We start from the raw sequence: 288,358 nt of genomic DNA on the forward strand, positions 1-288,358 counted from the left end.
GACATTCAGAGCACAGGGCAGAAATCACATTGCGTTAGCACCGACCAGCGGCGCTCGCAATGCTTTGTTTTAATTAGACAGTCGGAATCCCCCGGTCTGTGCCAGTTCTGATTCGGCTCTTTTAAGCCAGCCGAAGCGAGAACCTCTAGGCGCGTAGCCCATGGAAACAAGCACGGCTGTGGCTTTCCACAGGAAGGTCCCGACGCTAGTCCGAGCTAGGACGCACCGCTTATAGAGTCATAGTTACTCTCGCCGTCTACCCAAGCTTTTTTATATTTCTTCACGTTGACATTTAGAGCACAGGGCAGAAATCACATTGCGTCAGCACCGACCAGCGGCCTTAGCAATGCTTTGTTTTAAGTAGACAGTCGGGTTCCAACGGTCTGTGCCAGTTCTGAGTCGGCTCTGTTCTGCCGGCTGAGGCAAGAACCTCCAGGCGGGAAGCCCATGGAAACAACAGCGGTGGCTTTCCACAGGAAGGTCCTGACTCGGTCCGGGTTCGGCCGCACCGCTTATAGAGCGATAGGTACTCCCACCGTTTACTCGCGCTTTTTTATATTTCTTCACGTTGGCATTTAGAGCACAGGGCAGAAATCACATTGCGTGAGCACCGACCAGCGCCGCTCGCAATGCTTTGTTTTAATTAAATAGCTTTCCCGGTCTGCGCCAGTTCTTAGTCAGCTCTTTTCTGCCGGCTGAAGCAAGAACCTCCTGGCGCGAAGCCCATGGAAAAAACAGCGGTGGCTTTCCACAGGAAGGTCCTGACTCGGTCCGGGTTCGGCCGCACCGCTTATAGAGCCATAGTTACTCCCACCGTTTACCCGCGCTTTTTTATATTTCTTCACGTTGACATTTAGAGCACAGGTCAGAAATCACATTGCGTAAGCACCGACCAGCGGCGCTCGCAATGCTTTCTTTTATTAGACAGTCAGATTCCCCGGTCTGTGCCAGTTCTGAGTCAGCTTTTTTCTGCCGGCTGAAGCAAGAACCTCCATGCACGAAGCCCATGGAAACAAGCACAGCTGTGGCTTTCCACAGGAAGATCCCGACGCTGGTCCGGGTTCAGCCGCACCTCTTATAGAGTCATAGTTACTCTCGCCGTCTACCCAAGCTTTTTTATATTTCTTCACGTTGACATTTAGAGCACAGGGCAGAAATCACATTGCATCAGCACCGACCAGCGGCCCTAGCAATGCTTTGTTTAAAGTAGACAGTCGGGTTCCAACGGTATGTGCCAGTTCTGAGTCGGCTCTGTTCTGCCGGCTGAGGGAAGAACCTCCATGTGCGAAGCCCATGGAAACAACAGCGGTGGCTTTCCACAGGAAGGTCCTGACTCGGTCCGGGTTCGGCCGCACCGCTTATAGAGCGATAGGTACTCCCACCGTTTACTCGCGCTTTTTTATATTTCTTCACGTTGGCATTTAGAGCACAGATCAGAAATCACATTGTTTCAGCACCGACCAGCGGCGCTAGCAATGCTTTGTTTTATTAGACAGTCAGATTCCCCGGTCTGTGCCAGTTCTGAGTCAGCTCTTTTCTGCCGGCTGAAGCAAGAACCTCCATGCGCGAAGCCCATGGAAACAACAACAGCTGTGGCTTTCCACAGGAAGGTCCCGACTCTGGTCTGAGTTCGGCCGCACCACTTATACAGCCATAGTTACTCCCGCCGTCTACCCGCGCTTTTTTATATTTCTTCACGTTGACATTCAGAACACTGGGCACGAATCACATTGCGTCAGCACCGACCAGCGGCCCTAGCAATGCTTTGTTGTAATTAAACAGTCGGATTCCCCCGGTCTGTGCCAGTTCTCAGTCGGCTCTGTTCTGCCGGCTGAGGCAAGAACCTCCAGGCGGGAAGCCCATGGAAACAACAACAGCGGTGGCTTTCCACAGGAAGGTCCCGACGCTGGTCCGGGCTAGGCCGAACCGCTTATAGTGCCATAGTTACTCCCACCGTTTACCCGCGCTTTTTTATATTTCTTCACGTTGACATGTAGAGCACAGGGCAGAAATCACATTGCGTGAGCACCGACCAGCGCCGCTCGCAATGCTTTGTTTTAATTAAATAGATTTCCCGGTCTGTGCCAGTTCTGAGTCAGCTCTTTTCTGCCGGCTGAAGCAAGAACCTCCTGGCTAGAAGCCCATGGAAACAAGCACATGCGTGGCTTTCCACAGGAATGTCCCGACGCTGGTCCGGACTCGGTCGCACCGCTTATAGAGTCATAGTTACTCCCGCCGTCTACCCGCGCTTTTTTATATTTCTTCACGTTGACATTCAGAGCACTGTGCACAAATCACATTGCGTCAGCACCGACCAGCGGCCCTAGCAATGCTTTGTTTTAATTAGACAGTCGGATTCCCCCGGTCTGTGCCAGTTCTGAGTCGGCTCCGTTCTGCCGGCTGAAGCAAGAACCTCCAGGCGCGAAGCCCATGGAAACTAGCACAGCTGTGACTTTCCACAGGAAGGTCCCGACGCTCGTCCCTGCTCGGCTGCTCCGCTTATAGAGTCTTAGTTACTCCTGCCGTCTACTCGCGCTTCTTTATATTTCTTCACGTTGACATTCAGAGCACTGGGCACGAATCACATTGCGTCAGCGCCAACCAGCGGCCCTAGCAATGCTTTGTTTTATTAGACAGTCGGATTCCCCCGGTCTGTGCCAGTTCTGAGTCGCCTCTGTTCTGCCGGCTGAAGCAAGAACCTCCATGTGCGAAGCCCATGGAAACAACAACAACGGTGGCTTTCCACAGGAAGGCCCCGACGCTAATCCGGGCTCGGTCGCTCCGCTTACAGAGTCATAGTTACTCCAGCCGTCTACCCGCGCTTTTTTATATTTCTTCACGTTGACATTCAGAGCACTGGTCACAAATCACATTGCGTCAGCACGAACCAGCGGCTGTAGCAATGATTTGTTTTAATTAGACAGTCGGATTCCACCGGTCTGTGCCACTTCTGAGTCGCTTCAGTTATGCTGGCTGAAGCAAGAACCTCCATGCGCGAAGCCCATGGAAACAACAACAGCGGTGGCTTTCCACAGGAAGGTCCCGACGCTGGTCCAGGCTCGGCCGCACCGCCTATAGTGCCATAGTTACTCCCACCGTTTACCCGCGCTTTCCTATATTTCTTCACGTTGACATTTAGAGCACAGGGCAGAAATCACATTGCGTCAGCACCGACGAGCGGCCCTAGCAATGCTTTGTTTTAATTAGACAGTCGGATTCCCCAGGTCAGTGCCAGTTCTGAGTCGGCTCCATTCTGCCGGCTGAAGCAAGAACCTCCATGTGCGAAGCCCATGGAAACAACAGTGGTGGCTTTCCACAGGAAGGTCCAGACGCTAGTCCCTGCTCGGCCGCTCTGCTTATAGAGTCTTAGTTACTCCTGCCGTCTACCCACGCTTCTTTATATTTCTTCACGTTGACATTCAGAGCACAGGGCAGAAATCACATTGCGTTAGCACCGACCAGCGGCGCTCGCAATGCTTTGTTTTAATTAGACAGTCGGAATCCCCCGGTCTGTGCCAGTTCTGATTCGGCTCTTTTAAGCCAGCCGAAGCGAGAACCTCTAGGCGCGTAGCCCATGGAAACAAGCACGGCTGTGGCTTTCCACAGGAAGGTCCCGACGCTAGTCCGAGCTAGGACGCACCGCTTATAGAGTCATAGTTACTCTCGCCGTCTACCCAAGCTTTTTTATATTTCTTCACGTTGACATTTAGAGCACAGGGCAGAAATCACATTGCGTCAGCACCGACCAGCGGCCTTAGCAATGCTTTGTTTTAAGTAGACAGTCGGGTTCCAACGGTCTGTGCCAGTTCTGAGTCGGCTCTGTTCTGCCGGCTGAGGCAAGAACCTCCAGGCGGGAAGCCCATGGAAACAACAGCGGTGGCTTTCCACAGGAAGGTCCTGACTCGGTCCGGGTTCGGCCGCACCGCTTATAGAGCGATAGGTACTCCCACCGTTTTCTCGCGCTTTTTTATATTTCTTCACGTTGGCATTTAGAGCACAGGGCAGAAATCACATTGCGTGAGCACCGACCAGCGCCGCTCGCAATGCTTTGTTTTAATTAAATAGCTTTCCCGGTCTGCGCCAGTTCTTAGTCAGCTCTTTTCTGCCGGCTGAAGCAAGAACCTCCTGGCGCGAAGCCCATGGAAAAAACAGCGGTGGCTTTCCACAGGAAGGTCCTGACTCGGTCCGGGTTCGGCCGCACCGCTTATAGAGCCATAGTTACTCCCACCGTTTACCCGCGCTTTTTTATATTTCTTCACGTTGACATTTAGAGCACAGGTCAGAAATCACATTGCGTAAGCACCGACCAGCGGCGCTCGCAATGCTTTCTTTTATTAGACAGTCAGATTCCCCGGTCTGTGCCAGTTCTGAGTCAGCTTTTTTCTGCCGGCTGAAGCAAGAACCTCCATGCACGAAGCCCATGGAAACAAGCACAGCTGTGGCTTTCCACAGGAAGATCCCGACGCTGGTCCGGGCTCAGCCGCACCTCTTATAGAGTCATAGTTACTCTCGCCGTCTACCCAAGCTTTTTTATATTTCTTCACGTTGACATTTAGAGCACAGGGCAGAAATCACATTGCATCAGCACCGACCAGCGGCCCTAGCAATGCTTTGTTTAAAGTAGACAGTCGGGTTCCAACGGTATGTGCCAGTTCTGAGTCGGCTCTGTTCTGCCGGCTGAGGGAAGAACCTCCATGTGCGAAGCCCATGGAAACAACAGCGGTGGCTTTCCACAGGAAGGTCCTGACTCGGTCCGGGTTCGGCCGCACCGCTTATAGAGCGATAGGTACTCCCACCGTTTACTCGCGCTTTTTTATATTTCTTCACGTTGGCATTTAGAGCACAGATCAGAAATCACATTGTTTCAGCACCGACCAGCGGCGCTAGCAATGCTTTGTTTTATTAGACAGTCAGATTCCCCGGTCTGTGCCAGTTCTGAGTCAGCTCTTTTCTGCCGGCTGAAGCAAGAACCTCCATGCGCGAAGCCCATGGAAACAACAACAGCTGTGGCTTTCCACAGGAAGGTCCCGACTCTGGTCTGAGTTCGGCCGCACCACTTATACAGCCATAGTTACTCCCGCCGTCTACCCGCGCTTTTTTATATTTCTTCACGTTGACATTCAGAACACTGGGCACGAATCACATTGCGTCAGCACCGACCAGCGGCCCTAGCAATGCTTTGTTGTAATTAAACAGTCGGATTCCCCCGGTCTGTGCCAGTTCTCAGTCGGCTCTGTTCTGCCGGCTGAGGCAAGAACCTCCAGGCGGGAAGCCCATGGAAACAACAACAGCGGTGGCTTTCCACAGGAAGGTCCCGACGCTGGTCCGGGCTAGGCCGAACCGCTTATAGTGCCATAGTTACTCCCACCGTTTACCCGCGCTTTTTTATATTTCTTCACGTTGACATGTAGAGCACAGGGCAGAAATCACATTGCGTGAGCACCGACCAGCGCCGCTCGCAATGCTTTGTTTTAATTAAATAGATTTCCCGGTCTGTGCCAGTTCTGAGTCAGCTCTTTTCTGCCGGCTGAAGCAAGAACCTCCTGGCTAGAAGCCCATGGAAACAAGCACATGCGTGGCTTTCCACAGGAATGTCCCGACGCTGGTCCGGACTCGGTCGCACCGCTTATAGAGTCATAGTTACTCCCGCCGTCTACCCGCGCTTTTTTATATTTCTTCACGTTGACATTCAGAGCACTGTGCACAAATCACATTGCGTCAGCACCGACCAGCGGCCCTAGCAATGCTTTGTTTTAATTAGACAGTCGGATTCCCCCGGTCTGTGCCAGTTCTGAGTCGGCTCCGTTCTGCCGGCTGAAGCAAGAACCTCCAGGCGCGAAGCCCATGGAAACTAGCACAGCTGTGACTTTCCACAGGAAGGTCCCGACGCTCGTCCCTGCTCGGCTGCTCCGCTTATAGAGTCTTAGTTACTCCTGCCGTCTACTCGCGCTTCTTTATATTTCTTCACGTTGACATTCAGAGCACAGGGCAGAAATCACATTGCGTTAGCACCTACCAGCGGCGCTCGCAATGCTTTGTTTTAATTAGACAGTCGGATACCCCCGGTCTGTGCCAGTTCTGCGTCGGCTCTGTTCTGCCGGCTGAAGCAAGAACCTCTTGGCGCGAAACCTATGGAAACAAGCACAGCTGTGGCTTTCCACAGGAAGGTGCTGACGCTGGTCCGGGCTCTGTCGCACCGCTTATAGAGCCATAGTAACTCCCGCCGTTTACCCGCGCTTTTTTATATTTCTTCACGTTGACATTCAGAGCACAGGGCAGAAATCACATTGCGTGAGCACCGACCAGCGCCGCTCGCAATGCCTTGTTTTAATTATATAGATTTCCCGGTCTGTGCCAGTTCTTAGTCAGCTCTTTTCTGCCGGCTGAAGCAAGAACCTCCTGGCGCGAAGCCCATGGAAACAAGCTCAGCTGTGGCTTTCCACAGGAACGTCCCGACGCTGGTCCGCACTCGGTCGCACCGCTTATAGAGTCATAGTTACTCGCGCTGATTACCAGCGCCATTTATATTTCTTCACGTTGACATTTAGAGCACAGGGCAGAAATCACATTGCGTCTGCACCAACCAGCAACCTAGCAATGCTTTGTTTTAATTAGAGAGTCGGGTTCCCCCCGGTCTGTGCCAGTTCTGCGTCGGCTCTGTTCTGCCAGCTGAGGCAAGAACCTCCAGGCTGGAAGCCCATGGAAACAACAGCGGTGGCTTTCCATAGGAAGGTCTGACGCGGTCCGGGTTCGGCCGCACCGCTTATAGAGCTATAGTTACTCCCACCGTTTACCCGCGCTTTTTTATATTTCTTCACCTTGACATTCAGAGCACTGGGCACAAACCACATTGCGTCAGCCGCGACCAGCGGCCCTAGCAATGCTTTGTTTTAATTAAACAGTCAGATTCTCCCGGTCTGTGGCAGTTCTGAGTCCGCTCTGTTCTGCCGGCTGTAGCAAGAACCTCCAGGCGCGAAGCCCATGGAAATAAGTACAGCTGTGCCTACAGGAAGGTTCCGACGCTGGTCCGGGCTCCGCTGCACTGCTTATAGAGCTATAGTTACTCCCGCCGTTTACCCGCGCTTTTCCGTATATTTCTTTACGTTGACATTTAGAGCACAGGGCAGAAATCACATTGCGTCAGCACTGACCAGCGGCCCTAGCAATGCTTTGTTTTAATTATACAGTCAGATTCCTCCGGTCTATGCCAGTTCTCGGTCCGCTCTGTTCCGCCGGCTGTAGCAAGAACCTCCATGCGCGAAGTCCATGGAAACAACAACAGCGGTGGCTTTCCACAGGAAGGTCCCGACGCGGGTCCGGGCTCAGTCGCACCGCTTATAGAGTCATAGTTACTCCCGCCATCTACCCGCGCTTTTTTATATTCCTTCACGTTGACATTCAGAGCACTGGGCACGAATCACATTGCGTCAGCACCAACCAGCGGCCCTAGCAATGCTTTGTTTTAATTAGACAGTCGGGTTCACACCGGTCCGTGCCAGTTCTGCGTCGGCTCTGTTCTGCCGGCTGAAGCAAGAACCTCTTGGTTGCGAAACCCATGGAAACAAGCACAGCTGTGGCTTTCCACAGGAAGGTCCTGACGCTGGTCCGGGCTCAGTCGCACCGCTTATAGAGTCATAGTTACTCCCGCCATCTACCCGCGCTTTTTTATATTCCTTCACGTTGACATTCAGAGCACTGGGCACAAATCACATTGCGTCAAAACCGACCAGCGGCCCTAGCAATGCTTTGTTTTAATTAGACAGTCAGATTCCCCCGGTCTGTGCCAGTTCTGGGTCCGCTCTGTTCCGCCGGCTGTAGCACGAACCTCCTGGCGCGAAGCCCATGGAAACAAGCACAGCTGTGGCTTTCCACAGGAAGGTCCTGACGCTGGTCCGAACTCAGTCGCACCGCTTAAAAATTAATAGTTACTTCCGCCATCTACCCGCGCTTTTTTATATTTCTTCACGTTGACATTCAGAGCACTGGGCACAAATCACATTGCGTCAAAACCGACCAGCGGCCCTAGCAATGATTTGTTTTAATTAGACAGTCGGATTCCCCCGTTCTGTGCCAGTTCTGAGTCCGCTCTGTTCTGCCGGCTGTAGCAAGAACCTCCAGGCGCGAAGCCCATGGAAATAAGTACAGCTGTGCCTACAGGAAGGTTCCGATGCTGGTCCGGGCTCCGCTGCACTGCTTATAGAGCTATAGTTACTCCCGCCGTTTACCCGCGCTTTTCCGTATATTTCTTTACGTTGACATTTAGAGCACAGGGCAGAAATCACATTGCGTCAGCACTGACCAGCGGCCCTAGCAATGCTTTGTTTTAATTAGACAGTCAGATTCCCCCGGTCTGTGCCAGTTCTGGGTCCGCTCTGTTCCGCCGGCTGTAGCAAGAACCTCCATGCGCGAAGCCCATGGAAACAACAACAGCGGTGGCTTTCCACAGGAAGGTCCCGACGCGGGTCCGGGCTAGGTCGTACCGCTTATAGGGTCATAGTTACTCCCACCGTCTACCCGCGCTTTTTTATATTTCTTTCCGTTGACATTCAGAGCACTGGGCACGAATCACATTGCGTCAGCACCAACCAGCGGCCCTAGCAATGCTTTGTTTTAATTAGACAGTCGGATTCCACCGGTCTGTGCCAGTTCTGTGTCGCTTCAGTTATGCTGGCTGAAGCAAGAACCTCCATGCGCGAAGCCCATGGAAACAACAACAGCGGTGGCTTTCCACAGGAAGGTCCCGACGCTGGTCCAGGCTCGGTCGCACCGCTTATAGAGTTATAGTTACTCCCGCCGTCTACCCGCGCTTTTTTATATTTCTTCACGTTGACATTCAGAGCACTGTGCACAAATCACATTGCGTCAGCACCGACCAGCGGCCCTAGCAATGCTTTGTTTTAATTAGACAGTCGGATTCCCCCGGTCTGTGCCAGTTCTGAGTCGGCTCCGTTCTGCCGGCTGAAGCAAGAACCTCCAGGCGCGAAGTCCATGGAAACTAGCACAGCTGTGGCTTTCCACAGGAAGGTCCCGACGCTGGTCCCTGCTCGGCTGCTCCGCTTATAGAGTCTTAGTTACTCCTGCCGTCTACTCGCGCTTCTTTATATTTCTTCACGTTGACATTCAGAGCACAGGGCATAATGACATTGCGTTAGCACCTACCAGCGGCGCTCGCAATGCTTTGTTTTAATTAGACAGCCAGATTCCCCGGTCTGTGCCAGTTCTGAGTCAGCTCTTTTCTGCCGGCTGAAGCAAGAACCTCCTGGCTAGAAGCCCATGGAAACAAGCACAGCTGTGGCTTTCCACAGGAATGTCCCGACGCTGGTCCAGACTCGGTAACACTGCTTATAGAGTCATAGTTACTCCCGCCGTCTACCCGCGCTATTTTATATTTCTTCACCTTGACATTCAGAGCACTGGGCACAAACCACTATGCGTCAGCCGCGACCAGCGGCCCTAGCAATGCTTTGTTTTAATTAAGCAGTCAGATTCTCCCGGTCTGTGGCAGTTCTGAGTCCGCTCTGTTCTGCCGGCTGTAGCAAGAACCTCCAGGCGCGAAGCCCATGGAAATAAGTACAGCTGTGCCTACAGGAAGGTTCCGACGCTGGTCCGGGCTCCGCTGCACTGCTTAGAGAGCTATAGTTACTCCCGCCGTTTACCCGCGCTTTTCCGTATATTTCTTTACGTTGACATTTAGAGCACAGGGCAGAAATCACATTGCGTCAGCACTGACCAGCGGCCCTAGCAATGCTTTGTTTTAATTATACAGTCAGATTCCTCCGGTCTATGCCAGTTCTCGGTCCGCTCTGTTCCGCCGGCTGTAGCAAGAACCTCCATGCGCGAAGTCCATGGAAACAACAACAGCGGTGGCTTTCCACAGGAAGGTCCCGACGCGGGTCCGGGCTAGGTCGTACCGCTTATTGAGTTATAGTTACTCCCGCCGTCTACCCGCGCTTTTTTATATTTCTTTGCGTTGACTATCAGAGCACTGGGCACGAATCACATTGCGTCAGCACCAACCAGCGGCCCTAGCAATGCTTTGTTTTAATTAGACAGTCGGGTTCACCCCGGTCTGTGCCAGTTCTGCGTCGGCTCTGTTCTGCCGGCTGAAGCAAGAACCTCTTGGCGCGAAACCCATGGAAACAAGCACAGCTGTGGCTTTCCACAGGAAGGTCCTGACGCTGGTCCGGGCTCAGTCGCACCGCTTATAGAGTCATAGTTACTCCCGCCATCTACCCGCGCTTTTTTATATTTCTTCACGTTGACATTCAGAGCACTGGGCACAAATCACATTGCGTCAAAACCGACCAGCGGCCCTAGCAATGCTTTGTTTTAATTAGACAGTCGGATTCCCCCGTTCTGTGCCAGTTCTGAGTCCGCTCTGTTCTGCCGGCTGTAGCAAGAACCTCCAGGCGCGAAGCCCATGGAAATATGTACAGCTGTGCCTACAGGAAGGTTCCGACGCTGGTCCGGGCTCCGCTGCACTGCTTATAGAGCTATAGTTACTCCCGCCGTTTACCCGCGCTTTTCCGTATATTTCTTTACGTTGACATTTAGAGCACAGGGCAGAAATCACATTGCGTCAGCACTGACCAGCGGCCCTAGCAATGCTTTGTTTTAATTAGACAGTCAGATTCCCCCGGTCTGTGCCAGTTCTGGGTCCGCTCTGTTCCGCCGGCTGTAGCAAGAACCTCCATGCGCGAAGCCCATGGAAACAACAACAACGGTGGCTTTCCACAGGAAGGTCCCGACGTGGGTCCGGGCTAGGTCGTACCGCTTATTGAGTTATAGTTACTCCCGCCGTCTACCCGCGCTTTTTTATATTTCTTTGCGTTGACTATCAGAGCACTGGGCACGAATCACATTGCGTCAGCACCAACCAGCGGCCCTAGCAATGCTTTGTTTTAATTAGAGAGTCGGATTCCACCGGTCTGTGCCAGTTCTGTGTCGCTTCAGTTATGCTGGCTGAAGCAAGAACCTCCATGCGCGAAGCCCATGGAAACAACAACAGCGGTGGCTTTCCACAGGAAGGTCTCGACGCTGGTCCAGGCTCGGTCGCACCGCTTATAGAGATATAGTTACTCCCACCGTTTACCCGCGCTTTTTTATATTTCTTCACGTTGACATTTAGAGCACAGGTCAGAAATCACATTGCGTCAGCAGCGACCAGCGGCGCTCGCAATGCTTTGTTTTATTAGACAGTCAGATTCCCCGGTCTGTGCCAGTTCTGAGTCTGCTCTTTTCTGCCGGCTGAAGCAAGAACCTCCTGGCTAGAAGCCCATGGAAACAAGCACAGCTGTGGCTTTCCACAGGAATGTCCTGACGCTGGTCCGGGCTCAGTCGCACCGCTTATAGAGTCATAGTTACTCCCGCCATCTACCCGCGCTTTTTTATATTTCTTCACGTTGACATTCAGAGCACTGGGCACAAATCACATTGCGTCAAAACCGACCAGCGGCCCTAGCAATGCTTTGTTTTAATTAGACAGTCGGATTCCCCCGTTCTGTGCCAGTTCTGAGTCCGCTCTGTTCTGCCGGCTGTAGCAAGAACCTCCAGGCGCGAAGCCCATGGAAATAAGTACAGCTGTGCCTACAGGAAGGTTCCGACGCTGGTCCGGGCTCCGCTGCACTGCTTATAGAGCTATAGTTACTCCCGCCGTTTACCCGCGCTTTTCCGTATATTTCTTCACGCTGACATTTAGAGCACAGGGCAGAAATCACATTGCGTCAGCACCGACCAGCGACCCTAGTAATGCTTTGTTTTAATTAGACAGTCGGGTTCACCCCGGTCCGTGCCAGTTCTGCGTCGGCTCTGTACTGCCGGCTGAAGCAAGAACCTCTTGGTTGCGAAACCCATGGAAACAAGCACAGCTGTGGCTTTCCACAGGAAGGTCCTGACGCTGGTCCGGGCTCAGTCGCACCGCTTATAGAGTCATAGTTACTCCCGCCATCTACCCGCGCTTTTTTATATTTCTTCACGTTGACATTCAGAGCACTGGGCACAAATCACATTGCGTCAAAACCGACCAGCGGCCCTAGCAATGCTTTGTTTTAATTAGACAGTCCGATTCCCCCGTTCTGTGCCAGTTCTGAGTCCGCTCTGTTCTGCCGGCTGTAGCAAGAACCTCCAGGCGCGAAGCCCATAGAAATAAGTACAGCTGTGCCTACAGGAAGGTTCAGACGCTGGTCCGGGCCCCGCTGCACTGCTTATAGAGCTATAGTTACTCCCGCCGTTTACCCGCGCTTTTCCGTATATTTCTTTACGTTGACATTTAGAGCACAGGGCAGAAATCACATTGCGTCAGCACTGACCAGCGGCCCTAGCAATGCTTTGTTTTAATTAGACAGTCAGATTCCCCCGGTCTGTGCCAGTTCTGGGTCCGCTCTGTTCCGCCGGCTGTAGCACGAACCTCCTGACGCGAAGCCCATGGAAACAAGCACAGCTGTGGCTTTCCACAGGAAGGTCCTGACGCTGGTCCGGGCTCAGTCGCACCGCTTATAGAGTCATAGTTACTCCCGCCATCTACCCGCGCTTTTTTATATTTCTTCACGTTGACATTCAGAGCACTGGGCACAAATCACATTGCGTCAAAACCGACCAGCGGCCCTAGCAATGATTTGTTTTAATTAGACAGTCGGATTCCCCCGTTCTGTGCCAGTTCTGAGTCCGCTCTGTTCTGCCGGCTGTAGCAAGAACCTCCAGGCGCGAAGCCCATGGAAATAAGTACAGCTGTGCCTACAGGAAGGTTCCGATGCTGGTCCGGGCTCCGCTGCACTGCTTATAGAGCTATAGTTACTCCCGCCGTTTACCCGCGCTTTTCTGTATATTTTTTTACGTTGACATTTAGAGCACAGGGCAGAAATCACATTGCGTCAGCACTGACCAGCGGCCCTAGCAATGCTTTGTTTTAATTAGACAGTCAGATTCCCCCGGTCTGTGCCAGTTCTGGGTCAGCTCTGTTCCGCCGGCTGTAGCAAGAACCTCCATGCGCGAAGCCCATGGAAACAACAACTGCGGTGGCTTTCCACAGGAAGGTCCCGACGCGGGTCCGGGCTAGGTCGTACCGCTTATAGAGTCATAGTTACTCCCGCCGTCTACCCGCGCTTTTTTATATTTCTTTGCGTTGACATTCAGAGCACTGGGCACGAATCACATTGCGTCAGCATCAACCAGCGGCCCTAGCAATGCTTTGTTTTGATTAGACAGTCGGATTCCACCGGTCTGTGCCAGTTCTGTGTCGCTTCAGTTATGCTGGCTGAAGCAAGAACCTCCATGCGCGAAGCCCATGGAAACAACAACAGCGGTGGCTTCCACAGGAAGGTCCCGACGCTGGTCCAGGCTCGGTCGCACCGCTTATAGAGTTATAGTTACTCCCGCCGTCTACCCGCGCTTTTTTATATTTCTTCACGTTGACATTCAGAGCACTGTGCACAAATCACATTGCGTCAGCACCGACCAGCGGCCCTAGCAATGCTTTGTTTTAATTAGACAGTCGGATTCCCCCGGTCTGTGCCAGTTCTGAGTCGCCTCCGTTCTGCCGGCTGAAGCAAGAACCTCCAGGCGCGAAGCCCATGGAAACTAGCACAGCTGTGGCTTTCCACAGGAAGGTCCCGACGCTGGTCCCTGCTCGGCTGCTCCGCTTATAGAGTCTTAGTTACTCCTGCCGTCTACTCGCGCTTCTTTATATTTCTTCACGTTGACATTCAGAGCACAGGGCATAATCACATTGTGTTAGCACCTACCAGCGGCGCTCGCAATGCTTTGTTTTAATTAGACAGTCGGATACCCCCGGTCTGTGCCAGTTCTGCGTCAGCTCTTTTCTGCCGGCTGAAGCAAGAACCTCCTGGCTAGAAGCCCATGGAAACAAGCACAGCTGTGGCTTTCCACAGGAAGGTCCTGACGCTGGTCCGGGCTCAGTCGCACCGCTTATATAGCCATAGTTACTCGCGCCGTCTACCCGCGCTATATTATATTTCTTCACCTTGACATTCAGAGCACTGGGCACAAACCACATTGCGTCAGCCGCGACCAGCGGCCCTAGCAATGCTTTGTTTTAATTAAACAGTCAGATTCTCCCGGTCTGTGGCAGTTCTGAGTCCGCTCTGTTCTGCCGGCTGTAGCAAGAACCTCCAGGCGCGAAGCCCATGGAAATAAGTACAGCTGTGCCTACAGGAAGGTTCCGACGCTGGTCCGGGCTCCGCTGCACTGCTTATAGAGCTATAGTTACTCCCGCCGTTTACCCGCGCTTTTCCGTATATTTCTTTACGTTGACATTTAGAGCACAGGGCAGAAATCACATTGCGTCAGCACTGACCAGCGGCCCTAGCAATGCTTTGTTTTAATTATACAATCAGATTCCTCCGGTCTATGCCAGTTCTCGGTCCGCTCTGTTCCGCCGGCTGTAGCAAGAACCTCCATGCGCGAAGCCCATGGAAACAACAACAGCGGTGGCTTTCCACAGGAAGGTCCCGACGCGGGTCCGGGCTAGGTCGTACCGCTTATAGAGTCATAGTTACTCCCGCCGTCTACCCGCGCTTTTAAGAGCGAATGCTCTTTATAAGCGACCCCAAACCATCCACCGCCGGCGTCGGCGGCGGCGTCCGCAGTGCTCTTTAAAGAAAAAACAGCATCCGGCGCCAGGTTTCGATCCGAGGACTTTGCGGGCCGCAGCGCGACGCGCTACCGACCAAGCCACAGACGCGACGGTGATATCAGTGTTAGACGCGCCTTATATCTTTAACGCATTCAAACTACGTCGTCAGCGGCGTGCGTTGGCGACTCAGCGGCGTTATAGCGGCTTGATAACTGCGTGGTGTACACGTGATACTACAAACCCGATGGAAGAGATGGAAGAGAAGGCGGCGAGGGGGTGGGCTGCGGGGGCCGAGCGCAAGCGCCGCAAGCGGGCCGACAACCGTGCATTCGCACTTTCACATTCTCCCCCTCGGGGAAATGCGGGGGAATTTTTTTATATTTCTTTGCGTTGACATTCAGAGCACTGGGCACGAATCACATTGCGTCAGCACCAACCAGCGGCCCTAGCAATGCTTTGTTTTAATTAGACAGTCGGATTCCACCGGTCTGTGCCAGTTCTGTGTCGCTTCAGTTATGCTGGCTGAAGCAAGAACCTCCATGTGCGAAGCCCATGGAAACAACAACAGCGGTGTCTTTCCACAGGAAGGTCCCGACGCTGGTCCAGGCTCGGTCGCACCGCTTATAGAGTTATAGTTACTCCCGCCGTCTACCCGCGCTTTTTTATATTTCTTCACGTTGACATTCAGAGCACTGTGCACAAATCACATTGCGTCAGCACCGACCAGCGGCCCTAGCAATGCTTTGTTTTAATTAGACAGTCGGATTCCCCCGGTCTGTGCCAGTTCTGAGTCGGCTCCGTTCTGCCGGCTGAAGCAAGAACCTCCAGGCGCGAAGCCCATGGAAACTAGCACAGCTGTGGCTTTCCACAGGAAGGTCCCGACGCTGGTCCCTGCTCGGCTGCTCCGCTTATAGAGTCTTAGTTACTCCTGCCGTCTACTCGCGCTTCTTTATATTTCTTCACGTTGACATTCAGAGCACAGGGCATAATCACATTGCGTTAGCACCTACCAGCGGCGCTCGCAATGCTTTGTTTTAATTAGACAGTCGGATACCCCCGGTCTGTGCCAGTTCTGCGTCGGCTCTGTTCTGCCGGCTGAAGCAAGAACCTCTTGGCGCGAAACCTATGGAAACAAGCACAGCTGTGGCTTTCCACAGGAAGGTCCTGACGCTGGTCCGGGCTCAGTCGCACCGCTTATAGAGCCATAGTAACTCCCGCCGTTTACCCGCGCTTTTTATATTTCTTCACGTTGACATTCAGAGCACAGGGCAGAAATCACATTGCGTGAGCACCGACCAGCACCGCTCGCAATGCTTTGTTTTATTTAAACAGTGAGATTCCCCGGTCAGTGACAGTTCTTAGTCAGCTCTTTTCTGCCGGCTGAAGCAAGAACCTCCTGGCGCGAAGCCCATGGAAACAAGCACAGCTGTGGCTTTCCACAGGAACGTCCCGACGCTGGTCCGCACTCGGTCGCACCGCTTATAGAGTCATAGTTACTCGCGCTGATTACCAGCGCCATTTATATTTCTTCACGTTGACATTTAGAGCACAGGGCAGAAATCACATTGCGTCAGCACCAACCAGCAACCTAGCAATGCTTTGTTTTAATTAGAGAGTCGGGTTCCCCCCGGTCTGTGCCAGTTCTGCGTCGGCTCTGTTCTGCCAGGCTGGAAGCCCATGGAAACAACAGCGGTGGCTTTCCATAGGAAGGTCTGACTCGGTCCGGGTTCGGCCGCACCGCTTATAGGGCTATAGTTACTCCCACCGTTTACCCGCGCTTTTTTATATTTCTTCACGTTGACATTTAGAGCACAGGTCAGAAATCACATTGCGTCAGCACCGACCAGCGGCGCTCGCAATGCTTTGTTTTATTAGACAGTCAGATTCCCCGGTCTGTGCCAGTTCTGAGTCAGCTCTTTTCTGCCGGATGAAGCAAGAACCTCCTGGCTAGAAGCCCATGGAAACAAGCACAGCTGTGGCTGTCCACAGGAATGTCCCGACGCTGGTCCAGACTCGGTCGCACTGCTTATAGAGTCATAGTTACTCCCGCCGTCTACCCACGCTATTTTATATTTCTTCACCTTGACATTCAGAGCACTGGGCACAAACCACATTGCGTCAGCCGCGACCAGCGGCCCTAGCAATGCTTTGTTTTAATTAAACAGTCAGATTCTCCCGGTCTGTGGCAGTTCTGAGTCCGCTCTTTTCTGCCGGCTGTAGCAAGAACCTCCAGGCGCGAAGCCCATGGAAATAAGTACAGCTGTGCCTACAGGAAGGTTCAGACGCTGGTCCGGGCTCCGCTGCACTGCTTATAGAGCTATAGTTACTCCCGCCGTTTACCCGCGCTTTTCCGTATATTTTTTTACGTTGACATTTAGAGCACAGGGCAGAAATCACATTGAATCAGCACTGACCAGCGGCCCTAGCAATGCTTTGTTTTAATTATACAATCAGATTCCTCCGGTCTATGCCAGTTCTCGGTCCGCTCTGTTCCGCCGGCTGTAGCAAGAACCTCCATGCGCGAAGCCCATGGAAACAACAACAGCGGTGGCTTTCCGCAGGAAGGTCCCGACGCGGGTCCGGGCTAGGTCGTACCGCTTATAGAGTCATAGTTACTCCCGCCGTCTACTCGCACTTTTTTATATTTCTTTGCGTTGACATTCAGAGCACTGGGCACGAATCACATTGCGTCAGCACCAACCAGCGGCCCTAGCAATGCTTTGTTTTAATTAGACAGTCGGGTTCACCCCGGTCTGTGCCAGTTCTGCGTCGGCTCTGTTCTGCCGGCTGAAGCAAGAACCTCTTGGCGCGAAACCCATGGAAACAAGCACAGCTGTGGCTTTCCGCAGGAAGGTCCCGACGCGGGTCCGGGCTAGGTCGTACCGCTTATAGAGTCATAGTTACTCCCGCCATCTACCCGCGCTTTTTTATATTTCTTCACGTTGACATTCAGAGCACTGGGCACAAATCACATTGCGTCAAAACCGACCAGCGGCCCTAGCAATGATTTGTTTTAATTAGACAGTCGGATTCCCCCGTTCTGTGCCAGTTCTGAGTCCGCTCTGTTCTGCCGGCTGTAGCAAGAACCTCCAGGCGCGAAGCCCATGGAAATAAGTACAGCTGTGCCTACAGGAAGGTTCCGATGCTGGTCCGGGCTCCGCTGCACTGCTTATGGAGCTATAGTTACTCCCGCCGTTTACCCGCGCTTTTCCGTATATTTCTTTACGTTGACATTTAGAGCACAGGGCAGAAATCACATTGCGTCAGCACTGACCAGCGGCCCTAGCAATACTTTGTTTTAATTAGACAGTCAGATTCCCCCGGTCTGTGCCAGTTCTGGGTCCGCTCTGTTCCGCCGGCTATAGCAAGAACCTCCATGCGCGAAGCCCATGGAAACAACAACAGCGGTGGCTTTCCACAGGAAGGTCCCGACGCGGGTCCGGGCTAGGTCGTACCGCTTATAGAGTCATAGTTACTCCCGCCGTCTACCCGCGCTTTTTTATATTTCTTTGCGTTGACATTCAGAGCACTGGGCACGAATCACATTGCGTCAGCACCAACCAGCGGCCCTAGCAATGCTTTGTTTTAATTAGACAGTCGGATTCCATCGGTCTGTGCCAGTTCTGTGTCGCTTCAGTTATGCTGGCTGAAGCAAGAACCTCCATGCGCGAAGCCCATGGAAACAACAACAGCGGTGGCTTTCCACAGGAAGGTCCCGACGCTGGTCCAGGCTCGGTCGCACCGCTTATAGAGTTATAGTTACTCCCGCCGTCTACCCGCGCTTTTTTATATTTCTTCACGTTGACATTCAGAGCACTGTGCACAAATCACATTGCGTCAGCACCGACCAGCGGCCCTAGCAATGCTTTGTTTTAATTAGACAGTCGGATTCCCCCGGTCTGTGCCAGTTCTGAGTCGGCTCCGTTCTACCGGCTGAAGCAAGAACCTCCAGGCGCGAAGCCCATGGAAACTAGCACAGCTGTGGCTTTCCACAGGAAGGTCCCGACGCTGGTCCCTGCTCGGTCGCACCGCTTATAGAGATATAGTTACTCCCACCGTTTACCCGCGCTTTTATATATTTCTTCACGTTGACATTTAGAGCACAGGTCAGAAATCACATTGCGTCAGCACCGACCAGCGGCGCTCGCAATGCTTTGCTTTATTAGACAGTCAGATTCCCCGGTCTGTGCCAGTTCTGAGTCAGCTCTTTTCTGCCGGCTGAAGCAAGAACCTCCTGGCTAGAAGCCCATGGAAACAAGCACAGCTGTGGCTTTCCACAGGAATGTCCCGACGCTGGTCCAGACTCGGTCGCACCGCTTATAGAGTCATAGTTACTCCCGCCGTCTACCCGCGCTATTTTATATTTCTTCACCTTGACATTCAGAGCACTGGGCACAAACCACATTGCGTCAGCCGCGACCAGCGGCCCTAGCAATGCTTTGTTTTAATTAGACAGTCAGATTCTCCCGGTCTGTGGCAGTTCTGAGTCCGCTCTGTTCTGCCGGCTGTAGCAAGAACCTCCAGGCGCGAAGCCCATGGAAATAAGTACAGCTGTGCCTACAGGAAGGTTCCGACGCTGGTCCGGGCTCCGCTGCACTGCTTATAGAGCTATAGTTACTCCCGCCGTTTACCCGCGCTTTTCCGTATATTTCTTTACGTTGACATTTAGAGCACAGGGCAGAAATCACATTGCGTCAGCACTGACCAGCGGCCCTAGCAATGCTTTGTTTTAATTAGACAGTCAGATTCCTCCGGTCTATGCCAGTTCTGGGTCCGCTCTCTTCCGCCGGCTGTAGCAAGAACCTCCATGCGCGAACCCCATGGAAACAACAACAGCAGTGGCTTTCCACAGGAAGGTCCCGACGCGGGTCCGGGCTAGGTCGTACCTCTTATAGAGTCATAGTTACTCCCGCCGTCTACCCGCGCTTTTTTATATTTCTTCGCGTTGACATTCAGAGCACTGGGCACGAATCACATTGCATCAGCACCGACCAGCGGTCCTAGCAATGCTTTGTTTTAATTAGACAGTCGGATTCTCCCGGGCTGTGCCAGTTCTGAGTCGGCTCCGTTCTGCCGGCTGAAGCAAGAACCTGCAGGCGCGAAGCCCATGTCAACTAGCACAGCTGTGGCTTTCCACAGGAAGGTCCCGACGCTGGTCCCTGCTCGGCCGCTCCGCTTATAGAGTCTTAGTTACTCCTGCCGTCTACTCACGCTTCTTTATATTTCTTCACGTTGACATTTAGAGCACAGGGCAGAAATCACATTGCGTCAGCACCGACCAGCGACCCTAGCAATGCTTTGTTTTAATTAGACAGTCGGGTTCACCCCAGTCTGTGCCAGTTCTGCGTCGGCTCTGTTCTGCCGGCTGAAGCAAGAACCTCTTGGCGCGAAACCCATGGAAACAAGCACAGCTGTGGCTTTCCACAGGAAGGTCCTGACGCTGGTCCGGGCTCAGTCGCACCGCTTATAGCGTCATAGTTACTCCCGCCATCTACCCGCGCTTTTTTATATTTCTTCACGTTGACATTCAGAGCACTGGGCACAAATCACATTGCGTCAAAACCGACCAGCGGCCCTAGCAATGCTTTGTTTTAATTAGACAGTCGGATTCCCCGGTTCTCTTCCAGTTCTGAGTCCGCTCTGTTCTGCCGGCTGTAGCAAGAACCTCCAGGCGCGAAGCCCATGGAAATAAGTACAGCTGTGCCTACAGGAAGGTTCCGATGCTGGTCCGGGCTCCGCTGCACTGCTTATAGAGCTATAGTTACTCCCGCCGTTTACCCGCGCTTTTCCGTATATTTCTTTACTTTGACATTTAAAGCACAGGGCAGAAATCACATTGCGCCAGCACGGACCAGCGGCCCTAGCAATGCTTTGTTTTAATTAGACAGTCAGATTCCCCCGGTCTGTGCCAGTTCTGGGTCCGCTCTGTTCCGCCGGCTGTAGCAAGAACCTCCATGCGCGAAGCCCATGGAAACAACAACAGCGGTGGCTTTCCACAGGAAGGTCCCGACGCGGGTCCGGGCTAGGTCGTACCGCTTAATGAGTTATAGTTACTCCCGCCGTCTACCCGCGCTTTTTTATATTTCTTTGCGTTGACATTCAGAGCACTGGGCACGAATCACGTTGCGTCAGCACCAACCAGCGGCCCTAGCAATGCTTTGTTTTAATTAGACAGTCGGGTTCACCCCGGTCTGTGCCAGTTCTGCGTCGGCTCTGTTCTGCCGGCTGAAGCAAGAACCTCTTGGCGCGAAACCCATGGAAACAAGCACAGCTGTGGCTTTCCACAGGAAGGTCCTGACGCTGATCCGGGCTCAGTCGCACCGCTTATAGAGTCATAGTTACTCCCGCCATCTACCCGCGCTTTTTTATATTTCTTCACGTTGACATTCAGAGCACTGGGCACAAATCACATTGCGTCAAAACCGACCAGCGGCCCTAGCAATGCTTTGTTTTAATTACAGTCGGATTCCCCCGTTCTGTGCCAGTTCTGAGTCCGCTCTGTTCTGCCGGCTGTAGCAAGAACCTCCAGGCGCGAAGCCCATGGAAATAAGTACAGCTGTGCCTACAGGAAGGTTCAGACGCTGGTCCGGGCTCCGCTGCACTGCTTATAGAGCTATAGTTACTCCCGCCGTTTACCCGCGCTTTTCCGTATATTTCTTTACGTTGACATTTAGAGCACAGGGCAGAAATCACATTGCGTCAGCACTGACCAGCGGCCCTAGCAATGCTTTGTTTTAATTAGACAGTCAGATTCCGCCGGTCTGTGCCAGTTCTGGGTCGCTCTGTTCCGCCGGCTGTAGCACGAACCTCCTGGCGCGAAGCCCATGGAAACAAGCACAGCTGTGGCTTTCCACAGGAAGGTCCTGACGCTGGTCCGGGCTCAGTCGCACCGCTTATAGAGTCATAGTTACTCCCGCCATCTACCCGCGCTTTTTTATATTTCTTTGCGTTGACATTCAGAGCACTGGGCACGAATCACATTGCGTCAGCACCAACCAGCGGCCCTAGCAATGCTTTGTTTTAATTAGACAGTCGGATTCCACCGGTCTGTGCCAGTTCTGTGTCCGCTCTGTTCTGCCGGCTGTAGCAAGAACCTCCAGGCGCGAAGCCCACGGAAATAAGTACAGCTGTGCCTACAGGAAGGTTCCGATGCTGGTCCGGGCTCCGCTGCACTGCTTATAGAGCTATAGTTACTCCCGCCGTTTACCCGCGCTTTTCCGTATATTTCTTTACGTTGACATTTAGAGCACAGGGCAGAAATCACATTGCGTCAGCACTGACCAGCGGCCCTAGCAATGCTTTGTTTTAATTAGACAGTCAGATTCCCCCGGTCTGTGCCAGTTCTGGGTCCGCTCTGTTCCGCCGGCTGTAGCAAGAACCTCCATGCGCGAAACCCATGGAAACAACAACAGCGGTGGCTTTCCACACGAAGGTCCCGACGCGGGTCCGGGCTAGGTCGTACCGCTTATAAAGTCATAGTTACTCCCGCCGTCTACCCGCGCTTTTTTATATTTCTTTGCGTTGACATTCAGAGCACTGGGCACGAATCACATTGCGTCAGCACCAACCAGCGGCCCTAGCAATGCTTTGTTTTAATTAGACAGTCGGATTCCACCGGTCTGTGCCAGTTCTGTGTCGCTTCAGTTATGCTGGCTGAAGCAAGAACCTCCATGCGCGAAGCCCATGGAAACAACAGCGGTGGCTTTCCACAGGAAGGTCCCGACGCTGGTCCAGGCTCGGTCGCACCGCTTATAGAGTTATAGTTACTCCCGCCGTCTACCCGCGCTTTTTTATATTTCTTCACGTTGACATTCAGAGCACTGTGCACAAATCACATTGCGTCAGCACCAACCAGCGGCCCTAGCAATGCTTTGTTTTAATTAGACAGTCGGATTCCACCGGTCTGTGCCAGTTCTGAGTCGCTTCAGTTATGCTGGCTGAAGCAAGAACCTCCATGCGCGAAGCCCATGGAAACAACAACAGCGGTGGCTTTCCACAGGAAGGTCCCGACGCTGGTCCAGGCTCGGTCGCACCGCTTATAGAGTTATAGTTACTCCCGCCGTCTACCCGCGCTTTTTTATATTTCTTCACGTTGACATTCAGAGCACTGTGCACAAATCACATTGCGTCAGCACCGACCAGCGGCCCTAGCAATGCTTTGTTGTAATTAAATAGATTTCCCGGTCTGTGCCAGTTCTTAGTCAGCTCTTTTCTGCCGGCTGAAGCAAGAACCTCTTGGCGCGAAGCCCATGGAAACAAGCACAGCTGTGGCTTTCCACAGGAAGGTCCCGACGCTAGTCCGGGCTACGCCGCACCACTTATAGAGCCATAGTTACTCCCGCCGTCTACCCGCGCTTTTTTATATTTCTTCACGTTGACATTCAGAGCACTGGGCACAAATCACGTTGCATCAGCACCGACCAGCGGCCCTAGCAATGCTTTGTTGTAATTAAATAGATTTCCCGGTCTGTGCCAGTTCTTTTCAGCTCTTTTCAGCCAGCCGAAGCGAGAACCTCCAGGCGCGAAGCCCATGGAAACAAGCACAGCTGTGGCTTTCCACAGGAAGGTCCCGACGCTAGTCCAGGCTACGCCGCACCACTTATAGAGCCATAGTTACTCCCGCCGTCTACCCGCGCTTTTTTATATTTCTTCACGTTGACATTCAGAGCACTGGGCACAAATCACATTGCATCAGCACCGACCAGCGGCCCTAGCAATGCTTTGTTGTAATTAAATAGATTTCCCGGTCTGTGCCAGTTCTTAGTCAGCTCTTTTCTGCCGGCTGAAGCAAGAACCTCCTGGCGCGAAGCCCATGGAAACAAGCACAGCTGTGCCTTTCCACAGGAAGGTCCCGACGCTGGTCCGCGCTCGGTCGCACCGCTTATAGAGTCATAGTTACTCGCGCTGTTTACCAGCCCTTTTTTATATTTCTTCACGTTGACATTCAGAGCACAGGGCAGAAATCACATTGCGTCAGCACCGACCAGCGGCCCTAGCAATGCTTTGATTTATTTACACTGTCGGATTCCGCCGGTCTGTGCCAGTTCTGAGTCGGCTCTTTTCTGCCGGCCGTAGCAAGAACCTCCACGCGCGAAGCCCATGGAAACATGCACAGCTGTGGCTTTCCACAGGAAGGCCCCGACGCTGGTCCGGGCTAGGCCGCACCTCTTATAGTGTTATAGTTACTCCCACCGTTTACCCGCGTTTTTTTATATTTCTTCACGTTGACATTTAGAGCACAGGTCAGAAATCACATTGCGTGAGCACCAACCAGTGCCGCTCGCAATGCTTCGTTTTAATTAAATAGATTTCCCGGTCTGTGCCAGTTCTTAGTCAGCTCTTTTCTGCCGGCTGAAGCAAGAACCTCCTGGCGCGAAGCCCATGGAAACAAGCACAGCTGTGGCTTTCCACAGGAAGGTCCCGACGCTGGTCCGCGCTCGGTCGTACCGCCTATAAAGTCATAGTTACTCGCGCTGTTTACCAGCTCTTTTTTATATTTTTTCACGTCGACATTTAGAGCACAGGGCAGAAATCACATTGCGTCAGCACCGACCAGCGACCCTAGCAATGCTTTGTTTTAATTAGAGAGTCGGGTTCCCCCCGGTCTGTGCCAGTTCTGCGTCGGCTCTGTTCTGCCGGCTGAAGCAAGAACCTCTTGGCGCGAAACCCATGGAAACAAGCACAGCTGTGGCTTTCCACAGGAAGGTCTTGACGCTGGTCCGGGCTCGGTCGCACCGCTTATAGAGTCATAGTTACTCCCGCCGTCTACCCGCGCTTTTTTATATTTCTTCACGTTGACATTTAGAGCACTGCACACAAATAACATTGCGTCAAAACCGACCAGCGGCCCTAGCAATGCTTTGTTTTAATTAGACAGTCGGATTCCCCCGGTCTGTGCCAGTTCTGAGTCGGGTATGTTCTGGCGGCTGAGGCAGGAACCTCCAGGCGCGAAGCCCATGGAAACTAGCACAGCTGTGGCTTTCCACAGGAAGGTCCCGACGCTGGTCCCTGCTCGGCTGCTCCGCTTATAGAGTCTTAGTTACTCCTGCCGTCTACTCGCGCTTCTTTATATTTCTTCACGTTGACATTCAGAGCACAGGGCAGAAATCACATTGCGTTAGCACCTACCAGCGGCGCTCGCAATGCTTTGTTTTAATTAGACAGTCGGATTCCCCCCGTCTGTGCCAGTTCTGAGTCGGCTCTTTTCTGCCAGCCGAAGCAAGAACCTCCAGGCGCGAAGCCCATGGAAACAAGCACAGCTGAGGCTTTCCACAGGAAGGTCCCGACGCTGGTCCGGACTAGGTTACACCGCTTGTAGTGCCATAGTTACTCCCGCCGTTTACCCGCGCTTTTTTATATTTCTTCACGTGGACGTTTAGAGCACAGGTCAGAAATCACATTGCGTCAGCATCGGCCAGCAGTGCTCGCAATGCTTTATTTTAATTAGACATCGGATTCCCCGGTCTGTGCCGGTTCTGAGTCAGCTCTCTTCTGCCGGCTGAAGCAAGAACCTCCATGCACGAAGCCCATGGAAACAACAACAGCGGTGGCTTTCCACAGGAAGGTCCCGACGCTGGTCCGGGCTCGGCCGCACCGCTTATAGAGCCATAGTTATTCCCACCGTTTACCCGCGCTTTTTTATATTTCTTCACGTTGACATTTAGAGCACAGGGCAGAAATCACATTGCGTCAGCACCGACCCGCGGCCCTAGCAATGCTTTGTTTTAATTAGACCGTCGGATTCCCCCGGTCAGTGCCAGTTCTGAGTCGGCTCTTTTCTGCCGGCTGAAGCAAGAACCTCCTGGCTAGAAGCCCATGGAAACAAGCACAGCTGTGGCTTTCCAAAGGAATGTCCCGACGCTGGTCCAGACACGGTCGCACCGCTTATAGAGTTATAGTTACTCCCGCCGTCTACCCGCGCTTTTTTATATTTCTTCACGTTGACATTTAGAGCACAGGTCAGAAATCACATTGCGTGAGCACCGACCAGCGCCGCTCGCAATGCTTTGGTTTAATTAATTTGATTTCCCGGTCTGTGCCAGTTCTTAGTCAGCTCTTTTCTGCCGGCTGAAGCAAGAACCTCCTGGCGCGAAGCCCATGGAAACAAGCACAGCTGTGGCTTTCCACAGGAAGGTCCCGACGCTAGTCCGGGCTAGGCCGCACCGCTTATAGAGTCATAGTTACTCTCGCCGTCTACCCGAGCTTTTTTATAATTCTTCACGTTGACATTTAGAGCACAGGGCAGAAATCACATTGCGTCAGCACCGACCAGCGGCAATAGCAATGCTTTGTTTTAAGTAGACAGTCGGGTTTCAACGGTCTGTGCCAGTTCTGAGTCGGCTCTGTTCGGCCGGCTAAGGCAAGAACCTCCAGGCGGGAAGCCCATGGAAAGAACAGCGGTGGCTTTCCACAGGGAGGTCCTGACTCGGTCCGTGTTCGGCCGCACCGCTTTTAGAGCCATAGTTACTCCCACCGTTTACCCGCGCTTTTTTATATTTCTTCACGTTGACATTTAGAGCACAGGTCAGAAATCACATTGCGTCAGCCCCGACCACCGGCGCTCGCAATGCTTTGTTTTATTAGACAGTCAGATTCCCCGGTCTGTGCCAGTTCTGTGTCAGCTCTTTTCTGCCGGCTGAAGCAAGAACCTCCTGGCGCGAAGCCCATGGAAACAAGCACAGCTGTGGCTTTCCACAGGAAGGTCCCGACGCTAGTCCGGGCTAGGCCGCACCGCTTATAGAGTCATAGTTACTCTCGCCGTCTACCCGAGCTTTTTTATAATTCTTCACGTTGACATTTAGAGCACAGGGCAGAAATCACATTGCGTCAGCACCGACCAGCGGCAATAGCAATGCTTTGTTTTAAGTAGACAGTCGGGTTTCAACGGTCTGTGCCAGTTCTGAGTCGGCTCTGTTCGGCCGGCTAAGGCAAGAACCTCCAGGCGGGAAGCCCATGGAAAGAACAGCGGTGGCTTTCCACAGGGAGGTCCTGACTCGGTCCGTGTTCGGCCGCACCGCTTTTAGAGCCATAGTTACTCCCACCGTTTACCCGCGCTTTTTTATATTTCTTCACGTTGACATTTAGAGCACAGGTCAGAAATCACATTGCGTCAGCCCCGACCACCGGCGCTCGCAATGCTTTGTTTTATTAGACAGTCAGATTCCCCGGTCTGTGCCAGTTCTGTGTCAGCTCTTTTCTGCCGGATGAAGCAAGAACCTCCTGGCTAGAAGCCCATGGAAACAAGCACAGCTGTGGCTTTCCACAGGAATGTCCCGACGCTGGTCCGGACTCGGTCGCACCGCTTATAGAGTCATAGTTACTCCCGCCGTCTACCCGCGCTTTTTATATTTCTGCAGCTTGACATTCAGAGCACTGGGCACAAATCACATTGCGTCAGCCGCGACCAGCGGCGCTCGCAATGCTTTGTTTTAATTAGACAGTCGGATTCCCCCGGTCTGTGCCAGTTGTGAGTCGGCTCTGTTCTGCCGGCTGAGGCAAGAACCTCCAGGCGGGAAGCCCATGGAAACAACAACAGCGGTGGCTTTCCACAGGAAGGTCCCGACTCTGGTCCGGGCTACGCCGCACCACTTATAGAGCCATAGTTACTCCCGCCGTCTACCCGCGCTTTTTATATTTCTGCACCTTGACATTCAGAGCACTGGGCACAAATCACATTGCGTCAGCCGCGACCAGCGGCGCTCGCAATGCTTTGTTTTAATTAGACAGTCGGATTCCCCCGGTCTGTGCCAGTTGTGAGTCGGCTCTTTTCAGCCAGCCGAAGCGAGAACCTCCAGGCGTGAAGCCCATGGAAACAAGCACAGCTGTGGCTTTCCACAGGAAGGTCCCGACGCTAGTCCGGGCTACGCCGCACCACTTATAGAGCCATAGTTACTCCCGCCGTCTACCCGCGCTTTTTTATATTTCTTCACGTTGACATTCAGAGCACTGGGCACAAATCACATTGCGTAAGCACGAACCAGCGGCCCTAGCAATGCTTTGTTTTAATTAGACAGTCGAATTCCACCGGTCTGTGCCAGTTCTGAGTCGCTTCAGTTATGCTGGCTGAAGCAAGAACCTCCATGCGCGAAGCCCATGGAAACAACAACAGTGGTGGCTTTCCACAGGAAGGTCCCGACGCTGGTCCAGGCTCGGCCGCACCGCCTATAGAGCCATAGTTACTCCCGCCGTTTACCCGCGCTTTTCCGTATATTTCTTTACGTTGACATTTAGAGCACGGGGCAGAAATCACATTGCGTCAGCACCGACCAGCGGCCCTAGCAATGCTTTGTTTTAATTAGACAGTCAGATTCTCCCGATCTGTGGCAGTTCTGAGTCCGCTCTGTTCTGCCGGCTGTAGCAAGAACCTCCAGGCGCGAAGCCCATGGAAATAAGTACTGCTGTGCCTACAGGAAGGTTCCGACGCTGGTCCGGGCTCCGCTTCACCGCTTATAGAGCTATAGTTACTCACGCGGTTTACCCACGCTTTTCCATATATTTCTTTACGTTGACATTTAGAGCACAGGGCAGAAATCCCATTGCGTCAGCACCGACCAGCGGCCCTAGGAATGCTTTGTTTTAATTAGACAGTCGGATTCCCCTGCTCTGTGCCAGTTCTGAGTCGGCTCTGTTCTGCCGGCTGAAGTAAGAACCTCCTGGCGTGAAGCCCATGGAAACTAGCACAGCTGTGGCTTTCCACAGGAAGGTCCCGACGCCTGTCCGGGCTAGGTCGCATCGCTTATAGAGTCATAGTTACTCCCGCCGTCTACCCGCTCTTTTTATTTTTCTTCTCGTTGACATTCAGAGCACGGGGCACAAATCACCTTGCGTCAGCACCGACCAGTGGCCCTAGCAATGCTTTGTTTTAATTAGACAGTCGGATTCCCCCGGTCTGTGCCAGTTCTGAGTCGCCTCTGTTCTGCCGGCTGAAGCAAGAACCTCGATGCCCGAAGCCCATGGAAACAACAACAGCGGTGGCTCTCCACAAGAAGGTCCCGAAGCTGGTCCAGGCTTGGTCGCACCGCTTATAGAGTCATAGTTACTCCCGCCGTCTACCCGCGCTTTTTTATATTTCTTCACCTTGACATTCAGAGCACAGGGCAGAAATCACATTGCGTCAGCACCGACCAGCGGCGCTCGCAATGCTTTGTTTTATTAGACAGTCAGATTCCCCGGTCTGTGCCAGTTCTGAGTCAGCTCTTTTCTGACAGCTGAAGCAAGAACCTCCTGGCTAGAAGCCCATGGAAACAAGCACAGCTGTGGCTTTCCACAGGAAGGTTCCGACGCTGGCCCGGGCTAGGTCGTATCGCTTAAAGAGTCATAGTTACTCCCGCCGTCTACCCGCGCTTTTTTATATTTCTTCACGTTGACATTCAGAGCACTGTGCACAAATCACATTGCATCAGCACCGACCAGCGGCCCTAGCAATGCTTTGTTTTAATTAGACAGTCGGATTCCCCCAGTCTGTGCCAGTTCTGAGTCGATATTTTATCCCGGCTGAAGCAAGAACCTCCAGGCGCGAAGCCCATGGAAATAAGTAGAGCTGTGGCTTTCCACAGGAAGGTTCCTACGCTGGCCCGGGCTCCGCTGCACAGCATAATGAGCTATAGTTACTCCCACCGTTTACCCGCGCTTTTCGAAATATTTTTTACGTTGACATTTAGAGCACAGGGCAGAAATCACATTGCGTAAGCACCGACCATTGGCCCTAGCAATGCTTTGTTTTAATTAGACAGTCGGATTCCCCCGGTCTGTGCCAGTTCTGAGTCGGCTCTGTTCTGCCGGCTGAAGTAAGAACCTCCTGGCGTGAAGCCCATGGAAACTAGCACATCTGTGGCTTTCCACAGGAAGGTCCCGACGCTGGTCCCTGCTCGGCCGCTCCGCTTATAGAGTCTTAGTTACTCCCGCCGTTTACCCACAATTTTTTATATTTCTTTACGTTGACATTCAGAGCACTGGGCACAAATCACATTGCGTCAGCACCGACCAGTGGCCCTAGCAATGCTTTGTTTTAATTAGACAGTCGGATTCCCCCGGTCTGTGCCAGTCCAGAGTCGCCTCTGTTCTGCCGGATGAAGAAAGAACCTCCATGCGCGAAGCCCATGGAAACAACAACAGCGGTGGCTTTCCACAGGAAGGTCCCGACGCTGGTCCGAGATCGGTCGCACCGCTTATAGAGTCATAGTTACTCCCGCCGTCTACCCGCTCCTTTTATATTTCTTCACGGTGACATTCAGAGCACTGTGCACAAATCACATTGCGTCAGCACCGACCAGCGGCCCTAGCAATGCTCTGTTTTAATTAGACAGTCGGATTCCCCCGGTCTGTGCCAGTTCTGAGTCGCTTCTTTTATGCCGGCTGAAGCAAGAACCTCCAAGCGCGAAGCCCATGAAAATAAGTAGAGCTGTGGCTTTCCACAGGAAGGTTCCGACGCTGGCCCAGGCTCCGCTGCACCGCTTATAGAGTTATAGTTGCTCCCGCCGTTTACCCGCGCTTCTCTAAATATTTCTTTACATTGACATTTAGAGCACAGGGCAGAAATCACATTGCGTCAGCCGCGACCAGCGGAAGGTCCCGACTCTGGTCCGGGTTCGGCCGCACCGCTTATAGAGCCATAGTTACTCCCTCCGTTTACCCGCGCTTCTTTATATTCCTTTACGTTGACATTGATGCAGCGATGGCGTAGAGATGCAGCGATGGCGTAGAGGTAGAACACCCGCCTCGCGTGCAGAAGGACCGTGGTTCGAATCCCGGTGCCGGACAATTCCCACCGGATTAAAAAAAAAAAAAAAAAAAAAAAAGAAAATCCGCGTATTGATGGAATTGCACAAAGGGGCTTGGGGTGCGGCCTGACCCCGGCGACCATTGCCGGTAATGCACTCCCTCACCAGAGCAGGATTGGCCACCCTGGTGTAGTACCGGCCACAACCTCCCATGAATACGCCAACAAACCCTCGGCCCTCAGTCCCCAGCGGCTGCGAAGCGACTGACCACGGCGGCGGTCAGACCTGTGACGCAGCAGAGGGTGCTAAGAATCACTGGATCCGGACAGGCCGCCAATGGAATCTGAACCTGGCAACGTTTAACGTGCGAACCTTATCTAGCGAAGCAAGTCTCGAGGTGTTGTTCGAGGAATTAGAGGGCATTAAATGGGATGTAATAGGGCTTAGCGAGGTTAGGAGGGCAGGCGAAGCCTTTACGGTGCTGAAAAATGGACACGTCTTATGTTACCGTGGTCTAGAGGACAGAAGAGAACTGGGAGTGGGATTTCTAGTCAATAAAAGCATAGCTGGCAACATAGACGAATACTACAGCATTAACGAAAGGGTAGCAGCTCTTGTAATTAGGCTCAATAAGAGGTACAAACTCAAGGTGGTGCAGGGCTACGCGCCCACATCCAGCCACGACGACCAAGTAGTATAACGCTTCTATGAAGATGTGGAATCGGCAATGGCTAAAGTAAAAACGCAGTATACTGTAGTTATGGGGGACTTCAATGCTAAAGTAGGCAAGAATCAGGCTGGAGACAAGGCAGTTGGGAACTATGGTCTGGGCTGTAGAAATAGCAGGGGGGACCTACTAGTTGAGTTTGCAGAACGGAATAACCTACGCATAATGAATACCTTCTTCTGTAAACGGGAGAGTCGGAAGTGGACCTGGAGGAGCCCGAATGGGGAGCACAAAAATGAAATAGACTTCATATTATGCGATAACCCTGGCGTCGTGCAGGATGTGGAAGTGCTCGGAAGGGTAAGGTGTAGTGACCACCGTATGGTAAGATCTCGAATTAGGCTAGAGTTGAGGAGGGACCGCAACAAGCTAGTACGAAAGAAGCCGATAAATGAGCAAACAGTAAGACGTAAAGTAGAAGAATTCAGGATCGCGCTGCAGAACCGATATTCCGCCCTTAACGAGGAAGCCGAGCTTACGACACAGGAAGCCAGCGACAACCTTACACGCATTCTCACGGAGTGTGCAGTAGAAGTCGGGGGCACTATGGCTAGACAGGATACTGGTAAACTTTCACAGGAGACGAAAGATCTAATCAGGAAACGGCAAACCATGAGAATCTCTACCGCAGCTGACAGAATAGAACTAGCAGAGCTCTCGAAGTTAATCAATAAGCGCAAGACAGCTGACATACGGAAGTATAATATGGAGAGGATCGAATACGCTGTAAAGAACGGAGGTAGCCTGAAAGCAGTAAAGAGACGTCTTGGCGTGGGGAAAAATCAGATGTATGCACTTAAGGATAAGCAAGGCAATGTCATCACAAATAGGGATAAAATAGTCACAGTAGCCGAGGAGTTCTGTACGGATCTGTACAGTAGCCGGGACATACAGGATAATGCCGAACGAGACAGTAGTTCAGAGGAGATAGACATCCCACCAGTAACGACCGAAGAAGTAAGGAAGGCTTTGAAAGAAATGAAAGGGGGCAAAGCACCTGGTGAGGATCAGATAACAGCAGACCTCTTGAAGGATGGCGGAGAAATTGTACTTAAAAAACTGGCAAACCTGTATACGCAATGCCTAATGACCGCAATGGTACCGGAATCTTGGAAGAACGCGAACATCATCCTAATCCATAAGAAAGGCGACATGAAGGACTTGAAAAACTACAGGCCGATCAGCTTACTGTCAGTCGTCTACAAGGTATTTACCAAGGTAATCGCTAACCGAATTTCTGCAGCCTTAGATTTCAGTCAACCTAAAGAACAAGCAGGGTTCCGTAAAGGTTATTCAACAATGGACCATATTCACACGATCAATCAGGTGATAGAGAAGTGCGCTGAGTATACTCAACCCCTATATATAGCCTTCATAGATTATGAGAAAGCATTTGACTCGGTCGAAACCCTAGCAGTCATTCAGGCATTACGGAACCAGGGGGTAGATGAGCATTATGTAAGAATACTAGAGGATATCTATAATGGGTCTACAGCTACCATCATCCTCCATAAGGAGAGCAGTAAAATACCTATAAGGAAGGGTGTCAGACAAGGAGACACAATCTCTCCAATGTTATTCACAGCATGCTTACAAGAAGTATTCAGAACGTTGGATTGGGAACAGGTGGGAGTAAGGGTTAATGGAGAATACCTCAGTAACCTCAGATTTGCTGATGACGTTGCCTTGCTAAGTAACTCGGGGGACGAATTGCAAAGCATGCTTTCCGCAGTGGGCGAACAGAGTAGAACCGTGGGCCTGAAAATTAATATGCAGAAAACTAAAGTAATGATCAATAACCTCGGGACAGCACAGCAGTTTGAGATAGATGGCGAGGCAGTGGAAGTGGTAAGCGAATATTTATACTTAGGCCAAGTTGTGACCCCAGATCCCAACCATGAGGCAGAGATAATTAGAAGGATCAGAATGGGGTGGGGTGCATATGGCAGACATTCTCAGATAATGAATAGCAGCCTACCATTGTCGTTGAAGAAGAAAGTGTATGACAGCTGCATCTTACCGGTACTCACCTACGGGGCAGAAACTTGGAGGCTCACTATGAGGGTTCAACTTAAATTGAGAACGACTCAGCGGGCAATGGAGCGGAAAATGATAGGTGTAACATTAAGGGACAAGAAGAGAGCGGAGTGGGTCAGGGAGCAAACTGGTGTTAAAGACATATTAGTAGAAATTAAGAAGAAGAAATGGACTTGGGCAGGGCATGTAATGCGAAGGCAAGATAACCGCTGGTCATTAAGGGTAACAGAGTGGATCCCTAGAGAAGGCAAGCGCTGCAGGGGGCGGCAGAAAGTTAGATGGGCAGATGAGATTAAGAAGTTTGCGGGGATAAATTGGTCACAGTTGCCACAGGACCGAGGTAATTGGAGAATAATGGGAGAGGCCTTTGCCCTGCAGTGGGCGTAGACAGGCTGGTGATGATGATGATGATGATGATGATGACGTTGACATTTAGAGCACAGGGCAGAAATCACATTGCGTCAGCCGCGACCAGCGGCCCTAGCAATGCTTTGTTTTAATTAGACAGTCAGATTCTCCCGGTCTGTGGCAGTTCTGAGTCCGCTCTGTTCTGCCGGCTGTAGCAAGAACCTCCAGGCGCGAAGCCCATGGAAATAAGTACTGCTGTGCCTACAGGAAGGTTCCGACGCTGGTCCGGGCTCCGCTTCACCGCTTATAGAGCTATAGTTACTCACGCGGTTTACCCACGCTTTTCCATATATTTCTTTACGTTGACATTTAGAGCACAGGGCAGAAATCCCATTGCGTCAGCACCGACCAGCGGCCCTAGGAATGCTTTGTTTTAATTAGACAGTCGGATTCCCCCGCTCTGTGCCAGTTCTGAGTCGGCTCTGTTCTGCCGGCTGAAGTAAGAACCTCCTGGCGTGAAGCCCATGGAAACTAGCACAGCTGTGGCTTTCCACAGGAAGGTCCCGACGCCTGTCCGGGCTAGGTCGCATCGCTTATAGAGTCATAGTTACTCCCGCCGTCTACCCGCGCTTTTTATTTTTCTTCTCGTTGACATTCAGAGCACGGGGCACAAATCACCTTGCGTCAGCACCGACCAGTGGCCCTAGCAATGCTTTGTTTTAATTAGACAGTCGGATTCCCCCGGTCTGTGCCAGTTCTGAGTCGCTTCTGTTATGCCGGCTGAAGCAAGAACCTCCATACACGAAGCCCATGGATACAACAACAGCAGTGGCTTTCCACAGGAAGGTCCCGACGCGCGTCCGGGCTAGGTCGTACCGCTTATAGAGTTATAGTTTCTCCCGCCTCTACCCGCGCTTTTTTATATTTCTTCGCGTTGACATTCAGAGCACTGGGCACGAATCACATTGCGTCAGCGCCAACCAGCGGCCCTAGCAATGCTTTGTTTTAAGTAGACAGTCGGGTTCCAACGGTCTGTGCCAGTTCTGAGTCGGCTCTGTTCTGCCGGCTGAGGCAAGAACCTCCAGGCGGGAAGCGCATTGAAACAACAGCGGTGGCTTTCCACAGGAAGGTCCTGACTCGGTCCGGGTTCGGCCGCACGCTTATAGAGTTATAGTTACTCCCGCCGTCTACCCGCTCTTTTTTATATTTCTTCACCTTGACATTCAGAGCACTGGGCACAAATCACATTGCGTCAGCCGCGACCAGCGGCCCTAGCAATGCTTTGTTTTAATTAGACAGTCAGATTCTCCCGGTCTGTGGCAGTTCTGAGTCCGCTCTGTTCTGCCGGCTGTAGCAAGAACCTCCAGGCGCGAAGCCCATGGAAATAAGTACAGCTGTGCCTACAGGAAGGTTCCGACGCTGGTCCGGGCTCCGCAGCACTACTTATAATGCTATAGTTACTCCCGCCGTTTACCCGCGCTTTTCCGTATATTTCTTTAAGTTGACATTTAGAGCACAGGGCAGAAATCACATTGCGTCAGCACCGACCAGCGGCCCTAGCAATGCTTTGTTTTAATTAAACAGTCAGATTCCCCCGGTCTGTGCCAGTTCTGGGTCCGCTCTGTTCTGCCGGCTGTAGCAAGAACCTCCATGCGCGAAGCCCATGGAAACAACAACAGCGGTGGCTTTCCACAGGAAGGTCCCGACGCGGGTCCGGGCTAGGTCGTACCGCTTATAGAGTCATAGTTACTCCAGCCGTCTACCCGCGCTTTTTTATATTTCTTCACGTTGACATTCAGAGCACTGGGCACAAATCACATTGCGTCAGCACCGGCCAGCGGCCCTAGCAATGCTTTGTTTTAATTAGACAGTCGGGTTCGCCTGGTCTGTGCCAGTTCTGAGTCGGCTCTGTTCTGCCGGCTGAGGCAAGAACCTCCAGGAGCGAAGCCCATGGAAATAAGCACAGCTGTGGATTTCCACAGGAAGGTTCCGACGCTGGTCCGGGCTCCGCTGCACCGCTTATAGAGCTATAGTTACTCACGCGGTTTACCCACGCTTTTCCATATATTTCTTTACGTTGACATTTAGAGCACAGGGCAGAAATCCCATTGCGTCAGCACCGACCAGCGGCCCTAGCAATGCTTTGTTTTAATTAGACAGTCAGATTCCCCCGGTCTGTGCCAGTTCTGGGTCCGCTCTGTTCTGCCGGCTGTAGCAAGAACCTCCATGCGCGAAGCCCATGGAAACAACAGCGGTGGCTTTCCACAGGAAGGTCCCGAATCTGGTCCGGGTTCGCCCGCACAGCTTATAGAGCCATAGTTACTCTCGCCGTCTACCTGAGCTTTTTTATATTTCTTCACGTTGACATTTAGAGCACAGGGCAGAAATCACATTGCGTCAGCACCGACCAGCGGCCCTAGCAATGCTTTGTTTTAAGTAGACAGTCGGGTTCCAACGGTCTGTGCCAGTTCTGAGTCGGCTCTGTTCTGCCGGCTGAGGCAAGAACCTCCAGATGGGAAGCCCATGGAAACAACAGCGGTGGCTTTCCACAGGAAGGTCCCGACGCTGCTCCCTGCTCGGCCGCTCCGCTTATAGTCTTAGTTACTCCTGCCGTCTACCCACGCTTCTTTATATTTCTTCACGTTGACATTCAGAGCACAGAGCAGAAATCACATTGCGTTAGCACCGACCAGCGGCGCTCGCAATGCTCTGTTTTAATTAGACAGTCGGACTCCCCCGGTCTGTGCCAGTTCTGAGTCGGCTCTTTTAAGCCAGCCGAAGCAAGAACCTCCAGGCGCGAAGCCCATGGAAACAAGCACAGCTGTGGCTATCCACAGGAAGGTCCCGACGCTAGTCCGGGCTAGGCCGCACCGCTTATAGAGTCATAGTTACTCTCGCCGTCTACCCGAGCTTTTTTATATTTCTTCACGTTGACATTTAGAGCACAGGGCAGAAATCACATTCCGTCAGCACCGACCAGCGGCCCTAGCAATGCTTTGTTTTAAGTAGACAGTCGGGTTCCAACGGTCTGTGCCAGTTCTGAGTGGGCTCGGTTCTGCCGGCTGAGGCAAGAACCTCCTGCCGGGAAGCCCATGGAAACAACAGCGGTGGCTTTCCACAGGAAGGTCCTGACTCGGTCCGGGTTCGGCCGCACCGCTTATAGAGCCATAGTTACTCCCGCCGTATACCCGCGCTTTTTTATATTTCTTCACGTTGACATTCAGAGCACTGGGCACGAATCACATTGCGTCAGCACCAACCAGCGGCCCTAGCAATGCTTTGTTTTAATTAGACAGTCAGATTCCCCCGGTCTGTGCCAGTTCTGGGTCCACTCTGTTCTGCCGGCTCTAGCAAGAACCTCCATGCGCGAAGCCCATGGAAACAACAACAGCAGTGGCTTTCCACAGGAAGGTCCCGACGCGGGTCCGAGCTAGGTCGTACCGCGTATAGAGTCATAGTTACTTCCGCCGTCTACCCGCGCTTTTTTATATTTCTACGCGTTGACATTCAGAGCACTGGGCACGAATCACATTGCGTCAGCACCAACCAGCGGCCCTAGCAATGCTTTGTTTTAATTAGACAGTCGGATTCCCCCAGTCTGTGCCAGTTCTGAGTCGGCTCTGTTCTTCCGGCTGAGGCAAGAACCTCCAGGCGGGAATCCAATGGAAACAACAGCGGTGGCTTTCCACAGGAAGGTCCCGAATCCGGTCCGGGTTCGCTTGCACAGCTTATAGAGCCATAGTTACTCTCGCCGTCTACCTGAGCTTTTTTATATTTCTTCACGTTGACATTTAGAGCACAGGGCAGAAATCACATTGCGTCAGCACCGACCAGCGGCCCTAGCAATGCTTTGTTTTAAGTAGACAGTCGGGTTCCAACGGTCTGTGCCAGTTCTGAGTCGGCTCTGTTCTGCCGGCTGAGGCAAGAACCTCCAGATGGGAAGCCCATGGAAACAACAGCGGTGGCTTTCCACAGGAAGGTCCCGACGCTGGTCCCTGCTCGGCCGCTCCGCTTATAGTCTTAGTTACTCCTGCCGTCTAGCCACGCTTCTTTATATTTCTTCACGTTGACATTCAGAGCACAGAGCAGAAATCACATTGCGTTAGCACCGACCAGCGGCGCTCGCAATGCTCTGTTTTAATTAGACAGTCGGACTCCCCCGGTCTGTGCCAGTTCTGAGTCGGCTCTTTTAAGCCAGCCGAAGCAAGAACCTCCAGGCGCGAAGCCCATGGAAACAAGCACAGCTGTGGCTATCCACAGGAAGGTCCCGACGCTAGTCCGGGCTAGGCCGCACCGCTTATAGAGTCATAGTTACTCTCGCCGTCTACCCGAGCTTTTTTATATTTCTTCACGTTGACATTTAGAGCACAGGGCAGAAATCACATTCCGTCAGCACCGACCAGCGGCCCTAGCAATGCTTTGTTTTAAGTAGACAGTCGGGTTCCAACGGTCTGTGCCAGTTCTGAGTGGGCTCGGTTCTGCCGGCTGAGGCAAGAACCTCCTGCCGGGAAGCCCATGGAAACAACAGCGGTGGCTTTCCACAGGAAGGTCCTGACTCGGTCCGGGTTCGGCCGCACCGCTTATAGAGCCATTGTTACTCCCGCCGTATACCCGCGCTTTTTTATATTTCTTCACGTTGACATTCAGAGCACTGGGCACGAATCACATTGCGTCAGCACCAACCAGCGGCCCTAGCAATGCTTTGTTTTAATTAGACAGTCAGATTCCCCCGGTCTGTGCCAGTTCTGGGTCCGCTCTGTTCTGCCGGCTCTAGCAAGAACCTCCATGCGCGAAGCCCATGGAAACAACAACAGCAGTGGCTTTCCACAGGAAGGTCCCGACGCGGGTCCGAGCTAGGTCGTACCGCGTATAGAGTCATAGTTACTTCCGCCGTCTACCCGCGCTTTTTTATATTTCTACGCGTTGACATTCAGAGCACTGGGCACGAATCACATTGCGTCAGCACCAACCAGCGGCCCTAGCAATGCTTTGTTTTAATTAGACAGTCGGATTCCCCCAGTCTGTGCCAGTTCTGAGTCGCCTCTGTTCTGCCGGCTGAAGCAAGAACCTCCATGTGCGAAGCCCATGGAAACAACAACAGCGGTGGCTTTCCACAGGAAGGTCCCGACGCTGGTCTGGGCTCGGTCGCTCCGCTTACAGAGTCATAGTTACTCCAGCCGTCTAACCGCGCTTTTTTATATTTCTTCACGTTGACATTCAGAGCACTGGGCACAAATCACATTGCGTCAGCACGAACCAGCGGCCCTAGCAATGCTTTGTTTTAATTAGACAGTCGAATTCCACCGGTCTGTGCCAGTTCTGAGTCGCTTCAGTTATGCTGGCTGAAGCAAGAACCTCCATGCGCGAAGCCCATGGAAACAACAACAGTGGTGGCTTTCCACAGGAAGGTCCCGACGCTGGTCCAGGCTCGGCCGCACCGCCTATAGAGCCATAGTTACTCCCGCCGTTTACCCGCGCTTTTCCGTATATTTCTTTACGTTGACATTTAGAGCACGGGGCAGAAATCACATTGCGTCAGCACCGACCAGCGGCCCTAGCAATGCTTTGTTTTAATTAGACAGTCAGATTCTCCCGATCTGTGGCAGTTCTGAGTCCGCTCTGTTCTGCCGGCTGTAGCAAGAACCTCCAGGCGCGAAGCCCATGGAAATAAGTACTGCTGTGCCTACAGGAAGGTTCCGACGCTGGTCCGGGCTCCGCTTCACCGCTTATAGAGCTATAGTTACTCACGCGGTTTACCCACGCTTTTCCATATATTTCTTTACGTTGACATTTAGAGCACAGGGCAGAAATCCCATTGCGTCAGCACCGACCAGCGGCCCTAGGAATGCTTTGTTTTAATTAGACAGTCGGATTCCCCCGCTCTGTGCCAGTTCTGAGTCGGCTCTGTTCTGCCGGCTGAAGTAAGAACCTCCTGGCGTGAAGCCCATGGAAACTAGCACAGCTGTGGCTTTCCACAGGAAGGTCCCGACGCCTGTCCGGGCTAGGTCGCATCGCTTATAGAGTCATAGTTACTCCCGCCGTCTACCCGCGCTTTTTATTTTTCTTCTCGTTGACATTCAGAGCACGGGGCACAAATCACCTTGCGTCAGCACCGACCAGTGGCCCTAGCAATGCTTTGTTTTAATTAGACAGTCGGATTCCCCCGGTCTGTGCCAGTTCTGAGTCGCCTCTGTTCTGCCGGCTGAAGCAAGAACCTCGATGCGCGAAGCCCATGGAAACAACAACAGCGGTGGCTCTCCACAAGAAGGTCCCGAAGCTGGTCCAGGCTTGGTCGCACCGCTTATAGAGTCATAGTTACTCCCGCCGTCTACCCGCGCTTTTTATATTTCTTCACCTTGACATTCAGAGCACAGGGCAGAAATCACATTGCGTCAGCACCGACCAGTGGCCCTAGCAATGCTTTGTTTTAATTACACAGTCGGATTCCCCCGGTCTGTGCCAGTTGTGAGTCGGCTCTGTTCTGCCGGCTGAGGCAAGAACCTCCAGGCGGGAAGCCCATGGAAACAACAACAGCGGTGGCTTTCCACAGGAAGGTTCCGACGCTGGCCCGGGCTAGGTCGTATCGCTTAAAGAGTCATAGTTACTCCCGCCGTCTACCCGCGCTTTTTTATATTTCTTCACGTTGACATTCAGAGCACTGTGCACAAATCACATTGCATCAGCACCGACCAGCGGCCCTAGCAATGCTTTGTTTTAATTAGACAGTCGGATTCCCCCAGTCTGTCCCAGTTCTGAGTCGATATTTTATCCCGGCTGAAGCAAGAACCTCCAGGCGCGAAGCCCATGGAAATAAGTAGAGCTGTGGCTTTCCACAGGAAGGTTCCTACGCTGGCCCGGGCTCCGCTGCACAGCCTAATGAGCTATAGTTACTCCCACCGTTTACCCGCGCTTTTCGAAATATTTTTTTACGTTGACATTTAGAGCACAGGGCAGAAATCACATTGCGTAAGCACCGACCATTGGCCCTAGCAATGCTTTGTTTTAATTAGACAGTCGGATTCCCCCGGTCTGTGCCAGTTCTGAGTCGGCTCTGTTCTGCCGGCTGAAGTAAGAACCTCCTGGCGTGAAGCCCATGGAAACTAGCACATCTGTGGCTTTCCACAGGAAGGTCCCGACGCTGGTCCCTGCTCGGCCGCTCCGCTTATAGAGTCTTAGTTACTCCCACCGTCTACCCACGCTTCTTTGACATTCAGAGCACGTTGACTTCACGTTGACATTCAGAGCACAGGGCAGAAATCACATTGCGATAGCACCGACCAGCGGCGCTCGCAATGCTTCGTTTTAATTACACAGTCGGATTCCCCCGGTCTGTGCCAGTTCTGAGTCGGCTCTTTTCAGCCAGCCGAAGCAAGAACCTCCAGGCGCGAAGCCCATGGAAACTAGCACAGCTGTGGCTTTCCACAGGAAGGTCCCGACGCTGGTCCGGGCTAGGCCGCACCACTTATAGGGCCATAGTTACTCCCGCCGTTTACCCACAATTTTTTATATTTCTTTACGTTGACATTCAGAGCACTGGGCACAAATCACATTGCGTCAGCACCGACCAGTGGCCCTAGCAATGCTTTGTTTTAATTACACAGTCGGATTCCCCCGGTCTGTGCCAGTCCAGAGTCGCCTCTGTTCTGCCGGCTGAAGAAAGAACCTCCATGCGCGAAGCCCATGGAAACAACAACAGCGGTGGCTTTCCACAGGAAGGTCCCGACGCTGGTCCGAGATCGGTCGCACCGCTTATAGAGTCATAGTTACTCCCGCCGTCTACCCGCTCCTTTTATATTTCTTCACGGTGACATTCAGAGCACTGTGCACAAATCACATTGCGTCAGCACCGACCAGCGGCCCTAGCAATGCTCTGTTTTAATTAGACAGTCGGATTCCTCCGGTCTGTGCCAGTTCTGAGTCGCTTCTTTTATGCCGGCTGAAGCAAGAACCTCCAAGCGCGAAGCCCATGAAAATAAGTAGAGCTGTGGCTTTCCACAGGAAGGTTCCGACGCTGGCCCGCTCCGCTGCACCGCTTATAGAGTTATAGTTGCTCCCGCCGTTTACCCGCGCTTCTCTAAATATTTCTTTACATTGACATTTAGAGCACAGGGCAGAAATCACATTGCGTCAGCACCGACCAGCGGCCCTAGCAATGCTTTGTTTTAATTATACAGTCAGATTCCCCCGGTCTGTGCCAGTTCTGAGTCGGCTCTGTTCTGCCGGCTGAGGCAAGAACCTCCAGGCGGGAATCCCATGGAAACAACAGCGGTGGCTTTCCACAGGAAGGTCCCGACTCTGGTCCGGGTTCGGCCGCACCGCTTATAGAGCCATAGTTAATCCTTCCGTTTACCCGCGCTTCTTTATATTCCTTTACGTTGACATTTAGAGCACAGGGCAGAAATCACATTGCGTCAGCCGCGACCAGCGGCCCTAGCAATGCTTTGTTTTAATTAGACAGTCAGATTCTCCCGGTCTGTGGCAGTTCTGAGTCCGCTCTGTTCTGCCGGCTGTAGCAAGAACCTCCAGGCGCGAAGCCCATGGAAATAAGTACTGCTGTGCCTACAGGAAGGTTCCGACGCTGGTCCGGGCTCCGCTTCACCGCTTATAGAGCTATAGTTACTCACGCGGTTTACCCACGCTTTTCCATATATTTCTTTACGTTGACATTTAGAGCACAGGGCAGAAATCCCATTGCGTCAGCACCGACCAGCGGCCCTAGGAATGCTTTGTTTTAATTAGACAGTCGGATTCCCCCGCTCTGTGCCAGTTCTGAGTCGGCTCTGTTCTGCCGGCTGAAGTAAGAACCTCCTGGCGTGAAGCCCATGGAAACTAGCACAGCTGTGGCTTTCCACAGGAAGGTCCCGACGCCTGTCCGGGCTAGGTCGCATCGCTTATAGAGTCATAGTTACTCCCGCCGTCTACCCGCGCTTTTTATTTTTCTTCTCGTTGACATTCAGAGCACGGGGCACAAATCACCTTGCGTCAGCACCGACCAGTGGCCCTAGCAATGCTTTGTTTTAATTAGACAGTCGGATTCCCCCGGTCTGTGCCAGTTCTGAGTCGCCTCTGTTCTGCCGGCTGAAGCAAGAACCTCGATGCGCGAAGCCCATGGAAACAACAACAGCGGTGGCTCTCCATAAGAAGGTCCCGAAGCTGGTCCAGGCTTGGTCGCACCGCTTATAGAGTCATAGTTACTCCCGCCGTCTACCCGCGCTTTTTTATATTTCTTCACCTTGACATTCAGAGCACAGGGCAGAAATCACATTGCGTCAGCACCGACCAGCGGCGCTCGCAATGCTTTGTTTTATTAGACAGTCAGATTCCCCGGTCTGTGCCAGTTCTGAGTCAGCTCTTTTCTGCCGGCTGAAGCAAGAACCTCCTGGCTAGAAGCCCATGGAAACAAGCACAGCTGTGGCTTTCCACAGGAAGGTTCCGACGCTGGCCCGGGCTAGGTCGTATCGCTTAAAGAGTCATAGTTACTCCCGCCGTCTACCCGCGCTTTTTTATATTTCTTCACGTTGACATTCAGAGCACTGTGCACAAATCACATTGCATCAGCACCGACCAGCGGCCCTAGCAATGCTTTGTTTTAATTAGACAGTCGGATTCCCCCAGTCTGTCCCAGTTCTGAGTCGATATTTTATCCCGGCTGAAGCAAGAACCTCCAGGCGCGAAGCCCATGGAAATAAGTAGAGCTGTGGCTTTCCACAGGAAGGTTCCTACGCTGGCCCGGGCTCCGCTGCACAGCCTAATGAGCTATAGTTACTCCCACCGTTTACCCGCGCTTTTCGAAATATTTTTTTACGTTGACATTTAGAGCACAGGGCAGAAATCACATTGCGTAAGCACCGACCATTGGCCCTAGCAATGCTTTGTTTTAATTAGACAGTCGGATTCCCCCGGTCTGTGCCAGTTCTGAGTCGGCTCTGTTCTGCCGGCTGAAGTAAGAACCTCCTGGCGTGAAGCCCATGGAAACTAGCACATCTGTGGCTTTCCACAGGAAGGTCCCGACGCTGGTCCCTGCTCGGCCGCTCCGCTTATAGAGTCTTAGTTACTCCCGCCGTTTACCCACAATTTTTTATATTTCTTTACGTTGACATTCAGAGCACTGGGCACAAATCACATTGCGTCAGCACCGACCAGTGGCCCTAGCAATGCTTTGTTTTAATTACACAGTCGGATTCCCCCGGTCTGTGCCAGTCCAGAGTCGCCTCTGTTCTGCCGGCTGAAGAAAGAACCTCCATGCGCGAAGCCCATGGAAACAACAACAGCGGTGGCTTTCCACAGGAAGGTCCCGACGCTGGTCCGAGATCGGTCGCACCGCTTATAGAGTCATAGTTACTCCCGCCGTCTACCCGCTCCTTTTATATTTCTTCACGGTGACATTCAGAGCACTGTGCACAAATCACATTGCGTCAGCACCGACCAGCGGCCCTAGCAATGCTCTGTTTTAATTAGACAGTCGGATTCCCCCGGTCTGTGCCAGTTCTGAGTCGCTTCTTTTATGCCGGCTGAAGCAAGAACCTCCAAGCGCGAAGCCCATGAAAATAAGTAGAGCTGTGGCTTTCCACAGGAAGGTTCCGACGCTGGCCCAGGCTCCGCTGCACCGCTTATAGAGTTATAGTTGCTCCCGCCGTTTACCCGCGCTTCTCTAAATATTTCTTTACATTGACATTTAGAGCACAGGGCAGAAATCACATTGCGTCAGCACCGACCAGCGGCCCTAGCAATGCTTTGTTTTAATTATACAGTCAGATTCCCCCGGTCTGTGCCAGTTCTGAGTCGGCTCTGTTCTGCCGGCTGAGGCAAGAACCTCCAGGCGGGAATCCCATGGAAACAACAGCGGTGGCTTTCCACAGGAAGGTCCCGACTCTGGTCCGGGTTCGGCCGCACCGCTTATAGAGCCATAGTTAATCCTTCCGTTTACCCGCGCTTCTTTATATTCCTTTACGTTGACATTTAGAGCACAGGGCAGAAATCACATTGCGTCAGCCGCGACCAGCGGCCCTAGCAATGCTTTGTTTTAATTAGACAGTCAGATTCTCCCGGTCTGTGGCAGTTCTGAGTCCGCTCTGTTCTGCCGGCTGTAGCAAGAACCTCCAGGCGCGAAGCCCATGGAAATAAGTACTGCTGTGCCTACAGGAAGGTTCCGACGCTGGTCCGGGCTCCGCTTCACCGCTTATAGAGCTATAGTTACTCACGCGGTTTACCCTAACTTTTCCATATATTTCTTTACGTTGACATTTAGAGCACAGGGCAGAAATCCCATTGCGTCAGCACCGACCAGCGGCCCTAGGAATGCTTTGTTTTAATTAGACAGTCGGATTCCCCCGCTCTGTGCCAGTTCTGAGTCGGCTCTGTTCTGCCGGCTGAAGTAAGAACCTCCTGGCGTGAAGCCCATGGAAACTAGCACAGCTGTGGCTTTCCACAGGAAGGTCCCGACGCCTGTCCGGGCTAGGTCGCATCGCTTATAGAGTCATAGTTACTCCCGCCGTCTACCCGCGCTTTTTATTTTTCTTCTCGTTGACATTCAGAGCACGGGGCACAAATCACCTTGCGTCAGCACCGACCAGTGGCCCTAGCAATGCTTTGTTTTAATTAGACAGTCGGATTCCCCCGGTCTGTGCCAGTTCTGAGTCGCCTCTGTTCTGCCGGCTGAAGCAAGAACCTCGATGCGCGAAGCCCATGGAAACAACAACAGCGGTGGCTCTCCACAAGAAGGTCCCGAAGCTGGTCCAGGCTTGGTCGCACCGCTTATAGAGTCATAGTTACTCCCGCCGTCTACCCGCGCTTTTTTATATTTCTTCACGTTGACATTCACAGCACAGGGCAGAAATCACATTGCGTCAGCACCGACCAGCGGCGCTCGCAATGCTTTGTTTTATTAGACAGTCAGATTCCCCTGTCTGTGCCAGTTCTGAGTCAGCTCTTTTCTGCCGGCTGAAGCAAGAACCTCCTGGCTAGAAGCCCATGGAAACAAGCACAGCTGTGGCTTTCCACAGGAAGGTTCCGACGCTGGCCCGGGCTAGGTCGTATCGCTTAAAGAGTCATAGTTACTCCCGCCGTCTACCCGCGCTTTTTTATATTTTTTCACGTTGACATTCAGAGCACTGTGCACAAATCACATTGCATCAGCACCGACCAGCAGCCCTAGCAATGCTTTGTTTTAATTAGACAGTCGGATTCCCCCAGTCTGTGCCAGTTCTGAGTCGATATTTTATCCCGGCTGAAGCAAGAACCTCCAGGCGCGAAGCCCATGGAAATAAGTAGAGCTGTGGCTTTCCACAGGAAGGTTCCTACGCTGGCCCGGGCTCCGCTGCACAGCCTAATGAGCTATAGTTACTCCCACCGTTTACCCGCGCTTTTCGAAATATTTTTTTACGTTGACATTTAGAGCACAGGGCAGAAATCACATTGCGTAAGCACCGACCATTGGCCCTAGCAATGCTTTGTTTTAATTAGACAGTCGGATTCCCCCGGTCTGTGCCAGTTCTGAGTCGGCTCTGTCTGCCGGCTGAAGTAAGAACCTCCTGGCGTGAAGCCCATGGAAACTAGCACATCTGTGGCTTTCCACAGGAAGGTCCCGACGCTGGTCCCTGCTCGGCCGCTCCGCTTATAGAGTCTTAGTTACTCCCGCCGTTTACCCACAATTTTTTATATTTCTTTACGTTGACATTCAGAGCACTGGGCACAAATCACATTGCGTCAGCACCGACCAGTGGCCCTAGCAATGCTTTGTTTTAATTACACAGTCGGATTCCCCCGGTCTGTGCCAGTCCAGAGTCGCCTCTGTTCTGCCGGCTGAAGAAAGAACCTCCATGCGCGAAGCCCATGGAAACAACAACAGCGGTGGCTTTCCACAGGAAGGTCCCGACGCTGGTCCGAGATCGGTCGCACCGCTTATAGAGTCATAGTTACTCCCGCCGTCTACCCGCTCCTTTTATATTTCTTCACGGTGACATTCAGAGCACTGTGCACAAATCACATTGCGTCAGCACCGACCAGCGGCCCTAGCAATGCTCTGTTTTAATTAGACAGTCGGATTCCCCCGGTCTGTGCCAGTTCTGAGTCGCTTCTTTTATGCCGGCTGAAGCAAGAACCTCCAAGCGCGAAGCCCATGAAAATAAGTAGAGCTGTGGCTTTCCACAGGAAGGTTCCGACGCTGGCCCAGGCTCCGCTGCACCGCTTATAGAGTTATAGTTGCTCCCGCCGTTTACCCGCGCTTCTCTAAATATTTCTTTACATTGACATTTAGAGCACAGGGCAGAAATCACATTGCGTCAGCACCGACCAGCGGCCCTAGCAATGCTTTGTTTTAATTATACAGTCAGATTCCCCCGGTCTGTGCCAGTTCTGAGTCGGCTCTGTTCTGCCGGCTGAGGCAAGAACCTCCAGGCGGGAATCCCATGGAAACAACAGCGGTGGCTTTCCACAGGAAGGTCCCGACTCTGGTCCGGGTTCGGCCGCACCGCTTATAGAGCCATAGTTAATCCTTCCGTTTACCCGCGCTTCTTTATATTCCTTTACGTTGACATTTAGAGCACAGGGCAGAAATCACATTGCGTCAGCCGCGACCAGCGGCCCTAGCAATGCTTTGTTTTAATTAGACAGTCAGATTCTCCCGGTCTGTGGCAGTTCTGAGTCCGCTCTGTTCTGCCGGCTGTAGCAAGAACCTCCAGGCGCGAAGCCCATGGAAATAAGTACTGCTGTGCCTACAGGAAGGTTCCGACGCTGGTCCGGGCTCCGCTTCACCGCTTATAGAGCTATAGTTACTCACGCGGTTTACCCTAACTTTTCCATATATTTCTTTACGTTGACATTTAGAGCACAGGGCAGAAATCCCATTGCGTCAGCACCGACCAGCGGCCCTAGGAATGCTTTGTTTTAATTAGACAGTCGGATTCCCCCGCTCTGTGCCAGTTCTGAGTCGGCTCTGTTCTGCCGGCTGAAGTAAGAACCTCCTGGCGTGAAGCCCATGGAAACTAGCACAGCTGTGGCTTTCCACAGGAAGGTCCCGACGCCTGTCCGGGCTAGGTCGCATCGCTTATAGAGTCATAGTTACTCCCGCCGTCTACCCGCGCTTTTTATTTTTCTTCTCGTTGACATTCAGAGCACGGGGCACAAATCACCTTGCGTCAGCACCGACCAGTGGCCCTAGCAATGCTTTGTTTTAATTAGACAGTCGGATTCCCCCGGTCTGTGCCAGTTCTGAGTCGCCTCTGTTCTGCCGGCTGAAGCAAGAACCTCGATGCGCGAAGCCCATGGAAACAACAACAGCGGTGGCTCTCCACAAGAAGGTCCCGAAGCTGGTCCAGGCTTGGTCGCACCGCTTATAGAGTCATAGTTACTCCCGCCGTCTACCCGCGCTTTTTTATATTTCTTCACGTTGACATTCACAGCACAGGGCAGAAATCACATTGCGTCAGCACCGACCAGCGGCGCTCGCAATGCTTTGTTTTATTAGACAGTCAGATTCCCCTGTCTGTGCCAGTTCTGAGTCAGCTCTTTTCTGCCGGCTGAAGCAAGAACCTCCTGGCTAGAAGCCCATGGAAACAAGCACAGCTGTGGCTTTCCACAGGAAGGTTCCGACGCTGGCCCGGGCTAGGTCGTATCGCTTAAAGAGTCATAGTTACTCCCGCCGTCTACCCGCGCTTTTTTATATTTTTTCACGTTGACATTCAGAGCACTGTGCACAAATCACATTGCATCAGCACCGACCAGCGGCCCTAGCAATGCTTTGTTTTAATTAGACAGTCGGATTCCCCCAGTCTGTGCCAGTTCTGAGTCGATATTTTATCCCGGCTGAAGGAAGAACCTCCAGGCGCGAAGCCCATGGAAATAAGTAGAGCTGTGGCTTTCCACAGGAAGGTTCCTACGCTGGCCCGGGCTCCGCTGCACAGCCTAATGAGCTATAGTTACTCCCACCGTTTACCCGCGCTTTTCGAAATATTTTTTTACGTTGACATTTAGAGCACAGGGCAGAAATCACATTGCGTAAGCACCGACCATTGGCCCTAGCAATGCTTTGTTTTAATTAGACAGTCGGATTCCCCCGGTCTGTGCCAGTTCTGAGTCGGCTCTGTCTGCCGGCTGAAGTAAGAACCTCCTGGCGTGAAGCCCATGGAAACTAGCACATCTGTGGCTTTCCACAGGAAGGTCCCGACGCTGGTCCCTGCTCGGCCGCTCCGCTTATAGAGTCTTAGTTACTCCCGCCGTTTACCCACAATTTTTTATATTTCTTTACGTTGACATTCAGAGCACTGGGCACAAATCACATTGCGTCAGCACCGACCAGTGGCCCTAGCAATGCTTTGTTTTAATTAGACAGTCGGATTCCCCCGGTCTGTGCCAGTCCAGAGTCTCCTCTGTTCTGCCGGCTGAAGAAAGAACCTCCATGCGCGAAGCCCATGGAAACAACAACAGCGGTGGCTTTCCACAGGAAGGTCCCGACGCTGGTCCGAGATCGGTCGCACCGCTTATAGAGTCATAGTTACTCCCGCCGTCTACCCGCTCCTTTTATATTTCTTCACGGTGATATTCAGAGCACTGTGCACAAATCACATTGCGTCAGCACCGACCAGCGGCCCTAGCAATGCTCTGTTTTAATTAGACAGTCGGATTCCCCCGGTCTGTGCCAGTTCTGAGTCGCTTCTTTTATGCCGGCTGAAGCAAGAACCTCCAAGCGCGAAGCCCATGAAAATAAGTAGAGCTGTGGCTTTCCACAGGAAGGTTCCGACGCTGGCCCAGGCTCCGCTGCACCGCTTATAGAGTTATAGTTGCTCCCGCCGTTTACCCGCGCTTCTCTAAATATTTCTTTACATTGACATTTAGAGCACAGGGCAGAAATCACATTGCGTCAGCACCGACCAGCGGCCCTAGCAATGCTTTGTTTTAATTATACAGTCAGATTCCCCCGGTCTGTGCCAGTTCTGTGTCGGCTCTGTTCTGCCGGCTGAGGCAAGAACCTCCAGGCGGGAATCCCATGGAAACAACAGCGGTGGCTTTCCACAGGAAGGTCCCGACTCTGGTCCGGGTTCGGCCGCACCGCTTATAGAGCCATAGTTAATCCTTCCGTTTACCCGCGCTTCTTTATATTCCTTTACGTTGACATTTAGAGCACAGGGCAGAAATCACATTGCGTCAGCCGCGACCAGCGGCCCTAGCAATGCTTTGTTTTAATTACACAGTCAGATTCTCCCGGTCTGTGGCAGTTCTGAGTCCGCTCTGTTCTGCCGGCTGTAGCAAGAACCTCCAGGCGCGAAGCCCATGGAAATAAGTACTGCTGTGCCTACAGGAAGGTTCCGACGCTGGTCCGGGCTCCGCTTCACCGCTTATAGAGCTATAGTTACTCACGCGGTTTACCCACGCTTTTCCATATATTTCTTTACGTTGACATTTAGAGCACAGGGCAGAAATCCCATTGCGTCAGCACCGACCAGCGGCCCTAGGAATGCTTTGTTTTAATTAGACAGTCGGATTCCCCCGCTCTGTGCCAGTTCTGAGTCGGCTCTGTTCTGCCGGCTGAAGTAAGAACCTCCTGGCGTGAAGCCCATGGAAACTAGCACAGCTGTGGCTTTCCACAGGAAGGTCCCGACGCCTGTCCGGGCTAGGTCGCATCGCTTATAGAGTCATAGTTACTCCCGCCGTCTACCCGCGCTTTTTATTTTTCTTCTCGTTGACATTCAGAGCACGGGGCACAAATCACCTTGCGTCAGCACCGACCAGTGGCCCTAGCAATGCTTTGTTTTAATTAGACAGTCGGATTCCCCCGGTCTGTGCCAGTTCTGAGTCGCCTCTGTTCTGCCGGCTGAAGCAAGAACCTCGATGCGCGAAGCCCATGGAAACAACAACAGCGGTGGCTCTCCATAAGAAGGTCCCGAAGCTGGTCCAGGCTTGGTCGCACCGCTTATAGAGTCATAGTTACTCCCGCCGTCTACCCGCGCTTTTTTATATTTCTTCACCTTGACATTCAGAGCACAGGGCAGAAATCACATTGTCTCAGCACCGACCAGCGGCGCTCGCAATGCTTTGTTTTATTAGACAGTCAGATTCCCCGGTCTGTGCCAGTTCTGAGTCAGCTCTTTTCTGCCGGCTGAAGCAAGAACCTCCTGGCTAGAAGCCCATGGAAACAAGCACAGCTGTGGCTTTCCACAGGAAGGTTCCGACGCTGGCCCGGGCTAGGTCGTATCGCTTAAAGAGTCATAGTTACTCCCGCCGTCTACCCGCGCTTTTTTATATTTCTTCACGTTGACATTCAGAGCACTGTGCACAAATCACATTGCATCAGCACCGACCAGCGGCCCTAGCAATGCTTTGTTTTAATTAGACAGTCGGATTCCCCCAGTCTGTCCCAGTTCTGAGTCGATATTTTATCCCGGCTGAAGCAAGAACCTCCAGGCGCGAAGCCCATGGAAATAAGTAGAGCTGTGGCTTTCCACAGGAAGGTTCCTACGCTGGCCCGGGCTCCGCTGCACAGCCTAATGAGCTATAGTTACTCCCACCGTTTACCCGCGCTTTTCGAAATATTTTTTTACGTTGACATTTAGAGCACAGGGCAGAAATCACATTGCGTAAGCACCGACCATTGGCCCTAGCAATGCTTTGTTTTAATTAGACAGTCGGATTCCCCCGGTCTGTGCCAGTTCTGAGTCGGCTCTGTTCTGCCGGCTGAAGTAAGAACCTCCTGGCGTGAAGCGCATGGAAACTAGCACATCTGTGGCTTTCCACAGGAAGGTCCCGACGCTGGTCCCTGCTCGGCCGCTCCGCTTATAGAGTCTTAGTTACTCCCGCCGTTTACCCACAATTTTTTATATTTCTTTACGTTGACATTCAGAGCACTGGGCACAAATCACATTGCGTCAGCACCGACCAGTGGCCCTAGCAATGCTTTGTTTTAATTACACAGTCGGATTCCCCCGGTCTGTGCCAGTCCAGAGTCGCCTCTGTTCTGCCGGCTGAAGTAAGAACCTCCTGGCGTGAAGCCCATGGAAACTAGCACATCTGTGGCTTTCCACAGGAAGGTCCCGACGCTGGTCCCTGCTCGGCCGCTCCGCTTATAGAGTCTTAGTTACTCCCGCCGTTTACCCACAATTTTTTATATTTCTTTACGTTGACATTCAGAGCACTGGGCACAAATCACATTGCGTCAGCACCGACCAGTGGCCCTAGCAATGCTTTGTTTTAATTAGACAGTCGGATTCCCCCGGTCTGTGCCAGTCCAGAGTCGCCTCTGTTCTGCCGGCTGAAGAAAGAACCTCCATGCGCGAAGCCCATGGAAACAACAACAGCGGTGGCTTTCCACAGGAAGGTCCCGACGCTGGTCCGAGATCGGTCGCACCGCTTATAGAGTCATAGTTACTCCCGCCGTCTACCCGCTCCTTTTATATTTCTTCACGGTGACATTCAGAGCACTGTGCACAAATCACATTGCGTCAGCACCGACCAGTGGCCCTAGCAATGCTCTGTTTTAATTAGACAGTCGGATTCCCCCGGTCTGTGCCAGTTCTGAGCCGCTTCTTTTATGCCGGCTGAAGCAAGAACCTCCAAGCGCGAAGCCCATGAAAATAAGTAGAGCTGTGGCTTTCCACAGGAAGGTTCCGACGCTGGCCCAGGCTCCGCTGCACCGCTTATAGAGTTATAGTTGCTCCCGCCGTTTACCCGCGCTTCTCTAAATATTTCTTTACATTGACATTTAGAGCACAGGGCAGAAATCACATTGCGTCAGCACCGACCAGCGGCCCTAGCAATGCTTTGTTTTAATTATACAGTCAGATTCCCCCGGTCTGTGCCAGTTCTGAGACGGCTCTGTTCTGCCGGCTGAGGCAAGAACCTCCAGGCGGGAATCCCATGGAAACAACAGCGGTGGCTTTCCACAGGAAGGTCCCGACTCTGGTCCGGGTTCGGCCGCACCGCTTATAGAGCCATAGTTACTCCCTCCGTTTACCCGCGCTTCTTTATATTCCTTTACGTTGACATTTAGACCACAGGGCAGAAATCACATTGCGTCAGCCGCGACCAGCGGCCCTAGCAATGCTTTGTTTTAATTAGACAGTCAGATTCTCCCGGTCTGTGGCAGTTCTGAGTCCGCTCTGTTCTGCCGGCTGTAGCAAGAACCTCCAGGCGCGAAGCCCATGGAAATAAGTACTGCTGTGCCTACAGGAAGGTTCCGACGCTGGTCCGGGCTCCGCTTCACCGCTTATAGAGCTATAGTTACTCACGCGGTTTACCCACGCTTTTCCATATATTTCTTCACGTTGACATTTAGAGCACAGGGCAGAAATCCCTTTGCGTCAGCACCGACCAGCGGCCCTAGGAATGCTTTGTTTTAATTAGACAGTCGGATTCCCCCGCTCTGTGCCAGTTCTGAGTCGGCTCTGTTCTGCCGGCTGAAGTAAGAACCTCCTGGCGTGAAGCCCATGGAAACTAGCACAGCTGTGGCTTTCCACAGGAAGGTCCCGACGCCTGTCCGGGCTAGGTCGCATCGCTTATAGAGTCATAGTTACTCCTGCCGTCTACCCGCGCTTTTTATTTTTCTTCTCGTTGACATTCAGAGCACGGGGCACAAATCACCTTGCGTCAGCACCGACCAGTGGCCCTAGCAATGCTTTGTTTTAATTAGACAGTCGGATTCCCCCGGTCTGTGCCAGTTCTGAGTCGCCTCTGTTCTGCCGGCTGAAGCAAGAACCTCGATGCGCGAAGCCCATGGAAACAACAACAGCGGTGGCTCTCCACAAGAAGGTCCCGAAGCTGGTCCAGGCTTGGTCGCACCGCTTATAGAGTCATAGTTACTCCCGCCGTCTACCCGCGCTTTTTTATATTTCTTCACCTTGACATTCAGAGCACAGGGCAGAAATCACATTGCGTCAGCACCGACCAGCGGCGCTCGCAATGCTTTGTTTTATTAGACAGTCAGATTCCCCGGTCTGTGCCAGTTCTGAGTCAGCTCTTTTCTGCCGGCTGAAGCAAGAACCTCCTGGCTAGAAGCCCATGGAAACAAGCACAGCTGTGGCTTTCCACAGGAAGGTTCCAACGCTGGCCCGGGCTAGGTCGTATCGCTTAAAGAGTCATAGTTACTCCCGCCGTCTACCCGCGCTTTTTTATATTTCTTCACGTTGACATTCAGAGCACTGTGCACAAATCACATTGCATCAGCACCGACCAGCGGCCCTAGCAATGCTTTGTTTTAATTAGACAGTCGGATTCCCCCAGTCTGTGCCAGTTCTGAGTCGATATTTTATCCCGGCTGAAGCAAGAACCTCCAGGCGCGAAGCCCATGGAAATAAGTAGAGCTGTGGCTTTCCACAGGAAGGTTCCTACGCTGGCCCGGGCTCCGCTGCACAGCCTAATGAGCTATAGTTACTCCCACCGTTTACCCGCGCTTTTCGAAATATTTTTTTACGTTGACATTTAGAGCACAGGGCAGAAATCACATTGCGTAAGCACCGACCACCGGCCCTAGCAATGCTTTGTTTTAATTAGACAGTCGGATTCCCCCGGTCTGTGCCAGTTCTGAGTCGGCTCTGTTCTGCCGGCTGAAGTAAGAACCTCCTGGCGTGAAGCCCATGGAAACTAGCACATCTGTGGCTTTCCACAGGAAGGTCCCGACGCTGGTCCCTGCTCGGCCGCTCCGCTTATAGAGTCTTAATTACTCCCGCCGTTTACCCACGATTTTTTATATTTCTTTACGTTGACATTCAGAGCACTGGGCACAAATCACATTGCGTCAGCACCGACCAGTGGCCCTAGCAATGCTTTGTTTTAATTAGACAGTCGGATTCCCCCGGTCTGTGCCAGTCCAGAGTCGCCTCTGTTCTGCCGGCTGAAGAAAGAACCTCCATGCGCGAAGCCCATGGAAACAACAACAGCGGTGGCTTTCCACAGGAAGGTCCCGACGCTGGTCCGAGATCGGTCGCACCGCTTATAGAGTCATAGTTACTCCCGCCGTCTACCCGCTCCTTTTATATTTCTTCACGGTGACATTCAGAGCACTGTGCACAAATCACATTGCGTCAGCACCGACCAGTGGCCCTAGCAATGCTCTGTTTTAATTAGACAGTCGGATTCCCCCGGTCTGTGCCAGTTCTGAGTCGCTTCTTTTATGCCGGCTGAAGCAAGAACCTCCACGCGCGAAGCCCATGGAAACTAGCACATCTGTGGCTTTCCACAGGAAGGTCCCGACGCTGGTCCCTGCTCGGCCGCTCCGCTTATAGAGTCTTAGTTACTCCCGCCGTTTACCCACAATTTTTTATATTTCTTTACGTTGACATTCAGAGCACTGGGCACAAATCACATTGCGTCAGCACCGACCAGTGGCCCTAGCAATGCTTTGTTTTAATTAGACAGTCGGATTCCCCCGGTCTGTGCCAGTCCAGAGTCGCCTCTGTTCTGCCGGCTGAAGAAAGAACCTCCATGCGCGAAGCCCATGGAAACAACAACAGCGGTGGCTTTCCACAGGAAGGTGCCGACGCGGGTCCGGGCTAGGTCGTACCGCTTATAGAGTTATAGTTACTCCAGCCGTCTACCCGCGCTTTTTTATATTTCTTCACGTTGACATTCAGAGCACTGGGCACAAATCACATTGCGTCAGCACCGACCAGCAGCCCTAGCAATGCTTTGTTTTAAGTAGTCAGTTGGGTTCCCCTGGTCTGTGCCAGTTCTGAGTCGGCTCTGTTCTGCCGGCTGAGGCAAGAACCTCCAGGCACGAAGCCCATGGAAATAAGCACAGCTGTGGCTTTCCACAGGAAGGTTCCGACGCTGGTCCGGGCTCCGCTGCACCGCTTATAGAGCTTTAGTTACTCCCGCGGTTTACCCGCGCTTTTCCATATATTTCTTTACGTTGACATTTAGAGCACAGGGCAGAAATCACATTGCGTCAGCACCGACCAGCGGCCCTAGCAATGCTTTGTTTTAATTAGACAGTCGGCTTCCCCCGGTCTGTGCCAGTTCTGAGTCGGCTCTGTTCTGCCGGCTGAAGTAAGAACCTCCTGGCGTGAAGCCCATGGACACTAGCACAGCTGTGGCTTTCCACAGGAAGGTCCCAATGCTGGTCCCTGCTCGGCCGCTCCGCTTATAGAGTCTTAGTTACTCCCGCCGTCTACCCACGCTTCTTTATATTTCTTCACGTTGACATTCAGACCACAGGGCAGAAATCACAATGCGTCAGCACCGACTAGCAACGCTCGCAATGCTTTGTTTTATTTAAACAGTCGGATTCCCCCGGTCTGTGCAAGTTCTGAGTCGGCTCTTTTCTGCCGGCTGAAGCAAGAATTTCCTGGCGCGAAGCCCTTGGAAACAACCACAGCTGTGGCTTTCCACAGGAAGGTCCCGACGCTGGTCCTGGCTCGGTCGCACTGCTTATAGAGTCATAGTTACTCTCGCCGTCTACCCGAGCTTTTTTATATTTCTTCACGTTGACATTTAGAGCACAGGGCAGAAATCACATTGCGTCAGCACCGACCAGCGGCCCTAGCAATGCTTTGTTTTAAGTAGACAGTCGGGTTCCAACGGTCTGTGCCAGTTCTGAGTCGGCTCTGTTCTGCCGGCTGAGGCAAGAACCTCCAGACGGGAAGCCCATGGAAACAACAGCGGTGGCTTTCCAGAGGAAGGTCCTGACTCGGTCCGGGTTCGGCCGCACCGCTTATAGAGCCATAGTTACTCCCACCGTTCACCCGCGCTTTTTTATTTTTTTTTACGTTGACATTTAGAGCACAGGGCAGAAATCACATTGCGTCAGCCCCGACCAGAGGCCCTAGCAATGCTTTGTTTTAAATAAAGAAGATTCCCCCGGTCTGGGCCAGTTCTGAGTCCGCTCTGTTCTGCCGGCTGAAGCAAGAACCTCCATGTGCGAAGCCCATGGAAACAACAACAGCGGTGGCTTTCCACAGGAAGGTCCCGACGCTGGAACGGGCTCGGTCGCTCCCCTTACAGAGTCATAGTTACTCCAGCCATCTACCCTTGCTTTTTTATATTTCTTCCCGTTGACATTTAGAGCACTGGGCACAATTCACAATGCGTCAGCACCGACGAGCGGCCCTAGCAATGCTTTGTTTTGATTCGACAGTCGGATTCCCCCGGTCGGTGCCAGTTCTGAGTCGGCTCCATTCTGCCGGCTGAAGCAAGAACCTCCAGGCGCGAAGCCCACGGAAACTAGCACAGCTGTGGCTTTCCACAGGAAGGTCCCGACGCTGGTCCCTGCTCGGCCGCTCCGCTTATAGAGTCTTAGTTACTCTTGCCGTCTACCCACGCTTTTTTATATTTCTTCACGTTGACATTCAGAGCACAGGGTCTGTGCCAGTTCTGAGTCGCCTCTCTTCTGCCGGCTGAAGTAAGAACCTCCATGTGCGAAGCCCATGGAAACAACAACAGCGGTGGCTTTCCACAGGAAGGTCCCGACGCTGGAACGGGCTCGGTCGCTCCCCTTACAGAGTCATAGTTACTCCAGCCGTCTACCCTTGCTTTTTTATATTTCTTCCCGTTGACATTCAGAGCACTGGGCACGAATCACATTGCGTCAGCACCAACCAGCGGCCCTAGCAATGCTTTGTGTTAATTAGACAGTCGGATTCCCCCAGTCTGTGCCAGTTCTGAGTCGCCTCTGTTCTGCCGGCTGAAGCAAGAACCTCCATGTGCGAAGCCCATGGAAACAACAACGGTGGCTTTCCACAGGAAGGTCCCGACGCTGGTCCAGGCTCGGCCGCACCGCCCATAGAGCTATAGTTACTCCCGCCGTTTACCCGCGCTTTCTTATATTTCTTCACGTTGACATTTAGAGCACAGGGCAGAAATCACATTGCGTCAGCCGCGACCAGCGGCCCTAGCAATGCTTTGTTTTAATTAGACAGTCAGATTCTCCCGGTCTGTGGCAGTTCTGAGTCCGCTCTGTTCTGCCGGCTGTAGCAAGAACCTCCAGGCGTGAAGCCCATGGAATTAAGTACAGCTGTGACTACAGCAAGGTTCTGACGCTGGTCCGGGCTCCGCTGCACTACTTATAGAGCTATAGTTACTCCCGCCATTTACCCGCGCTTTTCCGTATATTTCTTTACGTTGACATTTAGAGCACAGGGCAGAAATCACATTGCGTCAGCACCGACCAGCGGCCCTAGCAATGCTTTGTTTTAATTAGACAGTCAGATTCCCCCGGTCTGTGCCAGTTCTGGGTCCGCTCTGTTCTGCCGGCTGTAGCAAGAACCTCCATGCGCGAAGCCCATGGAAACAACAACAGCGGTGGCTTTCCACAGGAAGGTCCCGACGCGGGTCCGGGCTAGGTCGTACCGCTTATAGAGTCATAGTTACTCCCGCCGTCTACCCGCGCTTTTTTATATTTCTTCGCGTTGACATTCAGAGCACTGGGCACGAATCACATTGCGTCAGCGCCAACCAGCGGCCCTAGCAATGCTTTGTTTTATTAGACAGTCGGATTCCCCCGGTCTGTGCCAGTTCTGAGTCGCCTCTGTTCTGCCGGCTGAAGCAAGAACCTCCATGTGCGAAGCCCATGGAAACAACAACAACGGTGGCTTTCCACAGGAAGGCCCCGACGCTAATCCAGGCTCGGTCGCTCCGCTTACAGAGTCATAGTTACTCCAGCCGTCTACCCGCGCTTTTTTATATTTCTTCACGTTGACATTCAGAGCACTGGTCACAAATCACATTGCGTCAGCACGAACCAGCGGCCCTAGCAATGCTTTGTTTTAATTAGACAGTCGGATTCCACCGGTCTGTGCCAGTTCTGAGTCGCTTCAGTTATGCTGGCTGAAGCAAGAACCTCCATGCGCGAAGCCCATGGAAACAACAACAGCGGTGGCTTTCCACAGGAAGGTCCCGACGCTGGTCCAGGCTCGGCCGCACCGCCTATAGAGCCATAGTTACTCCCACCGTTTACCCGCACTTTCCTATATTTCTTCACGTTGACATTTAGAGCACAGGGCAGAAATCACATTGCGTCAGCACCGACCAGCGGCCCTAGCAATGCTTTGTTTTAATTAGACAGTCAGATTCCCCCGGTCTGTGCCAGTTCTGTGTCCGCTCTGTTCTGCCGGCTGTAGCAAGAACCTCCATGCGCGAAGCCCATGGAAACAACAACAGCGGTGGCTTTCCACAGGAAGGTCCCGACGCGGGTCCGGGCTAGGTCGTACCGCTTATAGAGTCATAGTTACTCCCGCCGTCTACCCGCGCTTTTTTATATTTCTTCGCGTTGACATTCAGAGCACTGGGCACGAATCACATTGCGTCAGCGCCAAATAGTGGCCCTAGCAATGCTTTGTTTTATTAGACAGTCGGATTCCCCCGGTCTGTGCCAGTTCTGAGTCGCCTCTGTTCTGCCGGCTGAAGCAAGAACCTCCATGCGCGAAGCCCATGGAAACAACAACAGCGGTGGCTTTCCACAGGAAGGTCCCGACGCTGGTCCAGGCTCGGCCGCACCGAGCCAAGGCCCTGGCTCGACAGCTGGAGGAGTACCCTAGGGTACTCTACGCGGACGCCTCGCTCAGAAAACACGACGACCGAGCAACGGCGGTAGCCACGTCCATCGACAAGCTGATCGTCAGCGCGTCGCTGAGGACGACAGACCCAGCCGTTGCGGAAGAAGCAGCCGTGGCACTCGCACTCGTGCAACCGAGCGTGGACACCGTGGTCACAGATTCAAAGTCAGCCTACGGAAGCTTCCGAAGAGGAGTGATCTCTACCGCGGCGCGAGCCATTCTCTCCAAGCACAAGCCTCCGGGACGAGCCATCGAGCTCGTGTGGGTACCGGCTCACTCGAAGGTGGAAGGCAACGCCCTCGCCGACCACCACACCCGAGAACTGTCCATCCGGGCCGAGGACGAGCCGGCTGAGCTACCGCATCCCGTGACCAGCTTTAAAGAGGTTACTCAGATGTATAGAAACGCGAGGTGCAAACTTCCGGAACCGCACCCACAGTTAATCAGGCAACAGCAAACGATCCTGCGGCGCATGCAGGCGGGATCGCTAGCGCATCCCGTTCTGTTACACCGAATGTACCCGGCGCAGCACGACACACTCTGCCCTTTCTGCAAAACGGAAAGAGGCACTCTGGCACACATCGTAGCCGAGTGCAAAGACCTCAAGAACCCCCACCGCCCTCTCCCCCCAACACCCCCAATCCCCAACCCCCCGAGCGATGGAGACCTTGTTGTCTAGCCCCGCCCTGCCAACTCAGCTAGCACTGACAGCCAGGGGCCAGGAGTTGCTGGATACATATGGGTCCCGTGAATAGGGAACCACCCCGTCTGGTGCCTGCGCGCACCATCGAATTTTCGAGCTCAGTAAAGTTGATTCTCTCTCTCTCTCGGCCGCACCGCCTATAGAGCCATACTTACTCCCACCGTTTACCCGCGCTTTTTTATATTTCTTTACGTTGACATTTAGAGCACAGGGCAGAAATCACATTGCGTCAGCCCCGACCAGAGGCCGTAGCAATGCTTTGTTTTAATTACAGTCAGATTCCCCCGGTCTAGGCCAGTTCTGAGTCCGCTCTGTTCTGCCGGCTGAAGCAAGAACCTCCATGCGCGAAGCCTATGGAAATAACAACAGCGGTGGCTTTCCACAGGAAGGTCCCGACGCTGGTCCTGGCTAGGTCGTACCGCTTATAGAGTCATAGTTACTCCCGCCGTATACCCGCGCTTTTTTATATTTCTTCACGTTGACATTCAGAGCACTGGGCACGAATCACATTGCGTCAGCACCAACCAGCGGCCCTAGCAATGCTTTGTTTTAATTAGACAGTCGGATTCCCCCGTCTGTGCCAGTTCTGGGTCCGCTCTGTTCTGCCGGCTGTAGCAAGAACCTCCATGCACGAAGCCCATGGAAACAACAACAGCGGTGGCTTTCCACAGGAAGGTCCCGACGCGGGTCCGGGCTAGGTCGTACCGCTTATAGAGTCATAGTTACTCCCGCCGTCTACCCGCGCTTTTTTATATTTCTTCGCGTTGACATTCAGAGCACTGGGCACGAATCACATTGCGTCAGCGCCAACCAGCGGCCCTAGCAATGCTTTGTTTTATTAGACAGTCGGATTCCCCCGGTCTGTGCCAGTTCTGAGTCGCCTCTGTTCTGCCGTCTGAAGCAAGAACCTCCATGTGCGAAGCCCATGGAAACAACAACGGTGGCTTTCCACAGGAAGGCCCCGACGCTAATCCGTGCTCGGTCGCTCCGCTTACAGAGTCATAGTTACTCCAGCCGTCTACCCGCGCTTTTTTATATTTCTTCACGTTGACATTCAGAGCACTGGTCACAAATCACATTGCGTCAGCACGAACCAGCGGCCCTAGCAATGCTTTGTTTTAATTAGACAGTCGGATTCCACCGGTCTGTGCCAGTTCTGAGTCGCTTCAGTTATGCTGGCTGAAGCAAGAACCTCCATGCGCGAAGCCCATGGAAACAACAACAGCGGTGGCTTTCCACAGGAAGGTCCCGACGCTGGTCCAGGCTCGGCCGCACCGCCTATAGAGCCATAGTTACTCCCGCCGTTTACCCGCGCTTTCCTATATTTCTTTACGTTTACATTTAGAGCACAGTGCAGAAATCACATTGCGTCAGCCGCGACCAGCGGCCCTAGCAATGCTTTGTTTTAATTAGACAGTCAGATTCTCCCGGTCTGTGGCAGTTCTGAGTCCGCTCTGTTCTGCCGGCTGTAGCAAGAACCTCCAGGCGTGAAGCCCATGAAATTAAGTACAGCTGTGCCTACAGGAAGGTTCCGACGCTGGTCCGTGCTCCGCTGCACTACTTATAGAGCTATAGTTACTCCCGCCGTTTACCCGCGCTTTTCCGTATATTTCTTTACGTTGACATTTAGAGCACAGGGCAGAAATCACATTGCGTCAGCACCGACCAGCGGCCCTAGCAATGCTTTGTTTTAATTAGACAGTCAGATTCCCCCGGTCTGTGCCAGTTCTGGGTCCGCTCTGTTCTGCCGGCTGTAGCAAGAACCTCCAAGCGCGAAGCCCATGGAAACAACAAGAGCGGTGGCTTTCCACAGGAAGGTCCCGACGCGGGTCCAGGCTAGGTCGTACCGCTTATAGAGTCATAGTTACTCCCGCCGTCTACCCGCGCTTTTTTATATTTCTTCGCGTTGACATTCAGAGCACTGGGCACGAATCACATTGCGTCAGCGCCAACCAGCGGCCCTAGCAATGCTTTGTTTTATTAGACAGTCGGATTCCCCCGGTCTGTGCCAGTTCTGAGTCGCCTCGGTTCTGCCGGCTGAAGCAAGAACCTCCATGCGCAAAGCCCATGGAAACAACAACAGCGGTGGCTTTCCACAGGAAGGTCCCGACGCTGGTCCAGGCTCGGCCGCACCGCCTATAGAGCCATAGTTACTCCCACCGTTTACCCGCGCTTTTTTATATTTCTTTACGTTGACATTTAGAGCACAGGGCAGAAATCACATTGCGTCAGCCCCGACCAGAGGCCGTAGCAATGCTTTGTTTTAATTACAGTCAGATTCCCCCGGTCTAGGCCAGTTCTGAGTCCGCTCTGTTCTGCCGGCTGAAGCAAGAACCTCCATGCGCGAAGCCCATGGAAACAACAACAGCAGTGGCTTTCCACAGGAAGGTCCCGACGCTGGTCCGGGCTCGGTCGCTCCCCTTACAGAGTCATAGTTACTCCAGCCGTCTACCCGCGCTTTTTGATATTTCTTCACGTTGACATTCAGAGCACTGGGCACGAATCACATTGCGTCAGCACCAACCAGCGGCCCTAGCAATGCTTTGGGTTAATTAGACAGTCGGATTCCCCCAGTCTGTGCCAGTTCTGAGTCGCTTCAGTTATGCTGGCTGAAGCAAGAACCTCCATGCGCGAAGCCCATGGAAACAACAACACCGGTGGCTTTCCACAGGAAGGTCCCGACGCTGGTCCAGGCTCGGCCGCACCGCCTATAGAGCCATAGTTACTCCCACCGTTTACCCGCACTTTCCTATATTTCTTCACGTTGACATTTAGAGCACAGGGCAGAAATCACATTGCGTCAGCCGCGACCAGCGGCCCTAGCAATGCTTTGTTTTAATTAGACAGTCAGATTCTCCCGGTCTGTGGCAGTTCTGAGTCCGCTCTGTTCTGCCGGCTGTAGCAAGAACCTCCAGGCGTGAAGCCCATGGAATTAAGTACAGCTGTGCCTACAGGAAGGTTCCGACGCTGGTCCGGGCTCCGCTGCACTACTTATAGAGCTATAGTTACTCCCGCCGTTTACCCGCGCTTTTCCGTATATTTCTTTACGTTGACATTTAGAGCACAGGGCAGAAATCACATTGTGTCAGCACCGACCAGCGGCCCTAGCAATGCTTTGTTTTAATTAGACAGTCAGATTCCCCCGGTCTGTGCCAGTTCTGGGTCCGCTCTGTTCTGCCGGCTGTAGCAAGAACCTCCATGCGCGAAGCCCATGGAAACAACAACAGCGGTGGCTTTCCACAGGAAGGTCCCGACGCGGGTCCGGGCTAGGTCGTACCGCTTATAAAGTCATAGTTACTCCCGCCGTCTACCCGCGCTTTTTTATATTTCTTCGCGTTGACATTCAGAGCACTGGGCACGAATCACATTGCGTCAGCGCCAACCAGTGGCCCTAGCAATGCTTTGTTTTATTAGACAGTCGGATTCCCCCGGTCTGTTCCAGTTCTGAGTCGCCTCTGTTCTGCCGGCTGAAGCAAGAACCTCCATGCGCGAAGCCCATGGAAACAACAACAGCGGTGGCTTTCCACAGGAAGATCCCGACGCTGGTCCAGGCTCGGCCGCACCGCCTATAGAGCCATAGTTACTCCCACCGTTTACCCGCGCTTTTTTATATTTCTTTACGTTGACATTTAGAGCACAGGGCAGAAATCACATTGCGTCAGCCCCGACCAGAGGCCGTAGCAATGCTTTGTTTTAATTACAGTCAGATTCCCCCGGTCTAGGCCAGTTCTGAGTCCGCTCTGTTCTGCCGGCTGAAGCAAGAACCTCCATGCGCGAAGCCTATGGAAATAACAACAGCGGTGGCTTTCCACAGGAAGGTCCCGACGCTGGTCCTGGCTAGGTCGTACCGCTTATAGAGTCATAGTTACTCCCGCCGTATACCCGCGCTTTTTTATATTTCTTCACGTTGACATTCAGAGCACTGGGCACGAATCACATTGCGTCAGCACCAACCAGCGGCCCTAGCAATGCTTTGTTTTAATTAGACAGTCGGATTCCCCGTCTGTGCCAGTGCTGGGTCCGCTCTGTTCTGCCGGCTGTAGCAAGAACCTCCATGCACGAAGCCCATGGAAACAACAACAGCGGTGGCTTTCCACAGGAAGGTCCCGACGCGGGTCCGGGCTAGGTCGTACCGCTTATAGAGTCATAGTTACTCCCGCCGTCTACCCGCGCTTTTTTATATTTCTTCGCGTTGACATTCAGAGCACTGGGCACGAATCACATTGCGTCAGCGCCAACCAGCGGCCCTAGCAATGCTTTGTTTTATTAGACAGTCGGATTCCCCCGGTCTGTGCCAGTTCTGGGTCGCCTCTGTTCTGCCGTCTGAAGCAAGAACCTCCATGTGCGAAGCCCATGGAAACAACAACGGTGGCTTTCCACAGGAAGGCCCCGACGCTAATCCGGGCTCGGTCGCTCCGCCTACAGAGTCATAGTTACTCCAGCCGTCTACCCGCGCTTTTTTATATTTCTTCACGTTGACATTCAGAGCACTGGTCACAAATCACATTGCGTCAGCACGAACCAGCGGCCCTAGCAATGCTTTGTTTTAATTAGACAGTCGGATTCCACCGGTCTGTGCCAGTTCTGAGTCGCTTCAGTTATGCTGGCTGAAGCAAGAACCTCCATGCGCGAAGCCCATGGAAACAACAACAGCGGTGGCTTTCCACAGGAAGGTCCCGACGCTGGTCCAGGCTCGGCCGCACCGCCTATAGAGCCATAGTTACTCCCACCGTTTACCCGCGCTTTCCTATATTTCTTCACGTTGACATTTAGAGCACAGGGCAGAAATCACATTGCGTCAGCCGCGACCAGCGGCCCTAGCAATGCTTTGTTTTAGTTAGACAGTCAGATTCTCCCGGTCTGTGGCAGTTCTGAGTCCGCTCTGTTCTGCCGGCTGTAGCAAGAACCTCCAGGCGTGAAGCCCATGAAATTAAGTACAGCTGTGCCTACAGGAAGGTTCCGACGCTGGTCCGTGCTCCGCTGCACTACTTATAGAGCTATAGTTACTCCCGCCGTTTACCCGCGCTTTTCCGTATATTTCTTTACGTTGACATTTAGAGCACAGGGCAGAAATCACATTGCGTCAGCACCGACCAGCGGCCCTAGCAATGCTTTGTTTTAATTAGACAGTCAGATTCCCCCGGTCTGTGCCAGTTCTGGGTCCGCTCTGTTCTGCCGGCTGTAGCAAGAACCTCCAAGCGCGAAGCCCATGGAAACAACAACAGCGGTGGCTTTCCACAGGAAGGTCCCGACGCGGGTCCAGGCTAGGTCGTACCGCTTATAGAGTCATAGTTACTCCCGCCGTCTACCCGCGCTTTTTTATATTTCTTCGCGTTGACATTCAGAGCACTGGGCACGAATCACATTGCGTCAGCGCCAACCAGCGGCCCTAGCAATGCTTTGTTTTATTAGACAGTCGGATTCCCCCGGTCTGTGCCAGTTCTGAGTCGCCTCGGTTCTGCCGGCTGAAGCAAGAACCTCCATGCGCAAAGCCCATGGAAACAACAACAGCGGTGGCTTTCCACAGGAAGGTCCCGACGCTGGTCCAGGCTCGGCCGCACCGCCTATAGAGCTATAGTTACTCCCACCGTTTACCTGCGCTTTTTTATATTTCTTTACGTTGACATTTAGAGCACAGGGCAGAAATCACATTGCGTCAGCCCCGACCAGAGGCCGTAGCAATGCTTTGTTTTAATTACAGTCAGATTCCACCGGTCTAGGCCAGTTCTGAGTCCGCTCTGTTCTGCCGGCTGAAGCAAGAACCTCCATGCGCGAAGCCCATGGAAACAACAACAGCAGTGGCTTTCCACAGGAAGGTCCCGACGCTGGTCCGGGCTCGGTCGCTCCCCTTACAGAGTCATAGTTACTCCAGCCGTCTACCCGCGCTTTTTGATATTTCTTCACGTTGACATTCAGAGCACTGGGCACGAATCACATTGCGTCAGCACCAACCAGCGGCCCTAGCAATGCTTTGTGTTAATTAGACAGTCGGATTCCCCCAGTCTGTGCCAGTTCTGAGTCGCTTCAGTTATGCTGGCTGAAGCAAGAACCTCCATGCGCGAAGCCCATGGAAACAACAACAGCGGTGGCTTTCCACAGGAAGGTCCCGACGCTGGTCCAGGCTCGGCCGCACCGCCCATAGAGCTATAGTTACTCCCACCGTTTACCCGCACTTTCCTATATTTCTTCACGTTGACATTTAGAGCACAGGGCAGAAATCACATTGCGTCAGCCGCGACCAGCGGCCCTAGCAATGCTTTGTTTTAATTAGACAGTCAGATTCTCCCGGTCTGTGGCAGTTCTGAGTCCGCTCTGTTCTGCCGGCTGTAGCAAGAACCTCCAGGCGTGAAGCCCATGGAATTAAGTACAGCTGTGCCTACAGGAAGGTTCCGACGCTGGTCCGGGCTCCGCTGCACTACTTATAGAGCTATAGTTACTCCCGCCGTTTACCCGCGCTTTTCCGTATATTTCTTTACGTTGACATTTAGAGCACAGGGCAGAAATCACATTGTGTCAGCACCGACCAGCGGCCCTAGCAATGCTTTGTTTTAATTAGACAGTCAGATTCCCCCGGTCTGTGCCAGTTCTGGGTCCGCTCTGTTCTGCCGGCTGTAGCAAGAACCTCCATGCGCGAAGCCCATGGAAACAACAACAGCTGTGGCTTTCCACAGGAAGGTCCCGACGCGGGTCCGGGCTAGGTCGTACCGCTTATAAAGTCATAGTTACTCCCGCCGTCTACCCGCGCTTTTTTATATTTCTTTGCGTTGACATTCAGAGCACTGGGCACGAATCACATTGCGTCAGCGCCAACCAGTGGCCCTAGCAATGCTTTGTTTTATTAGACAGTCGGATTCCCCCGGTCTGTGCCAGTTCTGAGTCGCCTCTGTTCTGCCGGCTGAAGCAAGAACCTCCATGCGCGAAGCCCATGGAAACAACAACAGCGGTGGCTTTCCACAGGAAGATCCCGACGCTGGTCCAGGCTCGGCCGCACCGCCTATAGAGCCATAGTTACTCCCACCGTTTACCCGCGCTTTTTTATATTTCTTTACGTTGACATTTAGAGCACAGGGCAGAAATCACATTGCGTCAGCCCCGACCAGAGGCCGTAGCAATGCTTTGTTTTAATTACAGTCAGATTCCCCCGGTCTGTGCCAGTTCTGAGTCGCCTCTGTTCTGCCGGCTGAAGCAAGAACCTCCTTGCGCGAAGCCCATGGAAACAACAACAGCGGTGGCTTTCCACAGGAAGGTCCCGACGCGGGTCCGGGCTAGGTCGTACCGCTTATAGAGTCATAGTTACTCCCGCCGTCTACCCGCGCTTTTTTATATTTCTTCGCGTTGACATTCAGAGCACTGGGCACGAATCACATTGCGTCAGCGCCAACCAGCGGCCCTAGCAATGCTTTGTTTTATTAGACAGTCGGATTCCTCCGGTCTGTGCCAGTTCTGGGTCGCCTCTGTTCTGCCGTCTGAAGCAAGAACCTCCATGTGCGAAGCCCATGGAAACAACAACGGTGGCTTTCCACAGGAAGGCCCCGACGCTAATCCGGGCTCGGTCGCTCCGCTTACAGAGTCATAGTTACTCCAGCCGTCTACCCGCGCTTTTTTATATTTCTTCACGTTGACATTCAGAGCACTGGTCACAAATCACATTGCGTCAGCACGAACCAGCGGCCCTAGCAATGCTTTGTTTTAATTAGACAGTCGGATTCCACCGGTCTGTGCCAGTTCTGAGTCGCTTCAGTTATGCTGGCTGAAGCAAGAACCTCCATGCGCGAAGCCCATGGAAACAACAACAGCGGTGGCTTTCCACAGGAAGGTCCCGACGCTGGTCCAGGCTCGGCCGCACCGCCTATAGAGCCATAGTTACTCCCACCGTTTACCCGCGCTTTCCTATATTTCTTCACGTTGACATTTAGAGCACAGGGCAGAAATCACATTGCGTCAGCCGCGACCAGCGGCCCTAGCAATGCTTTGTTTTAATTAGACAGTCAGATTCTCCCGGTCTGTGGCAGTTCTGAGTCCGCTCTGTTCTGCCGGCTGTAGCAAGAACCTCCAGGCGTGAAGCCCATGAAATTAAGTACAGCTGTGCCTACAGGAAGGTTCCGACGCTGGTCCGTGCTCCGCTGCACTACTTATAGAGCTATAGTTACTCCCGCCGTTTACCCGCGCTTTTCCGTATATTTCTTTACGTTGACATTTAGAGCACAGGGCAGAAATCACATTGCGTCAGCACCGACCAGCGGCCCTAGCAATGCTTTGTTTTAATTAGACAGTCAGATTCCCCCGGTCTGTGCCAGTTCTGGGTCCGCTCTGTTCTGCCGGCTGTAGCAAGAACCTCCAAGCGCGAAGCCCATGGAAACAACAACAGCGGTGGTTTTCCACAGGAAGGTCCCGACGCGGGTCCAGGCTAGGTCGTACCGCTTATAGAGTCATAGTTACTCCCGCCGTCTACCCGCGCTTTTTTATATTTCTTCGCGTTGACATTCAGAGCACTGGGCACGAATCACATTGCGTCAGCGCCAACCAGCGGCCCTAGCAATGCTTTGTTTTATTAGACAGTCGGATTCCCCCGGTCTGTGCCAGTTCTGAGTCGCCTCTGTTCTGCCGGCTGAAGCAAGAACCTCCTTGCGCGAAGCCCATGGAAACAACAACAGCGGTGGCTTTCCACAGGAAGGTCCCGACGCTGGTCCAGGCTCGGCCGCACCGCCTATAGAGCCATAGTTACTCCCACCGTTTACCCGCGCTTTCTTATATTTCTTTACGTTGACATTTAGAGCACAGGGCAGAAATCACATTGCGTCAGCCCCGACCAGAGGCCGTAGCAATGCTTTGTTTTAATTACAGTCAGATTCCCCCGGTCTAGGCCAGTTCTGAGTCCGCTCTGTTCTGCCGGCTGAAGCAAGAACCTCCATGCGCGAAGCCCATGGAAACAACAACAGCAGTGGCTTTCCACAGGAAGGTCCCGACGCTGGTCCTGGCTAGGTCGTACCGCTTATAGAGTCATAGTTACTCCCGCCGTATACCCGCGCTTTTTTATATTTCTTCACGTTGACATTCAGAGCACTGGGCACGAATCACATTGCGTCAGCACCAACCAGCGGCCCTAGCAATGCTTTGTTTTAATTAGACAGTCGGATTCCCCCGGTCTGTGCCAGTTCTGAGTCGCCTCTGTTCTGCCGGCTGAAGCAAGAACCTCCATGTGCGAAGCCCATGGAAACAACAACAGCGGTGGCTTTCCACAGGAAGGTCCCGACGCTGGTCTAGGCTCGGCAGCACCGCCAATAGAGCCATAGTTACTCCCACCGTTTACCCGCACTTTTTTATATTTCATTACGTTGACATTTAGAGCACAGGGCAGAAATCACAATGCGTCAGCACCGACGAGCAGCCCTAGCAATGCCTTGTTTTGATTCGACAGTCGGATTCCCCCGGTCTGTGCCAGTTCTGAGTCGGCTCTTTTAAGCCAGCCGAAGCGAGAACCTCCAGGCGCGAAGCCCATGAAAACAAGCACAGCTGTGGCTTTCCACAGGAAGGTCCCGACGCTAGTCCGGGCTAGGCCGCACCGCTTATAGAGTCATAGTTACTCTCGCCGTCTAACCGGGCTTTTTTATATTTCTTCACGTTGACATTTAGAGCACAGGGCGGAAATCACATTGCGTCAGCACCGACCAGCGGCCCTAGCAATGCTTTGTTTTAAGTAGACAGTCGGGTTCCAACGGTCTGTGCCAGTTCTGAGTGGGCTCTGTTCTGCCGGCTGAGGCAAGAACCTCCAGGCGGGAAGCCCATGGAAACAACAGCGGTGGCTTTCCACAGGAAGGTCCTGACTCGGTCCGAGTTCGGCCGCACCGATTATAGAGTCATAGTTACTCCCGCCGTCTACCCGCCCTTTTTTATATTTCTTCACCTTGACATTCAGAGCACTGGGCACAAATCACATTGCGTCAGCCGCGACCGGCGGCCCTAGCAATGCTTTGTTTTAATTAGACAGTCAGATTCTCCCGGTCTGTGGCAGTTCTGAGTCCGCTCTGTTCTGATGATGATGATGGTTGGTGTTTAATGGCGCAAGGCCGACGAGGGCAAAGAGCGCCAGAGAAGTTATTTAATGAAAACAAGTGATTACCACAAAAGCTATGTATAAAATGTGTAAACTGGACATAGTAAGATCAATAAAGATAATGGTGATGGCTGGTGTATAGGGCCAGATATGATTACGCATGATAGGAAATGAGGTTTAAAAACTTAACATCTGACAAATATTTAAAAACGCGTTTCACAGAAACCATGGCATCGTCACCTAGAAACAGAGATGGGTGTAGGGGAATATGTTGTCTGTAGAGTTCTCTGAAGTGTTTGTGTCGTGTTGTGGCAAGTGCCTTGCATTGTATGAGTATGTGGACTACGGATAGGCCCTCCCCACACCTGCTACACAGGGGTCTTGGAGATCCCGTGAGCAGGTGCGAGTGCGTTACATGCGTATGGCCTATCCGTAACCTAGCTAAGGTAACTTCAATGTGCCTGTTGTGTGAGTCAGTAATGTATTGTCCCAAGTGTGGTTTTATTACGTGTAGTTTGTTGTCTGTCTGTTCGCTCCAGTCTGCTTGCCAAGTTTTACGGAGTTGTTGTCTAATGTGTGGCTTGAGGTCTGTGTAAGGTAGTGTTGCCATGTCGACTGTGTTTCGGAGTGCAGCATTGGCGGCCATTTCATCCGCCACTTCATTACCGCCAATGCCAGAGTGGCCTGGCACCCAACACACAGTCAACCCAAGGTTTGAAGAATAAGCTACCATAATCGTTTTGAAGATAAGATTAATGACATGGTTTTTTGATGACTTTCCGGATGATAATGCACGGACGACGCTCAACGAATCTGTATAAATGACGGATGTAGGAATATGATGTTCAACTATGTGACTTACAACTAGAAATATGCCATATGCCTCTGCTGTAAAAATACTTGTATTAACATTCATTGTTTTACATGCTTCAAAATTAGGCCCATGCGCAGCACAAGACACCGCAGTGGACGTTTTAGATGCATCGCTGAAAAACTCTGCAGCCCTGTATTTATTCTGTAGATGCATGAAATGCTGCAAAATCCCACTTCTTGGTGTCCTGTTCTTGTTGTATTGTACGAAAGACAAGTCACATGCCACAGGACGAAGATGCCATGGTGCTACAAGATCAGTGTGAGATGATTTGAATGTGTCTAAGAGGGAGACGTCATGAATAGTCATCTCGTCCCTCACTCTCTGCGAGAAAGGAACAGCAATAGATGGGCGGTTTAAAAAGAGTTTAGTTGTGGACGTATCATTAAAAACCGGTTTAAAGGGATGGTTATTCATTGATGAGATTTTGGAGGCATATAGGAGGTCAACATAAGTTCGCTGGTACGCTAAGCACCATTTGTCGCACTCTGCATAAAGACTGTGGACAGGACTGGTACGGAACGCCCCACAAGACAGGCGAAGCCCTAAGTGAAGCACTGGGTCGAGCATTTTAAGTGCTGTTTTTGTGGCTGACCCATACACAACGCTTCCGTAGTCCAACCGTGACCCTACCAACGCGGCATAAAGTCAAAGCAGGAGTTGTTTGTCTGCACCGTACGATTGGTGAGACAGGACTTTTAGAATATTCATTGTTTTTAGGCATTTTTGTTTAAGTCGTTTTATGTGGGGTATGAATGAGAGTTTCTCGTCAAACACCACACCCAAAAACTTGTGTTCTCTTTTTACTGGAATCGAGTCACCAAAGAGTTTTACGTCGGGATCGGGCAGGATGCCCCGCCTTTTTGAGAATACAACGCAGGTACTTTTAGAAGGATTAAGTTTAAATCCGTTTTCATCTGCCCAGCGAGAAAGTTTATTTACCCCAAGCTAGACCTGACGTTCACAAATGGATATGTTACACGATTTGAAAGATATTTGAACGTCATCTACATACATCAAGCAGGATATGGTTGGCGGCAGTGCCTTTCGGAGAGAGTTCATCTTAGCTATAAACAAGGTGCAGCTCAATACGCCACCTTGAGGCACGCCATTCTCCTGCACGTGAACATTTGAAAGTGCCGAACCGACCCTGACACGAAATGTTCGTGAAGACATGTAACTACAAAGAGTGTTCAGCATGTTACCCGAGATACCAAAAGCTTTTAGGTCTTTAAGAATGCCGTAGCGCCATGCTGTATCATATGCCTTTTCAATGTCAAAAAATACTGTCATACAGTATTGCTTATGAATGAATGCATCCTTTATGTAGGCCTCTAGAGAAACCAGTTGATCATTTGTGCATCGCCCCGCCCGGAAGCCTGCCTGGCAGCCCTCGAGAAGACCATTGTACTCAAGAAAGTACACGAGCCTACGGTTTATCATCTTCTCGAGGAGCTTGCACAGGCAGCTTGTCAAAGCAATGGGCCGGTAACTGGATGGAGAGGAAGGGTCCATCCCTTCCTTTAGGATAGCCACTACTATGGCCTCCCTCCAAGAGCGAGGAATGTGCCCCGAAAGCCAAATCTTGTTATATAGATGGAGGAGTGTTAGAAGAGTGTCTGAGTGTAGGTGCTGTATCATTGTATATGTGATGTTGTCTGGGCCTGGAGCTGAGGGTTTACAAGTGCTCAGAGCAGTCCTCAGCTCATGGAGTGAAAACTCCGAGTTATAAGAGGAGGTTGACTTATCATTATCACGTAAAGACTTCTTTTCAGCCAATTGTTTGTGTTTCATGAAAGTGCTAGTGTAGTGTGCTGAACTGGACACGTGTTGGAAGTGTTGTGCGAGTGTGTTAGCCTGGTCTTCCAGTTTGTCCCCTGTTGTACTGACCAGGGTCAGGCTGTGTGTCTGTTGTCCTTTTAGTTTGCGTATTCGTGTCCAGACTTTGCGAGAGTCAGTGTAAGAGTTTATGGATGTTACGAATGAGCGCCAACTCTCTCGTTTTGCCTCACGGCGCACACGTTTTCCCATCGCCTTAGCCCTTTTGAACAATAAAAGGTTTCCCGACGTGGGGTACCTGCGCAGGATACCCCACGCCTTGTTCTGGGCCTCTCGCGCCCGCCTACAGTCCTCATTCCACCACGGCCTCCGCTGGTTGCGCGGGGCACCAGAGGCGTGGGGAATGGACTTTTCGGCGGCGTCGAGGATGTGCGCCGTGAGGAGTTGGGTAGCTTCTTCGACGTGTAGGTGTCCTATGGATGTGTGGTGTAGTTTGGATGTCTCTGTAAATGTATTCCAGTTAGCTCGTGCATCATTGAACCTATTATGGGAAGATGGACTGCATGGGCCTTTACCTATGTATGTGAGTGAGGTGGGGAAGTGGTCACTACCGTATGGGTCAGTGCCCACACCCCACTCGAGAAGAGGAAAGAGAACTGCGGAGCCAATCGACAAGTCAAGACATGAGTATGTGTTGTGTCCTATGTTATGGTATGTAGGCTGTTTACTGTTGAAAAGGCATGCTCCTGAAGATGTAAGGAATTTCTCTATAAGGCGACCTCGGGCATCCGTGCGAGAAGAGCCCCAAAGAGTGTTGTGAGCATTAAGGTCGCCTGTCAGGATGTATGGTTCAGGCAGCTGGTCAACCAGCGCCTCGCAGTCAGAGCTCGAAAGTGAGACATCAGGAGGAATGTATATGGAGCATACCGTTATCAACCTATTAAATATTATTAAGCGTATTGCTACAGCCTCAAGGACGGTGTTCAAGGTGACAGGGTGGCATGCTAAGGATTTCCGGACGATTATGGCCACACCGCCAGAAGAGTGTGTGCAGCCATCCCTGTCTTTCCTGTATACCATGTAACTATTCAAGAAAATTGTGTGTTTAGAATTCAGATGTGTTTCCTGGACACACATTATACTTGGCTGATTGGCATGCAGAATCTCCAGGCGTGAAGCCCATGGAATTAAGTACAGCTGTGCCTACACGAAGGTTCCGACGCTGGTCCGGGCTCCGCTGCACTACTTATAGAGCTATAGTTACTCCCGCCGTTTAGCCGCGCTTTTCCGTATATTTCTTTACGTTGACATTTAGAGCACAGGGCAGAAATCACATTGCGTCAGCACCGACCAGCGGCCCTAGCAATGCTTTGTTTTAATTAGACAGTCAGATTCCCACGGTCTGTGCCAGTTCTGGGTCCGCTCTGTTCTGCCGGCTGTAGCAAGAACCTCCATGCGCGAAGCCCATGGAAACAACAACAGCGGTGGCTTTCCACAGGAAGGTCCCGACGCGGGTCCGGGCTAGGTCGTACCGCTTATAGAGTCATAGTTACTCCCGCCGTCTACCCGCGCTTTTTTATATTTCTTCGCGTTGACATTCAGAGCACTGGGCACGAATCACATTGCGTCAGCGCCAACCAGCGGCCCTAGCAATGCTTTGTTTTATTAGACAGTCGGATTCCCCCGGTCTGTGCCAGTTCTGAGTCGCCTCTGTTCTGCCGGCTGAAGCAAGAACCTCCATGTGCGAAGCCCATGGAAACAACAACAACGGTGGCTTTCCACAGGAAGGCCCCGACGCTAATCCGGGCTCGGTCGCTCCGCTTACAGAGTCATAGTTACTCCAGCCGTCTACCCGCGCTTTTTTATATTTCTTCACGTTGACATTCAGAGCACTGGTCACAAATCACATTGCGTCAGCACGAACCAGCGGCTCTAGCAATGATTTGTTTTAATTAGACAGTCGGATTCCACCGGTCTGTGCCACTTCTGAGTCGCTTCAGTTATGCTGGCTGAAGCAAGAACCTCCATGCGCGAAGCCCATGGAAACAACAACAGCGGTGGCTTTCCACAGGAAGGTCCCGACGCTGGTCCAGGCTCGGCCGCACCGCCTATAGTGCCATAGTTACTCCCACCGTTTACCCGCGCTTTCCTATATTTCTTCACGTTGACATTTAGAGCACAGGGCAGAAATCACATTGCGTTAGCACCGACCAGCGGCGCTCGCAATGCTTTGTTTTAATTAGACAGTCGGAATCCCCCGGTCTGTGCCAGTTCTGATTCGGCTCTTTTAAGCCAGCCGAAGCGAGAACCTCTAGGCGCGTAGCCCATGGAAACAAGCACGGCTGTGGCTTTCCACAGGAAGGTCCCGACGCTAGTCCGAGCTAGAACGCACCGCTTATAGAGTCATAGTTACTCTCGCCGTCTACCCAAGCTTTTTTATATTTCTTCACGTTGACATTTAGAGCACAGGGCAGAAATCACATTGCGTCAGCACCGACCAGCGGCCTTAGCAATGCTTTGTTTTAAGTAGACAGTCGGGTTCCAACGGTCTGTGCCAGTTCTGAGTCGGCTCTGTTCTGCCGGCTGAGGCAAGAACCTCCAGGCGGGAAGCCCATGGAAACAACAGCGGTGGCTTTCCACAGGAAGGTCCTGACTCGGTCCGGGTTCGGCCGCACCGCTTATAGAGCGATAGGTACTCCCACCGTTTACTCGCGCTTTTTTATATTTCTTCACGTTGGCATTTAGAGCACAGGGCAGAAATCACATTGCGTGAGCACCGACCAGCGCCGCTCGCAATGCTTTGTTTTAATTAAATAGCTTTCCCGGTCTGCGCCAGTTCTTAGTCAGCTCTTTTCTGCCGGCTGAAGCAAGAACCTCCTGGCGCGAAGCCCATGAAAAAAACAACAGCTGTGGCTTTCCACAGGAAGGTCCCGACTTTGGTCTGAGTTCGGCCGCACCACTTATACAGCCATAGTTACTCCCGCCGTCTACCCGCGCTTTTTTATATTTCTTCACGTTGACATTCAGAACACTGGGCACGAATCACATTGCGTCAGCACCGACCAGCGGCCCTAGCAATGCTTTGTTGTAATTAAACAGTCGGATTCCCCCGGTCTGTGCCAGTTCTCAGTCGGCTCTGTTCTGCCGGCTGAGGCAAGAACCTCCAGGCGGGAAGCCCATGGAAACAACAACAGCGGTGGCTTTCCACAGGAAGGTCCCGACGCTGGTCCGGGCTAGGCCGAACCGCTTATAGTGCCATAGTTACTCCCACCGTTTACCCGCGCTTTTTTATATTTCTTCACGTTGACATGTAGAGCACAGGGCAGAAATCACATTGCGTGAGCACCGACCAGCGCCGCTCGCAATGCTTTGTTTTAATTAAATAGATTTCCCGGTCTGTGCCAGTTCTGAGTCAGCTCTTTTCTGCCGGCTGAAGCAAGAACCTCCTGGCTAGAAGCCCATGGAAACAAGCACATGCGTGGCTTTCCACAGGAATGTCCCGACGCTGGTCCGGGCTCAGCCGCACCTCTTATAGAGTCATAGTTACTCTCGCCGTCTACCCAAGCTTTTTTATATTTCTTCACGTTGACATTTAGAGCACAGGGCAGAAATCACATTGCATCAGCACCGACCAGCGGCGCTCGCAATGCTTTCTTTTATTAGACAGTCAGATTCCCCGGTCTGTGCCAGTTCTGAGTCAGCTTTTTTCTGCCGGCTGAAGCAAGAACCTCCATGCACGAAGCCCATGGAAACAAGCACAGCTGTGGCTTTCCACAGGAAGATCCCGACGCTGGTCCGGGCTCAGCCGCACCTCTTATAGAGTCATAGTTACTCTCGCCGTCTACCCAAGCTTTTTTATATTTCTTCACGTTGACATTTAGAGCACAGGGCAGAAATCACATTGCATCAGCACCGACCAGCGGCCCTAGCAATGCTTTGTTTAAAGTAGACAGTCGGGTTCCAACGGTATGTGCCAGTTCTGAGTCGGCTCTGTTCTGCCGGCTGAGGGAAGAACCTCCATGTGCGAAGCCCATGGAAACAACAGCGGTGGCTTTCCACAGGAAGGTCCTGACTCGGTCCGGGTTCGGCCGCACCGCTTATAGAGCGATAGGTACTCCCACCGTTTACTCGCGCTTTTTTATATTTCTTCACGTTGGCATTTAGAGCACAGGTCAGAAATCACATTGTTTCAGCACCGACCAGCGGCGCTAGCAATGCTTTGTTTTATTAGACAGTCAGATTCCCCGGTCTGTGCCAGTTCTGAGTCAGCTCTTTTCTGCCGGCTGAAGCAAGAACCTCCATGCGCGAAGCCCATGGAAACAACAACAGCTGTGGCTTTCCACAGGAAGGTCCCGACTCTGGTCTGAGTTCGGCCGCACCACTTATACAGCCATAGTTACTCCCGCCGTCTACCCGCGCTTTTTTATATTTCTTCACGTTGACATTCAGAACACTGGGCACGAATCACATTGCGTCAGCACCGACCAGCGGCCCTAGCAATGCTTTGTTGTAATTAAACAGTCGGATTCCCCCGGTCTGTGCCAGTTCTCAGTCGGCTCTGTTCTGCCGGCTGAGGCAAGAACCTCCAGGCGGGAAGCCCATGGAAACAACAACAGCGGTGGCTTTCCACAGGAAGGTCCCGACGCTGGCCCGGCTAGGCCGAACCGCTTATAGTGCCATAGTTACTCCCACCGTTTACCCGCGCTTTTTTATATTTCTTCACGTTGACATGTAGAGCACAGGGCAGAAATCACATTGCGTGAGCACCGACCAGCGCCGCTCGCAATGCTTTGTTTTAATTAAATAGATTTCCCGGTCTGTGCCAGTTCTGAGTCAGCTCTTTTCTGCCGGCTGAAGCAAGAACCTCCTGGCTAGAAGCCCATGGAAACAAGCACATGCGTGGCTTTCCACAGGAATGCCCCGACGCTGGTCCGGACTCGGTCGCACCGCTTATAGAGTCATAGTTACTCCCGCCGTCTACCCGCGCTTTTTTATATTTCTTCACGTTGACATTCAGAGCACTGTGCACAAATCACATTGCGTCAGCACCGACCAGCGGCCCTAGCAATGCTTTGTTTTAATTAGACAGTCGGATTCCCCCGGTCTGTGCCAGTTCTGAGTCGGCTCCGTTCTGCCGGCTGAAGCAAGAACCTCCAGGCGCGAAGCCCATGGAAACTAGCACAGCTGTGACTTTCCACAGGAAGGTCCCGACGCTGGTCCCTGCTCGGCTGCTCCGCTTATAGAGCCATAGTAACTCCCGCCGTTTACCCGCGCTTTTTTATATTTCTTCACGTTGACATTCAGAGCACAGGGCAGAAATCACATTGCGTGAGCACCGACCAGCGCCGCTCGCAATGCCTTGTTTTAATTATATAGATTTCCCGGTCTGTGCCAGTTCTTAGTCAGCTCTTTTCTGCCGGCTGAAGCAAGAACCTCCTGGCGCGAAGCCCATGGAAACAAGCTCAGCTGTGGCTTTCCACAGGAACGTCCCGACGCTGGTCCGCACTCGGTCGCACCGCTTATAGAGTCATAGTTACTCGCGCTGATTACCAGCGCCATTTATATTTCTTCACGTTGACATTTAGAGCACAGGGCAGAAATCACATTGCGTCAGCACCAACCAGCAACCTAGCAATGCTTTGTTTTAATTAGAGAGTCGGGTTCCCCCCGGTCTGTGCCAGTTCTGCGTCGGCTCTGTTCTGCCAGCTGAGGCAAGAACCTCCAGGCTGGAAGCCCATGGAAACAACAGCGGTGGCTTTCCATAGGAAGGTCTGACGCGGTCCGGGTTCGGCCGCACCGCTTATAGAGCTATAGTTACTCCCACCGTTTACCCGCGCTTTTTTATATTTCTTCACCTTGACATTCAGAGCACTGGGCACAAACCACATTGCGTCAGCCGCGACCAGCGGCCCTAGCAATGCTTTGTTTTAATTAAACAGTCAGATTCTCCCGGTCTGTGGCAGTTCTGAGTCCGCTCTGTTCTGCCTGCTGTAGCAAGAACCTCCAGGCGCGAAGCCCATGGAAATAAGTACAGCTGTGCCTACAGGAAGGTTCCGACGCTGGTCCGGGCTCCGCTGCACTGCTTATAGAGCTATAGTTACTCCCGCCGTTTACCCGCGCTTTTCCGTATATTTCTTTACGTTGACATTTAGAGCACAGGGCAGAAATCACATTGCGTCAGCACTGATCAGCGGCCCTAGCAATGCTTTGTTTTAATTATACAGTCAGATTCCTCCGGTCTATGCCAGTTCTCGGTCCGCTCTGTTCCGCCGGCTGTAGCAAGAACCTCCATGCGCGAAGTCCATGGAAACAACAACAGCGGTGGCTTTCCACAGGAAGGTCCCGACGCGGGTCCGGGCTATGTCGTACCGCTTATAGAGTCATAGTTACTCCCGCCGTCTACCCGCGCTTTTTATATTTCTTTGCGTTGACATTCAGAGCACTGGGCACGAATCACATTGCGTCAGCACCAACCAGCGGCCCTAGCAATGCTTTGTTTTAATTAGACAGTCGGGTTCACACCGGTCCGTGCCAGTTCTGCGTCGGCTCTGTTCTGCCGGTTGAAGCAAGAACCTCTTGGTTGCGAAACCCATGGAAACAAGCACAGCTGTGGCTTTCCACAGGAAGGTCCTGACGCTGGTCCGGGCTCAGTCGCACCGCTTATAGAGTCATAGTTACTCCCGCCATCTACCCGCGCTTTTTTATATTCCTTCACGTTGACATTCAGAGCACTGGGCACAAATCACATTGCGTCAAAACCGACCAGCGGCCCTAGCAATGCTTTGTTTTAATTAGACAGTCCGATTACCCCGTTCTGTGCCAGTTCTGAGTCCGCTCTGTTCTGCCGGCTGTAGCAAGAACCTCCAGGCGCGAAGCCCATGGAAATAAGTACAGCTGTGCCTACAGGAAGGTTCAGACGCTGGTCCGGGCTCCGCTGCACTGCTTATAGAGCTATAGTTACTCCCGCCGTTTACCCGCGCTTTTCCGTATATTTCTTTACGTTGACATTTAGAGCACAGGGCAGAAATCACATTGCGTCAGCACTGACCAGCGGCCCTAGCAATGCTTTGTTTTAATTAGACAGTCAGATTCCCCCGGTCTGTGCCAGTTCTGGGTCCGCTCTGTTCCGCCGGCTGTAGCACGAACCTCCTGACGCGAAGCCCATGGAAACAAGCACAGCTGTGGCTTTCCACAGGAAGGTCCTGACGCTGGTCCGGGCTCAGTCGCACCGCTTATAGAGTCATAGTTACTCCCGCCATCTACCCGCGCTTTTTTATATTTCTTCACGTTGACATTCAGAGCACTGGGCACAAATCACATTGCGTCAAAACCGACCAGCGGCCCTAGCAATGATTTGTTTTAATTAGACAGTCGGATTCCCCCGTTCTGTGCCAGTTCTGAGTCCGCTCTGTTCTGCCGGCTGTAGCAAGAACCTCCAGGCGCGAAGCCCATGGAAATAAGTACAGCTGTGCCTACAGGAAGGTTCCGATGCTGGTCCGGGCTCCGCTGCACTGCTTATAGAGCTATAGTTACTCCCGCCGTTTACCCGCGCTTTTCTGTATATTTTTTTACGTTGACATTTAGAGCACAGGGCAGAAATCACATTGCATCAGCACTGACCAGCGGCCCTAGCAATGCTTTGTTTTAATTAGACAGTCAGATTCCCCCGGTCTGTGCCAGTTCTGGGTCCGCTCTGTTCCGCCGGCTGTAGCAAGAACCTCCATGCGCGAAGCCCATGGAAACAACAACAGCGGTGGCTTTCCACAGGAAGGTCCCGACGCGGGTCCGGGCTAGGTCGTACCGTTTATAGAGTCATAGTTACTCCCGCCGTCTACCCGCGCTTTTTTATATTTCTTTGCGTTGACATTCAGAGCACTGGGCACGAATCACATTGCGTCAGCACCAACCAGCGGCCCTAGCAATGCTTTGTTTTAATTAGACAGTCGGATTCCACCGGTCTGTGCCAGTTCTGTGTCGCTTCAGTTATGCTGGCTGAAGCAAGAACCTCCATGCGCGAAGCCCATGGAAACAACAACAGCGGTGGCTTTCCACAGGAAGGTCCCGACGCTGGTCCAGGCTCGGTCGCACCGCTTATAGAGTTATAGTTACTCCCGCCGTCTACCCGCGCTTTTTTATATTTCTTCACGTTGACATTCAGAGCACTGTGCACAAATCACATTGCGTCAGCACCGACCAGCGGCCCTAGCAATGCTTTGTTTTAATTAGACAGTCGGATTCCCCCGGTCTGTGCCAGTTCTGAGTCGGCTCCGTTCTGCCGGCTGAAGCAAGAACCTCCAGGCGCGAAGTCCATGGAAACTAGCACAGCTGTGGCTTTCCACAGGAAGGTCCCGACGCTGGTCCCTGCTCGGCTGCTCCGCTTATAGAGTCTTAGTTACTCCTGCCGTCTACTCGCGCTTCTTTATATTTCTTCACGTTGACATTCAGAGCACAGGGCATAATCACATTGCGTTAGCACCTACCAGCGGCGCTCGCAATGCTTTGTTTTAATTAGACAGCCAGATTCCCCGGTCTGTGCCAGTTCTGCGTCGGCTCTGTTCTGCCGGCTGAAGCAAGAACCTCTTGGCGCGAAACCTATGGAAACAAGCACAGCTGTGGCTTTCCACAGGAAGGTCCTGACGCTGGTCCGGGCTCAGTCGCACCGCTTATAGAGCCATAGTAACTCCCGCCGTTTACCCGCGCTTTTTTATATTTCTTCACGTTGACATTCAGAGCACAGGGCAGAAATCACATTGCGTGAGCACCGACCAGCACCGCTCGCAATGCTTTGTTTTATTTAAACAGTGAGATTCCCCGGTCAGTGACAGTTCTTAGTCAGCTCTTTTCTGCCGGCTGAAGCAAGAACCTCCTGGCGCGAAGCCCATGGAAACAAGCACAGCTGTGGCTTTCCACAGGAACGTCCCGACGCTGGTCCGCACTCGGTCGCACCGCTTATAGAGTCATAGTTACTCGCGCTGATTACCAGCGCCATTTATATTTCTTCACGTTGACATTTAGAGCACAGGGCAGAAATCACATTGCGTCAGCACCAACCAGCAACCTAGCAATGCTTTGTTTTAATTAGAAAGTCGGGTTCCCCCCGGTCTGTGCCAGTTCTGCGTCGGCTCTGTACTGCCAGCTGAGGCAAGAACCTCCAGGCAGGAAGCCCATGGAAACAACAGCGGTGGCTTTCCATAGGAAGGTCTGACTCGGTCCGGGTTCGGCCGCACCGCTTATAGAGCTATAGTTACTCCCACCGTTTACCCGCGCTTTTTTATTATTTCTTCACGTTGACATTTAGAGCACAGGTCAGAAATCACATTGCGTCAGCACCGACCAGCGGCGCTCGCAATGCTTTGTTTTATTAGACAGTCAGATTCCCCGGTCTGTGCCAGTTCTGAGTCAGCTCTTTTCTGCCGGCTGAAGCAAGAACCTCCTGGCTAGAAGCCCATGGAAACAAGCACAGCTGTGGCTTTCCACAGGAATGTCCCGACGCTAGTCCAGACTCGGTCGCACTGCTTATAGAGTCATAGTTACTCCCGCCGTCTACCCGCGCAATTTTATATTTCTTCACCTTGACATTCAGAGCACTGGGCACAAACCACATTGCGTCAGCCGCGACCAGCGGCCCTAGCAATGCTTTGTTTTAATTAAACAGTCAGATTCTCCCGGTCTGTGGCAGTTCTGAGTCCGCTCTGTTCTGCCGGCTGTAGCAAGAACCTCCAGGCGCGAAGCCCATGGAAATAAGTACAGCTGTGCCTACAGGAAGGTTCCGACGCTGGTCCGGGCTCCGCTGCACTGCTTATAGAGCTATAGTTACTCCCGCCGTTTACCCGCGCTTTTCCGTATATTTCTTTACGTTGACATTTAGAGCACAGGGCAGAAATCACATTGCGTCAGCACTGACCAGCGGCCCTAGCAATGCTTTGTTTTAATTATACAATCAGATTCCTCCGGTCTATGCCAGTTCTCGGTCCGCTCTGTTCCGCCGGCTGTAGCAAGAACCTCCATGCGCGAAGCCCATGGAAACAACAACAGCGGTGGCTTTCCACAGGAAGGTCCCGACGCGGGTCCGGGCTAGGTCGTACCGCTTATAGAGTCATAGTTACTCCCGCCGTCTACCCGCGCTTTTTTATATTTCTTTGCGTTGACATTCAGAGCACTGGGCACGAATCACATTGCGTCAGCATCAACCAGCGGCCCTAGCAATGCTTTGTTTTGATTAGACAGTCGGATTCCACCGGTCTGTGCCAGTTCTGTGTCGCTTCAGTTATGCTGGCTGAAGCAAGAACCTCCATGCGCGAAGCCCATGGAAACAACAACAGCGGTGGCTTTCCACAGGAAGGTCCCGACGCTGGTCCAGGCTCGGTCGCACCGCTTATAGAGTTATAGTTACTCCCGCCGTCTACCCGCGCTTTTTTATATTTCTTCACGTTGACATTCAGAGCACTGTGCACAAATCACATTGCGTCAGCACCGACCAGCGGCCCTAGCAATGCTTTGTTTTAATTAGACAGTCGGATTCCCCCGGTCTGTGCCAGTTCTGAGTCGCCTCCGTTCTGCCGGCTGAAGCAAGAACCTCCAGGCGCGAAGCCCATGGAAACTAGCACAGCTGTGGCTTTCCACAGGAAGGTCCCGACGCTGGTCCCTGCTCGGCTGCTCCGCTTATAGAGTCTTAGTTACTCCTGCCGTCTACTCGCGCTTCTTTATATTTCTTCACGTTGACATTCAGAGCACAGGGCATAATCACATTGCGTTAGCACCTACCAGCGGCGCTCGCAATGCTTTGTTTTAATTAGACAGTCGGATACCCCCGGTCTGTGCCAGTTCTGCGTCGGCTCTGTTCTGCCGGCTGAAGCAAGAACCTCTTGGCGCGAAACCTATGGAAACAAGCACAGCTGTGGCTTTCCACAGGAAGGTCCTGACGCTGGTCCGGGCTCAGTCGCACCGCTTATATAGCCATAGTAACTCCGGCCGTTTACCCGCGCTTTTTTATATTTCTTCACGTTGACATTCAGAGCACAGGGCAGAAATCACATTGCGTGAGCACCGACCAGCACCGTTCGCAATGCTTTGTTTTTTTTAGACAGTGAGATTCCCCGGTCAGTGACAGTTCTTAGTCAGCTCTTTTCTGCCGGCTGAAGCAAGAACCTCCTGGCGATAAGCCCATGGAAACAAGCACAGCTGTGGCTTTCCACAGGAATGTCCCGACGCTGGTCCGCACTCGGTCGCACCGCTTATAGAGTCATAGTTACTCGCGCTGATTACCAGCGCCATTTATATTTCTTCACGTTGACATTTAGAGCACAGGGCAGAAATCACATTGCGTCAGCACCAACCAGCAACCTAGCAATGCTTTGTTTTAATTAGAGAGTCGGGTTCCCCCCGGTCTGTGCCAGTTCTGCGTCGGCTCTGTCCTGCCAGCTGAGGCAAGAACCTCCAGGCTGGAAGCCCATGGAAACAACAGCGGTGGCTTTCCATAGGAAGGTCTGACTCGGTCCGGGTTCGGCCGCACCGCTTATAGAGCTATAGTTACTCCCACCGTTTACCCGCGCTTTTTTATATTTCTTCACGTTGACATTTAGAGCACAGGTGCGAAATCACATTGCGTAAGCACCGACCAGCGGCGCTCGCAATGCTTTGTTTTATTAGACAGTCAGATTCCCCGGTCTGTGCCAGTTCTGAGTCAGCTCTTTTCTGCCGGCTGAAGCAAGAACCTCCTGGCTAGAAGCCCATGGAAACAAGCACAGCTGTGGCTTTCCACAGGAATGTCCCGACGCTAGTCCAGACTCGGTCGCACTGCTTATAGAGTCATAGTTACTCCCGCCGTCTACCCGCGCTATATTATATTTCTTCACCTTGACATTCAGAGCACTGGGCACAAACCACATTGCGTCAGCCGCGACCAGCGGCCCTAGCAATGCTTTGTTTTAATTAAACAGTCAGATTCTCCCGGTCTGTGGCAGTTCTGAGTCCGCTCTGTTCTGCCGGCTGTAGCAAGAACCTCCAGGCGCGAAGCCCATGGAAATAAGTACAGCTGTGCCTACAGGAAGGTTCCGACGCTGGTCCGGGCTCCGCTGCACTGCTTATAGAGCTATAGTTACTCCCGCCGTTTACCCGCGCTTTTCCGTATATTTCTTTACGTTGACATTTAGAGCACAGGGCAGAAATCACATTGCGTCAGCACTGACCAGCGGCCCTAGCAATGCTTTGTTTTAATTATACAATCAGATTCCTCCGGTCTATGCCAGTTCTCGGTCCGCTCTGTTCCGCCGGCTGTAGCAAGAACCTCCATGCGCGAAGCCCATGGAAACAACAACAGCGGTGGCTTTCCACAGGAAGGTCCCGACGCGGGTCCGGGCTAGGTCGTACCGCTTATAGAGTCATAGTTACTCCCGCCGTCTACCCGCGCTTTTAAGAGCGAATGCTCTTTATAAGCGACCCCAAACCATCCACCGCCGGCGTCGGCGGCGGCGTCCGCAGTGCTCTTTAAAGAAAAAACAGCATCCGGCGCCAGGTTTCGATCCGAGGACTTTGCGGGCCGCAGCGCGACGCGCTACCGACCAAGCCACAGACGCGACGGTGATATCAGTGTTAGACGCGCCTTATATCTTTAACGCATTCAAACTACGTCGTCAGCGGCGTGCGTTGGCGACTCAGCGGCGTTATAGCGGCTTGATAACTGCGTGGTGTACACGTGATACTACAAACCCGATGGAAGAGATGGAAGAGAAGGCGGCGAGGGGGTGGGCTGCGGGGGCCGAGCGCAAGCGCCGCAAGCGGGCCGACAACCGTGCATTCGCACTTTCACATTCTCCCCCTCGGGGAAATGCGGGGGAATTTTTTTATATTTCTTTGCGTTGACATTCAGAGCACTGGGCACGAATCACATTGCGTCAGCACCAACCAGCGGCCCTAGCAATGCTTTGTTTTAATTAGACAGTCGGATTCCACCGGTCTGTGCCAGTTCTGTGTCGCTTCAGTTATGCTGGCTGAAGCAAGAACCTCCATGCGCGAAGCCCATGGAAACAACAACAGCGGTGGCTTTCCACAGGAAGGTCCCGACGCTGGTCCAGGCTCGGTCGCACCGCTTATAGAGTTATAGTTACTCCCGCCGTCTACCCGCGCTTTTTTATATTTCTTCACGTTGACATTCAGAGCACTGTGCACAAATCACATTGCGTCAGCACCGACCAGCGGCCCTAGCAATGCTTTGTTTTAATTAGACAGTCGGATTCCCCCGGTCTGTGCCAGTTCTGAGTCGGCTCCGTTCTGCCGGCTGAAGCAAGAACCTCCAGGCGCGAAGCCCATGGAAACTAGCACAGCTGTGGCTTTCCACAGGAAGGTCCCGACGCTGGTCCCTGCTCGGCTGCTCCGCTTATAGAGTCTTAGTTACTCCTGCCGTCTACTCGCGCTTCTTTATATTTCTTCACGTTGACATTCAGAGCACAGGGCATAATCACATTGCGTTAGCACCTACCAGCGGCGCTCGCAATGCTTTGTTTTAATTAGACAGTCGGATACCCCCGGTCTGTGCCAGTTCTGCGTCGGCTCTGTTCTGCCGGCTGAAGCAAGAACCTCTTGGCGCGAAACCTATGGAAACAAGCACAGCTGTGGCTTTCCACAGGAAGGTCCTGACGCTGGTCCGGGCTCAGTCGCACCGCTTATAGAGCCATAGTAACTCCCGCCGTTTAACCGCGCTTTTTTATATTTCTTCACGTTGACATTCAGAGCACAGGGCAGAAATCACATTGCGTGAGCACCGACCAGCACCGCTCGCAATGCTTTGTTTTATTTAAACAGTGAGATTCCCCGGTCAGTGACAGTTCTTAGTCAGCTCTTTTCTGCCGGCTGAAGCAAGAACCTCCTGGCGCGAAGCCCATGGAAACAAGCACAGCTGTGGCTTTCCACAGGAACGTCCCGACGCTGGTCCGCACTCGGTCGCACCGCTTATAGAGTCATAGTTACTCGCGCTGATTACCAGCGCCATTTATATTTCTTCACGTTGACATTTAGAGCACAGGGCAGAAATCACATTGCGTCAGCACCAACCAGCAACCTAGCAATGCTTTGTTTTAATTAGAGAGTCGGGTTCAACCCGGTCTGTGCCAGTTCTGCGTCGGCTCTGTTCTGCCAGGCTGGAAGCCCATGGAAACAACAGCGGTGGCTTTCCATAGGAAGGTCTGACTCGGTCCGGGTTCGGCCGCACCGCTTATAGGGCTATAGTTACTCCCACCGTTTACCCGCGCTTTTTTATATTTCTTCACGTTGACATTTAGAGCACAGGTCAGAAATCACATTGCGTCAGCACCGACCAGCGGCGCTCGCAATGCTTTGTTTTATTAGACAGTCAGATTCCCCGGTCTGTGCCAGTTCTGAGTCAGCTCTTTTCTGCCGGATGAAGCAAGAACCTCCTGGCTAGAAGCCCATGGAAACAAGCACAGCTGTGGCTGTCCACAGGAATGTCCCGACGCTGGTCCAGACTCGGTCGCACTGCTTATAGAGTCATAGTTACTCCCGCCGTCTACCCACGCTATTTTATATTTCTTCACCTTGACATTCAGAGCACTGGGCACAAACCACATTGCGTCAGCCGCGACCAGCGGCCCTAGCAATGCTTTGTTTTAATTAAACAGTCAGATTCTCCCGGTCTGTGGCAGTTCTGAGTCCGCTCTTTTCTGCCGGCTGTAGCAAGAACCTCCAGGCGCGAAGCCCATGGAAATAAGTACAGCTGTGCCTACAGGAAGGTTCAGACGCTGGTCCGGGCTCCGCTGCACTGCTTATAGAGCTATAGTTACTCCCGCCGTTTACCCGCGCTTTTCCGTATATTTCTTTACGTTGACATTTAGAGCACAGGGCAGAAATCACATTGAATCAGCACTGACCAGCGGCCCTAGCAATGCTTTGTTTTAATTATACAATCAGATTCCTCCGGTCTATGCCAGTTCTCGGTCCGCTCTGTTCCGCCGGCTGTAGCAAGAACCTCCATGCGCGAAGCCCATGGAAACAACAACAGCGGTGGCTTTCCGCAGGAAGGTCCCGACGCGGGTCCGGGCTAGGTCGTACCGCTTATAGAGTCATAGTTACTCCCGCCGTCTACTCGCACTTTTTTATATTTCTTTGCGTTGACATTCAGAGCACTGGGCACGAATCACATTGCGTCAGCACCAACCAGCGGCCCTAGCAATGCTTTGTTTTAATTAGACAGTCGGGTTCACCCCGGTCTGTGCCAGTTCTGCGTCGGCTCTGTTCTGCCGGCTGAAGCAAGAACCTCTTGGCGCGAAACCCATGGAAACAAGCACAGCTGTGGCTTTCCGCAGGAAGGTCCCGACGCGGGTCCGGGCTAGGTCGTACCGCTTATAGAGTCATAGTTACTCCCGCCATCTACCCGCGCTTTTTTATATTTCTTCACGTTGACATTCAGAGCACTGGGCACAAATCACATTGCGTCAAAACCGACCAGCGGCCCTAGCAATGATTTGTTTTAATTAGACAGTCGGATTCCCCCGTTCTGTGCCAGTTCTGAGTCCGCTCTGTTCTGCCGGCTGTAGCAAGAACCTCCAGGCGCGAAGCCCATGGAAATAAGTACAGCTGTGCCTACAGGAAGGTTCCGATGCTGGTCCGGGCTCCGCTGCACTGCTTATGGAGCTATAGTTACTCCCGCCGTTTACCCGCGCTTTTCCGTATATTTCTTTACGTTGACATTTAGAGCACAGGGCAGAAATCACATTGCGTCAGCACTGACCAGCGGCCCTAGCAATACTTTGTTTTAATTAGACAGTCAGATTCCCCCGGTCTGTGCCAGTTCTGGGTCCGCTCTGTTCCGCCGGCTGTAGCAAGAACCTCCATGCGCGAAGCCCATGGAAACAACAACAGCGGTGGCTTTCCACAGGAAGGTCCCGACGCGGGTCCGGGCTAGGTCGTACCGCTTATAGAGTCATAGTTACTCCCGCCGTCTACCCGCGCTTTTTTATATTTCTTTGCGTTGACATTCAGAGCACTGGGCACGAATCACATTGCGTCAGCACCAACCAGCGGCCCTAGCAATGCTTTGTTTTAATTAGACAGTCGGATTCCATCGGTCTGTGCCAGTTCTGTGTCGCTTCAGTTATGCTGGCTGAAGCAAGAACCTCCATGCGCGAAGCCCATGGAAACAACAACAGCGGTGGCTTTCCACAGGAAGGTCCCGACGCTGGTCCAGGCTCGGTCGCACCGCTTATAGAGTTATAGTTACTCCCGCCGTCTACCCGCGCTTTTTTATATTTCTTCACGTTGACATTCAGAGCACTGTGCACAAATCACATTGCGTCAGCACCGACCAGCGGCCCTAGCAATGCTTTGTTTTAATTAGACAGTCGGATTCCCCCGGTCTGTGCCAGTTCTGAGTCGGCTCCGTTCTGCCGGCTGAAGCAAGAACCTCCAGGCGCGAAGCCCATGGAAACTAGCACAGCTGTGGCTTTCCACAGGAAGGTCCCGACGCTGGTCCCTGCTCGGTCGCACCGCTTATAGAGATATAGTTACTCCCACCGTTTACCCGCGCTTTTATATATTTCTTCACGTTGATATTTAGAGCACAGGTCAGAAATCACATTGCGTCAGCACCGACCAGCGGCGCTCGCAATGCTTTGTTTTATTAGACAGTCAGATTCCCCGGTCTGTGCCAGTTCTGAGTCAGCTCTTTTCTGCCGGCTGAAGCAAGAACCTCCTGGCTAGAAGCCCATGGAAACAAGCACAGCTGTGGCTTTCCACAGGAATGTCCCGACGCTGGTCCAGACTCGGTCGCACCGCTTATAGAGTCATAGTTACTCCCGCCGTCTACCCGCGCTATTTTATATTTCTTCACCTTGACATTCAGAGCACTGGGCACAAACCACATTGCGTCAGCCGCGACCAGCGGCCCTAGCAATGCTTTGTTTTAATTAGACAGTCAGATTCTCCCGGTCTGTGGCAGTTCTGAGTCCGCTCTGTTCTGCCGGCTGTAGCAAGAACCTCCAGGCGCGAAGCCCATGGAAATAAGTACAGCTGTGCCTACAGGAAGGTTCCGACGCTGGTCCGGGCTCCGCTGCACTGCTTATAGAGCTATAGTTACTCCCGCCGTTTACCCGCGCTTTTCCGTATATTTCTTTACGTTGACATTTAGAGCACAGGGCAGAAATCACATTGCGTCAGCACTGACCAGCGGCCCTAGCAATGCTTTGTTTTAATTAGACAGTCAGATTCCTCCGGTCTATGCCAGTTCTGGGTCCGCTCTGTTCCGCCGGCTGTAGCAAGAACCTCCATGCGCGAACCCCATGGAAACAACAACAGCAGTGGCTTTCCACAGGAAGGTCCCGACGCGGGTCCGGGCTAGGTCGTACCGCTTATAGAGTCATAGTTACTCCCGCCGTCTACCCGCGCTTTTTTATATTTCTTCGCGTTGACATTCAGAGCACTGGGCACGAATCACATTGCATCAGCACCGACCAGCGGCCCTAGCAATGCTTTGTTTTAATTAGACAGTCGGATTCTCCCGGGCTGTGCCAGTTCTGAGTCGGCTCCGTTCTGCCGGCTGAAGCAAGAACCTGCAGGCGCGAAGCCCATGTCAACTAGCACAGCTGTGGCTTTCCACAGGAAGGTCCCGACGCTGGTCCCTGCTCGGCCGCTCCGCTTATAGAGTCTTAGTTACTCCTGCCGTCTACTCACGCTTCTTTATATTTCTTCACGTTGACATTTAGAGCACAGGGCAGAAATCACATTGCGTCAGCACCGACCAGCGACCCTAGCAATGCTTTGTTTTAATTAGACAGTCGGGTTCACCCCAGTCTGTGCCAGTTCTGCGTCGGCTCTGTTCTGCCGGCTGAAGCAAGAACCTCTTGGCGCGAAACCCATGGAAACAAGCACAGCTGTGGCTTTCCACAGGAAGGTCCTGACGCTGGTCCGGGCTCAGTCGCACCGCTTATAGCGTCATAGTTACTCCCGCCATCTACCCGCGCTTTTTTATATTTCTTCACGTTGACATTCAGAGCACTGGGCACAAATCACATTAGCAATGCTTTGTTTTAATTAGACAGTCGGATTCCCCGGTTCTCTTCCAGTTCTGAGTCCGCTCTGTTCTGCCGGCTGTAGCAAGAACCTCCAGGCGCGAAGCCCATGGAAATAAGTACAGCTGTGCCTACAGGAAGGTTCCGATGCTGGTCCGGGCTCCGCTGCACTGCTTATAGAGCTATAGTTACTCCCGCCGTTTACCCGCGCTTTTCCGTATATTTCTTTACGTTGACATTTAAAGCACAGGGCAGAAATCACATTGCGCCAGCACGGACCAGCGGCCCTAGCAATGCTTTGTTTTAATTAGACAGTCAGATTCCCCCGGTCTGTGCCAGTTCTGGGTCCGCTCTGTTCCGCCGGCTGTAGCAAGAACCTCCATGCGCGAAGCCCATGGAAACAACAACAGCGGTGGCTTTCCACAGGAAGGTCCCGACGCGGGTCCGGGCTAGGTCGTACCGCTTAAAGAGTTATAGTTACTCCCGCCGTCTACCCGCGCTTTTTTATATTTCTTTGCGTTGACATTCAGAGCACTGGGCACGAATCACATTGCGTCAGCACCAACCAGCGGCCCTAGCAATGCTTTGTTTTAATTAGACAGTCGGGTTCACCCCGGTCTGTGCCAGTTCTGCGTCGGCTCTGTTCTGCCGGCTGAAGCAAGAACCTCTTGGCGCGAAACCCATGGAAACAAGCACAGCTGTGGCTTTCCACAGGAAGGTCCTGACGCTGATCCAGGCTCAGTCGCACCGCTTATAGAGTCATAGTTACTCCCGCCATCTACCCGCGCTTTTTTATATTTCTTCACGTTGACATTCAGAGCACTGGGCACAAATCACATTGCGTCAAAACCGACCAGCGGCCCTAGCAATGCTTTGTTTAATTACAGTCGGATTCCCCCGTTCTGTGCCAGTTCTGAGTCCGCTCTGTTCTGCCGGCTGTAGCAAGAACCTCCAGGCGCGAAGCCCATGGAAATAAGTACAGCTGTGCCTACAGGAAGGTTCAGACGCTGGTCCGGGCTCCGCTGCACTGCTTATAGAGCTATAGTTACTCCCGCCGTTTACCCGCGCTTTTCCGTATATTTCTTTACGTTGACATTTAGAGCACAGGGCAGAAATCACATTGCGTCAGCACTGACCAGCGGCCCTAGCAATGCTTTGTTTTAATTAGACAGTCAGATTCCCCCGGTCTGTGCCAGTTCTGGGTCGCTCTGTTCCGCCGGCTGTAGCACGAACCTCCTGGCGCGAAGCCCATGGAAACAAGCACAGCTGTGGCTTTCCACAGGAAGGTCCTGACGCTGGTCCGGGCTCAGTCGCACCGCTTATAGAGTCATAGTTACTCCCGCCATCTACCCGCGCTTTTTTATATTTCTTTGCGTTGACATTCAGAGCACTGGGCACGAATCACATTGCGTCAGCACCAACCAGCGGCCCTAGCAATGCTTTGTTTTAATTAGACAGTCGGATTCCACCGGTCTGTGCCAGTTCTGTGTCCGCTCTGTTCTGCCGGCTGTAGCAAGAACCTCCAGGCGCGAAGCCCCCGGAAATAAGTACAGCTGTGCCTACAGGAAGGTTCCGATGCTGGTCCGGGCTCCGCTGCACTGCTTATAGAGCTATAGTTACTCCCGCCGTTTACCCGCGCTTTTCCGTATATTTCTTTACGTTGACATTTAGAGCACAGGGCAGAAATCACATTGCGTCAGCACTGACCAGCGGCCCTAGCAATGCTTTGTTTTAATTAGACAGTCAGATTCCCCCGGTCTGTGCCAGTTCTGGGTCCGCTCTGTTCCGCCGGCTGTAGCAAGAACCTCCATGCGCGAAACCCATGGAAACAACAACAGCGGTGGCTTTCCACACGAAGGTCCCGACGCGGGTCCGGGCTAGGTCGTACCGCTTATAAAGTCATAGTTACTCCCGCCGTCTACCCGCGCTTTTTTATATTTCTTTGCGTTGACATTCAGAGCACTGGGCACGAATCACATTGCGTCAGCACCAACCAGCGGCCCTAGCAATGCTTTGTTTTAATTAGACAGTCGGATTCCACCGGTCTGTGCCAGTTCTGTGTCGCTTCAGTTATGCTGGCTGAAGCAAGAACCTCCATGCGCGAAGCCCATGGAAACAACAGCGGTGGCTTTCCACAGGAAGGTCCCGACGCTGGTCCAGGCTCGGTCGCACCGCTTATAGAGTTATAGTTACTCCCGCCGTCTACCCGCGCTTTTTTATATTTCTTCACGTTGACATTCAGAGCACTGTGCACAAATCACATTGCGTCAGCACCAACCAGCGGCCCTAGCAATGCTTTGTTTTAATTAGACAGTCGGATTCCACCGGTCTGTGCCAGTTCTGAGTCGCTTCAGTTATGCTGGCTGAAGCAAGAACCTCCATGCGCGAAGCCCATGGAAACAACAACAGCGGTGGCTTTCCACAGGAAGGTCCCGACGCTGGTCCAGGCTCGGTCGCACCGCTTATAGAGTTATAGTTACTCCCGCCGTCTACCCGCGCTTTTTTATATTTCTTCACGTTGACATTCAGAGCACTGTGCACAAATCACATTGCGTCAGCACCGACCAGCGGCCCTAGCAATGCTTTGTTGTAATTAAATAGATTTCCCGGTCTGTGCCAGTTCTTAGTCAGCTCTTTTCTGCCGGCTGAAGCAAGAACCTCTTGGCGCGAAGCCCATGGAAACAAGCACAGCTGTGGCTTTCCACAGGAAGGTCCCGACGCTAGTCCGGGCTACGCCGCACCACTTATAGAGCCATAGTTACTCCCGCCGTCTACCCGCGCTTTTTTATATTTCTTCACGTTGACATTCAGAGCACTGGGCACAAATCACGTTGCATCAGCACCGACCAGCGGCCCTAGCAATGCTTTGTTGTAATTAAATAGATTTCCCGGTCTGTGCCAGTTCTTAGTCAGCTCTTTTCAGCCAGCCGAAGCGAGAACCTCCAGGCGCGAAGCCCATGGAAACAAGCACAGCTGTGGCTTTCCACAGGAAGGTCCCGACGCTAGTCCAGGCTACGCCGCACCACTTATAGAGCCATAGTTACTCCCGCCGTCTACCCGCGCTTTTTTATATTTCTTCACGTTGACATTCAGAGCACTGGGCACAAATCACATTGCATCAGCACCGACCAGCGGCCCTAGCAATGCTTTGTTGTAATTAAATAGATTTCCCGGTCTGTGCCAGTTCTTAGTCAGCTCTTTTCTGCCGGCTGAAGCAAGAACCTCCTGGCGCGAAGCCCATGGAAACAAGCACAGCTGTGCCTTTCCACAGGAAGGTCCCGACGCTGGTCCGCGCTCGGTCGCACCGCTTATAGAGTCATAGTTACTCGCGCTGTTTACCAGCCCTTTTTTATATTTCTTCACGTTGACATTCAGAGCACAGGGCAGAAATCACATTGCGTCAGCACCGACCAGCGGCCCTAGCAATGCTTTGATTTATTTACACTGTCGGATTCCGCCGGTCTGTGCCAGTTCTGAGTCGGCTCTTTTCTGCCGGCCGTAGCAAGAACCTCCACGCGCGAAGCCCATGGAAACATGCACAGCTGTGGCTTTCCACAGGAAGGCCCCGACGCTGGTCCGGGCTAGGCCGCACCTCTTATAGTGTTATAGTTACTCCCACCGTTTACCCGCGCTTTTTTATATTTCTTCACGTTGACTTTTAGAGCACAGGTCAGAAATCACATTGCGTGAGCACCAACCAGTGCCGCTCGCAATGCTTCGTTTTAATTAAATAGATTTCCCGGTCTGTGCCAGTTCTTAGGCAGCTCTTTTCTGCCGGCTGAAGCAAGAACCTCCTGGCGCGAAGCCCATGGAAACAAGCACAGCTGTGGCTTTCCACAGGAAGGTCCCGACGCTGGTCCGCGCTCGGTCGTACCGCCTATAAAGTCATAGTTACTCGCGCTGTTTACCAGCTCTTTTTTATATTTTTTCACGTCGACATTTAGAGCACAGGGCAGAAATCACATTGCGTCAGCACCGACCAGCGACCCTAGCAATGCTTTGTTTTAATTAGAGAGTCGGGTTCCCCCCGGTCTGTGCCAGTTCTGCGTCGGCTCTGTTCTGCCGGCTGAAGCAAGAACCTCTTGGCGCGAAACCCATGGAAACAAGCACAGCTGTGGCTTTCCACAGGAAGGTCTTGACGCTGGTCCGGGCTCGGTCGCACCGCTTATAGAGTCATAGTTACTCCCGCCGTCTACCCGCGCTTTTTTATATTTCTTCACGTTGACATTCAGAGCACTGCACACAAATAACATTGCGTCAAAACCGACCAGCGGCCCTAGCAATGCTTTGTTTTAATTAGACAGTCGGATTCCCCCGGTCTGTGCCAGTTCTGAGTCGGGTATGTTCTGGCGGCTGAGGCAGGAACCTCCAGGCGCGAAGCCCATGGAAACTAGCACAGCTGTGGCTTTCCACAGGAAGGTCCCGACGCTGGTCCCTGCTCGGCTGCTCCGCTTATAGAGTCTTAGTTACTCCTGCCGTCTACTCGCGCTTCTTTATATTTCTTCACGTTGACATTCAGAGCACAGGGCAGAAATCACATTGCGTTAGCACCTACCAGCGGCGCTCGCAATGCTTTGTTTTAATTAGACAGTCGGATTCCCCCCGTCTGTGCCAGTTCTGAGTCGGCTCTTTTCTGCCAGCCGAAGCAAGAACCTCCAGGCGCGAAGCCCATGGAAACAAGCACAGCTGAGGCTTTCCACAGGAAGGTCCCGACGCTGGTCCGGACTAGGTTACACCGCTTGTAGTGCCATAGTTACTCCCGCCGTTTACCCGCGCTTTTTTATATTTCTTCACGTGGACGTTTAGAGCACAGGTCAGAAATCACATTGCGTCAGCATCGGCCAGCAGTGCTCGCAATGCTTTATTTTAATTAGACATCGGATTCCCCGGTCTGTGCCGGTTCTGAATCAGCTCTCTTCTGCCGGCTGAAGCAAGAACCTCCATGCACGAAGCCCATGGAAACAACAACAGCGGTGGCTTTCCACAGGAAGGTCCCGACGCTGGTCCGGGTTCGGCCGCACCGCTTATAGAGCTATAGTTACTCCCGCCGTTTACCCGCGCTTTTCCGTATATTTCTTTACGTTGACATTTAGAGCACAGGGCAGAAATCACATTGCGTCAGCACTGACCAGCGGCCCTAGCAATGCTTTGTTTTAATTAGACAGTCAGATTCCCCCGGTCTGTGCCAGTTCTGGGTCGCTCTGTTCCGCCGGCTGTAGCACGAACCTCCTGGCGCGAAGCCCATGGAAACAAGCACAGCTGTGGCTTTCCACAGGAAGGTCCTGACGCTGGTCCGGGCTCAGTCGCACCGCTTATAGAGTCATAGTTACTCCCGCCATCTACCCGCGCTTTTTTATATTTCTTTGCGTTGACATTCAGAGCACTGGGCACGAATCACATTGCGTCAGCACCAACCAGCGGCCCTAGCAATGCTTTGTTTTAATTAGACAGTCGGATTCCACCGGTCTGTGCCAGTTCTGTGTCCGCTCTGTTCTGCCGGCTGTAGCAAGAACCTCCAGGCGCGAAGCCCACGGAAATAAGTACAGCTGTGCCTACAGGAAGGTTCCGATGCTGGTCCGGGCTCCGCTGCACTGCTTATAGAGCTATAGTTACTCCCGCCGTTTACCCGCGCTTTTCCGTATATTTCTTTACGTTGACATTTAGAGCACAGGGCAGAAATCACATTGCGTCAGCACTGACCAGCGGCCCTAGCAATGCTTTGTTTTAATTAGACAGTCAGATTCCCCCGGTCTGTGCCAGTTCTGGGTCCGCTCTGTTCCGCCGGCTGTAGCAAGAACCTCCATGCGCGAAGCCCATGGAAACAACAACAGCGGTGGCTTTCCACACGAAGGTCCCGACGCGGGTCCGGGCTAGGTCGTACCGCTTATAAAGTCATAGTTACTCCCGCCGTCTACCCGCGCTTTTTTATATTTCTTTGCGTTGACATTCAGAGCACTGGGCACGAATCACATTGCGTCAGCACCAACCAGCGGCCCTAGCAATGCTTTGTTTTAATTAGACAGTCGGATTCCACCGGTCTGTGCCAGTTCTGTGTCGCTTCAGTTATGCTGGCTGAAGCAAGAACCTCCATGCGCGAAGCCCATGGAAACAACAGCGGTGGCTTTCCACAGGAAGGTCCCGACGCTGGTCCAGGCTCGGTCGCACCGCTTATAGAGTTATAGTTACTCCAGCCGTCTACCCGCGCTTTTTTATATTTCTTCACGTTGACATTCAGAGCACAGGGCAGAAATCACATTGCGTTAGCACCTACCAGCGGCGCTCGCAATGCTTTGTTTTAATTAGACAGTCGGATTCCCCCCGTCTGTGCCAGTTCTGAGTCGGCTCTTTTCTGCCAGCCGAAGCAAGAACCTCCAGGCGCGAAGCCCATGGAAACAAGCACAGCTGAGGCTTTCCACAGGAAGGTCCCGACGCTGGTCCGGACTAGGTTACACCGCTTGTAGTGCCATAGTTACTCCCGCCGTTTACCCGCGCTTTTTTATATTTCTTCACGTGGACGTTTAGAGCACAGGTCAGAAATCACATTGCGTCAGCATCGGCCAGCAGTGCTCGCAATGCTTTATTTTAATTAGACATCGGATTCCCCGGTCTGTGCCGGTTCTGAGTCAGCTCTCTTCTGCCGGCTGAAGCAAGAACCTCCATGCACGAAGCCCATGGAAACAACAACAGCGGTGGCTTTCCACAGGAAGGTCCCGACGCTGGTCCGGGCTCGGCCGCACCGCTTATAGAGCCATAGTTACTCCCACCGTTTACCCGCGCTTTTTTATATTTCTTCACGTTGACATTTAGAGCACAGGGCAGAAATCACATTGCGTCAGCACCGACCCGCGGCCCTAGCAATGCTTTGTTTTAATTAGACCGTCGGATTCCCCCGGTCAGTGCCAGTTCTGAGTCGGCTCTTTTCTGCCGGCTGAAGCAAGAACCTCCTGGCTAGAAGCCCATGGAAACAAGCACAGCTGTGGCTTTCCAAAGGAATGTCCCGACGCTGGTCCAGACACGGTCGCACCGCTTATAGAGTTATAGTTACTCCCGCCGTCTACCCGCGCTTTTTTATATTTCTTCACGTTGACATTTAGAGCACAGGTCAGAAATCACATTGCGTGAGCACCGACCAGCGCCGCTCGCAATGCTTTGGTTTAATTAAATTGATTTCCCGGTCTGTGCCAGTTCTTAGTCAGCTCTTTTCTGCCGGCTGAAGCAAGAACCTCCTGGCGCGAAGCCCATGGAAACAAGCACAGCTGTGGCTTTCCACAGGAAGGTCCCGACGCTAGTCCGGGCTAGGCCGCACCGCTTATAGAGTCATAGTTACTCTCGCCGTCTACCCGAGCTTTTTTATAATTCTTCACGTTGACATTTAGAGCACAGGGCAGAAATCACATTGCGTCAGCACCGACCAGCGGCCCTGGCAATGCTTTGTTTTAAGTAGACAGTCGGGTTTCAACGGTCTGTGCCAGTTCTGAGTCGGCTCTGTTCGGCCGGCTAAGGCAAGAACCTCCAGGCGGGAAGCCCATGGAAAGAACAGCGGTGGCTTTCCACAGGGAGGTCCTGACTCGGTCCGTGTTCGGCCGCACCGCTTTTAGAGCCATAGTTACTCCCACCGTTTACCCGCGCTTTTTTATATTTCTTCACGTTGACATTTAGAGCACAGGTCAGAAATCACATTGCGTCAGCCCCGACCACCGGCGCTCGCAATGCTTTGTTTTATTAGACAGTCAGATTCCCCGGTCTGTGCCAGTTCTGTGTCAGCTCTTTTCTGCCGGCTGAAGCAAGAACCTCCTGGCTAGAAGCCCATGGAAACAAGCACAGCTGTGGCTTTCCACAGGAATGTCCCGACGCTGGTCCGGACTCGGTCGCACCGCTTATAGAGTCATAGTTACTCCCGCCGTCTACCCGCGCTTTTTATATTTCTGCAGCTTGACATTCAGAGCACTGGGCACAAATCACATTGCGTCAGCCGCGACCAGCGGCGCTCGCAATGCTTTGTTTTAATTAAACAGTCGGATTCCCCCGGTCTGTGCCAGTTGTGAGTCGGCTCTGTTCTGCCAGCCGAAGCGAGAACCTCCAGGCGTGAAGCCCATGGAAACAAGCACAGCTGTGGCTTTCCACAGGAAGGTCCCGACGCTAGTCCGGGCTACGCCGCACCACTTATAGAGCCATAGTTACTCCCGCCGTCTACCCGCGCTTTTTTATATTTCTTCACGTTGACATTTAGAGCACTGGGCACGAATCACATTGCGTCAGCACCGACCAGCGGCCCTAGCAATGCTTTGTTGTAATTAAACAGTCGGATTCCCCCGGTCTGTGCCAGCTCTGAATCGCCTCTGTTCTGCCAGCTGAAGCAAGAACCCCCATGTGCGAAGCCCATGGAAACAACAACAGCGGTGGCTTTCCACAGGAAGGTCCAGACTCTGGTCCGGGCTACGCCGCACCACTTATAGAGCCATAGTTACTCCCGCCGTCTACCCGCGCTTTTTATATTTCTGCACCTTGACATTCAGAGCACTGGGCACAAATCACATTGCGTCAGCCGCGACCAGCGGCGCTCGCAATGCTTTGTTTTAATTAGACAGTCGGATTCCCCCGGTCTGTGCCAGTTGTGAGTCGGCTCTTTTCAGCCAGCCGAAGCGAGAACCTCCAGGCGTGAAGGCCATGGAAACAAGCACAGCTGTGGCTTTCCACAGGAAGGTACCGACGCTGGTCCGGGCTAGGCCGCACCGCTTATAGTGCCATAGTTACTCCCACCATTTACCCGCGCTTTTTTATATTTCTTCACGTTGACATTTAGAGCACAGGTCAGAAATCACATTGCGTGAGCACCGACGAGCGCCGCTCGCAATGCTTTGGTTTAATTAAATTGATTTCCCGGTCTGTGCCAGTTCTTAGTCAGCTCTTTTCTGCCGGCTGAAGCAAGAACCTCCTGGCGCGAAGCCCATGGAAACAAGCACAGCTATGGCTTTCCACAGGAAGGTCCCGACGCTAGTCCGGGCTAGGCCGCACCGCTTATAGAGTCATAGTTACTCTCGCCGTCTACCCGAGCTTTTTTATAATTCTTCACGTTGACATTTAGAGCACAGGGCAGAAATCACATTGCGTCAGCACCGACCAGCGGCCCTAGCAATGCTTTGTTTTAAGTAGACAGTCAGATTCCCCGGTCTGTGCCAGTTCTGAGTCAGCTCTTTTCTGCCGGCTGAAGCAAGAACCTCCTGGCTAGAAGCCCATGGAAACAAGCACAGCTGTGGCTTTCCACAGGAATGTCCCAACGCTGGTCCGGACTCGGTCGCACTTCTTATAGAGTCATAGTTATTCCCGCCGTCTACCCGCGCTTTTTTATATTTCTGCACCTTGACATTCAGAGCACTGGGCACAAGTCACATTGCGTCAGCCGCGACCAGCGGCCTTAGCAATGCTTTGTTTTAATTAGACAGTCAGATTCTCCCGGTCTGTGGCAGTTCTGAGTCCGCTCTGTTCTGCCGGCTGTAGCAAGAACCTCCAGGCGCGAAGCCCATGGAAATAAGTACAGCTGTGCCTACAGGAAGGTTCCGACGCTGGTCCGGGCTCCGCTGCAATGCTTATAGAGCTATAGTTACTCCCGCCGTTTACCCGCACTTTTCGTATATTTCTTTACGTTGACATTTAGAGCACAGGGCAGAAATCACATTGCGTCAGCACTGACCAGTGGCCCTAGCAATGCTTTGTTTTAATTAGACAGTCTGATTCCCCCGGTTTGTGCCAGTTCTGAGTCGCCTCTGTTCTGCCAGCTGAAGCAAGAACCCCCATGTGCGAAGCCCATGGAAACAACAACAGCGGTGGCTTTCCACAGGAAGGTCCCGACGCTGGTCCGGGCTCGGTCGCTCCGCTTACAGAGTCATAGTTACTCCAGCCGTCTACCCGCGCTTTTTTATATTTCTTCACGTTGACATTCAGAGCACTGGGCACAAATCACATTGCGTCAGCACGAACCAGCGGCCGTAGCAATGCTTTGTTTTAATTAGACAGTCGGATTCCACCGGTCTGTGCCAGTTTTGAGTCGCTTCAGTTATGCTGGCTGAAGCAAGAACCTCCATGCGAGAAGCCCATGGAAACAACAACAGCGGTGGCTTTCCACAGGAAGGTCCCGACACTGGTCCGGGTTCTGCCGCACCGCTTGTAGAGCCATAGTTACTCCCGCCGTTTACCCGCGCTTTTTTATATTTCTTAACGTTGAAATTTAGAGCACAGGGCAGAAATCACATTGCGTCAGCACCGACCAGCGGCCCTAGCAATGCTTTGTTTTAATTAGACAGTCAGATTCCCCCGGTCTGTGCCAGTTCTGGGTCCGCTCTGTTCCGCCGGCTGTAGCAAGAACCTCCATGCGCGAAGCCCATGGAAACAACAACAGCGGTGGCTTTCCACAGGAAGGTCCCGACGCGGGTCCGGGCTAGGTCGTACCGCTTATAGAGTCATAGTTACTTCCGCCGTCTACCCGCGCTTTTTATATTTCTTCGCGTTGACATTCAGAGCACTGGGCACGAATCACATTGCGTCAGCACCAACCAGCGGCCCTAGCAATGCTTTGTTTTAATCAGACAGTCGGATTCCCCCGGTCTGCGCCAGTTCTTAGTCGGCACAAGCACAGCTGTGGCTTTCCACAGGAAGGTCCCGACGCTGGTCCAAACTCGGTCGCACAGCGCATAGAGTCAAAGTTACTCTCGCCGTCTACCCGAGCTTTTTTATATTTCTTCACGTTGACATTCAGAGCACTGGGCACAAATCACATATCGTCAGCACCGACCAGCGGCCCTAGCAATGCTTTGTTTTGAGTAGACAGTCGGATTCCCCCGGTCTGTGCCAGTTCTGAGTCGGCTCTGTTCTGCCGGCTGAGGCAAGAACCTCCAGGCGGGAATCCCATGGAAACAACAGCGGTGGCTTTCCACAGGAAGGTCCCGACGCTGGTCCAGGCTCGGTCGCACCGCTTATAGAGTTATATTTACTCCCGCCGTCTACCCGCGCTTTTTTATATTTCTTAACGTTGAAATTTAGAGCACAGGGCAGAAATCACATTGCGTCAGCACCGACCAGTGGCCCTAGCAATGCTGTGTTTTAATTAGACAGTCGGATTCCCCCGGTCTGTGCCAGTTCTCAGTCGGCTCTTTTCTGCCGGCTGAAGCAAGAACCTCCTGGCGCGAAGCCCATGGAAATAAGTACAGCTGTGCCTACAGGAAGGTTCCGACGCTGGTCCGGGCTCCGCTGCACTGCTTATAGTGCTATAGTTACTTTCGCCGTTTACCCGCGCTTTTCCGTATATTTCTTTACGTTGACATTTAGAGCACAGGGCAGAAATCACATTGCGTCAGCACTGACCAGTGGCCCTAGCAATGCTTTGTTTTAATTAGACAGTCGGATTCCCCCGGTCTGTGCCAGTTCTGAGTCGCCTCTGTTCTGCCAGCTGAAGCAAGAACCCCCATGTGCGAAGCCCATGGAAACAACAACAGCGGTGGCTTTCCACAGAAAGGTCCCGACGCTGGTCCGGGCTCGGTCGCTCCTCTTACAGAGTCATAGTTACTCCAGCCGTCTACCCGCGCTTTTTTATATTTCTTCACGTTGACATTCAGAGCACTGGGCACAAATCACATTGCGTCAGCCGCGACCAGCGGCCCTAGCAATGCTTTGTTTTAATTAGACAGTCAGATTCCCCCGGACTGTGCCAGTTCTGGGTCCGCTCTGTTCCGCCGGCTGTAGCAAGAACCTCCATGCGCGAAGCCCATGGAAACAACAACAGCGGTGGCTTTCCACAGGAAGGTACCGACGCGGGTCCAAGCTAGGTCGTACCGCTTATAGAGTCATAGTCACTCCCGCCGTCTACCCGCGCTTTTTTATATTTCTTCGCGTTGACATTCAGAGCACTGGGCACGAATAACATTGCGTCAGCACCAACCAGCGGCCCTAGCAATGCTTTGTTTTAATAAGACAGTCGGATTCCCCCGGTCTGTGCCAGTTCTGAGTCGCCTCTGGTCTGCCGGCTGAGGCAAGAACCTCCAGGCGGGAAACCCATGGAAACAACAACAGCGGTGGCTTTCCACAGGAAGGTCCCGACTCGGGTCCGGGCTCGCCCGCACCGCTTATCGAGCCATAGTAACTCCCGCCGTTTACCCGCGCTTTTTTATATTTCTTTACGTTGACATTCAGAGCACAGGGCAGAAATCACGTTGCGTCAGCACCGACCAGCGGCCCTAGCGATGCTTTGATTTAATTACACTGTCGGATTCCCCCGGTCTGTGCCAGTTCTTAGTCGGCACAAGCACAGCTGTGGCTTTCCACAGGAAGGTCCCGACGCTGGTCCGAGCTCGGCCGCACAGCGCATAGAGTCATAGTTACTCTCGCCGTCTACCCGAGCTTTTTTATATTTCTTCACGTTGACATTCAGAGCACTGGGCACAAATCACATTGCGGCAGCACCGACCAGCGGCCCTAGCAATGCTTTGTTTTGAGTAGACAGTCGGATTCCCCCGGTCTGTGCCAGTTCTGAGTCGGCTCTGTTCTGCCGGCTGAGGCAAGAACCTCCAGGCGGGAATCCCATGGAAACAACAGCGGTGGCTTTCCACAGGAAGGTCCCGACTGTGGTCCAGGTTCTGCCGCACCGCTTATAGAGCCACAGTTACTCCCGCCGTCTACCCGCGCTTTTTTATATTTCTTCACGTTGACATGCAGAGCACTGTGCACAAATCACATTGCGTCAGCACCGACCAGCGGCCCTAGCAATGCTTTGTTTTAATAAGACAGTCGGATTCCCCCGGTCTGTGCCAGTTCTGAGTCGGCTCCGTTCTGCCGGCTGAAGCAAGAACCTCCAGGCGCGAAGCCCATGGAAACTAGCACAGCTGTGGCTTTCCACAGGAAGGTCCCGACGCTGGTCCCTGCTCGGCCGCTCCGCTTATAGAGTCTTAGTTACACCTGCCGTCTACCCACGCTTTATATTTCTTCACGTTGACATTCAGAGCAATGGGCAGAAATCACATTGCGTTAGCACCGACCAGCGGCGCTCGCAATGCTTTGTTTTAATTATACAGTCGGATTCCCCCGGTCTGTGCCAGTTCTGAGTCGGCTCTTTTCAGCCAGCCGAAGCGAGAACCTCCATGCGCGAAGCCCATGGAAACAAGCGCAGCTGTGGCTTTCCACAGGAAGGTCCCGACGCTAGTCCGGGCTACGCCGCACCACTCATAGAGCTATAGTTACTCCCGCCGTCTACCCGCGCTTTTTTATATTTCTTCACGTTGACATTCAGAGCACTGGGCACGAATCACATTGCGTCAGCACCGACCAGCGACCCTAGCAATGCTTTGTTGTAATTAAATAGATTTCCCAGTCTGTGCCAGTTCTTAATCAGCTCTTTTCTGCCGGCTGAAGCAAGAACCTCCTGGCGCGAAGCCCATGAAAACAAGCACAGCTGTGGCTTTCCACAGGAAGGTCCCGACGCTGGTCCGCGCTCGGTCGCACCGCTTATAGAGTCATAGTTACTCGCGCTGTTTACCAGCGCTTTTTTAATATTTCTTCACGTTGACATTTAGAGCACAGGGCAGAAATCACATTGCGTCAGCACCGACCAGCGACCCTAGCAATGCTTTGTTTTAATTAGAGAGTCGGGTTCCCCCCGGTCTGTGCCAGCTCTGCGTCGGCTCTGTTCTTCCGGCTGAGGCAAGAACCTCCAGGCAGGAAGCCCATGTAAACAACAGCGGTGGCTTTCCACAGGAAGGTCCTGACTCGGTCTGGGTTCGGCCGCACCGCTTATAGAGCCATAGTTACTCCCACCGTTTACCCGCGCTTTTTTATATTTCTTCACGTTGACATTTAGAGCACAGGTCAGAAATCACATTGCGTCAGCACCGACCAGCGGCGCTCGCAATGCTTTGTTTTATTAGACAGGCAGATTCCCCGGTCTGTGCCAGTTCTGAGTGAGCTCTTTTCTGCCGGCTGAAGCAAGAACCTCCTGGCTAGAAGCCCATGGAAACAAGCACAGCTGTGGCTTTCCACAGGAATGTCCCGACGCTGTCCGGACTCGGTCGCACCGCTTATAGTGTCATAGTTACTCCCGCCGTCTACCCGCGCTTTTTTATATTTCTTTACCTTGACATTCAGAGCACTGGGCACAAATCACATTGCGTCAGCCGCGACCAGCGGCCCTAGCAATGCTTTGTTTTAATTAGACAGTCAGATTCCCCCGGACTGTGCCAGTTCTGGGTCCGCTCTGTTCCGCCGGCTGTAGCAAGAACCTCCATGCGCGAAGCCCATGGAAACAACAACAGCGGTGGCTTTCCACAGGAAGGTACCGACGCGGGTCCAAGCTAGGTCGTACCGCTTATAGAGTCATAGTTACTCCCGCCGTCTACCCGCGCTTTTTTATATTTCTTCGCGTTGACATTCAGAGCACTGGGCACGAATAACATTGCGTCAGCACCAACCAGCGGCCCTAGCAATGCTTTGTTTTAATAAGACAGTCGGATTCCCCCGGTCTGTGCCAGTTCTGAGTCGCCTCTGGTCTGCCGGCTGAGGCAAGAACCTCCAGGCGGGAAACCCATGGAAACAACAACAGCGGTGGCTTTCCACAGGAAGGTCCCGACTCGGGTCCGGGCTCGCCCGCACCGCTTATAGAGCCATAGTAACTCCCGCCGTTTACCCGCGCTTTTTTATATTTCTTCACGTTGACATTCAGAGCACAGGGCAGAAATCACGTTGCGTCAGCACCGACCAGCGGCCCTAGCAATGCTTTGATTTAATTACACTGTCGGATTCCCCCGGTCTGTGCCAGTTCTTAGTCGGCACAAGCACAGCTGTGGCTTTCCACAGGAAGGTCCCGACGATGGTCCGGGCTCGGCCGCACAGAGCATAGAGTCATAGTTACTCTCGCCGTCTACCCGATCTTTTTTATATTTCTTCACGTTGACATTCAGAGCACTGGGCACAAATCACATTGCGGCAGCACCGACCAGCGGCCCTAGCAATGCTTTGTTTTGAGTAGACAGTCGGATTCCCCCGGTCTGTGCCAGTTCTGAGTCGGCTCTGTTCTGCCGGCTGAGGCAAGAACCTCCAGGCGGGAATCCCATGGAAACAACAGCGGTGGCTTTCCACAGGAAGGTCCCGACTCTGGTCCAGGTTCTGCCGCACCGCTTATAGAGCCATAGTTACTCCCGCCGTTTACCCGCGCTTTTTTATATTTCTTAACGTTGAAATTTAGAGCACAGGGCAGAAATCACATTGCGTCAGCACCGACCAGCGGCCCTAGCAATGCTTTGTTTTAAGTAGACAGTCGGATTCCCCCGGTCTGTGCCAGTTCTGAGTCGGCTCTGTTCTGCCGGCTGAGGCAAGAACCTCCAGGCGGGAAGCCCATGGACACAACAGCGGTGGCTTTCCACAGGAAGGTCCCGACGCTGGTCCGGGCTCGGTCGCACCGCTTATAGAGTCATAGTTACTCCCGCCGTCTACCCGCGCTTTCTTATATTTCTCCACGTTGACATTCAGAGCACTGGGCACAAATCACATTGTGGCAGCACCGACCAGCGGCCCTAGCAATGCTTTGTTTTAATTAGACAGTCGGATTCCCCCAGTCTGTGCCAGTTCTGAGTCGCCTCTGTTCTGCCGGCTGAAGCAAGAACCTTCATGCGGGAAGCCCATGGAAACAACAACAGCGGTGGCTTTCCACAGGAAGGTCCCGACGCTGGTCCAGGCTCGGTCGCTCTGCTTACAGAGTCATAGTTACTCCCGCCGTCTACCCGCACTTTTTTATATTTCTTTACATTGACATTCAGAGCACTAGGCACAAATCACATTGCGTCAGCACCGACCAGCGGCCCTAGCAATGCTTTGTTTTAATTAGACAGTCGGATTCCCCCGGTCTGTGCCAGTTCTGAGTCGGCTCCGTTCTGCCGGCTGAAGCAAGAACCTCCAGGCGCGAAGCCTATGGAAACTAGCACAGCTGTGGCTTTCCACAGGAAGGTCCCGACGCTGGTCCCTGCTCGGCCGCTCCGCTTATAGAGTCTTAGTTACACCTGCCGTCAACCCACGCTTTATATTTCTTCACGTTGACATTCAGAGCACAGGGCAGAAATCACATTGCGTTAGCACCGACCAGCGGCGCTCGCAATGGTTTGTTTTAATTATACAGTCAGATTCCCCCGGTCTGTGCCAGTTCTGAGTCGGCTCTTTTCAGCCAGCCGAAGCGAGAACCTCCAGGCGCGAAGCCCATGGAAACAAGCGCAGCTGTGGCTTTCCACAGGAAGGTCCCGACGCTAGTCCGGGCTACGCCGCACCACTCATAGAGCTATAGTTACTCCCGCCGTCTACCCGCGCTTTTTTATATTTCTTCACGTTGACATTCAGAGCACAGGGCACGAATCACATTGCGTCAGCACCGACCAGAGACCCTAGCAATGCTTTGTTGTAATTAAATAGATTTCCCAGTCTGTGCCAGTTCTTAATCAGCTCTTTTCTGCCGGCTGAAGCAAGAACCTCCTGGCGCGAAGCCCATGGAAACAAGCACAGCTGTGGCTTTCCACAGGAAGGTCCCGACGCTGGTCCGCGCTCGGTCGCACCGCTTATAGAGTTATAGTTACTCGCGCTGTTTACCAGCGCTTTTTTATATTTCTTCACGTTGACATTCAGAGCACAGGGCAGAAATCACATTGCGCGAGCACCGACCAGCGCCGCTCGCAATGCGTTGTTTTATTTAAACAGTGAGATTCCCCGGTCTGTGCCAGTTCTTAGTCAGCTCTTTTCTGCCGGCTGAAGCAAGAACCTCCATGCGCAAAGCCCATGGAAACAACAACAGCGGTGGCTTTCCACAGGAAGGTCCCGACGCTGGTCCGGGCTCGGTCGCTCCGCTTACAGAGTCGTAGTTACTCCCGCCGTCTACCCGCACTTTTTTATATTTTTTCACGTTGACATTCAGAGCACTGGGCACAAATCACATTGCGTCAGCCGCGACCAGCGGCCCTAGCAATGCTTTGTTTTAATTAGACAGTCAGATTCTCCCGGTCTGTGGCAGTTCTGAGTCCGCTCTGTTCTGCCTGCTGTAGCAAGAACCTCCAGGCGCGAAGCCCATGGAAATAAGTACAGCTGTGCCTACAGGAAGGTTCCAACGCTGGTCCGGGCTCCGCTGCACTGCTTATAAAGCTATAGTTACTCGCGCCGTTTACCCGCGCTTTTCCGTATATTTCTTTACGTTGACATTTAGAGCACAGGGCAGAAATCACATTGCGTCAGCACTGACCACCGGCCCTAGCAATGCTTTGTTTTAATTAGACAGTCAGATTCCCCCGGTCTGTGCCAGTTCTGGGTCCGCTCTGTTCCGCCGGCTGTAGCAAGAACCTCCATGCGCGAAGCCCATGGAAACAACAACAGCGGTGGCTTTCCACAGGAAGGTCCCGACGCGGGTCCGGGCTAGGTCGTACCGCTTATAGAGTTATAGTTACTCCCGCCGTCTACCCGCGCTTTTTTATAATTCTTCGCGTTGACATTCAGAGCACTGGGCACGAATCACATTGCGTCAGCACCAACCAGCGGCCCTAGCAATGCTTTGTTTTAATCAGACAGTCGGATTCCCCCGGTCTGCGCCAGTTCTTAGTCGGCACAAGCACAGCTGTGGCTTTCCACAGGAAGGTCCCGACGCTGGTCCGAACTCGGTCGCACAGCGCATAGAGTCATAGTTACTCTCGCCGTCTACCCGAGCTTTTTTATATTTCTTTACGTTGACATTCAGAGCACTGGGCACAAATCACATATCGTCAGCACCAACCAGCGGCCCTAGCAATGCTTTGTTTTGAGTAGACAGTCGGATTCCCCCGGTCTGTGCCAGTTCTGAGTCGGCTCTGTTCTGCCAGCTGAGTCAAGAGCCTCCAGGCGGGAATCCCATGGATACAACAGCGGTGGCTTTCAACAGGAAGGTCCCGACTCTGGTCCGGGTTCTGCCGCACCGCTTGTAGAGCCATAGTTACTCCCGCCGTTTACCCGAGCTTTTTTATATTTCTTCACGTTGACATTCAGAGCACTGGGCACAAATCACATTGCGTCAGCACCGACCAGCGGCCCTAGGAATGCTTTGTTTTAAGTAGACAGTCGGATTCCCCCGGTCTGTGCCAGTTCTGAGTCGGCTCTGTTCTGCCGGTTGAGGCAAGAACCTCCTGGCGCGAAGCCCATGGAAACTAGCACAGCTGTGGCTTTCCACAGGAAGGTCCCGACGCTGGTCCCTGCTCGGCCGCTCTGCTTATAGAGTCTTAGTTACTCCCGCCGTCTACCCACGCTTCTTTATATTTCTTCACGTTGACATTCAGAGCACAGGGCAGAATTCACATTGCGTCAGCACCGACCAGCGGTGCTCGCAATGGTTTGTTTTAATTAGACAGTCAGATTCCCCGGTCTGTGCCAGTTCTGAGTCAGCTCTTTTCTGCCGGCTGAAGCAAGAACCTCGTGGCGCGAAGCCCATGGAAACAAGCACAGCTGTGGCTTTCCACAGGAAGGTCCCGACGCTGGTCCGGGCTCGGTCGCACCGCTTATGGAGTCATAGTTTCTCCCTCTGTCTACCCGCGCTTTTTTATATTTCTCCACGTTGACTTTCAGAGCACTGGGCACAAATCACATTGTGTCAGCACCGACCAGCGGCCCTAGCAATGCTTTGTTTTAATTAGACAGTCGGATTTCCCCGGTCTGTGCCAGTTTTGAGTCGCCTCTGTTCTGCCGGCTGGAGCAAGAACCTCCATGCGCGAAGCCCATGGAAACAACAACAGCGGTGGCTTTCCACAGGAAGGTCCCGACGCTGGTCCGGGCTCGGTCGCTCCGCTTACAGTGTCATAGTTACTCCCGCCGTCTACCCGCACTTTTTTATATTTCTTTACGTTGACATTCAGAGCACTGGGCACAAATCACATTGCGTCAGACCAACCAGCGGCCCTAGCAATGCTTTGTTTTAATTAGACAGTCGGATTCCCCGGTCTGTGCCAGTTCTGAGTCAGCTCTTTTCTGCCGGCTGAAGCAAGAACCTCGTGGCGCGAAGCCCATGGAAACAAGCACAGCTGTGGCTTTCCACAGGAAGGTCCCGAAGCTGGTCCGAGCTCGGTCGCACCGCTTTTAGAGTCATAGTTACTCGCGCCGTCTACCCGCGCTTTTTTATATTTCTCCACGTTGACATTCAGAGCACTGGGCACAAATCACATTGTGTCAGCACCGACCAGCGGCCCTAGCAATGCTTTGTTTTAATTAGACAGTCGGATTCCCCCAGTCTGTGCCAGTTCTGAGTCGCCTCTGTTCTGCCGGGTGAAGCAAGAACCTCCATGCGCGAAGCCCATGGAAACAACAACAGCGGTGGCTTTCCACAGGAAGGTCCCGACGCTGGTCCAGGCTCGGTCGCCCTGCTTACAGAGTCATAGTTACTCCCGCCGTCTACCCGCACTTTTTTATATTTCTTTACATTGACATTCAGAGCACTAGGCACAAATCACATTGCGTCAGCACCGACCAGCGGCCCTAGCAATGCTTTGTTTTAATAAGACAGTCGGATTCCCCCGGTCTGTGCCAGTTCTGAGTCGGCTCCGTTCTGCCGGCTGAAGCAAGAACCTCCAGGCGCGAAGCCCATGGAAACTAGCACAGCTGTGGCTTTCCACAGGAAGGTCCCGACGCTGGTCCCTGCTCGGCCGCTCCGCTTATAGAGTCTTAGTTACACCTGCCGTCTACCCACGCTTTATATTTCTTCACGTTGACATTCAGAGCACAGGGCAGAAATCACATTGCGTTAGCACCGACCAGCGGCGCTCGCAATGCTTTGTTTTAATTATACAGTCGGATTCCCCCGGTCTGTGCCAGTTCTGTGCCAGTTCTCTTTTCAGCCAGCCGAAAAGAGAACCTCCAGGCGCGAAGCCCATGGAAACAAGCGCAGCTGTGGCTTTCCACAGGAAGGTCCCGACGCTAGTCCGGGCTACGCCGCACCACTCATAGAGCTATAGTTACTCCCGCCGTCTACCCGCGCTTTTTTATATTTCTTCACGTTGACATTCAGAGCACTGGGCACGAATCACATTGCGTCAGCACCGACCAGCGACCCTAGCAATGCTTTGTTGTAATTAAATAGATTTCCCAGTCTGTGCCAGTTCTTAATCAGCTCTTTTCTGCCGGCTGAAGCAAGAACCTCCATGCGCAAAGCCCATGGAAACAACAACAGCGGTGGCTTTCCACAGGAAGGTCCCGACGCTGGTCCGGGCTCGGTCGCTCCGCTTACAGAGTCGTAGTTACTCCCGCCGTCTACCCGCACTTTTTTATATTTTTTCACGTTGACATTCAGAGCACTGGGCACAAATCACATTGCGTCAGCCGCGACCAGCGGCCCTAGCAATGCTTTGTTTTAATTAGACAGTCAGATTCTCCCGGTCTGTGGCAGTTCTGAGTCCGCTCTGTTCTGCCTGCTGTAGCAAGAACCTCCAGGCGCGAAGCCCATGGAAATAAGTACAGCTGTGCCTACAGGAAGGTTCCGACGCTGGTCCGGGCTCCGCTGCACTGCTTATAAAGCTATAGTTACTCGCGCCGTTTACCCGCGCTTTTCCGTATATTTCTTTACGTTGACATTTAGAGCACAGGGCAGAAATCACATTGCGTCAGCACTGACCACCGGCCCTAGCAATGCTTTGTTTTAATTAGACAGTCAGATTCCCCCGGTCTGTGCCAGTTCTGGGTCCGCTCTGTTCCGCCGGCTGTAGCAAGAACCTCCATGCGCGAAGCCCATGGAAACAACAACAGCGGTGGCTTTCCACAGGAAGGTCCCGACGCGGGTCCGGGCTAGGTCGTACCGCTTATAGAGTTATAGTTACTCCCGCCGTCTACCCGCGCTTTTTTATAATTCTTCGCGTTGACATTCAGAGCACTGGGCACGAATCACATTGCGTCAGCACCAACCAGCGGCCCTAGCAATGCTTTGTTTTAATCAGACAGTCGGATTCCCCCGGTCTGCGCCAGTTCTTAGTCGGCACAAGCACAGCTGTGGCTTTCCACAGGAAGGTCCCGACGCTGGTCCGAACTCGGTCGCACAGCGCATAGAGTCATAGTTACTCTCGCCGTCTACCCGAGCTTTTTTATATTTCTTTACGTTGACATTCAGAGCACTGGGCACAAATCACATATCGTCAGCACCAACCAGCGGCCCTAGCAATGCTTTGTTTTGAGTAGACAGTCGGATTCCCCCGGTCTGTGCCAGTTCTGAGTCGGCTCTGTTCTGCCAGCTGAGGCAAGAACCTCCAGGCGGGAATCCCATGGATACAACAGCGGTGGCTTTCCACAGGAAGGTCCCGACTCTGGTCCGGGTTCTGCCGCACCGCTTGTAGAGCCATAGTTACTCCCGCCGTTTACCCGAGCTTTTTTATATTTCTTCACGTTGACATTCAGAGCACTGGGCACAAATCACATTGCGTCAGCACCGACCAGCGGCCCTAGGAATGCTTTGTTTTAAGTAGACAGTCGGATTCCCAGGGTCTGTGCCAGTTCTGAGTCGGCTCTGTTCTGCCGGTTGAGGCAAGAACCTCCTGGCGCGAAGCCCATGGAAACTAGCACAGCTGTGGCTTTCCACAGGAAGGTCCCGACGCTGGTCCCTGCTCGGCCGCTCTGCTTATAGAGTCTTAGTTACTCCCGCCGTCTACCCACGCTTCTTTATATTTCTTCACGTTGACATTCAGAGCACAGGGCAGAATTCACATTGCGTCAGCACCGACCAGCGGTGCTCGCAATGGTTTGTTTTAATTAGACAGTCAGATTCCCCGGTCTGTGCCAGTTCTGAGTCAGCTCTTTTCTGCCGGCTGAAGCAAGAACCTCGTGGCGCGAAGCCCATGGAAACAAGCACAGCTGTGGCTTTCCACAGGAAGGTCCCGACGCTGGTCCGGGCTCGGTCGCACCGCTTATGGAGTCATAGTTTCTCCCTCTGTCTACCCGCGCTTTTTTATATTTCTCCACGTTGACTTTCAGAGCACTGGGCACAAATCACATTGTGTCAGCACCGACCAGCGGCCCTAGCAATGCTTTGTTTTAATTAGACAGTCGGATTTCCCCGGTCTGTGCCAGTTTTGAGTCGCCTCTGTTCTGCCGGCTGGAGCAAGAACCTCCATGCGCGAAGCCCATGGAAACAACAACAGCGGTGGCTTTCCACAAAAAGGTCCCGACGCTGGTCCGGGCTCGGTCGCTCCGCTTACAGTGTCATAGTTACTCCCGCCGTCTACCCGCACTTTTTTATATTTCTTTACGTTGACATTCAGAGCACTGGGCACAAATCACATTGCGTCAGACCAACCAGCGGCCCTAGCAATGCTTTGTTTTAATTAGACAGTCGGATTCCCCGGTCTGTGCCAGTTCTGAGTCAGCTCTTTTCTGCCGGCTGAAGCAAGAACCTCGTGGCGCGAAGCCCATGGAAACAAGCACAGCTGTGGCTTTCCACAGGAAGGTCCCGAAGCTGGTCCGAGCTCGGTCGCACCGCTTTTAGAGTCATAGTTACTCGCGCCGTCTACCCGCGCTTTTTTATATTTCTCCACGTTGACATTCAGAGCACTGGGCACAAATCACATTGTGTCAGCACCGACCAGCGGCCCTAGCAATGCTTTGTTTTAATTAGACAGTCGGATTCCCCCAGTCTGTGCCAGTTCTGAGTCGCCTCTGTTCTGCCGGGTGAAGCAAGAACCTCCATGCGCGAAGCCCATGGAAACAACAACAGCGGTGGCTTTCCACAGGAAGGTCCCGACGCTGGTCCAGGCTCGGTCGCCCTGCTTACAGAGTCATAGTTACTCCCGCCGTCTACCCGCACTTGTTTATATTTCTTTACATTGACATTCAGAGCACTAGGCACAAATCACATTGCGTCAGCACCGACCAGCGGCCCTAGCAATGCTTTGTTTTAATAAGACAGTCGGATTCCCCCGGTCTGTGCCAGTTCTGAGTCGGCTCCGTTCTGCCGGCTGAAGCAAGAACCTCCAGGGCTGAAGCCCATGGAAACTAGCACAGCTGTGGCTTTCCACAGGAAGGTCCCGACGCTGGTCCCTGCTCGGCCGCTCCGCTTATAGAGTCTTAGTTACACCTGCCGTCTACCCACGCTTTATATTTCTTCACGTTGACATTCAGAGCACAGGGCAGAAATCACATTGCGTTAGCACCGACCAGCGGCGCTCGCAATGCTTTGTTTTAATTATACAGTCGGATTCCCCCGGTCTGTGCCAGTTCTGTGCCAGTTCTCTTTTCAGCCAGCCGAAAAGAGAACCTCCAGGCGCGAAGCCCATGGAAACAAGCGCAGCTGTGGCTTTCCACAGGAAGGTCCCGACGCTAGTCCGGGCTACGCCGCACCACTCATAGAGCTATAGTTACTCCCGCCGTCTACCCGCGCTTTTTTATATTTCTTCACGTTGACATTCAGAGCACTGGGCACGAATCACATTGCGTCAGCACCGACTAGCGACCCTAGCAATGCTTTGTTGTAATTAAATAGATTTCCCAGTCTGTGCCAGTTCTTAATCAGCTCTTTTCTGCCGGCTGAAGCAAGAACCTCCTGGCGCGAAGCCCATGGAAACAAGCACAGCTGTGGCTTTCCACAGGAAGGTCCCGACGCTGGTCCGCGCTCGGTCGCACCGCTTATAGAGTTATAGTTACTCGCGCTGTTTACCAGCGCTTTTTTATATTTCTTCACGTTGACATTCAGAGCACAGGGCAGAAATCACATTGCGCGAGCACCGACCAGCGCCGCTCGCAATGCGTTGTTTTATTTAAACAGTGAGATTCCCCGGTCTGTGCCAGTTCTTAGTCAGCTCTTTTCTGCCGGCTGAAGCAAGAACCTCCTGGCGCGAAGCCCATGAAAACAAGCACAGCTGTGGCTTTCCACAGGAAGGTCCCGACGCTGGTCCGCGCTCGGTCGCACCGCTTATAGAGTCATAGTTACTCGCGCTGTTTACCAGCGCTTTTTTAGTATTTCTTCACGTTGACATTTAGAGCACAGGGCAGAAATCACATTGCGGCAGCACCGACCAGCAACCCTAGCAATGCTTTGTTTTAATTAGAGAGTCGGGTTCCCCCCGGTCTGTGCCAGTTCTGCGTCGGCTCTGTTCTTCCGGCTGAGGCAAGAACCTCCAGGCAGGAAGCCCATGTAAACAACAGCGGTGGCTTTCCACAGGAAGGTCCTGACTCGGTCTGGGTTCGGCCGCACCGCTTATAGAGCCATAGTTACTCCCACCGTTTACCCGCGCTTTTTTATATTTCTTCACGTTGACATTTAGAGCACAGGTCAGAAATCACATTGCGTCAGCACCGACCAGCGGCGCTCGCAATGCTTTGTTTTCTTAGACAGTCAGATTCCCCGGTCTGTGCCAGTTCTGAGTGAGCTCTTTTCTGCCGGCTGAAGCAAGAACCTCCTGGCTAGAAGCCCATGGAAACAAGCACAGCTGTGGCTTTCCACAGGAATGTCCCGACGCTCGGTCGCACCGCTTATAGAGTTATAGTTACTCGCGCTGTTTACCAGCGCTTTTTTATATTTCTTCACGTTGACATTCAGAGCACAGGGCAGAAATCACATTGTGTGAGCACCGACCAGCGCCGCTCGCAATGCGTTGTTTTATTTAAACAGTGAGATTCCCCGGTCTGTGTCAGTTCTTAGTCAGCTCTTTTCTGCCGGCTGAAGCAAGAACCTCCTGGCGCGAAGCCCATGAAAACAAGCACAGCTGTGGCTTTCCACAGGAAGGTCCCGACGCTGGTCCGCGCTCGGTCGCATCGCTTATAGAGTCATAGTTACTCGCGCTGTTTACCCGCGCTTTTTTATATTTCTTCACGTGGACATTCAGAGCACAGGGCAGAAATCACGTTGCGTCAGCACCGACCAGCGGCCCTAGCAATGCTTTGATTTAATTACACTGTCGGATTCCCCCGGTCTGTGCCAGTTCTTAGTCGGCACAAGCACAGCTGTGGCTTTCCACAGGAAGGTCCCGACGCTGGTCCGGGCTCGGCCGCACAGCGCATAGAGTCATAGTTACTCTCGCCGTCTACCCGAGTTTTTTATATTTCTTCACGTTGACATTCAGAGCACTGGGCACAAATCACACTGCGGCAGCACCGACCAGCGGCCCTAGCAATGCTTTGTTTTGAGTAGACAGTCGGATTCCCCCGGTCTGTGCCAGTTCTGAGTCGGCTCTGTTCTGCCGGCTGAGGCAAGAACCTCCAGGCGGGAATCCCATGGAAACAACAGCGGTGGCTTTCCACAGGAAGGTCCCGACTCTGGTCCAGGTTCTGCCGCACCGCTTATAGAGCCATAGTTACTCTCGCCGTCTACCCGACCTTTTTTTTATATTTCTTCACGTTGACATTTAGAGCACTGGGCACAAATCACATTGCGTCAGCACCGACCAGCGGCCCTAGCAATGCTTTGTTTTAATTAGACAGTCGGATTCCCCGGTCTGTGCCAGTTCTGAGTCAGCTCTGTTCTGCCGGCTGAGGCAAGAACCTCCAGGCGGGAAGCCCATGGACACAACAGCGGTGGCTTTCCACAGGAAGATCCCGACGCTGGTCCGGGCACGGTCGCACCGCTTATAGAGTCATAGTTACTCTCGCCGTCTACCCGACCTTTTTTTTATATTTCTTCACGTTGACATTTAGAGCACTGGGCACAAATCACATTGCGTCAGCACCGACCAGCGGCCCTAGCAATGCTTTGTTTTAATTAGACAGTCGGATTCCCCGGTCTGTGCCAGTTCTGAGTCAGCTCTTTTCTGCCGGCTGAAGCAAGAACCTCGTGGCGCGAAGCCCATGGAAACAAGCACAGCTGTGGCTTTCCACAGGAAGGACCCGACGCTGGTCCAGGCTCGGTCGCTCTGATTACAGAGTCATAGTTACTCCCGCCGTCTACCCGCACTTTTTGTATTTCTTTACATTGACATTCAGAGCACTAGGCACAAATCACATTGCGTCAGCCGCGACCAGCGGCCCTAGCAATGCTTTGTTTTAATTAGACAGTCGGATTCCCCCGGTCTGTGCCAGTTCTGAGGCGCCTCGGTTCTGCCGGCTGTAGCAAGAACCTCCAGGCGCGAAGCCCATGGAAATAAGTACAGCTGTGCCTACAGGAAGGTTCCGACGCTGGTCCGGGCTCCGCTGCACCGCTTGTAGAGTCATAGTTACTCCCGCCGTCTACCCGCGCTCTTTTATATTTCTTTACGTTGACATTTAGAGCACAGGGCAGAAATCACATTGCGTCAGCACTGACCACCGGCCCTAGCAATGCTTTGTTTTAATTAGACAGTCAGATTCCCCCGGTCTGTGCCAGTTCTGGGTCCGCTCTGTTCCGCCGGCTGTAGCAAGAACCTCCATGCGCGAAGCCCATGGAAAGAACAACAGCGGTGGCTTTCCACAGGAAGGTCCCGACGCGGGTCCGGGCTAGGTCGTACCGCTTATAGAGTTATAGTTACTCCCGCCGTCTACCCGCGCTTTTTTATAATTCTTCGCGTTGACATTCAGAGCACTGGGCACGAATCACATTGTGTCAGCACAAACCAGCGGCCCTAGCAATGCTTTGTTTTAATCAGACAGTCGGATTCCCCCGGTCTGCGCCAGTTCTTAGTCGGCACAAGCACAGCTGTGGCTTTCCACAGGAAGGTCCCGACGCTGGTCCGAACTCGGTCGCACAGCGCATAGAGTCATAGTTACTCTCGCCGTCTACCCGAGCTTTTTTATATTTCTTCACGTTGACATTCAGAGCACTGGGCACAAATCACATATCGTCAGCACCGACCAGCGGCCCTAGCAATGCTTTGTTTTGAGTAGACAGTCGGATTCCCCCGGTCTGTGCCAGTTCTGAGTCGGCTCTGTTCTGCCGGCTGAGGCAAGAACCTCCAGGCGGGAATCCCATGGATACAACAGCGGTGGCTTTCCACAGGAAGGTCCCGACTCTGGTCCGGGTTCTGCCGCACCGCTTTTAGAGTCATAGTTACTCGCGCCGTCTACCCGCGCTTTTTTATATTTCTCCACGTTGACATTCAGAGCACTGGGCACAAATCACATTGTGTCAGCACCGACCAGCGGCCCTAGCAATGCTTTGTTTTAATTAGACAGTCGGATTCCCCCAGTCTGTGCCAGTTCTGAGTCGCCTCTGTTCTGCCGGGTGAAGCAAGAACCTCCATGCGCGAAGCCCATGGAAACAACAACAGCGGTGGCTTTCCACAGGAAGGTCCCGACGCTGGTCCAGGCTCGGTTGCTCTGCTTACAGAGTCATAGTTACTCCCGCCGTCTACCCGCACTTTTTTATATTTCTTTACATTGACATTCAGAGCACTAGGCACAAATCACATTGCGTCAGCACCGACCAGCGGCCCTAGCAATGCTTTGTTTTAATAAGACAGTCGGATTCCCCCGGTCTGTGCCAGTTCTGAGTCGGCTCCGTTCTGCCGGCTGAAGCAAGAACCTCCAGGCGCGAAGCCCATGGAAACTAGCACAGCTGTGGCTTTCCACAGGAAGGTCCCGACGCTGGTCCCTGCTCGGCCGCTCCGCTTATAGAGTCTTAGTTACACCTGCCGTCTACCCACGCTTTATATTTCTTCACGTTGACATTCAGAGCACAGGGCAGAAATCACATTGCGTTAGCACCGACCAGCGGCGCTCGCAATGCTTTGTTTTAATTATAAAGTCGGATTCCCCCGGTCTGTGCCAGTTCTGAGTCGGCTCTTTTCAGCCAGCCGAAAAGAGAACCTCCAGGCGCGAAGCCCATGGAAACAAGCGCAGCTGTGGCTTTCCACAGGAAGGTCCCGACGCTAGTCCGGGCTACGCCGCACCACTCATAGAGCTATAGTTACTCTCGCCGTCTACCCGCGCTTTTTTATATTTCTTCACGTTGACATTGAGAGCACTGGGCACGAATCACATTGCGTCAGCACCGACCAGCGACCCTAGCAATGCTTTGTTGTAATTAAATAGATTTCCCAGTCTGTGCAAGTTCTTAATCAGCTCTTTTCTGCCGGCTGAAGCAAGAACCTCCTGGCGCGAAGCCCATGGAAACAAGCACAGCTGTGGCTTTCCACAGGAAGGTCCCGACGCTGGTCCGCGCTCGGTCGCACCGCTTATAGAGTTATAGTTACTCGCGCTGTTTACCAGCGCTTTTTTATATTTCTTCACGTTGACATTCAGAGCACAGGGCAGAAATCACATTGCGCGAGCACCGACCAGCGCCGCTCGCAATGCGTTGTTTTATTTAAACAGTGAGATTCCCCGGTCTGTGCCAGTTCTTAGTCAGCTTTTTTCTGCCGGCTGAAGCAAGAACCTCCTGGCGCGAAGCCCATGAAAACAAGCACAGCTGTGGCTTTCCACAGGAAGGTCCCGACGGTGGTCCGCGCTCGGTCGCACCGCTTATAGAGTCATAGTTACTCGCGCTGTTTACCAGCGCTTTTTTAATATTTCTTTACGTTGACATTTAGAGCACAGGGCAGAAATCACATTGCGTCAGCACCGACCAGCGGCCCTAGCAATGCTTTGTTTTAATTAGACAGTCGGATTCCCCCGTTCTGTGCCAGTTCTGAGTCCGCTCTGTTCTGCCGGCTGTAGCAAGAACCTCCAGGCGCGAAGCCCATGGAAATAAGTACAGCTGTGCCTACAGGAAGGTTCCGACGCTGGTCCGGGCTCCGCTGCACTGCTTATAGAGCTATAGTTACTCCCGCCGTTTACCCGCGCTTTTCCGTATATTTCTTCACGCTGACATTTAGAGCACAGGGCAGAAATCACATTGCGTCAGCACCGACCAGCGACCCTAGCAATGCTTTGTTTTAATTAGACAGTCGGGTTCACCCCGGTCTGTGCCAGTTCTGCGTCGGCTCTGTTCTGCCGGCTGAACCAAGAACCTCTTGGTTGCGAAACCCATGGAAACAAGCACAGCTGTGGCTTTCCACAGGAAGGTCCTGACGCTGGTCCGGGCTCAGTCGCACCGCTTATAGAGTCATAGTTACTCCCGCCATCTACCCGCGCTTTTTTATATTTCTTCACGTTGACATTCAGAGCACTGGGCACAAATCACATTGCGTCAAAACCGACCAGCGGCCCTAGCAATGCTTTGTTTTAATTAGACAGTCCGATTCCCCCGTTCTGTGCCAGTTCTGAGTCCGCTCTGTTCTGCCGGCTGTAGCAAGAACCTCCAGGCGCGAAGCCCATGGAAATAAGTACAGCTGTGCCTACAGGAAGGTTCAGACGCTGGTCCGGGCTCCGCTGCACTGCTTATAGAGCTATAGTTACTCCCGCCGTTTACCCGCGCTTTTCCGTATATTTCTTTACGTTGACATTTAGAGCACAGGGCAGAAATCACATTGCGTCAGCACTGACCAGCGGCCCTAGCAATGCTTTGTTTTAATTAGACAGTCAGATTCCCCCGGTCTGTGCCAGTTCTGGGTCCGCTCTGTTCCGCCGGCTGTAGCACGAACCTCCTGGCGCGAAGCCCATGGAAACAAGCACAGCTGTGGCTTTCCACAGGAAGGTCCTGACGCTGGTCCGGGCTCAGTCGCACCGCTTATAGAGTCATAGTTACTCCCGCCATCTACCCGCGCTTTTTTATATTTCTTCACGTTGACATTCAGAGCACTGGGCACAAATCACATTGCGTCAAAACCGACCAGCGGCCCTAGCAATGATTTGTTTTAATTAGACAGTCGGATTCCCCCGTTCTGTGCCAGTTCTGAGTCCGCTCTGTTCTGCCGGCTGTAGCAAGAACCTCCAGGCGCGAAGCCCATGGAAATAAGTACAGCTGTGCCTACAGGAAGGTTCCGATGCTGGTCCGGGCTCCGCTGCACTGCTTATAGAGCTATAGTTACTCCCGCCGTTTACCCGCGCTTTTCCGTATATTTCTTTACGTTGACATTTAGAGCACAGGGCAGAAATCACATTGCGTCAGCACTGACCAGCGGCCCTAGCAATGCTTTGTTTTAATTAGACAGTCAGATTCCCCCGGTCTGTGCCAGTTCTGGGTCCGCTCTGTTCCGCCGGCTGTAGCAAGAACCTCCATGCGCGAAGCCCATGGAAACAACAACAGCGGTGGCTTTCCACAGGAAGGTCCCGACGCGGGTCCGGGCTAGGTCGTACCGCTTATAGAGTCATAGTTACTCCCGCCGTCTACCCGCGCTTTTTTATATTTCTTTGCGTTGACATTCAGAGCACTGGGCACGAATCACATTGCGTCAGCACCAACCAGCGGCCCTAGCAATGCTTTGTTTTAATTAGACAGTCGGATTCCACCGGTCTGTGCCAGTTCTGTGTCGCTTCAGTTATGCTGGCTGAAGCAAGAACCTCCTGGCTAGAAGCCCATGGAAACAAGCACAGCTGTGGCTTTCCACAGGAATGTCCCGACGCTCGGTCGCACCGCTTATAGAGTTATAGTTACTCGCGCTGTTTACCAGCGCTTTTTTATATTTCTTCACGTTGACATTCAGAGCACAGGGCAGAAATCACATTGCGTGAGCACCGACCAGCGCCGCTCGCAATGCGTTGTTTTATTTAAACAGTGAGATTCCCCGGTCTGTGCCAGTTCTTAGTCAGCTCTTTTCTGCCGGCTGAAGCAAGAACCTCCTGGCGCGAAGCCCATGAAAACAAGCACAGCTGTGGCTTTCCACAGGAAGGTCCCGACGCTGGTCCATGCTCGGCCGCTAAGCGCATAGAGTCATAGTTACTCTCGCCGTCTACCCGAGTTTTTTATATTTCTTCACGTTGACATTCAGAGCACTGGGCACAAAACACACTGCGGCAGCACCGACCAGCGGCCCTAGCAATGCTTTGTTTTGAGTAGACAGTCGGATTCCCCCGGTCTGTGCCAGTTCTGAGTCGGCTCTGTTCTGCCGGCTGAGGCAAGAACCTCCAGGCGGGAATCCCATGAAAACAACAGCGGTGGCTTTCCACAGGAAGGTCCCGACTCTGGTCCAGGTTCTGCCGCACCGCTTATAGAGCCATAGTTACTCCCGCCGTTTACCCGCACTTTTTTATATTTCTTTACGTTGACATTTAGAGCACAGGGCAGAAATCACATTGCGTCAGCACTGACCAGCGGCCCTAGCAATGCTTTGTTTTAATTAGACAGTCAGATTCCCCCGGTCTGTGCCAGTTCTGGGTCCGCTCTGTTCTGCCGGCTGAGGCAAGAACCTCCAGGCGGGAAGCCCATGGACACAACAGCGGTGGCTTTCCACAGGAAGATCCCGACGCTGGTCCGGGCTCGGTCGCACCGCTTATAGAGTCATAGTTACTCTCGCCGTCTACCCGACCTTTTTTTTATATTTCTTCACGTTGACATTTAGAGCACTGGGCACAAATCACATTGCGTCAGCACCGACCAGCGGCCCTAGCAATGCTTTGTTTTAATTAGACAGTCGGATTCCCCGGTCTGTGCCAGTTCTGAGTCAGCTCTTTTCTGCCGGCTGAAGCAAGAACCTCGTGGCGCGAAGCCCATGGAAACAAGCACAGCTGTGGCTTTCCACAGGAAGGTCCCGACGCTGGTCCAGGCTCGGTCGCTCTGATTACAGAGTCATAGTTACTCCCGCCGTCTACCCGCACTTTTTTATATTTCTTTACATTGACATTCAGAGCACTAGGCACAAATCACATTGCGTCAGCACCGACCAGCGGCCCTAGCAATGCTTTGTTTTAATTAGACAGTCGGATTCCCCCGGTCTGTGCCAGTTCTGAGGCGCCTCGGTTCTGCCGGCTGAAGCAAGAACCTCCATGCGCAAAGCCCATGGAAACAACAACAGCGGTGGCTTTCCACAGGAAGGTCCCGACGCTGGTCCGGGCTCGGTCGCTCCGCTTACAGAGTCGTAGTTACTCCCGCCGTCTACCCGCACTTTTTTATATTTTTTCACGTTGACATTCAGAGCACTGGGCACAAATCACATTGCGTCAGCCGCGACCAGCGGCCCTAGCAATGCTTTGTTTTAATTAGACAGTCAGATTCTCCCGGTCTGTGGCAGTTCTGAGTCCGCTCTGTTCTGCCTGCTGTAGCAAGAACCTCCAGGCGCGAAGCCCATGGAAATAAGTACAGCTGTGCCTACAGGAAGGTTCCGACGCTGGTCCGGGCTCCGCTGCACCGCTTGTAGAGTCATAGTTACTCCCGCCGTCTACCCGCGCTCTTTTATATTTCTTTACGTTGACATTTAGAGCACAGGGCAGAAATCACATTGCGTCAGCACTGACCACCGGCCCTAGCAATGCTTTGTTTTAATTAGACATTCAGATTCCCCCAGTCTGTGCCAGTTCTGGGTCCGCTCTGTTCCGCCGGCTGTAGCAAGAACCCCCATGCGCGAAGCCCATGGAAACAACAACAGCGGTGGCTTTCCACAGGAAGGTCCCGACGCGGGTCCGGGCTAGGTCGTACTGCTTATAGAGTCATAGTTACTCCCGCCGTCTACCCGCGCTTTTTTATATTTCTTTGCGTTGACATTCAGAGCACTGGGCACGAATCACATTGCGTCAGCATCAACCAGCGGCCCTAGCAATGCTTTGTTTTAATTAGACAGTCGGATTCCACCGGTCTGTGCCAGTTCTGTGTCGCTTCAGTTATGCTGGCTGAAGCAAGAACCTCCATGCGCGAAGCCCATGGAAACAACAACAGCGGTGGCTTTCCACAGGAAGGTCCCGACGCTGGTCCAGGCTCGGTCGCACCGCTTATAGAGTTATAGTTACTCCCGCCGTCTACCCGCGCTTTTTTATATTTCTTCACGTTGACATTCAGAGCACTGTGCACAAATCACATTGCGTCAGCACCGACCAGCGGCCCTAGCAATGCTTTGTTTTAATTAGACAGTCGGATTCCCCCGGTCTGTGCCAGTTCTGAGTCGGCTCCTTTCTGCCGGCTGAAGCAAGAACCTCCAGGCGCGAAGCCCATGGAAACTAGCACAGCTGTGTCTTTCCACAGGAAGGTCCCGACGCTGGACCCTGCTCGGCTGCTCCGCTTATAGAGTCTTAGTTACTCCTGCCGTCTACTCGCGCTTCTTTATATTTCTTCACGTTGACATTCAGAGCACAGGGCATAATCACATTGCGTTAGCACCTACCAGCGGCGCTCTGAATGCTTTGTTTTAATTAGACAGTCGGATACCCCCGGTCTGTGCCAGTTCTGCGTCGGCTCTGTTTTGCCGGCTGAAGCAAGAACCTCTTGGCGCGAAACCTATGGAAACAAGCACAGCTGTGGCTTTCCACAGGAAGGTCCTGACGCTGGTCCGGGCTCAGTCGCACTGCTTATAGAGCCATAGTAACTCCCGCCGTTTACCCGCGCTTTTTTATATTTCTTCACGTTGACATTCAGAGCACAGGGCAGAAATCACATTGCGTGAGCACCGACCAGCACCGCTCGCAATGCTTTGTTTTATTTAAACAGTGAGATTCCCCGGTCAGTGACAGTTCTTAGTCAGCTCTTTTCTGCCGGCTGAAGCAAGAACCTCCTGGCGCGAAGCCCATGGAAACAAGCACAGCTGTGGCTTTCCACAGGAATGTCCCGACGCTGGTCCGCCCTCGGTCGCACCGCTTATAGAGTCATAGTTACTCGCGCTGATTACCAGCGCCATTTATATTTCTTCACGTTGACATTTAGAGCACAGGGCAGAAATCACATTGCGTCAGCACCAACCAGCAACCTAGCAATGCTTTGTTTTAATTAGAGAGTCGGGTTCCCCCCGGTCTGTGCCAGTTCTGCGTCGGCTCTGTTCTGCCAGCTGAGGCAAGAACCTCCAGGCTGGAAGCCCATGGAAACAACAGCGGTGGCTTTCCATAGGAAGGTCTGACTCGGTCCGGGTTCGGCCGCACCGCTTATAGAGCTATAGTTACTCCCACCGTTTACCCGCGCTTTTTTATATTTCTTCACGTTGACATTTAGAGCACAGGTCAGAAATCACATTGCGTCAGCACCGACCAGCGGCGCTCGCAATGCTTTGTTTTATTAGACAGTCAGATTCCCCGGTCTGTGCCAGTTCTGAGTCAGCTCTTTTCTGCCGGCTGAAGCAAGAACCTCCTGGCTAGAAGCCCATGGAAACAAGCACAGCTGTGGCTTTCCACAGGAATGTCCCGACGCTGGTCCAGACTCGGTCGCACTGCTTTAAGAGTCCTAGTTACTCCCGCCGTCTACCCGCGCTATTTTATATTTCTTCACCTTGACATTCAGAGCACTGGGCACAAACCACATTGCGTCAGCCGCGACCAGCGGCCCTAGCAATGCTTTGTTTTAATTAAACAGTCAGATTCTCCCGGTCTGTGGCAGTTCTGAGTCCGCTCTGTTCTCCCGGCTGTAGCAAGAACCTCCAGGCGCGAAGCCCATGGAAATAAGTACAGCTGTGCCTACAGGAAGGTTCCGACGCTGGTCCGGGCTCCGCTGCACTGCTTATAGAGCTATAGTTACTCCCGCCCTTTACCCGCGCTTTTCCGTATATTTCTTTACGTTGACATTTAGAGCACATTGCAGAAATCACATTGCGTCAGCACTGACCAGCGGCCCTAGCAATGCTTTGTTTTAATTATACAATCAGATTCCTCCGGTCTATGCCAGTTCTCGGTCCGCTCTGTTCCGCCGGCTGTAGCAAGAACCTCCATGCGCGAAGCCCATGGAAACAACAACAGCGGTGGCTTTCCACAGGAAGGTCCCGACGCGGGTCCGGGCTAGGTCGTACCGCTTATAGAGTCATAGTTACTCCCGCCGTCTACCCGCGCTTTTTTATATTTCTTTGCGTTGACATTCAGAGCACTGGGCACGAATCACATTGCGTCAGCACCAACCAGCGGCCCTAGCAATGCTTTGTTTTAATTAGACAGTCGGATTCCACCGGTCTGTGCCAGTTCTGTGTCGCTTCAGTTATGCTGGCTGAAGCAAGAACCTCCATGCGCGAAGCCCATGGAAACAACAACAGCGGTGGCTTTCCACAGGAAGGTCCCGACGCTGGTCCAGGCTCGGTCGCACCGCTTATAGAGTTATAGTTACTCCCGCCGTCTACCCGCGCTTTTTTATATTTCTTCACGTTGACATTCAGAGCACTGTGCACAAATCACATTGCGTCAGCACCGACCAGCGGCCCTAGCAATGCTTTGTTTTAATTAGACAGTCGGATTCCCCCGGTCTGTGCCAGTTCTGAGTCGGCTCCGTTCTGCCGGCTGAAGCAAGAACCTCCAGGCGCGAAGCCCATGGAAACTAGCACAGCTGTGGCTTTCCACAGGAAGGTCCCGACGCTGGTCCCTGCTCGGCTGCTCCGCTTATAGAGTCTTAGTTACTCCTGCCGTCTACTCGCGCTTCTTTATATTTCTTCACGTTGACATTCAGAGCACAGGGCATAATCACATTGCGTTAGCACCTACCAGCGGCGCTCGCAATGCTTTGTTTTAATTAGACAGTCGGATACCCCCGGTCTGTGCCAGTTCTGCGTCGGCTCTGTTCTGCCGGCTGAAGCAAGAACCTCTTGGCGCGAAACCTATGGAAACAAGCACAGCTGTGGCTTTCCACAGGAAGGTCCTGACGCTGGTCCGGGCTCAGTCGCACCGCTTATAGAGCCATAGTAACTCCCGCCGTTTACCCGCGCTTTTTTATAATTCTTCACGTTGACATTCAGAGCACAGGGCAGAAATCACATTGCGTGAGCACCGACCAGCACCGCTCGCAATGCTTTGTTTTATTTAAACAGTGAGATTCCCCGGTCAGTGACAGTTCTTAGTCAGCTCTTTTCTGCCGGCTGAAGCAAGAACCTCCTGGCGCGAAGCCCATGGAAACAAGCACAGCTGTGGCTTTCCACAGGAACGTCCCGACGCTGGTCCGCACTCGGTCGCACCGCTTATAGAGTCATAGTTACTCGCGCTGATTACCAGCGCCATTTATATTTCTTCACGTTGACATTTAGAGCACAGGGCAGAAATCACATTGCGTCAGCACCAACCAGCAACCTAGCAATGCTTTGTTTTAATTAGAGAGTCGGGTTCCCCCCGGTCTGTGCGAGTTCTGCGTCGGCTTTTCTGCCAGGCTGGAAGCCCATGGAAACAACAGCGGTGGCTTTCCATAGGAAGGTCTGACTCGGTCCGGGTTCGGCCGCACCGCTTACAGGGCTATAGTTACTCCCACCGTTTACCCGCGCTTTTTTATATTTCTTCACGTTGACATTTAGAGCACAGGTCAGAAATCACATTGCGTCAGCACCGACCAGCGGCGCTCGCAATGCTTTGTTTTATTAGACAGTCAGATTCCCCGGTCTGTGCCAGTTCTGAGTCAGCTCTTTTCTGCCGGATGAAGCAAGAACCTCCTGGCTAGAAGCCCATGGAAACAAGCACAGCTGTGGCTGTCCACAGGAATGTCCCGACGCTGGTCCAGACTCGGTCGCACTGCTTATAGAGTCATAGTTACTCCCGCCGTCTACCCACGCTATTTTATATTTCTTCACCTTGACATTCAGAGCACTGGGCACAAACCACATTGCGTCAGCCGCGACCAGCGGCCCTAGCAATGCTTTGTTTTAATTAAACAGTCAGATTCTCCCGGTCTGTGGCAGTTCTGAGTCCGCTCTGTTCTGCCGGCTGTAGCAAGAACCTCCAGGCGCGAAGCCCATGGAAATAAGTACAGCTGTGCCTACAGGAAGGTTCCGACGCTGGTCCGGGCTCCGCTGCACTGCTTATAGAGCTATAGTTACTCCCGCCGTTTACCCGCGCTTTTCCGTATATTTCTTTACGTTGACATTTAGAGCACAGGGCAGAAATCACATTGCGTCAGCACTGACCAGCGGCCCTAGCAATGCTTTGTTTTAATTATACAGTCAGATTCCTCCGGTCTATGCCAGTTCTCGGTCCGCTCTGTTCCGCCGGCTGTAGCAAGAACCTCCATGCGCGACGCCCATGGAAACAACAACAGCGGTGGCTTTCCACAGGAAGGTCCCGACGCGGGTCCGGGCTAGGTCGTACCGCTTATAGAGTTATAGTTACTCCCGCCGTCTACCCGCACTTTTTTATATTTCTTTGCGTTGACATTCAGAGCACTGGGCACGAATCACATTGCGTCAGCACCAACCAGCGGCCCTAGCAATGCTTTGTTTTAATTAGACAGTCGGGTTCACCCCGGTCTGTGCCAGTTCTGCGTCGGCTCTGTTCTGCCGGCTGAAGGAAGAACCTCTTGGCGCGAAACCCATGGAAACAAGCACAGCTGTGGCTTTCCACAGGAAGGTCCTGACGCTGGTCCGGGCTCAGTCGCACCGCTTATAGAGTCATAGTTACTCCCGCCATCTACCCGCGCTTTTTTATATTTCTTCACGTTGACATTCAGAGCACTGGGCACAAATCACATTGCGTCAAAACCGACCAGCGGCCCTAGCAATGCTTTGTTTTAATTAGACAGTCGGATTCCCCCGTTCTGTGCCAGTTCTGAGTCCGCTCTGTTCTGCCGGCTGTAGCAAGAACCTCCAGGCGCGAAGCCCATGGAAATAAGTACAGCTGTGCCTACAGGAAGGTTCAGACGCTGGTCCGGGCTCCGCTGCACTGCTTATAGAGCTATAGTTACTCCCGCCGTTTACCCGCGCTTTTCCGTATATTTCTTTACGTTGACATTTAGAGCACAGGGCAGAAATCACATTGCGTCAGCACTGACCAGCGGCCCTAGCAATGCTTTGTTTTAATTAGACAGTCCGATTCCCCCGGTCTGTGCCAGTTCTGGGTCCGCTCTGTTCCGCCGGCTGTAGCACGAACCTCCTGGCGCGAAGCCCATGGAAACAAGCACAGCTGTGGCTTTCCACAGGAAGGTCCTGACGCTGGTCCGGGCTCAGTCGCACCGCTTATAGAGTCATAGTTACTCCCGCCATCTACCCGCGCTTTTTTATATTTCTTCACGTTGACATTCAGAGCACTGGGCACAAATCACATTGCGTCAAAACCGACCAGCGGCCCTAGCAATGATTTGTTTTAATTAGACAGTCGGATTCCCCCGTTCTGTGCCAGTTCTGAGTCCGCTCTGTTCTGCCGGCTGTAGCAAGAACCTCCAGGCGCGAAGCCCATGGAAATAAGTACAGCTGTGCCTACAGGAAGGTTCCGATGCTGGTCCGGGCTCCGCTGCACTGCTTATAGAGCTATAGTTACTCCCGCCGTTTACCCGCGCTTTTTCCTATATTTCTTTACGTTGACATTTAGAGCACAGGGCAGAAATCACATTGCGTCAGCACTGACCAGCGGCCCTAGCAATGCTTTGTTTTAATTAGACAGTCAGATTCCCCCGGTCTGTGCCAGTTCTGGGTCCGCTCTGTTCCGCCGGCTGTAGCAAGAACCTCCATGCGCGAAGCCCATGGAAACAACAAAAGCGGTGGCTTTCCACAGGAAGGTCCCGACGCGGGTCCGGGCTAGGTCGTACCGCTTATAGAGTCATAGTTACTCCCGCCGTCTACCCGCGCTTTTTTATATTTCTTTGCGTTGACATTCAGAGCACTGGGCACGAATCACATTGCGTCAGGACCAACCAGCGGCCCTAGCAATGCTTTGTTTTAATTAGACAGTCGGATTCCACCGGTCTGTGCCAGTTCTGTGTCGCTTCAGTTATGCTGGCTGAAGCAAGAACCTCCATGCGCGAAGCCCATGGAAACAACAACAGCGGTGGCTTTCCACAGGAAGGTCCCGACGCTGGTCCAGGCTCGGTCGCACCGCTTATAGAGTTATAGTTACTGCCGCCGTCTACCCGCGCTTTTTTATATTTCTTCGCGTTGACATTCAGAGCACTGTGCACAAATCACATTGCGTCAGCACCGACCAGCGGCCCTAGCAATGCTTTGTTTTAATTAGACAGTCGGATTCCCCCGGTCTGTGCCAGTTCTGAGTCGGCTCCGTTCTGCCGGCTGAAGCAAGAACCTCCAGGCGCGAAGCCCATGGAAACTAGCACAGCTGTGGCTTTCCACAGGAAGGTCGCGACGCTGGTCCCTGCTCGGCTGCTCCGCTTATAGAGTCTTAGTTACTCCTGCCGTCTACTCGCGCTTCTTTATATTTCTTCACGTTGACATTCAGAGCACAGGGCATAATCACATTGCGTTAGCACATACCAGCGGCGCTCGCAATGCTTTGTTTTAATTAGACAGTCGGATACCCCCGGTCTGTGCCAGTTCTGCGTCGGCTCTGTTCTGCCGGCTGAAGCAAGAACCTCTTGGCGCGAAACCTATGGAAACAAGCACAGCTGTGGCTTTCCACAGGAAGGTCCTGACGCTGGTCCGGGCTCAGTCGCACCGCTTATAGAGCCATAGTAACTCCCGCCGTTTACCCGCGCTTTTTCATATTTCTTCACGTTGACATTCAGAGCACAGGGCAGAAATCACATTGCGTGAGCACCGACCAGCACCGCTCGCAATGCTTTGTTTTATTTAAACAGTGAGATTCCCCGGTCAGTGACAGTTCTTAGTCAGCTCTTTTCTGCCGGCTGAAGCAAGAACCTCCTGGCGCGAAGCCCATGGAAACAAGCACAGCTGTGGCTTTCCACAGGAACGTCCCGACGCTGGTCCGCACTCGGTCGCACCGCTTATAGAGTCATAGTTACTCGCGCTGATTACCAGCGCCATTTATATTTCTTCACGTTGACATTTAGAGCACAGGGCAGAAATCACATTGCGTCAGCACCAACCAGCAACCTAGCAATGCTTTGTTTTAATTAGAGAGTCGGGTTCCCCCCGGTCTGTGCCAGTTCTGCGTCGGCTCTGTTCTGCCAGCTGAGGCAAGAACCTCCAGGCTGGAAGCCCATGGAAACAACAGCGGTGGCTTTCCATAGGAAGGTCTGACTCGGTCCGGGTTCGGCCGCACCGCTTATAGAGCTATAGTTACTCCCACCGTTTACCCGCGCTTTTTTATATTTCTTCACGTTGACATTTAGAGCACAGGTCAGAAATCACATTGCGTCAGCACCGACCAGCGGCGCTCGCAATGCTTTGTTTTATTAGACAGTCAGATTCCCCGGTCTGTGCCAGTTCTGAGTCAGCTCTTTTCTGCCGGCTGAAGCAAGAACCTCCTGGCTAGAAGCCCATGGAAACAAGCACAGCTGTGGCTTTCCACAGGAATGTCCCGACGCTGGTCCAGACTCGGTCGCACTGCTTATAGAGTCATAGTTACTCCCGCCGTCTACCCGCGCTATTTTATATTTCTTCACCTTGACATTCAGAGCACTGGGCACAAACCACATTGCGTCAGCCGCGACCAGCGGCCCTAGCAATGCTTTGTTTTAATTAAACAGTCAGATTCTCCCGGTCTGTGGCAGTTCTGAGTCCGCTCTGTTCTGCCGGCTGTAGCAAGAACCTCCAGGCGCGAAGCCCATGGAAATAAGTACAGCTGTGCCTACAGGAAGGTTCCGACGCTGGTCCGGGCTCCGCTGCACTGCTTATAGAGCTATAGTTACTCCCGCCGTTTACCCGCGCTTTTCCGTATATTTCTTTACGTTGACATTTAGAGCACAGGGCAGAAATCACATTGCGTCAGCACTGACCAGCGGCCCTAGCAATGCTTTGTTTTAATTATACAATCAGATTCCTCCGGTCTATGCCAGTTCTAGGTCCGCTCTGTTCCGCCGGCTGTAGCAAGAACCTCCATGCGCGAAGCCCATGGAAACAACAACAGCGGTGGCTTTCCACAGGAAGGTCCCGACGCGGGTCCGGGCTTGGTCGTACCGCTTATAGAGTTATAGTTACTCCCGCCGTCTACCCGCACTTTTTTATATTTCTTTGCGTTGACATTCAGAGCACTGGGCACGAATCACATTGCGTCAGCACCAACCAGCGGCCCTAGCAATGCTTTGTTTTAATTAGACAGTCGGGTTCACCCCGGTCTGTGCCAGTTCTGCGTCGGCTCTGTTCTGCCGGCTGAAGCAAGAACCTCTTGGCGCGAAACCCATGGAAACAAGCACAGCTGTGGCTTTCCACAGGAAGGTCCTGACGCTGGTTGGGGCTCAGTCGCACCGCTTATAGAGTCATAGTTACTCCCGCCATCTACCCACGCTTTTTTATATTTCTTCACGTTGACATTCAGAGCACTGGGCACAAATCACATTGCGTCAGCACCGACCAGCGGCCCTAGCAATGCTTTGTTTTAATTAGACAGTCGGATTCCCCCGGTCTGTGCCAGTTCTGAGTCGGCTCCGTTCTGCCGGCTGAAGCAAGAACCTCCAGGCGCGAAGCCCATGGAAACTAGCACAGCTGTGGCTTTCCACAGGAAGGTCCCGACGCTGGTCCGGGCTCCGCTGCACTGCTTATAGAGCTATAGTTACTCCCGCCGTTTACCCGCGCTTTTCCGTATATTTCTTTACGTTGACATTTAGAGCACAGGGCAGAAATCACATTGCGTCAGCACTGACCAGCGGCCCTAGCAATGCTTTGTTTTAATTAGACAGTCAGATTCCCCCGGTCTGTGCCAGTTCTGGGTCCGCTCTGTTCCGCCGGCTGTAGCAAGAACCTCCATGCGCGAAGCCCATGGAAACAGCAACAGCGGTGGCTTTCCACAGGAAGGTCCCGACGCGGGTCCGGGCTAGGTCGTATCGCTTATTGAGTCATAGTTACTCCCGCCGTCTAACCGCGCTTTTTTATATTTCTTTGCGTTGACTATCAGAGCACTGGGCACGAATCACATTGCGTCAGCACCAACCAGCGGCCCTAGCAATGCTTTGTTTTAATTAGACAGTCGGATTCCACCGGTCTGTGCCAGTTCTGTGTCACTTCAGTTATGCTGGCTGAAGCAAGAACCTCCATGCGCGAAGCCCATGGAAACAACAACAGCGGTGGCTTTCCACAGGAAGGTCCCGACGCTGGTCCAGGCTCGGTCGCACCGCTTATAGAGTTATAGTTACTCCCGCCGTCTACCCGCGCTTTTTTATATTTCTTCACGTTGACATTCAGAGCACTGTGCACAAATCACATTGCGTCAGCACCGACCAGCGGCCCTAGCAATGCTTTGTTTTAATTAGACAGTCGGATTCCTCCGGTCTGTGCCAGTTCTGAGTCGGCTCCGTTCTGCCGGCTGACGCAAGAACCTCCAGGCGCGAAGCCCATGGAAACTAGCACAGCTGTGGCTTTCCACAGGAAGGTCCCGACGCTGGTCCCTGCTCGGCTGCTCCGCTTATAGAGTCTTAGTTACTCCTGCCGTCTACTCGCGCTTCTTTATATTTCTTCACGTTGACATTCAGAGCACAGGGCATAATCACATTGCGTTAGCACATACCAGCGGCGCTCGCAATGCTTTGTTTTAATTAGACAGTCGGATACCCCCGGTCTGTGCCAGTTCTGCGTCGGCTCTGTTCTGCCGGCTGAAGCAAGAACCTCTTGGCGCGAAACCTATGGAAACAAGCACAGCTGTGGCTTTCCACAGGAAGGTCCTGACGCTGGTCCGGGCTCAGTCGCACCGCTTATAGAGCCATAGTAACTCCCGCCGTTTACCCGCGCTTTTTTATATTTCTTCACGTTGACATTCTGAGCACAGGGCAGAAATCACATTGCGTGAGCACCGACCAGCACCGCTCGCAATGCTTTGTTTTATTTAAACAGTGAGATTCCCCGGTCAGTGACAGTTCTTAGTCAGCTCTTTTCTGCCGGCTGAAGCAAGAACCTCCTGGCGCGAAGCCCATGGAAACAAGCACAGCTGTGGCTTTCCACAGGAACGTCCCGACGCTGGTCCGCACTCGGTCGCACCGCTTATAGAGTCATAGTTACTCGCGCTGATTACCAGCGCCATTTATATTTCTTCACGTTGACATTTAGAGCACAGGGCAGAAATCACATTGCGTCAGCACCAACCAGCAACCTAGCAATGCTTTGTTTTAATTAGAGAGTCGGGTTCCCCCCGGTCTGTGCCAGTTCTGCGTCGGCTCTGTTCTGCCAGCTGAGGCAAGAACCTCCAGGCTGGAAGCCCATGGAAACAACAGCGGTGGCTTTCCATAGGAAGGTCTGACTCGGTCCGGGTTCGGCCGCACCGCTTATAGAGCTATAGTTACTCCCACCGTTTACCCGCGCTTGTTTATATTTCTTCACGTTGACATTTAGAGCACAGGTCAGAAATCACATTGCGTCAGCACCGACCAGCGGCGCTCGCAATGCTTTGTTTTATTAGACAGTCAGATTCCCCGGTCTGTGCCAGTTCTGAGTCAGCTCTTTTCTGCCGGCTGAAGCAAGAACCTCCTGGCTAGAAGCCCATGGAAACAAGCACAGCTGTGGCTTTCCACAGGAATGTCCCGACGCTGGTCCAGACTCGGTCGCACTGCTTATAGAGTCATAGTTACTCCCGCCGTCTACCCGCGCTATTTTATATTTCTTCACCTTGACATTGAGAGCACTGGGCACAAACCACATTGCGTCAGCCGTGACCAGCGGCCCTAGCAATGCTTTGTTTTAATTAAACAGTCAGATTCTCCCGGTCTGTGGCAGTTCTGAGTCCGCTCTGTTCTGCCGGCTGAAGCAAGAACCTCTTGGCGCGAAACCCATGGAAACAAGCACAGCTGTGGCTTTCCACAGGAAGGTCCTGACGCTGGTCCGGGCTCAGTCGCACCTCTTATAGAGTCATAGTTACTCCCGCCATCTACCCGCGCTTTTTTATATTTCTTCACGTTGACATTCAGAGCACTGGGCACAAATCACATTGCGTCAAAACCGACCAGCGGCCCTAGCAATGCTTTGTTTTAATTAGACAGTCGGATTCCCCCGTTCTGTGCCAGTTCTGAGTCCGCTCTGTTCTGCCGGCTGTAGCAAGAACCTCCAGGCGCGAAGCCCATGGAAATAAGTACAGCTGTGCCTACAGGAAGGTTCCGACGCTGGTCCGGGCTCCGCTGCACTGCTTATAGAGCTATAGTTACTCCCGCCGTTTACCCGCGCTTTTCCGTATATTTCTTTACGTTGACATTTAGAGCACAGGGCAGAAATCACATTGCGTCAGCACTGACCAGCGGCCCTAGCAATGCTTTGTTTTAATTAGACAGTCAGATTCCCCCGGTCTGTGCCAGTTCTGGGTCCGCTCTGTTCCGCCGGCTGTAGCAAGAACCTCCATGCGCGAAGCCCATGGAAACAACAACAGCGGTGGCTTTCCACAGGAAGGTCCCGACGCGGGTCCGGGCTAGGTCGTACCGCTTATTGAGTCATAGTTACTCCCGCCGTCTAACCGCGCTTTTTTATATTTCTTTGCGTTGACTATCAGAGCACTGGGCACGAATCACATTGCGTCAGCACCAACCAGCGGCCCTAGCAATGCTTTGTTTTAATTAGACAGTCGGATTCCACCGGTCTGTGCCAGTTCTGTGTCGCTTCAGTTATGCTGGCTGAAGCAAGAACCTCCATGCGCGAAGCCCATGGAAACAACAACAGCGGTGGCTTTCCACAGGAAGGTCTCGACGCTGGTCCAAGCTCGGTCGCACCGCTTATAGAGATATAGTTACTCCCACCGTTTACCCGCGCTTTTATATATTTCTTCACGTTGACATTTAGAGCACAGGTCAGAAATCACATTGCGTCAGCACCGACCAGCGGCGCTCGCAATGCTTTGTTTTATTAGACAGTCGGATTCCCCGGTCTGTGCCAGTTCTGAGTCAGCTCTTTTCTGCCGGCTGAAGCAAGAACCTCCTGGCTAGAAGCCCATGGAAACAAGCACAGCTGTGGCTTTCTACAGGAATGTCCCGACGCTGGTCCAGACTCGGTCGCACCGCTTATAGAGTCATAGTTACTCCCGCCGTCTACCCGCGCTATTTTATATTTCTTCACCTTGACATTCAGAGCACTGGGCACAAACCACATTGCGTCAGCCGCGACCAGCGGCCCTAGCAATGCTTTGTTTTAATTAGACAGTCAGATTCTCCCGGTCTGTGGCAGTTCTGAGTCCGCTCTGTTCTGCCGGCTGTAGCAAGAACCTCCAGGCGCGAAGCCCATGGAAATAAGTACAGCTGTGCCTACAGGAAGGTTCCGACGCTGGTCCGGGCTCCGCTGCACTGCTTATAGAGCTATAGTTACTCCCGCCGTTTACCCGCGCTTTTCCGTATATTTCTTTACGTTGACATTTAGAGCATAGGGCAGAAATCACATTGCGTCAGCACTGACCAGCGGCCCTAGCAATGCTTTGTTTTAATTAGACAGTCAGATTCTTCCGGTCTATGCCAGTTCTGGGTCCGCTCTGTTCCGCCGGCTGTAGCAAGAACCTCCATGCGCGAAGCCCATGGAAACAACAACAGCAGTGGCTTTCCACAGGAAGGTCCCGACGCGGGTCCGGGCTAGGTCGTACCGCTTATAGAGTCATAGTTACTCCCGCCGTCTACCCGCGCTTTTTTATATTTCTTCGCGTTGACATTCAGAGCACTGGGCACGAATCACATTGCGTCAGCACAAACCAGCGGCCCTAGCAATGCTTTGTTTTAATTAGACAGTCGGATTCCACCGGTCTGTGCCAGTTCTGAGTCGCTTCAGTTATGCTGGCTGAAGCAAGAACCTCCATGCGCGAAGCCCATGGAAACAACAACAGCGGTGGCTTTCCACAGGCAGGTCTCGACGCTGGTCCAGGCTCGGTCGCACCGCTTATAGAGTCATAGTTACTCCCGCCGTCTACCCGCGCTTTTTTATATTTCTTCACGTTGACATTCAGAGCACTGTGCACAAATCACATTGCATCAGCACCGACCAGCGGCCCTAGCAATGCTTTGTTTTAATTAGACAGTCGGATTCTCCCGGGCTGTGCCAGTTCTGAGTCGGCTCCGTTCTGCCGGCTGAAGCAAGAACCTGCAGGCGCGAAGCCCATGTCAACTAGCACAGCTGTGGCTTTCCACAGGAAGGTCCCGACGCTGGTCCCTGCTCGGCCGCTCCGCTTATAGAGTCTTAGTTACTCCTGCCGTCTACTCACGCTTCTTTATATTTCTTCACGTTGACATTTAGAGCACAGGGCAGAAATCACATTGCGTCAGCACCGACCAGCGACCCTAGCAATGCTTTGTTTTAATTAGACAGTCGGGTTCACCCCGGTCTGTGCCAGTTCTGCGTCGGCTCTGTTCTGCCGGCTGAAGCAAGAACCTCTTGGCGCGAAACCCATGGAAACAAGCACAGCTGTGGCTTTCCACAGGAAGGTCCTGATGCTGGTCCGGGCTCAGTCGCACCGCTTATAGCGTCATAGTTACTCCCGCCATCTACCCGCGCTTTTTTATATTTCTTCACGTTGACATTCAGAGCACTGGGCACAAATCACATTGCGTCAAAACCGACCAGCGGCCCTAGCAATGCTTTGTTTTAATTAGACAGTCGGATTCCCCCGTTCTCTGCCAGTTCTGAGTCCGCTCTGTTCTGCCGGCTGTAGCAAGAACCTCCAGGCGCGAAGCCCATGGAAATAAGTACAGCTGTGCCTACAGGAAGGTTCCGATGCTGGTCCGGGCTCCGCTGCACTGCTTATAGAGCTATAGTTACTCCCGCCGTTTACCCGCGCTTTTCCGTATATTTCTTTACGTTGACATTTAAAGCACAGGGCAGAAATCACATTGCGCCAGCAATGACCAGCGGCCCTAGCAATGCTTTGTTTTAATTAGACAGTCAGATTCCCCCGGTCGTTGCCAGTTCTGGGTCCGCTCTGTTCCGCCGGCTGTAGCAAGAACCTCCATGCGCGAAGCCCATGGAAACAACAACAGCGGTGGCTTTCCACAGGAAGATCCCGACGCGGGTCCGGGCTAGGTCGTACCGCTTAAAGAGTTATAGTTACTCCCGCCGTCTACCCGCGCTTTTTTATATTTCTTTGCGTTGACATTCAGAGCACTGGGCACGAATCACATTGCGTCAGCACCAACCAGCGGCCCTAGCAATGCTTTGTTTTAATTAGACAGTCGGGTTCACCCCGGTCTGTGCCAGTTCTGCGTCGGCTCTGTTCTGCCGGCTGAAGCAAGAACCTCTTGGCGCGAAACCCATGGAAACAAGCACAGCTGTGGCTTTCCACAGGAAGGTCCTGACGCTGATCCGGGCTCAGTCGCACTGCTTATAGAGTCATAGTTACTCCCGCCATCTACCCGCGCTTTTTTATATTTCTTCACGTTGACATTCAGAACACTGTGCACAAATCACATTGCGTCAAAACCGACCAGCGGCCCTAGCAATGCTTTGTTTTAATTAGACAGTCGGATTCCCCCGTTCTGTGCCAGTTCTGAGTCCGCTCTGTTCTGCCGGCTGTAGCAAGAACCTCCAGGCGCGAAGCCCATGGAAATAAGTACAGCTGTGCCTACAGGAAGGTTCAGACGCTGGTCCGGGCTCCGCTGCACTGCTTATAGAGCTATAGTTACTCCCGCCGTTTACCCGCGCTTTTCCGTATATTTCTTTACGTTGACATTTAGAGCACAGGGCAGAAATCACATTGCGTCAGCACTGACCAGCGGCCCTAGCAATGCTTTGTTTTAATTAGACAGTCAGATTCCCCCGGTCTGTGCCAGTTCTGGGTCCGCTCTGTTCCGCCGGCTGTAGCACGAACCTCCTGGCGCGAAGCCCATGGAAACAAGCACAGCTGTGGCTTTCCACAGGAAGGTCCTGACGCTGGTCCGGGCTCAGTCGCACCGCTTATAGAGTCATAGTTACTCCCGCCATCTACCCGCGCTTTTTTATATTTCTTTGCGTTGACATTCAGAGCACTGGGCACGAATCACATTGCGTCAGCACCAACCAGCGGCCCTAGCAATGCTTTGTTTTAATTAGACAGTCGGATTCCACCGGTCTGTGCCAGTTCTGTGTCTGCTCTGTTCTGCCGGCTGTAGCAAGAACCTCCAGGCGCGAAGCCCACGGAAATAAGTACAGCTGTGCCTACAGGAAGGTTCCGATGCTGGTCCGGGCTCCGCTGCACTGCTTATAGAGCTATAGTTACTCCCGCCGTTTACCCGCGCTTTTCCGTATATTTCTTTACGTTGACATTTAGAGCACAGGGCAGAAATCACATTGCGTCAGCACTGACCAGCGGCCCTAGCAATGCTTTGTTTTAATTAGACAGTCAGATTCCCCCGGTCTGTGCCAGTTCTGGGTCCGCTCTGTTCCGCCGGCTGTAGCAAGAACCTCCATGCGCGAAGCCCATGGAAACAACAACAGCGGTGGCTTTCCACACGAAGGTCCCGACGCGGGTCCGGGCTAGGTCGTACCGCTTATAAAGTCATAGTTACTCCCGCCGTCTACCCGCGCTTTTTTATATTTCTTTGCGTTGACATTCAGAGCACTGGGCACGAATCACATTGCGTCAGCACCAACCAGCGGCCCTAGCAATGCTTTGTTTTAATTAGACAGTCGGATTCCACCGGTCTGTGCCAGTTCTGTGTCGCTTCAGTTATGCTGGCTGAAGCAAGAACCTCCATGCGCGAAGCCCATGGAAACAACAGCGGTGGCTTTCCACAGGAAGGTCCCGACGCTGGTCCAGGCTCGGTCGCACCGCTTATAGAGTTATAGTTACTCCCGCCGTCTACCCGCGCTTTTTTATATTTCTTCACGTTGACATTCAGAGCACTGTGCACAAATCACATTGCGTCAGCACCAACCAGCCGCCCTAGCAATGCTTTGTTTTAATTAGACAGTCGGATTCCACCGGTCTGTGCCAGTTCTGAGTCGCTTCAGTTATGCTGGCTGAAGCAAGAACCTCCTGGCGCGAAGCCCATGGAAACAAGCACAGCTGTGGCTTTCCACAGGAAGGTCCCGACGCTAGTCCGGGCTACGCCGCACCACTTATAGAGCCATAGTTACTCCCGCCGTCTACCCGCGGTTTTTTATATTTCTTCACGTTGACATTCAGAGCACTGGGCACAAATCACGTTGCATCAGCACCGACCAGCGGCCCTAGCAATGCTTTGTTGTAATTAAATAGATTTCCCGGTCTGTGCCAGTTCTTAGTCAGCTCTTTTCAGCCAGCCGAAGCGAGAACCTCCAGGCGCGAAGCCCATGGAAACAAGCACAGCTGTGGCTTTCCACAGGAAGGTCCCGACGCTAGTCCGGGCTACGCCGCACCACTTATAGAGCCATAGTTACTCCCGCCGTCTACCCGCGCTTTTTTATATTTCTTCACGTTGACATTCAGAGCACTGGGCACAAATCACATTGCATCAGCACCGACCAGCGGCCCTAGCAATGCTTTGTTGTAATTAAATAGATTTCCCGGTCTGTGCCAGTTCTTAGTCAGCTCTTTTCTGCCGGCTGAAGCAAGAACCTCCTGGCGCGAAGCCCATGGAAACAAGCACAGCTGTGCCTTTCCACAGGAAGGTCCCGACGCTGGTCCGCGCTCGGTCGCACCGCTTATAGGGTCATAGTTACTCGCGCTGTTTACCAGCCCTTTTTTATATTTCTTCACGTTGACATTCAGAGCACAGGACAGAAATCACATTGCGTCAGCACCGACCAGCGGCCCTAGCAATGCTTTGATTTATTTACACTGTCGGATTCCGCCGGTCTGTGCCAGTTCTGAGTCGGCTCTTTTCTGCCGGCCGTAGCAAGAACCTCCAGGCGCGAAGCCCATGGAAACATGCACAGCTGTGGCTTTCCACAGGAAGGCCCCGACGCTGGTCCGGGCTAGGCCGCACCTCTTATAGTGTTATAGTTACTCCCACCGTTTACCCGCGCTTTTTTATATTTCTTCACGTTGACATTTAGAGCACAGGGCAGAAATCACATTGCGTCAGCACCGACCCGCGGCCCTAGCAATGCTTTGTTTTAATTAGACCGTCGGATTCCCCCGGTCAGTGCCAGTTCTGAGTCGGCTCTTTTCTGCCGGCTGAAGCAAGAACCTCCTGGCTAGAAGCCCATGGAAACAAGCACAGCTGTGGCTTTCCAAAGGAATGTCCCGACGCTGGTCCAGACACGGTCGCACCGCTTATAGAGTTATAGTTACTCCCGCCGTCTACCCGAGCTTTTTTATAATTCTTCACGTTGACATTTAGAGCACAGGGCAGAAATCACATTGCGTCAGCACCGACCAGCGGCCCTAGCAATGCTTTGTTTTAAGTAGACAGTCGGGTTTCAACGGTCTGTGCCAGTTCTGAGTCGGCTCTGTTCGGCCGGCTGAGGCAAGAACCTCCAGGCGGGAAGCCCGTGGAAACAACAGCGGTGGCTTTCCACAGGGAGGTCCTGACTCGGTGCGTGTTCGGCCGCACCGCTTTTAAAGCCATAGTTACTCCCACCGTTTACCCGCGCTTTTTTATATTTCTTCACGTTGACGTTTAGAGCACAGGTCAGAAATCACATTGCGTCAGCCCCGACCACCGGCGCTCGCAATGCTTTGTTTTATTAGACAGTCAGATTCCCCGGTCTGTGCCAGTTCTGAGTCAGCTCTTTTCTGCCGGCTGAAGCAAGAACCTCCTGGCTAGAAGCCCATGGAAACAAGCACAGCTGTGGCTTTCCACAGGAATGTCCCGACGCTGGTCCGGACTCGGTCGCACCGCTTATAGAGTCATAGTTACTCCCGCCGTCTACCCGCGCTTTTTATATTTCTGCACCTTGACATTCAGAGCACTGGGCACAAATCACATTGCGTCAGCCGCGACCAGCGGCGCTCGCAATGCTTTGTTTTAATTAGACAGTCGGATTCCCCCGGTCTGTGCCAGTTGTGAGTCGGCTCTTTTCAGCCAGCCGAAGCGAGAACCTCCAGGCGTGAAGCCCATGGAAACAAGCACAGCTGTGGCTTTCCACAGGAAGGTCCCGACGCTAGTCCGGGCTACGCCGCACCACTTATAGAGCCATAGTTACTCCCGCCGTCTACCCGCGCTTTTTTATATTTCTTCACGTTGACATTCAGAGCACTGGGCACGAATCAGATTGCGTCAGCACCGACCAGCGGCCCTAGCAATGCTTTGTTGTAATTAAACAGTCGGATTCCCCCGGTCTGTGCCAGTTCTGAATCGCCTCTGTTCTGCCAGCTGAAGCAAGAACCCCCATGTGCGAAGCCCATGGAAACAACAACAGCGGTGGCTTTCCACAGGAAGGTCCCGACTCTGGTCCGGGCTACGCCGCACCACTTATAGAGCCATAGTTACTCCCGCCGTCTACCCGCGCTTTTTATATTTCTGCACCTTGACATTCAGAGCACTGGGCAAAAATCACATTGCGTCAGCCGCGACCAGCGGCGCTCGCAATGCTTTGTTTTAATTAGACAGTCGGATTCCCCCGGTCTGTGCCAGTTGTGAGTCGGCTCTTTTCAGCCAGCCGAAGCGAGAACCTCCAGGCGTGAAGCCCATGGAAAAAAGCACAGCTGTGGCTTTCCACAGGAAGGTACCGACGCTGGTCCGGGCTAGGCCGCACCGCTTATAGTGCCATAGTTACTCCCACCGTTTACCCGCGCTTTTTTATATTTCTTCTTGTTGACATTTAGAGCACAGGTCAGAAATCACATTGCGTGAGCACCGACCAGCGCCGCTCGCAATGCTTTGGTTTAATTAAATTGATTTCCCGGTCTGTGCCAGTTCTTAGTCAGCTCTTTTCTGCCGGCTGAAGCAAGAACCTCCTGGCGCGAAGCCCATGGAAACAAGCACAGCTATGGCTTTCCACAGGAAGGTCCCGACGCTAGTCCGGGCTAGGCCGCACCGCTTATAGAGTCATAGTTACTCTCGCCGTCTACCCGAGCTTTTTTATTATTCTTCACGTTGACATTTAGAGCACAGGTCAGAAATCACATTGCGTCAGCCACGACCACCGGCGCTCGCAATGCTTTGTTTTATTAGACAGTCAGATTCCCCGGTCTGTGCCAGTTCTGAGTCAGCTCTTTTCTGCCGGCTGAAGCAAGAACCTCCTGGCTAGAAGCCCATGGAAACAAGCACAGCTGTGGCTTTCCACAGGAATGTCCCAACGCTGGTCCGGACTCGGTCGCACCTCTTATAGAGTCATAGTTACTCCCGCCGTCTACCCGCGCTTTTTTATATTTCTGCACCTTGACATTCAGAGCACTGGGCACAAGTCACATTGCGTCAGCCGCGACCAGCGGCCTTAGCAATGCTTTGTTTTAATTAGACAGTCAGATTCTCCCGGTCTGTGGCAGTTCTGAGTCCACTCTGTTCTGCCGGCTGTAGCAAGAACCTCCAGGCGCGAAGCCCATGGAAATAAGTACAGCTGTGCCTACAGGAAGGTTCCGACGCTGGTCCGGGCTCCGCTGCAATGCTTATAGAGCTATAGTTACTCCCGCCGTCTATCCGCACTTTTCGTATATTTCTTTACGTTGACATTTAGAGCACAGGGCAGAAATCACATTGCGTCAGCACTGACCAGTGACCCTAGCAATGCTTTGTTTTAATTAGACAGTCGGATTCCCCCGGTTTGTGCCAGTTCTGAGTTGCCTCTGTTCTGCCAGCTGAAGCAAGAACCCCCATGTGCGAAGCCCATGGAAACAACAACAGCGGTGGCTTTCCACAGGAAGGTCCCGACGCTGGTCCGGGCTCGGTCGCTCCGCTTACAGAGTCATAGTTACTCCAGCCGTCTACCCGCGCTTTTTTATATTTCTTCACGTTGACATTCAGAGCACTGGGCACAAATCACATATCGTCAGCACCGACCAGCGGCCCTAGCAATGCTTTGTTTTGAGTAGACAGTCGGATTCCCCCGGTCTGTGCCAGTTCTGAGTCGGCTCTGTTCTGCCGGCTGAGGCAAGAACGTCCAGGCGGGAATCCCATGGAAACAACAGTGGTGGCTTTCCACAGGAAGGTCCCGATTCTGGTCCGGGTTCTGCCGCACCGCTTGTAGAGCCATAGTTACTCCCGCCGTTTACCCGCGCTTTTTTTTATTTCTTAACGTTGAAATTTAGAGCACAGGGCAGAAATCACATTGCGTCAGCACCGACCAGCGGCCCTAGCAATGCTGTGTTTTAATTAGACAGTCGGATTCCCCCGGTCTGTGCCAGTTCTGAGTCGGCTCTTTTCTGCCGGCTGAAGCAAGAACCTCCTGGCGCGAAGGCCATGGAAATAAGTACAGCTGTGCCTACAGGAAGGTTCCGACGCTGGTCCGGGCTCCGCTGCACTGCTTATAGTGCTATTGTTACTCCCGCCGTTTACCCGCGCTTTTCCGTATATTTCTTTACGTTGACATTTAGAGCACAGGGCAGAAATCACATTGCGTCAGCACTGACCAGTGGCCCTAGCAATGCTTTGTTTTAATTAGACAGTCGGATTCCCCCGGTCTGTGCCAGTTCTGAGTTGCCTCTGTTCTGCCAGCTGAAGCAAGAACCCCCATGTGCGAAGCCCATGGAAACAACAACAGCGGTGGCTTTCCACAGGAAGGTCCCGACGCTGATCCGGGCTCGGTCGCTCCGCTTACAGAGTCATAGTTACTCCAGCCGTCTACCCGCGCTTTTTTATATTTCTTCACGTTGACATTCAGAGCACTGGGCACAAATCACATTGCGTCAGCTGCGACCAGCGGCCCTAGCAATGCTTTGTTTTAATTAGACAGTCAGATTCCCCCGGACTGTGCCAGTTCTGGGTCCGCTCTGTTCCGCCGGCTGTAGCAAGAACCTCCATGCGCGAAGCCCATGGAAACAACAACAGCGGTGGCTTTCCACAGGAAGGTACCGACGCGGGTCCAAGCTAGGTCGTACCGCTTATAGAGTCATAGTTACTCCCGCCGTCTACCCGCGCTTTTTTATATTTCTTCGCGTTGACATTCAGAGCACTGGGCACGAATAACATTGCGTCAGCACCAACCAGCGGCCCTAGCAATGCTTTGTTTTAATAAGACAGTCGGATTCCCCCGGTCTGTGCCAGTTCTGAGTCGCCTCTGGTCTGCCGGCTGAGGCAAGAACCTCCAGGCGGGAAACCCATGGAAACAACAACAGCGGTGGCTTTCCACAGGAAGGTCCCGACTCGGGTCCGGGCTCGCCCGCACCGCTTATCGAGCCATAGTAACTCCCGCCGTTTACCCGCGCTTTTTTATATTTCTTCACGTTGACATTCAGAGCACAGGGCAGAAATCACGTTGCGTCAGCACCGACCAACGGCCCTAGCAATGCTTTGATTTAATTACACTGTCGGATTCCCCCGGTCTGTGCCAGTTCTTAGTCGGCACAAGCACAGCTGTGGCTTTCCACAGGAAGGTCCCGACGCTGGTCCGGGCTCGGCCGCACAGCGCATAGAGTCATAGTTACTCTCGCCGTCTACCCGAGCTTTTTTATATTTCTTCACGTTGACATTCAGAGCACTGGGCACAAATCACATTGCGGCAGCACCGACCAGCGGCCCTAGCAATGCTTTGTTTTGAGTAGACAGTCGGATTCCCCCGGTCTGTGCCAGTTCTGAGTCGGCTCTCTTCTGCCGGCTGAGGCAAGAACCTCCAGGCGGGAATCCCATGGAAACAACAGCGGTGGCTTTCCACAGGAAGGTCCCGACTCTGGTCCAGGTTCTGCCGCACCGCTTATAGAGCCATAGTTACTCCCGCAGTTTACCCGCGCTTTTTTATATTTCTTAACGTTGAAATTTAGAGCACAGGGCAGAAATCACATTGCGTCAGCACCGACCAGCGGCCCTAGCAATGCTTTGTTTTAAGTAGACAGTCGGATTCCCCCGGTCTGTGCCAGTTCTGATTCGGCTCTGTTCTGCTGGCTGAGGCAAGAACCTCCAGGCGGGAAGCCCATGGACACAACAGCGGTGGCTTTCCACAGGAAGGTCCCGACGCTGGTCCGGGCTCGGTCGCACCGCTTATAGAGTCATAGTTACTCTCGCCGTCTACCCGACCTTTTTTTTATATTTCTTCACGTTGACATTTAGAGCACTGGGCACAAATCACATTGCGTCAGCACGAACCAGCGGCCCTAGCAATGCTTTGTTTTAATTAGACAGTCGGATTCCACCGGTCTGTACCAGTTTTGAGTCGCTTCAGTTATGCTGGCTGAAGCAAGAACCTCCATGCGAGAAGCCCATGGAAACAACAACAGTGGTGGCTTTCCACAGGAAGGCCCCGACGCTGGTGCAGGCTCGGTCGCACCGCTTATAGAGTCATAGTTACTCCCGCCGTCTACCCGCGCTTTTTTATATTTCTTCACGTTGACATGCAGAGCACTGTGCACAAATCACATTGCGTCAGCACCGACCAGCGGCCCTAGCAATGCTTTGTTTTAATAAGACAGTCGGATTCCCCCGGTCTGTGCCAGTTCTGAGTCGGCTCCGTTCTGCCGGCTGAAGCAAGAACCTCCAGGCGCGAAGCCCATGGAAACTAGCACAGCTGTGGCTTTCCACAGGAAGGTCCCGACGCTGGTCCCTGCTCGGCCGCTCCGCTTATAGAGTCTTAGTTACACCTGCCGTCTACCCACGCTTTATATTTCTTCACGTTGACATTCAGAGCAATGGGCAGAAATCACATTGCGTTAGCACCGACCAGCGGCGCTCGCAATGCTTTGTTTTAATTATACAGTCGGATTCCCCCGGTCTGTGCCAGTTCTGAGTCGGCTCTTTTCAGCCAGCCGAAGCGAGAACCTCCAGGCGCGAAGCCCATGGAAACAAGCGCAGCTGTGGCTTTCCACAGGAAGGTCCCGACGCTAGTCCGGGCTACGCCGCACCACTCATAGAGCTATAGTTACTCCCGCCGTCTACCCGCGCTTTTTTATATTTCTTCACGTTGACATTCAGAGCACTGGGCACGAATCACATTGCGTCAGCACCGACCAGCGACCCTAGCAATGCTTTGTTGTAATTAAATAGATTTCCCAGTCTGTGCCAGTTCTTAATCAGCTCTTTTCTGCCGGCTGAAGCAAGAACCTCCTGGCGCGAAGCCCATGGAAACAAGCACAGCTGTGGCTTTCCACAGGAAGGTCCCGACGCTGGTCCGCGCTCGGTCGCACCGCTTATAGAGTTATAGTTACTCGCGCTGTTTACCAGCGCTTTTTTATATTTCTTCACGTTGACATTCAGAGCACAGGGCAGAAATCACATTGCGCGAGCACCGACCAGCGACCCTAGCAATGCTTTGTTTTAATTAGAGAGTCGGGTTCCCCCCGGTCTGTGCCAGTTCTGTGTCGGCTCGGTTCATCCGGCTGAGGCAAGAACCTCCAGGCAGGAAGCCCATGTAAACAACAGCGGTGGCTTTCCACAGGAAGGTCCTGACTCGGTCTGGGTTCGGCCGCACCGCTTATAGCGCCATAGTTACTCCCACCGTTTACCCGCGCTTTTTTATATTTCTTCACGTTGACATTTAGAGCACAGGTCAGAAATCACATTGCGTCAGCACCGACCAGCGGCGCTCGCAATGCTTTGTTTTATTAGACAGGCAGATTCCCCGGTGTGTGCCAGTTCTGAGTGAGCTCTTTTCTGCCGGCTGAAGCAAGAACCTCCTGGCTAGAAGCCCATGGAAACAAGCACAGCTGTGGCTTTCCACAGGAATGTCCCGACGCTGTCCGGACTCGGTCGCACCGCTTATAGAGTCATAGTTACTCCCGCCGTCTACCCGCGCTTTTTTATATTTCTTCGCGTTGACATTCAGAGCACTGGGCACGAATAACATTGCGTCAGCACCAACCAGCGGCCCTAGCAATGCTTTGTTTTAATAAGACAGTCGGATTCCCCCGGTCTGTGCCAGTTCTGAGTCGCCTCTGGTCTGCCGGCTGAGGCAAGAACCTCCAGGCGGGAAACCCATGGAAACAACAACAGCGGTGGCTTTCCACAGGAAGGTCCCGACTCGAGTCCGGGCTCGCCCGCATCGCTTATAGAGCCATAGTAACTCCCGCCGTTTACCCGCGCTTTTTTATATTTCTTCACGTTGACATTCAGAGCACAGGGCAGAAATCACGTTGCGTCAGCACCGACCAGCGGCCCTAGCAATGCTTTGATTTAATTACACTGTCGGATTCCCCCGGTCTGTGCCAGTTCTTAGTCGGCACAAGCACAGCTGCGGCTTTCCACAGGAAGGTCCCGACGATGGTCCGGGCTCGGCCGCACAGCGCATAGAGTCATAGTTACTCTCGCCGTCTACCCGATCTTTTTTATATTTCTTCACGTTGACATTCAGAGCACTGGGCACAAATCACATTGCGGCAGCACCGACCAGCGGCCCTAGCAATGCTTTGTTTTGAGTAGACAGTCGGATTCCCCCGGTCTGTGCCAGTTCTGAGTCGGCTCTGTTCTGCCGGCTGAGGCAAGAACCTCCAGGCGGGAATCCCATGGAAACAACAGCGGTGGCTTTCCACAGGAAGGTCCCGACTCTGGTCCAGGTTCTGCCGCACCGCTTATAGAGCCATAGTTACTCCCGCCGTTTACCCGCGCTTTTTTATATTTCTTAACGTTGAAATTTAGAGCACAGGGCAGAAATCACATTGCGTCAGCACCGACCAGCGGCCCTAGCAATGCTTTGTTTTAAGTAGACAGTCGGATTCCCCCGGTCTGTGCCAGTTCTGAGTCGGCTCTTTTCTGCCGGCTGAGGCAAGAACCTCCAGGCGGGAAGCCCATGGACACAACAGCGGTGGCTTTCCACAAGAAGGTCCCGACGCTGGTCCGGGCTCGGTCGCACCGCTTATAGAGTCATAGTTACTCCCGCCGTCTACCCGCGCTTTTTTATATTTCTTCACGTTGACATGCAGACCACTGTGCACAAATCACATTGCGTCAGCACCGACCAGCGGCCCTAGCAATGCTTTGTTTTAATAAGACAGTCGGATTCCCCCGGTCTGTGCCAGTTCTGAGTCGGCTCCGTTCTGCCGGCTGAAGCAAGAACCTCCAGGCGCGAAGCCTATGGAAACTAGCACAGCTGTGGCTTTCCACAGGAAGGTCCCGACGCTGGTCCCTGCTCGGCCGCTCCGCTTATAGAGTCTTAGTTACACCTGCCGTCTACCCACGCTTTATATTTCTTCACGTTGACATTCAGAGCACAGGGCAGAAATCACATTGCGTTAGCACCGACCAGCGGCGCTCGCAATGCTTTGTTTTAATTATACAGTCGGATTCCCCCGGTCTGTGCCAGTTCTGAGTCGGCTCTTTTCAGCCAGCCGAAGCGAGAACCTCCAGGCGCGAAGCCCATGGAAACAAGCGCAGCTGTGGCTTTCCACAGGAAGGTCCCGACGCTAGTCCGGGCTACGCCGCACCACTCATAGAGCTATAGTTACTCCCGCCGTCTACCCGCGCTTTTTATATTTCTTCACGTTGACATTCAGAGCACTGGGCACGAATCACATTGCGTCAGCACCGACCAGAGACCCTAGCAATGCTTTGTTGTAATTAAATAGATTTCCCAGTCTGTGCCAGTTCTTAATCAGCTCTTTTCTGCCGGCTGAAGCAAGAACCTCCTGGCGCGAAGCCCATGGAAACAAGCACAGCTGTGGCTTTCCACAGGAAGGTCCCGACGCTGGTCCGCGCTCGGTCGCACCGCTTATAGAGTTATAGTTACTCGCGCTGTTTACCAGCGCTTTTTTATATTTCTTCACGTTGACATTCAGAGCACAGGGCAGAAATCACATTGCGCGAGCACCGACCAGCGCCGCTCGCAATGCGTTGCTTTATTTAAACAGTGAGATTCACCGGTCTGTGCCAGTTCTTAGTCAGCTCTTTTCTGCCGGCTGAAGCAAGAACCTCCATGCGCAAAGCCCATGGAAACAACAACAGCGGTGGCTTTCCACAGGAAGGTCCCGACGCTGGGCCGGGCTCGGTCGCTCCGCTTACAGAGTCGTATTTACTCCCGCCGTCTACCCGCACTTTTTTATATTTTTTCACGTTGACATTCAGAGCACTGGGCACAAATCACATTGCGTCAGCCGCGACCAGCGGCCCTAGCAATGCTTTGTTTTAATTAGACAGTCAGATTCTCCCGGTCTGTGGTAGTTCTGAGTCCGCTCTGTTCTGCCTGCTGTAGCAAGAACCTCCAGGCGCGAAGCCCATGGAAATAAGTACAGCTGTGCCTACAGGAAGGTTCCGACGCTGGTCCGGGCTCCGCTGCACTGCTTATAAAGCTATAGTTACTCGCGCCGTTTACCCGCGCTTTTCCGTATATTTCTTTACGTTGACATTTAGAGCACAGGGCAGAAATCACATTGCGTCAGCACTGACCACCGGCCCTAGCAATGCTTTGTTTTAATTAGACAGTCAGATTCCCCCGGTCTGTGCCAGTTCTGGGTCCGCTCTGTTCCGCCGGCTGTAGCAAGAACCTCCATGCGCGAAGCCCATGGAAACAACAACAGCGGTGGCTTTCCACAGGAAGGTCCCGACGCGGGTCCGGGCTAGGTCGTACCGCTTATAGAGTTATAGTTACTCCCGCCGTCTACCCGCGCTTTTTTATATTTCTTTGCGTTGACATTCAGAGCACTGGGCACGAATCACATTGCATCAGCACCAACCAGCGGCCCTAGCAATGCTTTGTTTTAATCAGACAGTCGGATTCCCCCGGTCTGCGCCAGTTCTTAGTCGGCACAAGCACAGCTGTGGCTTTCCACAGGAAGGTCCCGACGCTGGTCCGAACTCGGTCGCACAGCGCATAGAGTCATAGTTACTCTCGCCGTCTACCCAAGATTTTTTATATTTCTTCACGTTGACATTCAGAGCACTGGGCACAAATCACATATCGTCAGCACCGACCAGCGGCCCTAGCAATGCTTTGTTTTGAGTAGACAGTCGGATTCCCCCGGTCTGTGCCAGTTCTGAGTCGGCTCTGTTCTGCCAGCTGAGGCAAGAACCTACAGGCGGGAATCCCATGGATACAACAGCGGTGGCTTTCCACAGGAAGGTCCCGACTCTGGTCCGGGTTCTGCCGCACCGCTTGTAGAGCCATAGTTACTCCCGCCGTTTACCCGAGCTTTTTTATATTTCTTTACGTTGACATTCAGAGCACTGGGCACAAATCACATTGCGTCAGCACCGACCAGCGGCCCTAGGAATGCTTTGTTTTAAGTAGACAGTCGGATTCCCCCGGTCTGTGCCAGTTCTGAGTCGGCTCTGTTCTGCCGGTTGAGGCAAGAACCTCCTGGCGCGAAGCCCATGGAAACTAGCACAGCTGTGGCTTTCCACAGGAAGGTCCCGACGCTGGTCCCTGCTCGGCCGCTCTGCTTATAGAGTCTTAGTTACTCCCGCCGTCTACCCACGCTTCTTTATATTTCTTCACGTTGACATTCAGAGCACAGGGCAGAATTCACATTGCGTCAGCACCGACCAGCGGCGCTCGCAATGCTTTGTTTTATTAGACAGTCAGATTCCCCGGTCTGTGCCAGTTCTGAGTCAGCTCTTTTCTGCCGGCTGAAGCAAGAACCTCCTGGCTAGAAGCCCATGGAAACAAGCACAGCTGTGGCTTTCCACAGGAATGTCCCGACGCTGGTCCAGACTCGGTCGCACTGCTTATAGTGTCATAGTTACTCCCGCCGTTTACGCGCGCTATTTTATATTTCTTCACCTTGACATTCAGAGCACTGGGCAGAAATCACATTGCGTCAGCACTGACCAGCGGCCCTAGCAATGCTTTGTTTTAATTATACAATCAGATTCCTCCGGTCTATGCCAGTTCTCGGTCCGCTCTGTTCCGCCGGCTGTAGCAAGAACCTCCATGCGCGAAGCCCATGGAAACAACAACAGCGGTGGCTTTCCACAGGAAGGTCCCGACGCGGGTCCGGGCTAGGTCGTACCGCTTATAGAGTCATAGTTACTCCCGCCGTCTACCCGCGCTTTTTTATATTTCTTTGCGTTGACATTCAGAGCACTGGGCACGAATCACATTGCGTCAGCACCAACCAGCGGCCCTAGCAATGCTTTGTTTTAATTAGACAGTCGGATTCCACCGGTCTGTGCCAGTTCTGTGTCGCTTCAGTTATGCTGGCTGAAGCAAGAACCTCCATGCGCGAAGCCCATGGAAACAACAACAGCGGTGGCTTTCCACAGGAAGGTCCCGACGCTGGTCCAGGCTCGGTCGCACCGCTTATAGAGTTATAGTTACTCCCGCCGTCTACCCGCGCTTTTTTATATTTCTTCACGTTGACATTCAGAGCACTGTGCACAAATCACATTGCGTCAGCACCGACCAGCGGCCCTAGCAATGCTTTGTTTTAATTAGACAGTCGGATTCCCCCGGTCTGTGCCAGTTCTGCGTCGGCTCTGTTCTGCCGGCTGAAGCAAGAACCTCTTGGCGCGAAACCTATGGAAACAAGCACAGCTGTGGCTTTCCACAGGAAGGTCCTGACGCTGGTCCGGGCTCAGTCGCACCGCTTATAGAGCCATAGTAACTCCCGCCGTTTACCCGCGCTTTTTTATATTTCTTCACGTTGACATTCAGAGCACAGGGCAGAAATCACATTGCGTGAGCACCGACCAGCACCGCTCGCAATGCTTTGTTTTATTTAAACAGTGAGATTCCCCGGTCAGTGACAGTTCTTAGTCAGCTCTTTTCTGCCGGCTGAAGCAAGAACCTCCTGGCGCGAAGCCCATGGAAACAAGCACAGCTGTGGCTTTCCACAGGAACGTCCCGAAGCTGGTCCGCACTCGGTCGCACCGCTTATAGAGTCATAGTTACTCGCGCTGATTACCAGCGCCATTTATATTTCTTCACGTTGACATTTAGAGCACAGGGCAGAAATCACATTGCGTCAGCACCAACCAGCAACCTAGCAATGCTTTGTTTTAATTAGAGAGTCGGGTTCCCCCCGGTCTGTGCCAGTTCTGCGTCGGCTCTGTTCTGCCAGGCTGGAAGCCCATGGAAACAACAGCGGTGGCTTTCCATAGGAAGGTCTGACTCGGTCCGGGTTCGGCCGCACCGCTTATAGGGCTATAGTTACTCCCACCGTTTACCCGCGCTTTTTTATATTTCTTCACGTTGACATTTAGAGCACAGGTCAGAAATCACATTGCGTCAGCACCGACCAGCGGCGCTCGCAATGCTTTGTTTTATTAGACAGTCAGATTCCCCGGTCTGTGCCAGTTCTGAGTCAGCTCTTTTCTGCCGGATGAAGCAAGAACCTCCTGGCTAGAAGCCCATGGAAACAAGCACAGCTGTGGCTGTCCACAGGAGTGTCCCGACGCTGGTCCAGACTCGGTCGCACTGCTTATAGAGTTATAGTTACTCCCGCCGTCTACCCACGCTATTTTATATTTCTTCACCTTGACATTCAGAGCACTGGGCACAAACCACATTGCGACAGACGCGACCAGCGGCCCTAGCAATGCTTTGTTTTAATTAAACAGTCAGATTCTCCCGGTCTGTGGCAGTTCTGAGTCCGCTCTGTTCTGCCGGCTGTAGCAAGAACCTCCAGGCGCGAAGCCCATGGAAATAAGTACAGCTGTGCCTACAGGAAGGTTCCGACGCTGGTCCGGGCTCCATGCACTGCTTATAGAGCTATAGTTACTCCCGCCGTTTACCCGCGCTTTTCCGTATATTTCTTTACGTTGACATTTAGAGCACAGGGCAGAAATCACATTGCGTCAGCACTGACCAGCGGCCCTAGCAATGCTTTGTTTTAATTATACAATCAGATTCCTCCGGTCTATGCCAGTTCTCGGTCCGCTCTGTTCCGCCGGCTGTAGCAAGAACCTCCATGCGCGAAGCCCATGGTAAGAACAACAGCGGTGGCTTTCCGCAGGAAGGTCCCGACGCGGGTCCGGGCTAGGTCGTACCGCTTATAGAGTCATAGTTACTCCCGCCGTCTACTCGCACTTTTTTATATTTCTTTGCGTTGACATTCAGAGCACTGGGCACGAATCACATTGCGTCAGCACCAACCAGCGGCCCTAGCAATGCTTTGTTTTAATTAGACAGTCGGGTTCACCCCGGTCTGTGCCAGTTCTGTGTCGGCTCTGTTCTGCCGGCTGAAGCAAGAACCTCTTGGCGCGAAACCCATGGAAACAAGCACAGCTGTGGCTTTCCACAGGAGGTCCTGACGCTGGTCCGGGCTCAGTCGCACCGCTTATAGAGTCATAGTTACTCCCGCCATCTACCCGCTCTTTTTTATATTTCTTCACGTTGACATTCAGAGCACTGGGCACAAATCACATTGCGTCAAAACCGACCAGCGGCCCTAGCAATGCTTTGTTTTAATTAGACAGTCGGATTCCCCCGTTCTGTGCCAGTTCTGAGTCCGCTCTGTTCTGCCGGCTGTAGCAAGAACCTCCAGGCGCGAAGCCCATGGAAATAAGTACAGCTGTGCCTACAGGAAGGTTCCGACGCTGGTCCGGGCTCCGCTGCACTGCGTATAGAGCTATAGTTACTCCCGCCGTTTACCCGCGCTTTTCCGTATATTTCTTTACGTTGACATTTAGAGCACAGGGCAGAAATCACATTGCGTCAGCACTGACCAGCGGCCCTAGCAATGCTTTGTTTTAATTATACAGTCAGATTCCTCCGGTCTATGCCAGTTCTCGGTCCGCTCTGTTCCGCCGGCTGTAGCAAGAACCTCCATGCGCGAAGCCCATGGAAACAACAACAGCGGTGGCTTTCCACAGGAAGGTCCCGACGCGGGTCCGGGCTAGGTCGTACCGCTTATAGAGTTATAGTTACTCCCGCCGTCTACCCGCACTTTTTTATATTTCTTTGCGTTGACATTCAGAGCACTGGGCACGAATCACATTGCGTCAGCACCAACCAGCGGCCCTAGCAATGCTTTGTTTTAATTAGACAGTCGGGTTCACCGCGGTCTGTGCCAGTTCTGCGTCGGCTCTGTTCTGCCGGCTGAAGCAAGAACCTCTTGGCACGAAACCCAAGGAAACAAGCACAGCTGTGGCTTTCCACAGGAAGGTCCTGACGCTGGTCCGGGCTCAGTCGCACCGCTTATAGAGTCATAGTTACTCCCGCCATCTACCCGCGCTTTTTTATATTTCTTCACGTTGACATTCAGAGCACTGGGCACAAATCACATTGCGTCAAAACCGACCAGCGGCCCTAGCAATGCTTTGTTTTAATTAGACAGTCGGATTCCCCCGTTCTGTGCCAGTTCTGAGTCCGCTCTGTTCTGCCGGCTGTAGCAAGAACCTCCAGGCGCGAAGCCCATGGAAATAAGTACAGCTGTGCCTACAGGAAGGTTCAGACGATGGTCCGGGCTCCGCTGCACTGCTTATAGAGCTATAGTTACTCCCGCCGTTTACCCGCGCTTTTCCGTATATTTCTTTACGTTGACATTTAGAGCACAGGGCAGAAATCACATTGCGTCTGCACTGACCAGCGGCCCTAGCAATGCTTTGTTTTAATTAGACAGTCAGATTCCCCCGGTCTGTGCCAGTTCTGGGTCCGCTCTGTTCCGCCGACTGTAGCACGAACCTCCTGGCGCGAAGCCCATGGAAACAAGCACAGCTGTGGCTTTCCACAGGAAGGTCCTGACGCTGGTCCGGGCTCAGTCGCACCGCTTATAGAGTCATAGTTACTCCCGCCATCTACCCGCGCTTTTTTATATTTCTTCACGTTGACATTCAGAGCACTGGGCACAAATCACATTGCGTCAAAACCGACCAGCGGCCCTAGCAATGATTTGTTTTAATTAGACAGTCGGATTCCCCCGTTCTGTGCCAGTTCTGAGTCCGCTCTGTTCTGCCGGCTGTAGCAAGAACCTCCAGGCGCGAAGCCCATGGAAATAAGTACAGCTGTGCCTACAGGAAGGTTCCGATGCTGGTCCGGGCTCCGCTGCACTGCTTATAGAGCTATAGTTACTCCCGCCGTTTACCCGCGCTTTTCCGTATATTTCTTTACGTTGACATTTAGAGCACAGGGCAGAAATCACATTGCGTCAGCACTGACCAGCGGCCCTAGCAATGCTTTGTTTTAATTAGACAGTCAGATTCCCCCGGTCTGTGCCAGTTCTGGGTCCGCTCTGTTCCGCCGGCTGTAGCAAGAACCTCCATGCGCGAAGCCCATGGAAACAACAACAGCGGTGGCTTTCCACAGGAAGGTCCCGACGCGGGTCCGGGCTAGGTCGTACCGCTTATAGAGTCATAGTTACTCCGCCGTCTACCCGCACTTTTTTATATTTCTTTGCGTTGACATTCAGAGCACTGGGCACGAATCACATTGCGTCAGCACCAACCAGCGGCCCTAGCAATGCTTTGTTTTAATTAGACAGTCGGATTCCACCGGTCTGTGCCAGTTCTGTGTCGCTTCAGTTATGCTGGCTGAAGCAAGAACCTCCATGCGCGAAGCCCATGGAAACAACAACAGCGGTGGCTTTCCACAGGAAGGTCCCGACGCTGGTCCAGGCTCGGTCGCACCGCTTATAGAGTTATAGTTACTCCCGCCGTCTACCCGCGCTTTTTTATATTTCTTCACGTTGACATTCAGAGCACTGTGCACAAATCACATTGCGTCAGCACCGACCAGCGGCCCTAGCAATGCTTTGTTTTAATTAGACAGTCGGATTCCCCCGGTCTGTGCCAGTTCTGAGTCGGCTCCGTTCTGCCGGCTGAAGCAAGAACCTCCAGGCGCGAAGCCCATGGAAACTAGCACAGCTGTGGCTTTCCACAGGAAGGTCCCGACGCTGGTCCCTGCTCGGCTGCTCCGCTTATAGAGTCTTAGTTACTCCTGCCGTCTACTCGCGCTTCTTTATATTTCTTCACGTTGACATTCAGAGCACAGGGCATAATCACATTGCGTTAGCACATACCAGCGGCGCTCGCAATGCTTTGTTTTAATTAGACAGTCGGATACCCCCGGTCTGTGCCAGTTCTGCGTCGGCTCTGTTCTGCCGGCTGAAGCAAGAACCTCTTGGCGCGAAACCTATGGAAACAAGCACAGCTGTGGCTTTCCACAGGAAGGTCCTGACGCTGGTCCGGGCTCAGTCGCACCGCTTATAGAGCCATAGTAACTCCCGCCGTTTACCCGCGCTTTTTTATATTTCTTCACGTTGACATTCAGAGCACAGGGCAGAAATCACATTGCGTGAGCACCGACCAGCACCGCTCGCAATGCTTTGTTTTATTTAAACAGTGAGATTCCCCGGTCAGTGACAGTTCTTAGTCAGCTCTTTTCTGCCGGCTGAAGCAAGAACCTCCTGGCGCGAAGCCCATGGAAACAAGCACAGCTGTGGCTTTCCACAGGAACGTCCCGACGCTGGTCCGCACTCGGTCGCACCGCTTATAGAGTCATAGTTACTCGCGCTGATTACCAGCGCCATTTATATTTCTTCACGTTGACATTTAGAGCACAGGGCAGAAATCACATTGCGTCAGCACCAACCAGCAACCTAGCAATGCTTTGTTTTAATTAGAGAGTCGGGTTCCCCCCGGTCTGTGCCAGTTCTGCGTCGGCTCTGTTCTGCCAGCTGAGGCAAGAACCTCCAGGCTGGAAGCCCATGGAAACAACAGCGGTGGCTTTCCATAGGAAGGTCTGACTCGGTCCGGGTTCGGCCGCACCGCTTATAGAGCTATAGTTACTCCCACCGTTTACCCGCGCTTGTTTATATTTCTTCACGTTGACATTTAGAGCACAGGTCAGAAATCACATTGCGTCAGCACCGACCAGCGCGCTCGCAATGCTTTGTTTTATTAGACAGTCAGATTCCCCGGTCTGTGCCAGTTCTGAGTCAGCTCTTTTCTGCCGGCTGAAGCAAGAACCTCCTGGCTAGAAGCCCATGGAAACAAGCACAGCTGTGGCTTTCCACAGGAATGTCCCGACGCTGGTCCAGACTCGGTCGCACTGCTTATAGAGTCATAGTTACTCCCGCCGTCTACCCGCGCTATTTTATATTTCTTCACCTTGACATTCAGAGCACTGGGCACAAACCACATTGCGTCAGCCGCGACCAGCGGCCCTAGCAATGCTTTGTTTTAATTAAACAGTCAGATTCTCCCGGTCTGTGGCAGTTCTGAGTCCGCTCTGTTCTGCCGGCTGTAGCAAGAACCTCCAGGCGCGAAGCCCATGGAAATAAGTACAGCTGTGCCTACAGGAAGGTTCCGACGCTGGTCCAGGCTCCGCTGCACTGCTTATAAAGCTATAGTTACTCCCGCCGTTTACCCGCGCTTTTCCGTATATTTCTTTACGTTGACATTTAGAGCACAGGGCAGAAATCACATTGCGTCAGCACTGACCAGCGGCCCTAGCAATGCTTTGTTTTAATTATACAATCAGATTCCTCCGGTCTATGCCAGTTCTCGGTCCGCTCTGTTCCGCCGGCTGTAGCAAGAACCTCCATGCGCGAAGCCCATGGAAACAACAACAGCGGTGGCTTTCCACAGGAAGGTCCCGACGCGGGTCCGGGCTAGGTCGTACCGCTTATAGAGTCATAGTTACTCCCGCCGTCTACTCGCACTTTTTTATATTTCTTTGCGTTGACATTCAGAGCACTGGGCACGAATCACATTGCGTCAGCACCAACCAGCGGCCCTAGCAATGCTTTGTTTTAATTAGACAGTCGGGTTCACCCCGGTCTGTGCCAGTTCTGCGTCGGCTCTGTTCTGCCGGCTGAAGCAAGAACCTCTTGGCGCGAAACCCATGGAAACAAGCACAGCTGTGGCTTTCCACAGGAAGGTCCTGACGCTGGTCCGGGCTCAGTCGCACCTCTTATAGAGTCATAGTTACTCCCGCCATCTACCCGCGCTTTTTTATATTTCTTCACGTTGACATTCAGAGCACTGGGCACAAATCACATTGCATCAAAACCGACCAGCGGCCCTAGCAATGCTTTGTTTTAATTAGACAGTCGGATTCCCCCGTTCTGTGCCAGTTCTGAGTCCGCTCTGTTCTGCCGGCTGTAGCAAGAACCTCCAGGCGCGAAGCCCATGGAAATAAGTACAGCTGTGCCTACAGGAAGGTTCCGACGCTGGTCCGGGCTCCGCTGCACTGCTTATAGAGCTATAGTTACTCCCGCCGTTTACCTGCGCTTTTCCGTATATTTCTTTACGTTGACATTTAGAGCACAGGGCAGAAATCACATTGCTTCAGCACTGACCAGCGGCCCTAGCAATGCTTTGTTTTAATTATACAGTCAGATTCCTCCGGTCTATGCCAGTTCTCGGTCCGCTCTGTTCCGCCGGCTGTAGCAAGAACCTCCATGCGCGAAGCCCATGGAAACAACAACAGCGGTGGCTTTCCACAGGAAGGTCCCGACGCGGGTCCGGGCTTGGTCGTACCGCTTATAGAGTTATAGTTACTCCCGCCGTCTACCCGCACTTTTTTATATTTCTTTGCGTTGACATTCAGAGCACTGGGCACGAATCACATTGCGTCAGCACCAACCAGCGGCCCTAGCAATGCTTTGTTTTAATTAGACAGTCGGGTTCACCCCGGTCTGTGCCAGTTCTGCGTCGGCTCTGTTCTGCCGGCTGAAGCAAGAACCTCTTGGCGCGAAACCCATGGAAACAAGCACAGCTGTGGCTTTCCACAGGAAGGTCCTGACGCTGGTCCGGGCTCAGTCGCACCGCTTATAGAGTCATAGTTACTCCCGCCATCTACCCGCGCTTTTTTATATTTCTTCACGTTGACATTCAGAGCACTGGGCACAAATCACATTGCGTCAAAACCGACCAGCGGCCCTAGCAATGCTTTGTTTTAATTAGACAGTCGGATTCCCCCGTTCTGTGCCAGTTCTGAGTCCGCTCTGTTCTGCCGGCTGTAGCAAGAACCTCCAGGCGCGAAGCCCATGGAAATAAGTACAGCTGTGCCTACAGGAAGGTTCAGACGCTGGTCCGGGCTCCGCTGCACTGCTTATAGAGCTATAGTTACTCCCGCCGTTTACCCGCGCTTTTCCGTATATTTCTTTACGTTGACATTTAGAGCACAGGGCAGAAATCACATTGCGTCAGCACTGACCAGCGGCCCTAGCAATGCTTTGTTTTAATTAGACAGTCAGATTCCCCCGGTCTGTGCCAGTTCTGGGTCCGCTCTGTTCCGCCGGCTGTAGCACGAACCTCCTGGCGCGAAGCCCATGGAAACAAGCACAGCTGTGGCTTTCCACAGGAAGGTCCTGACGCTGGTCCGGGCTCAGTCGCACCGCTTATAGAGTCATAGTTACTCCCGCCATCTACCCGCGCTTTTTTATATTTCTTTGCGTTGACATTCAGAGCACTGGGCACGAATCACATTGCGTCAGCACCAACCAGCGGCCCTAGCAATGCTTTGTTTTAATTAGACAGTCGGATTCCACCGGTCTGTGCCAGTTCTGTGTCTGCTCTGTTCTGCCGGCTGTAGCAAGAACCTCCAGGCGCGAAGCCCACGGAAATAAGTACAGCTGTGCCTACAGGAAGGTTCCGATGCTGGTCCGGGCTCCGCTGCACTGCTTATAGAGCTATAGTTACTCCCGCCGTTTACCCGCGCTTTTCCGTATATTTCTTTACGTTGACATTTAGAGCACAGGGCAGAAATCACATTGCGTCAGCACTGACCAGCGGCCCTAGCAATGCTTTGTTTTAATTAGACAGTCAGATTCCCCCGGTCTGTGCCAGTTCTGGGTCCGCTCTGTTCCGCCGGCTGTAGCAAGAACCTCCATGCGCGAAGCCCATGGAAACAACAACAGCGGTGGCTTTCCACACGAAGGTCCCGACGCGGGTCCGGGCTAGGTCGTACCGCTTATAAAGTCATAGTTACTCCCGCCGTCTACCCGCGCTTTTTTATATTTCTTTGCGTTGACATTCAGAGCACTGGGCACGAATCACATTGCGTCAGCACCAACCAGCGGCCCTAGCAATGCTTTGTTTTAATTAGACAGTCGGATTCCACCGGTCTGTGCCAGTTCTGTGTCGCTTCAGTTATGCTGGCTGAAGCAAGAACCTCCATGCGCGAAGCCCATGGAAAACAGCGGTGGCTTTCCACAGGAAGGTCCCGACGCTGGTCCAGGCTCGGTCGCACCGCTTTTAGAGTTATAGTTACTCCCGCCGTCTACCCGCGCTTTTTTATATTTCTTCACGTTGACATTCAGAGCACTGTGCACAAATCACATTGCGTCAGCACCAACCAGCAGCCCTAGCAATGCTTTGTTTTAATTAGACAGTCGGATTCCACCGGTCTGTGCCAGTTCTGAGTCGCTTCAGTTATGCTGGCTGAAGCAAGAACCTCCATGCGCGAAGCCCATGGAAACAACAACAGCGGTGGCTTTCCACAGGAAGGTCCCGACGCTGGTCCAGGCTCGGTCGCACCGCTTATAGAGTTATAGTTACTCCCGCCGTCTACCCGCGCTTTTTTATATTTCTTCACGTTGACATTCAGAGCACTGTGCACAAATCACATTGCGTCAGCACCGACCAGCGGCCCTAGCAATGCTTTGTTGTAATTAAATAGATTTCCCGGTCTGTGCCAGTTTTTAGTCAGCTCTTTTCTGCCGGCTGAAGCAAGAACCTCCTGGCGCGAAATCCATGGAAACAAGCACAGCTGTGGCTTTCCACAGGAAGGTCCCGACGCTAGTCCGGGCTACGCCGCACCACTTATAGAGCCATAGTTACTCCCGCCGTCTACCCGCGCTTTTTTATATTTCTTCACGTTGACATTCAGAGCACTGGGCACAAATCACGTTGCATCAGCACCGACCAGCGGCCCTAGCAATGCTTTGTTGTAATTAAATAGATTTCCCGGTCTGTGCCAGTTCTTAGTCAGCTCTTTTCAGCCAGCCGAAGCGAGAACCTCCAGGCGCGAAGCCCATGGAAACAAGCACAGCTGTGGCTTTCCACAGGAAGGTCCCGACGCTAGTCCGGGCTACGCCGCACCACTTATAGAGCCATAGTTACTCCCGCCGTCTACCCGCGCTTTTTTATATTTCTTCACGTTGACATTCAGAGCACTGGGCACAAATCACATTGCATCAGCACCGACCAGCGGCCCTAGCAATGCTTTGTTGTAATTAAATAGATTTCCCGGTCTGTGCCAGTTCTTAGTCAGCTCTTTTCTGCCGGCTGAAGCAAGAACCTCCTGGCGCGAAGCCCATGGAAACAAGCACAGCTGTGCCTTTCCACAGGAAGGTCCCGACGCTGGTCCGCGCTCGGTCGCACCGCTTATAGGGTCATAGTTACGCGCGCTGTTTACCAGCCCTTTTTTATATTTCTTCACGTTGACATTCAGAGCACAGGACAGAAATCACATTGCGTCAGCACCGACCAGCGGCCCTAGCAATGCTTTGATTTATTTACACTGTCGGATTCCGCCGGTCTGTGCCAGTTCTGAGTCGGCTCTTTTCTGCCGGCCGTAGCAAGAACCTCCAGGCGCGAAGCCCATGGAAACATGCACAGCTGTGGCTTTCCACAGGAAGGCCCCGACGCTGGTCCGGGCTAGGCCGCACCTCTTATAGTGTTATAGTTACTCCCACCGTTTACCCGCGCTTTTTTATATTTCTTCACGTTGACATTTAGAGCACAGGTCAGAAATCACATTGCGTGAGCACCAACCAGTGCCGCTCGCAATGCTTCGTTTTAATAAAATAGATTTCCCGGTCTGTGCCAGTTCTTAGTCAGCTCTTTTCTGCCGGCTGAAGCAAGAACCTCCTGGCGCGAAGCCCATGGAAACAAGCACAGCTGTGGCTTTCCACAGGAAGGTCCCGACGCTGGTCCCTGCTCGGCTGCTCCGCTTATAGAGTCTTAGTTACTCCTGCCGTCTACTCGGGCTTCTTTATATTTCTTCACGTTGACATTCAGAGCACAGGGCAGAAATCACATTGCGTTAGCACCTACCAGTGGCGCTCGCAATGCTTTGTTTTAATTAGACAGTCGGATTCCCCCCGTCTGTGCCAGTTCTGAGTCGGCTCTTTTCTGCCAGCCGAAGCAAGAACCTCCAGGCGCGAAGCACATGGAAACAAGCACAGCTGAGGCTTTCCACAGGAAGGTCCCGACGCTGGTCCGGACTATGTTACACCGCTTGTAGTGCCATAGTTACTCCCGCCGTTTACCCGCGCTTTTTTATATTTCTTCACGTGGACGTTTAGAGCACAGGTCAGAAATCACATTGCGTCAGCATCGGCCAGCAGTGCTCGCAATGCTTTATTTTAATTAGACATCGGATTCCCCGGTCTGTGCCGGTTCTGAGTCAGCTCTCTTCTGCCGGCTGAAGCAAGAACCTCCATGCACGAAGCCCATGGAAACAACAACAGCGGTGGCTTTCCACAGGAAGGTCCCGACGCTGGTCCGGGCTCGGCCGCACCGCTTATAGAGCCATAGTTACTCCCACCGTTTACCCGCGCTTTTTTATATTTCTTCACGTTGACATTTAGAGCACAGGGCAGAAATCACATTGCGTCAGCACCGACCCGCGGCCCTAGCAATGCTTTGTTTTAATTAGACCGTCGGATTCCCCCGGTCAGTGCCAGTTCTGAGTCGGCTCTTTTCTGCCGGCTGAAGCAAGAACCTCCTGGCTAGAAGCCCATGGAAACAAGCACAGCTGTGGCTTTCCAAAGGAATGTCCCGACGCTGGTCCAGACACGGTCGCACCGCTTATAGAGTTATAGTTACTCCCGCCGTCTACCCGCGCTTTTTTATATTTCTTCACGTTGACATTTAGAGCACAGGTCAGAAATCACATTGCGTGAGCACCGACCAGCGCCGCTCGCAATGCTTTGGTTTAATTAAATTGATTTCCCGGTCTGTGCCAGTTCTTAGTCAGCTCTTTTCTGCCGGCTGAAGCAAGAACCTCCTGGCGCGAAGCCCATGGAAACAAGCACAGCTGTGGCTTTCCACAGGAAGGTCCCGACGCTAGTCCGGGCTAGGCCGCACCGCTTATAGAGTCATAGTTACTCTCGCCGTCTACCCGAGCTTTTTTATAATTCTTCACGTTGACATTTAGAGCACAGGGCAGAAATCACATTGCGTCAGCACCGACCAGCGGCCCTAGCAATGCTTTGTTTTAAGTAGACAGTCGGGTTTCAACGGTCTGTGCCAGTTCTGAGTCGGCTCTGTTCGGCCGGCTGAGGCAAGAACCTCCAGGCGGGAAGCCCGTGGAAACAACAGCGGTGGCTTTCCACAGGGAGGTCCTGACTCGGTCCGTGTTCGGCCGCACCGCTTTTAGAGCCATAGTTACTCCCACCGTTTACCCGCGCTTTTTTATATTTCTTCGCGTTGACATTTAGAGCACAGGTCAGAAATCACATTGCGTCAGCCCCGACCACCGGCGCTCGCAATGCTTTGTTTTATTAGACAGTCAGATTCCCCGGTCTGTGCCAGTTCTGAGTCAGCTCTTTTCTGCCGGCTGAAGCAAGAACCTCCTGGCTAGAAGCCCATGGAAACAAGCACAGCTGTGGCTTTCCACAGGAATGTCCCGACGCTGGTCCGAACTCGGTCGCACCGCTTATAGAGTCATAGTTACTCCCGCCGTCTACCCGCGCTTTTTATATTTCTGCACTTTGACATTCAGAGCACTGGGCACAAATCACATTGCGTCAGCCGCGACCAGCGGCGCTCGCAATGCTTTGTTTTAATTAGACAGTCGGATTCCCCCGGTCTGTGCCAGTTGTGAGTCGGCTCTGTTCTGCCGGCTGAGGCAAGAACCTCCAGGCGGGAAGCCCATGGAAACAACAACAGCGGTGGCTTTCCACAGGAAGGTCCCGACTCTGGTCCGGGCTACGCCGCACCACTTATAGAGCCATAGTTACTCCCGCCGTCTACCCGCGCTTTTTTATATTTCTTCACGTTGACATTCAGAGCACTGGGCACGAATCACATTGCGTCAGCCGCGACCAGCGGCGCTCGCAATGCTTTGTTTTAATTAGACAGTCGGATTCCCCCGGTCTGTGCCAGTTGTGAGTCGGCTCTTTTCAGCCAGCCGAAGCGAGAACCTCCAGGCGTGAAGCCCATGGAAACAAGCACAGCTGTGGCTTTCCACAGGAAGGTACCGACGCTGGTCCGGGCTAGGCCGCACCGCTTATAGTGCCATAGTTACTCCCACCGTTTACCCGCGCTTTTTTATATTTCTTCACGTTGACATTTAGAGCACAGGTCAGAAATCACATTGCGTGAGCACCGACCAGCGCCGCTCGCAATGCTTTGGTTTAATTAAATTGATTTCCCGGTCTGTGCCAGTTCTTAGTCAGCTCTTTTCTGCCGGCTGAAGCAAGAACCTCCTGGCGCGAAGCCCATGGAAACAAGCACAGCTATGGCTTTCCACAGGAAGGTCCCGACGCTAGTCCGGGCTAGGCCGCACCGCTTATAGAGTCATAGTTACTCTCGCCGTCTACCCGAGCTTTTTTATAATTCTTCGTGTTGACATTTAGAGCACAGGGCAGAAATCACATTGCGTCAGCACCGACCAGCGGCCCTAGCAATGCTTTGTTTTAAGTAGACAGTCGGGTTCCAACGGTCTGTGCCAGTTCTGAGTCGGCTCTGTTCGGCCGGCTGAGGCAAGAACCTCAAGCGGGAAGCCCATGGAAACAACAGCGGTGGCTTTCCACAGGGAGGTCCTGACTCGGTCCGTGTTCGACCGCACCGCTTATAGAGCCATAGTTACTCCCACCGTTTACCCGCTCGTTTTTAGATTTCTTCACGTTGACATTTAGAGCACAGGTCAGAAATCACATTGCGTCAGCCCCGACCACCGGCGCTCCCAATGCTTTGTTTTATTAGACAGTCAGATTCCCCTGTCTGTGCCAGTTCTGAGTCAGCTCTTTTCTGCCGGCTGAAGCAAGAACCTCCTGGCTAGAAGCCCATGGAAACAAGCACAGCTGTGGCTTTCCACAGGAATGTCCCAACGCTGGTCCGGACTCGGTCGCACCTCTTATAGAGTCATAGTTACTCCCGCCATCTACCCGCGCTTTTTTATATTTCTGCACCTTGACATTCAGAGCACTGGGCACAAGTCACATTGCGTCAGCCGCGACCAGCGGCCTTAGCAATGCTTTGTTTTAATTAGACAGTCAGATTCTCCCGGTCTGTGGCAGTTCTGAGTCCGCTCTGTTCTGTCGGCTGTAGCAAGAACCTCCAGGCGCGAAGCCCATGGAAATAAGTACAGCTGTGCCTACAGGAAGGTTCCGACGCTGGTCCGGGCTCCGCTGCAATGCTTATAGAGCTATAGTTACTCCCGCCGTTTATCCGCACTTTTCGTATATTTCTTTACGTTGACATTTAGAGCACAGGGCAGAAATCACATTGCGTCAGCACTGACCAGTGGCCCTAGCAATGCTTTGTTTTAATTAGACAGTCGGATTCCCCCGGTTTGTGCCAGTTCTGAGTCGCCTCTGTTCTGCCAGCTGAAGCAAGAACCCCCATGTGCGAAGCCCATGGAAACAACAACAGCGGTGGCTTTCCACAGGAAGGTCCCGACGCTGGTCCGGGCTCGGTCGCTCCGCTTACAGAGTCATAGTTACTCCAGCCGTCTACCCGCGCTTTTTTATATTTCTTCACGTTGACATTCAGAGCACTGGGCACAAATCACATTGCGTCAGCACGAACCAGCGGCCCTAGCAATGCTTTGTTTTAATTAGACAGTCGGATTCCACCGGTCTGTGCCAGTTTTGAGTCGCTTCAGTTATGCTGGCTGAAGCAAGAACCTCCATGCGAGAAGCCCATGGAAACAACAGCGGTGGCTTTCCACAGGAAGGTCCCGACACTGGTCCGGGTTCTGCCGCACCGCTTGTAGAGCCATAGTTACTCCCGCCGTTTACCCGCGCTTTTTTATATTTCTTAACGTTGAAATTTAGAGCACAGGGCAGAAATCACATTGCGTCAGCACCGACCAGCGGCCCTAACAATGCTGTGTTTTAATTAGACAGTCGGATTCCCCCGGTCTGTGCCAGTTCTGAGTCGGCTCTTTTCTGCCGGCTGAAGCAAGAACCTCCTGGCGCGAAGCCCATGGAAATAAGTACAGCTGTGCCTACAGGAAGGTTCCGACGCTGGTCCGGGCTCCGCTGCACTGCTTATAGTGCTATAGTTACTCCCGCCGTTTACCCGCGCTTTTCCGTATATTTCTTTACGTTGACATTTAGAGCACAGGGCAGAAATCACATTGCGTCAGCACTGACCAGTGGCCCTAGCAATGCTTTGTTTTAATTAGACAGTCGGATTCCCCCGGTCTGTGCCAGTTCTGAGTCGCCTCTGGTCTGCCGGCTGAGGCAAGAACCTCCAGGCGGGAAACCCATGGAAACAACAACAGCGGTGGCTTTCCACAGGAAGGTCCCGACTCGGGTCCGGGCTCGCCCGCACCGCTTATCGAGCCATAGTAACTCCCGCCGTTTACCCGCGGTTTTTTATATTTCTTCACGTTGACATTCAGAGCACAGGGCAGAAATCACGTTGCGTCAGCACCGACCAGCGGCCCTAGCAATGCTTTGATTTAATTACACTGTCGGATTCCCCCGGTCTGTGCCAGTGCTTAGTCGGCACAAGCACAGCTGTGGCTTTCCACAGGAAGGTCCCGACGCTGGTCCGGGCTCGGCCGCACAGCGCATAGAGTCATAGTTACTCTCGCCGTCTACCCGAGCTTTTTTATATTTCTTCACGTTGACATTCAGAGCACTGGGCACAAGTCACATTGCGGCAGCACCGACCAGCGGCCCTAGCAATGCTTTGTTTTGAGTAGACAGTCGGATTCCCCCGGTCTGTGCCAGTTCTGATCGGCTCTCTTCTGCCGGCTGAGGCAAGAACCTCCAGGCGGGAATCCCATGGAAACAACAGCGGTGGCTTTCCACAGGAAGGTCCCAACTCTGGTCCAGGTACTGCCGCACCGCTTAAAGAGCCATAGTTACTCCCGCAGTTTACCCGCGCTTTTTTATATTTCTTAATGTTGAAATTTAGAGCACAGGGCAGAAATCACATTGCGTCAGCACCGACCAGCGGCCCTAGCAATGCTTTGATTTAAGTAGACAGTCGGATTCCCCCGGTCTGTGCCAGTTCTGATTCGGCTCTGTTCTGCCGGCTGAGGCAAGAACCTCCAGGCGGGAAGCCCATGGACACAACAGCGGTGGCTTTCCACAGGAAGGTCCCGACGCTGGTCCAGGCTCGGTCGCACCGCTTATAGAGTCATAGTTACTCTCGCCGTCTACCCGACCTTTTTTTTATATTTCTTCACGTTGACATTTAGAGCACTGGGCACAAATCACATTGCGTCAGCACGAACCAGCGGCCCTAGCAATGCTTCGTTTTAATTAGACAGTCGGATTCCACCGGTCTGTACCAGTTTTGAGTCGCTTCAGTTATGCTGGCTGAAGCAAGAACCTCCATGCGAGAAGCCCATGGAAACAACAACAGTGGTGGCTTTCCACAGGAAGGTCCCGACGCTGGTGCAGGCTCGGTCGCACCGCTTATAGAGTCATAGTTACTCCCGCCGTCTACCCGCGCTTTTTTATATTTCTTCACGTTGACATGCAGAGCACTGTGCACAAATCACATTGCGTCAGCACCGACCAGCGGCCCTAGCAATGCTTTGTTTTAATAAGACAGTCGGATTCCCCCGGTCTGTGCCAGTTCTGAGTCGGCTCCGTTCTGCCGGCTGAAGCAAGAACCTCCAGGCGCGAAGCCCATGGAAACTAGCACAGCTGTGGCTTTCCACAGGAAGGTCCCGACGCTGGTCCCTGCTCGGCCGCTCCGCTTATAGAGTCTTAGTTACACCTGCCGTCTACCCACGCTTTATATTTCTTCACGTTGACATTCAGAGCAATGGGCAGAAATCACATTGCGTTAGCACCGACCAGCGGCGCTCGCAATGCTTTGTTTTAATTATACAGTCGGATTCCCCCGGTCTAAGCCAGTTCTGAGTCGGCTCTTTTCAGCCAGCCGAAGCGAGAACCTCCAGGCGCGAAGCCCATGGAAACAAGCGCAGCTGTGGCTTTCCACAGGAAGGTCCCGACGCTAGTCCGGGCTACGCCGCACCACTCATAGAGCTATAGTTACTCTCGCCGTCTACCCGCCCTTTTTTATATTTCTTCACGTTGACATTCAGAGCACTGGGCACGAATCACATTGCGTCAGCACCGACCAGCGACCCTAGCAATGCTTTGTTGTAATTAAATAGATTTCCCAGTCTGTGCCAGTTCTTAATCAGCTCTTTTCTGCCGGCTGAAGCAAGAACCTCCTGGCGCGAAGCCCATGGAAACAAGCACAGCTGTGGCTTTCCACAGGAAGGTCCCGACGCTGGTCCGCGCTCGGTCGCACCGCTTATAGAGTTATAGTTACTCGCGCTGTTTACCAGCGCTTTTTTATATTTCTTCACGTTGACATTCAGAGCAAAGGGCAGAAATCACATTGCGCGAGCACCGACCAGCGCCGCTTGCAATGCGTTGTTTTATTTAAACAGTGAGATTCCCCGGTCTGTGCCACTTCTTAGTCAGCTCTTTTCTGCCGGCTGAAGCAAGAACCTCCTGGCGCGAAGCCCATGAAAACAAGCACAGCTGTGGCTTTCCACAGGAAGGTCCCGACGCTGGTCCGCGCTCGGTCGCACCGCTTATAGAGTCATAGTTACTCGCGCTGTTTACCAGCGCTTTTTTAATATTTCTTCACGTTGACATTTAGAGCACAGGGCAGAAATCAAATTGCGTCAGCACCGACCAGCGACCCTAGCAATGCTTTGTTTTAATTAGAGAGTCGGGTTCCCCCCGGTCTGTGCCAGCTCTGCGTCGGCTCTGTTCTTCCGGCTGAGGCAAGAACCTCCAGGCAGGAAGCCCATGTAAACAACAGCGGTGGCTTTCCACAGGAAGGTCCTGACTCGGTCTGGGTTCGGCCGCACCGCGTATAGCGCCATAGTTACTCCCACCGTTTACCCGCGGTTTTTTATATTTCTTCACGTTGACATTTAGAGCACAGGTCAGAAATCACATTGCGTCAGCACCGACCAGCGGCGCTCGCAATGCTTTGTTTTATTAGACAGGCAGATTCCCCGGTCTGTGCCAGTTCTGAGTGAGCTCTTTTCTGCCGGCTGAAGCAAGAACCTCCTGGCTAGAAGCCCATGGAAACAAGCACAGCTGTGGCTTTCCACAGGAATGTCCCGACGCTGTCCGGACTCGGTCGCACCGCTTATAGAGTCATAGTTACTCCCGCCGTCTACCCGCGCTTTTTTATATTTCTTTACCTTGACATTCAGAGCACTGGGCACAAATCACATTGCGTCAGCCGCGACCAGCGGCCCTAGCAATGCTTTGTTTTAATTAGACAGTCAGATTCCCCCGGACTGTGCCAGTTCTGGGTCCGCTCTGTTCCGCCGGCTGTAGCAAGAACCTCCATGCGCGAAGCCCATGGAAACAACAACAGCGGTGGCTTTCCACAGGAAGGTACCGACGCGGGTCCAAGCTAGGTCGTACCGCTTATAGAGTCATAGTTACTCCCGCCGTCTACCCGCGCTTTTTTATATTTCTTCGCGTTGACATTCAGAGCACTGGGCACGAATAACATTGCGTCAGCACCAACCAGCGGCCCTAGCAATGCTTTGTTTTAATAAGACAGTCGGATTCCCCCGGTCTGTGCCAGTTCTGAGTCGCCTCTGGTGTGCCGGCTGAGGCAAGAACCTCCAGGCGGGAAACCCATGGAAACAACAACAGCGGTGGCTTTCCACAGGAAGGTCCCGACTCGGGTCCGGGCTCGCCCGCACCGCCTATAGAGCCATAGTAACTCCCGCCGTTTACCCGCGCTTTTTTATATTTCTTCACGTTGACATTCAGAGCACAGGGCAGAAATCACGTTGCGTCAGCACCGACCAGCGGCCCTAGCAATGCTTTGATTTAATTACACTGTCGGATTCCCCCGGTCTGTGCCAGTTCTTAGTCGGCACAAGCAAAGCTGTGGCTTTCCACAGGAAGGTCCCGACGATGGTCCGGGCTCGGCCGCACAGCGCATAGAGTCATAGTTACTCTCGCCGTCTACCCGATCTTTTTTATATTTCTTCACGTTGACATTCAGAGCACTGGGCACAAATCACATTGCGGCAGCACCGACCAGCGGCCCTAGCAATGCTTTGTTTTGAGTAGACAGTCGGATTCCCCCGGTCTGTGCCAGTTCTGAGTCGGCTCTGTTCTGCCGGCTGAGGCAAGAACCTCCAGGCGGGAATCCCATGGAAGCAACAGCGGTGGCTTTCCACAGGAAGGTCCCGACTCTGGTCCAGGTTCTGCCGCACCGCTTATAGAGCCATAGTTACTCCCGCCGTTTACCCGCGCTTTTCTATATTTCTTAACGTTGAAATTTAGAGCACAGGGCAGAAATCACATTGCGTCAGCACCGACCAGCGGCCCTAGCAATGCTTTGTTTTAAGTAGACAGTCGGATTCCCCCGGTCTGTGCCAGTTCTGAGTCGGCTCTGTTCTGCCGGCTGAGGCAAGAACCTCCAGGCGGGAAGCCCATGGACACAACAGCGGTGGCTTTCCACAGGAAGGTCCCGACGCTGGTCCGGGCTCGGTCGCACCGCTTATAGAGTCATAGTTACTCCCGCCGTCTACCCGCGCTTTTTTATATTTCTCCACGTTGACATTCAGAGCACTGGGCACAAATCACATTGTGGCAGCACCGACCAGCGGCCCTAGCAATGCTTTGTTTTAATTAGACAGTCGGATTCCCCCAGTCTGTGCCAGTTCTGAGTCGCCTCTGTTCTGCCGGCTGAAGCAAGAACCTCCAGGCGGGAAGCCCATGGAAACAACAACAGCGGTGGCTTTCCACAGGAAGGTCCCGACGCTGGTCCAGGCTCGGTCGCTCTGCTTACAGAGTCATAGTTACTCCCGCCGTCTACCCGCACTTTTTTATATTTCTTTACATTGACATTCAGAGCACTAGGCACAAATCACATTGCGTCAGCACCGACCAGCGGCCCTAGCAATGCTCTGTTTTAATTAGACAGTCGGATTCCCCCGGTCTGTGCCAGTTCTGAGGCGCCTCTGTTCTGCCGGCTGAAGCAAGAACCTCCATGCGCAAAGCCCATGGAAACAACAACAGCGGTGGCTTTCCACAGGAAGGTCCCGACGCTGGTGCAGGCTCGGTCGCACCGCTTATAGAGTCATAGTTACTCCCGCCGTCTACCCGCGCTTTTTTATATTTCTTCACGTTGACATGCAGACCACTGTGCACAAATCACATTGCGTCAGCACCGACCAGCGGCGCTCGCAATGCTTTGTTTTATTAGACAGTCAGATTCCCCGGTCTGTGCCAGTTCTGAGTCAGCTCTTTTCTGCCGGCTGAAGCAAGAACCTCCTGGCTAGAAGCCCATGGAAACAAGCACAGCTGTGGCTTTCCACAGGAATGTCCCGACGCTCGGTCGCACCGCTTATAGAGTTATAGTTACTCGCGCTGTTTACCAGCGCTTTTTTATATTTCTTCACGTTGACATTCAGAGCACAGGGCAGAAATCACATTGCGTGAGCACCGACCAGCGCCGCTCGCAATGCGTTGTTTTATTTAAACAGTGAGATTCCCCGGTCTGTGCCAGTTCTTAGTCAGCTCTTTTCTGCCGGCTGAAGCAAGAACCTCCTGGCGCGAAGCCCATGAAAACAAGCACAGCTGTGGCTTTCCACAGGAAGGTCCCGACGCTGGTCCGCGCTCGGTCGCACCGCTTATAGAGTTATAGTTACTCGCGCTGTTTACCAGCGCTTTTTTAATATTTCTTCACGTTGACATTTAGAGCACAGGGCAGAAATCACATTGCGTCAGCACCGACCAGCGACCCTAGCAATGCTTTGTTTTAATTAGAGAGTCGGGTTCCCCCCGGTCTGTGCCAGTTCTGTGTCGGCTCGGTTCATCCGGCTGAGGCAAGAACCTCCAGGCAGGAAGCCCATGTAAACAACAGCGGTGGCTTTCCACAGGAAGGTCCTGACTCGGTCTGGGTTCGGCCGCACCGCTTATAGAGCCATAGTTACTCCCACCGTTTACCCGCGCTTTTTTATATTTCTTCACGTTGACATTCAGAGCACAGGGCAGAAATCACGTTGCGTCAGCACCGACCAGCGGCCCTAGCAATGCTTTGATTTAATTACACTGTCGGATTCCCCCGGTCTGTGCCAGTTCTTAGTCGGCACAAGCAAAGCTGTGGCTTTCCACAGGAAGGTCCCGACGATGGTCCGGGCTCGGCCGCACAGCGCATAGAGTCATAGTTACTCTCGCCGTCTACCCGATCTTTTTTATATTTCTTCACGTTGACATTCAGAGCACTGGGCACAAATCACATTGCGGCAGCACCGACCAGCGGCCCTAGCAATGCTTTGTTTTGAGTAGACAGTCGGATTCCCCCGGTCTGTGCCAGTTCTGAGTCGGCTCTGTTCTGCCGGCTGAGGCAAGAACCTCCAGGCGGGAATCCCATGGAAACAACAGCGGTGGCTTTCCACAGGAAGGTCCCGACTCTGGTCCAGGTTCTGCCGCACCGCTTATAGAGCCATAGTTACTCCCGCCGTTTACCCGCGCTTTTTTATATTTCTTAACGTTGAAATTTAGAGCACAGGGCAGAAATCACATTGCGTCAGCACCAACCAGCGGCCCTAGCAATGCTTTGTTTTAAGTAGACAGTCGGATTCCCCCGGTCTGTGCCAGTTCTGAGTCGGCTCTGTTCTGCCGGCTGAGGCAAGAACCTCCAGGCGGGAAGCCCATGGACACAACAGCGGTGGCTTTCCACAGGAAGGTCCCGACGCTGGTCCGGGCTCGGTCGCACCGCTTATAGAGTCATAGTTACTCTCGCCGTCTACCCGCGCTTTTTTATATTTCTCCACGTTGACATTCAGAGCACTGGGCACAAATCACATTGTGGCAGCACCGACCAGCGGCCCTAGCAATGCTTTGTTTTAATTAGACAGTCGGATTCCCCCAGTCTGTGCCAGTTCTGAGTCGCCTCTGTTCTGCCGGCTGAAGCAAGAACCTCCAGGCGGGAAGCCCATGGAAACAACAACAGCGGTGGCTTTCCACAGGAAGGTCCCGACGCTGGTCCAGGCTCGGTCGCTCTGCTTACAGAGTCATAGTTACTCCCGCCGTCTACCCGCACTTTTTTATATTTCTTTACATTGACATTCAGAGCACTAGGCACAAATCACATTGCGTCAGCACCGACCAGCGGCCCTAGCAATGCTCTGTTTTAATTAGACAGTCGGATTCCCCCGGTCTGTGCCAGTTCTGAGGCGCCTCTGTTCTGCCGGCTGAAGCAAGAACCTCCATGCGCAAAGCCCATGGAAACAACAACAGCGGTGGCTTTCCACAGGAAGGTCCCGACGCTGTTGTGGCTCGGTCGCACCGCTTATAGAGTCATAGTTACTCCCGCCGTCTACCCGCGCTTTTTTATATTTCTTCACGTTGACATGCAGACCACTGTGCACAAATCACATTGCGTCAGCACCGACCAGCGGCGCTCGCAATGCTTTGTTTTATTAGACAGTCAGATTCCCCGGTCTGTGCCAGTTCTGAGTCAGCTCTTTTCTGCCGGCTGAAGCAAGAACCTCCTGGCTAGAAGCCCATGGAAACAAGCACAGCTGTGGCTTTCCACAGGAATGTCCCGACGCTCGGTCGCACCGCTTATAGAGTTATAGTTACTCGCGCTGTTTACCAGCGCTTTTTTATATTTCTTCACGTTGACATTCAGAGCACAGGGCAGAAATCACATTGCGTGAGCACCGACCAGCGCCGCTCGCAATGCGTTGTTTTATTTAAACAGTGAGATTCCCCGGTCTGTGCCAGTTCTTAGTCAGCTCTTTTCTGCCGGCTGAAGCAAGAACCTCCTGGCGCGAAGCCCATGAAAACAAGCACAGCTGTGGCTTTCCACAGGAAGGTCCCGACGCTGGTCCGCGCTCGGTCGCACCGCTTATAGAGTTATAGTTACTCGCGCTGTTTACCAGCGCTTTTTTAATATTTCTTCACGTTGACATTTAGAGCACAGGGCAGAAATCACATTGCGTCAGCACCGACCAGCGACCCTAGCAATGCTTTGTTTTAATTAGAGAGTCGGGTTCCCCCCGGTCTGTGCCAGTTCTGTGTCGGCTCGGTTCATCCGGCTGAGGCAAGAACCTCCAGGCAGGAAGCCCATGTAAACAACAGCGGTGGCTTTCCACAGGAAGGTCCTGACTCGGTCTGGGTTCGGCCGCACCGCTTATAGAGCCATAGTTACTCCCACCGTTTACCCGCGCTTTTTTATATTTCTTCACGTTGACATTTAGAGCACAGGTCAGAAATCACATTGCGTCAGCACCGACCAGCGGCGCTCGCAATGCTTTGTTTTATTAGACAGGCAGATTCCCCGGTCTGTGCCAGTTCTGAGTGAGCTCTTTTCTGCCGGCTGAAGCAAGAACCTCCCGGCTAGAAGCCCATGGAAACAAGCACAGCTGTGGCTTTCCACAGGAATGTCCCGACGCTGTCCGGACTCGGTCGCACCGCTTATAGAGTCATAGTTACTCCCGCCGTCTACCCGCGCTTTTTTATATTTCTTTACCTTGACATTCAGAGCACTGGGCACAAATCACATTGCGTCAGCCGCGACCAGCGGCCCTAGCAATGCTTTGTTTTAATTAGACAGTCAGATTCCCCCGGACTGTGCCAGTTCTGGGTCCGCTCTGTTCCGCCGGCTGTAGCAAGAACCTCCATGCGCGAAGCCCATGGAAACAACAACAGCGGTGGCTTTCCACAGGAAGGTACCGACGCGGGTCCAAGCTAGGTCGTACCGCTTATAGAGTCATAGTTACTCCCGCCGTCTACCCGCGCTTTTTTATATTTCTTCGCGTTGACATTCAGAGCACTGGGCACGAATAACATTGCGTCAGCACCAACCAGCGGCCCTAGCAATGCTTTGTTTTAATAAGACAGTCGGATTCCCCCGGTCTGTGCCAGTTCTGAGTCGCCTCTGGTCTGCCGGCTGAGGCAAGAACCTCCAGGCGGGAAACCCATGGAAACAACAACATGCGGTGGCTTTCCACAGGAAGGTCCCGACTCGGGTCCGGGCTCGCCCGCACCGCCTATAGAGCCATAGTAACTCCCGCCGTTTACCCGCGCTTTTTTATATTTCTTCACGTTGACATTCAGAGCACAGGGCAGAAATCACGTTGCGTCAGCACCGACCAGCGGCCCTAGCAATGCTTTGATTTAATTACACTGTCGGATTCCCCCGGTCTGTGCCAGTTCTTAGTCGGCACAAGCACAGCTGTGGCTTTCCACAGGAAGGTCCCGACGATGGTCCGGGCTCGGCCGCACAGCGCATAGAGTCATAGTTACTCTCGCCGTCTACCCGATCTTTTTTATATTTCTTCACGTTGACATTCAGAGCACTGGGCACAAATCACATTGCGGCAGCACCGACCAGCGGCCCTAGCAATGCTTTGTTTTGAGTAGACAGTCGGATTCCCCCGGTCTGTGCCAGTTCTGAGTCGGCTCTGTTCTGCCGGCTGAGGCAAGAACCTCCAGGCGGGAATCCCATGGAAACAACAGCGGTGGCTTTCCACAGGAAGGTCCCGACTCTGGTCCAGGTTCTGCCGCACCGCTTATAGAGCCATAGTTACTCCCGCCGTTTACCCGCGCTTTTTTATATTTCTCCACGTTGACATTCAGAGCACTGGGCACAAATCACATTGTGGCAGCACCGACCAGCGGCCCTAGCAATGCTTTGTTTTAATTAGACAGTCGGATTCCCCCAGTCTGTGCCAGTTCTGAGTCGCCTCTGTTCTGCCGGCTGAAGCAAGAACCTCCAGGCGGGAAGCCCATGGAAACAACAACAGCGGTGGCTTTCCACAGGAAGGTCCCGACGCTGGTCCAGGCTCGGTCGCTCTGCTTACAGAGTCATAGTTACTCCCGCCGTCTACCCGCACTTTTTTATATTTCTTTACATTGACATTCAGAGCACTAGGCACAAATCACATTGCGTCAGCACCGACCAGCGGCCCTAGCAATGCTCTGTTTTAATTAGACAGTCGGATTCCCCCGGTCTGTGCCAGTTCTGAGGCGCCTCTGTTCTGCCGGCTGAAGCAAGAACCTCCATGCGCAAAGCCCATGGAAACAACAACAGCGGTGGCTTTCCACAGGAAGGTCCCGACGCTGGTGCAGGCTCGGTCGCACCGCTTATAGAGTCATAGTTACTCCCGCCGTCTACCCGCGCTTTTTTATATTTCTTCACGTTGACATGCAGACCACTGTGCACAAATCACATTGCGTCAGCACCGACCAGCGGCCCTAGCAATGCTTTGTTTTAATAAGACAGTCGGATTCCCCCGGTCTGTGCCAGTTCTGAGTCGGCTCCGTTCTGCCGGCTGAAGCAAGAACCTCCAGGCGCGAAGCCTATGGAAACTAGCACAGCTGTGGCTTTCCACAGGAAGGTCCCGACGCTGGTCCCTGCTCGGCCGCTCCGCTTATAGAGTCTTAGTTACACCTGCCGTCTACCCACGCTTTATATTTCTTCACGTTGACATTCAGAGCACAGGGCAGAAATCACATTGCGTTAGCACCGACCAGCGGCGCTCGCAATGCTTTGTTTTAATTATACAGTCGGATTCCCCCGGTCTGTGCCAGTTCTGAGTCGGCTCTTTTCAGCCAGCCGAAGCGAGAACCTCCAGGCGCGAAGCCCATGGAAACAAGCGCAGCTGTGGCTTTCCACAGGAAGGTCCCGACGCTAGTCCGGGCTACGCCGCACCACTCATAGAGCTATAGTTACTCCCGCCGTCTACCCGCGCTTTTTTATATTTCTTCACGTTGACATTCAGAGCACTGGGCACGAATCACATTGCGTCAGCACCGACCAGAGACCCTAGCAATGCTTTGTTGTAATTAAATAGATTTCCCAGTCTGTGCCAGTTCTTAATCAGCTCTTTTCTGCCGGCTGAAGCAAGAACCTCCTGGCGCGAAGCCCATGGAAACAAGCACAGCTGTGGCTTTCCACAGGAAGGTCCCGACGCTGGTCCGCGCTCGGTCGCACCGCTTATAGAGTTATAGTTACTCGCGCTGTTTACCAGCGCTTTTTTATATTTCTTCACGTTGACATTCAGAGCACAGGGCAGAAATCACATTGCGCGAGCACCGACCAGCGCCGCTCGCAATGCGTTGTTTTATTTAAACAGTGAGATTCCCCGGTCTGTGCCAGTTCTTAGTCAGCTCTTTTCTGCCGGCTGAAGCAAGAACCTCCATGCGCAAAGCCCATGGAAACAACAACAGCGGTGGCTTTCCACAGGAAGGTCCCGACGCTGGTCCGGGCTCGGTCGCTCCGCTTACAGAGTCGTAGTTACTCCCGCCGTCTACCCGCACTTTTTTATATTTTTTCACGTTGACATTCAGAGCACTGGGCACAAATCACATTGCGTCAGCTGCGACCAGCGGCCCTAGCAATGCTTTGTTTTAATTAGACAGTCAGATTCTCCCGGTCTGTGGCAGTTCTGAGTCCGCTCTGTTCTGCCTGCTGTAGCAAGAACCTCCAGGCGCGAAGCCCATGGAAATAAGTACAGCTGTGCCTACAGGAAGGTTCCGACGCTGGTCCGGGCTCCGCTGCACTGCTTATAAAGCTATAGTTACTCGCGCCGTTTACCCGCGCTTTTCCGTATATTTCTTTACGTTGACATTTAGAGCACAGGGCAGAAATCACATTGCGTCAGCACTGACCACCGGCCCTAGCAATGCTTTGTTTTAATTAGACAGTCAGATTCCCCCGGTCTGTGCCAGTTCTGGGTCCGCTCTGTTCCGCCGGCTGTAGCAAGAACCTCCATGCGCGAAGCCCATGGAAACAACAACAGCGGTGGCTTTCCACAGGAAGGTCCCGACGCGGGTCCGGGCTAGGTCGTACCGCTTATAGAGTTATAGTTACTCCCGCCGTCTACCCGCGCTTTTTTATAATTCTTCGCGTTGACATTCAGAGCACTGGGCACGAATCACATTGCGTCAGCACCAACCAGCGGCCCTAGCAATGCTTTGTTTTAATCAGACAGTCGGATTCCCCCGGTCTGCGCCAGTTCTTAGTCGGCACAAGCACAGCTGTGGCTTTCCACAGGAAGGTCCCGACGCTGGTCCGAACTCGGTCGCACAGCGCATAGAGTCATAGTTACTCTCGCCGTCTACCCGAGATTTTTTATATTTCTTCACGTTGACATTCAGAGCACTGGGCACAAATCACATATCGTCAGCACCGACCAGCGGCCCTAGCAATGCTTTGTTTTGAGTAGACAGTCGGATTCCCCCGGTCTGTGCCAGTTCTGAGTCGGCTCTGTTCTGCCAGCTGAGGCAAGAACCTCCAGGCGGGAATCCCATGGATACAACAGCGGTGGCTTTCCACAGGAAGGTCCCGACTCTGGTCCGGGTTCTGCCGCACCGCTTGTAGAGCCATAGTTACTCCCGCCGTTTACCCGAGCTTTTTTATATTTCTTCACGTTGACATTCAGAGCACTGAGCACAAATCACATTGCGTCAGCACCGACCAGCGGCCCTAGGAATGCTTTGTTTTAAGTAGACAGTCGGATTCCCCCGGTCTGTGCCAGTTCTGAGTCGGCTCTGTTCTGCCGGTTGAGGCAAGAACCTCCTGGCGCGAAGCCCATGGAAACTAGCACAGCTGTGGCTTTCCACAGGAAGGTCCCGACGCTGGTCCCTGCTCGGCCGCTCTGCTTATAGAGTCTTAGTTACTCCCGCCGTCTACCCACGCTTCTTTATATTTCTTCACGTTGACCTTCAGAGCACAGGGCAGAATTCACATTGCGTCAGCACCGACCAGCGGTGCTCGCAATGGTTTGTTTTAATTAGACAGTCAGATTCCCCGGTCTGTGCCAGTTCTGAGTCAGCTCTTTTCTGCCGGCTGAAGCAAGAACCTCGTGGCGCGAAGCCCATGGAAACAAGCACAGCTGTGGCTTTCCACAGGAAGGTCCCGAAGCTGGTCCGAGCTCGGTCGCACCGCTTTTAGAGTCATAGTTACTCGCGCCGTCTACCCGCACTTTTTTATATTTCTCCACGTTGACATTCAGAGCACAGGGCAGAAATCACATTGTGTCAGCACCGACCAGCGGCCCTAGCAATGCTTTGTTTTAAGTAGACAGTCGGATTCCCCCGGTCTGCGCCAGTTCTTAGTCGGCACAAGCACAGCTGTGGCTTTCCACAGGAAGGTCCCGACGCTGGTCCGAACTCGGTCGCACAGCGCATAGAGTCATAGTTACTCTCGCCGTCTACCCGAGATTTTTTATATTTCTTCACGTTGACATTCAGAGCACTGGGCACGAATCACATTGCGTCAGCACCAACCAGCGGCCCTAGCAATGCTTTGTTTTAATCAGACAGTCGGATTCCCCCGGTCTGCGCCAGTTCTTAGTCGGCAGAAGCACAGCTGTGGCTTTCCACAGGAAGGTCCCGACGCTGGTCCGAACTCGGCCGCACAGCGCATAGAGTCATAGTTACTCTCGCCGTCTACCCGAGTTTTTTATATTTCTTCACGTTGACATTCAGAGCACTGGGCACAAATCACACTGCGGCAGCACCGACCAGCGGCCCTAGCAATGCTTTGTTTTGAGTAGACAGTCGGATTCCCCCGGTCTGTGCCAGTTCTGAGTCGGCTCTGTTCTGCCGGCTGAGGCAAGAACCTCCAGGCGGGAATCCCATGGAAACAACAGCGGTGGCTTTCCACAGGAAGGTCCCGACTCTGGTCCAGGTTCTGCCGCACCGCTTATAGAGCCATAGTTACTCCCGCATTTTACCCGCGCTTTTTTATATTTCTTAACGTTGAAATTTAGAGCACAGGGCAGAAATCACATTGTGTCAGCACCGACCAGCGGCCCTAGCAATGCTTTGTTTTAAGTAGACAGTCGGATTCCCCCAGTCTGTGCCAGTTCTGAGTCGCCTCTGTTCTGCCGGCTGAAGCAAGAACCTCCAGGCGGGAAGCCCATGGAAACAACAACAGCGGTGGCTTTCCACAGGAAGGTCCCGACGCTGGTGCAGGCTCGGTCGCACCGCTTATAGAGTCATAGTTACTCCCTCCGTCTACCCGCGCTTTTTTATATTTCTTCACGTTGACATGCAGACCACTGTGCACAAATCACATTGCGTCAGCACCGACCAGCGGCCCTAGCAATGCTTTGTTTTAATAAGACAGTCGGATTCCCCCGGTCTGTGCCAGTTCTGAGTCGGCTCCGTTCTGCCGGCTGAAGCAAGAACCTCCAGGCGCGAAGCCTATGGAAACTAGCACAGCTGTGGCTTTCCACAGGAAGGTCCCGACGCTGGTCCCTGCTCGGCCGCTCCGCTTATAGAGTCTTAGTTACACCTGCCGTCTACCCACGCTTTATATTTCTTCACGTTGACATTCAGAGCACAGGGCAGAAATCACATTGCGTTAGCACCGACCAGCGGCGCTCGCAATGCTTTGTTTTAATTATACAGTCGGATTCCCCCAGTCTGTGCCAGTTCTGAGTCGGCTCTTTTCAGCCAGCCGAAGCGAGAACCTCCAGGCGCGAAGCCCATGGAAACAAGCGCAGCTGTGGCTTTCCACAGGAAGGTCCCGACGCTAGTCCGGGCTACGCCGCACCACTCATAGAGCTATAGTTACTCCCGCCGTCTACCCGCGCTTTTTTATATTTCTTCACGTTGACATTCAGAGCACTGGGCACGAATCACATTGCGTCAGCACCGACCAGAGACCCTAGCAATGCTTTGTTGTAATTAAATAGATTTCTCAGTCTGTGCCAGTTCTTAATCAGCTCTTTTCTGCCGGCTGAAGCAAGAACCTCCTGGCGCGAAGCCCATGGAAACAAGCACAGCTGTGGCTTTCCACAGGAAGGTCCCGACGCTGGTCCGCGCTCGGTCGCACCGCTTTTAGAGTTATAGTTACTCGCGCTGTTTACCAGCGCTTTTTTATATTTCTTCACGTTGACATTCAGAGCACAGGGCAGAAATCACATTGCGCGAGCACCGACCAGCGCCGCTCGCAATGCGTTGTTTTATTTAAACAGTGAGATTCCCCGGTCTGTGCCAGTTCTTAGTCAGCTCTTTTCTGCCGGCTGAAGCAAGAACCTCCATGCGCAAAGCCCATGGAAACAACAACAGCGGTGGCTTTCCACAGGAAGGTCCCGACGCTGGTCCGGGCTCGGTCGCTCCGCTTACAGAGTCGTAGTTACTCCCGCCGTCTACCCGCACTTTTTTATATTTTTTCACGTTGACATTCAGAGCACTGGGCACAAATCACATTGCGTCAGCCGCGACCAGCGGCCCTAGCAATGCTTTGTTTTAATTAGACAGTCAGATTCTCCCGGTCTGTGGCAGTTCTGAGTCCGCTCTGTTCTGCCTGCTGTAGCAAGAACCTCCAGGCGCGAAGCCCATGGAAATAAGTACAGCTGTGCCTACAGGAAGGTTCCGACGCTGGTCCGGGCTCCGCTGCACTGCTTATAAAGCTATAGTTACTCGCGCCGTTTACCCGCGCTTTTCCGTATATTTCTTTACGTTGACATTTAGAGCACAGGGCAGAAATCACATTGCGTCAGCACTGACCACCGGCCCTAGCAATGCTTTGTTTTAATTAGACAGTCAGATTCCCCCGGTCTGTGCCAGTTCTGGGTCCGCTCTGTTCCACCGGCTGTAGCAAGAACCTCCATGCGCGAAGCCCATGGAAACAACAACAGCGGTGGCTTTCCACAGGAAGGTCCCGACGCTAATCCAGGCTCGGTCGCTCTGCTTACAGAGTCATAGTTACTCCCGCCGTCTACCCGCACTTTTTTATATTTCTTTACATTGACATTCAGAGCACTAGGCACAAATCACATTGCGTCAGCACCGACCAGCGGCCCTAGCAATGCTTTGTTTTAATTAGACAGTCGGATTCCCCCGGTCTGTGCCAGTTCTGAGGCGCCTCTGTTCTGCCGGCTGAAGCAAGAACCTCCATGCGCAAAGCCCATGGAAACAACAACAGCGGTGGCTTTCCACAGGAAGGTCCCGACGCTGGTGCAGGCTCGGTCGCACCGCTTATAGAGTCATAGTTACTCCCGCCGTCTATCCGCGCTTTTTTATATTTCTTCACGTTGACATGCAGACCACTGTGCACAAATCACATTGCGTCAGCACCGACCAGCGGCCCTAGCAATGCTTTGTTTTAATAAGACAGTCGGATTCCCCCGGTCTGTGCCAGTTCTGAGTCGGCTCCGTTCTGCCGGCTGAAGCAAGAACCTCCAGGCGCGAAGCCTATGGAAACTAGCACAGTTGTGGCTTTCCACAGGAAGGTCCCGACGCTGGTCCCTGCTCGGCCGCTCCGCTTATAGAGTCTTAGTTACACCTGCCGTCTACCCACGCTTTATATTTCTTCACGTTGACATTCAGAGCACAGGGCAGAAATCACATTGCGTTAGCACCGACCAGCGGCGCTCGCAATGCTTTGTTTTAATTATACAGTCGGATTCCCCCGGTCTGTGCCAGTTCTGAGTCGGCTCTTTTCAGCCAGCCGAAGCGAGAACCTATAGGCGCGAAGCCCATGGAAACAAGCGCAGCTGTGGCTTTCCACAGGAAGGTCCCGACGCTAGTCCGGGCTACGCCGCACCACTCATAGAGCTATAGTTACTCCCGCCGTCTACCCGCGCTTTTTTATATTTCTTCACGTTGACATTCAGAGCACTGGGCACGAATCACATTGCGTCAGCACCGACCAGAGACCCTAGCAATGCTTTGTTGTAATTAAATAGATTTCCCAGTCTGTGCCAGTTCTTAATCAGCTCTTTTCTGCCGGCTGAAGCAAGAACCTCCTGGCGCGAAGCCCATGGAAACAAGCACAGCTGTGGCTTTCCACAGGAAGGTCCCGACGCTGGTCCGCGCTAGGTCGCACCGCTTATAGAGTTATAGTTACTCGCGCTGTTTACCAGCGCTTTTTTATATTTCTTCACGTTGACATTCAGAGCACAGGGCAGAAATCACATTGCGCGAGCACCGACCAGCGCCGCTCGCAATGCGTTGTTTTATTTAAACAGTGAGATTCCCCGGTCTGTGCCAGTTCTTAGTCAGCTCTTTTCTGCCGGCTGAAGCAAGAACCTCCATGCGCAAAGCCCATGGAAACAACAACAGCGGTGGCTTTCCACAGGAAGGTCCCGACGCTGGTCCGGGCTCGGTCGCTCCGCTTACAGAGCCGTAGTTACTCCCGCCGTCTACCCGCACTTTTTTATATTTTTTCACGTTGACATTCAGAGCACTGGGCACAAATCACATTGCGTCAGCCGCGACCAGCGGCCCTAGCAATGCTTTGTTTTAATTAGACAGTCAGACTCTCCCGGTCTGTGGCAGTTCTGAGTCCGCTCTGTTCTGCCTGCTGTACCAAGAACCTCCAGGCGCGAAGCCCATGGAAATAAGTACAGCTGTGCCTACAGGAAGGTTCCGACGCTGGTCCGGGCTCCGCTGCACTGCTTATCAAGCTATAGTTACTCGCGCCGTTTACCCGCGCTTTTCCGTATATTTCTTTACGTTGACATTTAGAGCACAGGGCAGAAATCACATTGCGTCAGCACTGACCACCGGCCCTAGCAATGCTTTGTTTTAATTAGACAGTCAGATTCCCCCGGTCTGTGCCAGTTCTGGGTCCGCTCTGTTCCGCCGGCTGTAGCAAGAACCTCCATGCGCGAAGCCCATGGAAACAACAACAGCGGTTGCTTTCCACAGGAAGGTCCCGACGCGGGTCCGGGCTAGGTCGTACCGCTTATAGAGTTATAGTTACTCCCGCCGTCTACCCGCGCTTTTTTATAATTCTTCGCGTTGACATTCAGAGCACTGGGCACGAATCACATTGCGTCAGCACCAACCAGCGGCCCTAGCAATGCTTTGTTTTAATCAGACAGTCGGATTCCCCCGGTCTGCGCCAGTTCTTAGTCGGCAGAAGCACAGCTGTGGCTTTCCACAGGAAGGTCCCGACGCTGGTCCGAACTCGGTCGCACAGCGCATAGAGTCATAGTTACTCTCGCCGTCTACCCGAGCTTTTTTATATTTCTTCACGTTGACATTCAGAGCACTGGGCACAAATCACATATCGCCAGCACCGACCAGCGGCCCTAGCAATGCTTTGTTTTGAGTAGACAGTCGGATTCCCCCGGTCTGTGCCAGTTCTGAGTCGGCTCTGTTCTGCCAGCTGAGGCAAGAACCTCCAGGCGGGAATCCCATGGATACAACAGCGGTGGCTTTCCACAGGAAGGTCCCGACTCTGGTCCGGGTTCTGCCGCACCGCTTGTAGAGCCATAGTTACTCCCGCCGTTTACCCGAGGTTTTTTATATTTCTTCACGTTGACATTCAGAGCACTGGGCACAAATCACATTGCGTCAGCACCGACCAGCGGCCCTAGGAATGCTTTGTTTTAAGTAGACAGTCGGATTCCCCCGGTCTGTGCCAGTTCTGAGTCGGCTCTGTTCTGCCGGTTGAGGCAAGAACCTCCTGGCGCGAAGCCCATGGAAACTAGCACAGCTGTGGCTTTCCACAGGAAGGTCCCGACGCTGGTCCCTGCTCGGCCGCTCTGCTTATAGAGTCTTAGTTACTCCCGCCGTCTACCCACGCTTCTTTATATTTCTTCACGTTGACATTCAGAGCACAGGGCAGAATTCACATTGCGTCAGCACCGACCAGCGGTGCTCGCAATGGTTTGTTTTAATTAGACAGTCAGATTCCCCGGTCTGTGCCAGTTCTGAGTCAGCTCTTTTCTGCCGGCTGAAGCAAGAACCTCGTGGCGCGAAGCCCATGGAAACAAGCACAGCTGTGGCTTTCCACAGGAAGGTCCCGAAGCTGGTCCGAGCTCGGTCGCACCGCTTTTAGAGTCATAGTTACTCGCGCCGTCTACCCGCGCTTTTTTATATTTCTCCACGTTGACATTCAGAGCACTGGGCACAAATCACATTGTGTCAGCACCGACCAGCGGCCCTAGCAATGCTTTGTTTTAATTAGACAGTCGGATTCCCCCAGTCTGTGCCAGTTCTGAGTCGCCTCTGTTCTGCCGGGTGAAGCAAGAACCTCCATGCGCGAAGCCCATGGAAACAACAACAGCGGTGGCTTTCCACAGGAAGGTCCCGACGCTGGTCCAGGCTCGGTCGCTCTGCTTACGGAGTCATAGTTACTCCCGCCGTCTACCCGCACTTTTTTATATTTCTTTACATTGACATTCAGAGCACTAGGCACAAATCACATTGCGTCAGCACCGACCAGCGGCCCTAGCAATGCTTTGTTTTAATAAGACATTCGGATTCCCCCGGTCTGTGCCAGTTCTGAGTCGGCTCCGTTCTGCCAGCTAAAGCAAGAACCTCCAGGCGCGAAGCCCAAGGAAACTAGCACAGCTGTGGCTTTCCACAGGAAGGTCCCGACGCTGGTCCCTGCTCGGCCGCTCCGCTTATAGAGTCTTAGTTACACCTGCCGTCTACCCACGCTTTATATTTCTTCACGTTGACATTCAGAGCACAGGGCAGAAATCACATTGCGTTAGCACCGACCAGCGGCGCTCGCAATGCTTTGTTTTAATTATACAGTCGGATTCCCCCGGTCTGTGCCAGTTCTGAGTCGGCTCATTTCAGCCAGCCGAAAAGAGAACCTCCAGGCGCGAAGCCCATGGAAACAAGCGCAGCTGTGGCTTTCCACAGGAAGGTCCCGACGCTAGTCTGGGTTACGCCGCACCACTCATAGAGCTATAGTTACTCCCGCCGTCTACCCGCGCTTTTTTATATTTCTTCACGTTGACATTCAGAGCACTGGGCACGAATCACATTGCGTCAGCACCGACCAGCGACCCTAGAATTGCTTTGTTGTAATTAAATAGATTTCCCAGTCTGTGCCAGTTCTTAATCAGCTCTTTTCTGCCGGCTGAAGCAAGAACCTCCTGGCGCGAAGCCCATGGAAACAAGCACAGCTGTGGCTTTCCACAGGAAGGTCCCGACGCTGGTCCGCGCTCGGTCGCACCGCTTATAGAGTTATAGTTACTCGCGCTGTTTACCAGCGCTTTTTTAATATTTCTTCACGTTGACATTTAGAGCACAGGGCAGAAATCACATTGCGTCAGCACCGACCAGCAACCCTAGCAATGCTTTGTTTTAATTAGACATTCAGATTCCCCGGTCTGTGCCAGTTCTGAGTGAGCTCTTTTCTGCCGGCTGAAGCAAGAACCTCCTGGCTAGAAGCCCATGGAAACAAGCACAGCTGTGGCTTTCCACAGGAATGTCCCGACGCTCGGTCGCACCGCTTATAGAGTTATAGTTACTCGCGCTGTTTACCAGCGCTTTTTTATATTTCTTCACGTTGACATTCAGAGCACAGGGCAGAAATCACATTTCGTGAGCACCGACCAGCGCCGCTCGCAATGCGTTGTTTTATTTAAACAGTGAGATTCCCCGGTCTGTGCCAGTTCTTAGTCAGCTCTTTTCTGCCGGCTGAAGCAAGAACCTCCTGGCGCGAAGCCCATGAAAACAAGCACAGCTGTGGCTTTCCACAGGAAGGTCCCGACGCTGGTCCGCGCTCGGTCGCACCGCTTATAGAGTCATAGTTACTCGCGCTGTTTACCCGCGCTTTTTTATATTTCTTCACGTTGACATTCAGAGCACAGGGCAGAAATCACGTTGCGTCAGCACCGACCAGCGGCCCTAGCAATGCTTTGATTTAATTACACTGTCGGATTCCCCCGGTCTGTGCCAGTTCTTAGTCGGCACAAGCACAGCTGTGGCTTTCCACAGGAAGGTCCCGACGCTGGTCCGGGCTCGGCCGCACAGCGCATAGAGTCATAGTTACTCTCGCCGTCTACCCGAGTTTTTTATATTTCTTCACGTTGACATTCAGAGCACTGGGCACAAATCACACTGCGGCAGCACCGACCAGCGGCCCTAGCAATGCTTTGTTTTGAGTAGACAGTCGGATTCCCCCGGTCTGTGCCAGTTCTGAGTCGGCTCTGTTCTGCCGGCTGAGGCAAGAACCTCCAGGCGGGAATCCCATGGAAACAACAGCGGTGGCTTTCCACAGGAAGGTCCCGACTCTGGTCCAGGTTCTGCCGCACCGCTTATAGAGCCATAGTTACTCCCGCCGTTTACCCGCGCTTTTTTATATTTCTTAACGTTGAAATTTAGAGCACAGGGCAGAAATCACATTGTGTCAGCACCGACCAGCGGCCCTAGCAATGCTTTGTTTTAAGTAGACAGTCGGATTCCCCCGGTCTGTGCCAGTTCTGAGTCGGCTCTGTTCTGCCGGCTGAGGCAAGAACCTCCAGGCGGGAAGCCCATGGACACAACAGCGGTGGCTTTCCACAGGAAGATCCCGACGCTGGTCCGGGCTCGGTCGCACCGCTTATAGAGTCATAGTTACTCTCGCCGTCTTCCCGACCTTTTTTTTATATTTCTTCACGTTGACATTTAGAGCACTGGGCACAAATCACATTGCGTCAGCACCGACCAGCGGCCCTACCAATGCTTTGTTTTAATTAGACAGTCGGATTCCCCGGTCTGTGCCAGTTCTGAGTCAGCTCTTTTCTGCCGGCTGAAGCAAGAACCTCGTGGCGCGAAGCCCATGGAAACAAGCACAGCTGTGGCTTTCCACAGGAAGGTCCCGACGCTGGTCCGGGCTCGGTCGCACCGCTTTTAGAGTCATAGTTACTCCCGCCGTCTACCCGCGCTTTTTTATATTTCTCCACGTTGACATTCAGAGCACTGGGCACAAATCACATTGTGTCAGCACCGACCAGCGGCCCTAGCAATGCTTTGTTTTAATTAGACAGTCGGATTCCCCCAGTCTGTGCCAGTTCTGAGTCGCCTCTGTTCTGCCGGCTGAAGCAAGAACCTCCATGCGCGAAGCCCATGGAAACAACAACAGCGGTGGCTTTCCGCAGGAAGGTCCCGACGCTGGTCCAGGCTCGGTCGCTCTGCTTACAGAGTCATAGTTACTCCCGCCGTCTACCCGCACTTTTTTATATTTCTTTACATTGACATTCAGAGCACTAGGCACAAATCACATTGCGTCAGCACCGACCAGCGGCCCTAGCAATGCTTTGTTTTAATTAGACAGTCGGATTCCCCCGGTCTGTGCCAGTTCTGAGGCGCCTCGGTTCTGCCGGCTGAAGCAAGAACCTCCATGCGCAAAGCCCATGGAAACAACAACAGCGGTGGCTTTCCACAGGAAGGTCCCGACGCTGGTCCGGGCTCGGTCGCTCCGCTTACAGAGTCGTAGTTACTCCCGCCGTCTACCCGCACTTTTTTATATTTTTTCACGTTGACATTCAGAGCACTGGGCACAAATCACATTGCGTCAGCCGCGACCAGCGGCCCTAGCAATGCTTTGTTTTAATTAGACAGTCAGATTCTCCCGGTCTGTGGCAGTTCTGAGTCCGCTCTGTTCTGCCTGCTGTAGCAAGAACCTCCAGGCGCGAAGCCCATGGAAATAAGTACAGCTGTGCCTACAGGAAGGTTCCGACGCTGGTCCGGGCTCCGCTGCACCGCTTGTAGAGTCATAGTTACTCCCTCCGTCTACCCGCGCTCTTTTATATTTCTTTACGTTGACATTTAGAGCACAGGGCAGAAATCACATTGCGTCAGCACTGACCACCGGCCCTAGCAATGCTTTGTTTTAATTAGACAGTCAGATTCCCCCGGTCTGTGCCAGTTCTGGGTCCGCTCTGTTCCGCCGGCTGTAGCAAGAACCTCCATGCGCGAAGCCCATGGAAACAACAACAGCGGTGGATTTCCACAGGAAGGTCCCGACGCGGGTCCGGGCTAGGTCGTACCGCTTATAGAGTTATAGTTACTCCCGCCGTCTACCCGCGCTTTTTTATAATTCTTCGCGTTGACATTCAGAGCACTGGGCACGAATCACATTGTGTCAGCACCAACCAGCGGCCCTAGCAATGCTTTGTTTTAATCAGACAGTCGGATTCCCCCGGTCTGCGCCAGTTCTTAGTCGGCACAAGCACAGCTGTGGCTTTCCACAGGAAGGTCCCGACGCTGGAACGAACTCGGTCGCACAGCGCATAGAGTCATAGTTACTCTCGCCGTCTACCCGAGCTTTTTTATATTTCTTCACGTTGACATTCAGAGCACTGGGCACAAATCACATATCGTCAGCACCGACCAGCGGCCCTAGCAATGCTTTGTTTTGAGTAGACAGTCGGATTCCCCCGGTCTGTGCCAGTTCTGAGTCGGCTCTGTTCTGCCGGCTGAGGCAAGAACCTCCAGGCGGGAATCCCATGGATACAACAGCGGTGGCTTTCCACAGGAAGGTCCCGACTCTGGTCCGGGTTCTGCCGCACCGCTTGTAGAGCCACAGTTACTCTCGCCGTTTACCCGAGCTTTTTTATATTTCTTCACGTTGACATTCAGAGCACTGGGCACAAATCACATTGCGTCAGCCGCGACCAGCGGCCCTAGCAATGCTTTGTTTTAATTAGACAGTCAGATTCCCCCGGACTGTGCCAGTTCTGGGTCCGCTCTGTTCCGCCGGCTGTAGCAAGAACCTCCATGCGCGAAGCCCATGGAAACAACAACAGCGGTGGCTTTCCGCAGGAAGGTCCCGACGCGGGTCCGGGCTAGGTCGTACCGCTTATAGAGTCATAGTTACTCCCGCCGTCTACTCGCACTTTTTTATATTTCTTTGCGTTGACATTCAGAGCACTGGGCACGAATCACATTGCGTCAGCACCAACCAGCGGCCCTAGCAATGCTTTGTTTTAATTAGACAGTCGGGTTCACCCCGGTCTGTGCCAGTTCTGTGTCGGCTCTGTTCTGCCGGCTGAAGCAAGAACCTCTTGGCGCGAAACCCATGGAAACAAGCACAGCTGTGGCTTTCCACAGGAGGTCCTGACGCTGGTCCGGGCTCAGTCGCACCGCTTATAGAGTCATAGTTACTCCCGCCATCTACCCGCTCTTTTTTATATTTCTTCACGTTGACATTCAGAGCACTGGGCACAAATCACATTGCGTCAAAACCGACCAGCGGCCCTAGCAATGCTTTGTTTTAATTAGACAGTCGGATTCCCCCGTTCTGTGCCAGTTCTGAGTCCGCTCTGTTCTGCCGGCTGTAGCAAGAACCTCCAGGCGCGAAGCCCATGGAAATAAGTACAGCTGTGCCTACAGGAAGGTTCCGACGCTGGTCCGGGCTCCGCTGCACTGCGTATAGAGCTATAGTTACTCCCGCCGTTTACCCGCGCTTTTCCGTATATTTCTTTACGTTGACATTTAGAGCACAGGGCAGAAATCACATTGCGTCAGCACTGACCAGCGGCCCTAGCAATGCTTTGTTTTAATTATACAGTCAGATTCCTCCGGTCTATGCCAGTTCTCGGTCCGCTCTGTTCCGCCGGCTGTAGCAAGAACCTCCATGCGCGAAGCCCATGGAAACAACAACAGCGGTGGCTTTCCACAGGAATGTCCCGACGCGGGTCCGGGCTAGGTCGTACCGCTTATAGAGTTATAGTTACTCCCGCCGTCTACCCGCACTTTTTTATATTTCTTTGCGTTGACATTCAGAGCACTGGGCACGAATCACATTGCGTCAGCACCAACCAGCGGCCCTAGCAATGCTTTGTTTTAATTAGACAGTCGGGTTCACCGCGGTCTGTGCCAGTTCTGCGTCGGCTCTGTTCTGCCGGCTGAAGCAAGAACCTCTTGGCACGAAACCCAAGGAAACAAGCACAGCTGTGGCTTTCCACAGGAAGGTCCTGACGCTGGTCCGGGCTCAGTCGCACCGCTTATAGAGTCATAGTTACTCCCGCCATCTACCCGCGCTTTTTTATATTTCTTCACGTTGACATTCAGAGCACTGGGCACAAATCACATTGCGTCAAAACCGACCAGCGGCCCTAGCAATGCTTTGTTTTAATTAGACAGTCGGATTCCCCCGTTCTGTGCCAGTTCTGAGTCCGCTCTGTTCTGCCGGCTGTAGCAAGAACCTCCAGGCGCGAAGCCCATGGAAATAAGTACAGCTGTGCCTACAGGAAGGTTCAGACTATGGTCCGGGCTCCGCTGCACTGCTTATAGAGCTATAGTTACTCCCGCCGTTTACCCGCGCTTTTCCGTATATTTCTTTACGTTGACATTTAGAGCACAGGGCAGAAATCACATTGCGTCTGCACTGACCAGCGGCCCTAGCAATGCTTTGTTTTAATTAGACAGTCAGATTCCCCCGGTCTGTGCCAGTTCTGGGTCCGCTCTGTTCCGCCGACTGTAGCACGAACCTCCTGGCGCGAAGCCCATGGAAACAAGCACAGCTGTGGCTTTCCACAGGAAGGTCCTGACGCTGGTCCGGGCTCAGTCGCACCGCTTATAGAGTCATAGTTACTCCCGCCATCTACCCGCGCTTTTTTATATTTCTTCACGTTGACATTCAGAGCACTGGGCACAAATCACATTGCGTCAAAACCGACCAGCGGCCCTAGCAATGATTTGTTTTAATTAGACAGTCGGATTCCCCCGTTCTGTGCCAGTTCTGAGTCCGCTCTGTTCTGCCGGCTGTAGCAAGAACCTCCAGGCGCGAAGCCCATGGAAATAAGTACAGCTGTGCCTACAGGAAGGTTCCGATGCTGGTCCGGGCTCCGCTGCACTGCTTATAGAGCTATAGTTACTCCCGCCGTTTACCCGCGCTTTTCCGTATATTTCTTTACGTTGACATTTAGAGCACAGGGCAGAAATCACATTGCGTCAGCACTGACCAGCGGCCCTAGCAATGCTTTGTTTTAATTAGACAGTCAGATTCCCCCGGTCTGTGCCAGTTCTGGGTCCGCTCTGTTCCGCCGGCTGTAGCAAGAACCTCCATGCGCGAAGCCCATGGAAACAACAACAGCGGTGGCTTTCCACAGGAAGGTCCCGACGCGGGTCCGGGCTAGGTCGTACCGCTTATAGAGTCATAGTTACTCCGCCGTCTACCCGCACTTTTTTATATTTCTTTGCGTTGACATTCAGAGCACTGGGCACGAATCACATTGCGTCAGCACCAACCAGCGGCCCTAGCAATGCTTTGTTTTAATTAGACAGTCGGATTCCACCGGTCTGTGCCAGTTCTGTGTCGCTTCAGTTATGCTGGCTGAAGCAAGAACCTCCATGCGCGAAGCCCATGGAAACAACAACAGCGGTGGCTTTCCACAGGAAGGTCCCGACGCTGGTCCAGGCTCGGTCGCACCGCTTATAGAGTTATAGTTACTCCCGCCGTCTACCCGCGCTTTTTTATATTTCTTCACGTTGACATTCAGAGCACTGTGCACAAATCACATTGCGTCAGCACCGACCAGCGGCCCTAGCAATGCTTTGTTTTAATTAGACAGTCGGATTCCCCCGGTCTGTGCCAGTTCTGAGTCGGCTCCGTTCTGCCGGCTGAAGCAAGAACCTCCAGGCGCGAAGCCCATGGAAACTAGCACAGCTGTGGCTTTCCACAGGAAGGTCCCGACGCTGGTCCCTGCTCGGCTGCTCCGCTTATAGAGTCTTAGTTACTCCTGCCGTCTACTCGCGCTTCTTTATATTTCTTCACGTTGACATTCAGAGCACAGGGCATAATCACATTGCGTTAGCACATACCAGCGGCGCTCGCAATGCTTTGTTTTAATTAGACAGTCGGATACCCCCGGTCTGTGCCAGTTCTGCGTCGGCTCTGTTCTGCCGGCTGAAGCAAGAACCTCTTGGCGCGAAACCTATGGAAACAAGCACAGCTGTGGCTTTCCACAGGAAGGTCCTGACGCTGGTCCGGGCTCAGTCGCACCGCTTATAGGGCCATAGTAACTCCCGCCGTTTACCCGCGCTTTTTTATATTTCTTCACGTTGACATTCAGAGCACAGGGCAGAAATCACATTGCGTGAGCACCGACCAGCACCGCTCGCAATGCTTTGTTTTATTTAAACAGTGAGATTCCCCGGTCAGTGACAGTTCTTAGTCAGCTCTTTTCTGCCGGCTGAAGCAAGAACCTCCTGGCGCGAAGCCCATGGAAACAAGCACAGCTGTGGCTTTCCACAGGAACGTCCCGACGCTGGTCCGCACTCGGTCGCACCGCTTATAGAGTCATAGTTACTCGCGCTGATTACCAGCGCCATTTATATTTCTTCACGTTGACATTTAGAGCACAGGGCAGAAATCACATTGCGTCAGCACCAACCAGCAACCTAGCAATGCTTTGTTTTAATTAGAGAGTCGGGTTCCCCCCGGTCTGTGCCAGTTCTGCGTCGGCTCTGTTCTGCCAGCTGAGGCAAGAACCTCCAGGCTGGAAGCCCATAGAAACAACAGCGGTGGCTTTCCATAGGAAGGTCTGACTCGGTCTGGGTTCGGCCGCACCGCTTATAGAGCTATAGTTACTCCCACCGTTTACCCGCGCTTGTTTATATTTCTTCACGTTGACATTTAGAGCACAGGTCAGAAATCACATTGCGTCAGCACCGACCAGCGCACTCGCAATGCTTTGTTTTATTAGACAGTCAGATTCCCCGGTCTGTGCCAGTTCTGAGTCAGCTCTTTTCTGCCGGCTGAAGCAAGAACCTCCTGGCTAGAAGCCCATGGAAACAAGCACAGCTGTGGCTTTCCACAGGAATGTCCCGACGCTGGTCCAGACTCGGTCGCACTGCTTATAGAGTCATAGTTACTCCCGCCGTCTACCCGCGCTATTTTATATTTCTTCACCTTGACATTCAGAGCACTGGGCACAAACCAGATTGCGTCAGCCGCGACCAGCGGCCCTAGCAATGCTTTGTTTTAATTAAACAGTCAGATTCTCCCGGTCTGTGGCAGTTCTGAGTCCGCTCTGTTCTGCCGGCTGTAGCAAGAACCTAAAGGCGCGAAGCCCATGGAAATAAGTACAGCTGTGCCTACAGGAAGGTTCCGACGCTGGTCCAGGCTCCGCTGCACTGCTTATAAAGCTATAGTTACTCCCGCCGTTTACCCGCGCTTTTCCGTATATTTCTTTACGTTGACATTTAGAGCACAGGGCAGAAATCACATTGCGTCAGCACTGACCAGCGGCCCTAGCAATGCTTTGTTTTAATTATACAATCAGATTCCTCCGGTCTATGCCAGTTCTCGGTCCGCTCTGTTCCGCCGGCTGTAGCAAGAACCTCCATGCGCGAAGCCCATGGAAACAACAACAGCGGTGGCTTTCCACAGGAAGGTCCCGACGCGGGTCCGGGCTAGGTCGTACCGCTTATAGAGTCATAGTTACTCCCGCCGTCTACTCGCACTTTTTTATATTTCTTTGCGTTGACATTCAGAGCACTGGGCACGAATCACATTGCGTCAGCACAACCAGCGGCCCTAGCAATGCTTTGTTTTAATTAGACAGTCGGGTTCACCCCGGTCTGTGCCAGTTCTGCGTCGGCTCTGTTCTGCCGGCTGAAGCAAGAACCTCTTGGCGCGAAACCCATGGAAACAAGCACAGCTGTGGCTTTCCACAGGAAGGTCCTGACGCTGGTCCGGGCTCAGTCGCACCTCTTATAGAGTCATAGTTACTCCCGCCATCTACCCGCGCTTTTTTATATTTCTTCACGTTGACATTCAGAGCACTGGGCACAAATCACATTGCGTCAAAACCGACCAGCGGCCCTAGCAATGCTTTGTTTTAATTAGACAGTCGGATTCCCCCGTTCTGTGCCAGTTCTGAGTCCGCTCTGTTCTGCCGGCTGTAGCAAGAACCTCCAGGCGCGAAGCCCATGGAAATAAGTACAGCTGTGCCTACAGGAAGGTTCCGACGCTGGTCCGGGCTCCGCTGCACTGCTTATAGAGCTATAGTTACTCCCGCCGTTTACCCGCGCTTTTCCGTATATTTCTTTACGTTGACATTTAGAGCACAGGGCAGAAATCACATTGCTTCAGCACTGACCAGCGGCCCTAGCAATGCTTTGTTTTAATTATACAGTCAGATTCCTCCGGTCTATGCCAGTTCTCGGTCCGCTCTGTTCCGCCGGCTGTAGCAAGAACCTCCATGCGCGAAGCCCATGGAAACAACAACAGCGGTGGCTTTCCACAGGAAGGTCCCGACGCGGGTCCGGGCTTGGTCGTACCGCTTATAGAGTTATAGTTACTCCCGCCGTCTACCCGCACTTTTTTATATTTCTTTGCGTTGACATTCAGAGCACTGGGCACGAATCACATTGCGTCAGCACCAACCAGCGGCCCTAGCAATGCTTTGTTTTAATTAGACAGTCGGGTTCACCCCGGTCTGTGCCAGTTCTGCGTCGGCTCTGTTCTGCCGGCTGAAGCAAGAACCTCTTGGCGCGAAACCCATGGAAACAAGCACAGCTGTGGCTTTCCACAGGAAGGTCCTGACGCTGGTCCGGGCTCAGTCGCACCGCTTATAGAGTCATAGTTACTCCCGCCATCTACCCGCGCTTTTTTATATTTCTTCACGTTGACATTCAGAGCACTGGGCACAAATCACATTGCGTCAAAACCGACCAGCGGCCCTAGCAATGCTTTGTTTTAATTAGACATTCGGATTCCCCCGTTCTGTGCCAGTTCTGAGTCCGCTCTGTTCTGCCGGCTGTAGCAAGAACCTCCAGGCGCGAAGCCCATGGAAATAAGTACAGCTGTGCCTACAGGAAGGTTCAGACGCTGGTCCGGGCTCCGCTGCACTGCTTATAGAGCTATAGTTACTCCCGCCGTTTACCCGCGCTTTTCCGTATATTTCTTTACGTTGACATTTAGAGCACAGGGCAGAAATCACATTGCGTCAGCACTGACCAGCGGCCCTAGCAATGCTTTGTTTTAATTAGACAGTCAGATTCCCCCGGTCTGTGCCAGTTCTGGGTCCGCTCTGTTCCGCCGGCTGTAGCACGAACCTCCTGGCGCGAAGCCCATGGAAACAAGCACAGCTGTGGCTTTCCACAGGAAGGTCCTGACGCTGGTCCGGGCTCAGTCGCACCGCTTATAGAGTCATAGTTACTCCCGCCATCTACCCGCGCTTTTTTATATTTCTTTGCGTTGACATTCAGAGCACTGGGCACGAATCACATTGCGTCAGCACCAACCAGCGGCCCTAGCAATGCTTTGTTTTAATTAGACAGTCGGATTCCACCGGTCTGTGCCAGTTCTGTGTCTGCTCTGTTCTGCCGGCTGTAGCAAGAACCTCCAGGCGCGAAGCCCACGGAAATAAGTACAGCTGTGCCTACAGGAAGGTTCCGATGCTGGTCCGGGCTCCGCTGCACTGCTTATAGAGCTATAGTTACTCCCGCCGTTTACCCGCGCTTTTCCGTATATTTCTTTACGTTGACATTTAGAGCACAGGGCAGAAATCACATTGCGTCAGCACTGACCAGCGGCCCTAGCAATGCTTTGTTTTAATTAGACAGTCAGATTCCCCCGGTCTGTGCCAGTTCTGGGTCCGCTCTGTTCCGCCGGCTGTAGCAAGAACCTCCATGCGCGAAGCCCATGGAAACAACAACAGCGGTGGCTTTCCACACGAAGGTCCCGACGCGGGTCCGGGCTAGGTCGTACCGCTTATAAAGTCATAGTTACTCCCGCCGTCTACCCGCGCTTTTTTATATTTCTTTGCGTTGACATTCAGAGCACTGGGCACGAATCACATTGCGTCAGCACCAACCAGCGGCCCTAGCAATGCTTTGTTTTAATTAGACAGTCGGATTCCACCGGTCTGTGCCAGTTCTGTGTCGCTTCAGTTATGCTGGCTGAAGCAAGAACCTCCATGCGCGAAGCCCATGGAAACAACAGCGGTGGCTTTCCACAGGAAGGTCCCGACGCTGGTCCAGGCTCGGTCGCACCGCTTATAGAGTTATAGTTACTCCCGCCGTCTACCCGCGCTTTTTTATATTTCTTCACGTTGACATTCAGAGCACTGTGCACAAATCACATTGCGTCAGCACCAACCAGCAGCCCTAGCAATGCTTTGTTTTAATTAGACAGTCGGATTCCACCGGTCTGTGCCAGTTCTGAGTCGCTTCAGTTATGCTGGCTGAAGCAAGAACCTCCATGCGCGAAGCCCATGGAAACAACAACAGCGGTGGCTTTCCACAGGAAGCTCCCGACGCTGGTCCAGGCTCGGTCGCACCGCTTATAGAGTTATAGTTACTCCCGCCGTCTACCCGCGCTTTTTTATATTTCTTCACGTTGACATTCAGAGCACTGTGCACAAATCACATTGCGTCAGCACCGACCAGCGGCCCTAGCAATGCTTTGTTGTAATTAAATAGATTTCCCGGTCTGTGCCAGTTTTTAGTCAGCTCTTTTCTGCCGGCTGAAGCAAGAACCTCCTGGCGCGAAATCCATGGAAACAAGCACAGCTGTGGCTTTCCACAGGAAGGTCCCGACGCTAGTCCGGGCTACGCCGCACCACTTATAGAGCCATAGTTACTCCCGCCGTCTACCCGCGCTTTTTTATATTTCTTCACGTTGACATTCAGAGCACTGGGCACAAATCACGTTGCATCAGCACCGACCAGCGGCCCTAGCAATGCTTTGTTGTAATTAAATAGATTTCCCGGTCTGTGCCAGTTCTTAGTCAGCTCTTTTCAGCCAGCCGAAGCGAGAACCTCCAGGCGCGAAGCCCATGGAAACAAGCACAGCTGTGGCTTTCCACAGGAAGGTCCCGACGCTAGTCCGGGCTACGCCGCACCACTTATAGAGCCATAGTTACTCCCGCCGTCTACCCGCGCTTTTTTATATTTCTTCACGTTGACATTCAGAGCACTGGGCACAAATCACATTGCATCAGCACCGACCAGCGGCCCTAGCAATGCTTTGTTGTAATTAAATAGATTTCCCGGTCTGTGCCAGTTCTTAGTCAGCTCTTTTCTGCCGGCTGAAGCAAGAACCTCCTGGCGCGAAGCCCATGGAAACAAGCACAGCTGTGCCTTTCCACAGGAAGGTCCCGACGCTGGTCCGCGCTCGGTCGCACCGCTTATAGGGTCATAGTTACGCGCGCTGTTTACCAGCCCTTTTTTATATTTCTTCACGTTGACATTCAGAGCACAGGACAGAAATCACATTGCGTCAGCACCGACCAGCGGCCCTAGCAATGCTTTGATTTATTTACACTGTCGGATTCCGCCGGTCTGTGCCAGTTCTGAGTCGGCTCTTTTCTGCCGGCCGTAGCAAGAACCTCCAGGCGCGAAGCCCATGGAAACATGCACAGCTGTGGCTTTCCACAGGAAGGCCCCGACGCTGGTCCGGGCTAGGCCGCACCTCTTATAGTGTTATAGTTACTCCCACCGTTTACCCGCGCTTTTTTATATTTCTTCACGTTGACATTTAGAGCACAGGTCAGAAATCACATTGCGTGAGCACCAACCAGTGCCGCTCGCAATGCTTCGTTTTAATTAAATAGATTTCCCGGTCTGTGCCAGTTCTTAGTCAGCTCTTTTCTGCCGGCTGAAGCAAGAACCTCCTGGCGCGAAGCCCATGGAAACAAGCACAGCTGTGGCTTTCCACAGGAAGGTCCCGACGCTGGTCCCTGCTCGGCTGCTCCGCTTATAGAGTTTTAGTTACTCCTGCCGTCTACTCGGGCTTCTTTATATTTCTTCACGTTGACATTCAGAGCACAGGGCAGAAATCACATTGCGTTAGCACCTACCAGTGGCGCTCGCAATGCTTTGTTTTAATTAGACAGTCGGATTCCCCCCGTCTGTGCCAGTTCTGAGTCGGCTCTTTTCTGCCAGCCGAAGCAAGAACCTCCAGGCGCGAAGCACATGGAAACAAGCACAGCTGAGGCTTTCCACAGGAAGGTCCCGACGCTGGTCCGGACTATGTTACACCGCTTGTAGTGCCATAGTTACTCCCGCCGTTTACCCGCGCTTTTTTATATTTCTTCACGTGGACGTTTAGAGCACAGGTCAGAAATCACATTGCGTCAGCATCGGCCAGCAGTGCTCGCAATGCTTTATTTTAATTAGACATCGGATTCCCCGGTCTGTGCCGGTTCTGAGTCAGCTCTCTTCTGCCGGCTGAAGCAAGAACCTCCATGCACGAAGCCCATGGAAACAACAACAGCGGTGGCTTTCCACAGGAAGGTCCCGACGCTGGTCCGGGCTCGGCCGCACCGCTTATAGAGCTATAGTTACTCCCACCGTTTACCCGCGCTTTTTTATATTTCTTCACGTTGACATTTAGAGCACAGGGCAGAAATCACATTGCGTCAGCACCGACCCGCGGCCCTAGCAATGCTTTGTTTTAATTAGACCGTCGGATTCCCCCGGTCAGTGCCAGTTCTGAGTCGGCTCTTTTCTGCCGGCTGAAGCAAGAACCTCCTGGCTAGAAGCCCATGGAAACAAGCACAGCTGTGGCTTTCCAAAGGAATGTCCCGACGCTGGTCCAGACACGGTCGCACCGCTTATAGAGTTATAGTTACTCCCGCCGTCTACCCGCGCTTTTTTATATTTCTTCACGTTGACATTTAGAGCACAGGTCAGAAATCACATTGCGTGAGCACCGACCAGCGCCGCTCGCAATGCTTTGGTTTAATTAAATTGATTTCCCGGTCTGTGCCAGTTCTTAGTCAGCTCTTTTCTGCCGGCTGAAGCAAGAACCTCCTGGCGCGAAGCCCATGGAAACAAGCACAGCTGTGGCTTTCCACAGGAAGGTCCCGACGCTAGTCCGGGCTAGGCCGCACCGCTTATAGAGTCATAGTTACTCTCGCCGTCTACCCGAGCTTTTTTATAATTCTTCACGTTGACATTTAGAGCACAGGGCAGAAATCACATTGCGTCAGCACCGACCAGCGGCCCTAGCAATGCTTTGTTTTAAGTAGACAGTCGGGTTTCAACGGTCTGTGCCAGTTCTGAGTCGGCTCTGTTCGGCCGGCTGAGGCAAGAACCTCCAGGCGGGAAGCCCGTGGAAACAACAGCGGTGGCTTTCCACAGGGAGGTCCTGACTCGGTCCGTGTTCGGCCGCACCGCTTTTAGAGCCATAGTTACTCCCACCGTCTACCCGCGCTTTTTATATTTCTGCACTTTGACATTCAGAGCACTGGGCACAAATCACATTGCGTCAGCCGCGACCAGCGGCGCTCGCAATGCTTTGTTTTAATTAGACAGTCGGATTCCCCCGGTCTGTGCCAGTTGTGAGTCGGCTCTGTTCTGCCGGCTGAGGCAAGAACCTCCAGGCGGGAAGCCCATGGAAACAACAACAGCGGTGGCTTTCCACAGGAAGGTCCCGACTCTGGTCCGGGCTACGCCGCACCACTTATAGAGCCATAGTTACTCCCGCCGTCTACCCGCGCTTTTTTATATTTCTTCACGTTGACATTCAGAGCACTGGGCACGAATCACATTGCGTCAGCCGCGACCAGCGGCGCTCGCAATGCTTTGTTTTAATTAGACAGTCGGATTCCCCCGGTCTGTGCCAGTTGTGAGTCGGCTCTTTTCAGCCAGCCGAAGCGAGAACCTCCAGGCGTGAAGCCCATGGAAACAAGCACAGCTGTGGCTTTCCACAGGAAGGTACCGACGCTGGTCCGGGCTAGGCCGCACCGCTTATAGTGCCATAGTTACTCCCACCGTTTACCCGCGCTTTTTTATATTTCTTCACGTTGACATTTAGAGCACAGGTCAGAAATCACATTGCGTGAGCACCGACCAGCGCCGCTCGCAATGCTTTGGTTTAATTAAATTGATTTCCCGGTCTGTGCCAGTTCTTAGTCAGCTCTTTTCTGCCGGCTGAAGCAAGAACCTCCTGGCGCGAAGCCCATGGAAACAAGCACAGCTATGGCTTTCCACAGGAAGGTCCCGACGCTAGTCCGGGCTAGGCCGCACCGCTTATAGAGTCATAGTTACTCTCGCCGTCTACCCGAGCTTTTTTATAATTCTTCGTGTTGACATTTAGAGCACAGGGCAGAAATCACATTGCGTCAGCACCGACCAGCGGCCCTAGCAATGCTTTGTTTTAAGTAGACAGTCGGGTTCCAACGGTCTGTGCCAGTTCTGAGTCGGCTCTGTTCGGCCGGCTGAGGCAAGAACCTCAAGCGGGAAGCCCATGGAAACAACAGCGGTGGCTTTCCACAGGGAGGTCCTGACTCTGTCCGTGTTCGACCGCACCGCTTATAGAGCCATAGTTACTCCCACCGTTTACCCGCTCGTTTTTAGATTTCTTCACGTTGACATTTAGAGCACAGGTCAGAAATCACATTGCGTCAGCCCCGACCACCGGCGCTCCCAATGCTTTGTTTTATTAGACAGTCAGATTCCCCGGTCTGTGCCAGTTCTGAGTCAGCTCTTTTCTGCCGGCTGAAGCAAGAACCTCCTGGCTAGAAGCCCATGGAAACAAGCACAGCTGTGGCTTTCCACAGGAATGTCCCAACGCTGGTCCGGACTCGGTCGCACCTCTTATAGAGTCATAGTTACTCCCGCCGTCTAGCCGCGCTTTTTTATATTTCTGCACCTTGACATTCAGAGCACTGGGCACAAGTCACATTGCGTCAGCCGCGACCAGCGGCCTTAGCAATGCTTTGTTTTAATTAGACAGTCAGATTCTCCCGGTCTGTGGCAGTTCTGAGTCCGCTCTGTTCTGTCGGCTGTAGCAAGAACCTCCAGGCGCGAAGCCCATGGAAATAAGTACAGCTGTGCCTACAGGAAGGTTCCGACGCTGGTCCGGGCTCCGCTGCAATGCTTATAGAGCTATAGTTACTCCCGCCGTTTATCCGCACTTTTCGTATATTTCTTTACGTTGACATTTAGAGCACAGGGCAGAAATCACATTGCGTCAGCACTGACCAGTGGCCCTAGCAATGCTTTGTTTTAATTAGACAGTCGGATTCCCCCGGTTTGTGCCAGTTCTGAGTCGCCTCTGTTCTGCCAGCTGAAGCAAGAACCCCCATGTGCGAAGCCCATGGAAACAACAACAGCGGTGGCTTTCCACAGGAAGGTCCCGACGCTGGTCCGGGCTCGGTCGCTCCGCTTACAGAGTCATAGTTACTCCAGCCGTCTACCCGCGCTTTTTTATATTTCTTCACGTTGACATTCAGAGCACTGGGCACAAATCACATTGCGTCAGCACGAACCAGCGGCCCTAGCAATGCTTTGTTTTAATTAGACAGTCGGATTCCACCGGTCTGTGCCAGTTTTGAGTCGCTTCAGTTATGCTGGCTGAAGCAAGAACCTCCATGCGAGAAGCCCATGGAAACAACAGCGGTGGCTTTCCACAGGAAGGTCCCGACACTGGTCCGGGTTCTGCCGCACCGCTTGTAGAGCCATAGTTACTCCCGCCGTTTACCCGCGCTTTTTTATATTTCTTAACGTTGAAATTTAGAGCACAGGGCAGAAATCACATTGCGTCAGCACCGACCAGCGGCCCTAACAATGCTGTGTTTTAATTAGACAGTCGGATTCCCCCGGTCTGTGCCAGTTCTGAGTCGGCTCTTTTCTGCCGGCTGAAGCAAGAACCTCCTGGCGCGAAGCCCATGGAAATAAGTACAGCTGTGCCTACAGGAAGGTTCCGACGCTGGTCCGGGCTCCGCTGCACTGCTTATAGTGCTATAGTTACTCCCGCCGTTTACCCGCGCTTTTCCGTATATTTCTTTACGTTGACATTTAGAGCACAGGGCAGAAATCACATTGCGTCAGCACTGACCAGTGGCCCTAGCAATGCTTTGTTTTAATTAGACAGTCGGATTCCCCCGGTCTGTGCCAGTTCTGAGTCGCCTCTGGTCTGCCGGCTGAGGCAAGAACCTCCAGGCGGGAAACCCATGGAAACAACAACAGCGGTGGCTTTCCACAGGAAGGTCCCGACTCGGGTCCGGGCTCGCCCGCACCGCTTATCGAGCCATAGTAACTCCCGCCGTTTACCCGCGGTTTTTTATATTTCTTCACGTTGACATTCAGAGCACAGGGCAGAAATCACGTTGCGTCAGCACCGACCAGCGGCCCTAGCAATGCTTTGATTTAATTACACTGTCGGATTCCCCCGGTCTGTGCCAGTTCTTAGTCGGCACAAGCACAGCTGTGGCTTTCCACAGGAAGGTCCCGACGCTGGTCCGGGCTCGGCCGCACAGCGCATAGAGTCATAGTTACTCTCGCCGTCTACCCGAGCTTTTTTATATTTCTTCACGTTGACATTCAGAGCACTGGGCACAAGTCACATTGCGGCAGCACCGACCAGCGGCCCTAGCAATGCTTTGTTTTGAGTAGACAGTCGGATTCCCCCGGTCTGTGCCAGTTCTGAGTCGGCTCTCTTCTGCCGGCTGAGGCAAGAACCTCCAGGCGGGAATCCCATGGAAACAACAGCGGTGGCTTTCCACAGGAAGGTCCCGACTCTGGTCCAGGTACTGCCGCACCGCTTAAAGAGCCATAGTTACTCCCGCAGTTTACCCGCGCTTTTTTATATTTCTTAACGTTGAAATTTAGAGCACAGGGCAGAAATCACATTGCGTCAGCACCGACCAGCGGCCCTAGCAATGCTTTGATTTAAGTAGACAGTCGGATTCCCCCGGTCTGTGCCAGTTCTGATTCGGCTCTGTTCTGCCGGCTGAGGCAAGAACCTCCAGGCGGGAAGCCCATGGACACAACAGCGGTGGCTTTCCACAGGAAGGTCCCGACGCTGGTCCAGGCTCGGTCGCACCGCTTATAGAGTCATAGTTACTCTCGCCGTCTACCCGACCTTTTTTTTATATTTCTTCACGTTGACATTTAGAGCACTGGGCACAAATCACATTGCGTCAGCACGAACCAGCGGCCCTAGCAATGCTTCGTTTTAATTAGACAGTCGGATTCCACCGGTCTGTACCAGTTTTGAGTCGCTTCAGTTATGCTGGCTGAAGCAAGAACCTCCATGCGAGAAGCCCATGGAAACAACAACAGTGGTGGCTTTCCACAGGAAGGTCCCGACGCTGGTGCAGGCTCGGTCGCACCGCTTATAGAGTCATAGTTACTCCCGCCGTCTACCCGCGCTTTTTTATATTTCTTCACGTTGACATGCAGAGCACTGTGCACAAATCACATTGCGTCAGCACCGACCAGCGGCCCTAGCAATGCTTTGTTTTAATAAGACAGTCGGATTCCCCCGGTCTGTGCCAGTTCTGAGTCGGCTCCGTTCTGCCGGCTGAAGCAAGAACCTCCAGGCGCGAAGCCCATGGAAACTAGCACAGCTGTGGCTTTCCACAGGAAGGTCCCGACGCTGGTCCCTGCTCGGCCGCTCCGCTTATAGAGTCTTAGTTACACCTGCCGTCTACCCACGCTTTATATTTCTTCACGTTGACATTCAGAGCAATGGGCAGAAATCACATTGCGTTAGCACCGACCAGCGGCGCTCGCAATGCTTTGTTTTAATTATACAGTCGGATTCCCCCGGTCTAAGCCAGTTCTGAGTCGGCTCTTTTCAGCCAGCCGAAGCGAGAACCTCCAGGCGCGAAGCCCATGGAAACAAGCGCAGCTGTGGCTTTCCACAGGAAGGTCCCGACGCTAGTCCGGGCTACGCCGCACCACTCATAGAGCTATAGTTACTCTCGCCGTCTACCCGCGCTTTTTTATATTTCTTCACGTTGACATTCAGAGCACTGGGCACGAATCACATTGCGTCAGCACCGACCAGCGACCCTAGCAATGCTTTGTTGTAATTAAATAGATTTCCCAGTCTGTGCCAGTTCTTAATCAGCTCTTTTCTGCCGGCTGAAGCAAGAACCTCCTGGCGCGAAGCCCATGGAAACAAGCACAGCTGTGGCTTTCCACAGGAAGGTCCCGACGCTGGTCCGCGCTCGGTCGCACCGCTTATAGACTTATAGTTACTCGCGCTGTTTACCAGCGCTTTTTTATATTTCTTCACGTTGACATTCAGAGCAAAGGGCAGAAATCACATTGCGCGAGCACCGACCAGCGCCGCTTGCAATGCGTTGTTTTATTTAAACAGTGAGATTCCCCGGTCTGTGCCACTTCTTAGTCAGCTCTTTTCTGCCGGCTGAAGCAAGAACCTCCTGGCGCGAAGCCCATGAAAACAAGCACAGCTGTGGCTTTCCACAGGAAGGTCCCGACGCTGGTCCGCGCTCGGTCGCACCGCTTATAGAGTCATAGTTACTCGCGCTGTTTACCAGCGCTTTTTTAATATTTCTTCACGTTGACATTTAGAGCACAGGGCAGAAATCAAATTGCGTCAGCACCGACCAGCGACCCTAGCAATGCTTTGTTTTAATTAGAGAGTCGGGTTCCCCCCGGTCTGTGCCAGCTCTGCGTCGGCTCTGTTCTTCCGGCTGAGGCAAGAACCTCCAGGCAGGAAGCCCATGTAAACAACAGCGGTGGCTTTCCACAGGAAGGTCCTGACTCGGTCTGGGTTCGGCCGCACCGCGTATAGCGCCATAGTTACTCCCACCGTTTACCCGCGGTTTTTTATATTTCTTCACGTTGACATTTAGAGCACAGGTCAGAAATCACATTGCGTCAGCACCGACCAGCGGCGCTCGCAATGCTTTGTTTTATTAGACAGGCAGATTCCCCGGTCTGTGCCAGTTCTGAGTGAGCTCTTTTCTGCCGGCTGAAGCAAGAACCTCCTGGCTAGAAGCCCATGGAAACAAGCACAGCTGTGGCTTTCCACAGGAATGTCCCGACGCTGTCCGGACTCGGTCGCACCGCTTATAGAGTCATAGTTACTCCCGCCGTCTACCCGCGCTTTTCTATATTTCTTTACCTTGACATTCAGAGCACTGGGCACAAATCACATTGCGTCAGCCGCGACCAGCGGCCCTAGCAATGCTTTGGTTTAATTAGACAGTCAGATTCCCCCGGACTGTGCCAGTTCTGGGTCCGCTCTGTTCCGCCGGCTGTAGCAAGAACCTCCATGCGCGAAGCCCATGGAAACAACAACAGCGGTGGCTTTCCACAGGAAGGTACCGACGCGGGTCCAAGCTAGGTCGTACCGCTTATAGAGTCATAGTTACTCCCGCCGTCTACCCGCGCTTTTTTATATTTCTTCGCGTTGACATTCAGAGCACTGGGCACGAATAACATTGCGTCAGCACCAACCAGCGGCCCTAGCAATGCTTTGTTTTAATAAGACAGTCGGATTCCCCCGGTCTGTGCCAGTTCTGAGTCGCCTCTGGTCTGCCGGCTGAGGCAAGAACCTCCAGGCGGGAAACCCATGGAAACAACAACAGCGGTGGCTTTCCACAGGAAGGTCCCGACTCGGGTCCGGGCTCGCCCGCACCGCCTATAGAGCCATAGTAACTCCCGCCGTTTACCCGCGCTTTTTTATATTTCTTCACGTTGACATTCAGAGCACAGGGCAGAAATCACGTTGCGTCAGCACCGACCAGCGGCCCTAGCAATGCTTTGATTTAATTACACTGTCGGATTCCCCCGGTCTGTGCCAGTTCTTAGTCGGCACAAGCAAAGCTGTGGCTTTCCACAGGAAGGTCCCGACGATGGTCCGGGCTCGGCCGCACAGCGCATAGAGTCATAGTTACTCTCGCCGTCTACCCGATCTTTTTTATATTTCTTCACGTTGACATTCAGAGCACTGGGCACAAATCACATTGCGGCAGCACCGACCAGCGGCCCTAGCAATGCTTTGTTTTGAGTAGACAGTCGGATTCCCCCGGTCTGTGCCAGTTCTGAGTCGGCTCTGTTCTGCCGGCTGAGGCAAGAACCTCCAGGCGGGAATCCCATGGAAGCAACAGCGGTGGCTTTCCACAGGAAGGTCCCGACTCTGGTCCAGGTTCTGCCGCACCGCTTATAGAGCCATAGTTACTCCCGCCGTTTACCCGCGCTTTTCTATATTTCTTAACGTTGAAATTTAGAGCACAGGGCAGAAATCACATTGCGTCAGCACCGACCAGCGGCCCTAGCAATGCTTTGTTTTAAGTAGACAGTCGGATTCCCCCGGTCTGTGCCAGTTCTGAGTCGGCTCTGTTCTGCCGGCTGAGGCAAGAACCTCCAGGCGGGAAGCCCATGGACACAACAGCGGTGGCTTTCCACAGGAAGGTCCCGACGCTGGTCCGGGCTCGGTCGCACCGCTTATAGAGTCATAGTTACTCCCGCCGTCTACCCGCGCTTTTTTATATTTCTCCACGTTGACATTCAGAGCACTGGGCACAAATCACATTGTGGCAGCACCGACCAGCGGCCCTAGCAATGCTTTGTTTTAATTAGACAGTCGGATTCCCCCAGTCTGTGCCAGTTCTGAGTCGCCTCTGTTCTGCCGGCTGAAGCAAGAACCTCCAGGCGGGAAGCCCATGGAAACAACAACAGCGGTGGCTTTCCACAGGAAGGTCCCGACGCTGGTCCAGGCTCGGTCGCTCTGCTTACAGAGTCATAGTTACTCCCGCCGTCTACCCGCACTTTTTTATATTTCTTTACATTGACATTCAGAGCACTAGGCACAAATCACATTGCGTCAGCACCGACCAGCGGCCCTAGCAATGCTCTGTTTTAATTAGACAGTCGGATTCCCCCGGTCTGTGCCAGTTCTGAGGCGCCTCTGTTCTGCCGGCTGAAGCAAGAACCTCCATGCGCAAAGCCCATGGAAACAACAACAGCGGTGGCTTTCCACAGGAAGGTCCCGACGCTGGTGCAGGCTCGGTCGCACCGCTTATAGAGTCATAGTTACTCCCGCCGTCTACCCGCGCTTTTTTATATTTCTTCACGTTGACATGCAGACCACTGTGCACAAATCACATTGCGTCAGCACCGACCAGCGGCGCTCGCAATGCTTTGTTTTATTAGACAGTCAGATTCCCCGGTCTGTGCCAGTTCTGAGTCAGCTCTTTTCTGCCGGCTGAAGCAAGAACCTCCTGGCTAGAAGCCCATGGAAACAAGCACAGCTGTGGCTTTCCACAGGAATGTCCCGACGCTCGGTCGCACCGCTTATAGAGTTATAGTTACTCGCGCTGTTTACCAGCGCTTTTTTATATTTCTTCACGTTGACATTCAGAGCACAGGGCAGAAATCACATTGCGTGAGCACCGACCAGCGCCGCTCGCAATGCGTTGTTTTATTTAAACAGTGAGATTCCCCGGTCTGTGCCAGTTCTTAGTCAGCTCTTTTCTGCCGGCTGAAGCAAGAACCTCCTGGCGCGAAGCCCATGAAAACAAGCACAGCTGTGGCTTTCCACAGGAAGGTCCCGACGCTGGTCCGCGCTCGGTCGCACCGCTTATAGAGTTATAGTTACTCGCGCTGTTTACCAGCGCTTTTTTAATATTTCTTCACGTTGACATTTAGAGCACAGGGCAGAAATCACATTGCGTCAGCACCGACCAGCGACCCTAGCAATGCTTTGTTTTAATTAGAGAGTCGGGTTCCCCCCGGTCTGTGCCAGTTCTGTGTCGGCTCGGTTCATCCGGCTGAGGCAAGAACCTCCAGTCAGGAAGCCCATGTAAACAACAGCGGTGGCTTTCCACAGGAAGGTCCTGACTCGGTCTGGGTTCGGCCGCACCGCTTATAGAGCCATAGTTACTCCCACCGTTTACCCGCGCTTTTTTATATTTCTTCACGTTGACATTCAGAGCACAGGGCAGAAATCACGTTGCGTCAGCACCGACCAGCGGCCCTAGCAATGCTTTGATTTAATTACACTGTCGGATTCCCCCGGTCTGTGCCAGTTCTTAGTCGGCACAAGCAAAGCTGTGGCTTTCCACAGGAAGGTCCCGACGATGGTCCGGGCTCGGCCGCACAGCGCATAGAGTCATAGTTACTCTCGCCGTCTACCCGATCTTTTTTATATTTCTTCACGTTGACATTCAGAGCACTGGGCACAAATCACATTGCGGCAGCACCGACCAGCGGCCCTAGCAATGCTTTGTTTTGAGTAGACAGTCGGATTCCCCCGGTCTGTGCCAGTTCTGAGTCGGCTCTGTTCTGCCGGCTGAGGCAAGAACCTCCAGGCGGGAATCCCATGGAAACAACAGCGGTGGCTTTCCACAGGAAGGTCCCGACTCTGGTCCAGGTTCTGCCGCACCGCTTATAGAGCCATAGTTACTCCCGCCGTTTACCCGCGCTTTTTTATATTTCTTAACGTTGAAATTTAGAGCACAGGGCAGAAATCACATTGCGTCAGCACCAACCAGCGGCCCTAGCAATGCTTTGTTTTAAGTAGACAGTCGGATTCCCCCGGTCTGTGCCAGTTCTGAGTCGGCTCTGTTCTGCCGGCTGAGGCAAGAACCTCCAGGCGGGAAGCCCATGGACACAACAGCGGTGGCTTTCCACAGGAAGGTCCCGACGCTGGTCCGGGCTCGGTCGCACCGCTTATAGAGTCATAGTTACTCCCGCCGTCTACCCGCGCTTTTTTATATTTCTCCACGTTGACATTCAGAGCACTGGGCACAAATCACATTGTGGCAGCACCGACCAGCGGCCCTAGCAATGCTTTGTTTTAATTAGACAGTCGGATTCCCCCAGTCTGTGCCAGTTCTGAGTCGCCTCTGTTCTGCCGGCTGAAGCAAGAACCTCCAGGCGGGAAGCCCATGGAAACAACAACAGCGGTGGCTTTCCACAGGAAGGTCCCGACGCTGGTCCAGGCTCGGTCGCTCTGCTTACAGAGTCATAGTTACTCCCGCCGTCTACCCGCACTTTTTTATATTTCTTTACATTGACATTCAGAGCACTAGGCACAAATCACATTGCGTCAGCACCGACCAGCGGCCCTAGCAATGCTCTGTTTTAATTAGACAGTCGGATTCCCCCGGTCTGTGCCAGTTCTGAGGCGCCTCTGTTCTGCCGGCTGAAGCAAGAACCTCCATGCGCAAAGCCCATGGAAACAACAACAGCGGTGGCTTTCCACAGGAAGGTCCCGACGCTGGTGCAGGCTCGGTCGCACCGCTTATAGAGTCATAGTTACTCCCGCCGTCTACCCGCGCTTTTTTATATTTCTTCACGTTGACATGCAGACCACTGTGCACAAATCACATTGCGTCAGCACCGACCAGCGGCGCTCGCAATGCTTTGTTTTATTAGACAGTCAGATTCCTCGGTCTGTGCCAGTTCTGAGTCAGCTCTTTTCTGCCGGCTGAAGCAAGAACCTCCTGGCTAGAAGCCCATGGAAACAAGCACAGCTGTGGCTTTCCACAGGAATGTCCCGACGCTCGGTCGCACCGCTTATAGAGTTATAGTTACTCGCGCTGTTTACCAGCGCTTTTTTATATTTCTTCACGTTGACATTCAGAGCACAGGGCAGAAATCACATTGCGTGAGCACCGACCAGCGCCGCTCGCAATGCGTTGTTTTATTTAAACAGTGAGATTCCCCGGTCTGTGCCAGTTCTTAGTCAGCTCTTTTCTGCCGGCTGAAGCAAGAACCTCCTGGCGCGAAGCCCATGAAAACAAGCACAGCTGTGGCTTTCCACAGGAAGGTCCCGACGCTGGTCCGCGCTCGGTCGCACCGCTTATAGAGTTATAGTTACTCGCGCTGTTTACCAGCGCTTTTTTAATATTTCTTCACGTTGACATTTAGAGCACAGGGCAGAAATCACATTGCGTCAGCACCGACCAGCGACCCTAGCAATGCTTTGTTTTAATTAGAGAGTCGGGTTCCCCCCGGTCTGTGCCAGTTCTGTGTCGGCTCGGTTCATCCGGCTGAGGCAAGAACCTCCAGGCAGGAAGCCCATGTAAACAACAGCGGTGGCTTTCCACAGGAAGGTCCTGACTCGGTCTGGGTTCGGCCGCACCGCTTATAGAGCCATAGTTACTCCCACCGTTTACCCGCGCTTTTTTATATTTCTTCACGTTGACATTTAGAGCACAGGTCAGAAATCACATTGCGTCAGCACCGACCAGCGGCGCTCGCAATGCTTTGTTTTATTAGACAGGCAGATTCCCCGGTCTGTGCCAGTTCTGAGTGAGCTCTTTTCTGCCGGCTGAAGCAAGAACCTCCCGGCTAGAAGCCCATGGAAACAAGCACAGCTGTGGCTTTCCACAGGAATGTCCCGACGCTGTCCGGACTCGGTCGCACCGCTTATAGAGTCATAGTTACTCCCGCCGTCTACCCGCGCTTTTTTATATTTCTTTACCTTGACATTCAGAGCACTGGGCACAAATCACATTGCGTCAGCCGCGACCAGCGGCCCTAGCAATGCTTTGTTTTAATTAGACAGTCAGATTCCCCCGGACTGTGCCAGTTCTGGGTCCGCTCTGTTCCGCCGGCTGTAGCAAGAACCTCCATGCGCGAAGCCCATGGAAACAACAACAGCGGTGGCTTTCCACAGGAAGGTACCGACGCGGGTCCAAGCTAGGTCGTACCGCTTATAGAGTCATAGTTACTCCCGCCGTCTACCCGCGCTTTTTTATATTTCTTCGCGTTGACATTCAGAGCACTGGGCACGAATAACATTGCGTCAGCACCAACCAGCGGCCCTAGCAATGCTTTGTTTTAATAAGACAGTCGGATTCCCCCGGTCTGTGCCAGTTCTGAGTCGCCTCTGGTCTGCCGGCTGAGGCAAGAACCTCCAGGCGGGAAACCCATGGAAACAACAACATGCGGTGGCTTTCCACAGGAAGGTCCCGACTCGGGTCCGGGCTCGCCCGCACCGCCTATAGAGCCATAGTAACTCCCGCCGTTTACCCGCGCTTTTTTATATTTCTTCACGTTGACATTCAGAGCACAGGGCAGAAATCACGTTGCGTCAGCACCGACCAGCGGCCCTAGCAATGCTTTGATTTAATTACACTGTCGGATTCCCCCGGTCTGTGCCAGTTCTTAGTCGGCACAAGCACAGCTGTGGCTTTCCACAGGAAGGTCCCGACGATGGTCCGGGCTCGGCCGCACAGCGCATAGAGTCATAGTTACTCTCGCCGTCTACCCGATCTTTTTTATATTTCTTCACGTTGACATTCAGAGCACTGGGCACAAATCACATTGCGGCAGCACCGACCAGCGGCCCTAGCAATGCTTTGTTTTGAGTAGACAGTCGGATTCCCCCGGTCTGTGCCAGTTCTGAGTCGGCTCTGTTCTGCCGGCTGAGGCAAGAACCTCCAGGCGGGAATCCCATGGAAACAACAGCGGTGGCTTTCCACAGGAAGGTCCCGACTCTGGTCCAGGTTCTGCCGCACCGCTTATAGAGCCATAGTTACTCCCGCCGTTTACCCGCGCTTTTTTATATTTCTCCACGTTGACATTCAGAGCACTGGGCACAAATCACATTGTGGCAGCACCGACCAGCGGCCCTAGCAATGCTTTGTTTTAATTAGACAGTCGGATTCCCCCAGTCTGTGCCAGTTCTGAGTCGCCTCTGTTCTGCCGGCTGAAGCAAGAACCTCCAGGCGGGAAGCCCATGGAAACAACAACAGCGGTGGCTTTCCACAGGAAGGTCCCGACGCTGGTCCAGGCTCGGTCGCTCTGCTTACAGAGTCATAGTTACTCCCGCCGTCTACCCGCACTTTTTTATATTTCTTTACATTGACATTCAGAGCACTAGGCACAAATCACATTGCGTCAGCACCGACCAGCGGCCCTAGCAATGCTCTGTTTTAATTAGACAGTCGGATTCCCCCGGTCTGTGCCAGTTCTGAGGCGCCTCTGTTCTGCCGGCTGAAGCAAGAACCTCCATGCGCAAAGCCCATGGAAACAACAACAGCGGTGGCTTTCCACAGGAAGGTCCCGACGCTGGTGCAGGCTCGGTCGCACCGCTTATAGAGTCATAGTTACTCCCGCCGTCTACCCGCGCTTTTTTATATTTCTTCACGTTGACATGCAGACCACTGTGCACAAATCACATTGCGTCAGCACCGACCAGCGGCCCTAGCAATGCTTTGTTTTAATAAGACAGTCGGATTCCCCCGGTCTGTGCCAGTTCTGAGTCGGCTCCGTTCTGCCGGCTGAAGCAAGAACCTCCAGGCGCGAAGCCTATGGAAACTAGCACAGCTGTGGCTTTCCACAGGAAGGTCCCGACGCTGGTCCCTGCTCGGCCGCTCCGCTTATAGAGTCTTAGTTACACCTGCCGTCTACCCACGCTTTATATTTCTTCACGTTGACATTCAGAGCACAGGGCAGAAATCACATTGCGTTAGCACCGACCAGCGGCGCTCGCAATGCTTTGTTTTAATTATACAGTCGGATTCCCCCGGTCTGTGCCAGTTCTGAGTCGGCTCTTTTCAGCCAGCCGAAGCGAGAACCTCCAGGCGCGAAGCCCATGGAAACAAGCGCAGCTGTGGCTTTCCACAGGAAGGTCCCGACGCTAGTCCGGGCTACGCCGCACCACTCATAGAGCTATAGTTACTCCCGCCGTCTACCCGCGCTTTTTTATATTTCTTCACGTTGACATTCAGAGCACTGGGCACGAATCACATTGCGTCAGCACCGACCAGAGACCCTAGCAATGCTTTGTTGTAATTAAATAGATTTCCCAGTCTGTGCCAGTTCTTAATCAGCTCTTTTCTGCCGGCTGAAGCAAGAACCTCCTGGCGCGAAGCCCATGGAAACAAGCACAGCTGTGGCTTTCCACAGGAAGGTCCCGACGCTGGTCCGCGCTCGGTCGCACCGCTTATAGAGTTATAGTTACTCGCGCTGTTTACCAGCGCTTTTTTATATTTCTTCACGTTGACATTCAGAGCACAGGGCAGAAATCACATTGCGCGAGCACCGACCAGCGCCGCTCGCAATGCGTTGTTTTATTTAAACAGTGAGATTCCCCGGTCTGTGCCAGTTCTTAGTCAGCTCTTTTCTGCCGGCTGAAGCAAGAACCTCCATGCGCAAAGCCCATGGAAACAACAACAGCGGTGGCTTTCCACAGGAAGGTCCCGACGCTGGTCCGGGCTCGGTCGCTCCGCTTACAGAGTCTTAGTTACTCCCGCCGTCTACCCGCACTTTTTTATATTTTTTCACGTTGACATTCAGAGCACTGGGCACAAATCACATTGCGTCAGCTGCGACCAGCGGCCCTAGCAATGCTTTGTTTTAATTAGACAGTCAGATTCTCCCGGTCTGTGGCAGTTCTGAGTCCGCTCTGTTCTGCCTGCTGTAGCAAGAACCTCCAGGCGCGAAGCCCATGGAAATAAGTACAGCTGTGCCTACAGGAAGGTTCCGACGCTGGTCCGGGCTCCGCTGCACTGCTTATAAAGCTATAGTTACTCGCGCCGTTTACCCGCGCTTTTCCGTATATTTCTTTACGTTGACATTTAGAGCACAGGGCAGAAATCACATTGCGTCAGCACTGACCACCGGCCCTAGCAATGCTTTGTTTTAATTAGACAGTCAGATTCCCCCGGTCTGTGCCAGTTCTGGGTCCGCTCTGTTCCGCCGGCTGTAGCAAGAACCTCCATGCGCGAAGCCCATGGAAACAACAACAGCGGTGGCTTTCCACAGGAAGGTCCCGACGCGGGTCCGGGCTAGGTCGTACCGCTTATAGAGTTATAGTTACTCCCGCCGTCTACCCGCGCTTTTTTATAATTCTTCGCGTTGACATTCAGAGCACTGGGCACGAATCACATTGCGTCAGCACCAACCAGCGGCCCGAGCAATGCTTTGTTTTAATCAGACAGTCGGATTCCCCCGGTCTGCGCCAGTTCTTAGTCGGCACAAGCACAGCTGTGGCTTTCCACAGGAAGGTCCCGACGCTGGTCCGAACTCGGTCGCACAGCGCATAGAGTCATAGTTACTCTCGCCGTCTACCCGAGATTTTTTATATTTCTTCACGTTGACATTCAGAGCACTGGGCACAAATCACATATCGTCAGCACCGACCAGCGGCCCTAGCAATGCTTTGTTTTGAGTAGACAGTCGGATTCCCCCGGTCTGTGCCAGTTCTGAGTCGGCTCTGTTCTGCCAGCTGAGGCAAGAACCTCCAGGCGGGAATCCCATGGATACAACAGCGGTGGCTTTCCACAGGAAGGTCCCGACTCTGGTCCGGGTTCTGCCGCACCGCTTGTAGAGCCATAGTTACTCCCGCCGTTTACCCGAGCTTTTTTATATTTCTTCACGTTGACATTCAGAGCACTGAGCACAAATCACATTGCGTCAGCACCGACCAGCGGCCCTAGGAATGCTTTGTTTTAAGTAGACAGTCGGATTCCCCCGGTCTGTGCCAGTTCTGAGTCGGCTCTGTTCTGCCGGTTGAGGCAAGAACCTCCTGGCGCGAAGCCCATGGAAACTAGCACAGCTGTGGCTTTCCACAGGAAGGTCCCGACGCTGGTCCCTGCTCGGCCGCTCTGCTTATAGAGTCTTAGTTACTCCCGCCGTCTACCCACGCTTCTTTATATTTCTTCACGTTGACCTTCAGAGCACAGGGCAGAATTCACATTGCGTCAGCACCGACCAGCGGTGCTCGCAATGGTTTGTTTTAATTAGACAGTCAGATTCCCCGGTCTGTGCCAGTTCTGAGTCAGCTCTTTTCTGCCGGCTGAAGCAAGAACCTCGTGGCGCGAAGCCCATGGAAACAAGCACAGCTGTGGCTTTCCACAGGAAGGTCCCGAAGCTGGTCCGAGCTCGGTCGCACCGCTTTTAGAGTCATAGTTACTCGCGCCGTCTACCCGCACTTTTTTATATTTCTCCACGTTGACATTCAGAGCACAGGGCAGAAATCACATTGTGTCAGCACCGACCAGCGGCCCTAGCAATGCTTTGTTTTAAGTAGACAGTCGGATTCCCCCGGTCTGCGCCAGTTCTTAGTCGGCACAAGCACAGCTGTGGCTTTCCACAGGAAGGTCCCGACGCTGGTCCGAACTTCGGTCGCACAGCGCATAGAGTCATAGTTACTCTCGCCGTCTACCCGAGATTTTTTATATTTCTTCACGTTGACATTCAGAGCACTGGGCACGAATCACATTGCGTCAGCACCAACCAGCGGCCCTAGCAATGCTTTGTTTTAATCAGACAGTCGGATTCCCCCGGTCTGCGCCAGTTCTTAGTCGGCAGAAGCACAGCTGTGGCTTTCCACAGGAAGGTCCCGACGCTGGTCCGAACTCGGCCGCACAGCGCATAGAGTCATAGTTACTCTCGCCGTCTACCCGAGTTTTTTATATTTCTTCACGTTGACATTCAGAGCACTGGGCACAAATCACACTGCGGCAGCACCGACCAGCGGCCCTAGCAATGCTTTGTTTTGAGTAGACAGTCGGATTCCCCCGGTCTGTGCCAGTTCTGAGTCGGCTCTGTTCTGCCGGCTGAGGCAAGAACCTCCAGGCGGGAATCCCATGGAAACAACAGCGGTGGCTTTCCACAGGAAGGTCCCGACTCTGGTCCAGGTTCTGCCGCACCGCTTATAGAGCCATAGTTACTCCCGCCGTTTACCCGCGCTTTTTTATATTTCTTAACGTTGAAATTTAGAGCACAGGGCAGAAATCACATTGTGTCAGCACCGACCAGCGGCCCTAGCAATGCTTTGTTTTAAGTAGACAGTCGGATTCCCCCAGTCTGTGCCAGTTCTGAGTCGCCTCTGTTCTGCCGGCTGAAGCAAGAACCTCCAGGCGGGAAGCCCATGGAAACAACAACAGCGGTGGCTTTCCACAGGAAGGTCCCGACGCTGGTGCAGGCTCGGTCGCACGGCTTATAGAGTCATAGTTACTCCCTCCGTCTACCCGCGCTTTTTTATATTTCTTCACGTTGACATGCAGACCACTGTGCACAAATCACATTGCGTCAGCACCGACCAGCGGCCCTAGCAATGCTTTGTTTTAATAAGACAGTCGGATTCCCCCGGTCTGTGCCAGTTCTGAGTCGGCTCCGTTCTGCCGGCTGAAGCAAGAACCTCCAGGCGCGAAGCCTATGGAAACTAGCACAGCTGTGGCTTTCCACAGGAAGGTCCCGACGCTGGTCCCTGCTCGGCCGCTCCGCTTATAGAGTCTTAGTTACACCTGCCGTCTACCCACGCTTTATATTTCTTCACGTTGACATTCAGAGCACAGGGCAGAAATCACATTGCGTTAGCACCGACCAGCGGCGCTCGCAATGCTTTGTTTTAATTATACAGTCGGATTCCCCCAGTCTGTGCCAGTTCTGAGTCGGCTCTTTTCAGCCAGCCGAAGCGAGAACCTCCAGGCGCGAAGCCCATGGAAACAAGCGCAGCTGTGGCTTTCCACAGGAAGGTCCCGACGCTAGTCCGGGCTACGCCGCACCACTCATAGAGCTATAGTTACTCCCGCCGTCTACCCGCGCTTTTTTATATTTCTTCACGTTGACATTCAGAGCACTGGGCACGAATCACATTGCGTCAGCACCGACCAGAGACCCTAGCAATGCTTTGTTGTATATAAATAGATTTCTCAGTCTGTGCCAGTTCTTAATCAGCTCTTTTCTGCCGGCTGAAGCAAGAACCTCCTGGCGCGAAGCCCATGGAAACAAGCACAGCTGTGGCTTTCCACAGGAAGGTCCCGACGCTGGTCCGCGCTCGGTCGCACCGCTTTTAGAGTTATAGTTACTCGCGCTGTTTACCAGCGCTTTTTTATATTTCTTCACGTTGACATTCAGAGCACAGGGCAGAAATCACATTGCGCGAGCACCGACCAGCGCCGCTCGCAATGCGTTGTTTTATTTAAACAGTGAGATTCCCCGGTCTGTGCCAGTTCTTAGTCAGCTCTTTTCTGCCGGCTGAAGCAAGAACCTCCATGCGCAAAGCCCATGGAAACAACAACAGCGGTGGCTTTCCACAGGAAGGTCCCGACGCTGGTCCGGGCTCGGTCGCTCCGCTTACAGAGTCGTAGTTACTCCCGCCGTCTACCCGCACTTTTTTATATTTTTTCACGTTGACATTCAGAGCACTGGGCACAAATCACATTGCGTCAGCCGCGACCAGCGGCCCTAGCAATGCTTTGTTTTAATTAGACAGTCAGATTCTCCCGGTCTGTGGCAGTTCTGAGTCCGCTCTGTTCTGCCTGCTGTAGCAAGAACCTCCAGGCGCGAAGCCCATGGAAATAAGTACAGCTGTGCCTACAGGAAGGTTCCGACGCTGGTCCGGGCTCCGCTGCACTGCTTATAAAGCTATAGTTACTCGCGCCGTTTACCCGCGCTTTTCCGTATATTTCTTTACGTTGACATTTAGAGCACAGGGCAGAAATCACATTGCGTCAGCACTGACCACCGGCCCTAGCAATGCTTTGTTTTAATTAGACAGTCAGATTCCCCCGGTCTGTGCCAGTTCTGGGTCCGCTCTGTTCCACCGGCTGTAGCAAGAACCTCCATGCGCGAAGCCCATGGAAACAGCAACAGCGGTGGCTTTCCACAGGAAGGTCCCGACGCGGGTCCGGGCTAGGTCGTACCGCTTATAGAGTTATAGTTACTCCCGCCGTCTACCCGCGCTTTTTTATAATTCTTCGCGTTGACATTCAGAGCACTGGGCACGAATCACATTGCGTCAGCACCAACCAGCGGCCCTAGCAATGCTTTGTTTTAATCAGACAGTCGGATTCCCCCGGTCTGCGCCAGTTCTTAGTCGGCACAAGCACAGCTGTGGCTTTCCACGGGAAGGTCCCGACGCTGGTCCGAACTCGGTCGCACAGCGCATAGAGTCATAGTTACTCTCGCCGTCTACCCGAGATTTTTTATATTTCTTCACGTTGACATTCAGAGCACTGGGCACAAATCACATATCGTCAGCACCGACCAGCGGCCCTAGCAATGCTTTGTTTTGAGTAGACAGTCGGATTCCCCCGGTCTGTGCCAGTTCTGAGTCGGCTCTGTTCTGCCAGCTGAGGCAAGAACCTCCAGGCGGGAATCCCATGGATACAACAGCGGTGGCTTTCCACAGGAAGGTCCCGACTCTGGTCCGGGTTCTGCCGCACCGCTTGTAGAGCCATAGTTACTCCCGCCGTTTACCCGAGCTTTTTTATATTTCTTCACGTTGACATTCAGAGCACTGGGCACAAATCACATTGCGTCAGCACCGACCAGCGGCCCTAGGAATGCTTTGTTTTAAGTAGACAGTCGGATTCCCCCGGTCTGTGCCAGTTCTGAGTCGGCTCTGTTCTGCCGGTTGAGGCAAGAACCTCCTGGCGCGAAGCCCATGGAAACTAGCACAGCTGTGGCTTTCCACAGGAAGGTCCCGACGCTGGTCCCTGCTCGGCCGCTCTGCTTATAGAGTCTTAGTTACTCCCGCCGTCTACCCACGCTTCTTTATATTTCTTCACGTTGACATTCAGAGCACAGGGCAGAATTCACATTGCGTCAGCACCGACCAGCGGTGCTCGCAATGGTTTGTTTTAATTAGACAGTCAGATTCCCCGGTCTGTGCCAGTTCTGAGTCAGCTCTTTTCTGCCGGCTGAAGCAAGAACCTCGTGGCGCGAAGCCCATGGAAACAAGCACAGCTGTGGCTTTCCACAGGAAGGTCCCGAAGCTGGTCCGAGCTCGGTCGCACCGCTTTTAGAGTCATAGTTACTCGCGCCGTCTACCCGCGCTTTTTTATATTTCTCCACGTTGACATTCAGAGCACTGGGCACAAATCACATTGTGTCAGCACCGACCAGCGGCCCTAGCAATGCTTTGTTTTAATTAGACAGTCGGATTCCCCCAGTCTGTGCCAGTTCTGAGTCGCCTCTGTTCTGCCGGGTGAAGCAAGAACCTCCATGCGCGAAGCCCATGGAAACAACAACAGCGGTGGCTTTCCACAGGAAGGTCCCGACGCTGGTCCAGGCTCGGTCGCTCTGCTTACAGAGTCATAGTTACTCCCGCCGTCTACCCGCACTTTTTTATATTTCTTTACATTGACATTCAGAGCACTAGGCACAAATCACATTGCGTCAGCACCGACCAGCGGCCCTAGCAATGCTTTGTTTTAATAAGACAGTCGGATTCCCCCGGTCTGTGCCAGTTCTGAGTCGGCTCCGTTCTGCCGGCTGAAGCAAGAACCTCCAGGCGCGAAGCCCATGGAAACTAGCACAGCTGTGGCTTTCCACAGGAAGGTCCCGACGCTGGTCCGGGCTCGGCCGCACAGCGCATAGAGTCATAGTTACTCTCGCCGTCTACCCGAGTTTTTTATATTTCTTCACGTTGACATTCAGAGCACTGGGCACAAATCACACTGCGGCAGCACCGACCAGCGGCCCTAGCAATGCTTTGTTTTGAGTAGACAGTCGGATTCCCCCGGTCTGTGCCAGTTCTGAGTCGGCTCTGTTCTGCCGGCTGAGGCAAGAACCTCCAGGCGGGAATCCCATGGAAACAACAGCGGTGGCTTTCCACAGGAAGGTCCCGACTCTGGTCCAGGTTCTGCCGCACCGCTTATAGAGCCATAGTAACTCCCGCCGTTTACCCGCGCTTTTTTATATTTTTTAACGTTGAAATTTAGAGCACAGGGCAGAAATCACATTGTGTCAGCACCGACCAGCGGCCCTAGCAATGCTTTGTTTTAAGTAGACAGTCGGATTCCCCCAGTCTGTGCCAGTTCTGAGTCGCCTCTGTTCTGCCGGCTGAAGCAAGAACCTCCAGGCGGGAAGCCCATGGAAACAACAACAGCGGTGGCTTTCCACAGGAAGGTCCCGACGCTGGTGCAGGCTCGGTCGCACCGCTTATAGAGTCATAGTTACTCCCGCCGTCTACCCGCGCTTTTTTATATTTCTTCACGTTGACATGCAGACCACTGTGCACAAATCACATTGCGTCAGCACCGACCAGCGGCCCTAGCAATGCTTTGTTTTAATAAGACAGTCGGATTCCCCCGGTCTGTGCCAGTTCTGAGTCGGCTCCGTTCTGCCGGCTGAAGCAAGAACCTCCAGGCGCGAAGCCTATGGAAACTAGCACAGCTGTGGCTTTCCACAGGAAGGTCCCGACGCTGGTCCCTGCTCGGCCGCTCCGCTTATAGAGTCTTAGTTACACCTGCCGTCTACCCACGCTTTATATTTCTTCACGTTGACATTCAGAGCACAGGGCAGAAATCACATTGCGTTAGCACCGACCAGCGGCGCTCGCAATGCTTTGTTTTAATTATACAGTCGGATTCCCCCGGTCTGTGCCAGTTCTGAGTCGGCTCTTTTCAGCCAGCCGAAGCGAGAACCTCCAGGCGCGAAGCCCATGGAAACAAGCGCAGCTGTGGCTTTCCACAGGAAGGTCCCGACGCTAGTCCGGGCTACGCCGCACCACTCATAGAGCTATAGTTACTCCCGCCGTCTACCCGCGCTTTTTTATATTTCTTCACGTTGACATTCAGAGCACTGGGCACGAATCACATTGCGTCAGCACCGACCAGAGACCCTAGCAATGCTTTGTTGTAATTAAATAGATTTCCCAGTCTGTGCCAGTTCTTAATCAGCTCTTTTCTGCCGGCTGAAGCAAGAACCTCCTGGCGCGAAGCCCATGGAAACAAGCACAGCTGTGGCTTTCCACAGGAAGGTCCCGACGCTGGTCCGCGCTCGGTCGCACCGCTTATAGAGTTATAGTTACTCGCGCTGTTTACCAGCGCTTTTTTATATTTCTTCACGTTGACATTCAGAGCACAGGGCAGAAATCACATTGCGCGAGCACCGACCAGCGCCGCTCGCAATGCGTTGTTTTATTTAAACAGTGAGATTCCCCGGTCTGTGCCAGTTCTTAGTCAGCTCTTTTCTGCCGGCTGAAGCAAGAACCTCCATGCGCAAAGCCCATGGAAACAACAACAGCGGTGGCTTTCCACAGGAAGGTCCCGACGCTGGTCCGGGCTCGGTCGCTCCGCTTACAGAGTCGTAGTTACTCCCGCCGTCTACCCGCACTTTTTTATATTTTTTCACGTTGACATTCAGAGCACTGGGCACAAATCACATTGCGTCAGCCGCGACCAGCGGCCCTAGCAATGCTTTGTTTTAATTAGACAGTCAGATTCTCCCGGTCTGTGGCAGTTCTGAGTCCGCTCTGTTCTGCCTGCTGTAGCAAGAACCTCCAGGCGCGAAGCCCATGGAAATAAGTACAGCTGTGCCTACAGGAAGGTTCCGACGCTGGTCCGGGCTCCGCTGCACTGCTTATAAAGCTATAGTTACTCGCGCCGTTTACCCGCGCTTTTCCGTATATTTCTTTACGTTGACATTTAGAGCACAGGGCAGAAATCACATTGCGTCAGCACTGACCACCGGCCCTAGCAATGCTTTGTTTTAATTAGACAGTCAGATTCCCCCGGTCTGTGCCAGTTCTGGGTCCGCTCTGTTCCGCCGGCTGTAGCAAGAACCTCCATGCGCGAAGCCCATGGAAACAACAACAGCGGTGGCTTTCCACAGGAAGGTCCCGACGCGGGTCCGGGCTAGGTCGTACCGCTTATAGAGTTATAGTTACTCCCGCCATCTACCCGCGCTTTTTTATAATTCTTCGCGTTGACATTCAGAGCACTGGGCACGAATCACATTGCGTCAGCACCAACCAGCGGCCCTAGCAATGCTTTGTTTTAATCAGACAGTCGGATTCCCCCGGTCTGCGCCAGTTCTTAGTCGGCACAAGCACAGCTGTGGCTTTCCACAGGAAGGTCCCGACGCTGGTCCGAACTCGGTCGCACAGCGCATAGAGTCATAGTTACTCTCGCCGTCTACCCGAGATTTTTTATATTTCTTCACGTTGACATTCAGAGCACTGGGCACAAATCACATATCGTCAGCACCGACCAGCGGCCCTAGCAATGCTTTGTTTTGAGTAGACAGTCGGATTCCCCCGGTCTGTGCCAGTTCTGAGTCGGCTCTGTTCTGCCAGCTGAGGCAAGAACCTCCAGGCGGGAATCCCATGGATACAACAGCGGTGGCTTTCCACAGGAAGGTCCCGACTCTGGTCCGGGTTCTGCCGCACCGCTTGTAGAGCCATAGTTACTCCCGCCGTTTACCCGAGCTTTTTTATATTTCTTCACGTTGACATTCAGAGCACTGGGCACAAATCACATTGCGTCAGCACCGACCAGCGGCCCTAGGAATGCTTTGTTTTAAGTAGACAGTCGGATTCCCCCGGTCTGTGCCAGTTCTGAGTCGGCTCTGTTCTGCCGGTTGAGGCAAGAACCTCCTGGCGCGAAGCCCATGGAAACTAGCACAGCTGTGGCTTTCCACAGGAAGGTCCCGACGCTGGTCCCTGCTCGGCCGCTCTGCTTATAGAGTCTTAGTTACTCCCGCCGTCTACCCACGCTTCTTTATATTTCTTCACGTTGACATTCAGAGCACAGGGCAGAATTCACATTGCGTCAGCACCGACCAGCGGTGCTCGCAATGGTTTGTTTTAATTACACAGTTAGATTCCCCGGTCTGTGCCAGTTCTGAGTCAGCTCTTTTCTGCCGGCTGAAGCAAGAACCTCGTGGCGCGAAGCCCATGGAAACAAGCACAGCTGTGGCTTTCCACAGGAAGGTCCCGAAGCTGGTCCGAGCTCGGTCGCACCGCTTTTAGAGTCATAGTTACTCGCGCCGTCTACCCGCGCTTTTTTATATTTCTCCACGTTGACATTCAGAGCACTGGGCACAAATCACATTGTGTCAGCACCGACCAGCGGCCCTAGCAATGCTTTGTTTTAATTAGACAGTCGGATTCCCCCAGTCTGTGCCAGTTCTGAGTCGCCTCTGTTCTGCCGGGTGAAGCAAGAACCTCCATGCGCGAAGCCCATGGAAACAACAACAGCGGTGGCTTTCCACAGGAAGGTCCCGACGCTGGTCCAGGCTCGGTCGCTCTGCTTACAGAGTCATAGTTACTCCCGCCGTCTACCCGCACTTTTTTATATTTCTTTACATTGACATTCAGAGCACTAGGCACAAATCACATTGCGTCAGCACCGACCAGCGGCCCTAGCAATGCTTTGTTTTAATAAGACAGTCGGATTCCCCCGGTCTGTGCCAGTTCTGAGTCGGCTCCGTTCTGCCGGCTGAAGCAAGAACCTCCAGGCGCGAAGCCCATGGAAACTAGCACAGCTGTGGCTTTCCACAGGAAGGTCCCGACGCTGGTCCGGGCTCGGCCGCACAGCGCATAGAGTCATAGTTACTCTCGCCGTCTACCCGAGTTTTTTATATTTCTTCACGTTGACATTCAGAGCACTGGGCACAAATCACACTGCGGCAGCACCGACCAGCGGCCCTAGCAATGCTTTGTTTTGAGTAGACAGTCGGATTCCCCCGGTCTGTGCCAGTTCTGAGTCGGCTCTGTTCTGCCGGCTGAGGCAAGAACCTCCAGGCGGGAATCCCATGGAAACAACAGCGGTGGCTTTCCACAGGAAGGTCCCGACTCTGGTCCAGGTTCTGCCGCACCGCTTATAGAGCCATAGTTACTCCCGCCGTTTACCCGCGCTTTTTTATATTTTTTAACGTTGAAATTTAGAGCACAGGGCAGAAATCACATTGTGTCAGCACCGACCAGCGGCCCTAGCAATGCTTTGTTTTAAGTAGACAGTCGGATTCCCCCAGTCTGTGCCAGTTCTGAGTCGCCTCTGTTCTGCCGGCTGAAGCAAGAACCTCCAGGCGGGAAGCCCATGGAAACAACAACAGCGGTGGCTTTCCACAGGAAGGTCCCGACGCTGGTGCAGGCTCGGTCGCACCGCTTATAGAGTCATAGTTACTCCCGCCGTCTACCCGCGCTTTTTTATATTTCTTCACGTTGACATGCAGACCACTGTGCACAAATCACATTGCGTCAGCACCGACCAGCGGCCCTAGCAATGCTTTGTTTTAATAAGACAGTCGGATTCCCCCGGTCTGTGCCAGTTCTGAGTCGGCTCCGTTCTGCCGGCTGAAGCAAGAACCTCCAGGCGCGAAGCCTATGGAAACTAGCACAGCTGTGGCTTTCCACAGGAAGGTCCCGACGCTGGTCCCTGCTCGGCCGCTCCGCTTATAGAGTCTTAGTTACACCTGCCGTCTACCCACGCTTTATATTTCTTCACGTTGACATTCAGAGCACAGGGCAGAAATCACATTGCGTTAGCACCGACCAGCGGCGCTCGCAATGCTTTGTTTTAATTATACAGTCGGATTCCCCCGGTCTGTGCCAGTTCTGAGTCGGCTCTTTTCAGCCAGCCGAAGCGAGAACCTCCAGGCGCGAAGCCCATGGAAACAAGCGCAGCTGTGGCTTTCCACAGGAAGGTCCCGACGCTAGTCCGGGCTACGCCGCACCACTCATAGAGCTATAGTTACTCCCGCCGTCTACCCGCGCTTTTTTATATTTCTTCACGTTGACATTCAGAGCACTGGGCACGAATCACATTGCGTCAGCACCGACCAGAGACCCTAGCAATGCTTTGTTGTAATTAAATAGATTTCCCAGTCTGTGCCAGTTCTTAATCAGCTCTTTTCTGCCGGCTGAAGCAAGAACCTCCTGGCGCGAAGCCCATGGAAACAAGCACAGCTGTGGCTTTCCACAGGAAGGTCCCGACGCTGGTCCGCGCTCGGTCGCACCGCTTATAGAGTTATAGTTACTCGCGCTGTTTACCAGCGCTTTTTTATATTTCTTCACGTTGACATTCAGAGCACAGGGCAGAAATCACATTGCGCGAGCACCGACCAGCGCCGCTCGCAATGCGTTGTTTTATTTAAACAGTGAGATTCCCCGGTCTGTGCCAGTTCTTAGTCAGCTCTTTTCTGCCGGCTGAAGCAAGAACCTCCATGCGCAAAGCCCATGGAAACAACAACAGCGGTGGCTTTCCACAGGAAGGTCCCGACGCTGGTCCGGGCTCGGTCGCTCCGCTTACAGAGTCGTAGTTACTCCCGCCGTCTACCCGCACTTTTTTATATTTTTTCACGTTGACATTCAGAGCACTGGGCACAAATCACATTGCGTCAGCCGCGACCAGCGGCCCTAGCAATGCTTTGTTTTAATTAGACAGTCAGATTCTCCCGGTCTGTGGCAGTTCTGAGTCCGCTCTGTTCTGCCTGCTGTAGCAAGAACCTCCAGGCGCGAAGCCCATGGAAATAAGTACAGCTGTGCCTACAGGAAGGTTCCGACGCTGGTCCGGGCTCCGCTGCACTGCTTATAAAGCTATAGTTACTCGCGCCGTTTACCCGCGCTTTTCCGTATATTTCTTTACGTTGACATTTAGAGCACAGGGCAGAAATCACATTGCGTCAGCACTGACCACCGGCCCTAGCAATGCTTTGTTTTAATTAGACAGTCAGATTCCCCCGGTCTGTGCCAGTTCTGGGTCCGCTCTGTTCCGCCGGCTGTAGCAAGAACCTCCATGCGCGAAGCCCATGGAAACAACAACAGCGGTGGCTTTCCACAGGAAGGTCCCGACGCGGGTCCGGGCTAGGTCGTACCGCTTATAGAGTTATAGTTACTCCCGCCATCTACCCGCGCTTTTTTATAATTCTTCGCGTTGACATTCAGAGCACTGGGCACGAATCACATTGCGTCAGCACCAACCAGCGGCCCTAGCAATGCTTTGTTTTAATCAGACAGTCGGATTCCCCCGGCCTGCGCCAGTTCTTAGTCGGCACAAGCACAGCTGTGGCTTTCCACAGGAAGGTCCCGACGCTGGTCCGAACTCGGTCGCACAGCGCATAGAGTCATAGTTACTCTCGCCGTCTACCCGAGATTTTTTATATTTCTTCACGTTGACATTCAGAGCACTGGGCACAAATCACATATCGTCAGCACCGACCAGCGGCCCTAGCAATGCTTTGTTTTGAGTAGACAGTCGGATTCCCCCGGTCTGTGCCAGTTCTGAGTCGGCTCTGTTCTGCCAGCTGAGGCAAGAACCTCCAGGCGGGAATCCCATGGATACAACTGCGGTGGCTTTCCACAGGAAGGTCCCGACTCTGGTCCGGGTTCTGCCGCACCGCTTGTAGAGCCATAGTTACTCCCGCCGTTTACCCGAGCTTTTTTATATTTCTTCACGTTGACATTCAGAGCACTGGGCACAAATCACATTGCGTCAGCACCGACCAGCGGCCCTAGGAATGCTTTGTTTTAAGTAGACAGTCGGATTCCCCCGGTCTGTGCCAGTTCTGAGTCGGCTCTGTTCTGCCGGTTGAGGCAAGAACCTCCTGGCGCGAAGCCCATGGAAACTAGCACAGCTGTGGCTTTCCACAGGAAGGTCCCGACGCTGGTCCCTGCTCGGCCGCTCTGCTTATAGAGTCTTAGTTACTCCCGCCGTCTACCCACGCTTCTTTATATTTCTTCACGTTGACATTCAGAGCACAGGGCAGAATTCACATTGCGTCAGCACCGACCAGCGGTGCTCGCAATGGTTTGTTTTAATTACACAGTTAGATTCCCCGGTCTGTGCCAGTTCTGAGTCAGCTCTTTTCTGCCGGCTGAAGCAAGAACCTCGTGGCGCGAAGCCCATGGAAACAAGCACAGCTGTGGCTTTCCACAGGAAGGTCCCGAAGCTGGTCCGAGCTCGGTCGCACCGCTTTTAGAGTCATAGTTACTCGCGCCGTCTACCCGCGCTTTTTTATATTTCTCCACGTTGACATTCAGAGCACTGGGCACAAATCACATTGTGTCAGCACCGACCAGCGGCCCTAGCAATGCTTTGTTTTAATTAGACAGTCGGATTCCCCCAGTCTGTGCCAGTTCTGAGTCGCCTCTGTTCTGCCGGGTGAAGCAAGAACCTCCATGCGCGAAGCCCATGGAAACAACAACAGCGGTGGCTTTCCACAGGAAGGTCCCGACGCTGGTCCAGGCTCGGTCGCTCTGCTTACAGAGTCATAGTTACTCCCGCCGTCTACCCGCACTTTTTTATATTTCTTTACATTGACATTCAGAGCACTAGGCACAAATCACATTGCGTCAGCACCGACCAGCGGCCCTAGCAATGCTTTGTTTTAATAAGACAGTCGGATTCCCCCGGTCTGTGCCAGTTCTGAGTCGGCTCCGTTCTGCTGGCTGAAGCAAGAACCTCCAGGCGCGAAGCCCATGGAAACTAGCACAGCTGTGGCTTTCCACAGGAAGGTCCCGACGCTGGTCCGGGCTCGGCCGCACAGCGCATAGAGTCATAGTTACTCTCGCCGTCTACCCGAGTTTTTTATATTTCTTCACGTTGACATTCAGAGCACTGGGCACAAATCACACTGCGGCAGCACCGACCAGCGGCCCTAGCAATGCTTTGTTTTGAGTAGACAGTCGGATTCCCCCGGTCTGTGCCAGTTCTGAGTCGGCTCTGTTCTGCCGGCTGAGGCAAGAACCTCCAGGCGGGAATCCCATGGAAACAACAGCGGTGGCTTTCCACAGGAAGGTCCCGACTCTGGTCCAGGTTCTGCCGCACCGCTTATAGAGCCATCGTTACTCCCGCCGTTTACCCGCGCTTTTTTATATTTCTTAACGTTGAAATTTAGAGCACAGGGCAGAAATCACATTGTGTCAGCACCGACCAGCGGCCCTAGCAATGCTTTGTTTTAAGTAGACAGTCGGATTCCCCCGGTCTGTGCCAGTTCTGAGTCGGCTCTGTTCTGCCGGCTGAGGCAAGAACCTCCAGGCGGGAAGCCCATGGACACAACAGCGGTGGCTTTCCACAGGAAGATCCCGACGCTGGTCCGGGCTCGGTCGCACCGCTTATAGAGTCATAGTTACTCCCGCCGTCTACCCGCGCTTTTTTATATTTCTTTACATTGACATTCAGAGCACTAGGCACAAATCACATTGCGTCAGCACCGACCAGCGGCCCTAGCAATGCTTTGTTTTAATTAGACAGTCGGATTCCCCCGGTCTGTGCCAGTTCTGAGGCGCCTCGGTTCTGCCGGCTGAAGCAAGAACCTCCATGCGCAAAGCCCATGGAAACAACAACAGCGGTGGCTTTCCACAGGAAGGTCCCGACGCTGGTCCGGGCTCGGTCGCTCCGCTTACAGAGTCGTAGTTACTCCCGCCGTCTACCCGCACTTTTTTATATTTTTTCACGTTGACATTCAGAGCACTGGGCACAAATCACATTGCGTCAGCCGCGACCAGCGGCCCTAGCAATGCTTTGTTTTAATTAGACAGTCAGATTCTCCCGGTCTGTGGCAGTTCTGAGTCCGCTCTGTTCTGCCTGCTGTAGCAAGAACCTCCAGGCGCGAAGCCCATGGAAATAAGTACAGCTGTGCCTACAGGAAGGTCCCGACGCTGGTCCGGGCTCCGCTGCACCGCTTGTAGAGTCATAGTTACTCCCGCCGTCTACCCGCGCTTTTTTATATTTCTCCACGTTGACATTCAGAGCACTGGGCACAAATCACATTGTGGCAGCACCGACCAGCGGCCCTAGCAATGCTTTGTTTTAATTAGACAGTCGGATTCCCCCAGTCTGTGCCAGTTCTGAGTCGCCTCTGTTCTGCCGGCTGAAGCAAGAACCTCCATGCGGGAAGCCCATGGAAACAACAACAGCGGTGGCTTTCCACAGGAAGGTCCCGACGCTGGTGCAGGCTCGGTCGCACCGCTTATAGAGTCATAGTTACTCCCGCCGTCTACCCGCGCTTTTTTATATTTCTTCACGTTGACATGCAGACCACTGTGCACAAATCACATTGCGTCAGCACCGACCAGCGGCCCTAGCAATGCTTTGTTTTAATAAGACAGTCGGATTCCCCCGGTCTGTGCCAGTTCTGAGTCGGCTCCGTTCTGCCGGCTGAAGCAAGAACCTCCAGGCGCGAAGCCTATGGAAACTAGCACAGCTGTGGCTTTCCACAGGAAGGTCCCGATGCTGGTCCCTGCTCGGCCGCTCCGCTTATAGAGTCTTAGTTACACCTGCCGTCTACCCACGCTTTATATTTCTTCACGTTGACATTCAGAGCACAGGGCAGAAATCACATTGCGTTAGCACCGACCAGCGGCGCTCGCAATGCTTTGTTTTAATTATACAGTCGGATTCCCCCGGTCTGTGCCAGTTCTGAGTCGGCTCTTTTCAGCCAGCCGAAGCGAGAACCTATAGGCGCGAAGCCCATGGAAACAAGCGCAGCTGTGGCTTTCCACAGGAAGGTCCCGACGCTAGTCCGGGCTACGCCGCACCACTCATAGAGCTATAGTTACTCCCGCCGTCTACCCGCGCTTTTTTATATTTCTTCACGTTGACATTCAGAGCACTGGGCACGAATCACATTGCGTCAGCACCGACCAGAGACCCTAGCAATGCTTTGTTGTAATTAAATAGATTTCCCAGTCTGTGCCAGTTCTTAATCAGCTCTTTTCTGCCGGCTGAAGCAAGAACCTCCTGGCGCGAAGCCCATGGAAACAAGCACAGCTGTGGCTTTCCACAGGAAGGTCCCGACGCTGGTCCGCGCTCGGTCGCACCGCTTATAGAGTTATAGTTACTCGCGCTGTTTACCAGCGCTTTTTTATATTTCTTCACGTTGACATTCAGAGCACAGGGCAGAAATCACATTGCGCGAGCACCGACCAGCGCCGCTCGCAATGCGTTGTTTTAATTAGACAGTCAGACTCTCCCGGTCTGTGGCAGTTCTGAGTCCGCTCTGTTCTGCCTGCTGTACCAAGAACCTCCAGGCGCGAAGCCCATGGAAATAAGTACAGCTGTGCCTACAGGAAGGTTCCGACGCTGGTCCGGGCTCCGCTGCACTGCTTATCAAGCTATAGTTACTCGCGCCGTTTACCCGCGCTTTTCCGTATATTTCTTTACGTTGACATTTAGAGCACAGGGCAGAAATCACATTGCGTCAGCACTGACCACCGGCCCTAGCAATGCTTTGTTTTAATTAGACAGTCAGATTCCCCCGGTCTGTGCCAGTTCTGGGTCCGCTCTGTTCCGCCGGCTGTAGCAAGAACCTCCATGCGCGAAGCCCATGGAAACAACAACAGCGGTTGCTTTCCACAGGAAGGTCCCGACGCGGGTCCGGGCTAGGTCGTACCGCTTATAGAGTTATAGTTACTCCCGCCGTCTACCCGCGCTTTTTTATAATTCTTCGCGTTGACATTCAGAGCACTGGGCACGAATCACATTGCGTCAGCACCAACCAGCGGCCCTAGCAATGCTTTGTTTTAATCAGACAGTCGGATTCCCCCGGTCTGCGCCAGTTCTTAGTCGGCAGAAGCACAGCTGTGGCTTTCCACAGGAAGGTCCCGACGCTGGTCCGAACTCGGTCGCACAGCGCATAGAGTCATAGTTACTCTCGCCGTCTACCCGAGCTTTTTTATATTTCTTCACGTTGACATTCAGAGCACTGGGCACAAATCACATATCGCCAGCACCGACCAGCGGCCCTAGCAATGCTTTGTTTTGAGTAGACAGTCGGATTCCCCCGGTCTGTGCCAGTTCTGAGTCGGCTCTGTCCTGCCAGCTGAGGCAAGAACCTCCAGGCGGGAATCCCATGGATACAACAGCGGTGGCTTTCCACAGGAAGGTCCCGACTCTGGTCCGGGTTCTGCCGCACCGCTTGTAGAGCCATAGTTACTCCCGCCGTTTACCCGAGGTTTTTTATATTTCTTCACGTTGACATTCAGAGCACTGGGCACAAATCACATTGCGTCAGCACCGACCAGCGGCCCTAGGAATGCTTTGTTTTAAGTAGACAGTCGGATTCCCCCGGTCTGTGCCAGTTCTGAGTCGGCTCTGTTCTGCCGGTTGAGGCAAGAACCTCCTGGCGCGAAGCCCATGGAAACTAGCACAGCTGTGGCTTTCCACAGGAAGGTCCCGACGCTGGTCCCTGCTCGGCCGCTCTGCTTATAGAGTCTTAGTTACTCCCGCCGTCTACCCACGCTTCTTTATATTTCTTCACGTTGACATTCAGAGCACAGGGCAGAATTCACATTGCGTCAGCACCGACCAGCGGTGCTCGCAATGGTTTGTTTTAATTAGACAGTCAGATTCCCCGGTCTGTGCCAGTTCTGAGTCGCCTCTGTTCTGCCGGGTGAAGCAAGAACCTCCATGCGCGAAGCCCATGGAAACAACAACAGCGGTGGCTTTCCACAGGAAGGTCCCGACGCTGGTCCAGGCTCGGTCGCTCTGCTTACGGAGTCATAGTTACTCCCGCCGTCTACCCGCACTTTTTTATATTTCTTTACATTGACATTCAGAGCACTAGGCACAAATCACATTGCGTCAGCACCGACCAGCGGCCCTAGCAATGCTTTGTTTTAATAAGACAGTCGGATTCCCCCGGTCTGTGCCAGTTCTGAGTCGGCTCCGTTCTGCCAGCTAAAGCAAGAACCTCCAGGCGCGAAGCCCAAGGAAACTAGCACAGCTGTGGCTTTCCACAGGAAGGTCCCGACGCTGGTCCCTGCTCGGCCGCTCCGCTTATAGAGTCTTAGTTACACCTGCCGTCTACCCACGCTTTATATTTCTTCACGTTGACATTCAGAGCACAGGGCAGAAATCACATTGCGTTAGCACCGACCAGCGGCGCTCGCAATGCTTTGTTTTAATTATACAGTCGGATTCCCCCGGTCTGTGCCAGTTCTGAGTCGGCTCATTTCAGCCAGCCGAAAAGAGAACCTCCAGGCGCGAAGCCCATGGAAACAAGCGCAGCTGTGGCTTTCCACAGGAAGGTCCCGACGCTAGTCCGGGTTACGCCGCACCACTCATAGAGCTATAGTTACTCCCGCCGTCTACCCGCGCTTTTTTATATTTCTTCACGTTGACATTCAGAGCACTGGGCACGAATCACATTGCGTCAGCACCGACCAGCGACCCTAGAATTGCTTTGTTGTAATTAAATAGATTTCCCAGTCTGTGCCAGTTCTTAATCAGCTCTTTTCTGCCGGCTGAAGCAAGAACCTCCTGGCGCGAAGCCCATGGAAACAAGCACAGCTGTGGCTTTCCACAGGAAGGTCCCGACGCTGGTCCGCGCTCGGTCGCACCGCTTATAGAGTTATAGTTACTCGCGCTGTTTACCAGCGCTTTTTTAATATTTCTTCACGTTGACATTTAGAGCACAGGGCAGAAATCACATTGCGTCAGCACCGACCAGCAACCCTAGCAATGCTTTGTTTTAATTAGACATTCAGATTCCCCGGTCTGTGCCAGTTCTGAGTGAGCTCTTTTCTGCCGGCTGAAGCAAGAACCTCCTGGCTAGAAGCCCATGGAAACAAGCACAGCTGTGGCTTTCCACAGGAATGTCCCGACGCTCGGTCGCACCGCTTATAGAGTTATAGTTACTCGCGCTGTTTACCAGCGCTTTTTTATATTTCTTCACGTTGACATTCAGAGCACAGGGCAGAAATCACATTTCGTGAGCACCGACCAGCGCCGCTCGCAATGCGTTGTTTTATTTAAACAGTGAGATTCCCCGGTCTGTGCCAGTTCTTAGTCAGCTCTTTTCTGCCGGCTGAAGCAAGAACCTCCTGGCGCGAAGCCCATGAAAACAAGCACAGCTGTGGCTTTCCACAGGAAGGTCCTGACGCTGGTCCGCGCTCGGTCGCACCGCTTATAGAGTCATAGTTACTCGCGCTGTTTACCCGCGCTTTTTTATATTTCTTCACGTTGACATTCAGAGCACAGGGCAGAAATCACGTTGCGTCAGCACCGACCAGCGGCCCTAGCAATGCTTTGATTTAATTACACTGTCGGATTCCCCCGGTCTGTGCCAGTTCTTAGTCGGCACAAGCACAGCTGTGGCTTTCCACAGGAAGGTCCTGACGCTGGTCCGGGCTCGGCCGCACAGCGCATAGAGTCATAGTTACTCTCGCCGTCTACCCGAGTTTTTTATATTTCTTCACGTTGACATTCAGAGCACTGGGCACAAATCACACTGCGGCAGCACCGACCAGCGGCCCTAGCAATGCTTTGTTTTGAGTAGACAGTCGGATTCCCCCGGTCTGTGCCAGTTCTGAGTCGGCTCTGTTCTGCCGGCTGAGGCAAGAACCTCCAGGCGGGAATCCCATGGAAACAACAGCGGTGGCTTTCCACAGGAAGGTCCCGACTCTGGTCCAGGTTCTGCCGCACCGCTTATAGAGCCATAGTTACTCCCGCCGTTTACCCGCGCTTTTTTATATTTCTTAACGTTGAAATTTAGAGCACAGGGCAGAAATCACATTGTGTCAGCACCGACCAGCGGCCCTAGCAATGCTTTGTTTTAAGTAGACAGTCGGATTCCCCCGGTCTGTGCCAGTTATGAGTCGGCTCTGTTCTGCCGGGTAAAGCAAGAACCTCCAGGCGGGAAGCCCATGGACACAACAGCGGTGGCTTTCCACAGGAAGATCCCGACGCTGGTCCGGGCTCGGTCGCACCGCTTAAAGAGTCATAGTTACTCTCGCCGTCTACCCGACCTTTTTTTTATATTTCTTCTCGTTGACATTCAGAGCACTGGGCACAAATCACATTGCGTCAGCACCGACCAGCGGCACTAGCAATGCTTTGTTTTAATTAGACAGTCGGATTCCCCGGTCTGTGCCAGTTCTGAGTCAGCTCTTTTCTGCCGGCTGAAGCAAGAACCTCGTGGCGCGAAGCCCATGGAAACAAGCACAGCTGTGGCTTTCCACAGGAAGGTCCCGACGCTGGTCCGGGCTCGGTCGCACCGCTTTTAGAGTCATAGTTACTCCCGCCGTCTACCCGCGCTTTTTTATATTTCTCCACGTTGACATTCAGAGCACTGGGCACAAATCACATTGTGTCAGCACCGACCAGCGGCCCTAGCAATGCTTTGTTTTAATTAGACAGTCGGATTCCCCCAGTCTGTGCCAGTTCTGAGTCGCCTCTGTTCTGCCGGCTGAAGCAAGAACCTCCATGCGCGAAGCCCATGGAAACAACAACAGCGGTGGCTTTCCACAGGAAGGTCCCGACGCTGGTCCAGGCTCGGTCGCTCTGCTTACAGAGTCATAGTTACTCCCGCCGTCTACCCGCACTTTTTTATATTTCTTTACATTGACATTCAGAGCACTAGGCACAAATCACATTGCGTCAGCACCGACCTGCGGCCCTAGCAATGCTTTGTTTTAATTAGACAGTCGGATTCCCCCGGTCTGTGCCAGTTCTGAGGCGCCTCGGTTCTGCCGGCTGAAGCAAGAACCTCCATGCGCAAAGCCCATGGAAACAACAGCGGTGGCTTTCCACAGGAAGGTCCCGACGCTGGTCCGGGCTCGGTCGCTCCGCTTACAGAGTCGTAGTTACTCCCGCCGTCTACCCGCACTTTTTTATATTTTTTCACGTTGACATTCAGAGCACTAGGCACAAATCACATTGCGTCAGCCGCGACCAGCGGCCCTAGCAATGCTTTGTTTTAATTAGACAGTCAGATTCTCCCGGTCTGTGGCAGTTCTGAGTCCGCTCTGTTCTGCCTGCTGTAGCAAGAACCTCCAGGCGCGAAGCCCATGGAAATAAGTACAGCTGTGCCTACAGGAAGGTTCCGACGCTGGTCCGGGCTCCGCTGCACCGCTTGTAGAGTCATAGTTACTCCCGCCGTCTACCCGCGCTCTTTTATATTTCTTTACGTTGACATTTAGAGCACAGGGCAGAAATCACATTGCGTCAGCACTGACCACCGGCCCTAGCAATGCTTTGTTTTAATTAGACAGTCAGATTCCCCCGGTCTGTGCCAGTTCTGGGTCCGCTCTGTTCCGCCGGCTGTAGCAAGAACCTCCATGCGCGAAGCCCATGGAAACAACAACAGCGGTGACTTTCCACAGGAAGGTCCCGACGCGGGTCCGGGCTAGGTCGTACCGCTTATAGAGTTATAGTTACTCCCGCCGTCTACCTGCGCTTTTTTATAATTCTTCGCGTTGACATTCAGAGCACTGGGCACGAATCACATTGTGTCAGCACCAACCAGCGGCCCTAGCAATGCTTTGTTTTAATCAGACAGTCGGATTCCCCCGGTCTGCGCCAGTTCTTAGTCGGCACAAGCACAGCTGTGGCTTTCCACAGGAAGGTCCCGACGCTGGTCAGAACTCGGTCGCACAGCGCATAGAGTCATAGTTACTCTCGCCGTCTACCCGAGCTTTTTTATATTTCTTCACGTTGACATTCAGAGCACTGGGCACAAATCACATATCGTCAGCACCGACCAGCGGCCCTAGCAATGCTTTGTTTTGAGTAGACAGTCGGATTCCCCCGGTCTGTGCCAGTTCTGAGTCGGCTCTGTTCTGCCGGCTGAGGCAAGAACCTCCAGGCGGGAATCCCATGGATACAACAGCGGTGGCTTTCCACAGGAAGGTCCCGACGCTAGTCCGGGCTACGCCGCACCACTCATAGTGCTATAGTTACTCCCGCCGTCTACCCGCGCTTTTTTATATTTCTTCACGTTGACATTCAGAGCACTGGGCACGAATCACATTGCGTCAGCACCGACCAGCGACCCTAGCAATGCTTTGTTGTAATTAAATAGATTTCCCAGTCTGTGCCAGTTCTTAATCAGCTCTTTTCTGCCGGCTGAAGCAAGAACCTCCTGGCGCGAAGCCCATGGAAACAAGCACAGCTGTGGCTTTCCACAGGAAGGTCCCGACGCTGGTCCGCGCTCGGTCGCACCGCTTATAGAGTTATAGTTACTCGCGCTGTTTACCAGCGCTTTTTTATATTTCTTCACGTTGACATTCAGAGCACAGGGCAGAAATCACATTGCGCGAGCACCGACCAGCGCCTCTCGCAATGCGTTGTTTTATTTAAACAGTGAGATTCCCCGGTCTGTGCCAGTTCTTAGTCAGCTCTTTTCTGCCGGCTGAAGCAAGAACCTCCTGGCGCGAAGCCCATGAAAACAAGCACAGCTGTGGCTTTCCACAGGAAGGTCCCGACGCTGGTCCGCGCTCGGTCGCACCGCTTATAGAGTCATAGTTACTCGCGCTGTTTACCAGCGCTTTTTTAATATTTCTTTACGTTGACATTTAGAGCACAGGGCACAAATCACATTGCGTCAGCACCGACCAGCGACCCTAGCAATGCTTTGTTTTAATTAGAGAGTCGGGTTCCCCCCGGTCTGTGCCAGTTCTGCTTCGGCTCTGTTCTTCCGGCTGAGGCAAGAACCTCCAGGCAGGAAGCCTATGTAAACAACAGCGGTGGCTTTCCACAGGAAGGTCCTGACTCGGTCTGGGTTCGGCCGCACCGCTTATAGAGCCATAGTTACTCCCACCGTTTACGCGCGCTTTTTTATATTTCTTCACGTTGACATTTAGAGCACAGGTCAGAAATCACATTGCGTCAGCACCGACCAGCGGCGCTCGCAATGCTTTGTTTTCTTAGACAGTCAGATTCCCCGGTCTGTGCCAGTTCTGAGTGAGCTCTTTTCTGCCGGCTGAAGCAAGAACCTCCTGGCTAGAAGCCCATGGAAACAAGCACAGCTGTGGCTTTCCACAGGAATGTCCCGACGCTCGGTCGCACCGCTTATAGAGTTATAGTTACTCGCGCTGTTTACCAGCGCTTTTTTATATTTCTTCACGTTGACATTCAGAGCACAGGGCAGAAATCACATTGCGTGAGCACCGACCAGCGCCGCTAGCAATGCGTTGTTTTATTTAAACAGTGAGATTCCCCGGTCTGTGCCAGTTCTTAGTCAGCTCTTTTCTGCCGGCTGAAGCAAGAACCTCCTGGCGCGAAGCCCATGAAAACAAGCACAGCTGTGGCTTTCCACAGGAAGGTCCCGACGCTGGTCCGCGCTCGGTCGCACCGCTTATAGAGTCATAGTTACTCGCGCTGTTTACCCGCGCTTTTTTATATTTCTTCACGTTGACATTCAGAGCACAGGGCAGAAATCACGTTGCGTCAGCACCGACCAGCGGCCCTAGCAATGCTTTGATTTAATTACACTGTCGGATTCCCCCGGTCTGTGCCAGTTCTTAGTCGGCACAAGCACAGCTGTGGCTTTCCACAGGAAGGTCCCGACGCTGGTCCGGGCTCGGCCGCACAGCGCATAGAGTCATAGTTACTCTCGCCGTCTACCCGAGTTTTTTATATTTCTTCACGTTGACATTCAGAGCACTGGGCACAAATCACACTGCGGCAGCACCGACCAGCGGCCCTAGCAATGCTTTGTTTTGAGTAGACAGTCGGATTCCCCCGGTCTGTGCCAGTTCTGAGTCGGCTCTGTTCTGCCGGCTGAGGCAAGAACCTCCAGGCGGGAATCCCATGGAAACAACAGCGGTGGCTTTCCACAGGAAGGTCCCGACTCTGGTCCAGGTTCTGCCGCACCGCTTATAGAGCCATAGTTACTCCCGCCGTTTACCCGCGCTTTTTTATATTTCTTAACGTTGAAATTTAGAGCACAGGGCAGAAATCACATTGTGTCAGCACCGACCAGCGGCCCTAGCAATGCTTTGTTTTAAGTAGACAGTCGGATTCCCCCGGTCTGTGCCAGTTCTGAGTCGGCTCTGTTCTGCCGGCTGAGGCAAGAACCTCCAGGCGGGAAGCCCATGGACACAACAGCGGTGGCTTTCCACAGGAAGATCCCGACGCTGGTCCGGGCTCGGTCGCACCGCTTATAGAGTCATAGTTACTCTCGCCGTCTTCCCGACCTTTTTTTTATATTTCTTCACGTTGACATTTAGAGCACTGGGCACAAATCACATTGCGTCAGCACCGACCAGCGGCCCTAGCAATGCTTTGTTTTAATTAGACAGTCGGATTCCCCGGTCTGTGCCAGTTCTGAGTCAGCTCTTTTCTGCCGGCTGAAGCAAGAACCTCGTGGCGCGAAGCCCATGGAAACAAGCACAGCTGTGGCTTTCCACAGGAAGGTCCCGACGCTGGTCCGGGCTCGGTCGCACCGCTTTTAGAGTCATAGTTACTCCCGCCGTCTACCCGCGCTTTTTTATATTTCTCCACGTTGACATTCAGAGCACTGGGCACAAATCACATTGTGTCAGCACCGACCAGCGGCCCTAGCAATGCTTTGTTTTAATTAGACAGTCGGATTCCCCCAGTCTGTGCCAGTTCTGAGTCGCCTCTGTTCTGCCGGCTGAAGCAAGAACCTCCATGCGCGAAGCCCATGGAAACAACAACAGCGGTGGCTTTCCGCAGGAAGGTCCCGACGCTGGTCCAGGCTCGGTCGCTCTGCTTACAGAGTCATAGTTACTCCCGCCGTCTACCCGCACTTTTTTATATTTCTTTACATTGACATTCAGAGCACTAGGCACAAATCACATTGCGTCAGCACCGACCAGCGGCCCTAGCAATGCTTTGTTTTAATTAGACAGTCGGATTCCCCCGGTCTGTGCCAGTTCTGAGGCGCCCCGGTTCTGCCGGCTGAAGCAAGAACCTCCATGCGCAAAGCCCATGGAAACAACAACAGCGGTGGCTTTCCACAGGAAGGTCCCGACGCTGGTCCGGGCTCGGTCGCTCCGCTTACAGAGTCGTAGTTACTCCCGCCGTCTACCCGCACTTTTTTATATTTTTTCACGTTGACATTCAGAGCACTGGGCACAAATCACATTGCGTCAGCCGCGACCAGCGGCCCTAGCAATGCTTTGTTTTAATTAGACAGTCAGATTCTCCCGGTCTGTGGCAGTTCTGAGTCCGCTCTGTTCTGCCTGCTGTAGCAAGAACCTCCAGGCGCGAAGCCCATGGAAATAAGTACAGCTGTGCCTACAGGAAGGTTCCGACGCTGGTCCGGGCTCCGCTGCACCGCTTGTAGAGTCATAGTTACTCCCTCCGTCTACCCGCGCTCTTTTATATTTCTTTACGTTGACATTTAGAGCACAGGGCAGAAATCACATTGCGTCAGCACTGACCACCGGCCCTAGCAATGCTTTGTTTTAATTAGACAGTCAGATTCCCCCGGTCTGTGCCAGTTCTGGGTCCGCTCTGTTCCGCCGGCTGTAGCAAGAACCTCCATGCGCGAAGCCCATGGAAACAACAACAGCGGTGGATTTCCACAGGAAGGTCCCGACGCGGGTCCGGGCTAGGTCGTACCGCTTATAGAGTTATAGTTACTCCCGCCGTCTACCCGCGCTTTTTTATAATTCTTCGCGTTGACATTCAGAGCACTGGGCACGAATCACATTGTGTCAGCACCAACCAGCGGCCCTAGCAATGCTTTGTTTTAATCAGACAGTCGGATTCCCCCGGTCTGCGCCAGTTCTTAGTCGGCACAAGCACAGCTGTGGCTTTCTACAGGAAGGTCCCGACGCTGGAACGAACTCGGTCGCACAGCGCATAGAGTCATAGTTACTCTCGCCGTCTACCCGAGCTTTTTTATATTTCTTCACGTTGACATTCAGAGCACTGGGCACAAATCACATATCGTCAGCACCGACCAGCGGCCCTAGCAATGCTTTGTTTTGAGTAGACAGTCGGATTCCCCCGGTCTGTGCCAGTTCTGAGTCGGCTCTGTTCTGCCGGCTGAGGCAAGAACCTCCAGGCGGGAATCCCATGGATACAACAGCGGTGGCTTTCCACAGGAAGGTCCCGACTCTGGTCCGGGTTCTGCCGCACCGCTTGTAGAGCCATAGTTACTCTCGCCGTTTACCCGAGCTTTTTTATATTTCTTCACGTTGACATTCAGAGCACTGGGCACAAATCACATTGCGTCAGCACCGACCAGCGGCCCTAGGAATGCTTTGTTTTAAGTAGACAGTCGGATTCCCCCGGTCTGTGCCAGTTCTGAGTCGGCTCTGTTCTGCCGGTTGAGGCAAGAACCTCCTGGCGCGAAGCCCATGGAAACTAGCACAGCTGTGGCTTTCCACAGGAAGGTCCCGACGCTGGTCCCTGCTCGGCCGCTCTGCTTATAGAGTCTTAGTTACTCCCGCCGTCTACCCACGCTTCTTCATATTTCTTCACGTTGACATTCAGAGCACAGGGCAGAATTCACATTGCGTCAGCACCGACCAGCGGTGCTCGCAATGGTTTGTTTTAATTAGACAGTCAGATTCCCCGGTCTGTGCCAGTTCTGAGTCAGCTCTTTTCTGCCGGCTGAAGCAAGAACCTCGTGGCGCGAAGCCCATGGAAACAAGCACAGCTGTGGCTTTCCACAGGAAGGTCCCGACGCTGGTCCGAGCTCGGTTGCACCGCTTATGGAGTCATAGTTACTCCTGCTGTCTACCCGCGCTTTTTTATATTTCTCCACGTTGACATTCAGAGCACTGGGCACAAATCACATTGTGTCAGCACCGACCAGCGGCCCTAGCAATGCTTTGTTTTAATTAGACAGTCGGATTTCCCCGGTCTGTGCCACTTCTGAGTCGCCTCTGTTCTGCCTACTGGAGCAAGAACCTCCATGCGTGAAGCCCATGGAAACAACAACAGCGGTGGCTTTCCACAGGAAGGTCCCGACGCTGGTCCGGGCTCGGTCGCTCCGCTTACAGTGTCATAGTTACTCCCGCCGTCTACCCGCACTTTTTTATATTTCTTTACGTTGACATTCAGAGCACTGGGCACAAATCACATTGCGTCAGACCAACCAGCAGCCCTAGCAATGCTTTGTTTTAATTAGACAGTCGGGTTACCCCGGTCTGTGCCAGTTCTGAGTCGCTTCTGTTATGCCGGCTGAGGCAAGAACCTCCAGGCGGGAAGCCCATGGACACAACAGCGGTGGCTTTCCACAGGAAGGTCCCGACGCTGGTCCGGGCTCGGTCGCACCGCTTATAGAGTCATAGTTACTCCCGCCGTCTACCCGGGGTTTTTTATATTTCTCTACGTTGACATTCAGAGCACTGGGCACAAATCACATTGTGTCAGCACCGACCAGCGGCCCTAGCAATGCTTTGTTTTAATTAGACAGTCGGATTCCCCCGTCTGTGCCAGTTCTGAGTCGCCTCTGTTCTGCCGGCTGGAGCAAGAACCTCCATGCGCGAAGCCCATGGAAACAACAACAGCGGTGGCTTTCCACAGGAAGGTCCCGACGCTGGTCCAGGCTCGGTCGCTCTGCTTACAGAGTCATAGTTACTCCCGCCGTCTACCCGCGCTTTTTTATATTTCTTTACATTGACATTCAGAGCACTGGGCACAAATCACATTCCGTCAGCACCGACCAGCGGCCCTAGCAATGCTTTGTTTTAATTAGACAGTCGGGTTACCCCGGTCTGTGCCAGTTCTGAGTCGCTTCTGTTATGCCGGCTGAAGCAAGAACCTCCATGCGCGAAGCCCATGGAAACAACAACAGCAGTGGCTTTCCACAGGAAGGTCCGGACGCTGGTCCGGGCTCGGTCGCACCGCTTATAGAGTTATAGTCACTCCCGCCGTCTACCCGTGCTTTTTTATATTTCTTCACGTTGACATTCAGAGCACTGTGCACAAATCACATTGCGTCAGCACCGACCAGCAGCCCTAGCAATGGTTTGTTTTAATTAGACAGTCAGATTCCCCCGGTCTGTGCCAGTTCTGAGTTGGCTCTGTTCTGCCGGCTGTAGCAAGAACCTCTAGGCGCGAAGCCCATGGAAATAGGTACAGCTGTGGCTGTCCACAGGAAGGTTCCGACGCTGGTCCGGGCTCGGCTGCACCGCTTATAGAGTCTTAGTTACTCCCGCCGTCTACCCACGCTTCTTTATATTTCTTCACGTTGACATTCAGAGCACAGGGCAGAAATCACAATGCGTCAGCACCGACCAGCGGCGCTCGCAATGCTTTGTTTTAATTAAACAGTCGGATTCCCCCGGTCTGTGCCAGTTCTTAGTCGGCTCTTTTCTGCCGGCTGAAGAAAGAACCTCCTGGCGCGAAGCCCTTGGAAACAGGGTGTCGAACCGGAATTTTTTCGGGTTCGGTTCGGGTTCGGGTTCAAGCCTTTCGGGTTCGGTTCGGGTTCAGTTCCAGAGCATCATTCCGTTCCGGTTCGAACCGGTTTAAACCGGTTCAAACGGGTTCAAACGGGTTCGAAGAAAAAAAGCAGGCGTGTTTTTTCTGTTAAATTTTGTGCAACTTTTTCGTTTCCTTTTAAAGTCGGCATAAAAACAAAGTCATAATGAAGGTTTCTTTGTCCAAATATTTTGTCTTCGCCAAACTAAAGCGACCGTGCAACACTTTTTTCAACTTTTTTCTAAATCTTGAGTGCTTGCAGAAAGTAGTCAACCAACACATTAGATTATGGGGTCGCAATGTGCCTCAGCCAAAAATTACTGCTCTCTCCTCGTCAGATAACATAGAATCTTGCTCAAAATATTTTTCTCTCCTTCCCGGTTTTCGCGTTCTTGGACCGCTGAATGACGTCATTACAGCGGTGTAGCGGCTGTTTGCCGGCTTTCCTTAAAGGAGCCATGAAGAGAAAACACAAGTTTGGTTCATTCAAAAGATTGTCTCGTTAGAATCATACTGACACCACTTTTAACGTAAACTTCGCTCAAATAAGCTACATAATTAGGAAAAACGGGAATGGTCATGCGACCCACCAGCTCATTTCCCGCAACAGAACCTATGTCGTCACATGAGCTAAGCTCTGCGATTGGCGGAGGCTGGCAGAAGCAGACGCCAATTAGGTAGAGCTTACAAACTAGACGAATGAGCGATTTGCGCTTAAATTTAGGGCGCATTCTTTACAAAGCAATAAGAATGATGGGACAAACAGTGGAAGTTACGAAAGCACATGTAAACATAGAAGTACTGATGCGTACTGCTGTTCGTACTGCGCACAGCATGCTTGATTTAGCTGCACAGCACTACGGGGCTTGGGGTTGTCTCAGACGACACTGGCCGATTGACGCAAGCAACGGTGTCTTACGTGACCACATTTGTCGAGCGAGCACTGTTTCAGGGAACGATTATTTTCTCCCAGAACAAATATAAGCCACGTTTAAATACGGGCAAAAACAAACCAAACGCTTGCCACGGTATGGTGGCGCCATCTAGGTTCGGGAAACGTAAAGAAACGCGGGAACAAACCAACAGCGCTATACAGGGTGGAGACAAACTTTCAAGAGTCCCGTGCCGCCGCGATTGGGCCAACGTGCGCATTGCGTTGTTCTTTTCGTTTCCCACGAGACCTAGCAACGCGAAACAGATAATATGATTAAAAATTCTTTAGTAAACCGCTTTGCGGCGATAATTTTAGCGCGGTTTTGACACAATGACTTGCTTCGGCAGCGAGCGAGCAACCGAAAATGGCGGTGCCAGCGTATACGTGTCTCTACCCTGTACGGCGGATGCGTGAATGAAGGTACTCTAGGCTGCAGAGCGGTCGGTTCCAGTGATGTCACTTGGGACCACGAAAACGCACGATTGAGCGGGAAAATCAAAATTTTAACCTAACTTGTTAATTTCTCAGTGAATAAAGCACCGTTTGTATCCGGACAAGCGCTGGGGGCACTATAAAACACGAAATCTTTCGAATAAAACCAACTTGCATTTTCTCTTCATGGCTCCTTTAAGTTGCAGAATAAAACGCATTTGATAGCCACTTAAAAAAAGCCACAAAAGCGAAGCAGAAACGGAAGGTGTATCCGCAGCGACGAGCAAATCACGCACTGTTGCTCTGTGCTGGCAAGAGCTATAGTTTTCGCAGTGCTTCACGATGCCTCATCAAAGAAGTGCCCACGCATGAAGAGGGAGGTCGCTGTCTTGAAGCAGATGGTGAGGGACCACTCCACGCACAAGGAGGCTGCGGCGACGGTACGACAGCGGCGGCGTCACCGGTCTCGACGCCGGAGATCTTCAAACAAGGCTGGCCATTCTCCATCGAACGCCTCTACGCAAGCGGGTCCGCCACTATAGGTTCCACTACTTACACCACCGCTACCCCCGAGGCCGCCGGCACCCCCACCGCCTCCGCCGCCTCCGGCCTCGCCGGATTCGCCGAGTTGTCGCAACGAGGTACAACAAACCTCGCCGGTTGACGCATGGCCCCCGCTGTCACCGAGTGTACCTCCTTCTGAGCCCCAACGCTCAGTACTGAAGACAGTCACGAGATCTTCCGCCCTGGCCTCGTCTTCAGATCGGCAAGTCGTCGCGGTCCTGAGGTCCCTCATGAATGCCATTCGCACATTGCTCACCAGTCTCAATACACCTTCTGCGTTGAGTGCACTTCAGATACTGGAGGCCCTGGATCCAGTACTTGCAAGTCTCGGATAAGCAAGGACCATGGCGAACGCACGTTCTTCATTGAGTACGGATATCAAGGAGGCTTCCATTTTTTAGTGGAACGCCAGAGGACTAATGTCGCGTATTTCAGATCTTCGCCAGTTTGTCTTTATGAAATCTATTCCTATACTTGTCATCTGCGAACCGAACATATCCAAACCTATTCGGATATCTGGCTATGAACGTTTTTTATCAGCCACACTAGGGGAGCCCAGCAAAGTCGCAGTCTTCATCAGGCGTGAACTGTCCTACGTTCACCATTTTGTGCAACCTTACAGAAAGCGCCAGCTCACTTTCACTCTGGTGGGTGTATACCTACACCCGACATCTCGCTTTCAACGGAAGAGGCTGGATGACATATTAAGCACAACAACGGGTCCGTGGGTAATTACCGGTGATTTCAATGCACACCACATGCTTTGGGGAAGCCCAAACACCAACAGGCGAGGTCGGAGCTTAGTAGCTTTTGCCTCAGACCATGGGCTGTGCCTACTAAACGACGGAAGCCCCACTTATTTACGTGGAACGAACTACGGCAGTTGTTTAGACTTGACGTTTGTGTCACGATGTTTATCGGCCCGTGCACAGTGGTTCCCAGACATAGAAACTCGTGGAAGCGACCACATTCCAACCTATTTAAAGATAAATGGATTACGAAGTTCCTTCGATCCTAATGTTATTCGGGTAATTGGTCGAAGTTCCAATCAAGGATTGACGAAATTTGCCGGAGCGATGAGCTTGAAAATCTAGAGTCCGTCATTGAAAGCACACTCCAAGCCTGCAAGCGTTCCGTCCGTCTGTCTCCAAAAGTGACCGAGTTTGACGTGGAGCTGGAACGCCTTCGTGCTGTTCGTCGCCGCGCCGAACGCAGATACCGGCGAGCGAAATGTCTCGAAGATTTGTGAATTTGCAGACGAACGCAAAAGAAGATCCAGCGACGCATTGCCCAAGTGCAAGCACAACGTTGGAAATCTTTTTGTGACACGCTGGACCCTCGCAAGCCTTTGTCTATGATATGGAAAACTGTGCAAGGGCTAATGACTCCTGTACAGCAGCGCTCCCAATTGAAGGCCCTGGCTATTCACCAGAACCGCTGAGAGCTCGAAGTGGCCGAGGACTTCTGCGTGAGGATAGCCAGTGGAGCAGGCCCTTCTGGGCTACTGCTCGCCAGTGACATCCCTGCATCGCGGGATTCAAGGATGGACGTTCCATTTAGCATGGCAGAACTGCAGGCGGCATTGGCTGCATGCAAGCGATCTTCGTCTCCTGGGCCTGATGGAGTTACATATGCTGGTCTCCGTCACCTTGGCAAGGATGCCCGACAAGCCTTGTTGGAATATTTCAACGACCTATGGTGTGATGGTTCCGTTCCTCAAAAATGGAAGACCTGCCGCCTCGTTCCGCTCCTGAATCGCGGAAAATCTATGCTGGATCCAATGGCATACCGACCAATTGCGCTTGCAAGTTGCGTTGGAAAGCTGATGGAGCGAATCATTCTCGCACGTCTGGTGTGGTTCCTGGAGCGTTACAATGTCTACCCTGATGCCATGGCTGGATTCCGTCGTGGACGCTCATCCATTGACTGCGTTATCGATTTGGTGACTTTTGTGCAGCAGCGGAAAAGTGCGAAGCGGATATGTGCTGCGTTGTTCCTCGACGTTAAAGAGGCCTACGATAACGTGGAGCACGATGCGATTCTTAAAGTACTGCAGGCTGTGGGGCTCGGTGGCCGGGTCTACCAGTGGATACGGAACTACCTAACAGAGAGGTCATTCTTTGTTATGACTGCAGATGGGCCGACATCAGCTCACTATACTCACCGGGGTGTTCCCCAAGGAGGCGTCCTGAGCCCTACACTGTTCAACCTTACACTAATTGGCTTGATTTCTCGCCTTCCAAGGAGGGTTCACGTGTCGATATACGCCGACGATATATGTGTTTGGGCAGATGGCGTGACTCGTCGGCATGTGCGCGCCCGACTGCAAAATGCCGCAGACTTGACGACCTCATATCTACACGGACAAGGGTTGGAAATATCCAGCAGCAAATGCGCCGTGCTTCCGTTTACACGAAAGCCTATGTAAGCATACCCTTTGTATATTAATGGTGAAAGGGTGTCTTATGTGAGAAATCACAAGTTTCTCGGCATAGTTGTCGACAGAGGCCTTTCTTGGAGCGCTCATGTTAACGTTCTAAAGAAGAGGCTCTCTGCAGTGGTGCATGTGCTCAAACTCATCGGCGGCAAGACGTGAGGAACACCACTGAAGTCGATGTTACAGCTCTACAACGCGCTGTTCTTGGGCTGTCTGCGATACAGTGCCCCTGTCCTTTCTGGAGCGTGCCGCACAACTACTCGGTCACTTCAGGGTATACAAGCTCAGGCCCTGCGAACCTGTCTTGGCCTACCACGATGTATGTCCACAGCAGCGACCATTGCCCTGGCTCGAAATCACCCTTTGGCAACCTTTGTGGACGTTGAAATACTCAGGACACATATCAGGCACCTCGCCCGTCTACCTGATCATCACCTCGCGGAAATACCAGCGACCCGTCCCCGGGCGTCATTCGCAAGGGTAGTAGCTGCCCACAACACCAGCATTCTATCGAACTACACGCCGGCGATGAGACCGCTCGTTCCGCTGTGGTGTGTGATGCAGCCCCGAGTGTGCCTAGATATTCTAGGAGTGACTAAAAAACGTGATCTTCCAATTCCGGCCCTGCAACAGCTCGCTTTGAAGTACATGCACGAGACATACAGTGACCGAACCCATGTATACACTAATGGCTCGGTAACATCGTCGGGTTCTGCCGGAGCTGTTGTTATACCACGACTGTCACTGTGCAGCAAATTCAAGATAGCCAATCTTACAACATCCACGGCTACAGAACTTCCGGCCATCCGTAGCGCTCTTCACACCATCGAGCAAAGTTCGTGCCGCCGATGGGCTATCTTCTGTGATTCCAAGCCTGCACTTCAGTCACTCCAGTCAGCGCTGTGCCGAGGACCTCACGAACAGCTCCTGACAGAAATAAGAATGGTGTACGACCGTGCTGCCCGGGCGGGTCATGATGTCACCCTACAGTGGTTTCCGAGCCACTGCGGCATTGTCGGAAACGAAAGTGCGGACGCTGCCGCCCGGCTGGCGCATCAAACAGCGACAACTGTACTCATCCCATTGTCTAGGACGGACGCAGCTAGGACCCTCCGCATTCTTGCCCGGGAAACAGCTATCTCCCAATGGTGTCAAGAAGATTTCACATGTGCACGCATTGGTGCCCTTGACCCACACCTGCAACGTCCCCTTCCACTAGGCCTCCCACGGTCTGACGCAACTCTTCTTTGCCGTCTCTGGCGGGGGGTGCCATTCACAAATGCTTACTCGTACTTAATAGGAATGGCAGCAAGGGCGGAGTGCGAAACGTGCGGCACATCGGAGACGATACGCCACGTTTTATGCGAGTGCCCACGCTACTCGCCTGCAAGGAAGAAGCTGTCATCAGCACTGAGGAACTTAGACTCTCGGCGGCCATTTTCGGAGGAGAAGATTCTGTGCCACTGGCCTTCTCAGTCATCCGCTAAGAAGGCGACTAAGGAGCTATTGCGTTTTCTACGGGCGACGCACTTGAACACTGGGCTATAGACTGAGAGCCTCCAGTGTCAATCACTGTCTGTGCCTCAGTGCTGGGCATACGTGTCTGGTCCAACTTTTCCTCTTTTTTTCCTTTCTCTTTTTTGCCCATTTCCCCTTTCCCACGTGCAGGATAGCAAACTAGGCTCTAGCCAGGTTAACTTTCCTGCCTTTCTTCTAGATTCTTCCTTCCTTCCTTCCAGATGCGAAGAAGAGTGAAAGCGTTTATCGAAAGTGTTGATTTATGTATTTACTGCTTTTTATTTATGTATTTATTTATTTATTTATTTATCTTTTTATTTATTTATTTACTTATTTATTTATTGTTGGGTTTAACGCGCCGACGCAACGCCGAAATGAGGCGCGCCATAGTGGAGGGCTCCGGATTAATTTTGACCACCTGGGGATTTTTACGTGCGCCGAAATTTCGGACACACGGACGTTTTCGCTTTTCGCTTCCATCAGAAAAGCGGCCGCCGCGGCCGGGAATCTAAACCGCGTCTGTATGCTCAGCAGCGCAACGCCTTAGCCACGGAGCCACCGCGGCGAGTTTATCTAAAGTGTTGAATAGCTCCTTTAACTGTACCTGCAAAATGTTTTCTATGGTAGTGTGACGAATATGTGGCGGCGGCTGCCAAGCGTGGCAGGTGGCATTTAGAGAAATTTCCTTCTGCTCATCTTTTATCTCCTAACAAAGCTGTTAGAAAGAAACAATGGCTATAAAGACTCATTAAACGGCGTGCATAGGACGGCATTGAATAGGGAACTATCGGAGATAGGAACTTGCTAATGGCCCTTCAACGACCGGTGACAGCGATTGGGCTCTAGGAAATATGATAGCCAAGTGAAGTCACAAGCAGCAGTAATGATCACTTGTAGAGAGAGAGAGAGAGAGAGAGAATGAAGTTTAATTCAATGGAGGCAAAGTTTCAGAGAGGCGTCCTCATTCGAGGGGGCCGAATCGACAGCCGTTTCCATCAAGAGCAACTGATCTTCCAGGCCGGAGCTGGCCATGGCTGTCTCCCAAATCTCTATGGAAACGTGGAGGTTGGATGGATCTACGGCACACTTGTCGCAGCCGCCTACTACACACTAAACTTTTTTACGCCCTTTTGGCCAAAAAAGGTGTAAAATAATTGAAAAAAGGGTGTTGGGAGGCCCTCACACCCTTTTTCATGAATCTCCACACCCTTTTTCGTAGCTCTCCACCCTTTTTGCGTGAAAAAAAGGGTGTTGACCAACCTCAACACCCTGTTTTTAGGAAGGGTGTTGAAAGGGTGTGGGAAAGGTGTTCAGCTCTTCATTGATTGAGGCCATGCATGCAATATAATTTCAAAAAGACATCCCATTGCACCATCCTCCCAACCTCGTCAGAAATGTTCAAAAGAAAAAAAAAACCTGCCAAATTCAATAACAAGCATCGGCAGCACCGACGTTGAAACAGGAAAAAATATCAGCCCTTGCTTGTTACGACTTCGACAGAATAACACTCCCCCTCCCACTTTTTGTTTTCTACAGCCTTGCACGGAGCACAGCACAGCCTTGAACTGTGACATCTGTATCATCATTCCGTCGTTCCCTGTTCCTCTCCTGCCCCACCAGCACAATCATAGCCCTCTCTGACAACAGTCATTCTCGTCACTCAGTGGAGTTATAACGTACTAGAAATCACAATTTTATTCCATTCTTATTGTTAGCGACCGTAAATATTGTGTACAAATGCAATAAACAGACCACATAGTTTCTCCTGCAGAAACAACGTTGGAGAACAAGGCAGATATCAAAAGAAAACAAAAGTTGGGGAGGTAGGGGCATGAAATCGGGCGCTAAATAAACAGACGCCAAATAATAATACGATTACTTACACTAGAACACTGCCAAATTTCATTGCGCAGTGTTATCTTACTATCTGCTGCTTTTTTTAACGTTCAAATCGAGCGCCAAAAGCTTCAGTTCGCGTTTTGTGTTTGTAAACTTTAAATATCTAAGCTTCTTTATTATAATACACACAATAAATAATAAACCTAAAGATTATGTTATATTCAGTAAAAGAGGCAATTATTTATTGTTGTCGTTTTAATTTGTTTACGCAACTCCCTGCCAACGGCCGATTCCCTGAGTACGGCGCGCGGCGGCGTGGCCGGATTCCGGAACAGATACCCCGTGACCCGTCTTATGTGTTTACAGTGGTGTGCGGTTAAACAAGCGCAGTTATTATGATTAATTGGGCACCTCGTCGTCTTCGGTTGTGTCTGTCGTGTTCGACTTCGCGATGGAGTATTTGAGAACAACTTTGCCACCTGAAGACGGCTAATTTCGTTGGCGCTTGCCTCTGAACGTCGCTCGCTCTTCTGCGTCGGCTCCTCTCGGTAAGCTGTCTCGTCACATTTGCCGCCTTTCTTGTCACTGGATGTCGTTTGTAGCTGTCATCGCCGCTTTAAGGATTCGTTAACAGGAGCACGCGTGTGTGAATTGTTTAACTGAACTGGCGAGGTTGAACCTAGAGGGCTCGTCTCTAGAAAGGCGATGTGCGAAAGATTGTGGTGCTTGCATTGAGCGCTAAACGCACTGGCGCTCAGTAACGCCGTGGCGCTCAGTAACTCAGTAACGTTTCCCATTCCGCAGCACTATATTGAACAGCTTCAGAGTTCACCACTGCGAACCACGTCTTACGCGTAGTTTATCAGAACACGGACGGCTACTCCTCTAAACTGTGCTGCGCAGCGTTTTCGGCTTCGTTGATCACCGCAGTCGTTTGTGCCGTGTTGGGAATTGCGAGGGAGAATCGTTTGCGAGCGAATGTGCGCGCCTCGCAAGCTTCGTTGCGTTTGCGGCGAGCCACCTCACCATGTGTACGGTGCCGCGGTACGCGGGCAGTGATTTTGGCTGAATGTTGTGTTGCCCGAGACGTAACATTCGTGCACCTAATCATTTCCATTCTTGCATGTGTGGTAATCATGTGTCATCCCGTTTTAGACCTCTGGACGGTCTGAGCGCATCACGTCCCTCCATTCAACCGGACAAGAGCCAAAAGCATTGTCAACAGTGTTTGGCCGCCAGAACGTAAGTTTTCAAACACAGTTTTGGTAGCACAGTGGGCTATCATACTTGAATATTGTTCGATCACTTGTATGTACAAGTTCTCGCCCCCGTAACAATTATTGGTGTTTCATGCATAACCTAACATGTAGGCGCTCAATGGCAACCTTTATTGTTAATTTCGGAAAACTCAAAGTTTCACCCAAAATCATAATGTGGGCGTAGCAGTTAATCACCATGTATACGAACTTCCTGGTGTTAGTCATGTTTACGGTGAAGCCATATTTCTTAGGTGGTGACACAAAAATGTTATTACCTTTGTAGTTTAGTCTTCGATAAAGCCTTACCAGTTCTGTTTTCAGCTATTTTTTGGATGTTTATCATGTGAATTGACAGTCCTTGCAGTCCACTTTTTCAAATAGTTATGTAACTGCCTGTACCATTTAAACATGCCTGATTGGGGTTCTGAAGGCTGCGATTTACGCACGCTAGTGCTGTACCGCCAATAAACAAACATCCTTCCACAAAGAAAAAGATTTGAAAAATGTAAAGTATCCGCAGCATTATTCTTAACTGGAACATGCTAATTGTTAGGCCTGGGGCTTTTCCTGAAAGCACTGTGGATGTTATGAGAGAGGAAAACCACTCAAACACATCTGCCAAGGCCGTTGCTGCTCCAAGATGCGTGCAAGCATTGAGTCTTCTGAGCAATACATTACACCCTTTTTTTTTTTAAACAACCGACGTGCATGCTGAACGTACTCCTGATTGGGCGTTTGCCAGGCGCAAGGAATTTTTTTTCGGGGGGGGGGGGGGGGGGAGCCGTGGTCGACCAAAAGATGGGACGGGGAAATATGTAGGCAAGGCATCTTGCGTGTTGTTTTGCAAACGATGCTTGAAATAACTGACTTTAACATGCGATTTGTGTATGCTCAACGCTAACTGTAAAGCCCACCTTAAAGGAGCCATGAAGAGAAAATGCAAGTTGGTTTTATTCGAAAGATTTCGTGTTTTATAGTGCCCCCAGCGCTTGTCTGGATACAAACGGTGCTTTATTCACTGAGAAATTAAACAATTTAGGTTAAAATTTTGATTTTCCCGCTCAATCGTGCGTTTTCGTGGTCCCAAATGACATCACAGGAACCGACCGCTCTGCAGCCTAGAGTACCTTCATTCACGCATCCGCCGTACAGGGCAGAGACACGTATACGCTGGCGCCGCCATTTTCGGTTGCTCGCTCGCCGCTGAAGCAAGTCATTGTGTCAAAACCGCGCTAAAATTATCGCCGCAACCGGTTTACTGAAGAAGTTTGAATCATATTGTCTGTTTCGCGTTGCTAGGTCTCGTGGGAAACGAAAAGAATAACGCGTTGAGCCTGTTGGCCCAATTGCGGCGGCACGGGACCGTTCAAAGGTTGTCTCCACCCTGTACAGCGGTGTTGGTTTGTTCCCGCGTTTTTTTACGTTCTGTAACCTAGATGGCGCCACCATACCGTGGCAAGCGTTTGGTTTGTTTTTGCCCGCATTTAAATCTGGCTTGTTTTTGTTCTGGGAGAAAATATTCGTTCCCTGAAACAGTGTTCGCTCGACAAATGGGGTCACGTAAGACACCGTTGCTTGCGTCAATCGGCCAGTGTCGTCTGAGACAACCCCAAGCCCCGCAGTGCTGTGCACAGCTAAACCAAGCATGCTGTGCGCAGTACGAACAGCAGAACGCATCAGTACTTCTATGTTTACATGTGCTTTCGTAACTTCCACTGTTTGTCCCATCATTCTTATTGCTTTGTAAAGAATGTGCCCTAAATTTAAGCGCAAATCGCTCATTCGTCTAGTTTGTAAGCTCTACCTAATTGGCGTCTGCTTCTGCCAGCCTCCGCCAATCGCAGAGCTTAGCTCATGTGACATTATAGGTTCTGTTGCGGGAAATGAGCTGGTGGGTCGCATGACCATTCCCGTTTTTCCTAATTATGTAGCTTATTTGAGCGAAGTTTACGTTAAAAGTGGTGTCAGTATGATTCTAACGAGACAATCTTTTGAATGAACCAAACTTGTGTTTTCTCTTCATGGCTCCTTTAAGGAGCTTAGATGGTGATGATAATTAGGATCACCTAAATTCCCGTTCGCTGGTCTATGGGCAGACCACGGGCGAATCATTCGTCCGCAGAGCAGGTGGTTAGGCGGACCCGCGCTCGTGAGCGTGATCATGAGTGCGCTCGTGAGTGGCGCGCGGTCCCCGAAGTTCGTCGGGAGGAAGTGGAGGCCAACACTGAATGTTTGCTATCAAGATTCTCGTGTTTTAGATTTTCCTTTAGAAAAGGGACTATTAAGTTTTCTTTTCAGCTATGAAGTACAGTCGAGCACGATTTGAAGGTTATCGCGCCAGCATCGAGCGGCCAAGCGTGCCACCAGCCCACGGTTTCGTTTTGGAACCATAAAAATCGAGATTTCGCACTCTTCGCTCCCTTGTTGGCTGTTCCATGATACAACAATGGCCCGCACGACTGACTTGCCACCCTTTGGGTTTCAAGCTGTACATTCGTTGTTATCAAGCACAGACTTGGACTTGGTTGCCCTTTATTACGCCGACGATAACGAAACTTGCATGGAATATTTGCTAAAGCTGGTGTTCTTTCTGCTTCGTTTGAAAGAGTAGCTTTCCCGCGACAACCATCGAATCGCAGTGGACTGTACATGCGGCGCATTCGTATATTATGGCGGTGAAGCTAGCAAACGTGCGTCTTCGTCCTTAAGTAATCGCCTTTTGTTATTTTTTGTGCTAGTAACGTGAGTAGTACACTTGCGCTAAGCAGAACACCTTATTGCACTGCTGTTGAATGTTGAGCTTGTTGCACGTTTCTTAAATTTCATTATATTTCTATCTGTTAAATCGAAACAGACATGGCTTCAGTAAAATTCCGGTTAAGCAAATACAGAATGCTGATTCTAACCAAGAGGGAGGTCAAGGAAACAGTGGAATAGTGCCAAAAAAACAAAGCTCCGCAATAAGGAGAATTGTGTAGTTTTGTTGATGTGGAGGAAATACAACATGGGCAGAGCAATGCTTTTTATGCAGCAGAAATTATGGATCTGCAATAGTCAATGAAATGCGATGTCAGTAGAAAAATAAACATATCAAGGATTGATAGTTGACTGAACAAAATACAGCGACATGCTCTGTCATGTGATTATACTTTGTACCAGTGTAAAGACAAGGAATGACACGCTCCCGACCACATGTAAGCCTATATGCGGCTTTTCCTGCTGTTCTGCCATTCCCCGGCCGTGCTGTTCCGCCATTGAAACAGTGGGGCTGTTTTGATCGGCTCGCGGCAGGTTCCCGGTGCTTGTCGGTGTATCCGGCGCGAAATGCAGCCGGGCTGTATATATTGACAGGTACAGCATCTGGAGCGGGCGCAGGGATCAGACGTTGACATAGTCCTTGTTTTCAGCTTTATGTGAGCAAGAATGTCCTTAAAACTGCAGGTAACTTCAGGCGGTTTTTCAGGCTGCCTAAACCGCACCCCAGCCTTGGCATAAAACATTATGAAGAAGGGGTGCGGGGAGCACCTGGACCCCCCCCCCCCCCGGCTACGCCCTTGGCGTGTGCTTATTCTTTCTTGCATCCACCACATTCGAGTCGTCACGTTGAATTGGGAATGCTGGAATCCAGCATATGCTGGCAAGATACGAGAGCTTGAACACAACCCACTTGCCCGCAATGAGTTTTCAAAGATCTCCACCACCTGAAGGTACTGAAGTGAGATGTAAGCATTGCCTGAAAACCATTCCAGATAAGGGTACGAAATCATAGTTATGGGCCTTTCTCGCCCATTTACGTGTTTTGAACAAAAAAAGTGCCATTTAAAGGTAACACGTCGTTGCCTGCCGATTTCTGATGCCTGATTAAGTTTGTGGGCATAAATGTAGCAGCTTTCTCACATGTCTAACGTGTATGCGGGCTTGTTAGGAGTGAAGTAGGTAAAAATTGAAAGGTTTGATTGTAGTTGTGTATAGATTACCTACATTGTTTTCATTCCTAGAAAAGAAAAATTGAGGTAACCTGCCAATTGTTCTGCATTGCTGCATTTTATTATGCTTGTATGATTCGTAGAACCTGCAGGAGTTCAGCTGCTTGTTAAAGGAAAAATGAACAATGGTACAAAAAGAAGAGCATCTACTAAATAAAAATCTTCACAATCGCAGGATGCCAACGGTCCACCTACCAACTTGCGTCCTCCATTGTTTCTGCTGGCTGGAGCGGCGCATGGAGCATTTTTCAGCTTCTCGAAGTTTGTGATCAAGCGGTGCCCCAAGTGAAGGATGCCGCAGACGGATCTTCTGTTTTAATGCCACAATTTCATGTGCTGAGCACTTACTCGTAAGGCATTTTAAATATTCATCATCCCAGAGGGTATGTTACCTTCGTCTTGGGTGGAATGTGGCTGCAATCAGGTTATTTGTGACAGAAACAAGTGAACCACGTGGGGACAGTCATTGAGGCCTTGTTGATTGCGCATGCTTCTGAAATAACGTTTTCATTCAGCTGAATACTTTCTAAATATTACAATTTGTGAACAAAATATGATAAAAGTCATGATTAGTTGTACTACAGTGCAGGAAAGAAATGCCAGCACATGTTTTAAGAGCCTCTTATATTCCAGGTCATTGGCTGGTGAGCAATAAAACAGAACTCAAAATTGTTTAAAGTGAAATCAAATATTTGTTGTCACCAGTGCATGACCCGTAGTAAAAGCTATCTGGTCTCCCAATTTCAAATGAGACAGGAAATGCCAAAAAAATAAGGAAATAAACAAGACAGCTTGCTACAATAAACCAATTCAAAGAATTGCTCAATGTCCATAAAGTGGTTGCTTGCTACAATAAACCAATTCAAAGAATTGCTCAATGTCTATAAAGTGGTGATTCAGGCGGGTTAGTTCGGTGCTGATGAAATACAAGCAGGCACTCGCCTGGTCAAAAACAAATAAACAAATAAAGACATTTTGGGGCCCCTACTGGTCCCTTGATCACAATGAAAGGGGGGTGAAAGGTCTCGATTATTTATAGGTTCGGTGGCGCAGAGTGCGCATGTGTATCTCGGGGAGATTACCCCGCGACCGGTTAATCGTGTTTTTAGTTGGTTGAATATGCACTGATTCTAAAAGTAGTGTCGACAGGCGCTTCTCTGATGCGATTATGCTTGCGGAATCCCAATTGATGACGTGGTCAGTAGCCAGGTGATGATCCGCCAAGGCATTTCAGCTTACATTGCCCTTTTTGACATCGTTCTGGTGCTATTGAATTCTTCTTTTAAAAATTTCCAGTGAACTATGTAGGATGCATCGCTATCCTTGCATGGAATTTTGTAGGCAACTCCGGGGAATCTTGATTTTTCTAAAGGGTCCTTCACGCGTACCAGCGTCTGCTTAAGCCTGTTCGTTGGCACGTGTGCAGTTTTAACGCCATATGTGCCAAACACCCTCGCAAGAGCTTCACTGATGCCTTGCGTGTAGGGGACGGCAGCGCGTTTTTGCCTGTCTTCTTCAGGAACCCTTTCGGAGGAGGCAACTGAAGCCCGCAATTGTTGCGTCCTCACAAGCTTTGAAGGGTAGCCGTTACTGCGAAGGTCCTTCCTTACCACGGCTAGCTCTTGCTTGCGCAGACCAGGCTCAGAGCAGATTCGTGATGCGCGTGAGAAGAGTGCAGCGGCGACGGAGCGTTTTTGGCCTATAGGATGCGCAGAGTCGAATCCCAGGTATCTACCCGTGTGGGTCGGCTTTCGATACACAGTGGTTGTAAATCCTTTGGCCGACTGTCTCACAAGTACGTCGAGGAAGGCGATCTGTCCATTATTTTCCTGTTCCATGGTGAACTGGTTGCTTGGAACACAAGAGTTTAGATGCTCAATTAAAGGCATTACGTCTCGGCGGTGGATCACACAAAAACAGTCGTCTACTTAGCAGACAAAGATCTTGGGGCCGTCTTGTACGAGCATAGCGCAGAATTTTCTAGAGCCTCTAAGGCAATATTCGCACAGACTGCTGAAATGGAATCTCCCATCGCTGTTCCAAACTGCTGCTTGTAACATTATACGTTGAAAACAAAACGTGTTCTGCAGGCCAAATTCCAGGCAAAATTACGCGGTCCGGAGTTGCAAGGATCTACTCGAGAACGATGCATCTCTGCCTTCACGTTCGCCAATTGAGACGCAAGACTTATATTGTCTCCTGGAATTTGGCCTGCAGAACACATATATTTTGTTTTCAACGGACCAGCGGTTTCGAACAGGAATGGGAGCTTCCGTTTCAGCAGTCTGGGCGAATATTGCCTTAGAGGCTCTAGAAAATTCTGCGCTATACTCGTACAAGACGGCCCCAAGATGTTTGTCTGCTACGTAGACGACTGTTTTTGTGTGATCCACCGCCGAGACGTAATGCCTTTATTTGAGCATCTAAACTCTTGTGTTCCAAGCATCCAGTTCACCATGGAACAGGAAAATAATGGACAGATCACCTTCTTCGACGTACTTGTGAGACGGTCGGCCAAAGGATTTACAACCAGTGTGTATCGAAAGCCGACCCACACGAGTATATACCTGGGGTTCGACTCTGCGCATCCTATAGGCCAAAAACGCTCCGTCGCCGCTGCACTCTTCTCACGCGCATCACGAATCTGCTCTGAGCCTGGTCTGCGCAAGCAAGAGCTAGCCGGGGTAAGGAAGGACCTTCGCAGCAATGGCTACCCTTCAAAGCTTGTGAGGACGCAACAATTGCGGGCTTCAGTTGCCTCCCCCGAAAGGGTTCCTGAAAAATACAGGCAAAACCGCGCTGCCGTCCTCTACACGCAAGGCATCAGTGAAGCTCTTGCAAGGGTGTCTGGCACATATGGCGTTAAAATTGCACACGTGCCAACGAACAGGCTTAATCAGAAGCTGGTACGCGTGAAGGACCCTTTAGAAAAAACAAGATTCCCCGGTGTTGCCTACAAAATTCCATGCAAGGATTGCGACGCATCCTAAATAGGTGAAATCGAGAGCATGATGGAATCCCGTCTGGCCGGGAGGGTACATTAGGAACGAAAAAGAGACGCCGACCAGTCCAAAAAAACATACTGACGTTTGGGCTTCCAGCACCGAAGCCTTGTTCACAATAAATGCTTCACTAGAAGTGGGTCGTTTAAGTGGGCTTCTATAATCGCTGCAAAGAGCGTGAGTAGATCGGGTTTAGATTTCCGTCGTTACGATTGACTGTGTTAGATGTGGTCTGAATGATTAGTGATTCCAGATGTAGCCGTGATGGTCACTTTTTCTGTAGTGACGATTCTTGCATTGTCCCAATCAATCTTGTGGTCATTCACGGTGTCGTGTTTGGCTAAAGCATTGTTGCGGACGCTTTTATTCTTTACTTCACGTGCGTGCTGCTGCCGATGATTCTTATAATTTCCTGATTCCCCGATATACACGCCGCTGCAGTCTGCACAAGGTATCTCGTATACCACACCTGGGAAGCGCTCCTTGTGCAAGCGGTCCTCGACTCTCACGAGCTCATGGCGCATCTTTTTGGCTGCAACGTGGGCCACCTGCACGTCATATTCCCGTAGGATTCGTGCCAAACATTTACTTGTTCCTGGAAGGTAATGCACAGGAGCTCGCTTCATCTGGGCCGGAGGCACGTCCAGTTGTCCCCGTCGTGTCAGTTGGCGTTCTGTTGTGTTTATAATGTGCCTCGGGTAACCGCAGCTAGCCAGGTCGTCCCGTACCTTTGCCGTGTCCACCGCCGCATCCTCGGGCTTCGAGCACGATCTTTTCGCACGCTGCAGTAGCGTGCTAACAACAGCCGTCTTGCGGGAAGAGGGGTGCACGGAGTTGAAGTTCAGGTAGCGGTCTGTGTGCGTTTCCTTGCGGTACACGCTGAAACGTAGCCTCTGGCCCTGCCGAGACTCGAGGACGTCAAGGAAGGGAAGTTTGCCATCGGCCCCCTCTTCTGACGTGAACTGAATGGCACGTTCCATACTGTTGAGGTGGGCCAGCAAGCTGCTCGCCGCGTCTTTCTGAACGACGCCGAAACAATCGTCGACATAACGCAAGAACACTTTTGGTTGAGGGGCAAAGGAGGCTAGCGCGCGTGCTTCCAGCGCTTCCATGGTCAGGTTCGCCGCCGTGACCGAAATAGCGGCACCCATTGGAGTCTCCTGCCTTTGCTTGTAAAAATGGCCTATAAAGACGAAGTACGTATTGTTCAGGCAAAAATCTAGAAGCCTGCGTAGTTCTGGCTCATCCATCGGTGATCTCTTGGGCGTTTGATCAGCCTCGAGAGCAGCGGTGCATAGGTTGACAGCCAGGTCAATCGGAATGCTCGTGAAAAGGGACTTCACGTCGAAGGACACCATCAAGTCGTCTTCCTCGATCACGGTGTTGCGAGTCTTCTCGACAAAATCGAAAGAATTACGAATGTGAGTGGTCCCTTTACCGACGAGCGGAGCCAGAACTTGGTGCAGGGCCACCTGTCGAAGTTCCTGCACCAAGTTCTGGCGCCGCTCGTCGGTAAAGGGACCACTCACATTCGTAATTCTTTCGATTTTGTCGAGAAGACTCGCAACACCGTGATCGAGAAAGACGACTTGATGGTGTCCTTCGACGTGAAGTCCCTTTTCACGAGCATTCCGATTGACCTGGCTGTCAACCTATGCACCGCTGCTCTCAAGGCTGATCAGACGTTGCCTAAGAGATCACCGATGGATGTGCCAGAACTACGTAGGCTTCTAGATTTTTGCCTCAACAATACGTACTTCGTCTTTATAGGCCATTTTTACAAGCAAAGGCAGGAGTCTCCAATGGGTGCCGCTATTTCGGTCACGGCGGCGAACCTGACTATGGAAGCGCTGGAAGCACGCGCGCTAGCCTCCTTTGCCCCTCAACCAAAAGTGTTCTTGCGTTATGTCGACGATTGTTTCGGCGTCGTTCAGAAAGACGTGGCGAACAGCTTGCTGGCCCACCTCAACAGTATGGAACGTGCCATTCAGTTCACGTCAGAAGAGGGGGCCAATGGCAAACTTCCCTTCCTGGACGTCCTCGTGTCTCGGCAGGGCCAGAGGCTACGTTTCAGCGTGTACCGCAAGGAAACGCACACAGACCGCTACCTGAACTTCAACTCCGTGCACCCCGCTTCCCGCAAGACGGCTGTTGTTAGAACGCTACTGCAGCGTGCGAAAAGATTGTGCTCGAAGCCCGAGGATGCGGCGGTGGACACGGCAAAGGTACGGGACGACCTGGCTAGCTGCGGTTACCCTAGGCACTTTAAAAACGCAACGGAACGCCAACTGCCCCGATGAAGTGAGCTCCTGTGCCCTACCTTCCAGGAACAAGTGAATGTTTGGCACGTATCCTACGGGAGAGAGAGAGAGAGAAAACATTTATTGAGCTCAAATGTGAGAGTGGAACCCTAGTCCGGGAATCCATGCGTTGCCCTCGCCGTCTTGGCCCGTGTCACCAGGAGAGTCTGGTCCTCCGGTTGACAGCTGGTCAACAGTGTCTCCCACAGCTCGGGAAAGGAACAGGTGGAGAGGGGTGGTAGGGCTGGGTTGTGAGCGCATTCCACAATTATATGCTGGAGGGTACCTAGCTGTGGACAAAACTTGCATAGCGCGGTAAATGACGTGCAGGTGGCCCACGTTCCAGCCAAAAAGAAGCGCCATGAGCTCGTGAGAGTCAAGGACCGCTTGCCCAAGGAGCGCTTCCCCGGTGTGGTATACGAGATACCTTGTGCAGACTGCAGTGGCGTGTATATCGGGGAATCAGTAAATTATAAGAATCGTCTGCAGCAGTACGCACGTGACGTAAAGAATAAAAGCGTCCGCAACAATGCTTTAGCCGAACACGCCGTCGTGAATGACCACAAGATTGATTGGGACAATGCAAGAATCGTCGCTACAGAAAAAGTAACAGCATCACGGCTACATCTGGAATCACTAATCATTCAGACCACATCTAACACAGTCAATCGTAACGACGGAAATCTAAACCCGATCTACGCACGCTCTTTGCAGCGATTATTTAAGCCCACTTAAACGACCCACTTCTGGTGATGCATTTATTGTGAACAAGGCTTCCGTGCTGGAAGCCCAAACGTCAGTACGTTTTGTTTGGACTGGTCGGCGTCTCTTTTTCGTTCCTAATCCTACATAGGTGAAACTGGAAATTTTTAAAAGAATTCAATAGCACCAGAACGATGTCAAAAAAGGCAATGCAAGTTGAATTGCCTCGGCAGATCATCACCTGGCTACTGACCACTCCATCGATTAGGATTCCGCAAGCATAATCGCATCAGAGAAGCGCCTGTCAACACGACTACTTTTAGGATCAGAGCATATTCAACCAACTAAAAACACGATTAACCGGTAGCGGGGTAATCTCCCCGAGATATACATGCGCAATCTGCGCCACCGAACCTATAGATAGTCGCGACCTTTCACCCCCTCTTCATTGTGAACAAGGGGCCAGTAGGGGCCCCAAGGCGTCTTTATTTATTTGTTTTTGACCAGGCGAGTGCCTGCTTGTATTTCATCAATGAATCACCCTCCCCTGATGAGTTTTCGTCGAACCTTGGACTCTGTTAGGTGTCAGTGGGTTTACACAGCCAACTTGTGGGGACGCACATAAGCTCTTAACAAATGAGCTGCGTAGTGGCTATGCACTAGCCATGGTTTTTATTAGTTGCCTTGATGTATATGATCTTCTGTCGCAGTGTTTTAGGTAGCTCACTCGCACATTATTCCTTTGTTTTTGGACATTGTGGAGTGTCCAATGTATATTCGTTCTATTTCTGATTTTTATTGCAACTGTAAATGTGTCAGGAGTCCCGTACTGTGTGCATGAAGGCAGCCTAAATAAAAAAATTGGCTGCCTTGTCTTTGCTTAGAGGGGCCATGCAGACAACACACAAGTTTGATTCATTCGACAGATTGCCTCATTAGAATCATACTGACACCATTTTTAACGCGCACTTCACTCGAATAAGCTATATAATTAGGAAAAAGGGAATGGCCATGCGACCCACTAGCTCATTTCCCACAGCAGTACCTATGATGTCATATGTCCCCAGCTGTGCGATTGGCTGAGGCCGGCAAAAGCAAACGCAAATTGGGCAGGCCTTATAAGCATGCCGAATGAGCTATTTGCGCTTAAATGTAATGCATATTCATTTTACAGCAGTAAAAATGGGGCAGTAAACAATGAAAGTTACGAAAATACGCGTACACATACAAGTACCGATGCGCACTGCTGTTGGTACGGCGTGCACTATGCTTGTTTTAGCTGCACAGCACTCCGCCGCTTTGGAGTTGGCTTGCACGGCCCTGGCCGATTGGCATAGGCGATGTTGTCTTACGTGACCCTGTTTGTCGAGGATACCTCATGTTTCACAAAACCATTACTTTCTACAGTAATGAAAACAAGCCAGGTGCAGACGCGGTCAAAAACAAAGCAATGGCAAACAACGGTTTGGGGATGAGTATGGTAGCTCCACCTGGGAGGACTGATGGCTAGCAAGGCTGCAGACCCGAGTGACGCAGTAGTTTGTTTGATTACATGCACTTATGGCTTCATTGCTGACATCCCAAAAACACACGATATGGTGGGAGAATCAGACTTTTAACCTAAATTAATTTCTCAGTGAATGCAGCATCATTTGCTGAAGCGGTGGGGCACTATAAAACAGGAAATATTTCGAACGAAGCGAACTTCTATGTTGTCCGAATGGCCCCTTTAATGCACTGTATTGTATTTTTGGTTCCTGTAGTGATGTCACCATGAAGGAACCGCAGTAGACAAAGTTAATGTTAGCGCTTTACCACGCATTTTTTTTTTGTGTTTGATGGAAACAAATATAATACTCTAACCAAGGACTTTATCCGAAGCGTTCCCAACGTTTCGGAACCTACTTGGCTCCTTCATTAGAACTGTCTATGTTTGACCAAGAGCCATAGTTCTACATATAAACAATTTTTTTGTTTGCTGCAGCGGATCAGAGGCTAGGGCACAAATAGGGGGTAGAACAGCTAGATATCTGTTCATCTTTCGCCGGCTTGCTTTGGTGTGACAACTGTATCTAGTTGTCAATTCCAATTTGTTGTGGTCAGTTTTTCTCAACTAAATTGTAGCTTTTTTAAAGATTATGGAAGGTTTTGTGGGCCTAAAGGGTTGCCGCATTGCATGTTTGGCCTATGTAGCGTTGAAAGCGGATATTTTGCTTCAAATTGGAATGTTGGCCTAGCATCATGGTCCTGTGGTTGCTGCTCACTTTCATTCATGCCATTATATTTTATATTATCACTTAAAATTAAAAGTTAACCAATCTGCTGTCATTTTAATTTTCTCACCTGCTTTATACTTTCTTTTTTTTCAACTGTCTGTAAGGAGTGACAATTTGTCTTTTTATGATACCAAGGCATCGAACTGTGCTAGTTGGTACATGTTTGAATGGATGAAAAACCAGTGGAAAACACAGGGTACGGAAGAGAACGACGGGATAAGCTTGTCCGGTGTTCTCTTTTAACTGTGTCCTGTGTTTACCGCTGGTTTTTCATCCATTCAATTTTCATGAATTTGTTCAACAGTGATTAGTTTAAGTGCTCAAGCAATTTTTGGCTTGAAGGTTCCCTGTAGCATTTATATAAGTGCTCTCTGCTCTTTTTTTACCCTAGACCCCATTACCAGCCTTAATGAGATTGTCTTTTGTAGACATGAAGTTGAAATAAATATTTGTTTGCATTGCTTTGCATATTTTGAAAGAATTGCTTGCTCACTTTCTTTGAACCCTGTTTCTTAATCCTGCTTAAAGCATTTTTCCATGTTTATTTTTTTTCAGAACCAGGAAGGGTGCTCATCCTCGGTTCTTGCTGAAGCACCAGTATCTGTACTTCACACGTGAGCTTTGAACACACAGTAATTATGGTATGAAACATTTTACCAGTATTAGCTTGCTTTGTAGATGTCAAAGCTCTCGACAGTGTAGTACATTGTCTGGTGTAGTGCACAATCTCTCTATAACAGCACCCGCTGGGTGCTGTTGTAGAGAATAATTTTGTGGCTATAATACTTGAGATTATTTTAAAATGTACATCAAATACTAGTAAGAATAGCTCTCTAAATTGGTGGCCATTTTCCTGGTGGAGGCAGAAAGTGAAAATACCCATGTGTGGAGATTTAAGTCCACAATAAATATCCCAAAGTTGCCAAAGCTAATCCAGAGCCCTCCTCGCGGTGCACTTAATATCCCATGTGCAGCTTTGTGTTAAAACAGCCAGAAATGTATGATCAATTTAAATTGATTTTAATGTTTCTAAATGCAAGTATTCTAAGTTTAAGCTGCCTTATTTAGTAAAATATTTTCTAATAATTGCATAGCTACCAAAGGTTTGCAGAAAAGCTTTCATTGGTTATGCACCTTAGCGAAACAAAAATGTCATTAAGAAAAGCAGAAAAAACCTAAATATGGCAAGTAGCAACAGTAAAGCTGCTAATAAAAAAGATGCTAAACGTTTTATTGATAATATTGCTGATTTTACTTCTAGTCAACTCTTAAAAGACGGGTTTGATGGTTCCCATGACGCACCTCGTAATACTAGACGAAACTAATGGGCACTGGCTGTTGGCTTTTCATTTGCAACATCGAAAAATGACCCCACATCCACCAGCAGGGACATAATGGAAGGCACCATGCACAAGCTAGACTCATGATAAAATACTGCTATAACAACAATGTCATCACATTTCAACCAGGGAACCCATATGCATTGTTCTGTGATGTTTACAGTTCTTGGTATTGCTATGTGGGGTCATTTTTCATGAAGCAAAAAGAATAATGTAAAATAAAATAAGTGGCAGTGGGGACCCAACTTTTATGGGTAGAATAAAGCCACAGTACGTAGGGAAGTATACATATTGTATTTGGTCTGCCTTAATATTGAGCTTTTCTGCTCAGCTCAAGAATAAGGCACTAAACATTGCGAGTAGCTACCGTGATTGGAAGTTTGATGAAATGCTGAGAAGCCAAGGGTTTTAAGGTTCGAAGAACTTTTGTGCAGTTGATTTGTTGCACGCCTTCTTGCTTTCACTGCATAACACGTTTATGCTGTGCAGTGAAGCTCGAAGGATGTGCGCTGCAGTATAGCAAAATGAACATAAAATTGAATTTTTAACACCGTTTCGAATAATCAACATCCTCTAATGATACAACTTCTGTACTGCGATTTGGCTGTAATATTAGACTTTATAAATGGATGTTTCAAAAATCGGTGGGTCAGAAAGTTCAAGTAAATTATCAGCTGACATTGAGCTTTAATGGAATGTCTCATAGAACGGAGCTTGGAAAGCACGAATGTTTCATACCGTAATTGTGTGTCATACTGTGCCATATGTGGCTGCACACCTGCAGCGCCATTTGTGAACCGAGGATGATGCACCCTTTTTGTACCCCTTTAGGTGGGTGCTTTTGCAGGAAAAGCTCCTACCTATGATATTTTGGGCAGAAACAGGTGCTCCTGCGGCGAAAGAATCCAAGCACCCTAAAGGGTGTGCTTGGATTCTGGCGGTACTTGTCCGTGCTAAGCGGATGATATGGTTTGGACATTCCAAGCTCTAGCCCGCCGAACGCAAAGTAATGCCTTGACTCCAACGCGAGTGCTTTTAATAACAACTTTGATGACACCACTGTTGAGAATCGGTTGAAACGGAGCAGGCGACGCACGTCGGTGTTATATTTTTCTTCGGCGTGCGGCCGCAGTGGCACGAGCCGTGCGATCAGCCATGTTCGTGGCTATTTCAGTGTTGCCAAACGAAGAAATTGACAGCTAAACTTTTCAATGAATACCGGCTATAGGATGGGTCAAAGGTAAATGTTCTTTATAGTTCAGACTGCTGTGTCCACCTCATTGCATTCGGAGGGAAGGAAGTTCATAATTGCTTGTATCTTAATATTTGGTATGTGCTTGGCTGTAAAGTTTTAAGAGAAGTTGCCAAAATGTTTATTAATAGACACCTCAATCATAGTTTATGGTTGTGAATTAGTTTTAGTCTCAGGATTCATGCACAGAATTTTGCAAACATTCTTGTTTCTTTTTTTGTGTTGCAACATTTACTGTCGATTGTAAAAGTTTGTTCGGAAAACGTGGTTTCATTCGGCTTGAGTCTCAAGATTTTTGACACAAAAGAAATTGTGCAATTTATGGTCAATAGAACTTATAAATGTGGTTGTCTGCCTTTTAAAAAAGTTGTGACGACAAATACCAATACAAGTTCTTTACGGGTGCACATCACATGGGATATTGTTTTTGGAAGCTACCACCAGAAAACATGATTGCAATTGTAGTGGGGGTCCAGTTCTGTCTAGTTGTATCACTTGAATGCTAATGTGTAGTGAGCACACTGATAACGGTTTTCAGTGGTCCCTCTAGTGCACCAATGTTGTGATTGTCACGTGCATGAAATTGTGAAGTTCTATTATTTCTTCTTTTTTGGTTCAGACTACTACGTTTTTTTGTGTGTCATGTCAAGTTAACCGATATTTCAAGATATCCGAGTTTGATGCCACGAGGGATCACTGTATATATAACTTAAAATTGTGCCATTAGTCATAAATTGTTGCATTTCATTTACTTACAGAGCCTCCAGACATACACCTGTCGCCATGAATTGCATTAGGACACCATGGTGATAGGTCGCAAGCCTCCAAGGCTATGGTGATGACATGCGCAACACCATGGTACTGCGCATGCCATCACCTTTAAAAAACGGTGTGAGGATGCTCAACACCCTTTATTTAGGGTGTTGAGCGTCCTCACCACCCTTTAAGGGTGTTGAGCATCCTCAACACCTTTTTTTTGTTCTTACACCCTTTTTTCGTCTGTACACCCTTTTTTGGCGAAAACACCTTTTAAAGGTGTTAGCCATGGGACAAGGTTTTTACACCCTTTTCGGCCAAAAAGGGTGTAAAAAAGTTTAGTGTGTATGTGTATGAGGTTCCCAGGAGCCCCACAGAAGCAACAAAATGGAGAGACTTGTGTCCCGTCAAAGAGGTGAAGTCTGGTGTTGTGTGGGAAGGTGTATGCCCACAGGGTGCGGAGTAATCTTTCCTGGTTAATCGGTAGCAATTTGTGCGGGGAAGAATACGTTCTATGAAAGAGGCCATAGTGCCGAGTAACTTCCTGATCTGTGACTGCAGGATGCATGCACTCGGGCCGGGCTTCATCAGCGCTGACTAAGCGAGTCAAATCTCGACCCACGAGGTTGTTGATCTTGTTGCTGGGGATGCCAGTGGGAGCTGGTCTCGTGACTGGTCTCGTATGTGGTCTCTGATTGATCATCGGAAGTGTTGTAACATGCAATCGACCATTGGCAAAGTTGGGCCACACCTGCTAAGAGTCTGTTATGAGAGTTTTGGCGCCGCTTTGGCTAAGCGCACGTGCTATCGCCGCTTCCTCAGCTTAGAGGGGGCTGTGTTCGGGGGTTGAGATGCTACACCTGTGGGAGGCTGCAGAACGGTAACACAAAGAAAGAGAAGGTATTGAAGAATGCTATCGGGCGTCTCTTGCATCAAACCAGTTGATCGCTCCCCCCTTTTTTTTCTTGCAGTTTAGTTTTTTACAACTGTCTCCCCTCATATATACACACGTTTTGAAAACCATTTGATGAATATAAAATATGCATTAGGCAATTAGTTTTTAACTTTAGTGCGAGATGTCAATTTTAATATAGCAACAACATAATAGCGCAATACGGGCATAAAGAAAGACCTTTTATAGCGTTCAGGCGGTCGTCACATAACTTTGCGGCTACTTTGTGCGTGACAAAATTTTCTGAATGGTCGAGAAGGAGAACGCTGCAAAATTTCCATATGCCAAGGGCCCCAAAGATATCATGTTTGGTCCGACCGCCAAATCCGCCTTAACTGACCCGCTAATTCCTTTAATCCAAATTAATCAACACACCAGTCCCACTAATTCATATTAGCTCATTCACTCACCTAACCAATTCACCCCAGTCTACCCGCTAACCCACACTAATCGACTTCAATCCATCCGCCTCTTAAGTTTAAGGTTGAGCAGATTCAAGATAACATGAAAATGCTATCAAATATACTTTAAAAGTGGAAATTAGGATTCCCCATTTTCTTATATCTCATGTTCTCTTAGAGCAGTAACCAAAAGACACAACGGCACTGTATAAAAGAAAAAGTGACGTTAATTTTAAGAACTGCGAGTGTTCGTGTCTCAGTGCTGTTTGTATATAACTTCCCATTCAAACTAGAATAAGTGGAAGATATGGATTTATTGTTGATGGTATCCCTGAAGGCCTTCACAAGCGGACAGGGATGCATGCGAATTAACAACACATTGAAAACTTTACACGATTTTAAACACCATGTAGATAGAAACCATGAAGAATATTCCATGATATGTTGCCTCGTAATATGCGTTATAACTTAAGTTATGCTAAATGTAAAAGTTAATTGGGAGGGATGGGCAGTACTTAACGCAAACTGATAGCATATACGGACAACTTTACATTAAATTGAGGGCAATAATTAGAAAAGAACATGATGGGCCTTGGGAACCGCAGACTACGCAAAATATTTCATGGTTCTGTCTGGCCAGTGGCAAAATATCTTCAGACGCAAGGTAGGGTACCGAAATGGAAAACTAGAAATCGCATTTTTGAGGTCTCGGAACCGGTTCGGAACGGTTCCTTCGATTCGTTCCGGTTCGGGTTCAGTTCCAAAATGGCGGAAAAAATACGGTTCCGGTTCAGTTCCGGTTCCGGGCAAAAATTCGGGTTCGGTTCCGGTTTTCGGTTCGGTTCCGGTTCCGGTTCGACACCCTGCTTGGAAACAAGCACAGCTGTGGCTTTCCACAGGAAGGTCCCGACTAGCGTCACTAAATAACCGTTTTAGAGTATCGGCACTCTTTTCTGTCATTGTTTTTTGCCGCCGCGGCGGTCATTGGCGCATTTGCATCACGTGACCATCACGCCGCCGGTGGCAGGCTCCTGGGCGCTGCCATTTTGGTTCGCAGCCTCTCAGCCGAACTTCGAGTGTTGCTGTGAAGCCTACTTTTCCCTGCAAACGTGAGTTATTGCCGCTAAGGACGCACCACAAGGCACAAAATGCCTTTGTGTGTCGTCCTGGGCTGCTTTAACCGCCATAAATACGGCAAGAGCATGCTTCGCTTACTGCTGGGAAAATCCGACGGTGACCGCCTGCGCGCGTGGCTGGAAATCGTCGATCGCCAGGATTTTCAGCCGACGGCGAGCTCGAAAATCTGCGAGGTGAGTCCGTAAACATTCATTTCGTGAACTTCATACTTCGTGGAACGGTTTGAGTTCTCACACCGCTCTCGCTGGCCTCTCGCAGGCGTCGTAAAATCTTCCCCCAATCCGAAACACCGTAATTCCCTGAAGTGCGCCTCGCAACTACCGTGCTTCCGCCAAATATTGTGCGTGAACTTTTTTCTGCGAGAATTAACATTTTCAAGCACTTCGGTGCACTTTCCTCGTGTGTAGTGTTCGCTTTTGTGTTTGGGCAAGCTTCGCTGCGCGCAGAACTTCGATCGCCGTATGCGCGTCGTAATGCGACGCCGTGGCAATAGCGTACCGTGGCAACACTACAGCTGCCGAATATGTTCTATGTAACGGCTGCAGACCTTGCCAGGCGTGCAATAAATTCACGTTGGCAGCGCCTAATTTCATTTCGCACATTTTATACCCTTCTGTGTTATTGAAGTAGCAGTTGTATGTCAATACTTTGGGTGCTCAGTGTGTCTACCCTTGTTCTTGTTTTCTAACTTGTAGAAGTTACTCCCAAACTGCTAGCAGACAAAACTGTGCGAGAGCATGTTCTTGTCATTTATTAACGACGCAGTCCAGCTTCATCTAAAATTGTTAGTAAAGACATGTTTAAACCTTGACGTTATGTTATGACTGAGTGAAGTGAAATTAGGTGTATATTAAAAAACGCAGCTTTAATTTTGATTCTGCATAGTGTGTAGGACTTACGGTTGACAAAATGATATCTGTCAGGAGCCTAAAAACTCCGAAAGTATCGCAGAAAATGACTACGCGAAAAAATTTATTGATGTTATCTTAAATTGTTGTTTGTACATTCTCAACAGGACCACTTTGATGACAGCCAGTTTGAGATTGGCAGGGCAGATGGGCGACGCCTTCTAAAGCGGAATGCCGTGCCCACAATTCCGGCTCAGGGGAACACGCACAAGAAGGCGCGGAGGAAAATCCGGAGAAGTCAAGAAACTGGCCATCACTGTACGTGCTTCATTTGCGGAGTTCCTAGACATTGAGATGCGGCACTTTCCATATGGCGGCGTTGTTTCAGCTCTGCTGTGCTTATTTTTGTGTTGAACGCAGCATAAAAGTTATCGAAGTTGGCTAGCTTTCCATCTGTTGTGTTGTCCAAACTTGACATGAATGGCTCCATAAAACTTCGTTGCAGGTGCAAAGAGAGACGTGCCCAAATTGAGCACAACGAGCAAATTAATGAAGTTGCACTGTGAACTGCAGTGAAATTTGGTTGAGCTGAGCAGTTTGCTTGAACATGCCCACAAACATACTTCTTACATTCGTAAACAACTTGATAACTCAAAAGTGAAGCGTTGAAAAATGTAGAACAGCTGATTTTGGAAAGAACAAGTCTGGCTGTAGCAAAATTATCATGATAGATGTTCATGTCACTAGCCATCTTTTTACTTCACGACGTGACTGAGCAGCTATTCGCTTCAAGCTCAGTTCAGCCTGCCTCGTACCACATCATTTCATGCACACCTAGCAGCAAACATCTCGTACCTAGCCTACGTGCAGCCGTAGTTAAGGAAAAACCAATTTCTAATGAGCACAAGCTTTTTGGAGATCCTAGGGGCATCAGCAGACCATAACTGGACCAAACAAATCTTAAGAGCCACCACGACATCTGTTACTTTTAATCACAAAAATGATAACAGCGCAAGGAGGCAGCTAGAACAAGGCATAGGCTACAAGCACACATGAGACATTGATGTTTATATTTCCAGCCGTTGCAGACACTGACTCGGCAGTGGCTGGCCCTTCCCGGAGGTGTGAAGAGGGTGTTCCAGTTCAGGGCTCATCATGCGACATTGAATTTCTGCCCGATGAACGTGGTAAGATCCACGCTCACCTTCGCGTAATTCAGGCCGTTCGTCTGTTGTGAAAGCCAGTCGGCTCTTTTAAAGGCTGGCTGCAGAGAGCATGCCTAAGTGTTCAGTGTGTTTTTGTGCTCCAAATAAACGGCCCCACTGGCCTAGCGTTGCTTGTATAGTAGGAAATTAGAGAAAGTATGCTTTCCTCTCATTTGTAGCTCCTGTGTGCCCTGCAGACACGCAGACAGACTACTGCCCCCAACTGATGCCCGCTGAGCTCGTTGTGGAGACAACAGGCCTTCTGTACGAGCAAGAGGTGGATTTCCTGGAGGCCATGCCAGAAGGGCAAGTCCTTACTCTGCCCATGACAGATGCGGACACAAGTGAGTGTTGATTAGGTTATAAAGGCCAAGGAACTGTTGTGATTGAGAACTCTCTATAAAAGTTTTTTTTTTTTTACACAGGTGCATTTGCTCATGAGCCAGATGTTCAAGGGAACACCTCCTCTGGCATGCATGATGACACTGGTAAGTTTTGTTGAAGCTTTGTGAAATCTATTTATCTGCAATAATGCAAATAAACTTAATTGCAGCGTTGCAGTCCTTGAATGCGAAGCAGATTTGTTAGCTAAGGCCTCAATGACAAGTTACTGTTAAAGTGTGTACATTTTGTTCTTTTTAAACTGTTTTGTTCGTACCCTGAATATCGCTGACTTCAAAACCAGCCATAACCACCGAAGAATGTTTTTCACCCCTTCGCATCCATTGTAAACAAGGCACGCAGTGCTTGAAGCAGTGTGGGAGTTTTGCTGCAGAAAGAGCTGCATCTTTGGCTGTAGGAATAGCGGCCCACATACTAAGTCAGGTTGCCAATACAGAAGAGTGCGGTTTGCCGAATGCCCCTCGTTGCCACTGAAAGCATGAGCCGTGGTGCTGATGTGTGCCAAATATATTTCAGCCAGTACGGGGGACTCAACGCCTCGCCAAGTTCTGCGGGACATCCTGAACACAAAAGTACCTCTGGAAAAGGTACGAACAAACCCTTACGTTTTTACCTAATTTGTAAGCTTTGGTGGCATTGTGGGGCAGCTCTTTTTCTGAAAAGTGTGAAAATTCAAGCTACTCTTTTGCAAAAAAGTTTAGCATGTGCTGAAGAGCCATGGCTCTCCTAAAAATAAGTGTATAAGCCTCCATTGTAGCATGCCTGATTGGCCGTACTACACAAGGACTTTCGCCGACATAAACCTGGCCATGTGTAAATAAGAAGCGATAACTCCAAGCAAAGTGCACATTTATTTGGAGTCAGTAATATATGTCTAACTCCAGTGTTCATGTGAAATGTAGTCCTTTGAGGGGGAGGCGTGCAGTGGAAGCCAGTGTGTACACCAGGCTACCATCGCAGAACTGAGGCGCAAGCTTGATCTGCAGCAGAAAAAGATCACGAAGCTTGAAAAGCAGCTGGAAACTGTCCTGAGTAAGTGTGCAATGGCTAGCAGCAGGAATCTTCTACATGTGTGCAGCGCCCACATCCATTGGGTCTGCTCATTGTTTTTCCGGTACTATTGGCGGTGAGCTCGACCACGGGCGGCGCTGCGAAGCGCACCTCTGTGACGTCGGCTTAGGGATTCTCGCATTTTTCGTCTGCTTCACTCGGCTCGCTCTCCCTGCTGTTTCTTTGCGCTCGATTGACGTCTGATGCTTGTCCGCACCAGATTTTGGGTGTGCGTAACTTTTTATCATAATACTAGACTTAAAATCGCATACACTAGCTCAAGGCGAGAGTTAAAATATAGTTTTGGATACCGGTACGGAAGAAACATTGCCGGAGTCGCCCCATTCCTTGCGAAGCCGGTCCTGTGTGGAGCGCGAGGAGTCGGAGCTAGGCATCAGTTTCTGTATCGAGCAATCTTTCGAACGAAGAAAACAGCCAGATGCTAGTAACTGACAACAGCGAAAATACAAGACCAAAACAAATTCCAGGCCTTCGGGGCTGTCAGCTTTGGCCGAAGGCGTTACGATTCCCAGTAATCATATGTAAGGTAAAACAGTTTTTGCAACCTTGCCGAATGCTCGAAAGTATTGTATCTCATCTCTTTATGTTGTCATGGTATGAAAGTATGCCGACATGCACTATGGGCTGCAAAAACTGTAGGTTGAGTTCCAAATAACCCACTGTGTGTACAGGCGCGTGCTGGTTTTATACCAGGCTTCTAACTAGCAAGGATATTTATTGAGCAAAAGACACACGTCCATACATTAACACTATTTTGTTCAGACCTGGTGGGATATTTGGGTACATTTCCCACCGCGATGTCTTCCCAAAATTCAGATATGCTTTACAGGAAAACTGCACTCAAGAGGAGGAGGTGCAGGAGGAGGAGCAAACTTTATTTAGCCGTAAAATCGAACTGATTAGTGGGCCGGGTCCTCATTCCAGGACCACAGAGTAAGAGTAATTTTCTTCAATTCATAGAACGCCATCCCGAGCAGACCAGAAGTTGTTCTTTATGCCTGGAAGGGTTGGAAAACAATGAAGAGCTGCTTGGAAATAGTCATTGGTTCGATTCTTGTAATATATGCACGTATACCCTTTATTGCGTTCGCTAGCGAGTATATCAAGCCTTCAACACCGTAATGATGTCCTAATTGTTCTGGTTGAGAGTGAGTTCATTATGACAACGATGGTTACTATAGAAATTCGGAGCACAAAAGCCGCCTTCGAGTACTCTAGATAACGTTGTCTGGGGCGCGATCACGCTGGCGTAGCACAAACCTTCTCATTGTATTTGCATGCGAATAAACAACGCACGCTGCGGATATGCACCCTCTTGCACGCAGCCATAACGAAAGCCAATTTGTGAAGAAGGGAATGTATGCCATACAGCCCGAAGAAAATATCCACACGATCTTTTTTATTTTTTTTTATTTATTATAAAAAGGCGTTACATGAGGGGGTAAACAAGTCACTGAGGGATGATTTGTGCGATGGCTTCTTTGAAATGTGTGATGCAGGAGTGGTGCACGGCGTCAGAAGGCAGATCATTCCAGTCCTTAGATCTTTGTGAGCCTCCTAAACATCCCCTAACCTACTAATATTAATTAATGCGTTAGGCACAGAAAAAAAAAAGCATTCATGTGTTACAAGTCAACGAAAACGAAAAAAATAGGACAGCTGCTTTATTTCCTGCTGTGCGATGCGCTTGTAGGGGCCCGCTGCTTGGTACGTAGCATTAGAATGTTCAGTCTTCATAAGAGCATCTCAAAAATACTGTAGGGAAGCCCACGCATTTTGAATATTTACCGAGAAGCCCTGAGCGCTGAACCTCGCGCATAAGCCAGAAATGACGAGTTACACATGATCTTCTGACCGATGCTCCTAAGAAAGTTGTTCTCTCTCTCCTCGTATGTTGCAAACCTGTCGGGGACACAGCTTGAAATTGTTCAGAGGTGTCAGAAGCTAGCAAAAATAACTGAATTACTAGAAATACGCTTTTTAACGCTATAAAGCAACAAAGCGGGCGATTTCTAGCACAGGTCTGCTGCCCCTCACGAGCGGAGCGTAGCAGACGACAGCGGCGCCAGTCCCTAAGCTGACGTCAGAGCCAGGGGGCGCCACTCAAACATCTCATCGCCAATAATGTTCCTGCAAGATGCCTGCTTATAATAAATCGCATCCACCTTTTGTGATGAAATATTTATTTTATTAAAGCCTGAAACATCACCCATCAATAAACATTACATTACTTTTGATGCCTTCAAAAGCCAGGGAGCTCTTTCTGTGGAAAGGCCTTATTTTCCTTCCGAAAAACCTTTGCTGATCTGTACACAAACACTACCGGTGATAGATTTTGATCGAAGAAGGAGACACTTGTTCACTTCACTTAGAAGTTTGTCTATCCCACATTCTTTATTTGCTACCTGCATGGTTTCGGTGTGATATTGTTTCCACTCAAGGGCAGATGAACCATGCAGGGTGTTTATGGCTTGATGTTTCTATGCCAAAGCATCAGTCTCATTTTGCATATTCTCTCATGTTCCACGCAACAAACTGTGGCATCTAGCTCCTGATCAAGCTGTCTCTGCAAAGAAGAAAGACGCACGTGGCAACCGTTGGAGTGATGCAACGGTGCAAAAGGCTCTCCAAATGCGGCTAGCCTGTGGCAGCAGGGGCTACGACTTTTTGAGGGAAGAAGCCCTACCGTTGCCGTCTGAGCGTACGCTGCAACGACGCATCGAGGATATCAAGTTTGAGCCAGGTATTTATACAATTTTTTCTGTGAAAATGTCATCATTCAAAGCTTGAGTGTAAAGAGGGCAGATTTTTCTCACTCTTACTCCTCTTTAAAGGCATCCTGGAAGAACTTCTTCCAGCCTTAAAGGCCAAGCTTGACACCATGCGACCTGAAGAGAAGCACTGTGCCCTGTTACTCGACGAGATGCAGCTAACTGCAGGCTTGGACTTTGATCCCACCGTAAAAAAGCCAATTGGCCTTGCAACAGCCCCACTTGTTAATCCTGACCCTGACAAGAAGTTCACTTATGCCACGCATGGCCTGGTGGTGATGCTGACAGGGCTGTCTTCTCGGTGGAAGCAAGTTGTAGCTTACCACTTCACAGGTATGTCTGAGCTTGTTTAATATGCTCACAAAAACTTACAGTAAACCAGTTGTGGGAATTTTTGTTAGTCTTAAAAATGTATCTAGCAGTAAAGAAAAGCCGGCGAATTAATACATATAAATGGAATGTTCCTGTTACTGAACGACCTTCAAATAGTGCCCACACACAAAATATTTTAAGGTGAAAGCCCTAGATCTTTATGTTGCATGGAATGCACAAGGTGGAGAAAGTCGTAGGGAACACAAAATGCAACAGAAAATCGGAGCGCGTACCGGAAAAGGTAAAACTCATTGGCAAGGGGATAGGGGGCCGTGGCTCGGAAAAAGCATGGCAGACCATTTAACATTCTGGAGTAGCGTTCACAAACAATATAGTGGGCTTCCCAGCAGCAGCACCAGGAAACACACAAGGCCCACCATTGCCTTGTAGAGAAATACTGGTAAAGCTATGCACACAGTGAGTAGTTTTGTGTCACTTGAGTAGCATCCACTAGCAATATAGGGACCGGGCGGCTGAACGGGTGGCGCCACCACTCGGCGCTCCCCTCGTCAGTGGAATGAGCCGGTGCATTGGACTACACAGCCTTCCGTTGTTTTGGCCGTGTTTGCTTCGTTTCTTTGAATGTTTAGGGGGTGTTGTGAGCGTATTTGTGTGGCGAAACGAAGTCTAGACAGCTGTGTTAAATTCTTAGATGCACTGATGGCTACATAAACTTGTCGGACGCTTCTAAAGTTGGGTATGGGCTACAGTGACAAGCCCTTTTTGCCGCGATCTACGCTTGGCTCCACCTGACATGAGCACGAATAAAACTACTGTTATTAGTATTCATTTCTTCTTAAATGCACCAACGGCTACGTAAACTTATTTGACGCTTTAAAGGTTGGGTATAGGGGCTGCAGTGGCATGAGCGCTTTTTTCAGCGCTCTCCGCCCGATTTGACTAGGAATAATACTATTGGGATTAGTATTCATTTCTGCCACTTTAAATTATCTTCACTGGTTTTAATGACTACGGTTTCCACACCAGCCTTAATGGTGGGATACCTCGATACGTGTGCTTTGAAGAGAAAGGTACCTACGTACGAGTTCGATTACCATGTTTCTGTTGAAACGTCGTGGTGGTTTCAACTTTCTCTAACTGTGAGCTTTGATCCTGCGGTTGTCGTGAATGACCGCACGGGAACCTAAGAGCCGAAGCGGAACTCCCGCGTTTGTAGTGGTGATATTATCAAGAGGCAAAGTTATTCAACCACAGCCCAAGCTAAAAATCTTCCCCCTCCCCTCCCCATGTTACCGCCTGCGTGGAATAAAGGCTGGCACGATAGTTAAAAAATGTGGCACTGTTAACTTCAGTCCGTCTTTTTTATTGGTTAAGCATTCTTTGCCGAGCACCTAAAAATCGTGTAATGCCTTGTGAAGAAACCAGAAATGCACGACTAGTTGCCTTAAATAGGTGTGCATCCGCCCGAGTCCTCTGGCTCAGACGCATTTCCGACACGCTGGAAGCCGTTAATAGGATTTGGATGGGGGTTCATGGACGAGCAGAATAAACGAAAAAATAATTCAGCTCTCCGTCTAACAATAGTGATGGTGGAACGCGAAGCTTTATTCAGACGAAATAAAATGGGAAATGGTCAAAGCCGTTGCGACCAAAAGACCAGACTGCGTGCTGGTCAAATTCAAAGCTCACGTAGTCAAAGTTTAAATCCAGAAGGCCAGCAAGGATTCCCTCATGAGAAACCTTTGCGATAAACCACCATCGTCGTTATACGGAGGAGTGCACGGGTGCTTGTGGTAAAACGTGACCGTAGCATTCGCTTGTGAAACTGATGGGAGGTTTTTTGCATCTCGTCACACGCAGTAATTATTTTTTGAAAAATTATTAACCAATTAGCCAGCAACCAAGTCTTATTACAGGCAGAAAGCAATGCTTTTCCACGACAAGCACTAACGTTCTGCTGCTATGCGGTATTTATTCTGTAAACGATTTCCAATGGCTGTAGTAAATGTATTTCTGTGATCTTAAACACACTCTTACCGTAGTTAATGAAGTTGCTTAGCGTCGTCCATCAGAATTTTCGTTTTGAGATAAATCTTAGAAGGTACACCTGAAATTTCTCTTTCGCTCGTGCACGACGCCGTTTCGTCATCAAATCTAAGGGACGAAACATTTACACAAAGGAACGGACTTGCATCTCCAGCTTGACTTCCAGCTTGGCGCATTGAACGTCGTCTGCTATTTGTAATTACTAAGTATGGGCGTAAATCAGACACATGGCATGCCTCGTAAAGGTCGCCTCTGCCTTCAAGACGACGTCAACAGTGGACTCATAAGTGCGCGTATTCAAACGAAGTTCCACTGCGTACACTGCCGGCCTCAGCCAATCGCACAGCTGGGATCGTAGGTTCTGCTGCGGGAAATGAGCTAGCGGGTCGAATGGCCGTTCCTTTTTTCCCAATTATGTAGCTTATTTGAGCGAAGTGTGTGTTAAAAGTGGAGTCGGTATGATTCTAACCAGGCCATCTTTCAAATGAACTAAATTTGTGTTTTGTCCTTATGGCCCCTTTAAGCATCACACATAAGACACAAACGAAGTCGATGCTTTCTTGAAACAAGTAAGAGATCTGCTTACACTACCTAAAGTACCGTACAAAGTTTGTTCAAACTATTTGCTTAATGCCTTTGCGCGTCAGGTGATTCCACCGATGGAGCCTTCCTGAAGGAGTTCATCTTCTCGGTGATCGAGAAGTGCGAGGGTGCGGGCTGCCACATCGATGCAGTCATCTCGGACATGGGGTCCTGCAACAAGGCTCTCTGGAAGATCCTTGGCATTTCTGCAGGCCGGTACTCCAGACCTTCTGTCTCATGTCGCCACCCCTGTGCAGCTGGCACTGACAGGCAGCTGCACTTTCTGGCGGATGCACCCCATGTGCTAAAAAACATCAGGGGTCACTTGGTGCGCGGCCAGTCATTCTTCCTGTCATCTGACACTGTTGCCAAGTACCATCTCCCAAGCAATCAGGTGAGTCAAAGCTAACTGTATTTTGCACAGGTGGTCTCACAAAGTAATTTTCAAAAGATTATGGTCATAGGCTTTGCCGGGCAAGAAGTCCTGTTATAAAGCTGTGAAGATTGCCAAAGAATGGCCGGATTGCTATATTATGCTGAGGTAAAAACAATAGGTCACATGAAAGATTCTGCAGTTATCTTGTGCCCGCTGATGTTCTTCCGGCTACCAAAACAGAAACAAGCGAGAATAGCTAATTCGTGACGGGCAACTTGGCACCTGTTGTTGCATTTCTCAGCACGATGTCTCAGTTCTGATTCTTGACCGCACAACATCTTTTGTTCACTAGTGGAGGCAAGAAAACACATGCTTTTTCTTTTTTCCTAGTGGGGGCAAAAAACGCTCTGATTAAAACTAGCTTTCAGCACAAGCTACGAATCTCACATGGCTGAAAACTGTTTGTTGTTGCCCTTCACTATGGTGAGCTCACAGATCAGGCAAAGCGTGAGCACTTAACACATACGATTTGAATTCTGAGCTCACTGGCGTGTTTCCACTTGTGGTTTATAATTTATGCCCAGTAGAGGATCATAATGGGAGAAAGAATAAAAAAGGCGGGATGAATAGTAGCATTCTTAATTAGCTTTTATGTGTGGGAGGGACAAAATTTGCAGTGACAAAATTTATAATGTCATTTATGTGTCGTGCTGATGGGATAGATGGTATTTAGTAAAATAGCCTGAAGTCTGAACCTAGATTACCCCTGCAACTGTAGACATGTACTTGTGGGGTACCTGATTCAACTAACGAAATGGGATGGAAGCTTAATTACCGTAGTTCTTACCTCATATATGAGCCATGGTTTGAATCCATGCGTACATTGAGCTCAGCTAGTTGCGGCATCCAATACACCAGGAATACTTTGCTAATTGTGCTCAACTATTTTTTCTTTCCACATGCTAGGTTTCAGTGCACCACATCAAGGCGCTGGTCAAGGAGGATGCCGAACGAGATTTGAAGTTGGCACCACATCTTAAACCGAGCCACCTGGAAGACAACCACTTCGACAAGATGAATGTGTCTTCAGCAGTAGCAGTGCTGAACCACAGTGTGGGTGCCGCATTGCGCGTGTTAGTACACTTAGGCCTGCTTCTTGAAGAAGCCATAACCACAGCGTGGTTTGTGGAGCAAGTTTTTAAGTGGTTTACACTGATGACGTCTCGGTACATTGGAACCGCCATGAGCAATTTCAAGGAGAGCCGCCATGATGAAGCCGTGGCCTTCCTGGAAGAATTCATGGTGATGTTTTCGAGCCTCTCCATCAAGGCCACTTCCACTGACCGGGACTTCTTCAAGCCTGTCCAGACTGGGGTACTAATCTCAACAACAAGTGCCCTCCGGATCCAGCACGAGCTTCTGAACAAGTACAACTTTCTGTTCGTACTGCTGTGCCGCCTTACCCAAGACGCACTAGAAAACCTTTTTTCGTGCGTGCGTTCCAAGAATCCGGTGCCAAGGGCCTTGGAGTTCAAGCTCACCCTGCGCCTGATCATGGTGAGCCAGTTCTTCAGGCCAAGCAAGAAGGGAAGCTCTGCTGTGGACGAACGGACGCAGTTGCTCGAGTTTGTGGAGCTGAAGAAGGCTGCCTGTGAGGAGGATGCTGAGGCGTCAAACCTTCTTGACGGGTGCCTTTTGGAGGATGAAGCCACGGCGCTTGATGATGTGAAGATGCAGTCGCTCGTTTACCTGGCTGGATACATCACTCACAGCGTCACCAAAAAGTTCACGCTGTGCAACACGTGCAAGGAGTACTTGCAGGCTGACAAGGTAGACGAGAACGACCACCTGTTGGCCTTGAAGTCGTACCGGGCACAAGGAGACCCAAGCCCTTTGGTTCGCCCATCGCGTCATGTAGTGAAGCTACTGCAACATGCAGACAACGTCTTCTGCACGTATGAGAGTCAGATCTTGACCACCCCCCTCTCTGCATTGGTCAACACTTCCCTGCAGTCCCACACACTGCCAGGAAACTTTCCCCAGTGCCACGATCGGGACAAGCGTTTGACTTCTGCCTTCCTCATGCTGCGACTGCGTATTGCCCTCTGAAAGCTTAGCAGCAAAGCAAAAGCCGCAAAAGCTAAATGCGGTTCAAAAAGCGTTGGCATGCGAGCCGCATTGTCGCAGATCCGCTGACTTCCTGGCAGCCAAACAGTCTGCGTGACTTAGTCCTTGTGACTGTGACAGCATGTTCTGCCACCGTGTTGCCAACAAGATCCTGAAGAATGGTTGGAGCAACTCCAACCGGCCAAGATGTTTCACTGATTGAGTGTGGACATTAACGCAGTGAAGCTACACCTGGGCTTTGAGGCGCACCGTAGCGGAGGGCTCCAGAATAATATTGATCACCTGGGGACCTTTAACGTGCACTGCGTGCACTGCAACCTCAACACATGGGTGTTTTCACTTTTCATCTCCATCAGAAAAGATGCCGCCATGGCTTGGAATCGAACCCGCATCCTTGAGGCCTGGTTGTTTACCGGCTAGGACAACAACAAACCACTTAGGCCAATGTTTTTCTGCCTAAAGTACTCGACGTGCTTTTGATTGGAGAACTGTGAGAAGTTCAAAGCCAAATTTCTGAAGACATTCACTATGCTTGGGTGAAAAGAACGTACCAAGAGCTTGCTGCAGTCTTGCAAGCAGCACCATAATGAAGGGATCACTGTGTGCTTTAAGGATTAAGGAGATGAAACCGTTTCACTGTACTGATCCAGAAATCTCTGAAGCGAAGAAGCAAGAACCCTTTGCTGGTCTTGTCAGCAACTCCCTGAAGATGGCTTCCAGAGAAACCTCCGAGAGGCAGTTGCGATGAAGACCCTTCAAATTTGTTGATGGCAGGACCGCCCCTCATTCATGACGAATCAAGCCAACATAGAACATTATCAGACAGCCTATGTGAAACCATCTGTGCTGTTTGTGAAGAATTAAGGGAACTTTTCCTGATGTTGCCACGACCTCAAGTTGCTTCTCTAACCCATAGGATTCATTGCCATTCGTTGTTTAGTCTGCTGCCATCACCATGAGGTTTTAGCCACCGTCTGTTGTCACCTGTTGGACCACCCGCAGTGCAACGCTCCACCTGCACATAGACTGATATGTGTTGAACCCATGATCCTTGTGCACTACCTCACAAAGAAGTCGGCCACACCCACCATCACTGCCACTACAAGCGACTTGGTTTTCGAGGTTTCTCATTTGGTGGATCCACCTCTTGCCCAGCCAGTGCCTGACTAAACGTGACAAGTACCTCTCTAAGACCAGCCAAGGCCTAGTACGCTTCAATCGTTCTCTGTAGCCTAATTCGTGTGGATCACTAAGCCGCCGCCGTGCCACTGACTTCATGAATGGAAGGTCTCCCAGGCCATGCAAGGCAAACTAAAAGCACCACCTTCTGCAAGTGAAGTTTGTTCAAGTCAAAATAACGCAAAGTGTCGAACAATTCAGCAACGCAAAACACGTGAAGCCCGCTAATGGACCTGCAACCCCAGTGTAGCCCTGATGTGACGTCCTAACACGAGGATGACCACAGGCTGCCCCGCACATCTGAATCGACCGACAGCCATGAACTAGGCGGTAACACACAGTAACCACTCGTCAACACAAATGAGTCGTGATACTAAGCACCGACACACCAAACTAGCTATCCATTGATGGCTTGATGAACAACAGTGTATTATTTGATCGGCTGGCCAAGTCAGCAGGTTTCTTAAAAGCCTTAAACAACGTACTGCTCTCATCGCTGACGATTGTGTCATGCTGCCTCAACAAGCGAGCCTGGTGATTGCTGTCTACAGTCTGCATGCTGTTCCTGATACTGATGCTGTCGTGGTGACGGACCAGTGCTTGCTTTTTGACCACAGGGCCTCCATCGCAAGAGGCTTGTGCTGTTAAAGCAAGAAAATATCAAGTTTTGGTCATGAATTTCACCAAAGGGTATCGCACTCAAACAAGTGTGCATCCATAGTGTTGCCTGAAGAAATTTACGAAGCATGTTATGTGATCACTCTCGCCAACTCTCAGTTTGAATTTGACAACATCTCCAATCCTGCCTTTTTTTAACATGAAGTTGGTGCTACTTCAAGAAAAACCGTAAGAGTTAACAGCTCTGTGGCCCTGCTGCAGTGACTGTTTTTTGTGGACTAACTTTACGCTAGACACCCCTGGTGAAGCTCCGAATGGCCACCAACAATGGAACCCAGCCTACACCGCCATCATTCCAACGTGTGTTTTCACACGAGTGTGAAGGGAGGAAGTGCTGCGGAATGCTTGCTGCGAGCTGCAAAATCGCCTCGGCACCCACTTGTTGTGCTTGTGCATTTCGACGAGTTAAAGTGGCACACCTGTCTCATCTACCTCAGTGGTGGTAGTGTATTCACCCGGGGTTTCGACAAACACCTTGCAATATTAGTTGGCAATTGAGGCAGTCCGAACAGGCAAAACATAACAAAAAAGACTCTGGAATGGCATATTTTAAGGCCGTGTAGGTGTGAAGGAAGAAAAAGGACTGCTGGATATGTGGAAAAGTAAGCGGTGATTATCAGTAGAGTGAGGTGGAGTCCACCATTATGCCATTGCATTTTATTTTTTTCAACATGAACTTACCCTCATTTTGCTACCATCAGTGATGGAACTTTTCTTTCTACTCATTGTTCTACTCATTTAAATTAAGAGGATGAAATGTTTGAGAGTTGCAGTTGCTAAAAAGTAATTAATACAACATCTGATGACATATGACATAATAGAATTTATTGATCAACTGTTTTGACTGGTGTTTTTTCCTATACTGTGTTTCAAAAGGATTTTTTATTGCCCTATTTTATTGTGTGTAATTGGGCTTACTTATTGTAACGCCCCCCCTCCTGCTAGGGCGGCCAATAGTATTATGTAAATAATAAAAATCAAAAGAATACTATACCGAACTGATCTGGTAAGATACGACACAAGTGTATACATTTTTTTAGAATTTTAATTTTTAAAGCTATCTGGTGCCTTTTATGTCTACTGAATTTGGAAATTGAATCTTTAGGATACCTACCGCTCGGCTGCATAATGATTTGTATAAGTCGCTTAGTAGCCACAGAGCACTATTAAAGGACAGGTATTGGCGGCCTTGCTGTACGAAATGTTCACTCCTGCGTGTCGGAACTCTTTTACTTGTAGTGTCCCCCCCAATTACAGTACAATTAAAGCCTGTTTGAGCCAACCTGTCCAATGTATTGTGCACCTTTACACTTACTGATAGTGCACATTTATCTCTGTGTATATAGATTTGAAAACCCTGTGTGTTTGCATCAGTTTCAGAAACCATTACAATCAGTAGACTTGGTTTTAGATGCTGTATCTTTTTGTGCATGCCAGTGCTTTCAGGTTGTATGCTCCAATTTTTGCAATGTAATCTCTCTGCAATGGCAGCCAACTCAATTCAAAACAACTGTTTTAACATTTCATTGTGTGTGTCGTGCCAAAGAACTTTTGCTATGCCATCATGTTCACTGAATGTCAACAGGTTTCCTTATGCAGTAACAGGAGAACTGCACTCAGTGTCAGACAGTGATGAGTTACTAACCTAAAAGCATATGTCATATGCCGACCTAGCCCGACACCAAGTGCAGTTCTCCAGCTACTTCACAAGGAAACCTGCTGTAATCAGCCACCTGTTATCTGTCTGCCACAAAAATGAAATGCATTGTTGTTGACTAATAAAATGTTTATTATTACTCTGAGTAATCCTTTATTCCAGTGTTTCTACTTGCATTGCAGTATTCGGTGCCTGTTATTATTAGTGATGTCTACTTGGATTCCCCAGTTGATTCTTACAGAAGTGGACTTATGGAGATTTTTATGAAAAACAAATTTGTTGGAGGTAATGAGGCATAGCTTGAAGGAAATTTAGCTAGAGCCACAGAACACGTTTTATTTAATGGCTTTAAGTGTAACCATCGCATCCAGAGCCACTAAAGCCACGCTTAGAAGCATTTATTTGTTTTGACTCTAATCATGGCCATATGCACAGTGATGTGGTTTCTTTCGTATACTGCGAATGGCGCAAATGATCAAGCAGCAAGTTTTTGCTGCAGTAGGGCTCGTGTAATGGTTCTATAGTTGCGCCGTTTGAGCAAAAGTTTGCTTTCAATGCAATTAAAAAACGCAAAACAGCATATTATTGCAATGCCACCAGGCCATGTTAAAAACATTCATCATGTGTAAAATAAATGCGACGGCCAATGTTAATACTAAAGTACTCGCAAGTGGTTTCTTTAACGGTTAATCGTTAATAACGACGAACCTTATGTCCACAGCCCTGTTGCGCTGATTAAACAAAGGCTTCACCCTCGTTTTAAAAGCTCAAATTTATGCTAACAAGCATGCATGTCGTGGGGTGGTAAATTTAAGTGGCACCGTTAAGCAATAAAAGCTTTGAAAAGCGGGCCCAACCAAGTCCACTGTTTAGAAACGAGGTTGTGGTGGTGGCGGTCAAGTTCTTTTGCCGCCGCCGCGAAACCGAAACTCCGGCTGGTGAACGACCCCGGCGGAACTGGGTAGGAACCAAGATGGCGACCGCGCCGCCGAAGTGGCGTTACTCTTAAGCGTAGCTTATTTAGTGGCTCTAGTCCCGACGCTGGTCCGGGCTCGGTCGCACCGCGCATAGAGTCATAGTTACTCTCGCCGTCTACCCGAGCTTTTTTATATTTCTTCACGTTGACATTCAGAGCACTGGGCACAAATCACGTTGCGTCAGCACCGACCAGCGGCCCTAGCAATGCTTTGTTTTAAGTAGACAGTCGGATTCCCCCGGTCTGTGCCAGTTCTGAGTCGGCTCAGGTCTGCCGGCTGAGGCAAGAACCTCCAGGCGGGAAGCCCATGGACACAACGGCGGTGGCTTTCCACAGGAAGGTCCCGACGCTGGTCCGGATTCGGTCGCACCGCTTGTAGAGGCATAGTTACTCCCGCCGTTTACCCGCGCTTTTATATATCTCTTTACGTTGAAATTTAGAGCACAGGGCAGAAATCACATTGCGTCAGCACCGAACAGCGGCCCTAGCAATGCTTAGTTTTAAGTAGACAGTCGGATTCCCCCGGTCTGTGCCAGTTCTGAGTCGGCTCTGTTCTGCCGGCTGAGGCAAGAACCTCCAGGCGCGAAGCCCATGGAAACTAGCACAGCTGTGGCTTTCCACAGGAAGGCCCCGACGCCGGTCCCTGCTCGGCCGCTCCGCTTATAGAGTCATAGTTACTCTCGCCGTCTACCCAACCTTTTTTTTATATTTCTTCACGTTGACATTTAGAGCACTGGGCACAAATCACATTGCGTCAGCACCGACCAGCGGCCCTAGCAATGCTTTGTTTTAATTAGACAGTCGGACTCCCCAGGTCTGTGCCAGTTCTGAGTCGGCTCTGTTCTGCCGGCTGAGGCAAGAACCTCCAGGAGGGAAGCCCATGGAAACAACATCGGTGGCTTTCCACAGGAAGGTCCCGAATCTGGTCCGGGCTCGGTCGCACCGCTTATAGAGTCATAGTTACTCTCGCCGTCTACCCGACCTTTTTTTTATATTTTTTCACGTTGACATTTAGAGCACAGGGCAGAAATCACATTGCGTCAGCACCGACCAGCGGCCCTAGCAATGCTTTGTTTTAATTAGACAGTCAGATCCCCCGGGCTGTGCCAGTTCTGAGTCGGCTCTGTTCTGCCGGCTGAAGCAAGAACCTCTAGGCGCGAAGCCCATGGAAACTAGCACAGCTGTGGCTTTCCACAGGAAGGTCCCGACGCTGGTCCCTGCTCGGCCACTCCGCTTATAGAGTCTTAGTTACTCCCTCCGTCTACCCACGCTTCTTTATATTTCTTTACGTTGACATTCAGAGCACAGGGCAGAAATCACAATGCGTCCGCACCGACCAGCGGCGCTCGCAATGCTTTGTTTTAATTAGACAGTCAGATTCCCCGGTCTGTGCCAGTTCTGAGTCAGCTCTTTTCTGCCGGCTGAAGCAAGAACCTCGTGGTGCAAAGCCCATGGAAACAAGCACCGCTGTGGCTTTCCACAGGAAGGTCCCGACGCTGGTCCGGGCTCGGTCGCACCGCTTATAGAGTCATAGTTACTCCCGCCGTCTACACGCGCTTTTTTATATTTCTTCACGTTGACATTCAGAGCACTGGGCACAAATCACATTGTGGCAGCACCGACCTGCGGCCCTAGCAATGCTTTGTTTTGATTAGACAGTCGGATTCCCCCGGTCTGTGCCAGTTCTGAGTCGCCTCTGTTCTGCCGGCTGGAGCAAGAACCTCCATGCGCGAAGCCAATGGAAACAACAGCGGTGGCTTTCCACAGCAAGGTCCCGACTCTGGTCCGGGTTCGGCCGCACCGCTTATAGAGCTATAGTTACTCCCGCGTTTACCCGCGCTTTTTTATATTTCTTAACGATGAAATTTAGAGCACAGGGCAGAAATCACATTGCGTCAGCACCGACCAGCGGCCCTAGCAATGCTTTGTTTTAAGTAGACAGTCGGATTCCCCCGGTCTGGGACAGTTCTGAGTCGGCTCTGTTCTGCCGGCTGAGGCAAGAACCTCCAGGCGGGAAGCCCATGGAAACAACAGCGGTGGCTTTCCACAGGAAGGTCCCGACGCTGACCGGGCTCGGTCGCACCGCTTATAGAGTCATAGTTACTCTTGCCGTCTACCCGACCTTTTTTTTATATTTCTTCATGTTGACATTTAGAGCACTGGTCACAAATCACATTGCGTCAGCACCGACCAGCGGCTCTAGCAATGCTTAGTTTTAATTAGACAGTCGAATTCCCACGGTCTGTGCCAGTTCTGAGTCATCTTTTTTCTGCCAGCTGAAGCAAGAACGTCCTGGCGCGAAGCCCATAGAAACTAGCACAGCTGTGGCTTTCCACAGGAAGGTCCCGACGCTGGTCCTAGCTCGGTCGCACCGCATATAAAGTCATAGTTACTCTCGCCGTCTACCCATGCTTTTTTATATTTCTTCACGTAAACATTCAGAGCACAGGGCAGAAATCACATTGCGTCAGCACCTACCAGCGGCGCTCGCAATGCTTTGTTTTAGTTAGACAGTCAGATTCCCCGGTCTGTGCCAGTTCTGAGTGAGCTCTTTTCTGCCGGCTGAAGCAAGAACCTCGTGGCGCGAAGACCATGGAAACAAGCACAGCTGTGGCTTTCCACAGGAAGGTCCCGACGCTGGTCCGGGTTTGGTCGCACCGCTTATAGAGTCATAGTTACTCCCACCGTCTACCCACGCTTCTTTATATTTCTTCACGTTGACATTCAGAGCACAGGGCAGACATCACAATGCGTCAGCACCGACCAGCGGCGCTCGCAATGCTTTGTTTTAATTAAACAGTCGGATTCCCCCGGTCTGTGCCAGTTCTTAGTCGGCTCTTTTCTGCCGGCTGAAGCAAGAACCTCCTGGCGCGAATCCCTTGGAAACAAGCACAGCTCTGGCTTTCCACAGGAAGGTCCCGACGCTGGTCCGGGCTCGGTCGCACCGCGCATAGAGTCATAGTTACTCTCGCCGTCTACCCGACCTTTTTTTTATATTTCTTCACGTTGACATTCAGAGCAATGGGCACA

General features: G+C 52.0%; 1 long non-coding RNA gene across 1 annotated transcript; it reads left to right on the forward strand.

Moving 5' to 3' along the window:
• The first annotated feature begins 249,570 nt into the window (after positions 1 to 249,570).
• On the forward strand, positions 249,571 to 256,344 carry LOC144141309 (uncharacterized). The gene is made up of 3 exons (XR_013316522.1): positions 249,571 to 250,262; positions 250,870 to 250,956; positions 255,135 to 256,344. It is a non-coding gene; the product is annotated as an uncharacterized LOC144141309 (long non-coding RNA).
• The last annotated feature ends 32,014 nt before the right edge of the window (positions 256,345 to 288,358 follow it).

The sequence above is a fragment of the Haemaphysalis longicornis genome, unplaced genomic scaffold, assembly GCF_048455015.1.
Source record: "Haemaphysalis longicornis isolate Haplotype H1 unplaced genomic scaffold, Haemaphysalis longicornis Haplotype H1 scaffold_6, whole genome shotgun sequence".
Lineage (NCBI taxonomy): Eukaryota > Metazoa > Arthropoda > Arachnida > Ixodida > Ixodidae > Haemaphysalis > Haemaphysalis longicornis.